The sequence below is a fragment of the Chrysemys picta genome, chromosome 23 (assembly GCF_011386835.1).
Source record: "Chrysemys picta bellii isolate R12L10 chromosome 23, ASM1138683v2, whole genome shotgun sequence".
NCBI lineage: Eukaryota > Metazoa > Chordata > Testudines > Emydidae > Chrysemys > Chrysemys picta.
In genome coordinates, this window is record NC_088813.1 from 9,044,019 (window position 1) to 9,323,123 (window position 279,105).

At 48.5% G+C, this 279,105-nt stretch overlaps 5 protein-coding genes and 4 non-coding genes across 31 annotated transcripts; 1 reads left to right on the top strand and 8 right to left on the bottom strand.

Annotated features, from left to right (window-relative positions):
• Positions 1–40,452: 40,452 nt before the first annotated feature.
• Positions 40,453–53,180, bottom strand: RCC1 (regulator of chromosome condensation 1). Of its 3 annotated transcripts, none has more exons than XM_008168896.4 (10): positions 53,043–53,180; positions 50,337–50,421; positions 48,692–48,879; positions 47,387–47,566; positions 47,205–47,307; positions 46,362–46,484; positions 45,421–45,576; positions 44,245–44,364; positions 43,216–43,368; positions 40,453–42,247 (listed from the first exon to the last, which is right to left on the bottom strand). In XM_008168896.4, the coding sequence occupies exons 2-10, from the start codon at positions 50,407–50,409 to the stop codon at positions 42,072–42,074; spliced, it is 1,272 nt and encodes a 423-aa protein (XP_008167118.2). In that variant the 5' UTR covers positions 50,410–50,421; positions 53,043–53,180; the 3' UTR covers positions 40,453–42,071. The 3 variants fall into 3 exon arrangements, with proteins under 3 accessions (XP_008167118.2, XP_065433141.1, XP_065433140.1); XM_065577069.1 differs by lacking the exon at positions 53,043–53,180 and adding an exon at positions 52,431–52,454; XM_065577068.1 differs by lacking the exon at positions 53,043–53,180 and adding an exon at positions 52,347–52,373.
• A 12,153-nt stretch (positions 53,181–65,333) lies between these two features.
• Positions 65,334–65,540, bottom strand: LOC112061506 (small nucleolar RNA SNORA73 family). Its single transcript, XR_002890284.2, has one exon. It is a non-coding gene; the product is annotated as a small nucleolar RNA SNORA73 family (small nucleolar RNA).
• Positions 65,541–66,412: 872 nt separating this feature from the next.
• Positions 66,413–66,619, bottom strand: LOC112059624 (small nucleolar RNA SNORA73 family). The gene has a single exon (XR_002888926.2). It is a non-coding gene; the product is annotated as a small nucleolar RNA SNORA73 family (small nucleolar RNA).
• Positions 66,620–67,586: 967 nt separating this feature from the next.
• On the bottom strand, positions 67,587–67,793 carry LOC112059623 (small nucleolar RNA SNORA73 family). Its single transcript, XR_002888925.1, has one exon. It is a non-coding gene; the product is annotated as a small nucleolar RNA SNORA73 family (small nucleolar RNA).
• A 2,477-nt stretch (positions 67,794–70,270) lies between these two features.
• LOC112059625 (small nucleolar RNA SNORA73 family) lies at positions 70,271–70,475 on the bottom strand. Its single transcript, XR_002888927.1, has one exon. It is a non-coding gene; the product is annotated as a small nucleolar RNA SNORA73 family (small nucleolar RNA).
• Positions 70,476–73,560: 3,085 nt separating this feature from the next.
• Positions 73,561–173,778, bottom strand: PHACTR4 (phosphatase and actin regulator 4). Of its 15 annotated transcripts, none has more exons than XR_010594642.1 (15): positions 173,640–173,778; positions 133,987–134,033; positions 131,571–131,641; positions 93,150–93,326; positions 92,504–92,584; positions 88,816–88,980; positions 88,329–88,697; positions 83,619–84,201; positions 82,406–82,632; positions 80,863–81,019; positions 79,334–79,389; positions 78,063–78,124; positions 76,913–77,050; positions 76,000–76,212; positions 73,561–75,326 (listed from the first exon to the last, which is right to left on the bottom strand). XR_010594642.1 is itself a non-coding variant. In XM_065577057.1 (15 exons), exons 1-15 carry the CDS (start codon positions 173,754–173,756, stop codon positions 75,311–75,313), a joined length of 2,343 nt encoding a protein of 780 aa, XP_065433129.1. In that variant the 5' UTR covers positions 173,757–173,776; the 3' UTR covers positions 73,561–75,310. The 15 variants fall into 15 exon arrangements, 12 of the variants coding, with proteins under 12 accessions (XP_065433129.1, XP_065433131.1, XP_065433134.1 ...); XM_065577057.1 differs by having other exon boundaries at positions 76,000–76,076; positions 173,640–173,776; XM_065577059.1 differs by lacking the exon at positions 131,571–131,641 and adding an exon at positions 105,217–105,674 and having other exon boundaries at positions 76,000–76,076; positions 173,640–173,690.
• A 28,249-nt stretch (positions 173,779–202,027) lies between these two features.
• On the bottom strand, positions 202,028–226,883 carry SESN2 (sestrin 2). Of its 4 annotated transcripts, none has more exons than XM_005286138.5 (10): positions 226,437–226,883; positions 214,071–214,136; positions 210,828–211,025; positions 209,716–209,898; positions 209,023–209,235; positions 207,687–207,837; positions 207,073–207,191; positions 206,523–206,713; positions 205,938–206,082; positions 202,028–205,164 (listed from the first exon to the last, which is right to left on the bottom strand). In XM_005286138.5, the coding sequence occupies exons 1-10, from the start codon at positions 226,524–226,526 to the stop codon at positions 205,078–205,080; spliced, it is 1,443 nt and encodes a 480-aa protein (XP_005286195.1). In that variant the 5' UTR covers positions 226,527–226,883; the 3' UTR covers positions 202,028–205,077. The 4 variants fall into 4 exon arrangements, with proteins under 4 accessions (XP_005286195.1, XP_065433202.1, XP_042713220.1 ...); XM_065577130.1 differs by lacking the exon at positions 226,437–226,883 and adding an exon at positions 214,334–214,483; XM_042857286.2 differs by lacking the exon at positions 209,023–209,235 and having other exon boundaries at positions 226,437–226,830.
• Positions 226,884–245,514: 18,631 nt separating this feature from the next.
• On the bottom strand, positions 245,515–265,688 carry FAM76A (family with sequence similarity 76 member A). 4 transcript variants are annotated; one of them, XM_065577133.1, is made up of 10 exons: positions 265,429–265,688; positions 264,667–264,731; positions 263,056–263,110; positions 262,350–262,502; positions 261,105–261,262; positions 259,833–259,919; positions 259,002–259,133; positions 251,410–251,545; positions 250,185–250,286; positions 245,515–247,505 (listed from the first exon to the last, which is right to left on the bottom strand). In XM_065577133.1, the coding sequence occupies exons 1-10, from the start codon at positions 265,507–265,509 to the stop codon at positions 247,419–247,421; spliced, it is 1,056 nt and encodes a 351-aa protein (XP_065433205.1). In that variant the 5' UTR covers positions 265,510–265,688; the 3' UTR covers positions 245,515–247,418. The 4 variants fall into 4 exon arrangements, with proteins under 4 accessions (XP_065433205.1, XP_065433204.1, XP_065433207.1 ...); XM_065577132.1 differs by having other exon boundaries at positions 251,347–251,545; positions 265,429–265,640; XM_065577135.1 differs by lacking the exon at positions 259,002–259,133 and having other exon boundaries at positions 265,429–265,645.
• A 3,186-nt stretch (positions 265,689–268,874) lies between these two features.
• On the top strand, positions 268,875–273,103 carry LOC101938352 (heat shock 70 kDa protein 1A-like). Its single transcript, XM_008168892.4, has one exon. The coding sequence runs from the start codon at positions 271,010–271,012 to the stop codon at positions 272,960–272,962; it is 1,953 nt and encodes a 650-aa protein (XP_008167114.2). The 5' UTR covers positions 268,875–271,009; the 3' UTR covers positions 272,963–273,103.
• Positions 273,104–279,105: the final 6,002 nt, after the last annotated feature.

A 279,105-nucleotide genomic window follows, 5' to 3' on the forward strand; every position in this document is an offset into this window, starting at 1 on the left:
CCACTGAGCTATCCCTCCTCTTCCACATGCTGCTCCCCCTTTGGATCTAGAGTTTGGCACACCAGGCGACGAGCGCTCTGGCCCCAATCCAGCAAAGCACTTAGGCACCTGCTGAGTTTGAAGCATGTGAGTCGCCCCATTGACAACTCTTGCAGCACCAGTTCATCCCGTCTGGCCTACTGAGCTTCAGTGATGTGCTGGATCGGGTCACGTGTCCCGTGGCTGTACAGCAAACCCCGCGGATGGTCTCAGTCCAGTTCGCAGCGATCCGACAGCTACATTACAAAAGCCCACCTCCAAAACAGCAGAGACAGTCCTTCCAGGTCAGGGTTACTCAGCAACCGCTCATACTATGCACATCTGCCAACGTGATATATGCCATCATGTGCCAGCAAGGCCCCTCTGCCATGTACATTGGCCAAACCGGACAGTCTCTACGCAAAAGAATAAATGGACACAAATCTGACATCAGGAATGGTAACATACCAAAGCCAGTGGGAGAACACTTCAACCTCTCTAACCACGCAGTGACAGACTTGAAGGTGGCAATTTTGCAACAACAGAACTTCAACAACAGACTCCAAAGAGAGACGGCTGAACTTGAATTAATATGCAAATTAGATACAATTAACTTAGGTTTGAACAGAGACTGGAAATGGCTGGGTCATTACACTAATTGAATCTATTTCCCCATGTTAAGTATCCTCACACCTTCTATGAGTCATCTCGATTATCACTTCAAAAGTTTTTTTTCCTCCTGCTGATGATAGCTCATCTCAATTGGTTGGCCTCTTAGAGTTGGTATGGCTACTTCCACCCTTTCATGTTCTCTGCATGTATAAATATCTTCTTGCTCTATGTTCCAGTCTATGCATCCGATGGAGTGGGCTGTAGCCCACGAAAGCTTATGCTCAAATAAATTGGTTAGTCTCTAAGGTGCCACAAGTACTCCTTCACTATGCTGTAGACCCTTGGAAGCTGATTTACCAAGAGTGGGGACTATCTGGCCGGGAATACTTGTCTCCTACTCTGTAGCTCGGCGCATCAACAGAGCTCTTGAGACAGTCACCCGAGACAGGATATCCTCAGCACGGGTAAAATGGGACATGAAGCTATGGCAATTTCTCCCAGCTAGGGATCTGGCCAACTTCGTTTAACATCTCAGCCAAGAGACGACAGATCTGGCAGTGACGTGCAAGCCAGCTGCATTCCTCCTTCGCTGTCAGACTTAGGGCACGAATGTGGCTCTGCCATCCCTGTCTATCATGCTGTTTGCTGGAATGCCCACCTTGCTGGGTTTCTCTAGCTTACGACGGGGGTTGGCCTATTGCTCTACTCCCAAGCTGGAGGGCCAGTGGCCTGCATGTGTCTACCCAGAGCCACAGGGGTTAAACTCCCACTGGCATATGCACACACAAGCCTTCCCAGTGCGTCAAAGTGCAGTCCCCAAGGAAGAGGTGGCTGCAAACAATGGGAGAGCACCTGGGTCCATAAACAAAAGAACTGCCATGATTAACGCTGACCTCACCACCGCAATGGAGCTCAGTGAAGCTACATTACATCAGAAGGAAAAATCACCATTGAGCTGAACTCTTTCAGTCACAATTTGTCCTCACATCAGAGAAACGGAGACTATAATAGGCCAACTTAGCGCTCGGTGCAATTATTTAGAGTCAAGTCTGGCTCGTCTCTCGCTCTGATTGAAAAATGAACTTTTGTTCTCTCTGAAAACAGCCATTAACTCTGCCTAGAGCAGCAGCCCCATGTGCAAAGGTCGTAAGGGTGAGGACTCAGAGGCAATGTGGTGGGGACAAAGCAACCGGCAAGAAAAAGGGCAAAAATATAAATATAGGAGCCACGATCCGCCCCCACATCAATTAGGAGGGGTTGGGTGGTGGAATATTTACTGCATGGAGCCATAGGGCCTGATCAATAGAGGTGGCCAGAAACATTTTGGCTAAATCATTTTCTAACAGAAATGCCATTTCAACAAAACTCTGTTTATTGATTTATTTGCCAAACTCTCGATTTCAACATTCCTGGTGGCAAAAAAATGTCAAAAGCAGGAAAAGATTTTTCATGTTGGAAAATTTCGTTTCAGAGACATTTCAAAATGGCATTTTCCGATGAAGCGTCATTTTCCATTCCCCCCCCCCCCGCCACGTTTATTCTATTTTTACACTATTTTAGGACATGTCATAAGAACATAAGACGGGGTCAGACCAATGGTCCGTCTAGCCCAGTATCCTGTGGCCGGTGCCAGATGCTTCCGAGGGAATGGACAGAACAGGGCAATTATCGAGTGCGGTTAATAATGCAGAATATGCCATAATTTGCTGTGATATCAGATACATCATGCACTACTACTACTGACATGTCATGAAATAAACATAATATAAAAATTGGGGGAGGGGGGAGGCACACAAAGCCACTGGAAACAGCCTCAACCCAGAAATGAAAATAATCTAATTGCGTGCGTAATCATAGTAGTTTCATGTCATCCTAGAGGGAGTATAATATACAGGGTAATTACCATCCTTAATGATTTGCTGCTTATGTCATTGCCTGCTGCAGCTAATAAACCTCATTTATTTCCCCCTCCCCCATTTCTCAACGGATGGCATTTGCTGGGAATATTTAATCACTCCATCGTGTGATGTGTTTGCCAGAAAACTCCTGCCAGCCAAAGTTTATTAACTCCACTGCCTTGGAGTGGGTTGGAAATGGTTGCGTGGGTGGATGAGCTCTAGGGGCTCCCATGACGAACTAAGAAGCAGTTGAATCGGGGAGGTGGGTTCCCGCTATTAGAGGGGGGCCATGTGAAAAATAAAAATTTGGGCTGGGACGTCCCGCCCACGCCAAGGCTCGGGACGGTTGGAACCTGGCCCCCCATCCACCGTGGCAATGCGAAGTTAGAAATGAACCATGCCAGGGTCACTCAAAATGAGCCGGAGATTCTTCAGCTGGGGTGAGACCGACTGGATGATGGCATTTCCAGTAAAGAAATTGAATTTCCTGAGAGGTTGAGGGATGCATTTGGGGGTGGGGGGGAAGAGTATGGTGGGGTTGCTTGTGGGGCAGTGAGTGCAATTTCCACCCATTAATTCTCCAGTCATTCCTTCCGTGGTGTAAAATTTACCCCTGTGCAGAGTCCAGCTATCACTCAACTCCCACAATGTCTAGCTCTCCCTCAGGCCCAGGCCTTTGCATCAGGGTGAGTTTCCCCCGCTTTGCGGTTCATCTTCTTCTTTCCCCTCCCTCCCAAATACCATCAGCTGCTGCCCAGCCCTTGAATTGATGGCACAGACCCACAGCAAACAGAACATTTCCCTGTCCTCAATTAAAAGCCATTTGACTTCACCCCCCCCCACACACACACACACACACACGCCCCTCCCCCACGCATCCTTCTCCTGCACCCAGCGACTTCCCACAGAAGTGTCTCTCCAGCTCCCGAAACAATGAAAGCTGATTCACCAGCCACATTCATTTTAAACAACATTGTTTGTCCCATTGTTCTTCCCAGTCTTGTTCCCCCTCCTTCCTTAAAGAGCTTCCCCCCCCCCCTTTTCCTTTCAACGTCAACCCAGTCTTTATTCTGCTCGCTTCCTATATCTTTTTTATGTAGGTGTTTGATGCTTGTGACAGGAAGACGTTTAAAGCGTTCTCCACCCCCTGCAGTTTAAGATGTTAAGGCCCAAAGGGATGATTTGATCTTCTAGTCGGTCCTCCTGTATAACGCAGGCCAGAGAATTTCACCCAGTTACCTCTGTAGTGAACCCAGTAACTTGCGTCCCTTCCCGAAAGCCATCCGTACTTGAGCTGAAGACCTCAAGAAACAGAGAATCCACCGCTTCCCTTGGGTAGCTTGATTCCAGTTCTGCCCATGCAGCCTGACTTGGGCTGGCATTGTCTTCTGTTCTGTCCGTCCTAGCTTCCTGCAACAGCTCTAATTAACTCACTTTCATCCCGACCCACAGCACCATCATCGCTAGCTTATTTCCCCCATGCCTCGCCTCCCAGCGCTGAAATAGCGGCGAGGCAGGGGTTTGCATTGAGTTCACTCTCCTAGTGGAGCAAAGGCACAAGTCGTTTTTACATCAGCGTAGCTTGGGGAGGTCAACCCTCTCCCAACCAGCTGGGGTTCACCTCTGGGCTTCACAGCTTATGCGGGCATCTGGCTGGCTTCAAGCATAAACTCTCTGGCTCAGGGACTGTCTCCGCCTCTCACACAAGGCTGAGCACATGATCAGAGCTTGGTGATCATTCTCATCTCCTGGGCTGAAACTGGGGTATAACCTGTCAGTCTAGGAACGGGGAGGATCACAGGTGGTTAACTGAGACTGGACCTGCAGCTGGACCTCTTTGGGAATTCGCTGGGAGAACAAACTGCAGGGCACAGGATTATGGGGGATGAGAACCAGGGCCGCACACACAGACTGTTGCTTTCACTGCCCCACGTTGTGCAGTGCAGCTGCTCTCTCTGGGAGCTCTGCAGTGCCAGGCCAATGCTTCTGTGACCCCTTTGGAGCGGAGCAGCTAGCCAGGCGTTGGGGTTTTGTAGGCTACTGCACCTGGGAGGAGAAATTGATCATCAAGTCTGGTACCTCTGATGCAGTCAAAGAATGTACATTTGAAACCATTTGGACCACGTGGTTCCGTTTTTTCCGCGTGCCTGTGTTCTGCATGCTGCCGCTGCTACAGCCACTTCTTTACAATTATCTTGACTACAAGGTGTCAGTTACACCCAGCAAAACTGAATTCAACCCCAACCCCACAGTGAAACGGAGGGGCTTGGAGCTCTTAAGCCTCAGGTTTGAAATACCGCAGCACTGACTCAGCCCTCCAGCCTTCTGAGGTCGGTAGCATCATGTAACAGAGCAGGGATCGGAAACCTTTGGCATGTGGCCCATCAGGGAAAGCCGCCGGTGGACTGGGACGGTTTGTTTACCTGCAGCGTCCGCAGGTTTGGCCGATCGCAGCTCCCACTGGCTGTGGTTTGCCGTTCCAGGCATGGGTGCTGCGGGAAGCGGCGACCAGCACATCCCTCGTCCCGCGCCGCTTCCCGCAGCCCCCGTTGGCCTGGCACAGCGAACCGCGGCCAGGGAGAGCTGTGATCAGCCGAACCTGCAGACACTGCAGGTAAACAAACCGTCCCGGCCCACTAGCGGCTTTCCCTGACAGGCCACGTGCCAAAGGTTGCCGATCCCTGTATCAGAGTATCCCAGTCCTTCTTAAAACAGGAAGCACTTATTAAATACAACAGCCATAACTACAGGCTTACACGCAGCTCAAATCCCTGCATTGTCTCCCTGGTTCACCAGGGAGTAAACCCTGCCTGGTATTCTACACTGCACATGAGGACACCTAGTGGCTAAACAATATATCTAGGCTCAGCGCAATTATATTTTTATTTTTAAATCAATTTTACCGATAATATCAATATTTATTTAAGCATTTTTTTCTATTTTTACCCATTTCAACTTTCATGATTTGGGGGAAGTTTGGGGGCATCAGACAATACTAATTTAATGACAGTAGATGTTGAGATTCCAAACGTTAAAGCTTTGTAACCGTTCAAACCCCAAATTGTCCAAATACACAAAGTCAACGTGCTGAAATCAAACAAACACTCTGCTACGTTCCCAAGCAGCCTTTTTCTCACTTTGCCTCTCTGTGAATTTCGATCCTCGTAGCTGGAAATATTGTTGGCACTGGTTTGGGAGTGGACGATGAAATGTGTACAAATATCAACATTTATCGATACAAATCGATTTCTTCCGAGCCTATATCTCTTACAGCTTAACGTTATTACATGTAGATGTCGGTTACCGGGAGTGGGGCGGGGGGGGGGGCGAGATCTTTAACACCCTGAACTTGTTCCTACACAGTGGGGATGTGAAAGAGCCGACGTGACACACCAGCGTCATTTTAGCAGCTGTGCTCCAGCTGGCTGCCCCGCCGCGTCCCAGAGGGGGGTGGCATGTGCTCTGACGGCAGCGAAGGATTGACAAGAGATTCTGTTGCTCCTGCCCACGCTGCAGCCAGACTGGAGGTGCGGGCAACACTTGGGCCTGGCCTGATGCAGCTGCCGGTCCCTTGGCTTTAATGCAATATGAACCCATTGTACTGAGATGGCCCAGGGTCAGCCCGGGCCGGGGATCAGCTGCTGCTGAATTTTTCAGGATAGACAAGTTGTGGCTTATTTTGAAAAGTTTCAGAGTCGCAGCCGTGTTCGTCTGTATCCGCAAAAAGAACAGGAGGACTTGTGGCACCTTAGAGACTAACACATTTATTTGAGCATAAGCTTTCGTGGGCTACAGCCCACTTCTTCGGATGCATAGAATGGAACATATAGTGAGGATATATATACATGTAATGGAAACCGGACAGTCTCTACGCAAAAAAAATAAATGGACACAAATCTGACATCAGGAATCATAACATTCAAAAACCAGTAGGAGAACACTTCAACCTCTCTGGTCACTCAGTAACAGACTTAAAGGTAGCAATTTTGCAACAGAAAAGCTTCAAAAACAGACTCCAATGAGAAATTGCTGAACTTGAATTAATATGCAAACTAGATACCATCAATTTAGGCTTAAATAGAGACTGGGAATGGCTGAGCCATTACACACATTGAATCTATTTCCCCATGTTAAGTATCCTCACACCTTCTTGTCAAACTGTCGGAAATGCGCCATCTTGATCATCACTACAAAAGTTTTTTTCCTCCTGCTGATAATAGCTCATCTTAATTAATTATCCTCTTAGAGTTGGTAGGGCAACTCCCACCTTTTCATGTTCTGTATGTATATATATCTCCTTACTATATGTTCCATTCTATGCATCTGATGAAGTGGGCTGTAGCCCATGAAAGCTTATGCTCAAATAAATGTGTTAGTCTCTAAGGTGCTACAAGTACTCCTGTTCTTTTTATTTTGAAAAGAATCCCCAAGGGGGACCATCCACTCCTGTTCCTCCCCGCCAGCGCCCATCCACTGCCTTGCCTTCTCCTCCTGTCATTCATTCCTTCACTCCCATAAATGCCTCCAAGCAGCCAGGCACTGGGGCAGACTTTGAGCCCCCAAGGAAGATTGGTGTCCAGAAGGTGAGGGACAAGTTCCCAGAGCCGGAGGGAACAGTACAGAGCCCTGTCAGCAAACAAAGGTCTCCGTGGCACCTCTGCTGTGACCTTCTGGGGGGGGCAAGTTCTGTTCCAGGAGCCCCACTCTCTTCCCCTGCCCCACACCCCTGCTCTTTAAGCCACGCCCCTGCCAATCAGGCTAATGCTTTTAACCAAGGTGTCCTAAACGAGACAGTTACTCCATTGACCCATCCCAGAACATCATTGTCGACCAGGTAGCAAGTGTGAAAAATCAGACAGAGGTTAGGGGGGTAATAGGAGCTCATATAAAAAAAAAAGCCCCAAATATCGGGACTGTCCCTATAAAATCGGGACATCGGGTCACCCTATTGTTGACACCCCTGCACAGGGTCCCCTAGCATATTCTACAAAAACAACAAGGAGTCTGGTGGCACCTTAAAGACCAACAGATAAAGACTGTTAGTCTTTAAGGTGCCACCAGACTCCTTGTTGTTTTTGTAGATACAGACCTGCTGTGACCTTCTGGGGGGGGGCAAGTTCTGTTCCAGGAGCCCCACTCTCTTCCCCTGCCCCACACCCCCGCGGCCTCTACGCTATCTGGTGTAGGATGCAGTGTAATGAGCCCCCAGAGTAGGCCCATTTGAGCCCAGCAGCCCTGGAGCTGGGGGCAGCTGCTCCCTCCCACAGCCTTGTCTTGTAATTTCTTCAAGCTAGTCCAGTGTGCGTGCAGGCCAGCTTGACAGGACAGCCCTGGAGCACAGCGTCTCCTGTTTATTCTGTGACAGCATGGGCAGAAGAATCCGCTTCCCTTGCCCATGTGTCTCACCCTCAAGGGGGTGTCATTCCCCAGGGCCTACTTAGTCCTTTCTTCTAAGACCTGGACTGAGACCACCCCCCACCTCATCTCACCTCATGCCAGCCACCAAAGAAATTTAAGTCCGGACAAAAGATGTCTGCTTTAGGTTCCATTGCATGCACGGTCAAGATCTAAACTAGCCTTTTAGCCCCAATCATTCCCACTGTCATGATCACCATGGGGTACAGCCCAGGTGCTGGTGGCCCCTGGCTTTTTAAAGCCCCGTCACCTAGCTTCCAGCAGCCTGTCATAGTATTACATACCATGCAAGTCTGGTGATGGGACACCATTCACGTTCTGAAGGACCCGGTCCCTCAGCGTAAAGGATCAACGTCACCCACCTACGAATAAAGAGAGACCAAAAATTAACAGCTCGGTCTCTGCCCTGCTGGCTAACCTTAGGCACATCACTTCCCCTCTAAGTCTGCTTCCCCTCCCAGCCTTTGTCTCCTCAACGGAGCCTGTCTGACCAGGACTTTGCAGAACCAGCTGTGGCGCTATTCTGCAGAGCTACTACTACTGAGTTCCAGGTTTGCCTTTGAAAAAAGTTTAGAGCACTACAAAGCAAGGCTGGCTTTTTTGGGAAGGGAGTAAAAATAACCAAGTGGCTCTTGGGAACAAGACTGCGGGCCAAGTCCCTGAGAAATGGACAATTTCCCTACAAGATATACAAAGTTGGGTGGTGGGGAGGGGGCATGTCCACTAGGAGTGGGGGTGTCAAATTGATGGCTACAGTCCAGGTGGAAACAATATTCTCTGCAACTTTTGGGACTAGCTTCGCTGTCCAGCCAGCGTGACTAAAACGTCTATTCCAGGGACCAGATCCCAGCGTCGGCAGGGAAACCAGGACTTACTTCTGAGAAACAAACAAGTCAGTCACTTTAAACAGTCAGCAGAGCCTTGCCCTTTCTGGAAAAGTCCCATGGGATTGACTAGAATACGGTACTCTCTCTCTAGTGGTTTGGAACCACCCTGTAGACGGCAGTAGAGAATTCTCTCCCTGCTCTGGAACTAGATGTTGCTAATTAAAAATCTTAGAGCAAGAGTTAGGTGCTTTTTTGAAAGTGGCTCGGGATTTTGGGTGCCCAACTTGACTCCTTAGAAGGATTTTTTCAGAAGAGGTTGAGCGCTCACCCTCTGAAAATCAGGCCCTTTAAGATGTCCCATGTTCTAAAATCACTAGATACTACTAAAAAATAATAATCTGGGTCTCATTCCGCAGAGGTTTTGAATAGTAATGTCTATAGAATTCTTCCGGGGTCCTGCCCATTACACATTCTACAGCACTTCTCCATAAAGGGACAGGACCAAGGGGAAAACCCAGGGGGCTGCATCCACTCAAGTGACAGTGGGGAGGTGCCACCTACACCAGAGTTGTGGATTCAACTCGAGGGAGGGCAGGCAGCGTTGATGCAGAAGCCAGCAGGGCTGAGGTTTCAGGCGACCTTGCTGAGCCTTTTGCGTTCCATGATTTGAGCTTTCATCACATTTGTAGGGCAGAGAAATATCACCTAAGGGGGAAAGTGCCAAGATCCTCTCCACAGCGTATCAGGACACTACAGGAGGGTTTTGAAGTCCCTCTGCAAAGAGATCAATTCTCTGCTTGCAGCCGGGCAGCTGCCACCACTGCCTACCTCGCCCACAGCCGCAGAGCGAGAACGTATTTGCCCCTCAGGAGGTGCCAGTTTTACGTCAGAGCACTTGCAGAAGCAGAAAGAGCCTGGAGCTGTTGAGGCTGCGGGATCGTTTTATTAGGCATGACCTGGCCGCTCTCAGAGTGTAAAAGCAGTTGTCGGGAAGAGAAGGGTCAGACCTGTGCAAAGCTACTGAAATGGAACAGCAAGAACAGGGAGGTAGGAAGTGGTGCAGTTGACTAGACTGGGAGTCACGGTGCTCCTTGGGGACTGGTGGGAGAACTCAATATGGCCACACATTTTGGCATAGGCTATTAGGATGCCAGAGGTCCTAGGCAGGAGTACAGCTACCCTCCATGCGTCTTGTTGCAAAGCAACGCCAGAGAGTAACATGCTAGGGGAGGAAACACAGTGGAAACAGACCACTAGGTCCAGCATTGCCCTACACTGACTACGTAAGAGGAAAGCCAAACAATAACACGGCTGACAAACCCTGTGGTCCCATATCGTAAAGGAGAAAAGGGCTTCCTGACCTTAGCAGCTCAGCCAGTTCGTGCCCTGAAGCATGAGGATTGGGAATCACTCATTTTTATCCTTGCTCGGTGTCACTGCAGTTACTATTGTAAATACATAAATTGGCTACTGCTACCAGCTGATGGAGTTACTCCTTTGCCTCACGCGCTGTTTCTGGGGCTTGAAGGCACCAGGTTCTAGTCCAGCTGAGAAGTCATGTCGGGGGCATCAGGTTTCCATGGGCTCTGGACTTTATGAGCTTCTCCTGACTCGGCAGTGCATGATGCACTGCCTAAGTGTGTCAGGCCTACTTTTCCTGTACCTGGCCCACAGAAGATAAATACCTATTGCTGCTGCGAGGTTAAGAAGCCTTCCTTTAGTTCAGCCCCAAAAGCACAGGCCTCTCCCACTTGAAGGTTCAGCTTCAAATCCCACTGACAACTTATGGTGAGCGGTGGGGGCACTTTTTACACCAACCCCGTTTTGGGATCTTTCCCAACAATAGTATTTTGTTCCATAATCCTGCATAAGTGAGTTCCACGTGTTAACTGTGCTGCGTTTTCAAGCACTCATTTTCTTTGTTCTGTCCTAAATCTGCTCTGAGTGCCCTCTTCATTTTGCATCATTGAGGCAGGGTCAACAGCGGCACCCACATGACTTTCACACCACCCTTGTCATAATCCCTCTCAACCCACTGCCGGGTGACGTAGTCCTGTCCATTTTAGTCTCCTTACTAGGAGAAGCCACCGTGATCATTAGAATTGGAGATGGGGTTCAGGGATGGCTCAGATGGAACATGCAGGGGAAGCTCGAGGAACAGTATGTGCCCCCTCTAGTAGCTGATCCACGTGAAGGATAGCAGCCTACTGCTGCAACCAGCTAATGGAGTTACTCCTTTACCTTAAAAGGGAGAATGTCTGTACTGTGGAGCTGGAGATCCAAGGTTCAGACCCTGCTAACAAGCCAGGCATGGGGGTCATTATACTTGCCCGGCCACCCCTGCCCTATGGATTAGCAGAGGCCGTCAGTCCCTAGATGATCGACAACCCTGAGGGGCTACTACTCAGACAGACGTTACGGGCTTGAAGCAGGAACCACTGGATGAGGGTCTCTGGTTGCATTCTACAGGTGGCCAAACTAGAGGATTGGAACACCCCCCGTCCAACCTTAAAAATTTAAGGATCTGGCTCCTTCCGCCGCCATTAAAATCTGCCCCTAAATAGGTTAAATTATTTTCTTTCCAAAAAAAAAAAAAAAAAAAATCAGCCTTTTCCTTCCCCTTTCTCCCCTCGCCACGTTACAGAGTCCGCTCCCCCTCATCATTCAGACCAAACAGAAATGAAAGACATCACACAGGCACGACAGCTTTCTAACGCGTCAGAATGAATTTGCTCCCTGTAATGCCTTGTTTCCTGTACACCGGGGTGAATAAGTGTCTCCGGTTCAGCTCCATTTCCATTACAAAATGCTATGCGACGGCTCCCAGAGGGCACGGGGGCAAAAAACTGTTTGGTGAGGCATCACTTTGGCCAACTCCTTCCAACACAAAATATTTGCACCTTGGGTGGGGAGAACTTTCCTTCTCTTCCCTTCCTGGGGTCAGGGCACTTTTTTGATGAAGGGGAGGGGGACAGCACCTTGCACTTCATGAGGGCATGTGCCATATTTGTCCCTTTGATATTGACCAGTGTTTGGAAGCCTTGGCCCAGCCCGGCTCTCCCACTAAATTGCAACATCTACAAAGGGGCCGAGCAAATTACCCATGATTCATATGCATCCGAAGAAGTGGGCTGTAATCCACGAAAGCTTATGCTCTAATAAATTTGTTAGTCTCTAAGGTGCCACAAGTACTCCTGTTCTTTTTGCGGATACAGACTAACACAGCTGCTACTCTGAAACCATGATTCATGATATCCCTGTACTGCAATTCTGGCCTTGGCCACAGAGACACGATACAGCCTTTCTTCCTCCCTCCCCCTCGCCCCCCAGCTCGGGCTCAAGGGAGCGGAGGAGACGGTGCAGGGGCTACAGACGATCCTTTTGTCTGCGCAGCCCACAAACAGCCAAGAGGGGACCTGGCCCCTCTCTGCATGCCTCCAATCCCTGGCCTGCTGGCACTTTCCTAAGGCAACGTCTACACCTTGGAAGAGCCTGACGCAGCCGGTGCTATCGGACACTCACTGCTGATCCCCACAGTGTAAAAGAAAAGAAAAAAAAGAGGGGGTGAAGACTGGCCTCTTTTGGAAAGCATTTTGAGATCTATGGCTGAAATGTGCTCTGTAAGAGTTGGGTATTTACACTAGTTGTCCACACTAGGCTTCTACCACCTGCTCTAAGGGTACATCCACACTGGAGCCGGAGGTGTAGACAGACTCGTGCTGTCCCTCAAATCAAGGTACCATGCTAGAAATAGCATAGCGTTGGCAGAGTGATGGACAAGCTTTCCCATGTAGTTACCTAGGGTCCCGGGCAGGATCGTACCTGGGACAACTCACACCTCCGGCCACCCGGCGGCCATGGCTAGACTTCTATTTTTGGCGCACAAGCTTGATCAAAGCTAGCCTGGGCATGTCTAAAGGAGCTGGAAATTACAATCAGCTCAAGCATAGGCATATCCTACGTCGAGGGGGGAAAACTTTTTGGACTGAGGGCCACATCTGGGTATGGAAATTGTATGGCAGGCCATGAATGCTCATGAAATTTGGGGTTGAGGTGCGAGGGGGGGTGAGGGCTCCAGCTGGGGGTGTGGGCTCTGGGGTGGGGATGCAAGAGGGTGCTCCGAGCTGGCACCGAGGGGTTCGGAGGGCGGGAGGGGAATCAGGGCTGGGGCAGGGGGTGGGGTACGGGAGGGGGTCAGGGAGGCAGGCTCTGGGGGGCCCTGACCTCAAGCAGCTCCCAGAAGCAGTGGCATGTCCCCTCTCCAGCTCCTACATGGAGGTGCAGCCAGTCGGCTCTGCGCCCTGCCCCGTCCGCAGGCACCACCCGTGCAGTTCCCATTGGTCACGATTCCCGGCCAATGGGAGCTGCAGGGGCAGTGGGTGGAGCCACCGGCAGGAGCTCGAGGGCTGGATTAAAAACGTCTGGAGGGCCGGATGCGGCCTCTGGGCCATAGTTGCCCACCCCTGCCCTACATGAATACCAGGGCATGCAAGGGTGGGCACTGATAGGTCACTTCAGGTTAGCTCAATTTGGCTGAGTTGGGGCTGTTCTTGAGTGTGCCCCAGTCTAACCCCCTCAGTACCTGGATCCCAGCATTCATATTCGAATAGCTTTGGCTGCAGAGCAGATTGGACACCCTGGTCATCAGTTTGAGATTCATGCTGCAGCCAAGATCAGGAGCGTGTCAGATCGCCAACAAAATACAAGCATCTCCCGGGCGAGGTAGGAGACAGCGATGCCGTGGCCGTACGGGGATTCTTTAGTGAAGCTCATGGACGCAGGCAGAGCCGGTCTCTCTCTTTGTCTAACACAGCCCCCATTGCTTAGCATCCCCACACATGGTCATCCTGTTACCCAGGGTGATCTGAACCCAAAGCTCTGTTTTCCAGGCAGTATCAGGAAATAAGTCAGTGGGGGACATAGCACCTCCGTCTGTTAAACGCTTGCTACACACGAGTGCTCCTGCTCAAAAAAAAAAAAATCCTCGTTTTTATTGAGAGCAAAGCACACATCAAAACTAGCAATAGCCTAGAAGCACCCCAAAAATAGTTACCCAAAGTCTGAGGTGGTATTGAGGGACAGCAGCAGGGTTCCGGTGGCCAGCCTTGCTCTCAGCCACTGGGGAATGTGGTGCCGCTCTCCTTGCTTGTAGAAAATCCAAACTTCAAAGCACGCTCTGACAAAACTCTTATATGCACCTCAAAACAAAGCCTTCATAGTAACTTCTAATAGGCTGGGGTTTCCCCTAGCAATAGCAAGAAACTCAGTTTCTACTTATCAGCAAATCAACTTCCAACCACTTACAAACAAAGGTACCCAGACTCAAGTCACTTTTCTACTTCCCTCCCGTGGATCTCTCCTTGTTAGTAACACACTGCAGCTGTTTTTGCCGGTCTAAATGAAGCCATTTTCCTGATGCTTGGGGCATCCTTGCTTCCAAGCTTATGGGGGCTAAGTGCACAAGATGGCCGAGAATTGTATCCAATCCAGTTCTCCCATAACAAACCCAATTCCTGACCTGGACTACCTGGAAGGGAGTGGTAATGGAGTTAGAGGCTTCTTTCATCTTGTTGTACTTAAAGTACTGCACAGGATCTTTTCAGGGGGAATAAGGCAAAACGCCACATTTATTAGTAATACATGTATTCATTAACACTGTATTATATGCATATAATATATTACACTTACACTCACACACAAACACACTCCGTCTTGTTGTTACCAATTAGTTGCTCCCCTTAACTTCACTGGCCAGGTGAGTTAGATGGGGGAGGGGGTGGAGCCGGGCTTCTGCCGATCCGGATCGATGCTCCCATGTTGACAAGACGAGACCCGGGGTCCTCTGCAAGACACCTCACTTTTATAGCAGCTTTCCTCTTATGCAAATCTATACCAGATTTAAACTCTGTGTCTGTGTCCATTGGTCCTTTGTGCTGCTTTCTTTTGAGTGTTGTCCCAATGCTGCAAAGAGGGTGTTTCCAAAAGAAGGTGCTTGCTTCTAACCCCCGAGGACGTCAGTATGTTTGCTTGTCTTTAATGAGCCCACTTGACACGCTTTATTGTCCTTGGGTCTGGCTCCCAGCCCCTCTCCAACAGTTGAGGCTGTCTGGAGGTGCTGCCTTTCATGCCTTGCTCATCCACACCTCATTCATTCAACAGGGCAATTGATTAAGAGTGGGGGGGGAGAGCTCTTGTTCTACTGCTAGCAAAAAGAAATTTTTCTTCTATCTTATTCTATCCTTAGGGGCTATAATATTATACCAAGGGCAATGCAAAGTTTCTAAAGGAGGCTTTGATACAAAGTCCCATGAAAACAGAGGTCACACGTGGGTAGACCCACCACAAGGTTATATGAAGAGGCACAATGTAAAGTTATATGAAAATTATCAGAGATTTATCTACAATCTCTGGGGTGCCAGCTTCTAAGCCAGCCCAGGTCAGTAGGGACAGCCCAGCCGTCCCATGTGCTGGCCAGGATTGGGCCCACATGAAGCGAGTTTGAGGGGGGAGTCTCAGCCCAGCTCCCCAGTGGCTAACAAAGGCTATTATGGAGTGAAACTGAGGCGCGGAATCCATTAGCAGGGAATGTGGAGATGAAGCCACTTATAAGTGTGCTGAGGGACAGAGTAAAGACATCATGATTGCAGCCTCTGCTGTGCCCCCAGCTGATTCCACAAGCCAAGCAGAGCTCCTCGGCCCGCTGATTACGCCGCCAAGGGACCCGGCGCAGCCGCGTTCCAATTACTAGCGGTAAATGGCAGAGCTCAGCCAGCACCGAGACTTAAAGCATGAAGAGGAGAGATGGCGGGAGACGCTCTCCCATTGACCCAACATTGGGGCAGCTGTGCTGATACAACGCGGGCGGCAGGACGGATGCTAAGCCCAAAACGTCCCTCTCTGCACAGTGGGGATAATAGCAATCCGGTTCCTCGCCGGGAGGTTGGGAATACAAGAGGAGAATTTACGACGGTGAAGTGCTGAGATGGTGCCATCTAAATACCCCAAGTAGATAGGAGCTGCAACAAACGGAAGGGGTCCAACTGACCGTGTATCCCTCAGCACCAGGACACTGGTTGGGTGCAACTAAGGCCGTCAATGAGCGGAAGAAATATCAACCCTTTCGCTCTTTGACGAGCTAGAGAAAAGGAGGAGACACCAGAGTAGAGAGAAAGAGCTGAACAATTAAAAAAGTCTTTCTGATGCTCATTTAAAAATGCCAGGAAGAGCTGGAACCCTCCCCACCCACCCTTAGGTTTTAAATAGACTCCGAACTGCTCAGGAAAGAGGCTTGATTTTCCAAGGCAACTGCTCAAGGACCACATCTTTGCAACACGCAGCAGAGGTCAGAAAAGCAAGTCCAATATTAGGGAGCGTGTTGGCTGCTGGATCCCGATACTTGCCGTTATATTCATGAAGAGAACGAGAGAAAGGGTTTTTAAATTATATAATACAACCGTCCCCTTCAAAGCATGGGTCAGCCACTACCGGATGAGGCGCCTCTTATGGGCCTCGTATTCCAATAGAATTGTCCCTCTTGCAGCTCTGGGAGTCATTGGGGACTGGGGTCCTTGAGAGCTGGAGGGAAGACTTCAGGGTTTGGGACCGGGAACCAAACCCAAATTAGAAACAGATCCCCAAGTGGATTGAGCTCTCTCACCCCTTGATGATTCAGTATCTCTAACCAGCCCAGTTTGTAGCAGGATGTGTCACTGCATGTCATCCCCAGTATTGCATGTAGGCCATGAAGTTAAGAGCCAAATATCCAATCATCTGTGTTATAACGGAACGTCTCTCTGTCTCACACACACGTGTCCTGGGTCACGGACGACATCAGCAGCCTAACGAACAGGCACGAGCCTGGTCATCAGTGACATAGGGCACAATACGTCCCTGAAACGAGATGTCAGGCCTATCTAAAGCATCTGAGGATGAGAGCAGGAAGGTCCCCTCACCCGCTCCAGATTGGTCTAAATATCACCATCAGCAGAGAAATTCGTCCCCCATCCTAACTTTGTTCTCTTGATGATCCAGGGAAGAGTTAGTAGCAAGAAGCCCTGCTGAGGAGTTAATGAAGTGAAAAGACCGGATGGTCCTTTATCTATCACTGCCTGAAGTGTCTTACTGTGGGACTTCATGCAGGACAACAGCAGAGAAAAGGTCCTTTGATGCCGGTTTCCTTGTTCTAGCCGCTTAGCCATCCTGCCTCTCATAAGCCACCCCCATTTAGGGCTATGCATTAGCGATTTCTTTTGTGCCATCCTGTTTATTGACAAAGAACGTTCAAATCCCATTTCCCTAAACGCAGCAAGGGACAAGGTCTTTGCTCACACGTCCAAGCCCCGTTTCAGCCAGCACTTGGCCCAAAAGCTCCCTCTAGGCTTCCCTCAGGGCCATGCTCCCGCCGCCCCCACCCCAAAGTGCTTGTTCTGGCTGCATCCTTGGCTTTCAGCCGATTCTCTCTGCTGTGGTCCCGCTATTTTCATAGAGGCAGATACACCCCCTCCAAGCAATCCCCAAAATCCCTGCCGTTACATGCCCGTGCTTTCAGGGGAAGCTACTATTGTTCCGGCTACCTGGTTCCATGCAGGAGCTTAATTGTTTCTTGCATTTATTAATGGAGGAGCAGCTGTCACAGTTGTTTCAGTGAGGTTCAGTCGAAACCATAACAACCTGATTACAATTTCTCAGCGTCTTGACAGATCCCCAGACAGGCACTCAACATGCATGCTTGGCCATCGTTACTCATCCAGAGAGCCAGGCACTTTAATCTCATTAGCCTCATGGGTCACGACTGAGGCACTAGTGCAAAGCCACCTGCAGCCTGTGGGGGCAGATATGTTCACAGCACGTGGCATTATGCCACTTATGACCACCTCACTTCACATGGGCATTACAGGGCACAGCATGCACTGCCCGCACATAAACGATATGGGTTAGATCCTGACAGCGCCACTGACTTCAGCGCCTACTTGCACTATGCGTTCTGCAATATGTATCCTCCCAGGAGCCCTGCAGACAGACACACACAGTCCAAATAGCAGATCGATCACTCTAGACTAAATTTGTTAGTCTCTAAGGTGCCACAAGTACTCCTGTTCTTTTTGCGGATACAGACTAACACGGCTGCTACTCTGAAACCACTCTAGACTAGAGATTAGACCTGCAGGGTCAAAACCTGCCCTGACATTAATGGAGACCAGGGTACGGACAACGGAGGGGAGACAGTTCCCCAAGTGAGTGATCCACTGGTTGCTCCTTGTGTGAGTTCATGCATTTGATTTTTCAGAGTCCCCATGGACTTCCCTTACAACGAACCTGATGGCCCCCTCACTGCACAAAGACTGCAGCAGTCTCACATAAAACTATGTTGCTGCTGCACAGAGGAAGACCATGAAGTAACAGTCCCCTCCCTACCCCCCCCCCCACCCTGCCCTATGGTCCTGATCCAAAGCCCACTGAAGTCAAAGACTTGCAACCGACCACAACATGCTGAATATCGGACCCTATGGCTGAAAAGCCTGAGCGGAGAGCCATGCAATCAACGGGAACCTCTGCAATTGGAGTTGGTGGAAATGCATCATCTCCCCCATTCCTTTCAAGTTACTGGTGCCTGCTCCCACTTCCGTTCTCCTCCAATCACTTCCACAAGCTCCTACCAGCCGGATAACTAGGAGACAGGCCAAGCCAGCTCTCAGAGAAGCTGCAGCCTCCCTTCTGGCAGGCAGGGTCATCTTATGCAAAGGCAGGTACCAGCTCAGGCAACATGTTTCGTTTCGCAGCTGTCAGACAGCGTCAGCGACCAGCCAGGAATCGCTGCACGTTCGGAAAGGGCAGCGCTTTGAAAAGGCCACGACAGATCTAAAGAGCATCGGTGTGTTTCCCTGTTGGCGGACTCTGGGACGATTACAGAATGAACGCAGAGAAAGAGGGGATTCACCGCAGCAGTTAATAGAGCCCGATGATAATTGCTTTCCCCCAGAAACGGCACCCAGGCCCAGAGGCGCAAAGGTATTTAGGTGCCTGTCGCGAAGTGAGACTCACCGCCGCGGCGCCTCCTGCTGGTCTTCTTGGGAATTAGCTCGTCCAGCACTCGGAGCGCCCTCTGCTGGCCGATGTCTCGCTTGCTGCAGGCCCCCTGTATCCCTCCCAGACCCCGGTGCCCCTTACCTTGGGGTTCTGCCCCAGCAGTACCCCATCACGCTCTGGGTCTCCCCTCCCAGGGGAACCCCCAACCCTCTCACCCACCTTGCCTCAGTGGCTACTGCCAGTCACCATCTAGCCCCCGCTCACTGGGGCAGACGGCAGTCTGGCCACTCATCATTGGCAAGGGGTTCGGCCCAGCTGCCTCGGCAACCCCAGTATCTGTTTGGGCCTTTAACCAGGCCCACAGCCTGGGGAGTTACCAGGCTGGAGCTCCCCAGCTCCTCTTGCCTTTCCCCAGTCCTGCTCCGGTCCCTGTACCCTGAGCTCCCAGGCAGTCCAGTCCTTCTCCCTCCAAGGCTGGAGAGAGAGTCTCAGCCCCTGACTCACAGCCCTTTTATAGGGCCAGCTGTGGCCTGATTGGGGCATGGCCCCAGCTGTGGCTGCTTCCCCAATCAGCCTTTTCTTCTCAGCTTTCAGCCCCAGCCCTCTTCAAGGGGTGGCTTTTCCCGCTTCCCCAGGAGCAGGGTTACTGCCCCGCTACAGTGCCTAACTCCCACCGCTCATTGAAACCAATGAGAGTTTAGTTCCTAAACCCCTTTGAGGGCAGGCCCAACGCCCGGAGCTCTGGGAGATGTCACAAGCTTCACATACTCCAGGCACCATAACCCACACGCAGTCCCGGCCCTTTAAGATTTCCTCCTCTCGTGCAGAAAGGACCTTTGTGGACAGGAACGTGACGATATTCAATGGAGTTCACTCAGCAGAGGTGTGCGCTGTTTTTAAGGGGCCAGGAGCGTATCAAGTTAAAATTCTGTCCCAAACGAGCATTCGTTCAAGGGGAAATTTTTGGTTACATGTTTACTAGTGACATTACAGTTGTGACTCAGGACCTTCTATTTCAGCTGAGATCTCCTTGTGCTGGGCAGATATGGACACACAGTAAGACAGTCCCTGCCCCCAAAGAGTCTAAACACACAAGACAGACAAGGAGTGGGAGGGGAAACTGAGGCAGAGCACTGCAGTGACTTGCCCAGTCACACAGCAGTCAGTGGCAGAGCTGGGAAGAGAAGCTAGATCTCCCGACTTCTATTACAGTGCCCTACCCATTAGGCCACGCTGCCTGTATTTAGCAATAATAGTATCTTGGTCTATCTTGATGGGAAGCAAAGCACCTTTCCAAGGAGTGACGTGGCTTGGTGAGAGAAAGGGACTGGGAATTTTCCACCGACTCCCTATTCCCCATCTGTACAATGGGGATACGACTCCCTCCATCATAAATACATTGGGGCAGGAACAGTTTCTGGCCATTTGTATGTACAGCACCGAGCACAGCGGGGCCCTGATCTCAGTTGGGGCCTCTCAGTGCAACTGTAAGAACAAGTGGAAAGTCTTCCTAGGACATGCTTCAGGGGTGTCCATTTAAAATGGAAACGCCACCTGGTGCAGGTTAATTCCCCACGCGTCGATCCCCGTCGTTCGGATGCTTTGAAGCGTGTTTATTGTCCATCAGCCTTGAACAAGCAATGCCAGAAGAACTCCATAGGCAAAGCAGTATTACAACCAGTGGCCTGTTAGACGGACACAGCAGAACAGGCAAGAAATGATAAGCGGCGGAGCAATAACTGACCCACTGTGGAAGTACAGGAGCAAGGAGCGCTAAGGGAAGCGCGCCTGCTGGTTACCAGTTTTGAGAGGAGACGAGGACAGTGAGATCACGTTTAATGAGACTCCTGCGATCTGCAGTTCAGCTCGAAGCTGTGCATGGCGCTCTGCCCTGCGCAAGGCCCCTGGGCAGCAGTTTCGATAGTGGGGCTGTTTCACAGAAGAGCCAAGTTCAGCCCCGACGTAACACATTCGGGCCGCTGAGTGAGTCTACACCAGGGATGGATTCAGCCCCCGGTTTTCGCTGTTCTAGTGCCTATGGATATGCCAGGCAAGGGGCCTCCTCAGCGGCCACCTCCGGGACAACAAGGCCTGGCCAGTCACAGCTGGGACAGGGCTAGGCGCTCCGTCATCCCTTCACGTTCAGCGTGAGTGCCTTTTAGGAGCCTCGTGCGTTGCCCCTGCCGACCCACCATGGTCCTGCACGAAGGACCTGATCCAATGCTGGCCGCTGACGTCAGGGGGAGTCAAGCCTGGGACTTGGATCTGGCCGTAGGTCAGCAACTCATAAGAACGGCCATCCTGGTCCATCTAAGCCAGTATCCCGTCTCTGACACTGGCCGGTGCCAGATGCTTCAGAAGGAGCGAAGAGAACAGAGCAATTTATCGAGTGAGCCATCCCGTGTCATCCAGTCCCAGCTTCCGGCAGCTCACCTGGCAGCCTGCAGATCCCCTCCGCTGCTTTCCAGCAGCAAGGCTGGAGTGGGAGGGAATTCGTTTCCACCACATCAGGTCCTCCGAACTTCCCCGCGCTGATGAAGAGCGGTGTGGCTCTGACGTCCCTTCTGGAGGGAAGGGTAGAGCTGAGGTGGAAGCAACTTGCAGATGCCCAGCAGCAGCCTGACTTCTCTCCCAGCAGAGCCAAGGCCAGGCCGGTCACTGGTTTGGTTAGCCCGACGGACCAAAAAACCACGCATCACCACCCCTTTATCACCAGACCAGGCAGCAGAGGAGTCAGACTCCTAAGGCAAAACCCTGGCTCCACTGAGGCCAGAGGTAAGACTCCATCGGTTTCAATGGCCCAGGATTTCTCCTAAAGATATTAAAGGCCAGATGGGACCACTATCAACCATCTATGCTGACCTTTCCGGACAGCAAGGTCAGGAAAGTCAACACAGCTAAAGCTTTCTCCATTTCCATTCACCTCTTGAAGCAATTAGGCTCCTCAGCAAAATAACAGAAAAATATAAGAACCCTAGCTCTTTTGTAGGGCGCTTTGAGATCTACTGATGAGAAGCGCTTTGCAAAAGAAGGTCAGTATCACCGTCCCCATTTTACAGATGGAGAAACCGAGGCAGAGAGGGGCCGTGACTTGCCCAAGGTCACCCAGCAAGTCAGTGGCAGAGCTAGGAATAAAACTTAGGTCTCTGGAGTCCCAATCCAGTGCGCTATCCACTATCCCCACCAAAAAGATACCAAGCCAATCCTTTTATAGCAAATTAAAATGATCTCCTTATCTAAAATCACAGGCAAGAACGACAGGCTATTTTAGATGAACGAACAGCTTCAGATTCCCTCCCATCCCTTCCTGCCTCCGTTCTGGCTTAATTAGTGATGGATAGGCACATGCACACAAAAGTGGTGGATAGGCACACACATCAAAATGAATGAGGCAGGATCTAATTGGGGAGATAAAGATGCCTAGAACTTAGCGTTTCCTTTGTGCTTAAACAAAATGATTAATCTTAGGGCGGGGGGGGGGGGAGGTGGGAGGGAGGTGGCTTTTTTTAGTCAACAGATTTTAGCAAATCCTCATCACAGACAACCAAGCTTTGGTTAATTTCTTCCACTCAATGCCAGCAACAACAAAAAATCAGGGAGATGGAGAAGAGGTTTTGCTTTCTCTTCTCCCCCCTGAATCTATCTGCTCTGTAGATAAGAGGAAGAATTCAGCCTATTAATTTCTCTCTTCTTGGGCGAATTCGTCCTTGCCACTGGGCAGAGTGAGTTGAAAAGGTCACCAAGTTCTCTCCTATAACCAGTACCCGTCCCTGAGATCTCCCGGATACAGTTTAGGGTGGCAGCACGCCGGTCCCTGGTATCAAAAAGGTCGAGAAGCTGCCCTGTAATATTCTTTCATTCACTCACACACATTCCAGGTTAGGCCAGGCTGTGGGAATTCTTAGTGCAATTAAAATATCAGCGGCTGTTATTTTTCTTTAATTACCGTGTTAATGCAGGGGGCTGCCCACAGGGAAATCTAATGTCAGGATGCTATATTTTTTTTTTTACTCTGCACAGAAGATCTGGCATATGCAGCCTGAGATTTACAAAGAAAGGTTGGCTTCCAGCTGCGACTGCGCTGACAGCCTCCGCGGGAGGTCGCCAAAGCTACCTTGCGATGTCATTCTGCTCTGGCGGTTCCCTGCAGGAGGGCAGCGCTTGCCTGAACACCTGGCCTCAAGTTAAGCTCTGGATTTTTCCTCCAAATTGCTCTGAGGGGTGATGGAAGGGAAGGGAGCTGCAGGGGGAGACCGAGCCATTCAAGCCCTGCAGAACAGGGCTTGGAAGAGACCTTGATCAGGCATTAGATGTTAGATGGGGTGGGATCTGAGTTACTACAGAGAATTCTTTCCTTGGTGTCTGGCTGGTGAGTCTTGCCCACATGCTCAGGGTTTAGCTGATCACCATATTTGGGGTCAGGAAGGAATTTTCCTCCAGGGCAGATTGGCAGAAGCCCTGGGCGGGTTTCGCCTTCCTCTGCAGAGTGGGGCACGGGTCACTTGCTGGAGGATTCTCTGCACCTTGAAGTCTTTAAACCATGATTTGAGGACTTCAATGGCTCAGACATAGGTTTGATACAGAGGAGTGAGTGGGTGGGTGAGATTCTGTGGCCTGCGTTGTGCAGGAGGTCAGACTGGATAATCATAATGGTCCCTTCTGACCTTGAAGGCTATGATTCATTAAATCTTGAGTAGTCGATCCTCATGTAATGCACTGGCAGAGCGTGTCACATCCCTGCTCTAGCAGCTGGTTTCCACCTAGAGGATAACAGCCTACTACTATTACTACCATCAGTCAATGAATTGACTCAAATGGGAGAGATCTGTGCTGCTGAAGGTCCCTGGTTCAAGCCCAGAAGATGACTGATGCAGGGCTGGGGTCACGTCACTTGCAACCACCACATGAGATCTACTGGATAGAGCACTGGATTGGGTCTCTGGTGACCTGGGCTCTAGTCGCTGACCTACGGGGTGACCTTGGACGAGTCACTTCCCTTGTCCATAAAATGGGGATGACAACATGCTTGACGGAGGGGCTATCGAGGGGCCAGCAGATCCAGGCCCACTTGTCCTCCAGCCAGCTGTGTGCTCGTCCCATGGCACAGGGATGGGTCTCGGCTGCCGGGTCCTCTCCCATCTCAGCAGCCGAGCCCCTACAACCACCCCTCAACACAGCAAGAATGCTCTCCCTGGCAGGCCTTGGGGTGGAGGCACACGCCGGCTTGCCATATGTTGTTCTTTATTTGGCAACACGAGGCCCTGTGTGCGCACGACGAGTGGGCTGGCAGGAACGGAGCGAGGGGCTGGGGGCGGCAGAAGGAGAAGCCACGCGGAAGCTTCACGCACAGTCTAGCTACAGCCCCAGTTAACAATGGGGAGTGAAAGCAAGGGGGCAGCCTGCTATTGTTTCTATGTTAACATCGCTGGGTTTGTGTCACCAGTGCGAGCCGGGCTGGGCCTGCAGCAGTCCTCACTGCAGCCAGCCAGCCTCTGGGATCTTCTCTGATCCCACAAGCTATGCACCGGATCTGGACCCCAGGCCTTCAAATGGGGCAGCACAAGCGTCAGGATGGATTGATACGATGCATGAGTCGGAGAACCCAGTTTGGCTCTCCGAGCATCTGGCAGCTCAGCAGGGCTGGGAGGGGGAAAGTTTTTCTTCCTCTTCCCTTTTCAGCGGAGTAGATTTGCTCTGGATTAATAAAGACGGAAGCCCAGGAGGCCTCGTTTTCTTCCCCACAGAGTCACTTTTCAGAGCAGAGTGGCACTTGAATGAAAGTTTATGCAGCCCTTTGATACCGTTCGTCTCTTTCAGCTCGAGAAGCCTCTGTCGTGGCTTTCAGCGGAGGATATAATTATTATTTTTTATAATTAATGGAGATATCCTATCTCCTAGAACTGGAAGGGACCTTGAAAGGTCAAGTCCAGTCCCCTGCCTTCACTAGCAGGACCAAGTACTGATTTTTGCCTCAGACCCCTAAGTGGCCCCCTCAAGGATTGAACTCACAACCCTGGGTTTAGCAGGCCAATGCTCAAACCACTGAGCTATCCCTCCCCCCTTTTGTCTGTGCCCAACCCAAATACTGTATATTCCTTTTTAAATTCCCCCGTCCTTAATGGGACACAGGCCTGCTCAAAGCCTGCAAGAGGGTTCTGTGTCTCAAGGCTGCTCTGATCTGGTCCCTCATAGCACAAGGGGAATTCCACAAGGTTTGATGCCTTCGAATGATGAGCCATTTCCAGCCAGAGGGAGGGGAAGACGACACTGATGTGGACAACCTAAATTTTCCAGTTGCCAAGCGATATCCCTCCATTGCAGCATCAGGCTCAAAATAATACCCCACCGCATGTAGTATGAGACCCTGTCCCGGAGAGTTTATAGCCTAGATCAAGGCAAAGGGCGGGAGAGGGGAAAAGAGGTATATAGAGGGACAGAATCCAGATCTCCTGACTCCCAGTGTGGTGCACTATCCACTAGGCAACACTGTTTCCCTTGGCTTTTTCCCCCTCCTTTCATTCCTTTTATACAGTGCCTCAGGACAGCTCACGGTTGGAGCTCTATGCCGACGCTTTTCTTGCAGGCCAAACGGTGCCCGGAACAGAACCCTGCTCGAGTTTAATTGTCAGCCGGCTCCGCACTTTCCATCAACCTCTGAGCAGAGAGCAGCCAATCACTGCTCACGACCGCATAACGGTCAGACCAGGGTCCGCGCCAGCACGGAGCTGTGATTGACAGAGCACAGGAAGCACCGAAGTTCTGATCTCTCCATTTCCATGACGATGAATGCAACACAGGTTGGAAGCAAAGGCAGGGGCGCGCCAGCTGGTTGGTATAATTGCAGTCGTAACATAATGTTCTCCTCATACATGTCATCTCACAGCACTCGCCTGATCAGCCAACATCCCCTTTAAAACCACTGACACCAGCTCCTGTGTTTTAGGAGCACAGAGCACAAAACGATTACTCTCTCCCTTTTGCATTGACCCACAAAAGAGGGGGCCAAAGGAATTGGTTTACAGCAAATCAGAAGACAATGTTGCTTCCTGCAACATGTGGTTAGGCTGTGGAACTCACTGCTGCAGGAGGTCCAGAAGTCAAATTCTGTAGCTGAGGTTTTAAAAAGACAATTTCATGATCACTAATGACCAAATCTTCAGTTCTTTATTCAGGTAGAACTCCCATGGACTTCAGTGGGAGTCAGGGCTGGTTAAAGACATGATTTGTGTTGAATACTGTGTGCCGATGTGGTCACCCCGTCTCAAAAAAGATCTATTGGCATTGAAAAGGTTCAGAAAAGAGCAACAAAAATTATTAGGGGTATGGAACAGCTTCCGTATGAGGAGAGATTAATAAGACTGGGACTTTTCAGCTTGGAAAAGAGACAGCTAAGGGGAGATATGATTGAGGTCTATAAAATCATGACTGATGTAGAGAAAGTAGATATGGAAGTGTTGTTTACTACTTCTCATAACACAAGAACTAGGGGTCACCCAATGAAATTAATAGGCAGCAGGTTTAAAACAAATAAAAGGAAGTATTTCTTCACACAACACACAGTCAACCTGTGGAACTCCTTGCCAGAGGATGTTGTGAGGCCAAGACCATAACAGGGTTCAAAAAAGAACTAGATAAATTCATGGAGGGTAGGTCCATCAATAGCTATTAGCCAGGATGGGCAGGGATGGTGTCCCTAGTCTCTGTTTGCCAGAAGCTGGGAATGGGCAACAGGGGATGGATCACTTGATGATTCCCTGTTCTGATCATCCCTTCTGGAGCACCTGGCACTGGCAACTGTCAGAAGACAGGATACTGGGCTAGTTCCTGCCACTACTCCCTGAAGCAGTGGCTTGTGGGAGATTTCACCTTTCAAGAGCCTTGCTGCTAAGAGGGTATGATTGCAGGATAACCACGATGCTGAAGACAACTTCGGTCACTGATGTTGTTACCCCCAAGGTAACTTTCACTCCAGGCAGTGTAAGGAATAAATCAACAGGAACTCAGCAATTCTGTCTGATCAAGGCGTAATGCAAGTCAACATGCTCTTGCCTAACACTGCAGTTTATTAGATTTAAGCACACACGGACATAAGCAATAGGTTTAGAACATCCCAGATATTGAGTATTCAATAAGTTGGCGCTGGCCAAACGCCTCCCTGCCGGGGAGTAAAGATGCCAGGAAAACGTCTCTCCCACAATACCTCCCCAAAGTACACTCTTATCTAAACTTTTTATAACTAACTTCTATAAAACACGTGGTCATAATGACCCCTACTAAATCACTTTTCCTAACTTCCAATACATTGTTACTCTCAGAGGTGTCTAGATTCAAGGTTGTCCAGCCACACATCTTCCATTCTCAGTGGTTTACTTTTTCTCCCCCTCTTCCCATATGGATTAGCAAAACTGCCAGTAATTATGACCTTGCTTCTGAAAGCCTGTCTCCAAATTAACCCTTAACTATGTGGGGCTCTATTTCATTCATTCCTAGTGGCTGAGTGCACATACTATGGTTGCAAATAGCTTGAGCACATTCTGGGGTATACACACCCCACAAATCCAGGGCAACAACGTCATGGTTCCAGGGCATGGTGTGCATTAGAACCCCTCTTGAGTGCACCCCTTTGGGGATAGACCTCGCTACCGTCACCCCTTTCTGAGAGCCGTGCAGTTCTACCACCCTGGGACTGGGTCCCCCCCCAAACACTCCTCCCATTTCTCAACCAGCCCCGACCAGGTTTGGCTTCACTCCGGGGATCTGTGAGCTGATCAGAGCAGCTCCGAAACAAAGCGCTCGTTCTTCATTCATCCAAAGGTCCAAGGCAAGCGGAGAAAGGAGGTAAAACCGTTTACGATCTAATACGCAAAATCCCCAAACTTCCCTTGCTGGCTTCAGTACATTTCATCCAGCCCATGGGTGGTGGGTATCCAAGGCCAGGGAAGGCTGAGCGTCCCCAAACAGCCTTGTGTGGTCCTGCCCACACTGGGGCTGGGGCTAATGGGGGCCAGGATGGGGGCGCTCGGGCGGCCCGTGGGGGAAGGGCAGCAGCTGTGTGCCGGGGCACTCTGGGCCCCGGCGGGAGAGGCAGGGCCTCGGGAAGAAGGGGCAGACCAGGCCAGGGACTAGCTTCCCTGAGCCTGGGGTTCACCTGCTGCCCATGATCCGGCCCAGTGACCTCCATCTCTTAGTTGGCCCAAGCAGAGTGCCCTGCTGCAACGTCTGTCTCAGCTTTCACGGCCGACCCCCTCCCCTTTCCTAGGCCCGAGATTCTGCAACGCTTTCGTACCCTTGGCAAGAGTCAACTCTTCGAACCTGGATGGAGTCGGGTAAGTAGCTGCTTCGCAACTGACCGCCCAGGAGCCATTGTTACCTTAACCCCTTTGGAGCCTGTTATCCCAGGTGTTGTACCTTTGCATAGCTTTATTTCCTCGGGGTAGTCTGTTTTGTGTCAAGGTCCAAATCTCTTGGGCAAGATGTGGTCCAAATGCCAGAGAAAATTTTAAAAGTAATAAGTAAATAAAAAGATTTGGGGTCCGTTCTAAAGCACCTGGCTGTCTGGATTTGGCCCGCAGACTGCCTATTGACTACCCCTGCCTCTGGGTGTCCCCCTTACAGCTTCCTTGATTTGACTCCATGCATTCAGGCAGAACAATATTTATAAAAAACCAACACACAACTCCTTTACTGTCCACAGCTGGCAAAAGAGCAGGCAGTGAGCTCTACGGGCCACGCCGCACGGTTTGACCAGGTTAGTGGCTTCTTGCAGCCCTGACTCTAGGCCAGCCTGACCAGATAGCAAGTGTGAAAAATCAGGACGGGGATGGGGGGTAATAGGCGCCTATATAAGACAAAGCCCCAAATATCGGGACTGTCCCTATAAAATTGGGACATCTGGTTACCCTAAGCCGAATACAGAAAACAGCAGGCAGGCAAGCCGACGAGCGCTCTGTGGGACGGGAGTAGAGGATATTTGCGCCATTGGGGTTATTGTACCAGTGCTCGGCCTCTGCACTGGCCATGTACCTATGGAGAGTGGTACTGTGGAAGGACCATACAGTGGTTCATAGGCGCCCGGGTCTCATAGCTGCGCGAACGTGGCTAAGCTTGCACCATGCAGACCTGCTGACTCGGGTCTGCGGCTTGAACTGCATCCACACTGCAAAATGACAGGGCTTGGGCCCGAGCCGAAGTGGGACTTGGACTCAGACACCCTTCCTTCTCCCAGTGAGTCCTAGGACCCAGGTCCTGAGTGCTTCCAGACCTGAGCCAGACGGGTGTGTGTGTGCGGACGATAGTGGGGAGAGGTTGGGCTCAAACATGAGTCTGAGCCCAGGTTTACAATGCCGTGTAGACACAAAGCCAGCCTTCCTGAAAGACCTTTGCTATTTCCTGCTTCAGTGAACTAGTCCTGCTAGTAAACTTGCTCAGCAGAATACTAGTGTGAGTTGGCCATGGAAAGCCAAAGCAAGTTCCTTAAATCATGGGAGCAAGTATTTATGGAAACTTAGTTAATTATTAGTAAGATTGAGTGGCTCCTAGAAGCCCCTGTCATGGATTGAGACCCCATGTGCTATGCACTCTACAAAATCCAGGACATCACAATATTACAGCCTGCAATATTCCCCTGAGCACAAGTTCGGTATAAGCCAGGGGTTCTCAAACTGGGGGTCGGGACCCCTCAGGGGGTTGCAAGATTATTACATGGGGGGGTCGTGAGCTGTCAGCCTCCACCCCAAACCCCGCTTTGCCTCCAGCATTTATAACGTTGTTAAATATATTTTAAAAGTGTTTTTAATTTATAAGGGGGGTTCATACTCAGAGACTTGCTGTGTGAAAGGGGTCACCAGTAAAAACGTTTGAGAGCCACTGGTTTAAGCTTCAGAGAAAGCGTCACACAAAGGAGAGCAACAGAAGCGTCAAGCTCTTTTTCAAACTGCTTTGCTGTGCCGTTTGAACCAGCGCGTGTTTGATCCGACTTCCAGCGAGACTATCAGACACTACAGCACGAGTCTGCGGAGCATCTTTCATGCCAACGCTCTCCCCCAAATGCTCTAGAGATATAGGTGTTAAAGAGCCGAACACACAGAGAAAGAGGGAGAGACAGACCAGCGAGGAGAGGGCTGGAGTCAGGGACTGTTGGAAAGGAGATGGAGAGCCGATGAGGCAGAGAGACACAGAGGAAGATCATTCCAGGCAGCAGGAACTGCAGAGGAGAAGGCTCTCACACTGAAGCACTGTGGTGAAATCGCAAGGAGGGAGAGCGGTGTGGTCAGAGACTCACCCAGCTTAGCTTTGGGGCCTGTCCACTGCCCCATTGTTCACCCTGTTGGGCTCCCCAATAACTTCATGTGCCACAGGACACCCCTTTGGGGGTCGGGTTTATTAACAGAAGAACTGTCCCCAGCTCTCCTCCTCTGGTCTCTGCAGGTCCTAATTGGTCACCGTGTCGCTGAGCACCACCCACACGACTGATATGTAGCTGGTTCACACCCCGGGGGTGGCGTTCTTAGCCCCAGCCCAGCTGTGGCTTCCCGCCTCCAGGCATCTTCCCGTTCAGAGCAGCTCACCCAGCCCTTCTGCTCCTGGGAATCTCCCCCTGAGCCCAGGGTGCCATTTATATCTCCCAGCAGGCCTGGCTCTGAGTCACATGCTGCCCTCGCCCCCCAGGGCTCATTGCCCTCACCTGGGGAAGCAGGCTACACCTAAGCCCCCAACCCTCTTAAAGGGCCAGCTCCCCCGTCACCGAGAGGAACCCATAGAGCGTCTCACTGAGACGCTTGCTCAGGAAGCCCAATGTAAAGGGAGCCGCAATGAGGGTCAGCGTGGCAAATCCTGTTTAATCCACCCAAGCCAGGGTAAGTGCTTCCTGTGGCCTAGGGAAAGCAGAACTGAACTTCAACCCAGCGCGTCTGGCTGCCGCCCGCCCTCTCTCAGTGGAGCGGAGTTCCCCAGGCTCCTGGGCGACAGCTCTGCAATCTAAACAGGAAACCCACCTGCCTCAATGGAGCCCAGCTACCAGCCCCTGTGTCTGGAATGCGGGGGGGGGGGGGGGGGGGCAGTGTCCCGAACTCAGACAGAGCCCAGGGAGACAGACATCAAGGGCCAGAGCCATCCCCGGTGTAAACCCCACTGAAGTGGGCGGGGGGGGGTTGGCCCGGAAAGTGAATTACAATATTTTTACACCTGGCACAATGTTACAAAACGAGAGGCAGACGCTGCCGTTAACACGTCGCGCCAGCCGCGCTCGCCAGTTCCCAGGTGCTGAGTGGGAACGCTGCCTAACATAGCCGAGATTTCACACCCCCACGGCAGGCGGGGGCTGCCAGCCCAGAACAGCGTAGGGGGGGATAGAACTATTGCTCATGTGGTCTAGCAGGGGGAGGCGGGGGGTGAGGCACTGAGTCCCAGTGCATCCCCTCGAGAATCGGGGCTGGAATCCATTCCAACCCACCCCCGGCTTTGTGCATTAGCAGCCCCAGGCGGACGCTGGCAGAGCCGCTCAGTCTGTCTTTCCCGGGCCAAGGGAGCCCTTGCCCCATCTGACGCTAACGCAGCCTCTTCCCACCCAACACTAGCGCCCGCTCTCCTATCCGTAGTCGTCTTCCTCCGCCTGCCCCCTTTCCAGCCCCACACACCCCGGGCGGCTGGAAGCCCTTCTCTGCCGGCAGGGACGGCATGCGGCATCGACCCCCACCCAGCCCAGCCATGGTCAGGACTCCTACAGCCGGCTCCCTCGCAGTCCCGGAATCCAGGCGAGAAGCGTTCGCTCTTGCCAAGGCTACGAAAGCATTGCAGGGTCTCGGGCCTAGGAAAGGGGAGAGCGTCCGTGAAAGCTGAGACAGACAGACAGACGCTCTCAGGGCATCCAGGCGCTCACGTGCTGAGACTCCTCTGGGGCTCTGGGACCGGGGCTGAGACACCCACGGGCCACGGGGTGGGTGGGACACTGGATGGAACATGGGAGTCACTTTATGACATTGGCGATACCAATATTATAAAATTGCAGGGAATCAGACCAGATATGCCACGTGAGGTAGCTGTGAAAACATTCCTGTTTGCCAGGTCTGATAATCTTGTGTATATGTGTGTGATGAGTGTGATGAGTTATAGATATGTAGGTTTATCCGTAGTTCTGGGAGACACCCCCAGACAGACTGGCCTCGGCCCTGCCTAGCCTGTTCAACGGCCTTTCAACGGTCATCAGCGGTACGAGAACCCATGGAAAGGAACCAGGGAATATGAGTCAGCAAGACATGCAGGGGCAGGCCTGTGCGCAGAACTCTAAGGCTTTTCCAGGCCATGTGCTGGGAAGCTTGTGTTTGGGACACAGGTAAGGTGACCAGATCTCCCGATTTTATAGGGACGGTCCCGATTTTGGGGACTTTTTCTTATATAGGCTCCTATTACCCCCCACCTCCTGTCCCGATTTTTCACACTTGCTGTCTGGTCACCCTAGACACAGGAAGTACCAGCCATGTGGCCAGAAGAATATAAAAGGTAGCTGGATCATGTCCGTTTTGTCTTCATTCCTGCTTCTTGCCCATGGGTGGTGGGTATGATAGGCCAGGGAAAGCTAAGCCTTCCCCGGTGCAGCTGCTGTTGACCCACCGCCGGACACCTGGGTCGTGGTGGCCCTGCCCCTTCCCCTTCCTCGAGGCCCCCACCCTCTGCTGCTGCGGGCCGCTGCTCACCGTGTCCCTTCTCCTTGGGGGCGGGGAGTGAGGAGGGAACGCGGCAAGGCAGGGGTGGGCGGGAAGGTCTGGTGGCAGAGTGAGGAGTGAATGTGGCAAGGCAGGGGTGGGCGGGAAGGTCTGATGGGAGAGTGAGGAGGGAACGGGGCAAGGCAGGGGTGGGCGGGAAGGTCTGGCGGGGGAGTGAGGAGGGAATGTGGCAAGGCAGGGGTGGGCGGGAAGGTCTGGCGGGAGAGTGAGGAGGGAACGCGGCAAGGCAGGGGTGGGCGGGAAGGTCTGGCGGGAGAGTGAGGAGGGAACGCGGCAAGGCAGGGGTGGGCGGGAAGGTCTGGCGGGGGAGTGAGGAGGAAATGTGGCAAGGCAGGGGTGGGCGGGAAGGTCTGGCGGGGGAGTGAGGAGGAAATGTGGCAAGGCAGGGGTGGGCGGGAAGGTCTGGCGGGGGAGTGAGGAGGAAATGTGGCAAGGCAGGGGTGGGCGGGAAGGTCTGGCGGGGGAGTGAGATGGCTCGCTGGGCCATGCGCTGGGACTGGCCGGAAGCTGGCCAAGCTGGGGAGGAGGCTGGCTGGGGCTGGCCCGGTGGCTTGGGGGGCAGCCTGGCGTGGGCAGGCTGTGGGACTCCTCCTGTTATGGGGGGGTTCAGGGCTCTGCCATGCACGGGGGCGGGGCCTTGGGCGGAAGGAGTGCAGCCAATGGGCTACCTTCCCCAAAGTGGGGGTTCATCTGCCGCCCATGTTCTTCCCTCTGGAGTAACTTTTCTAAAAACAGAGCTGTGAGCAAAGGAGTGAACAACCCATCCAAGCTGTGGACACGTTCCTGAGGGACTTTCAAACTCACCAACACTGCCGCAAACCTGATCTATGGACTGAAATCTGATGTGTGTGTCTGATTGCTTTACCATTTAACAACGCTCGTCTGGTGCTTGCTTTCTTTTCCCTTTATAATAAACCTTTCGTTTCAGACACTAAAGGACTGGCTGGCTGCGTATTTTGGATTTTGGGTAAGATCCAAATGAATATTGACCTGGTACCGTGGCTGACCCTTTGGGGTTGGAAGATCATTTTTTACAGGAGTCGGTGCCGATTGGGAGCCAGAGACCTGGAATGTAATAAAGAGGGTTGTGTGATGTCTTTTCTTCTTCTTTTTTTGCTTCTTGATAACCAGGAAGTGGGGGGATCAGGAGCAGAGTTTGTGAATAGTTGGTGAGTCTAACTTCAGTGTTAACCATCTAGGGTGACCAGATCGCAAGAGTGAAATATCAGGACACATTGGGTGAGTTGGGGGACGGACAGACAGACACAGGTGCACAGCCCCGACCGGAGACAGAGGCACAGTGTGCTACCAGCGTGCCCCTTCCTGTTGGGGGTGGGCCCATGCTGCGCCACACAGCTCCCCTGCCCAGCGTCCCCGGGATCCACTATGCCCAGAGCCCTCCTACAACCCTTCCACCACAAATGCACAGTGCTGTGCACACACACCTCACCCAGCGCCCCCCTGCCACAGCCCCACCACAGCTGCCCAGCACCCCACACAGAACCCCCCACTCGCTAGTTTCCCAATACACACAGATTTCCCCTCGCTCCCTCCTTCCCAGTGCTCTTCCCCACAGCCCCACCACCACAACTACACAATGCCCCACACAGACCCGCACTGCCCAGTGCCCTGACACACACAGATCTCCCCCACTGCCCAGCACCCCAAACACACACAAACCTCCCCCACTGCCCAGCGCCCTCCACACCCTCACAGCCCAGCGCCCCACACTACACCTTCCAGACACTCACCATCACACCCTGCCCCCTTCCCTGGCCGCACTCACCAGCCCTGCTGGGAGGTCTCTGGCTCCTAGGGTGAGAGCGGCGAGGGGGGTCTCCAGACTCTCCACGTGCTGCGCCCAATGTGGGGGGAGGAGGGGTGGTACACTTCAAGGACAGGAGCGCCTGGGGCAAACCCATGCCCCAACATTAGGCTAAACTCTCGCGGGAACAAGCGAAGCCAGACTCAGCATCCTAAGAATCCACAGCCAGCTCCTGCCACCCCTGGACACATCGCTCTGCACGGCCTCCACTGGGATCACAGGAGCGCTAGGGGAGTCCCTGCTCCTAAAGCCAAGGCCGTGCAGAATTGCCAACCCAGCCCAGCGTCGCCCATAGGAGTAATTCCTCGCAGCTCTGGCCCTTGCCTCCGCGAACCCAGCTGCGTGTGCACCCCCAGGACCAGGCTGCGTCCGGAGACGTGCAGATTGGCCAGCTGAGGCGTCGGACCCAGACCGGCGTCTGCCTGAGCTTCTCTCCAAATCTCCACGGGATCCCCACTCCCGGCAGGTGGGGTGAGCGTGCGGCTGACAACAGCCAAACGCAACAGCTGTGAGCAGGTCCTGTAATGCCCGGGATGCTGCGCTCTGTTCATTTCAGTGACATATCACCAGGACTGCTGGACATCAGAGCGCAGGGGAAATAGACGGGGGGGGGGGGGCGCAGACAGTGCAAGCAGCAGGTAGCCCCCACCATGACCCATCTCCCAAACCCACCTCCCAAACCCACAGGCAAGCCTCAGAGAATCCTGCCCTTGTTCTCGACAGAGACACCTGGAGTGCAGGGCTAAGAGGCAGGGGGAGGGTTTGCTGACCATGACCCTAGCAGCTAGGAGAAGGCCAAGCGACAGGTCAGGCCGCCTTTCAAACAGGTCCTCAGCAGGGGGAGCCCCAGAGCGATTCCCGCCCTGCTGGAAAAGAGGCCACAGCTGCTGGGGAGACCCTGGCTGGCCCAGCGGGAATTTGCACCCGTGGCAGGATCGGGGAGCCATGAAATCGGGGTTCTATGCCTGGTTCTGCACCTCTCTATAGTGAGTCGCCCTGGCTGGAAATATTCCCCCCCTTTGTAAAGCCCTGTGAGCGCCTGGGGGCCCAGGGGGTGAGCCCCTTGGCCAACCCTGAGGAGCTCCTGTGGGCCAGGACTTTGATTTCAGCTGCTGGAGCTGGGACTCCCCACTCCTGTCTTGTTGCTGCCACCGTGTGGCCACATCCCAGAACTGCAGGGGGAAAAGGTCCCCCCCAGGGGAACTCCAGCGTTTTTGACCCCACAGCTGTGCTTTTTGGTAAGGTTAGACAGCGGGGATGGAGGGTTTGAGGCAGCAGGCGCTGAGGTGACAGACTGAGCTGCTGCTGAGCGGGAAGAGGGTTGATTCAGCCCTGTAAAAGCCCAGACAGATTGAACAGCTTCTGCTGGTGTGAAAATTCTGATTCTGGCTGGTCTACGAAGGAGAGAAAACTCTGGGGCCAGACCCTCAGCTGGTGCAAACCAGTGCAGGTCCGTTGACTTCAAAGGAGCCACGCTGATTTACACCGGCTGCAAATCTAGCCCCATAACTTCCAAGATTAAGTACCTGCCCCTTTTCATCAGTATCTCCAAGGTTAGAGTCCTTGCTCCATCCACTGCTAAGCAAAGCGAGACTGGAGTTTAGCAGGCCTGGGACAGGCAGCACGAGAACCCAGCCTGCTGCTAACAGGTTTGCTGGCAATTCGGTAGCTTGGATGGCTCCCTGGGAGTCAGTTCTAGACCAATTCCCCCAGGGCAGAAGCCTTTCAGATAAGCTGCAAGCCCATGTTCTCTGCGTTTCAACGGGGGCCAAAGGCAGGCCATGACCCCCATGGCCGGGGCTCTCCCCTGCTGCATTCCACAGCAGCTGCCTGTGGCAAGGAGATGGCTCCATTCGGCCCAATCGCTTGAAGATTGTGCAACATGAGAAGTGGGGCTCTGCTGCTCCTTTAGTGCTTTGAGATCCCCAATGACAGACGTGGAGCTGGGCTCCCCAGCCACCTGCGTTTTGCCGGGCGAACCAGCCTCACACCGTTCAGACCCATGTAAACGGCTTCCCCAGCACCTGGCCCCAGCCGCCCCCGTGCCAGCACCGCGCAAGCTGAAGCAAATCACATCAGCCGCACAGCTTGGCTTTCGGCCACGGGGAGATTCGCCCCGCAGCTCCCTCAGCCTGGGGCCCTGCCCTCCTTGGAAAGCGCCCAGCCCAGCCTGGAGAGACAAGCCGAGCCTCGCCAGGCTGCCAGGGGAGGGGCAATACATTAACGTGGCGGGCATCAACTGGCTGAATGATAGGCCTCAAAATGGAACCGGGGAATTGTCTTCCAGCGGGTTTGCTTCCTGTGGGGCCCCTCGGGGCTTGGCCCTACGGCTACTTACCATCTTTATCAACGACCTGGAATTAAAATTAAAATCATCACTGATCCAGTCTGCAGTGGACAGGCCAGTGGGGGGAGCGGGGAATGATGAAGAGGGCAGGTAACTGCCGATCACAGTGGTCCCTTCTGGCCTCACACTCCACAAAGCGAACAGAGGAGCCCCGGAGCAGAGGAGTGAAAGTGCCTCACACATCAAGAGGGAACCGCAGTTCCCATAAGCCCCGAGGGCGGTGGGGCTCGATCCTTCGCCACTAACTCCATCCAGGCAGAGCAAAGTCCTTGGTGAACCTTCTAAGCTCCAGCCACCCCCGGGAGGTTGGCCCTAGCCCCACTTATGCCCAGGTTAAAGCCAAAGCCACAGAACCTGGGCCAGGAATAGGGTCCGGGAGGCTCACCCCCCCCCCCCCAGCCTTTTGGTCGACGCTCTGGGCTTTCCTAAGCTCCCCCTATTTTGGAAGCAGAGCTGAGGGCTGGAGAATGGAAAGGAGCTAACAGGGCCTCGGCCTTAGCAACCAGTCGGATCCACAGCCTAAGACAGACAAGGCCCCGTGTAGGCCGCAATTCCTCAGCTAGGGAACACACCCCCCCCCCTTGCCCCCACGTCCCGTTAATCTGTGCTCCAGGGGAATTAAGCTTCTAGCCCTCGAGGTTTGAAACACAAAGGAGAGCCCGGCCACAGCAGACAGCAAGGCCCGGAGGCAGAGGAAGCCTGTCCCACATGGCAGAGCTGCAGAGGGGAAGGCTCTTGCATCTAGCAGAGAAAGGAGGCTCCTGCTCAGTGATCAGAGAGGGATGTGGCCAAGGGGGTGGGCTGGTGCAAGTTTCAGGAGGGTTTTAAAAACAAGAGGGAGGAAATGGATCCGGAGGGGCCGGGGGGAGTAGCCGAGAAGTTTGGGGTGGGGGTGACTGAAGGAGGCCGACTGGAGCTTATAGAACGGTGATTCGGGGAGCAGAGATCACAGCCGCCCAGCCCAGCAGCCACACGCCTGGTAGGCCTGGGGGCCGCGGTGCAGCTGGCTTGAGACACCAGGCAGTCTAGTCTCCGGTTCACGAGCTGGGGTTGAGCATGGAGAGTTGGCGGGGGGGGAGAGGGGTATTACAAATACGTTTTTCCTTCCACCAGCAACAAGTTCACCCTTTCAGAGAAGCAGCCCCAGAAACGTGTACAGAGACCAGGCACCCCGGGGGCTTTAGGAAACATCATTAATCCATCACTCGAAGGCAGAAAGACACCACGGCCAAGGGGGGAGAAGGGGAGGGTTCACCCCTGTAAGTGGCTAGGTATTTTTTTTGACACCTGTTTAAAAAGAAATGACTCCCCAGCTTCCCACCTGCCCTGCAGCAAGAGGTGCATTTCTTAAGCCCATTGATGGGCGGGGGCTGCGGCACCAGCATTCGAATCAGCCCGTGGGTCAGATTGAAAGCAAGACGCCCGTCAAAGCAGGACTGGGTGCCCTCGCTCACGAGCGCTGGAAAAGCTCATGGGTTGGGGAGGAAGTGGCATCTATTGGGTTAAAGCGCAGGGCAGCGAGCATTATCCGACTAGGTGCTAACACTGTCAGACCCAGACTGCAAACTCCAAGGGAGGGACCATCTTTGTTCTGGGTCTGTACAGCGCCGAGCGCAATGAAGTCCCGATAGAATCATAGGACTGTAACGGACCTCAAGAGGTCATCTAGTCCAGTCCCCTGCACTCGTGGCAGGATTAAGTATTATCTAGACCATCCCTGACAGGTGTTTGTCTAACCTGCTCTTAAAAAAAAATCTCCAATGATGGAGATTCCACAACCTCCCTAGGCAATTTATTCCCGTGTTTAACCACCCTGACAGTTAGGAAGTTTTTTCTTATGTCCAACCTAAACCGCCCTTGCTACAATTTAAGCCCATTGCTTCTTGTCCTATCCTCATGTTAAGAACAATTTTTCTCCCTCCTCCTTGTAACAATCTTTTATGTACTTGAAAACTGTGATCATGTCCCCTCTCAGTCTCCTCTTCTCCAGACTAAACAAACCCAATTTTTTCAATCTTCCCTCATAGGTCATGTTTTCTAGACCTTTAATCATTTTTGTTGCTCTTCTCTGGACTTTCTCCAATTTGTCCACATCCTTCCTGAAATGTGGCGCCCAGAACTGGAGTTGAGACCTAATCAGCTTGGAGTAGAAGAATTACTTCTCATGTCTCCTGCTAATACATCCCGGAATGATGTTTGCTTTTTTTGCAACAGCGTTACACTGTTGACTCATATTTAGCTTGTGATCCACTATGACCCCCAGATCCCTTTCAGCAGTACTCCTTCCTAGGCAGTCATTTCCTAGTTTGTATGTGTGCAACTGATGGTTCCTTCCTAAGTGGAGTACTTTGCATTTGTCCTTATTGAATTTCATCCTATTTACTTCAGACTATTTCTCTAGTTTATCCAGATCATTTTGAATTTTAATCCTATCCTCCAAAGCACTTGCAACTCCTCCCAGCTTGGTATCGGCCGCAAACTTTATAAGTGTACTCTCTACGCCATTATCTAAATCACCGATGAAGATATTGAACAGAACCGGACCCAGAACTGCTCCCTGTGGGACCCCCCTCGTCATGTCCTTCCAGCATGACTGTGAACCACTGATAACTACTCTCTGGGAATGATTTTCCAACCAGTTCTGCATCTACCTTATAGTAGTTCCATCTAGGTTGTATTTCCCTAGTTTGTGTTTGAGGTCATGCAAGACCGTATCAAAAGCCTTACTAAAGTCAAGATATATCACGTCTACCGCTTCCCCCTATCCACAAGGCTTGTTACCTGGTCAAAGAAAGCTATCGGGTTGGTTTGACACGATTTGTTCTTGACAAATCCATGCTGTTATTTATCACCTTATTATTTTCTAGGTATTTGCAAATTGGTTGCTTAATTATTTGCTCCATTATCTTTCCGGGTACAGAAGTTAAGCTGACTGGTCTGTAATTTCCTGGGTTGTCCTCATTTCCCTTTTTATAGATGGGCACCATATTTGCCCTTTTCCAATCTTCTGGAATCTCTCCCGTCTTCCATGACTTTTCAGAGATAATCGCTAATGGTCAGATACCTTCTCAGGCAGCTCCTTGACTATTCTAGGATGCTCTTCATCAGGCCCTGGTGATTTGAAGACCTCTAACTTGTCTAAGTAATTTTTGACTTGTTCTTCCCTATTTTAGATTCTGGTCCTACCTCATTTTCACTGGCATTCATTATGTTAAACGTCCAATCGCCACCAACCTTCTTGGTGAAAACCGAAACAAAGGTTTCACTGAGGCTCCTAGACATTACTGCAATACGCAACCAACCTCAAAACACACAGGGCCCACAACGACCTTTCTGCCATACCAGGAGTCCCGACTCCCAAGCCCCGCCCTCACCTCTAGCGCACAACCCAGGGGCGGGGCGTTAGTTTGGATAGGAACATTTCGTTCAGGCCAGCTAGGAAAGACGAAAGGCGCTGCAGAAGGCTTGGTTTGTGGCTGAAGGAACTGGAACCGGGTCTGGGTCTCAGCTGCATGAGTGCAAATTGCACGGCCAAGTCAGAGGAGCCCTGGTACCCAGACAGCGCCCTGATGGGCCCCCTAAAGACACCCAAAGAAGAGACAATATTGTTAGATGTATTATACTGTGCTACAATTTTCAAATTTGTATGTGAAAAGCAGCTGCCCATAGTCGTAAAACAAAGCCAACTGCTCTGGGTTAGTCCCACAGCATTTCACAGGGCCCAAAGACCTCTCTCCTCTTCAGTGACGAGCCACACGAGGGGTTATCAAAACTCGATTTATTCCAAATGTTAAAAGTTTAGTTTCCTGCCTCTCTTCCCCACTCACCCCGCAAAATATTTTTAAATTTTTTTTCTTTAAAAAAAAAAACAAAAAAACCCAAAACTATTATATGAGCCACTGTACAATTTCCCTGTTCCCTCCCTGATATTGCTATAACTTAACATATAAAACAGGCCTTTGCAGAACTGCGGTTCTTATTCAAGGTGTTTGGAATGCAGCGGCAGGAGAAGACAGAGTGGGAGCGGTGTGGATGGCCTGGCTAATTAGACACACACACAATCATCCAGGGTACTAAATCAGGCTGGTTATTTTGAGTGATCTAATGCATAGTTGGAATTGGATTCTCTTCCTCCTCTTCAAGGCCTATGTAGCAAATTAAAACCTAACCGGGGAGGGTGGGGGAGACACAGAAGAGCACAAACAAAAAGCCATCATCAAAAGTGTTCTCTTGCTGCAAGTCTCCAGGGATGGATACAGAGAGTGAAGACCGGCTGGCTGCAATTCTAAAAGCAGGGGGACATAAGAAGGAGTTAAGCGATGTGAAAATACGCCTCTTCCTAGCTCTTGTCTGCATCCGATAGGGAAATGGAACGATTTGACTAGACAAATGATTTGCTCAAAACTTCACCCACCTGCAGGGTTTAGTCTAAGGCCAACGTATTCAAATGCGAGAGTCTGGGGTTACTCTTCGAAAGTGGCCTGATTGGCAAAAGTCTTGAGCGTTCCCAGCTCCCGAGGGAACTCGGGATCGCTCAGCTTCTTTGCTGCTCTAAACAAGGCCGGCTACTTAGGAACTTAAACAAGTTCGGGGACTGACTTCAGAGACTCCCGGTTGAGGAGTGTGACCTGAGTCACAGCTCAGGTGACCTTAGAAAACCTCCCAGGAGAGACCAGAACGCTTCCTCCCACCTCTGTCTGCCCTACACCCCTTCCCAGGTTAGATCCTCTGTCTCTGGACCTTACGCTGCACTGAGATCACACCGGCTAGCAATTCACACAAGAAGCGGCGGGGAGGAGCTGGGAGAGGGAGGGCCAGCCTCAGATATCTACAATAAAAAGAGACTTGGCCAACAGATACATAAAAGTGACTCCAATCACACGAGGCCTGTGGGAGAGCTCTAAGGAAATGGGACGAGGGGAAGACAGGGGCTGGGGGATTTGGCTTTCGGGTGCTGTGGCCTTAAAAAGTTTGAGACACCCAAGTCCTGTTGCATATCAAGGGGAATGCCAGCGTGGCTGGGCCTGGAATTGTTTAAAACGGTGGGGAACCCACTTTGCTATCACGCTGGAAAATCAGCTTTGGGGGCGACCAAGCGGGGAGGAGGAAGAGGAAGAGGAGGCAGTGAGCCCTGAATACGCCAACAAAGCCGCACGCTTCCAGAGGGGAAAGGTGTCTCTGAAAAGCCACACTCCAGCCATGCAGACTCTGCCCCTGGGATTCCAGTAAGAGGCAGCTGGTGTCAGCTGGGGGGAGGGGGGGGTTCCCCCCATAACTCTGCAGATAAATCAGAAGGTCTCAGGAAACAACCAGTCTCCCAAGCCCCACCCCTGAGCCGCTCGGGGGGCGCCCCCGGCGTTACTGCTGCAACATGCTGCGTCATCAACTCTGCTCCTTGTCTCTGACCAGCAAGACGGTGTGCTGCCCCCCACTGGACACAGACAGGACGACGCGATTCTCCAGCTGCTTGCCAGTCATCTCCACGGGGCTCCAGACGTCCTCCTCTTCCCCTGTGCCCAGCTGGTAGTTGGTACCCATGCCCCAAGCAAACGCTCGCCCTGAAAGCAGACAGGGGCAGACGCTGATGGCCCACCCGACACTGGAGGCCGTGCCGCATGCCTGTAGCACAGACAGACCCGAGCGGGTCCCTGGGGCGAGGAGGGGAAGTGGTTTTCAAACCCAGCACTTGGGCGGGCAGAGCGTTAGCTTCCTACGAGCACTCGTGTGGCCAGGACAGCCCTGCGGAAGCTCCAGGGAACGGCGAGGCCGAAACTCCAGATTAATACTGGCTTTTCTTCACAGGAAAGCTCTATTTATACAGGGTAAATAAGTGAACCAGAGGTGGTTTAATACTGTACGTCGTTAATCAATCGTTGGGGGGATCCAATAGGCGGCTTAGAGCCACTTCTAACACCCAGTGCGCATGTCCAGTTCCCCCACTGACCCTTTATAAACAGCTCCTTCGGAGAAAGAGATTTTTGCAGCGTTTGCCTAGCTCGACCCGCGTGCAAACAGCCAAGGTGCCTGCCCTCTGGAGATTGCCACCCACCACCAGGGGATGTTCTGCAGGGGGACTGGATTAGTAACAGATATGGAGCCTTTCCCCTCTAGGTCTGGTGGTTCTAATCCAGGCCAGACAGCGACAGGGTTGTTATTAACCTCGTTGGCTGACGGCTGGGGAGCAGGGGGTACGTAGCAATTCGACTGTCTCAGCCTCGGCTCCCCGCGTACTGGTGTCTATCCTGCAAAGATCTGCCTTGTCCATCCTCAGCACGATGGGACGGGATTGTGTGGATCTCCCCCCGGCTCTTCTCCTGGGGTCTCTGCAGATCAAGGCTGGGGCACAGCGGGCGGGTGGGAAAGCCCATAGCTTCCCTGGCTAGAGGATTTTAGTCTGGGGGCCGTCACAGCCAGGTAGGGACAGGTATTAGCTGCATTCCTGGCATCCGAACGGCGGCACTAACTGACCAGGCCCCACGGTCGCCCATTACTCACAGAGCCATTCCCCCCGGCCCTCTCCACTTACCTTCCTGGGTAACAGCATAGCCAACAGACGCCCCGCAGGCGATGGAGGAGACGCTTGGCAGCTCCGGGATGGGGGTGGGCATGCTCTTCTCTTCCGCCCCTTCTCCAAGCCCTAACCGGCCGTACTCTGCCCTGCCCAGGCTGTAGGCTTTCCCTGGCACAGGTGGGACATGCAAGAGACGCATTACTCCTTGGGAGCAGAGACCACCCCGGATGCATAGAATTTACATCACTCGGGTACCTACCTCAGTCACCCCAAGTACATTCGGCCCCCTGCCAGTCAGATCTGGCTAATCTCAGGCATTATTCCTTCCCCGTATTGCCCCCTGTGGAACCCGGCAGCCTGCAGACCGCTCCAGGCCAGGAGCGTGCAAACTGCACCAGGGTGGGAGTACACATGATGGAGACCAACACCCACTTAGATGCCAGGGGCCAAAGCCAAGAAGTTTCTCCTGATTCCGGTATTTGCTCAGCCCCGTCCCACCCCCACTGCCAGCTAGGGAGAGACGAGCTGCACCCTTGGCTTTCTGGTTATTAGCAGCATCCAGGAGCCTTTTGTGATTCTGTATTTAATGGAGACAACGTTGGGGCTGCGGCATGGCGTCCTCTCATTTACCAGAGAGGTAGCGTGGTCTAGTGGATAGTGCACTGGACTGGCATTCTGGAGACCCGGACTCTATTCCTTGCTCTGCCCCTGCCTGCTGGGTGCCCTGGGCAAGTCACTCCCCCTCTGGGCCTCAGTTTCCCCACCTGTACAATGGGGATAAGGACACTGACCTCCTTTGTAAAGCACGTGAGATCTGCGGGTGAAAAGCCAGGTGTGATTCCCATGACTCCCAACGGCAGCCACAACCCACATGCCAGCTCAGGGCAGAGAGCTGCCTGTGACCTCAAGAATGCCAAGGATCTGGGGCTCAACCATCACCCCAATCCCAGTGCCCTGGCACTGGGCGACAGCGGCCCAAAACCAAAAGACTGCAGACCCCTGCCCCCCTTCTCCGTTTGGTTCACAAGCAGCTGCCCCACTCACCCTCCGAGTCCAGGCACACCGTGTGGTGCTGCCCGCCCGAAAACCCCACCCAGGACTTGGTGGAATTCTTGAACGACGTCAGGTTCTGGGGAGCGAAGCAGGGCTCGGTGTCCTGCGTCCCTGCAGGGGGGACAACGAAAGCCAAGGAAGTCAGAGACAGGTGAGCAGACCCTCCCCTCCCCTCACCCCAGCCTGCAAGTTACCCCCAAGCCCGCTGCAGGAGAATGAACGCACTACGTCACGAGACTTAATCGACGCTGCTTAGCCTGGACGGGGACCGTGAAGAGACAATCCAAGAACGTCCCACCTGTTCTGTATCTTGCAGCCGTTATTAAATGCACAGATCTGTGCCATGCAAACCTGCTGCTAAAACCAATGGGCTGAGAGCTTCCAGGCAGCGCCGGAGGCAACAACCCAACTGCTGCTTAGGAGTCTTCTCATCTACCCTGACAGTGCCACGAAGCCCGGCTTCCTAGCACATCAGGGAGCAGGATGCAAGCAAGCCCCTTGCCTTAACGGCACCTTTCTTCTGCCACCAGGACCGACCATGCCCAGACGGGACAGAGCGTTTAGCAGGGCACAGGACCTACCGACTCCACGGGAGGACCCGGCCACAGACACCGTCTCGCATTGAATTCAATGGGAGCTGTGGAACGGCCAGAAAATTCAGCACTTTCTCAGCGCACAGGTCCCTGCAAGGCGAAAGACCGCCCGGCCCCTCTGCGCCGTCAGGGGCAGGGACACAGCCCACAGGGGAGCTATTAAAGATCCCGGCAGCCCGGCCACTTTTAGAAAGCGTTAAACAAAGCCAGAGCAGCGGGCGCACCCAACCTGCTGGGGTCCGGCTAGTTAGTTTGGAGTTTTCCTTCATTAGCCAATTACGCTCGACTCAATGCTTGAACCCTCGCCCAGCTGGCGCAAGGGGCCGAGAGGAAGGCTGGTCCGTGGTCAAGATGCTGGATGGGGCTTAGGAGACCTGGATTCTTTCCCCAGCTCTGCTCCACACTTCCCACGCGTGACCTTGGGCAAGTCGCTTCGTCTCCCTGCACTCCCACTTCCCCCTCGGTGAGACGGGGCTAGCACACCCTTTCTCCCCTCCGCCAAGGCGTCTGCGTGGAGACTGTCTCACTGTGCGCACGTACAGCGCCTAGCACGGGAGCACAGACAACTCCTCACCCAGCTGGTGGTAGTTCGAGAGGCCGAAGCCGTAGACGTAGCCCTCCTGGGTGACGGCGAAGGTGAAGTACGCCCCGCAGAAGGCGTCCTGGAAGCGCACCCGGCCCTTGCCGCCTCTCCCCTTGAGAGGGACGCGCTGAGGCACGAGCAGTCGTTCTACACGGGAGACGAGAGATCAGGCTGCAGCGAGGAGAGGCAAGGAGAGGTGCCCTCCCCACAGGCACATCTGGGGGCAGGGGGACAAGCCTGGCTGGCCTTTCAAGTGCTTCGCTCAGTCAAGCACAGCGTCACTCCGAGCTGGCCAGCGCCCCCTCTTGGGGCCTCATTCTCCTGGCGCTCTGTGGGGCGGGAGCAGCACCCAGCCCCCCCTGCCCTACACCAGGGACCCAGAGACTAAGCAACTCAAGCCGCTTGTCTAAAAAGAAACTTGGTAGCCCTTGCAGAGCCAACAAGGGGCTGCCCCATACCCTCTCCTCGCCGTCAGAGGCGTCAGCTTGTATGAGGGAGACTTGCCCACGCGGCCCGCCTTCCGGCGGCGCTGCAAACCCACCCCCCGCCTTTGATCTATCCTGTTTCATTGCCACCGCTGGCAAAGAGTCACTCGCCAGCCCCCGGCAGGACAGGGCTGCTGTCCAACCAGCTCATCTCCCCGGCTCGGGACCGAGCGCACCCACCTGTGACGTGGTGGGGGTGCAGCTCCCATCAGCAGTGTCTGTTTTAAAATCAAGCAGCGCAGCACGTTCACGTGCCAGGTGAAAGGACCCTGGAGACTGCAGCCCAGCCAGCTTCTGCGCCTCCCTGCTCAGCGAGCCCATGTCCCAGTCTGGCTCGGGGAGGCCATCAGTGTCTATAACCCCCCCCAGACCGTAGTGCCTTAGCCAGCACCGGCTCAAGGGGCCCCACCAGCGCGTATCCCCCTCGCGGCGTCAAGCGCGACTCACGTAAACCTTTCCTTCCTCCCCGGTTGGCAAAGAGCTCCGGCACCCTTCCCAGCTGGCCCTGCTCGCCACAGCCACACGTGTACAGGTCCCCGTCCACGGTCAGCAGCACCAAGTGATCGTTCCCTGTGGGGACGGAGAGAGGGCTAGCACCAGCCTCGGGACGCCGATCCCCTTGCGGCGTGCCCACCGCTGGTACCCCTGCCCCGGGTCAGCAGCACGGCTGGGTAACGCTGGGAGACTGCCGGAGAACAAGCCTGGCACGTAAAGTCTCACGCTAAAGCGTTTACTTGGTAAGAGCCCCAGGAGTTTTACGCCCTGCACGATCTCTGGGAGTTTCTATTGGCATCTAATGCTAACTCCCTGTGTTATTTGCTACATTACCAACCATGGGCACTAAGCCACCTCTCCCATCTGATCCCAACCCAAACACTGACATCAGCGGAGTTCTAACCACCCCCAAAACAGTGGCACCGGAAACATTAAGATTACAGTCACTGATGACTCTCCATCGATGCCATGGAAAAGTCCCTTACCTGCCCTGCCTTGGTTTCCCCACCCACGAGAGGGATAATACTCCTACTCCGCAAGGATTCATTAGTTCACATTTGCAAAGTACTTGCAGAGAGACTGCACCGAGAACTATTATTATTAACGGCCAGTTGGGGGGGGTGAGACAGGAGGCAAGCGCTGGGCTGGTGGAGGGGAGGGAACACCCTTCTGCAGCTGGTAGAAAAAGATCAACTCATCCGGTTTATTCTGGGCCTGATTCTGTCCCAGCGGCCGGAGCAGGGTTAGTGGCTTGTCCATCAGCCTGAGTCACCTGTGCACTGAGCCCTCACTCACCTGAGACTATTTTAAGGACAGGCACCTCTAGTGGCAGTGGCAGTGGCACCGGAAGGGCACTCTTCTTCATGGGCTCCAGCAAACCGATGACTCCATTGTTATCCTGGACGGGGAGAGAGACGTTGAGTGGCAAAGCCCGGGAAGACGCAGCAGAGCTCCCTGAGCCAGCGCAGCCCACGTACCCGGAAAGAGCCCCAGAGGAAGACCCTGCCTTCCTCCGTCAGCGCTGCTGTGTGACTATCGCCGGCAGCCACCTGCACCACCTTCTCCTGCAGCTCCACCAGCCCCGGGGTGGTCTCCGAGCCCTCCTCGGAGGTATCGCGTCCCAGGGCGCCTTCGTCGTTGCAGCCGAAGGAGTAGATCTGGAAATGGAAACATCTCGCGGTGGGAAAGGGGCCCAGCACAAGGACGACAAAGCTGGTGCGAGAGAACCCGCCTGGCTCGAATGACCCCGCGCGTAAAGCAGCTGGCAAGGGGGACGGCTGCGTTATTCTCAGAAGCCGCAGATGGACGGTGCCCGTTAAAAGTTACAGGCTTACAAAGCCAAGGAAACAGTCACTGCTGGGGGCGGGGAAGCCGACACGCCGCAGCGTACGGGCGAGGAAGGGGGCGCTTGCCTCTCCTGGAAGGTATTAGGAGACCTTTAATGTCCCTGCAGGGCAGAAAAAGCCCTGTGCTTTCCAAGCTCTCACACAAGAGGATCTGCATGGGGAGCACTGAGACAACTCCCCCTTGATGCTCTCTGAACCCCAGGCTTCGGTTACGGAGCCGCCTCGCTCTCTGGCACAGAGCAGACCAGTTTGCCATCGACCCACGGCAGAAGTCACACGGAGGGGCTAGTCAGCAGAGAAGTCTAATCGCCGCCTTCATGGCACGTGCGCCAAACGAGGGGGAAGAGAGCCCCACCCAGCCCACTTTTCTGCCTTGCAAGAATTCATTAGATTTGGTCAGTCACAAGGAAGGCGGCAATGGAACCAGTCGGAGGGGTCCCATGACGAAGCAGTACCGTGCTATCACAGGGCTGTCCCGTGGCGCTGCTTACCACCGGGCCAGATACAATACGACGTTAACAGCTGGAGCTGTACAGCGACAGGTTCCCCCTGCATGGCTCATGTCGAACCCAGGAATTTTACCAACTCACAGTTCCTTCGCTGCACGCGGCTCAGAGCGAGCGACCCCAGGGCAGCCCCCGCCCGACACTCTAAGCATCCAGGCTCTGCCCAGAAGCTATAGGAGGTCAGAAGGCTGCAGAGCGAGATCACTGTAACGTGCTGGCTCTTTAATCAGAGAGGCTCTGGAGCAAGGAACCTGTTTGGGGGGAGGTCCCGAAGGGTTTTGACCCATGGCCAGCTGCCTCTGCGTAACAAGAGTCATTAAGACGGCGCTTACAGTCCAACATTGGAGTCAATTTGCTCAACGAGTCACCCAAATAAGCGCCCCCTCCCCCCATTCGATTTCATGTCCGGCGATCAGACTCGCATACTCACTTTGCCCGTCTCGCTAAGGCAGACGGTGTGCATCCCTCCTGCTTCTGCCTGGACGATCTTCTCGGGCAGCTGCACCAGGGCCGGCCTCTTCCTTTCCACCACATCCTCTCCCAGGCCCAGCTGCCCGACGTCCCCCTGACCCAGAGTCAGCACCAGTCCAGGCTCCGTCCGGTGTGATGAATGGTAGACTGGAGCACAGGAGACAGAGGGGGGAAAACTTTTGATAAGCGAGAGGCCAGATTCACGCTCATGCAATATCACGGCAGTCAAGACGTCTTTCCCAAAGCTCCCAGAACCAGGGGCTGGCTCGGCAGCAGACAGCTATCGCGCTGGCCTTTCCATTGCAACCTGCGCTGAGCTGATGAGACCGACAGTTCCAATCCGCCCTCCGTGGGGCTCCACCTACAATTCCCAGGCACGGCAGCAGGTCAGAAGCAGAGCTGCGCATGGGGAAGGCGAGTCCAGCCCCTCGCACGAACCCTTGAGGGCAGATGCTCTAGATGTGTTTGGCCTCTTTATTATTTAGTCCAGGGTTTCTCACCCTTTTCGGGTTGGCAACAGCTTTATCCTACATCAACATTTTTCACAACTCTCCCCCCTGCTTACATCTACTATTAAAGCGAGAGTCAAAAAAAAACCCCTAGCAATGTTAAGCCTCTATCATTTCTTGGCGTGTGAAGGAGGTGTTGACAGAGAATACTTGACGTTGAAGAGTTAGGCTGCGTGGGGAGTGAAATTAGCTTTACTTTAGATTGTAATTTAGTCTATCGCATGCCTGAGTACAATAAAAAAATAAAAGCTGTTTACGTGTAGATAGAGGGAAGAGTAAAGAAATCTGTCGCTTTGGGGCAGCATCACCAGCGTTCTCTGTGGTCCTCAGTGTCCGCCACACAAACTGAACTAACCAACTAGAAAGCAACAGAACCTCTAATCGCAGCGTCCCAAGGCACAGCCAGATGACGCTTCTCATCCACAGAAACCTCCCAAGCATGAATTGAAAATGGGACCTTAAAAAAAAAAATTTTAAAAGTCTTCCGACGTAAAGCAGAATTGCAAAGTGCAAACTGCACCCTCGTCATCCGTCCCTGTTAACCTCACGCACAGTACAAAGCAGAAGACAACCCACAGGGTGCGGGGAGTCAAGCTCCGGGAAACGTACTGAACACTTCTGGGAGATGCCATTTCTGATGCTGACCAGCAGCGAACACCCACTGAATGATAGGGAGCAATCAGAACCAGAAAAACTGCAGAACAGGGAGAGGAAAAGTCCCGTTGGCCTTGTTCCCAATGGGATTTGTCCCAGTTGCAGCCATTGGTGTTCAGCAAAATGACACAGCTGCAGCTGTTCAAACTCTAATGTAGACAGACAAAGCCACAATCTACATCCATGGAGCAGCGATCCTGGTTCCAAGCGAGGATAAACTGAACTGGCGCATATTGTAGCTTGAAGCTGTCTACCTAGGGGTTGCACCAGTGTGGACGCACCGATGGCTGAAAACTGGGCAAGGCCTCATTGTAGACAAGGCCAAGAATTGTCAGACTGGATCAGACCTGTGGTCCAACTAGTCCAGTCCTCCGTCTCTCACACCAGCCGGCCTCAATGTTTCAGAGGAAGGTGCAAAACCTTGAAAAAAAGCCACGTTACCTTTAATCTTCTTCCTCTCGGGAGACCCTTCTTCTGGCGTTGGGCTCTTCTTTGCAGCGCGCTTTCCCGGCATATTGCTACAGAGCTAAACAATTGAAAACACTCCACGTTAAGACATTCACCAACCCAGAGTCTGGGAGAAAAGCAGGAAATTTGCAGAGCACAAGCTTTGGAAGTGACACTGTCAAGTTCTCCCCAGTCCTATCACTGACACTGCGGTTTTGCAAGAGGCCTCTAGGAGATGAAAGTGAAGTGGGAGTTGGGTGTCTAACTACCTTAGCCCTCTGTTAAAATCCCACTGTTACACTAAAACCACCTGGAATTTTTAGACTCTAATTTACTTTTCTCCATTCTACCCACTAATCCACCTCGGATGCAATTGTGAATTCCCAATCGTTCATCTTCACGTCAAGGCCTCTGCTGGTAGATGAGATCAATTCAAATGGTCACTCCGAAATCCCAATTCCCTGCTCTCTCAGCTTTCAGCAGAGTGTTAAACACGTTTTCAGAGGATAATCAAAAACTATTAGAAAATCAAAGCCCCCAACTGTTTCATGGCTCTATTCCCCAGAAACACTGCTTTCCGGGCCCTCGCTACAGGAGAGGTCAGAGACACAAATAGTCCTTAGTCCTAAAAATACCCATTAGCCCATTACAACAGTCCATGAGATGTGAAAATCGACATCTGAAAGCGTAAGAGGAAGATTCAGGAGGAAGGTGATGTTAAAGAAACATACAGCCCGCTACTTCAAGAATCTACTTCTGCTTTCTAGAATCATATTTTTTTGTTATAATTTTATGGCCTGATCCTACAACCCTATCTAAAATAAGCGCAATCAGTGGTTCTCAACTGGGGTCCGGGGGCCCCTGGGGGGCCACGAGCAGGTTTCGGGGGGGGCCGCCAAAATAAATCAGAGCGCATGACCGGCATTAGATTCACTGGGGCCCAGGACAGAAAGCCAAAGTCCAAGCCCCACCACCTGGGGCTGAAGCCAAAGCCTGAGCAACTTAGCTTCGTGGGGCCTCCTGTGGCATGGGGCTCTAGGCAATTGCCCTACTTGCTTTACTCCTTAACGCTGGCCCTGGTTTTTAATCTACTGGATATGCAGAAAAACAGTTATGGCACAGGTAGGCCATGGAGTTTTTGTATCACGTTGGGGAGGGGCCTCAGAACAAACAAGGTTGAGAACCCCTGAGTGCGATAACACACACACAAGCAAGGGCTGTAAGAGGGAATCACTGGACTTTAACACCATCACAAAAAGCTTAAAGTGACCCTTCGGGATTTTAGCCCCAACATTTAGGGTGCATTTGAAGAGTTTTCCAAAACTGTATTTTAAAATTTCCAAAAAATATTTGTTGTTTAAAGAGGCCCAGGCAGAGCTGACAACTCAAACACTGCAATATTGTGCTAGCTGTAAGAGACAAAGTGAAACTGACTAGAAATTCAAGTGAGATTGGTTAGTCCGTTTTCATTGTCCCGGCTAAGCAAAAGGCAGAATGTAAACAAGGAATAAAGGGTGAAAAGGAGATTCAGTTTTTCCAGTATTCTTAGTTTTAACAAAGTAAGATGTTATTAGCAACACAGGTGAAAAATAGGTTTCAATAATATAATCATTTTATGGTGCATGCCCCTTTCATGTTTGTAAAGTGTTTTGAGACCTCAAGTATAAGGTTATATATGCAAAGTGAGATACTCCAAGACACCTGCACCGCAATCCAATACAGCACCATTTTAGCTTATTTGGCGTCTTCCATGTAAAATCTGTTCTCAATTTTACTAACCTGGCTATGCGAGTTCCATACACCACAAAAATCATGCCACCCACTGCTGAAATGCAGCTCTATCTGGGGTGGAACGGGGCCATAATGCTTTCTCCACAGTGACCATTATTTGAGAAAAATGGTGCAAAAAGAAAGCGGTTCAGATGACATGTGGAGAAGTGCACGAGTAATCCAAGCTTCAACGATGCAACAAGCAAGTGCAATGCAACGTGCAACCCCTCCCACCTTTGCCCACATGCGGAGTCATTGCTGGAGGACACCCTCAGGACTAGGCGGGCGAGGCAGCGTCTTTTACTGCACCTCACACACCTTGTCTCGCGAATATCCTGGGCAAGGCCACAACGCCCCCGCATCCAGCCCTGACAGAGAATTACACACGCCCCCTCCCAACCTGCAAACCCCTCCCAGGAATCAAGGGCCTGATCGCCGCTCCTCCCCCACATGCTCCACTCTGCAGGGAGTCAGGACAGGCCGGCACCCACTACCCCCCCCCCGTTAACCGGGTTTATCACAGCCCCCCCCCCCCTTGCACGATTCCCCGCGCGCGGCGCTGCACGCTGGCAAGGAGCGCGAGCTGCCCCCCCCATCCCGGGATTTGAAATTCCCGCGCTGGCCCGGGCCCTGCCGCAGCGCCGCGCTGGAGGAAGGGGGGAGGGGGCTGCGCGAGCGGCTCCCGGCGAACGTTCGGAGCGCGGGGGGGCGGCGCGGGCTGACACTCGGCGTTCCACTCGTGGAACCTTCGGACACAGCCGCGCGGCGGCGGCCACGTGGGGCCGGCCCAGGCCTCGGCCCCCCCACCGGGGAGGGGGGCGCCTCAGAGCCCGGGGGCGGGGATCGGTGCATTCCCCCCTCCCCGCCCGGAGCCCCGCTTCCACCCCGGGGCGGGGGAGGGGGAATGGGAAGCAGCACCGGGGCTCTCACCTCCCTGCTGCTCCGCCACCCCGGCTGGCCCGCTCGGTGCTCTCTGCCCCCCCACCCCCCTGCCGCCGGAGCATGCGCGAGGAGAGCCCCGGCGAGCGACAGAAAATGGTGTTAGCGACCCCTGCTGGCCACTGCGCGGAAATGCCCCGGGGAGGGCGCTATAAACCCCGGGCGGCGGAGAAGTCGGGGTGAATCGGGGTCAGGGCGGGGGGGCGTGCGTGGTGCAAGGTGCCCGGCCCCCGGGTGCAGCGTTGGGGGTCAGAAGCAATGTCAGTGGGACTCGGCGTGGGCAGTTTTGCAGGAGCTGGTTCTGTGCGCCCCCAATTCTGCAACTGGCCCGGCAGACAGACCTCGCTGGAGAGCCGCAGGCAGACCCGAAGGCAGGGTCTGCTTTGTGCAGATGCAATTGTAGGAGCGGGAGAGAGAATTCTGCGCACACGCTTAACTTTAGCCTCCAGTCCCGGAACTCCATGGGACTCATCACACACACGACACCAAGCGCGGGCCCAAGTGCTTCCAGGCTGCACTGTGCACGTAACCAAGACCCAGACCTGTACTGCAAAGACCTTACCCCCTTCCAAGGGATAGACTTTAAGAATTACAAGTGTGCTCGCTTGTTTGGCTTGTCAGCTGTGTACCACTTCCTAACTTCTAATCAATGTCATTTCCCCAACCCCCATGCTGCAGTCCCCAGGGCCCGAACCCTGAAAAGGAACGTTTCTTTTTTTTTTTTAATGCTCCCACTGGAAGTTGGAAACATATTATTTTTATCATTCATAGTGCTGTAGAAATATGAACTAGTCTCCACAACTGCCTTCTACAGAGCCCAGATGTCCCAACGCCACTGTTAATGGCAGATCCAGGAAGCAACTCATGTTTTGTCCACTGGACTCTACTGCTTCCTGTGAGGCAACAATGACTTACTATACTACTGCATTGTTTACACTCGTTTTGCAATGCTTGGGACTACGCTTTAGGTTGGCCAAGAACAGCAATCATAATCTGGAGGCTTTAGGATTGACTCAATTGCTTTTTTTTAGGACAAGTTCCTGTTCATGTGTTGCTTTGGGATGACACAAGCAGAACAGCAAGTTTCCTTCCCACTCCACACCTTATGCAGAGCACACACTTCTCCTTGGTAGCTCAGGAAGTCACACATGTAACTTTCCTAGCATAGTGGGTGCCCTATCTAACATTTTCTTGTGACAGTCATTCACATTAAGAAGTCATCTCCTTTACTGTTCTGGTGCAAGACAAACTATAACCCTATCCCCGCGCTGAGATCTTACAGCATAAAAATGGCATCTTTGAGGAAATCACAGTAATTTGGCTTGCAATAGCCCATTTCTCTCCTAATCCTGATTAACAATATTTTCCTGTCAGGAGGGGGAAGAGGAAAGATGTGAAACAATCAGTGTAAGCATTTATTTCACGAGTGTTGGGGGAAACTATTCACCAGTTTTTGTGCCACAGCCTCACACTCCACGCAGCAGGCATTGCAATTGCCCGTCGAGTTCCCTTAAGACTGTAAAATGTAGAGCCGCACTGACAGATTTTGTATGGATGCCTAGTGCTCAGAGTTGAAAACCACAAGGTCTAAACTGGCCATGAATAAATCTAGGCTGGAAATTAAGATGTCCAACCGTCAGAGGAGTGAGGTTCTGCAGCAGCCTTCTAATAGAAGTGGGGCAAACCGCCTAACTACTTTTAAGATAGATCTTGATAAAGTTATTAAAGGGATGATGACAGGACAAGGACTGAACTCAGTGACCCAGGAGATTCCTTCCAGTCCCATGTTCCTGAGTCAAAATTCCTACCCCCTGTTGATTACTGCGGCATTGGCAAGTCATTTCTATGTCTCACTTCCCCCTAGTTCCGAAAACACGGGAACTACACGCCAGTCTCACAGGAGTGTTGTGAGGATTAACTAACTCTGGTAAAATGCCTTGAGGCCTTTGGTAAGCAATAGAACAGCCCAAAGTCATATTAGTCATAATTCAACAGAAACTCAGTATGTTCTAAAACGCAGCACAGAGGCTGTAGCAAGGATTGTCCAAACAGGTATTCAGGCAACATGGCTCCATAACCTATTACACGCACGGCACTGCAGAGCGGAGTCATGCTTCACTTTAGGGCCGTGTTCGCAGGTCTGTTGCAAAATGCCTTGCTTACTTAAAGGGAAGCCATTTTAATGCTCCAGCTGCTCTGCAAATATTGAAGCTACAATCTTCACATCTTCTAGGCAAATAAGAGCAGCATGTCAAATTGTGTTAAGGAAGCACAATCTAGGGCGAGAGCTTGGTTATGACATGATCAGACGCCTGCCTGTTTAAACACAGATTTTGTAATGTGGATGAATTGTCAGCACGGTTGAAAACCACTTTGCCCTACGTGATCTAAAGACAGCTACATGGCAGTGTGGAGGAAATACCGTGAGAAATGTTTCCTAACCTAGGCAGAGAAAACCAGCATAAATTGTAAGCCTTTGGGGGCAGAAATCATCTTTTTGGTCTCTGTTTGTACAGCACCTAGCGCCATGGGGGCCTGATCCATAACTAGGGCATCTAGGAGGTATGGTGCTACAAATAGAAAATCATCTGCATGGAAGGAAGCAGGTTTGAGAGAGCAATTTAAACAAGAACGCAACGAACCGTGTAAAGCCTGCTGCACTGAAGTGGTCTTCAACTGTTTCAGGTTTCTCCTGACAGTTCACGTCCCCATGTAGTCACTATCATGACAAAAACCCTATTTTTTCTTACCCACACCACTAAAATCTCAAGCTATTAAAAGTTACTTTAAAGATCTAGTTTTGCACAAGTTTCATGTCATAACTCCTCCTGTCACATATGAGGATGGAAATTAGTTTCCATTGATCATATCATGCTTCAACAATTTGGTTACTCATACAGCAGGGGGATGGTCAAACCCTCACCAAAAACTATTTCATTCAAGTCATATAATGCCATAGGTATTCATGAGAGATAAGGTGGGTGAGGTAATATATTTTTTGGGACCAACTTCTGTTGGTGAGAGGGACAAGTGTTTGATCAACACAGAACTCTTCTTCAGGAATTCATGGCATTTTACAGAGAAATAAAAATGTAGGTCTCCGTCACAGTATTAGCAGAAATATTTTCATTAAGGTATTACTAATGCTATGTTTTGCAACAAAAAGTTGGTAAACCCTACACTTTGGGTCTGATAATGACCTCTTAAAAGCTCACCCTGGGCAACCTGGTGGCTAGGAGCCCTATTAAGGAAGTTGACAAATAAGGTTGCTTCATAAGTCCAATAACCACATCTGCTGGCATTTTCATCAGCCAGTTTGGTATCAATGAAGCCTCACATTGATCTATTTAGTCCTGAAGAGTTGATACCACTGGAGATGAAAGAGTTAATCCCCAGACATCCAAGGACACAGGGAGAACTCAAGTGCATACAGCTATTTGCATGAAACACGAGAAGTCATCAGGTGTTCCTGAGTCTCACTCTGAGTGAATGGAACATTTAACCAGTCACATCACTGAAGGATATATCAAGATCCAAGCACCCCGGTTTAAAAGCAATTCCTTTATTAGTTATACCACTGAACCCCTCAGCGTCCATAAGATTCTTTATGAAGAAATATTACAGACTTTCCTTAATACAGTACACATGGGACCTTAGCTCCCAACCTCCCACCCTCTCCTAGTACCTAAAACGCAGTATGACCTGGATTGGGGAGCCCACTGGAACATTTCTATTTCTTTCCAGGTAACATCTCTGACATTTTTCCTGTTTTACTAAAGCTTTGTCTGGACTAGGAGTATGGGTATGCTGTTCGAACACATTAGCTAGTGATCTAGAAGTCTAGTGTAGACATGGGTGAGCGGCCGGCGAGCGCGCGCGCACACACAATAAATCATTTGAAAGCTTTTTATATCTATTTTAAGATGAGGTACGACATGGAGCTGCCAAGCGGTGCCATTACTACAGAAATAACACACTAAAATGATCACTTTGAAATATTTGCATGTTTCTGTTAGTTGAATGACTCTATGCATTATTTCAAGACATAACATTGGATTTGTGACCTTAAAGCATCTCAACAACAATTTAAAGGGTGAAATAAACTCTAATAATACATTTGTACAGGTCTCATTGACATTTAATAGTGCTGGTGACATTTCTGGTCAACATCACTATCTTGTTCACCATTATGATCTCTGTGGAGAGTGCATGGGTTACTGTTAAATACTATGCACTCGGCGATTGAGCGGCACCTTCTCTGAATGTCTTCTGAAGGCTGATACTCACTGCTGACTGAATTATGTGCCTCTTTATCTATCAGCCGAAGGACAAATTCCTGCACCAACTGGGGCACAAAAGTATCTGGTCTCTGTAAATTACAATCACCTGTCTTGGGATAATATTCCAAGGCTTTCATTTTGGCTATTTCAGACCGAAGGATTGAAGCAGCGTTATACAAAACCACTTGTTCGTTTGAAAGCCGATCATCAGGTTCACTCGCCGGAAGCCCATCCAAAAACCACTTGGATGATTTAAGGGCCTGCTTCGGGTTACTAGAAGCTTGGATAGCGTCAGCTAATGTTATCGCGCTGCATAGAACAATGGTAGACTTGCCTTGTCCGTGCTGTGTGGAATGAAATTGCAGACCCATAGTGTTTTACTAATCTTGCCTGTAATTTGCTACTGGAATAGCTTGCAGTTTCTATCTCTGAGGGAAGTAGGGCTTTGTATCTTTGAAGCAGTTTGGATAGGAGAAGAGCTTTCTTGTTGTCCATAAGATCATTGTCTATCTCTCCAATCAGCCGATAAAATGCAATGTCATAAGGTGACTGTATTGTTGATTGTTTTGCTTTAAGATTGGTTTTACTCAAGTAGGAAGAAATGCATGTTGCGTGATAAACGGCCTCCTTAGCAATCAAGTCTTCCACCGATGCTCTGCGCAACATGTCAGCATCTCCCCTTTGAAGGGCCGCCTCCCTCAGATTGGCTGCTCTTTCAAATGTTTCTATTCTATGAAGTTTCTTGTCTTTCTTACGTGTTTTTCGCAGACAAACAATGCAACAGGACCCATTGCTGGAGGATGTGCTTAAACCGGTGGCTATAGACTCGGGTGAGCATGATGCTCTCTGATCAGAGTCAGAGTCGGTTTTCCTCCCTGGGTTCGACATAACTCTGACATGTGCCAAATTCGACTTGCTTGTGTATTTCTGAAAGCAACCCCTGTGATAGAGTATTGGCGGCACAGCGACTAAACTGGAAAACTCACCCAGTAGCCGCCAATACAATTCATCTCTCCTGGCTTCTGCTGCCAGCATCACAGAGTTCTGGCCAGCACTGGTGGCTTGGGACAGTTTTGCATTCTTTTGATTTCCTTGACAAACAACACATTTTTCAAAGTTTGTGGACAGTCTTTTTTTCTTTGATCTAAGCTTGAAGGGGCTTGTATCCTCCATGTCTTCACATACCACAGCTGCCCTGTACAGGTAAAATTCCCAAAGTATATTGTTAGCATTGCTCTCACCACTACCACTATTTTTCATTTTTTACTAGTATATAGACTTGTGCTAACTTGGATCTACGTTAATACAAAAATTGCCATTTTTGCTTAGTGAGCACTTTGCCTGAAGCCCCGCTGAAGCTGTGGATTGGCATCTCTAACACTAATATTGACCTGTGCATAAGTGTCACTGAATTAAAAAACTCATTTCTAGAATATTTCAAAGACTAGTACTGCATGCATGTGCAATTACAGATTAAAACCTTCTGCCGTGCAGACTAGATGCTACAGTGTATGTACACAGGCATACAAATGAAGAAGCATTCAATTATGAATTCACATACATTTATATAAGATTGGCCAATGGTCCATCTATCCCAGTATCCTGTCTCTGGCAGCAGCCAGTGCCAGATGCTTCAGAGGGAATGAACAGAACAGGGTAATTTCGAGTGATCCATCATCCCCTGTCATCCAGTCCCAGCTTCCGGCAGTTTGGGGTTTAGGGACATCTGAAGCCCGAGGTTGTGTCCCTGACCATCTTGGATAATAGCTATTAATGGGTCTATCCCCCATTAACTTATCTAATTCTTTTCTGAACCCTGTTATTCTTTTGGCCTTTACAACATCCCATGGCAATGAGTTCCACAGGTTAACTGTATGTGTGTAAAGAAGTAATTTCATTGGGTGAGTCCTAGCTCTTGTGTTATGTGAAGGGGTAAGTAACACTTTCCTATTCGCTTTCTCCACACCATTCATGCTTTTATAGACCTCTATCATATCCCCCCCTTAAACATCTCTTTTAAAACCTGAACAGTCTGTCTTTTTAATCTCTCCTCCTAAAGGAACTGTTCCATACCCCTTATCATTTTTGTTGCCCTCCTCTGTTTTCCAATTCTAGTATCTTTTCAGTGATGATGTGACCAGAACTACATGCAATATTCAAGATGTGGGAGTACCAATGGATTGATACAGTGGCATTATGGTATTTTCTGTTTTATCATCTATCCCTTTCCTAATGATTCCCAACATTCTGTTTGCTTTTTTGACCATCACTGCACAACAAATGTTTTCAAGGAACTATCCAAGATCTCTTTCTTGAGTAGTAACAGCTAACTTAGACCCTATCATTTTATATGTATAGTTGGGATTATTTTTTTTCCTATGTACATTACTTTGCATTTATCAACACTGTATTGCATCTGCCATTTTGTCACTCCATTTTGAGAGATTCTTTTGAAATTCTTCGCAGTCTGCTTTGGACTTCACTATGTTGAGTAATTTTGTGTCATCTACAACTTTTGCCACCTCCCTGTTCCAAATCATTTACCAGGATACTGAACATCACAGGTCCCAGTACAGATCCCCACTATTTATGTCTCACTCCTGAACACTGATCATTTATTCCTCCCCTTTGTTTTCTTTTAATCAGTTACTGACCCATGAGAGGTCCTTCTCACTTATCCTATAGAATTGTAGAAGTGTGGGACTGGAAGGGGCCTCAAAAGGTCATCTAGTCCAGTCCCCTGCACTCAAGGCAGGATTACATATAGCTAGACCATTCCTGACAGGTGTTTGTCTAACCTGTTCTTAAAAACCTCCAATAATGGAGACTCCACAACCTCCTTAGGCATTTTGTTCCAGTGCTTAACCACCCTGACAGGACTTTCCCAACCTATACCCCCCTTACTGCAATTTAAGCCCATTGCTTCTTGTCCTAGCCTCAGAAGTTAAGAACAATTTTTTACCTTCCTCCTTGTAACCTTTAACATACTTGAACTGTTATGTCCCACCTCAGTCTTCTCTCAAGACTAAGGGTATGTCTACACTACCTGCCGGATCAGCGGGTAGCAATCAATCAATCGGGGATCGATTTATCGTGTAGTGTAGACGCGACAAATCGATCCCCAATCACTCTCCCGTCAACTGCTGAACTCCAGCTCGGCGAGAGGCGGAAGCAAAGTCGACGGGGGAGCCGCGGCAAACAACCCCGCCCTGTGAGGACATGAGGTAAGTCGAACTAAGATATGTCGACTTCAGCTAAGCTATTCTCGTAGCTGAAGTTGCGTAGTTTAGGTCAATCCCCCCACTGTAGACCAGGCCTAAACCCCATTTTTTCTATCTTTCCTCACAGGTTGTTTTCTAGGCCATTAATCAGTGTTGCTGCTCTGGACTTTCTCCAATTTGTCCACATCTTTCTTGAACTGTGGTGCAGTTTGACACAATACTCTAGTTGAGGCCTTATCAGTACAGAGTAGAGCAGAAAAATTACTTCTCGTGTCTTGCTTACACCACTCCTGCTGATTTATCCCAGAACAATGTTTGCTTTTTTTGTAACACTGTTATATTGTTGACTCTCATTTAGCTTGTCATCTACTATATAACGCCCAGATACCTTCCCAAGCTATACAACACCCAGGTACCTTCCCACGGTCCTCCTTCCTAGGCCATCATTTCACATGTGTGCAATTGATTGTTCCTTCCTAAGTGGAGTACTTTGCATTTTTCCTTATTGCATTTCATCCTATTTACTTCAGACCATTTCGATCCAAAGCACTTACAACCCTTCCCAGCTCAGTATCATCCGCAAACTTTATAAGTGTACTCTCTGCACCATTATCTAATCATTTATGAAGATATTGAACAGAACTGGATCCAGGAGCAATCCCTGTGGGACTCCACTCAATATAGCCTTCCAGCTGGACTGAGAACTACTCTCTGGGAACAGTTTTCCATCCACCCTATGCACCCACCTTATAGTAGCTCCATCTACGCTATGCCTCCTTACTTTGCTTAAAAGTCTTTGGTGAGGGACCTTGTCAAAGGCTTTCTGAAAGTCCAAACACACTATATCCATTGGATCACCTTTCTCCTTCAAAGAATTGTAATAGAGTGGTGAGGCATGATTTCCCTTTACAAAAGTCCTGTTGAGACTTCCCCCCATGTGTGTGTGTGTGTGTGTGTGTGTGTGTGTGTGTGTGTGTGTGTGTGTGTGTGTGTGTGTGTGTGTGTGTGTGTGTGTGTGTGTGTGTGTGTGTATGTATGTATGTTTGACAAATTTGTTCTTAATCACACTTTCATCCAATCTGCCTGGTACTGAAGTTAGGCTTGCTGGCCTGTAATCACCAGCACCGCCTCTAGTGCATTTTTAAAAAATAGGCTTTACATTAACTATCCTCCAGTCATGCAGTACAAAGGCTGAATTTAATGATCCTCCCCTACTGACTCTGCAATCTAAGACAATTCCTCAGATCTGTTATCTAAAAAGGAATGGCTGGGGTGCAGGGATCTCCCCCCAAATCTTCTGCAGTGAAAACCAACTAAATGTATTTAGCTTCTCTGCAATGGTCTTGTCTTCCTTGAGTACTCTTAGCACTTCAGGCTTCCTGCTTCTGTACTTAAAAGAATCTATCTACTACTGATGCACAATCTTCACTGGGGGACTGATCTGGTCAGCCAATTTCATTTGAAAAATATAGAAAAATCAGAGGTATTCACCATTTCACTAGATATTAATCAGCGTCATCATTCCTGATGAAAATATTCGCCTATGCAAACCCAATAAAAGTCTTAATATGTTATTGGGTGGGTTAGACTGATAAATATCAGACTAAGATTTTGCAATGAACAGTAAAAACCGTAGTCAGGCCTGTTGGAAGTGTTTCTGGAACTGTGCAAAATTTAAGTGTTGTAGCTGTGTTAGTCCCAGGATACTGAAACAAAGTGGAGGAGGTAATTTTTCTTGGACCAACTTGTTAGTGAAAGATAAGTTTTTGAGCTACACAGACCTCTTTTCAAGACAAAGAGCTCATCTACCTTGTCTCAAAAATGACACTCGTTTAGGTACCATTGTTTCACCTCACCTACAGGCTAACAGCACTGCTTGACAGCTCCACATCTAAATATAAGCTTTCAAGTGATACAGGATGTGGGGGAGTACATTAAACTGCACAAATATGGCCCACGCTGTAGAATTGACACACACCTAAAAGGAATGTACTAAGCTGAAGCCTAGGCTGTAATTAGTGCAGTTTAACATATTTGCCGTGCCACAACAGTTGGTTTTCTGCACTAAAAAGCCAGGGCAAGTATTAAGGGGTAGCAAGTAGGGCAATTGCCTAGGGCCCCTACAAAGCTATGTTTCTCAGGCTTTGATTTCAGCCCCACCCCAGTGAGTAACTCTGGCCCTGCTTGGTGGCCCCTCTGAAACCTACTCACGAACGCCCAGGAGGTACAGACCCCTGGTTAAGAACCACTGCGTTATCCAACATGTTGTAACATGACACCAGAATAATCCTGGTCTAAGCAAACCTGAGTTAAGTCTACTGACAAAAATAAGACATGCGACTAACCACAAGTAGCAGCAATTGTGGAAAATGTAGTGAGAACAGGTTACAGAACAGGGTGAGATGAAATTTTACACATATTTGAGTCCTCTGTATATCAATTTCAACCACTAATGCCACCAGTGGGATCTACACCTGGGGGTATCTGTGGCAGGGTGGACTGATTTAAATCAAGGCAATTTAAAGCATGATTTAAATCACTCAGTGGAAAGCCTGTTTAAATCAATCTTTCCATTTGTATTTCAGTTATTTTCTAAAGAAAGTTGATATAACCATTAAAACACGTTGATTTAAAACTAAATAGAAAAGCCTTTACGCCAGATATGGCACATCATTTTCCCTAACTAGAACAGTACACTATAAGTAAACACATATTTAAGCAATTATATAGCTTAATATTTTCAGATTTTTAGAAATTTATAGTAAATTTTTAGTATAGCAAATGGTGGGTGATATTAATAAATTGCGTATTTACTAATTAAGTATTCAAGATTTGTATCAAACTGCTTTAAATGGTAACTGAAATTATTTTAACAAACACACAAAACAACATATAAATTTTATTTTTTATTAAAAAACAAGCCCTTAATACAGTACACGACCTATTGTGCCTTTATAGATTGTGCCAATCTATAAAACTTGACGTCAGAAACAAGATTTTCCCGTTCTTTTCTTTACATAGGAAAGCAGCCTTTAAAACTTTTGATAAAGACTTATGGATTCAGTATATTTATTAAAATGTTTGAGATTATTTTAAATTTAGGCCTTAACATATTTTGTATTAAACTCAGATTTCATTTAACAGATTGAGAAATTACAATTGAAATAAAATAAATAAATAAATAAATAAAATCATTTTAATCCACCCTGTGGTGAATTATGAATCCCATTTTTGCCAGAGTAAATGCAGCCCTACTCCATTTGTTAGTGCTTTGTGTAGTCTCCAGGTAGCCTATCAAGGAGTATAAGTAAAACCAGAACTCTTCTATCCATGCAAAACATATGACCAGATCTACATTTTTTCCTTTGCATACCCATGTTAAACCTTTTCACTGACTTTTCTTCTATAATTTAACCATTAGATCACATCCTGGTGTTTAGGAGTTAGCATACCAAGTCATTAGAATAACTAAACATCAACAAAAGGGAATAAAATATACTATGATACTATCCAGTCAAAAGAATAGGAGACCCGGGCAGGAATGTGAAGAGGAACTGCAGGGATCCTGTTGGAAAATGGATCCAAAAGAGAACTCAAATATGGAACCTGAAAGAGTGAACCCTGTTATCCAGCTGCTTCTTCATTTTACCTGGAGAAAGAATAAAGCTTGGGGTCAGTGGTTTTGTTTTATTGGATTTTCCTAGGTATTTTAAACAAAATATCAGTGTTAGGGAGAGACGGGACAGGGTCATGGTTAAAGCCTATGACTAATCAAAAGACCAGGATTCTATTCCCAGTTTTGAAGGACTTCCTGTGCCATATTTCCCCCCCACCCCTTCCCATCAGTAGTATCAGGCTAATGTTGATTTTTCACAGGGAACGTAGCAAGTTGAATTCAAGAATAACTGCACATCCTGATACAAATGCACACATGGAAGTACAAATGATTTCCAAAAAGCTAAGACCGTATTGTAGGGATTCCATTCCCTCTCACCTTGCCATAATATGCAGATTAAATCATGGCCCCCAACCCCACAGCTATGGGAGACTATTTCATAGGTGTCAAGATCCTTTCTGCTTCAGGAGTCCTGTCTTCCACTGCTCTGCTGCAGTACCCAAAACTAGCCAGCCTCATAATCTCCCAAAACTTCCAGTAGAGAAGACAGTCCCAAAAATGAGAGATTACTTTTTAGGCCACCTTAATCCATCCTCAATGAATTTAAACACCATGGAAACAAACTGAGCATATATATTCCAGGGTGTAATCAATGCCCCACAGTAGTGATTTATGCAAGCCCCAGATTCTCATGCTTTTCAGCAAGGCAAGTTTTTTGTAGTTTCAATTTCCTCATAGCAGGTTATGATATACAGTTGACGACCACACCATAGTCACACAAGTTCAGGTCCAGTCGGTCCCAAATGCCTTAGAAGCTACAAGTCTTGAAGGCTACCGTCTGTGGGCCAAACAGAGTAATTTCCCCAGATAGCTACAGTGACATGAAACTTCTATGCTGAACTAAGGTATTTTACATCTGATTCCATACAGCTCTTGATAGCAGAAAACTAAAAGAAACTCTACATGTCTATGAACAAGTAATGGACTCTACACTACTCACCTTTTCAACTGATGCAACATGGCATCTGAAGCTAGAAGAAAACAAAAAGTTTGCAGATGAGTTGACGATTCATCCCTATTACATCAGATTTCCTTACAGTTTACTGAAGTGTGTTTTAACACTCATATCCACAAGCCTGGCAATAAAGACGCTATCTAACTGATGCAATGTCTCCTGCATGGTTTATCTCCTCAGTCACAGTCCGAAGACTCAGAGAAGCAGTAGGAATATGCAGGCTGCAGACCAGAGGCCCAAGCTTATTCTCCAACGTCGTGGAATGGGACTGTACGTCATGGAGCTCGAAAGCCTACGCTCCCGTACGCCACACGGGCAGAGCCAAGAGACAGCAACTTCTCCGGATGCCCACGTTGGACTGAAATAACGTACTCTAGCACTGTTTTACACTAGTCCATACACAACTGAACTACCCACCTACTTAGCTTCTCAGATGCTAAACTTGACTGAATTCCAACCCCATCAATGCAGTGGCCCAAAACCCACAATGCAACGCACGGGTATACGCCATGCATCAGTTACACAAATGTGCTAGACAGACCTTTGACCAAATGGACCACACAAAGGCTGTTTTATAAACACTGAAATGGGATGATGTAGGCGAACTAGAATTCATATTTGATCTATATCAAAATGGAAATTTGTATGGACCAAAACCAACATTTATAGTCAGTCACTGAAAAGGCAAAGGGACGACAACACAGCTTCTAGATTTCAATTATACAAAACCATATATGCATTGAGAACACTGTTGTTGACACAAGATTTCAAATATACCAATCCACGCTCCCCCAAAAGCCTGATCCTGCAGACACACAACAGAGTACTCCTTTACTGTGAGAAAGTAGGATCACCGCCTATATGCTTTCTAACAGGGGGTAGTTCATGTTTAGTTACAAGTAAGCTGAACTTTGCTATCCTTGCTGAGCCTTCTACATCTCCAGGATTCCATGTTATTTTGGGTAAACTGGGCTACCATGCAGACCCAGCCCAAGCGTACAAGAAAACAATACTAGGGAGTGGAAGGGTACTTTTATAAACACACACAAAATTGTAAGTGACACAAGTCCTCACCTTGTGGGCAGGCGTGCGCTGCTTGCAAAGCTGCTGAAATAGAACAAGCAAACAACATGTTAGAACAACTGTGAATCCCTGCTCAGTCTGCCTAATGGAGTTTGATGGGGTTGCAGAACATGGCTTCCCAGAGTGAAGAAGCCATCTGGGTAATGCAATGTCTCCTGCATGGTTTATCTCCTCAGTCACAGTCCAAAGACTCAGAGAAGCAGTAGGAATATGCAGGCTGCAGACCAGAGGCCCAAGCTTATTCTCCAACGTCGTGGAATGGGACTATACGTCATGGAGCTCGAAAGCCTACGCTCCCGTACGCCACACGGGCAGAGCCAAGAGACAGCAACTTCTCCGGATGCCCACGTTGGATTGAAATAACGTATTCTAGTCCATACACAATAGAACCACCCACCCACTTAGCCTCCCAGATGCTAAACTTGACTGAATTCTGACCCCATCAATGCAGTCGCCCAAAACCCACAATGCAAGGCATGGGTATACACCATGCATCAGTTACACAAATGTGCTAGACAGACTACGGGTAATGCTGTGAAAACTGAACTTTGAAGAAATGGACCACACAAAGGCTGTTTTATAAACTCTGAAATGGGATGATGTAGGTGAACTAGAATTCATATTTGATCTATGTCAAAATGGAAATTTGTATGGACCAAAACAAACATCTATCGTCAGTCACTGAAAAGGCAAAGCTACAACATAGCTTCTAAATTTCAATTATTATACAAAATCATATATGCATTGAACCATAGAATATTAGGGTTGGAAGGGACCTCAGGAGGTCATCTAATCCAACCCCCTGCTCAAAGCAGGACCAACACCAACTAAATTGAGAACACGGTTGTTGACACAAGATTTCAAATATACCACTCCATGCTCCCCCAAAAGCCTGATCCTGCAGAGACACAACAGAGTACTCCTTTACTGTGAGAAAGTAGGATCACCGCCTATGCTTTCTAACAGGGGGTAGTTCATGTTTAGTTACAAGAAAGTTGAACTTTGCTATCCTTGCTGAGCCTTCTACATCTCCAGGATTCCATGTTATTTTGGGTAAACTGGGCTACCATGCAGACCCAGCCCAAGCGTACAAGAAAACAATACTAGGGAGTGGAAGGGTACTTTTATAAACACACAAATTTGTAAGTGACACAAGTCCTCACCTTGTGGGCAGGCGTGCACTGCTTGCAAAGCTGCTGAAATAGAACAAGCAAACAACATGTTAGAACAACTGAGTGAATCCTTGCTCAGTCTGTCTAAAGGAATTTGATGGGGTTACAGAATATGACTTCCCAGAGTGAAGAAGCCATCTGGGTAATGTAATGTCTCCTGCATGGTTTATCTCCTCAGTCACAGTCCAAAGACTCAGAGAAGCAGTAGGAATATGCAGGCTGCAGACCAGAGGCCCAAGCTTATTCTCCAACGTCGTGGAATGGGACTGTACGTCATGGAGCTCGAAAGCCTACGCTCCCGTACGCCACACGGGCAGAGCCAAGAGACAGCAACTTCTCCGGATGCCCACGTTGGATTGAAATAACGTACTCTAATCCATACACAATAGAACCACCACCCACTTAGCCTCCCAGATGCTAAACTTGACTGAATTCTGACCCCATCAATGCAGTCGCCCAAAACCCACAATGCAAAGCATGGGTATACACCATGCATCAGTTACACAAATGTGCTAGACAGACCTTTGACCAAATGGACCACACAAAGGCTGTTTTATAAACACTGAAATGGGATGATGTAGGTGAACTAGAATTCATATTTGATCTATATCAAAATGGAAATTTGTATGGACCAAAACAAACATCTATCGTCAGTCACTGAAAAGGCAAAGCTACAACATACTTTTGGCTACTAAGTATGTTTCTAAGTTTCTAAGTTTTTACATTTTACGTCTATGTATATTGTGTAGATAGTGGAGTTTTAATCATCAATTGTAAACCTAGGCCTTTTCGTGTGTTTATGGTTGCTTTACATGATAATATTTCACCTGTCCTGTTTATGTAACACTTTAAAAATCAGCAAAAGGATTATATAAATGAAATCACCTGCCAGGAGATTCCACTGCTGTAGTCTGGAGCCCAACTGCTCTGCCTTACTCTTGGGTAGTTCCAAATCCCTGACAAGGTCATTCAGGTCACCTGGTGTTATGAGGTGTGGTTCAGAGGAGGAGGATGGGAGAAAATGTGGGTCCTGTGACATTGATGGTTCAGGACCAGAAGTCTCATCCTCTTCCTCATCTGACTCAAGCGAGAATGATTCTGGTGCATCAGGAACCGGCAGTCCTTCTCCGTGGGGTACTGGGCGTATAGCTGAGGGAATGTTTGGATAAAGCACAGTCCACTTTTTCTTCTTTGACACACCTTTCCCAACTGGAGGCAACATGCAGAAGTAACAATTGCTGGTATGATCTGTTGGCTCTCTCCAAATCATTGGCACTGCAAAAGGCATAGATTTCCTTTTCCTGTTCAACCACTGGCGAAGATTCGTTGCACAAGTGTTGCAGCATATGTGTGGGACCCACCTCTTGTCCTGATCTCCAATTTTGCAGCCAAAATAAAGGTGATAGGCTTTCTTAACCATAGTGGTTATACTGCGCTTTTGTGATGCAAAAGTCACTTCACCACAAACATAGCAGAAGTTATCTGCACTGTTCACACAAGTATGAGGCATCTCTGCGCACTCTGGCTAAACAGAAATGTGTCCCCTTGCAAAATCAAACACTGACAAATAAGAGAGCACAACACTGTATGATTTCTAGAGCTGATATAGGGCAATTTGTTCAGCAGAGTGATGTAAGCTTCGTTATGATTGCATCATCCATGACTCCTAGGAATAACATGATGCAAATCATATCATGTATGACGCAATACCAGCTTCAGATTGCATCATTCATTGTTTTGCCTAAAAAGCAAGTACTGTCCAAACCCAGTCATAGATTTATTCATAGATCCAGTCAAAGATGTATTTTAGTCATTTCTGGTTTAAATTGAGATCCCTTCCCCTTATAACTCACTTATCCTCCGCCATTCCCAAGTCAAGGGTCATATATACTGACCCAATAGCATATCTTGAAAATAAGAGCCAATCAACAATTTTAAGCATCATTTTCATTCTCAGTGATCCAGAATTAGTAAAGTTTGACTACATTTATTTCAGAAGCATTTTGGCTGTAGAGCAGTGTTATTATACAAAATCATATATGCATTGAACCATAAAATATTTGGGTTGGAAGGGACCTCAGGAGGTCATCTAGTCCAACCCCCTGCTCAAAGTAGGACCAACACCAACTAAATTGAAAACACTGTTATTGACACAAGATTTCAAATATACCACTCCATGCTCCCCCAAAAGCCTGATCCTGCAGACAGGCAACAGAGTGCTCCTCTATTGTGAGAAAGTAGGATCACCACCTACGGCTTTCTATCAGGGTGGTTCAGGTTTAGTTAAACATTGCTACCCTTGCCAAGCCTGCTACATCTCCAGGATTCCATGTTATTTTGGGTCAACTGGGTTACCATGCAGACCCAGCCCAAGTGTGCAAGAAAACAATCCTAGGGAGTGGAAGCGTACCTTCATGAACACACACAAAAACATAAAAAGCGACAGAGTCCTGTGGCACCTTTAAGACTAACAGATGTATTGGCGCATAGGTTATCAGGGGTGAAGGCCCACTTCTCTGTTGCTTTTTACAGCTCGAAACTAACATGGCTACCCCTCTGATACAAAAATAAGTAACAGAGGGTCCTGTGGCACCTTGAAGACTAAGTCTTTAAGGTACCACAGGACCCTCTGTTGCTTTTTACAGATTCAGACTAACAGGGCTCCCCCTCTGATACAAAATCGTAAGTGACACAAGTCCTCACCTCGTGGGCCAGGAGCGCTGCCTGCGAAGCCGCTGGAAGAGAACAAGGACAGAGATGTTAGCAGGGAGCCAAGGCAGTTTGACGGGGCGGCGGAACGTGGCGCCCCCCGAGCAGACGCCCCTGGTCCTGCAGTGTCTCCCGCGCGGTTTCTCTCCTGGCCCCAGCCCGGGGACTCCGAGACGCAGCGGGACTCTGCAGGCTGCAGACCAGAGGCCCGGCTCGTTCTCCAACGCGGTGGCAGGGGGCCGCGCGTCACGGAGCCCGGAGCCCTGCGCCCCCGTGCGCCACGCGGGCAGAGCCAGGAGAGAGCAACTTCCCCAGGTGCCCACGTCGGAAGCTGAACCGACCCGCCCGGCCCGCGGCCTCCCCCCGCGAGAGGCCCCAGGGCCGGGCCCAGCTTGAGCCCCAGGCTCCAGTCAGGTGACGGGCCCGGGCTGCGGCCTTGCCGCGCCTGCTCTGCATGCGGGGGTGTCCCGAGGCCCCAGCGGAGGCGCAAATTTCCCCCCCCCATCAGGGAAGCGGGCCCGCGAGCAATCATGATCCCCGCCGGCCGCCGTCCCCGAGAGCGGCACTAAACCCCCCTGACCCCAAGCCCGGCCTCCCCTTCGCCATGGGCGGGAAAGGAATCATGACCCCGCTCGGCCGCCATCCCCTTCTCTCCCTTCCGCCACGCGCCCATCTCTGCTGCTTACGCACGCGCACCGCTCACCCAGCCAGGCCGGCTCCGCTCCTGCCGCCCACCTCGCTCCGAGGGAAAAGAGCGAAGGAGGCGGGGCAACGAGAATTTATAGCGCCCGGGGCACGACGGGAAGAGCTGGTCCAGAGCGCATGCGCTGCAGCGGTGAGCCGGAAACGGCGAGGGGGGGGGCTTGCGTCACTCTGGGCGGGCACAGGCGCAGAGCGCCTCGTGGGTGAGCGACAGCCTGCGGCGCGTGCGCTGCGCCACGGCTCTCTGGTCGGGGGGGCAGGGGCTCCCTGAAGCGCATGCGTACTCCCCAGGGCGGCAGGCGGGAAACCCAGGCAGCGCCCCCTGCAGGGGGGCCCTGTCTCTGCCCAATGCCAGCAATGGGGGAGGGGACAGCAGGCCCACACAGAGAGGGGGAGGGGTCACCCTTTGCCTCAGCCAGGGGCTCCTGCAACAAACGTTTAGGTGTTAGGGTGACCAGACAGCAAGTGTGAAAAATTGGGACGGGGGTAATTGCAGCCTATATGTAAACCTCCCCCCCCCCAATCAGGACTGTCCCTATAAAACCGGGACATCTGGTCACCCTCACGTGGCCTCAATGTAGGGCCACCAACTCTTGCTGGTAGCCGCACAGACTTTCCCCTAAAATAAATTAACTTAGGACAAAGAAACATGCACCTCTACCCAGCCAAATCATTGCAATTAGTGTGCGGGGGAGGGGGAGTTCCTTTTTGTGTGGACTGGGTAATAAAAAGAATGCCGTGAAAAGTGAAATTTGCACGTTTGTTAATATCACCGAGCCTGGCAACTGCCTGGGGCACCGGGCTTGGGGGCTGTTTTTGGTGTTAACCACGAAAGGGGAAATAGAATGAAGTAACATCTTTCAGGTATTCCATCTGCGGATTCATTTTTCACTGACCTCCTAGAACATTCTGGACCTTTGTAGAATCTCATGGAACCTTCCAGACTTTCTGAGGACAGAGAACGACATTTTCCTTGAACCGCCTAGAACATTGTCAGTCGTGCCCTAGCAGCTATATAAGGGGTGGGTTAACCAGGGTTAACATGCTAAGGCATGAAGAAGTGAGCTGAAGAAGTGGGCTGTAGCCCATGAAAGCTTATGCTGAAATAAATGTGTTGGTCTCTAAGGTGCCACAGGTTCTCCAATGCTAAGGCTGTCATTTCCTGTAACACTGTTTAATACTGGTCCACCTGATGTTGATGCACAGTTCAACTTCTTGATGTTAGTACATTTCAGTTATCCTTAAAATTAAAAAGTTTCTATATCCTTAGAGCAATGGTTCTCAACCTGTGGCCCGCGGCCCAATCAGAGCCCATGTGACATCCTCAGAGCCATACAGGTAGTATTGGATGCGCCCCACAATGGTAAATAGGTTGAGAACCACTTTTTTAGAGGAAACTACTTTTATTTGGTTATATATGGCATGAATAAATACAGGTTTACAGATTCTAGCATGCAAATGTATCGTCTTTTATGACAGGAAAAAATCATGCATGCAAATCGTGCATCAAAGTCGTGAAATGGGCTACAAATGCGCTAAAAATAATTTATTCAAAAGTTTAACAAATGGGTGGGGGGGAGGGGCACTGAAGACACTCCTCACCTGGGGCACCATTTGGTCTAGGGCAGAGGTGGCCAACCTGAGCCTGAGAAGGAGCCAGAATTTACCAATGTACATTGCCAAAGAGCCACAGTAATACATCAGCAGCCCCCCCATCAGCTCCCCCACCCTGCTCCCAGTGCCTCCCACCCAGCAGCAGCCAATCAGCGCCTTCCCCTCCCTCCCTGCACCTCCTGATCAGCTGTTTCAATCAGCTGTTTCCTGGGGAGCAGGAGGCTGTGGGGAGGAGCAGGGAGGGCACAGCAGGCTCAGGCGAGGAGTGGAGTGGGGCAGAGCCTGGGGCAGAGCCAGGGGTTGAGCAGTGAGCACCCCCGGCACATTAGAAAGTTGGCGCCTGTAGCTCCAGCCCCGGAGTCGGTGCCTATACAAGGAGCCGCATATTAACTTCTGAAGAGCCGCATGTGGCTCCGGAGCCACAGGTTGGCCACCCCTGTCTAGGGCCAGCCCTGGGTAAAACTGGGTAGCATAGACCAGGCCTAAAGGTTTGGAGACAAAGTCAGCAGTGGATACCAAACAGCAAGACGTCAGCAGGCCTCAGTAAGAGCGCACTGGCAGAAATCAGTCTCTATTTCATCCCACAGAACTTCGAACAGGTCCCTAAATCCTGTGAGTAGATGGACCTCACTAACCTAATGGTTCTCCCCAGGCCCATTCATATACAAATCCACAGAAGCAAATGTACTCCAGCACACAAGCTACCGTAATATCATATTTATATAGTATTTCATCTTTTAAGATTCAAAAGGCCTTAACCTACTATATAGCAACATGGCAGAAATGCTATTGCTCTGAGGGCAGCAGCCAGCTAGCACACAGTCTGCTGTACAATGCAGGTGAGAGGAAATTTTGGTCAGAGGCACTAGGACAACAACATTCCCTGTCCTTACAAACAACATCCTGAAGATCTTCAGTCTAAGGTGGACAGGACCTTAGTCATGGTCTCATCTGACAGACCTGCAAAGAATAAAACCGCTCAGAACTTAACTGCTCCTCCACAAGAGGATAAAGGCTGTGTTGCCTCGGCTGGGATTTGAAGTGGTCCCCATTATTTCTCACCTTCCTGCTAGTGGCACAAAATGAAAGACAAGTTGTTTTGTTTACAAAAAAGTCCTAAAATACTTTTATTTAATAATTAAAATTTGTCAACAGGAAGACAGATATACAATGCAATCATTTACTCTACAGAGATTTTGTACATCAGGGAAGCTATCTGGAAGTACAATGCACCAGTTCAATATTGTTTTCTATAAAGGGAACTTCAATCTTTGCCTCTTGCTTGTGAATCACTGTTTTGGGGGACAGTGAGGGAACCCTGAAGAAACAAGAAATTATCCCCAGTGACTCCTTGCACTAAAAGTATGATGACTGAGATGAAACAAGGATTAACTGGATCTCCTGGGGTGTGAAGGCAACAGATGAGGGTGCCACATTACACCCCGTAGGACTGGCCCAGCAGATACTTGGCACATCATGGAAGAAGGGCAGTACCAAGAACATGACAAGGCCTCCACACTAGCCAGGCATACATAGGATTCATGAGTGCAGACCTCAAGCACACTAATGCCGACTGCTAGTCGGCACAAGCTGAGAGTGACCTCCAGCAAAGAGTGAACAAGCCACGAACAAAACACGCCAGTGATCCAACAATACAGAACCCTCCACCCCCCGTAAAATCCCCAATCCCCCATATTCTTGAGTAACATCTCCCCTGCCTCATTCCAAGTGTCACTTCACCCCCACGGGACAAGTGCTGTGCACATCACTACAGCAGTGGCTTATGTCAGCATTAAAAACATTCAGTAAGAACTGATAAGAGAACATTCTCAGAAGACTGACTGGTTTTAAGGTCACTTTTTAAAACCTCTTCCCCTCCACAGTGTAATTCTCAGAATGTCCAGTAGGTTTCGCTATGAGAATAGGAAAAGGCAAGTTTCACCCTGATTTGGGAGAGTAAAAAAAAAAAAAAATAGAGGAAATCACAATCAAAGAAAACTTATTACATGCCACAACTTCCTGAAATTAAAAACAAAACTTTAAAAGGCAACCGTCATTTCCTGCGTCTGTAGCTCCTGTTAAACAAGACTTAATTGTCTCAAGACTAGGTCTGTTAGCACAGGAGCAGGTTCGTGGGTTTGGTTTTTGTAAAATAAAAAATTAAGTTTACAAGATGCAGCATATGTTGTTAAGATCTATACATTTCCCTTCCAGGGCAACATACCATTGGTCAGTAGTGATTCAGAATATTAAGTACATTAAAAAGAAACAAGCCAAACCAAAAATAGTCACATGTCAGTTTCCTGCCAGGGCAGCATTTTTTTTTTTAAAAGGTTTCCTTTGTACACAGCAAATATACACACATGCTTCCCAGCTCTCTGGAATATCAGAGCTTAGATTATTTTTTCCCCCCTTACCAAAAAGGGAAAAAGAAAAAGTTCCAACCAGTTCGTAAGGACTATTTACAGTGGAGAACAGGGCCCATCCCGCGGGAGCAATAAAGGGAGCTGGGGGAGTGGTGGAAGAGCTCAGTTCCAATGTGGGTGTGGTCCCCAGGAAGGCGATCCGAGATGCCTGGATGCCATGGGGAGTATTGCTGTATCATGCAAGGTATAGTGTTCGGTTCCAGCCTGATGGCACTCGAGATGCGTTTGTTCCAGTGAAATGCTGCTACATTCAGATAGGATCCCCCTGCACCCCAGCTCAGAGCCCTTTTCTGGGTATGTTTTCAAGGCAAAGCTTGGATGAGCCCCAAGGTTCTCTCCCACTATATTGTCCAGGAGATGGAGATAGCATGCGCTTTCAATTCTCTCTCCTCTGGTCTCGCTCACTCCCTCTTTTGGAGGATCATGGCCGATGGAACCTAAAATAGAAGAGTAAAACCAGTGTCACACCTGGAATTTGGAAGGAAGTGTTATGGATGTTAAAATATCAGGCTGTCTTTAATAAATTGGTAGTGTCCCCGCACTGACAGTGTGAAATCACTGGGCTCTCAGTGATAATTTTAGAGGCACTTCACGTCCCTGCACGCCAATCCACCCCAGTGGGGCCTGAGAGAAAGAACTTCTCCTGCACTGCCAAGCCAAAACACTCCCAGCTCTAGGCTGGGGGGGGCAGCTTTTCATTCTCCATTCACTTCTACGCAGAGACTGTGGAGCGAGTCGGAGGGCACCTGGCTACTTGTTTCACATACTAGTTAACAGCCGGTTAGTGGTGTATCAGCTTTTGCTCACTATTGATTTACCGGGATTTGAACCCACAAGGTACAGGTGAAAAGCTCAATAACCCATTACCCAGTTTCCAGGCCCACCATTTACAGGCAGGTGCACCCAAGCAGCTCCCCCACACTGGAGAAAGTGAAGATAAAGGTCTGTGAAAGCTGCCTCTGGTTATTTCTCCCAGACGGGATTAAAGCTCATTACTCAATATTAAAGCTCAGACCTGCTCTTGGACTAAGAGGCTCGGAGCACAGCTTTACGAGCAAGACCAGAAGCAGCTATGGCCTGTGTGGAGGCCTGGGGTCTCGTCTCACTCACCGTGTGAAGTGTTTGCTGTCTTCATGGACTTGCATTTCAGAGCTTTTAAACTCATTCAGTTCCTTTCGGATGGCAGCCTGCACGGAGGGGGAAATAAATCCTTTCAGCTCACCCGCACTGTATATTCCCCCCCCCCCCACCGACGATTTACATAGACCCAGGACGTGCTGCATGTACAAATCTGCTTGTGGCTGGTCCGCACCATCTCAATGACTTTTAATGAATAAAATGAAGGGCACATGTAGTTTTGAAATGGACAGGACTACCCACAGCCTCCATTTCCTCGGCGTTGAAGAGGGAGCTTGCAGACAGCTGTAACCCAAGTGAGGTACCCGAGATCAAACTCAGCAGCTCCCCCATTTCTTCTTCAGCAACCCCACTCAAGACTCAGGTTAACCCGAAAATACTGGCTAACCCCCAGATGCTTGATACCCTGAGGCCTGCCCAGTTCCTAAGGGATGCTGGTGCATGGAACTGGACTGAGACTTTCCTGCAGCGATCCTGATCAGGCCAGCCATAGCCTGCCAAGAACATCCCCCTCTTACTTGGGTCTTCCCAGCATCTGTATCCTGCTTCCTCCTGCTATTGGCTCCTGTCCACTCCTTCAGATCAGAGGCCAGAGCAAAAAGAGGGAGATTGAGCTGGGAATGGGGAGGAAGCGGCATGGAGCCCAAACGGGCCTTGTGTGTAGAGAACAGGAAACTGTTGGCGTGCTGGTAGCGGGTGGGTGCTCAACAGGATGGGGCTAGGGAGCTGGGATGAGTCATTCAGGAGAGGGGAGGGAGACCAGGGTCCCACCACATGGAAGAGTTGAAGCAAAAGGAAGAAGAGCAAGTTTACTTTGCTCACATCCCTGAGCCTAGGGTATCAAACCTGAGGCTCCAAGGGTTGGGAAGAGTGTTCTCCCCATTACCTTGTCAGCAGGTGTGAGTTTTGTCCACGGCTTATCTGCTCTCCGGTCATAGTCCTGAGCATCTGTCACTTCCACATATTCATGAAACCTCAGGATCTTCCTAGCTTGCAGTTCAGCCACTGTAGGCCTTTGACTAAGCTGAAAGCAACAGAAGACAAATCAGCTTCAACCGTACTTGTCACCAGTGTGCATTCTAGCCAAAGACCCCACCATTTGATCTTTATCGTGCATATAAGAGAGATCACTAGCCACAGATCATTGCTTGTGATGTGGAATGCAACAAAGCACCTCAGTATTGTCCTGAATGAAGAGTTAATAATCGCCTCATCAGTGACGTGAGTCTATGGTAGGATTTGTAGTGTAAAAGGTGCACAGGGCCACGATGGCATTTCAAATGAGAGCTACAGGAACAGGTGGAAGGGAGGACCTCGATACAGCAATATACAGCAATTGCAGGAAACTGACTGTGTAGGATACACCCCTAACCTGATTCTAATGTGCGATTCCCCCTTACTGCCCCAGGGAATGGTAACATTCACTCAAGTTCCGTATCAATATGCTCTGTAAAAATTCCCTCCCAGCCACAAGTATGGGACGAGTTTAACCCTGTCCCCGTGGGCTAGACCCATCTGGGATCAACAGCTAATCCCGTTGGTATATGGGAGACACAGCGTTAGAATCTGGGATAGTCTGTCCATTTCACACCCCATTCTGGAAATAGTGTCCACAATTCTCGAACCTGGCTGCCTAAAGTTAGATTCCGAAGTCCATGTCTAAGGACCCAAATAGAAGTGGCCTGTTTTTCCCAAGGTGCTGGGCACAAATCCCACTGAAGACAATGGCTAATCAGTTGCAGCTCCCATCAGTTTCTCCCAGGCATTTATTTAGGAACTTGATTTCAGGCCACCAGTTTAAAACCCATGGCCGCTGCTGTTTTAATATGGAACTCCGACACCCCAGTGAAAGGTGCAATAGGAATACCTCGACTGACCAGACCAATTCCCAGCTTGCTACAGTCAGAGCGCTCAGGATAACCACAGAGCAGTCTTATGACTCCCCCCATCCCTCTATGTTCTCTTGGGTGCTTACTACCGCCACCATCCACAACAGATCAGAGAGACGGGAAACACCACATGGAGCACTGCAGTACCTTTCTAGTGAGGCGGCGTTTAATCTCCCGCTTCTCAGCCTGCCGGTCAGCCTCGTTTTTTTCTGGCAAGGGGGCAAAAAAATGTTTCATTTAAAGCAGTGTCACCACCACTCGTTGAAAACCACGGTCAAGACCTGAACACAGAAAACCAGCTTTTCATATCAGTGGAATATCTGCATCTCCTACCATCTGTCCACAGTAACTGCAGGCATGCTGAGAGCGCTAGGGTCTGAATCGGACATCCTTACTCATCAAACAGTCCATAGACTATGAATGGCAGAATGGGCCTTATCTCAGGATGGTTCAGTAGCTAACCAGAGCCCTCTCCAGGCTAGCAGAGGACTCTGGGTAAAATTTTCTAAAGAACCTGAGCGACTTTGGCTCCTGTGGGCCTAAGTCACATTTTAAAATGGGTGTTTGAAAATTCCCTCCCCCCTCCCCTAAATCTATTATGCTAACGGTTAAAGAGCAATACAGAGAAGGAAATTTCTGTTTAAATTCATCTCTAAGCTGACATTTTATTTTCCAGAGTTGATTTTTTAAGTCTTGTCTCTTTTCACCGTTTACACCGTTAACTCTAATTGCCTTCATCATGGGCAACAAAGCTAGCCAGACCATTGTCACCTGCTGGGTTTTATGCCATAGCATGATGCAGTGATCTGTGGGCTGCACATATTGCAGTCGAATGTTTACACCCAAGCAAAATACTTTTTCTTTAATAAATTCATGGGAAGAAATTGTGCGTGTTATTTCACAATCCTTCAGGGGTAAATTACTTGAGTGTTCACACTCTTGTCCAGGAAGCTTCAGACAGGGCAGTGTTTGCTGGTACCCCACAGAAGGGATACAGAACAGTGTATTAACCCTAGCTCAGTACAGTTTGTAAACGGGCCCAAAACTCTGCTCGAAAACTGCTGAAGGCATACATTCTGCCCCTGCACCCCCGTGATGCTACAACTGAGAAGCAGGGCCTTCTATTGCAGGCTTCTGGATTTTATGGAGTCCCATTTATTAATCATAATTCAAACCATTTCTACTGGGTAACAGTGTAACTGGGAAATCTCATGAAACTGTTTTTATACAATGGTGTAGCCAGGTCACAGAATTCCCTGTCACCACAGTGCCAAGCAGAGGCCCTTCTGTATTTAGCCAATTTGCCCAAGAGATCTCAGTGCATCTGGAGTAAAGTGAAGCATTAAGAGGAAATTAATGAAACAAAGAAAAAACCAGTAATGCTTTTGTTTGGGAGCTTTAGAGCTGCTGTTACTCACGCTGAAGTATGTTCCTTTGCTCCAGCTCTTCTGCTGTTGGTCTCTGACTTAGTCGCCTAAACAAGAGGAGGTAAAAACCATTACACTTGCCCAGCCGTATTCCCGTAGGACACACGGACGCAAACACTCATTTGGAGGCAGCAGGGAACAGAGTCAATACGATACTCACTGTAATCGTCTTGCTCCCCTTTTTCATGACTGACTCTGCCCTCCACCCGCTAACACAACTTTTCACCCAGACAGCAGAATCCACTAGATCGAACTTGGCCTAACTGGGACCTGCTCCCGTGGAGCTGTCTGGGCCAGACAGCAGTGGTGTAAGTAACCCAGGAGGGACAAGTTGGTCAGAAGTTGGGTGTAAATGGTCTCACAGTGTAACTTCTAATGCACCTGTATTTGTCAGGCGCTTCAAACATGTCAACTTTCACGTATGGGAGGGCTGGAGCGGAGCAGGAAGACAGCCCGCGTGAGGATGTCAGATCAAGCAGGGCACAGCTGCCACTCTGCAATGTGTGTCACATGGTTCTTCCTTCTCCACCCCAAGGAGTGGGGGCACAACTGGGTGGCACAAGCTGACCCCACACCTAGCGCACTGGTAACCAGGGGCCTGCCCCCTCGTGCTGTCTGAATGCAGCAGAGCACCCACGCTGGTGACTAGTGCACAACTGCAGTCTGGAGCGGAGGGAGGTGAGAAGCCGCTGAAGTGGGCTAGTTTGGTTGGTCAAGTATCTGGCTGCCTCCTTTCTCTCCCCAGGGGCTGAGGTGAGGAGGAGGAACAGGGAGCAGTGAGTGGAAGCAAAGAAGCCTCTGAAGCATTTGGTATTGGCTGCTGCCAGATAGGTACCGTGATATCGACAGCAACTGCCAGCACAGCAAGGCCTGAAGCAGCCCAGAAACTTCAATGCACGGGAATCCCAACTGGATGTGAGGGAATCCAACTCAGCTGTGGGCAGCACGAGAGGGGTTCCCGGTGTGTCCCTCCAGGGCAAGACATGTTGCAGCCCTGCTTTTAGTTTACCCCCACAGAACTCCCACTCCTCCCCAGGCCAAATTCAGCCCTGGGGTAAGGGAGTCGTACCCTCTAACTTCAGGAAGTGCAGTACCAGCGCCACCCACAGAATGCCGACGTACAGCGAGCTAGACGATCTTGCCACTTGCACCTGTTTTCCAAATTACATCGGTCAAGTTGCTCACATCACGGCTCAATGTGGCCCCTGGAACTTTCTTTTTACCAGCACACTTCAATCCAGGAAATGAGAAGTCTGACAGGCTATGGGGGTAGGAAGAGTTGGCTCTTCCAGCTCAAATGGCTTCCCCTCCCAAACAGTGGAAACTGCCCTGTGTGACATGTAAGTTGCTTGTCTTTACATTATTTCAGAGGGAAATGATACGCAAGCCTAGCACCCCAGCCCCAAGGCAGCAGAGAAAAAGCCTCTTTGTTGCCACATTTCAGGCAAGCAGATTTTTTGGCTCACCCTTAGTTCTGCCGAAGATTTGAGAGGATTTCTCTTTTCCTCTGCATTTTATACCTGATCAGCGCTGTCCCAATCTGCTGCCGAATTTCATTCCACTCCTCCTTGCTCTTCCGAGGGAAAGCGTTCTTTTCCTCCAGCTCCTCCTGGGTGGCCGTGGTGCCCAGTTTCATGGCCAGTGTATCTTTCCTCTTCACCTTGTTAGCTAGAGCGCCTGTGGGAAAGGGAAGAAGGGATCCTTGCATGAGTAAAGACAGCTGTGCCCCCAAGCTGTAAAAAAGCGGTGAGACCCACAGGCCAGCCTGGCATCTCTCACACACAATGGTTAAGTACCACAGCTCCCCTGTTGGCAGGAGCTCAGTGTCACTAAGGTAATGCAGCTACAGCACAGCCTGCAGGATGGTAAAAGGAGTACCGCCATCCTGGCTAGAGAGAGGGAGCTGGAAGAGTGTGTGGTTCCTATTTTGGTGGCATCTCCTGCTGGAATTTTCCCCATCGGGCAGGGATATACACGGGCTGGTTGGCAGTTGGGGTATTTGAGGGAGTGTGGGAAGGGGGAGCATAACACAAGAACGGCCATACTGGGTCAGACCAATGGTCCATCTAGCCCAGTACCCTGTGTTCCGACAATGGCTGGTACCAGGTGCTTCAGAAAGAATGAACAGAACAGGGCAATTATCAAGTGATACATCCTCTGTTGTCCAGTCCCAGATTCTGGCAGTCAGGGGTTTATGGACACCCAGAGCATGGCATTGCATCTCTGACCATCTTGGTGGACCTATCTTCCATGAACGTATCTAACTTATTTTTTTTTTTAAGCCAGTTATTCTTTTGGCCTTCACTATATGCCCTGGCAACAAGTTCCACAGGTTGACTGTGCTTTGTGTGAAGAGGACTGTTTGTTTTATACCTGCTGCCTATTAATTTCATTGGGTGACCCCTGGTTCTCGTGTTAAGTGACGGGCTAAACACCACTTCCCTATTCACTTTCTCCAAACCACTGGTGATTTTATAGACCACTCTCATATCACCCCCACCCCCCTTTAGTTGTCTCTTTTCTAAGGTGGCCAGCTCCAGTCTTTTTTAATCTCTGGTCATATGGAAGGTGTTCCATACCCTTAATCATTTTTGTTGCCTCTCTCTGTACCTCTTCCAATTCCAAATTGTACCTTTTTTGAGAAGGGGCGACCAGAACTGCACACAGTATTCCAGGTGTGGGCGTACCAGAAATGAATATAGCGGCATTATGGTATTTTCTGTCTTGCTATCTATCCCTTTAGTAATGGTTCCTAGCGTTCTGTTCGCTTTTTTGACTGCTGCTGCGCACTGAGCAGAGGTTTTCAGAGAACTAGTCGCGATGACGCCAAGAACTCTTTCTTGAGTGGTAACAGTCCCCATCGTTTTGTATGTACAGTTGGGACTATGTTTGCCAGTGTGCGTTGCTTCGCACTTTGTGGCTATGTAGCCTGTCAGGAAGCCAAGAGGCCAACACTTTACTGTGGGACACTGTACTGACCAGACTTTTGGTTTGGCTCTTGATGTGTCTAAGTGCGGTTGTGTGTGTAGGAGTAAAACTGGCCTCCCAACGGTGAAACCTTACTGTTATGGCTTTCATCTTCCTCTTCATCCTCCTCATCTTTATACAGGATGGGTCCCTCCGAGTCCGAATCACTCATCCCCTCTTCTTCCTCCTCTTCCTCCTGCAGGGGCTGTGGCATTAGCCTAGGAATGATCGTGACAGATGGTGCATCTCCAATGTAAACGTGAGGACCTGAACTCCGTTCGCCCTCCTGGTCTGCTTCCTCCTCCTCTTCAACATCATCTGGACTAACAAAACGCACACAATTATTATTTCTTTTAACAGTGACAAAGATTCACTTTGAGGTCAGGGATTTGTTCCATCCCCAGCCCCAGTGACAATTTCAATGGAAGCCTATCTAGGGAAGGTAGGTGTCTAGCGTTGTAACCCTTTCCTAACCAATGGCTGTTTGCCTGGGGCTGCTGCCCCCCTTTTACCCCACACTCTTTCATGGAAGCCCTGCTGAGCTACGAGCAAGAGTATTCAGACTCCCTTACCCTCCGGTAGCACCTACCCTCCAGGGATGTCAACGTGCTTTTAACGTTCACGAATTGCAGCAACTGAGACACAGATTACGGGTGGGATTTTCAAATGCACTTAAGGGAGTTAGGGGGTGAAGGAGCCCAAGTCAAGAAGCTTCCTTGGGTGCTTCGTGGCTAGTCCAAAACAGTGGCAGGTTGAAGGAGCTCTGCTCGCAGGTCCGTACTATAATCCCTCCCTCATCTCTCCTTCCTGAAGAGTCGGAAAGACGCCTGGCTTGGCAAGCACCAATTCAAGGAGATGGGTTGTCTGAGGCACCTGGGGCTAACCCCTTTCTCCCCCATCCTCAGCCAACCCCATATGGGGTTTCAGGGCTCAAACCTGCTGCCGAACCCAAGCAGAGAGAGTATGTGTGAGCGTGAGGTGGGGTGGGGGACTACCACATCAAATCCCAAGCAGTCTCTCTAGGTCATCAGAAGCAGGTCATGGATGAATGAAGAAACTGAGGATCTCACTTTGTCTTGGCGGTGCAATTAAATACCTAGATTCCTCTGAACTGTTTTTGCTTTTCCTGCCTAGGGTACCAAGGTGATCACCACTTCTCCGAACACTCAATTCCCGGGGCACTTTCCACAATCATGGGTCTTGCCCTAGGACGTGGAGTGCAGCGTTCCCACTCCACAGTGCAGGCTGCTGTGTGCCTGACTGCCCCCCTACCCGTCAGTGCTCCTGCATGCACAGAGTCTGTACTCACACTTTCAGCATCTCAATGGTGACTGGCAGCGACCTGGCCCGGCCCAGGGTGCCGTTGTCCTCGTAGAGGCTGTCGTTTTCAAAGAGCAGCGAGTGAGCCCTGTGCGACCCCTCTGCAGGTGGGGTAACGGGCAGGGGGCTCGTCAACGCCTGCTGGATCCGGATGTGCAGTGGGATCTGGGGCAGCCGCGTTGGCACATGAGGTTCTCCGAACCCCTGCTCTGTCGCCCGCTTGGGCACTTCCAGTGACCTGAGATCTTCCTGTGGAGGGGTCTCCTTGGGCAGTTCCAGGGAGAGCTGGGGTTCCATCGCAGGGCTCGGGGCAGGCAGGGGCGTGCGCGGGGGCTCGGGAGGTACGTGGCTGGGCAACGGCGGAGAAGGCGACGGTGGTGGGTGAGACACGGTGATATGCACTGGTATCGATGCGGGACGAGTAGCTGTCACTACCCTATCGCTTGGTGGTTTCGAGGCAGCAGTTGACTCCAGCGAGGGTGCCATGTTCGATGGAATGCCTCTCTTAGGTGGTAGGGGCGGGGAAGGCTTTGATGAGCCCATACCACTGTTCACTGCTTGAGACAGTTCAGCTGGAAGAGAAGAGAGATCCCACATTTTATTAGGGCTTTGCCATAGCCCCGGACCCCTCACTCATCCACTACCTGAGCCCAGAAAGCACTCAGGAGGCTACAGGGCCCAGTGGTTAGAAGCAGGCAGATTCTGACCCACTGAGACCGTGATCAGATTGCATGACCTCCTGCAGTCTCAGCTGCTCGCTCCCTAAAGCCAGATGCCAGAGGTAACTGGGTGGCAAAGCTTCTCACTTGCTCTTCTAGCTACTAAGGTAAGAAGTCAGGACAGCAGCCAAGAGTGAGCAGGCTGGAAGAGCTCCGGCTCGTCTCGCTGCTTTGCAGGGAAGGTTGGCGTGGTGAGAGGAACGGCAGCATTTCTTGGGCAGGTGCAGGACATGCAGATCAGTATGCTGCGCACTTAGCAAAGGAATGAATGCAACCAGGGCACTGTGTGTCTGCACTTACAGCCATCACCCAACAACGGAATCTGATACAACATCCCCAGCAAAACCCTGGACTTACAGCTTTTCCCTTCATACACCACTTTTAGGGTATTGCTATTTGAAGACAAAAGTCAGTGGGACTGAAACGCTAACATGCTCACACTCAGTTTAGCTGTCAGAGCTAGCCACAGAGAACATTACTGCCAGCCACTCCTCGCCAGCATGGAAGTGCTTTCCCTACACCACGTGGGTCACCATAAACCCTGTTACCAGCTTACCCCTCATCTATGGGTCTACTGTGGTCACTAGTATCTAAGGCAGAGCTGATGTCATGAATCCTCATGCGTCCAGAAGGGTTTATAGGACCCATGAAATCGATAGCTGGGCAAGTCCCTCCCCAATTTGTGGGGCAGGCCTGAACTTAACGCAGGGGTCTATGCTGTTTGATGCTGATCAAGGAGAGAATGACAAGAACAATGTGACTAGGGGAAGAGGGCTGGGGCCCAAATGTAATGTACCCCATCCAGAAAATATAGTCTTCAGTAGTGTCTCCCAAAATTGGCAACCTCACACTTGGTATGTCACTTCCGTCCTACAGGAGAACACCCAGTGTTTAAAAAGGACATTGGACTCTTGCTGCAGTGCAGAGCCCCGCAGTGGGACTGGGATCCCGTGGGTCCCACAGGACCCACTGCCATAATAGCGGGAGCAGGTGGGAGTGGGATTAATAAAGTCATGCACCAGGCTCTTCAGCAATGGATTTTTGGCCTTTAATATTTATGCAGTAGCAGCTTCTTAGGGTCGAAAGGTTAATTTCCCTCCTGCCAAACTGCTTGGAAAACATCAGTTTTCATCTGTGTCTGCTTGTTTTCACCATCACAGTCACATCGGTATCAACGTATTCCCCAGATCTGGAACACGAGCTACTAGTCCAGTGGTGCTGCAGAACCACAAAAGGCAGCAAGGGATGAGGAGATTGTGCTTTTTGGGAAGACTACAGTAATACAGAGGTGGACACGTTTTCCAGATGTTTAGAATTTACAGACTTTTCCCTTACAGATTAAGGCCAGGATTCTGTCTAGTGCTGAATGTCCTCGGTTCCCACTGACTTCTGCTTTCAGTGCTGCTCAAAGGCACACAGGATCAGCCCTAGGAGATCAGGTTTGGGTACTAAGAGCCTCATTCGGAGAGGAGCCAAGTAGCAGCACCTCCCATAAATGGGAGTTAGAACAGCAGAGCACCCACAGGACCAGGCCCTACTGCAAGGGTGCTGTGAATCCAATCTGTCTCCCTTCACGAGAAAGGCAAAGGGGTCTCTCTCACTGGGCTAAAAATTAGTTTCGCTGCACCCAGGACAGTACAAACTCCTCTGACCCAACATAGAAGCCAACGTATTACTCTAGTAAAGGCTAAATTAGCCACTTTGCTGTGAACGACACAGCTGCCCCTGCCTGGCATGGCCTTGACAGAATCCATGCATACACTGCGAACTGCTGTTGGGTAAAAGTTCGTTATGCATTTCCTGAGCCCTACCCTGCCGCGAAGTGTCGTTTAAGAGGCCAGCGGCATAGGAGCCTAACGTACGGAATGAGAAAGGAGAGATGGAAGAGACCGGTTACGTTAGCCACATTCACCTCTTTCCAGTGTGGGGCTGTTCCCTTCCATTTTGTGCTCTGTCACCTAGTTTTTATTCTGTCAATCACTGGGGCTTTCACCAGTTCCTTTGGGAGCCTATTCCCCAATCTCACCATTGGATAACACTTCTTGACATTCCAGCTGTATGTTCCTTTGCCTAATTCAAATCCATTGTTCCTAGTTATACCTTTACTAGGTGTTAAATATTTTCTTCCCCTCCTTGGTGATCACACCATCCAAACACACGTCCCTTCAATCTCACCCTTTAGTGAAACGATGCAGGCTTGATACTGCAGAATGGCTCACTCCAATCCTGCTTTCAATCTTTTTGTATCAGAACCCACAGCATCGTGTTGAGCATTGAAATGTAGGTCTGTACAGAGTACAGTTGTGAAATCGGTTGCTGTTTGGATGTGGATTCTCAACAGGCAAAGCAAGCAAAACAGGTGCGAGCTCTTCAGCTCTACTTACAACTCCTCTCACTCCCTCCACACCCTCTGCCATAGGTGTCTGAGGCCCTACCCTGGGGATAGCAGCAGGATGACACTTTGCTGTCTTTCATTACATTTTTTTCTCAGCGCTATCTGCAGTCAGTGCTGGGGCATTTCAAATACCACCCATGTTGTGTGCAAGCAGCTTAAGCAAGCAAAGACGGTCTTTCCTTGCATGCACAACAGGAACAGTCAGACTAGTTTTGTCATCCGGCAAACAGCAGTTTAATACCATGCAAAGTTCAACTGTAAAACCTGCTAGAGCAGAGAGCATTCCAGAGCAGAAAAAACTGAATTATTTGGTTCGTATTTATTTTTTAGGCTGGAGAAGTCGTGTTATTTGCTCGTGGAAATGAAAGCACTGACCTAAGCCTACTGCAGATAATCCTGCGCTGGCTTTCTCTATACAGCTCTGCCAATGCCTCCCAAACGAGACCTGCATAAGCCCAGCCACCACTATTCTAGAGATGGATTCATTCCACAGCTCTGCCCATCCATCTCAGTCCTGATCTGTGGCACTCCCTGCTGCTCCTGTCTAGTGACAGAGCTGTGCAGTGGTTATGAGATGGGGATTGTCCTTTAACAGCTTCATTCAGTCCACTTAACACATTTCACTTGTGACTTATTCAAGATTTAACCAAGGCATCTGAGACCAACACTTAATATTGGGCTAACTGCATGGCAAGAAACTCCCCCCAACATGTTCTGTTAAAACAGGTTGAAAATAGATGCATTGAATTCTTTATTTAACCAGCACTGGGAAGAATCTGCTCTTAATTTACGTTTTAGTGCTCTAGGGTTTGCCAGACGAGCAGCCCTGCAGCCTGAATTTCTCCGTTTATCCACAGCAGCAAGGGGGGCATGCTTCCCCAACATCCCTGCCTTGCCAATGCACTTTGAGGAAGCACCTCAAGAAGGAAGGGGGCAGTTCAGACTCCACAGTCCACTTCGAGTCCTTTGCCTCGCTGCTGCAACTGGCAGCAATGGCACCGATCCGTGCCAAATACCACAGTGATTTGTCATGGGGGTATTTCCCACTGGGACTTACCAGTTCATGAGGACACCAAACGGCTGTAACCAAAAACTTCCATTGATCATATAAACTGGTGATTTACAGGTGAAAGTCTTCTAAGACCCACTAACAATCCCAAGCCTTCCAGTCCAGTACAGCTGATACGTTTCCACATTGGTCGAAGATTAAAGATACTTTCTTACAACTGTGATTTTTAATCTCAATCACTACCCTTAACAGAAAAACTAGAGACTGCCTCTCTTGATCAGCGGCTGGATACATCTGCGCTAGGCAGATTGTTCAGTTTGTAGGGCCACTTGAAAGTAATGAACATTTGCTCTGTGCCGATGGGACCAGCACCAACAGAGCTCACCCAGTTTCCACGCCTGTCCAGTGGTCAAGCTTTGAAGATCCTTGATTAGCTCACAGGCCTTCGAGACATGTTACTGTATTAACACAGCAACACAAATCTTCCCTTCCAAACAGAGTTTGCAATCTCAAAGAACGAACAAAAGAGCCTCCTAGGTTTGACTGACAGCCACTTGCAAAGAGGCAGACACTTACCTATTAAAGGGTTGCTATTTCTGTTCACCGGCTTCGGAGGCGGGATGGGGGGCTGTTTGGCAGGCACCACGCTGGTTGTACTTGTGGTAGCAGTAGTGTTAGTGCTGGCAAGAGCAGGGGGCACAGTCCTGGGGGCTGGGCAAGGGGCGACTGTGGAATTGACCGTCTTTGCTACGCTGGTGGCGGCAGTAACAGTAGAGGAGGATGCAGTCCTTGTAGTGCGGCTGGCAGGGACAGGATCCCTCGCCTGCACATCACTTGCCTCCTGAGAAGAGGATAAGGGTCTTTTCGGAGGAAGCAAAGGCTGTTTGGGTGCATGCGGCTCATGAAGAGGCTCCATTTCTGAACTGGGATTGCTACTGGACGAGCCTGCAAAATGAAACACAAAACAAGTGCTTAGAGAGATTGGGGAATAAGGGGACCCAGGAGACGAGACTTCAAAACAAGTATTTCTTTGTGAGAAACTGAAGCAAGCCTGGTTTCCTACCTGGTCTTTTCTTTGGTTCCTCAACTGGAACAGACTTTCTAAGACTTGATTTCTTCCCAGCCTCTTCCTCCAGGTGGGCCAGGTTTGACATCCCAGAACCACCAATGGGGACTGTATGCCCATTCTTCAATGCAGTATGGCTGAGTTTGTCCGGTTCCTCTCCATCTGTGAGGGGACGGGGGTGAGGAATGAACAGAAAACCGTCAGAAAAGGCAAAAGATACTGAATACTTAGTCCTGCCATGAGAGCAGGGGGCTGGACTAGATGACCTCTCAAGGTCCCTTCCACTTCCATGATCTAAAGTCTGATGAAACACACCTATCGGTAGGCAGTGAACTGGCAACAGATTGCCAACGATTGTCTATTTAAAAACCTGCAAGTATCCACAACACTCCTTTTACTTCTGGACTATCTGGTCCTAGAATTACTTTCTGCATAAAATGGCACATGGTAACATCAGCACCAAGTTAGTTTGGAGCTCTTGATTTCAACAACAATGTGCTAAAGACAGTATAGGGCCTGATCTCCTGTAACTCTGGTTTATTCCAACAATCTGTTTATTCCGCCCCCCATCAGTCTCCCATACAATTGGTTCACTTACAAAGGAACATATTTACAAGGTTCAAAGATAGGATGGCCTTCAAGGCCAGCACTATCCCATGATCAGAAATCCAGCAGCAGTTGCAATCAAGCTCTTGTAGCCTTCTGCATCAGCTTACTTGAAGGGCTTTCTAATGAACCCCTGCACTCTGCTACGTTACAGAACTCAAAATGCTGGCCAGGTTTCCGCTGTATGTACAATAGATTTGTTCTGAAGACAAGATTCATTCAGTGTTCCCAGGGCACGGATACCTTCCGTACTGGTTTGTACATGGCATTCCTGCAGCATTTGCCCTGGAGAATGATTAGCAGCCCCGAACATTTGAACAATGGAGAAGAGGAGTTTCCTTAAATGAAGTCCCATCTCTCCTACCTTCCTTTTTGATTTAGGTCCAGCACGCGTTTTCATACCCTTCGTCAACCTTAATCCTCACTACTTCTTACCATGTCTTCTAGAGCAGTGTTCCCTAAATTCTGAAAGTTGAGCATTTCTTCAGGAAAACAAAGCCAGCCGCACACCCTTTCAGCCCTGCCATATAGTATTACAGACGCTCTCCCCACCGTAACGCTGTGCACACAAGTGCTTATGTCGGTGTAATTTATGTCACTCCAGGGGGTGATTTATTCACACCCAAGTGACATAAGTTTTGCTGACATAAGCTGTAGTGTAGACCTAACCTTAGCTGTCACCCATTTGATTGATGGGACACGTTTTTTCACTCTCAGCTATTGTTTCAAGCTCTCTGAGAACTCAGGCAGATGTTGCTGTGTTGGTTAAATTTGCTTAAGCTTGGTCTACCCTTAAAAGTTAGGTTGACATAGCTACGGTTCTTCACACCCCTGAACAACCTAACCCCCAGCATAGGCATGGCTAAATCAATGGAAGAATTCTTCAGTCAACCTAGCCACCACTGCTCAGAGGTGGATGACCTATGCTGATGGCAAAACCTCTTCTGTCGTTGTAGGAAGGGTCTGCAGCATGGCACTCCAGCAGCATAGCTGTGCCACTGTTGCGCCAGTAGTGTAGACGTGGCCTTAGTGTTTTTATGGTTTTCTTTGCAAACATGAGACGAATTTTAAAACTGAAACCAGGACTCTGGAGGACAATCCGGATGGCATCTGACTAGTCCTTCGTGCCCTCTGTACGAGTTCCCTCACACAGGGAAACGCTGTCCTAAAATCTGCCTATCATCTCCCTTGGACAGTTCCCTAGATATTACACCCCCCTGCCCCGCCTCAGCTATTCAAACTCTCTCCTTATGCCTTCTCATATTCTCCAGGTTCTGGCATGTACAGGATGCTGCGGCTGGCTCTCTCATTCTCACCCCCAGCCATTTCAATTCCAGTGGCTTTCCATAATCTAGTTCAAAATGGTCGTCTTTGCTTTTAAAGCCCTCCATGAGCTTGAGCCAGCCTGCCTCAAGGAATTTGTCTGCTCTCCTTGCTCATCTGGTACTCACTCCCTATGTCCCCACTGTGGATAAACCACCTTCTCTACACCTCTTCCCCACACAGCCCTCCTGTATCTGCCACAACTCCAGCTATTTTCACGTCCCAGCCAGCTGCTCTCCTTTATTTATGTTACAATTTAGAGTTTAGCCTGCCCTGTTTGCAATTTGTAAGGTGAATACTAGACCCAATGCAGCTGTGTAGAACTGAATTAAGGACAGCAAAGAAGTTTATTAAAATGAGCCACTGAGACCTGAATGTCAGAACCCACAAGCCAGCAGAGCGTATAACAAGTGGGTAAAAACTTTTTCTGCTCTCTCCAGAACACTTATCTTTCAGAAAATACACTGATCTTCTCAGTGCAGGATTTAAAACGCGACCAACTGTAGAAACCTCCCACTGACTCACAACAAAAATATCAGCGAGTCAATCTCCAATTTCTGTGATCTAAAATCTGTCCACCTGACAGGGCTTGCCTGGTCCCACATTTTATTTCTAGCATTTTGTTTAATCTTATTGTAACTGTCTTCTCCACTTCCTAACCCAGGTCATGTGACTGCAGCCAAAACACAAAATTCCACCTCTTACCTACACTCCTGCATGCCACCCCCTTGTTATACCTCGGAACACTCTCCCCGTCTGCCATCTCTCTCTCGGGAAATTTATATCCAGCCTACGTTTTCGCTTCCTCAGTTTCATCCCATGACCTCTCATCACACACCTTTGAACACACAAAATTCCTCCCTTACGTATCAGAGGGGTAGCCGTGTTAGTCTGAATCTGTAAAAAGCAACAGAGGGTCCTGTGGCACCTTTGAGACTAACAGAAGTACTGGGAGCATAAGCTTTCGTGGGTAAGAACCTCACTTCTTCAGATGCAAGTCTGAAGTCCCTTAACTTGGTGTTCACAAGGTTCAAGTACTTGTGGACTACTTCAGTCATATTTCACCCTATTTCACTAGAATCTTTCCTCATGGGTTGTTTTAATCATTTTTTGCTGCTTTTCCTACAGTTTGGCTACAATTTTCTGATAAGGAGGACCTCAGAAATGAATGCACCATTACAGGCCTGTCTCAGAGGCATGTGAAAGACACCTATCACCTCCTTGATGGAATGCCTCTACACAAGCAGCACTGAATTTTTGTTTCCTTTCATTTGGCCTTGCAGCCCTAGAAACAAATCAAATTCAACATTATAGATAGCCTATTTCTCACTGGGGCTAGGATATAAACTGAAACATGATCAGAACAACCTGGAGATTATAATGAGCATGAATGTGAAGGAGAGGAGCATGGAGGGATGGTACCAACGGCTGCGCAGAGATACAGATATGACAGACACGACAGGAAGCGACACAGAATTCCCCTGCCGGCAGCAAACAGGAAGATGCATAAGAACACGGAATGCTTGTCTTAGGAATTTCTTCCTCATTACACGGCTTTCCTAGCTAGGGTGCTGGAGTCAGACAGGGAGCGTGTGCAAAGGACAGACAAGGGACGGGAGGGCACGTTTAGCAAACAGCCTTTAACTTACTGTATTTTATTTTTTAAAGGTGCAACAACAAGGATGGGTTTATGTCAGAGGCAGACCAGCTACACAGAACACAGATAGGCGGATGACAGGTTCATTTGCAAACTCACCCTGCTCAGGGTCTTCCAACAGAACCCCTCTTTTAACCAGCTCCTCTCTTGGCTTTCGCATAGAAATCTTTCGTTCTAAAACTGATATTAAATTGAAAAAAAGCACTCAGAAAACAGGGCAAGAGGAGGGTTTCCAAAGAATGGGTTTTAAATGTATTGGCTCTGTGGATGAAATAAAACTGGCTCAAGTTGCTGCATTTTGCATGGAGGAAGAAGAGGGAGGGAGGGAATTAAAAATAACCTATATTCACACACCAGAATATAATGCTAGCGAAGTGAACAGTCACTCCTCCAACCTAAGCCTCGTTGGAGAAGTTCCTTTCAACTAAGGAATCTTGCATCTTTAAAACTCTTCCAAATATTGTTTTCTACAGTTAAAAGATGTTTAAGCTGCGGTTTTAAGAAGCCAGTGGCTGAGGCCTCTGATCAGTGAATTTGTTGTCCCATCACTGGCAAAGAATTAAGCTTTGATCCCAAACACGCCAGCACTGGGACGCAAGGCTTCAGCCAGCCTCTGCAGCTCACCCATAGCTGCTACTGCTCTGATGGCTAATTGCAAAGGATGAAACAACTTGGCATGTGCTTCCCCAGTGGGGAAAAGTGTGTAAACCAAACATCAAGACCAGCACCAAGCCTGATGCATTACCTTCTGAAGTCTCCTTGAATTTGTCACTGCTTTTCTTTTTCCTCCACTTCCAAGGTTTGAAAATTTTGCCAAAGCCGGAGAACTTGCTTTTCCTCTTGGTGGGGGGTGTGGTGTCTCCAGATTCCAGAACATCAGCCCCCATCCCCATGTCAGATGGTGGATGATCCACTTCCTCAGCTACACAGAAAGAAAAAGCAAAGTCACGGGTCTATTCCAGTGAAAGAGTCGTGAGGTCCCTCCTTTCCCACCCAGCCAGTCCCTGCCAACCACCTGTGGATACCGGGAAAGTGATAAGCAGTGAGTGATGCAAATTCATGCAGAGGAGATAGCAAGACTCCATGCCTTCACATAACCAGTCAGTATTGAACAGGAGTAGGGAAGCAATCGAGTGAAGTTTTCAGTGCTAACAGGCTAAAGACATACTGCGATGTGTTAAAAATCCCTCAAGTGTAACTGCAAAAAGAACAGGAGTCCTTGTGGCACCTTTGAGACTAACAAATTTATTTGAGCATAAGCTTTCGTGGGCTTCAGCCCACTTCTTCAGATGCAAGTCTAACTGTGACTTAGTTAATATTTGTACAGTGCTATAATTTAGCCCTAGGAGCACAAACAAAAAGCTTTATTGCAGTCTCTTGATCTCAGCTGGAAGCAACTGCTCCGGACACAAGTAGTTACATGAATAAAATACCTTCTGTACTATAGCATGGCAGACTTCCATGACTGTATTTAGACAGAACCTACTGAAGTTATCAGCCCATCTCAACGGCTGTATACAATAGAACTGATTTCCACTCCCCACCCCCATAACAAGCTAACAGCACCGGGCCAAGAGTAACAAAAACTCAGGAAAGCAACACAATGAAACCTTGCACTCCACCTAGTGTACTGGAATTCCCAGGAGAACGCAGCAGGAGAGGATATACTTATGGAACATAGTTCTGTATCGAAAAAGCCTCCTTATGAGGCAAGTTGGGAAGAGTGATTTGAACATAAAACATCAAGATATGCCAGTCACCTTTCTTGCTTGCCTGGCGTTTGCAATTTTGCTGAAACTTACTAGGGGAAGGGGGAATTCACAATCCACAAAAGCCACTGGGACTTTTAGCAGCTTTGCTTTGTATTGAAGATCGCTAGTGACCTACTTCATGGTCATAATTTATAGGCTGAGAATCCCTGGCCTCTAGCTATATGTGACTTGGGAGCACCCAAGTCGCTCTGCAGGACACCGGGATGGTACCCAGTATTGGGAATAGAGAGCCTTACTAAGGGCTTGTCTACACTTAAAACACTATAGCATAGACCTACCTACGCTGACAGGAGGGGTTCTCCCATCAGCCTACAGAATCCACCTACCAAGGGGCAGTAGTTCGGTCAAGGGAAGAATTCTTCTGTCAACATGGCGCTGTCTCCATGGGGACTTAGACTGGTTTAACTACACCACTCAGGCTAGGTCTACACTACCCGCCTGAATCGGCGGGTAGAAATCGATCTCTCGGGGATTGAATTATCGCGTCTCGTCGGGACGTGACAATCGATCCCCGAATCGACGCTCTTACTCCACCAGCGGAGGTGGGAGTAAGCGCCGTCGACGGGGAGCCGCGGAGGCCGATTTTGCCGCCGTCCTCACAGCAGGGTAAGTCGGCTCCAACGGGGTAGGTCGAATTCAGCTACGCTATTCGCGTAGTTGAATTTGTGATCTTAAATCGACCCCACCCCGTAGTGAAGACCTGCCCTCAGTGGTGTGGAGTTTTCACCCCCCCGTGCAATGTAATTATGCAGACCTAATTTACTAGTGTAGACCAGGCCTAAAGCTTTTTGTAATACTAGAATGAACCGCATACCCTAATACACTGGGGACTCTATTGTGTATGCACTGGGCTATAAATCACACTTGTGGGCCTTATTTTCTAAGCAACTATAAATAAAAACACTTTTTGGAGTTTGATGCAAATTTTTTGGACTCGTTAAGTCCTTGAGCTATACAATCTCAAACTAGGCTACATGACATGTCTCCAGAAAAGGCAGCACCCCTGACCCACGATGACAACTCACTCATCTGCTATTCACATAGAGGAAGTTCAAACCAAGAATCCCATCACCCAGGGCTATAGGGTTTTGGAAAGAGCCAACTTCTAAGTCCAGCACACCCCAAATAGAGTATCCTACGTTTAATCATAACATTTATGTAACATCGGCCAGAAGACGTAGTACCAAATGTCAGAACTTGACATGTTTTAACAATACGTGGGAGATCAAATTTGCAGAGAAAGAGAGAAGAAAATAGGAAAGGCCGACGTATTGTATTTCACTAGGGTTTCACCGACAGATACTTGGATCTTCATGCCATGACATTGTCCATCAGGTATGTCTGCACTGCAGCCGGGGGGTGTGATTTACAGTTCACGTACACAGACCTGTGCTAGCTTTAATCTAGCTAGCTCGCTAAAAATAGCAGTGATGCCATGGCAGCAAGGACTGCATAAGCTTCCGTGACCCCCTGGGTACATACTTTCCTGTGTAACCTGTGGCACCGCATGCCCACTGCTATTTTTAGTGAGCTAATTAGATTAAAGCTAGCACCGGTTAGTGTACATGGACTGCAAATCACTCCCCGCTCCACTTATCCACCTGCCGTGTAGACACACTCATAGAAAAAGATTAGATATGCAAGAGCAACAGTCCGAATCTTTTGCTCCCCAGGCAGCTACAGGCAAAGTTACTACGTGATGCAATATTGCTCATAAAGGGCAGCGCTGAAGGGCCCCTGGTGGCCACTTCTTGGGTGAAGAAGTGATAGGATGCCAAACCAGGCCTCCCCAATGGGAGAAGGGAACATACAGAACGTGTTTTACTAACGCAGAGGGAACAGGAAGAGTATTTCAGTGAATCCTACCGGGACATGCAGGACTCTATGTAAAGACAGGATGCTCTTTAATGGCTGCTAATCGTGGGATAAATGATCAGAAACCAAACTGACAAAAACAGTCTGATGTGAAACGATAGAACAGGAAGAGTTTTGCACAGGAGTCAATTTCACGAAGATCTGAGGTGGCAGCGATAGAAAAGGGAAAATCAACCAACATAAAGGCATTTTCCAACATTTCATTGCCTGAACTAGTTGGAACGTCTTTTAGAACCTGACATCCTAGGCCCAAACATGGGTCAATTTGATTTTACCTATAAGACATGTTTCTTCCGGTTCTATACAGATTTCTTCCTCCTGACTCACTGGAGTCCAGCTTCGATGCAGTAATGATCTACCTTCTTAGGCCTTGGCTACACTGGCAATTCACAGCGCTGCACTTGCTGCGCTCAGGGGTGTGAAAAAACACCCCCCTGAGCGCAGCGAGTGCAGCGCCGTAAAGCGCCAGTGTAATCAGCGTCTGCAGCGCGGCACGCTCGCTCGCAGCGCTGCAAGCTATTCCCCTCGGAGAGGTGGAGTACTTGCAGCGCTGCGAGAGAGCTCTGGCGTACTTGCAGCGCTGGCGGCGCGACTACACTCGCGCTTCGTGGCAGTGCTGTGAATCCGCGAGTGTAGCCAAGGCCTCAGTTAGAAAAGTTTGATTCACTCAGCCTCCGTGAAGAGCTGAGGCCATCGCCACAGCTAGGAGCCATTTCAGAAAGGTAGGTAAGTTCAAAACTTGATTCAGTTACAAACAAAGCTGATGAATTATTGCAAGTATGTAAACAGACTAGGGTAGTCCCACACCTGTATGAAAAGCCAGCACACAAGATACCCATTTTAGTTTAATTCATGTTCACCTGGGTTAGTCACAGGAAAATCAGACTGGACTTTTAAACTTCACACCAAAGATAGATTGCCGGGATGTTTCGAGGCAGTTTCTTCAGAGACCGAAGCATTAGTCCTGGAGCCGTGAGTGTAGTTTTAAAGAGCTGCATTCACTTTGCTCAGTAGAGCGTTTTGAAAGTTCACAGGGCAAGCAGACATTCTTGCCAGGAACAAACTGTGAATTGAATTTGGAACTGACGTCCCACGAAGGCATTTGAGCCTATGGTGGGTGACCATCACTATACTGACGATGCAATACCTGCATAACGGAAGACCGGTGTCAAACTCATTTCAAATACATCTCCAGTCAGGGCCGGTATAAGAAATGTAAGCTCAAGCGCTTTCTGCCCCCTGAGGTTTCAGAGTGCTGCACTAAGCACTCAGTGCTCTTTTAATAAGCTGTCAGGTCCAGAGATTAATGAACTGAGACCATAGCTCAAAAAGCTGCAATTTCTCCACTTCCAATTAGCAGGAGGACCATATCTGCTCTTCTTCTACAACCATCTCTGGGGGGCTCAGCGAAGCAAGCAGATGGACCAAAATCCTAGATGCCAACAAGATTCCAAACTTGACACTGAGCAACCAAAACCAAGTTAAATCAGCACAAATCCAAACAGGCTTAAGCATGGGGGTAGAAGTTATCCACTATTTAATTCTGTCACGTCATTCGGTTCTGGCTATCCCAAATACCTTCAGTCAAACTCTACACTACTTCTCCCATCAGTGTTAGCTCATTGCATTGTACTGAGCAACCTCTCACTGAGAATTCTTGTCTGTCAGGAGACCAGCTCCCTTCCTCCTTTGTCTGAAACATGACTCATCCTACAGGCTCAAAGCTAGATTGCAAGCATCACCGGGAAATGACCACTTACACTTGGGTTTGTAAAGTGCCATGCTCCCCAATAGCGCTAATTATTAATGACTGTGAAAGGAAGAGCCTGTGCACACAGCCATTTAAAACAGCCGTCTTATGATGCCACTATAAGCTATATTGACTTTGCATTCTTAATTACAGGGTGGATCAGTTACTGCAGACATGCTTTAGAGTGACATGTATTCCAAGTAGCCTCGCTTACCCAGTGACTGTTCTATCAGTGGGTAATCCCCTGGAAGACCAAGGAAAGAATCTGGACTCATGCGAGGGTTCAGTTTCAGCACAGTTCCAGTCGGGACCAGTGAACAAATTTCTGAAAATGGCACAAGGGGAGTAGATTTTGGCACCCACTGAGTCTTCCACCACAGATGTCTGGACAAGGTGGTTTTTCTCACGGCCTCTCCTTATTCTGCTGCATAATGAAGTGTAGGAGGTCTGTAGGCTGTTTTACAATGATGAGTCCAAGAGAACACACCCCTCCTTATCTGAGTCATACAGCTGGGGAACTGCGCTAAAGAGCTGCAATTTAGTGCTTCGGAAAAGAGATTGGGGGAAATAGGAACAGGAAATTAGGGGTGTGAACTTCTAGCAGCTCCTCCAAAGTTCTCCCCAGAGCAACGTTCTCACCCACCTGTGTGGCAAGCTCAAGCCATACAGACGGGGGCAGGTGCGAGACTTGGATGCGGATATCCGCGGACCATTTTTGCAGATCGCGGATTAGATGCGGATACAAATTTTGTATCCATGCAGGGCTCTAAGTATCATCACTAGCCAGTCAAGACCATTTCAAATAAGAACCTCTGACACACATGCATACTCATCCACACCCTTAGGAAGAACCTCGTTTAACCAATTTTAATGAAAAGAATAACTGTATAGATCTAGCGTAAAAGGGTTGCCGCACTTTCTATCAAATGCTTCACGACAGGTTAATACGCTGTCTGGGTAAGACTGCCTCGTGATAGCAAAGCTGTTCTTTCACGCCACAACTCTGAAGAAAGCTACAACTTCAAACCAGCATGTTCTCCCACCCAAGCGTTCGTGCTGCACCTCCATTAAAAAACTAGTGTCCCGTTTCAGTCACACATTTTAGGCAGCTGGCCCTTCAAGTCCACATTCACTGTTGTCGAACGCACAGCTGTGACGGTGCTTAGGAGAATCATGTTTTAGCATAACAGCAATCCCAATGCCCATGTTAAAACGTGGGCCAGTCTTGCCTGATGGGCACAAAGTATATTTTAACCACTTGATAGAATTCTGTTAAGGTCAAAAGCTCTAACCATTTGCTAACATGTTTAACACACACGTTGGTCCCTCCCTGTGCACTTAAACTGCACTTGCAAAAGCATCCTAAGCCTTTCTCTCTGCAACACACAACCATTTCCTGCTGAAATTTAGGACATTCCAATCTGAAGCACGTTTAAAGAAAAGTAAAAACACATGAATGAGATTCTCTAAAGTTAAAAGCAATTTTGTCGAGGGCACTTGTGATGCACAGACGAGATCACATTTTTGTCTGCACTGAAGTCCTACAGTTCTCTTTTACTCTTGGCATTTTAAAATTGATTCAACCTTGTTTTCTCCTCCTGCATTTTGTTTAGATGCAGAAGAGCTGTGCTAAAGATGAACATGCCCTTAAGCTGCCTACAGTATTTTTCATCCAACAGAGACCATGTCACTGACAGGAGCTAGCTTCTTATATATTCAAGGCCTCGATTTCCTGACACACTCCAAGCTGATTGCCTGCAGCACAGTCAACTAGTGGCTTAATGTTTTCCTGTAGATGTGTCATTGATTCCCAAGAAGCTTGGTGATGGAATTTCTGGGAAATTTCATGGCAACGTTTTTGCCTCAAGTTCCCAAGGAGAGTCAGATATCCTGATGGATGAAATCCTGCAGCAGAGCAAGGATCTCTGGGTTTTATTAAAAATAGGCATCATCCCTCAAATGGTGTAATCTGGTCACGCCCATCGCAACACACTTTTGTATTGCACTATGCACCCACCTTAAAAAAAGGAATAGGAGAGTCTTCAGGCAAAAACCTCAACAACAGAATCCTTTATTTTGTTAGCTGACATTCATAGACCCCTCCCATCCCTCTTTAAAATGGCAATAGGTACCCGGATAATCTTTTAGAACACCAGGGCCTCTGATATACAGGATCAAGAAACACCAAAAATCACAAGCCAAGGTGAGGTAGAAAAGAGCTCTAAGGTAGGTAGAGATGTTAGGCTGGCATAGTTTTTAGTGATTTTTTTTTTTAAACCAGTTTAATTTAGTCTCCACACAGTCCAAACCCAACTTAGAGCTCATTGCCAGTGTACAAGGTTGAAGAACATAAGGAAATCTTCTCAAGGAATTTCATCCCAGATGTGTAGGAGTCACACTAGACTATTAAATGTTCAGGAAGTTTGATGAAGCTGAGGGAGGTTACAGGTATTTCCAGATTCCACTGAAGAAAAATGGAAACTTTTCATAGACATTCAGAGTCAGAACAGATTGTATACTGTTTTCTCCTACCATATTTTAGATCAGTGGCTCTCAAACTTTTGTACTGGTGACCCCTTTCGCATAGCAAGCCTCTCAGTGCGACCCCCCCTTATAAATTAAAACCACTTTTTAATATATTTAACACCATTATAAATGCTGGAGGCAAAGCGGGGTTTGGGGTGGAGGCTGACAGCTCGCGACCCCCCATGTAATAACCTTGCGACACCCTGGGGGATCCCGACCCCCAGTTTGAGAACCCCTGTTTTAGATTAAATACAGAGGACATGCTCCTTCCCCCACCCATTCTGCAGAGTAGTGTGTGAAAGAGGAACAAGGCAGGTGTCTCAGACACTGCCTGACTGAGGGAGGCTCTCCCAGTCCTCCTGCTGAAATGTTAATGCTACTCATATTTTCTTATGACACTAGTGTTAGACGGGAACTTAGTGAGCACACACACTCAAGATGATCACACTGAGTGACAGGGTGGATGATGCACCAGCGATGAGAGTCATAAGAAGAACCAGGCTAGATGGAATGTGTTAGAATCTTGCTTTTGTTAAGAAATAACCTCAAACCCAGGATATCAGGGTTTTATTTCGCAACACCGATGGTTTGTTGGGAGCTGGCATTGCATTTAGCCTTTCATGGATTTGTTGCTGGCCTGTACCACTTCATGCTAAAGGATTACCTTTCACATAAAAGTGGTTCAATTTCTTTTTATTTATGGGAGTTACTGCAAGCAATCTACCAATCACCAGATGAGTTTCTGCTCTTAGAGAACTCCCCCAGATAATTCTACAGATTAGTCCTCTGTTTGTGAGCCTCAGAGCTTGTCTACATGCAGAGTTGCAAAATTCAATTTAAGGGGGTATTTTAAACCTATGCAAAAGGCTGTGTGGATACGTAGGCAGCACATGAGTTTTTTGTTTGGGGAGGCCATTCCCAGGAGTGCCAGAAGCTCTCTAGAATTGTGGGGCCACCAGCGACCGGATGGTGGTCCCTCTCCCGCTCTGGCCCACCCCTGCACCACCCCAAGGACATGCCCTCGCTGCACCCCAAGGCCCTGCCCCCTCTCGGGCTCTTCCCCTGAGGCCCCGCCCTCACTCCGCCTCCCCCCACAAGGCCCTGCTGCTCACTCCTCTCTACCCCCGTCACTCGCCCTTACGGCAGGAAAGAAATGATGTGGCCATGGCCAGGGGTGACAGAACAGGGGAGGCCAGGGAGCCTTGGTGCCATCACTTTTAAAAGTGGGAGGGCTATCCCTTCCCATCTTTTTTCCTGCCTTAAGGGTGAGCAACAGGGGGAAGGGGCAGAGAGGAAAGAGCAAAGGGCAGGGCCTTCGGGGAAGAGGCAGAGCAGGAGCGGGGCCCCGCTGCAGAGTCGGGGCAGGACCACAGGGGGAGGGGTGCAGTGCGGGCAGGTCTTGGAGGGGAGGGGAGGGCCCGGGGCTGGGTCCCCCACACACACACTTCTAGGGAGCTTCCAGCACACCTGCTCCCAGGGTACAAAGGCGGCAGGCCAGCATACCTCCAAAGGGAGGCGACCCGCATCCAGCATTTGCCCCCTGCATGGGCAGCCTTCTTTATTTTGGGGAGTCTTAGCCTCCTATATGCGTTGCCCATGTGTGGATACTTATTTCAGGTTAAACCAGATATATTTCAGTTTAGCTTAAGTAGAACATATTTAAACTAAAATTCAAAATAAGTAAGTGTCTACATGAAGATTTGCACTGCTTTACCTAAACTGGTTCAAGTTTATATGTAAACCAGGCCTAATTTTATGGCATTTTGATCTTTTTCATGTCACATTTCTTTATAGAAACCAATGCATCTTGCCCTTAATTTTCCTGGATGTGGCTCCAGCACTACTGTTGGTGCACTTAACCTCATATGCTCTAATTTTTTTATATGGGACTAGAAAGACTTTTTTAAAAAGCCTTAAATTTGAGGGACATATGTATTCATGCTGTAAGCTAAGGCCTTTGTCATCTTAATAAAAGTGTTTGAAAACTGGCTACAGCACTTATGCAGTAAGTGGGCTGTAGTCCACGAAAGCTTATGCTCTAATAAATTTGTTAGTCTCTAAGGTGCCACAAGTACTCCTGTTCTTCCTTACAACCATCAACGATATGCATAGTTCTATTGGAACATTAAATAGCCCCACATATTGACAGAATAGTAAGTACATTTGTTCCAGGAGTGGGAAGCTTTTTGACTCTATCAAGAGGTCTTCTGCACCTTTGAAATCCCCAAGGAAAGTCACGGTGGCGGAGGTAATATCTGGAATATTGGACCAACTTCTGTTAGTGAGAGAGAAAAGCTTTTGAGCTCTTCAGATCATGCAAGGAAAGTCAGTCAGTCGCATCACCCTCTAGGTTAACATCACCCCCAACACACTTGAGCAAGTCAGATTGATGGGATAACCTTCCAAAGATGAACTCCCACGTGACCATAAAGCACTGCCACCAGATTGGTCCGATGTCACACTTTAGGACCAGTTATAAACATTTCCACTATGCAGGAAAAAGAAACGACAAAGGAAAAATACATTCTGATAGCATTTTAGCCCATTCCCTATATTCACACTCCAGAAAGTCAGGCCACCATACACAAAACATCCCAGCCTTTCACAGCCAAAAAACCCCTTAGAAGACGGGTCCCCCATTTATCACCCCTCAATGACTCCAGAGCGAGGCCAGGTATACACCTGGAAGGCTACAGTGGCTTACTACACTGACAAAGCACTTCTAGTATGGACGACATTTACACAGGCAAAACTGCTTCTCTGGTATCGCTTATTCCACTCCCACCCCCTCACTCCCCAAGAAAAACTGCTGGTACAACTTCATCTCTTCTAGGGGCTTTTGCTGGTACACTGATGTCAGTCACGGTCAGGATTACACTTCTTCATGCCCCAGACAAACACAGCTATTCCAGCAAAAGTTCATTGTGTAGAACAGACCTAAGACCACTTAGTTTACAAGTAAAAATATGCCAGCCTTGCAAAGTCACCCTGGAATCTAGGAGTCCTGTCTAGCATAGCGCCATCACTTAGAGAATTTGCAGCTAGGACTTCAGTTAACAGTTCTGTTAACGCTTAACTGTTAAAATCAGCTACCGATGTACAAGCCAGAGTAGTATCTATCTCCCTCTGTCCTAGATGTGCTGTCTCTGAAAGTAGCAAAACTGTCTTTCAGGAAAGTAAGCAAATATGACTCCAAAAAAAATTAGTAGCCATCTGTTAACTATGGGGATGCCATTTTGATGACCACTTTGGTGTTTCTACCTTCCTATTAAATTAAAACTATATAAGAATTGGGAGGGAGGGGAAGAGAGAGAGCGAGCGAGGGGGAGAAGGGGGGGTGTCTATAGATACATATCTATCTATATCTATAAGATGTCTGGACCTTAAAAGCAATTTTCACCTTAAAAGTAACAATAGACTCCGGTCACAACACATACTGCATTTCCCCAACCTCTTCCACCATAACAGGGCAAAGTAAGGACATCTCTGTCCAATACCATCTTAACAGGATTTTTATTTGAAAGAACATCTTGTCTGTGTTAATATAAGAGAGCCCGCGAGAGCTGTCCCATAAAAATTCAGGATCTATTCAATGGGTTGGTACCTTTACTCAAGCTGTGCAATAAGAGGAATCTATAGATGGCACATAATCAGGTGGAGAAGACAGACTTTGAGGGCAGGGAAGGACAGCGTCACCCTTCTTTCTCACTAAAAACTACAAAAGTTTCCGGCGCCCGGGCAGCCCAGCCAAGACTGAATAGATCTGCCTTCCAACACCTCATAAATCCAAGGGGAAGGCACTATTAATCTCCACTGACAGCAGAGAAGATTGAAGTTTTACTGCCCCCCACACCACTTATTTTTAGCAGCTCTTGAACAAGTCCAGTAAGAAGAAAAAAAAAATCACTATCTTAACCTAAAGCGAATTATTCCCCTAAAAAGCACCAGAAACATTCAAAGTTATAAGACTGAGAAACTGATTTAATGGAAAGGGGATGAATAATTTACACTTATGTAAGTGCTTTCCACCTCCAAATATCAAAGTGCTTTTTGTGAAATGTGGCAAGTGCATTCGCCTTCTCTCTCACACAAGGGAAAATAAAGGCACAGAGCTGAAATGACTTGTCCTAAGTCACACAGCACTTTCCCAGAGCCAGGAATCAAACCCAAGACAGACTCCCAATGCCATGCTAAATTCATTAGTCTACAGCAAAGTAATCAAATTCTGCTTTCAAAATGTGAAGTACTGGGCTGGCACTTGTGATTAATTGCCAGATATCCATTAATACATCAGCACTTGTCCACTCCATGTAGTTGGAGCATCAGTACCCCAGAATTCAAGACCACAGACGTCCCTCTGTATAAAGCAGGGAAGAAATGGCAGAGATAGAATCGAGCAGAAAGAAGACTACCAACCCCATTTTTCAAAATATTAAAGGTGCCCCCAACAGCTCCGTGATGCCATACACAAGTTGACCATTCTGCATCATTTCCACACTGCGGCTGTATAAAACGTTTAATTGCAGTCAAATCTGGGGAATTTTACTGGGCTCTGTAAACCAGCGTCCCTGCACCTGACAGGCAGCAGCGAGCAAGATCAGAGATCGTTCCTTAATGAATGCAGCACAGAACCAGACTACGGTGATCAGCAAGGACAACGTGTTGCATAGTAAATAAGTTTAAACACAGCCAAGAGAGAAAGGAGAGAGACAAAGTAATTCCCCTCTAGTTACTCTTCTCAGAGTCAGACATTTCCCCAAGTCTAATGCGATCTATGCAGGTTTCACAATCCTAGCATTCCATTTCTATGTACTTCACAGCTTCACCTGCAATCCCTGCCTCAGCCCCAGCCAGAGATTGTTAGACTTCTCCTGCCCTCCATTACTCACCGAATGCAGCTGGATTCACCGGTCTCGAGAACAGTGTCTGCCCCATGCTTAGATTCTTTTCAAAGTAGCTCTCTGAAGGCGGCGCGGGGGTCGGGGGGACCACACACCACTACCCTGGGAGAGTACGATAGCTTTTTTTAAAAGAGATAAATCCACACTGGAGGGTGGGGGAAAATCCACAGCCTTGCGACCAGGGGACTGCCAGAACTCAGGAAATGGCCTGGGTGTCAGCCAATCCACCGCAGCTCCTGTTCTTCCTGTATCCCAGGCACTTGTGATTCTCATAAATAAGCGTCCATGCCAGCTCCCTTCAAGCAGGAATGCCTGTCATTCCAGAGTGCACACTAGTCGGGCGGGGGAGGAGACTGCCAACCACACTCCAGCCGCTTAGCTGCGTAGTCCAAATAATCAACACCCTTTGCTCCTTACATCAAGTTTAGCAGGAACGCACCAAGAGGCTGAGAAACAGGAAGGAGGGGAGAGGGAGATTTTACCAGAGAACAGTTTGCAAACCGTATTTGCAGCCATTTCACTTCCCAATCAAAACCAACTAGATACTACAGTATACCTGGGCCTAAAAACTATGAACCAAAATAAGCTGTTTGGACCCATCAAGTCCCTTTTGCTACAACAATACAGACCACTGATATTTGTACAAAAGCCTGGTATGTGATCAAATTAAAGGAGCACCAGAAGGTTAAGACCATATTTTAAAAAAAAAAAAAAACCCTATACATTTCTGTTAGAAATGTCCAGAACTAATGGATTGTAAAAAGCTGAGTTTTCTTTTAATTACTTACGCTGTTTGGTTACTTTTTGTAACTTCTGTTTGGGCAGTAAAACAAAATGAGTCTCTATTCTGGTTCTCATGCACTAGAACGATGCTGTGATGTTTATGTTGCAAACACTGCAAGGGGATATTTGCAGTGCAACAAAACAATCTTTCATCTGGAGTTTAAATACATTTATATTATAATAAATATAATTGGGTTGCATTCACTTGCATCTGAAGAAGTGAGGTTCTTACCCACGAAAGCTTATGCTCCCAATACTTCTGTTAGTCTTAAAGGTGCCACAGGACCCTCTGTTGCTTTTTATAATTGGGTTGTTTGTTTTGTAACCAACACCTAAAATGTGGGGCCTGCCTAATGTGACAGGGACCCTTGAAAGGAATCGGCTCTCACTCAGAAGAATCTCCACATCTAGATTTTCTTTGCAGAAAAAACTATGATTAATAGAAATGGAAACAATTTTTGTAAAACCCACAAAAATTCCCACATTGCAGCATCACGATAGCGAGTGGAAAGCAAAAAATGAAAACGACCTGAAATTCTCCGTGGTCAAAGGGAGCGAAATGCTGAAACCAAGCAGTAGAGAATGCTATTTTAAAAATTCTGTTTTAATAATCCAAAATGACACCTGTAACATAGGTGAGGGAGTTTGTTTTAAGCACCTAATCAGACAGTGTCTCTAACAAAGTCTGCTGCAGCATCGTCTTGCAATGTAACATTCTGCTCCAAATCCAGCTCTCTAGTCTAGCTCTAACCACCACTAACGTCCACTATGCACAGCCCACGGCATCACAGCTCTTCTATTTCACGGAACAGAAATCGCCCTCCACAGCGCTCTGCTTGACAAAACGATCACATTTCCTAATGCACAAACTGGTCACGGGCAGCCGATTCGGGTGGCCGAAGGACGTAGCCATTTTCCAAGCGAGGGCTCAGTCCGTCAAATCAGGAGCTAGGTACGTAATGGACATTACAGATCAAATTAGTGCATTAGATAAGAGCAGGTGTTTGCTCTGCTACCTTTGATGGTATATTGAGCCAGTGTGCTGTACAATGACTGGCTGGCCTGTATATAGCTTGGGACATGCTTTAAAATAAAAAGTCACCAAGTAAGTTATATTAATGCATGTGGGAAAAGGTGGTAGCACCTCTGGTGCCTATGCTGACAAGTTACCTGTGAAATCATGTGACCTTTAGATTCACTCCTCCACCTTTAAGCACAGATGTAAAACATGCACAAAGCAAAGTGCTCACCCTCTGCTCTACCTGTAGACGTAACGTGCTTTGCATTAAACTGTCCCTGCTGAACAAATGGTTCTTGTTTCCATGGCCAATTTCAAGGCAGCAACAAAACCAAATGGAGTAATGGATTTGCAGACACATGTCTAAACGTCCCCCCGCCACAGAATTGCTTCAAAATCTTGAAAGCGCTGTTCTTATCTTCACCCCCCACAAAGCATCTTCATACTCTAATTAAATGTATCATGGTTATTCTTGCTGCCAAGTCAGACAGGATCAAAAGTACTGTGTCTTTACAGAACTTTGAATCCATATTATGAGCAATTAAAGTCCTCTGAATTACAGATGCTCCACTTCTCGCAAGAGCTGTTTACTTTGAAACATGCAGAAAGCCTTTTAAATACACAGCTATGTGAAGGAAACAAAGTCCAGAGGTAACAAGGCTGCATATTCTCTCTGAATCAGCAGATGAGAGTTGTCTGGCTTGGAGAAAGGTCTGGGAGGAATATCCCCGCAGCGATGGAAAAAAATGCAACAGAAACCAAACACTGATCTAGTCTCACTTTAGCAAGCTGTGGGGTAGGGTCTGTGGCAGGATTCAAGAACCAATGCTCCCTTCCCATTTGAAGTAAAATAAGAAAAGCCTGCACACTGAAGACAAAGGACAGGCCATATTCAGGGCATAGCTTCAGCCTTGGTCTACAACACAAAGTTAGGCCAATGTAAGCCACCTTGCGTTGACCTAATTGTGCACGTGTCTACACTTAAGTGTGTCTCTCACCTATGTAAGCGCCCCATTACACCACCTCCCCCAAGTGGCACTGAGCCACGGTCCATGTACTAAGGTTCATGCAGTGTGAGTGTTGATTCCACGTTACTTATGTCGACCCTAACAGTCCTCCAGCAGCTGTCCCACAATGCCTGACATTGACCACTCTGGTCACAACTGTGAAATCCACTGCCTGGGGTCATGGAGACTGGAAGCCCCTTTAAAGAGCCATGAATTTTTGAAATGCTTTCCTCCCACCCCCCCGATTGCCCCGCTTGGCGAGCACATCTAGATGCTCTCTCCATTGTTGCGGTGCAACTGCCCAGCTGACCAAACCTGGCTGGTGTCCAGATATGCCACAAGCCAGGACCTGTTTGAGACTCCCCCACACAACGGTTAGTCCTGGAAGTCAAGCACAAGCAAGCCCGATGCAGGGGAAGGAACCTTGGGTAAGTGTGTCCATGTATTTTCCATTACAGTGATGTACTGTACTGCCATTGCCCTATACTGTACTCAGTTTAATGCAACCGAGCAATTCCCTCCTCATTTCCCTTGCCCATGGTGAGCCACACACACCATGGCTGGAGCAGTGAGTGGAACCATACACAAGCACTCCAAAGCAGAAGCGTCAGTAAGCAGATCTTGTGTCAAACTTTAGGGGAGCAAGGGAAGCGAACTCTGAATCTTAGCTTTTCCTTTCTGTTGTGACTATCCTGACAATGGTACCTCTGTGTTTTATCTGTAGCTGCTACCATGGCACTTCTGAGGGGCTCTCCCTCCACACTCGTGGAATCGCCTGGACCAGATAAGAAGGAGAAAGAAGAGGACACAGGATGAAATGTTCAGCGAGATCATGCAAGCCAGTGCTGCATCAGATCACGAACAGAGGGCCTGGAGGGTGATATTGCAGACTGCATGAAGGGCAGAGCAGACAGAAGAAAAGTGCAGGACATAATGGGGTTTCTCCGGCAGCAAACACAGATGCTGCAGACTCTTATGGACTTCAGGTTCAATCACAGGCTCATCTCCCTTTGCGAGCCATGGAGAACTCCATTACAGCACCTCCCTACACCCACACCAACATTCCATGAGGCACAGGACCACATCCCTACCCCGACCACTCCACCCTGGGGGACATTAAGGACAACCACAGCGTCACACACCCTGACCTGTGAAAGCCATGGTTGCTACATGTGTACCTGAAACGGACAAGAATGTTCTTTTCCTATGTTATGTTCCATTCCTTTCCCGCAGTGAATTTTCCAAACTCCAAAATGATTTCCCACTGACTGGTAGCAATCTGGCATTGCAAGCTTCCACCGTGCGATCACCACTCGCTTCTCCGCTGTCAGCGCCACTCTCATTCAAGGGATGGAGCAAGCGCCACACACACCCCAGGAACGTGGGCTTGTGCATCTGAAAGTTCTGCAGCCACCGCTCAGTATCCCAAGCCTGCATTATGATGCAATCCCACTAGTCAATGCTAATCTCTCCGGCCCAGATGCGGCAATTTCACCATTTGCAGCTGCTCAACGAACGCCACAAAACAATCTTTAATTTGTTCTCGCTATGTTCCACGGCAACCTGCCCTCCACACAATCAACCTTCGTGCACCCCTGTGCTTGCCACACTTATGACAATAGCAGAGAGCTGTGCAGGCCCCATGCTTCTGTAAGAGATGGAGGACAGCTAGAAGGGCTGCACGGGTTAGTGGGATTTTTAAAAAAAAGACATACAAATTATGGGCTCTAGATGACATTATGGGATGGAGACTGTTGCATGCTGGGAAGCTGACCCCTTATTCCCAGTCATCCCGAGAGACTCATTTCTGCCCCACCATGTATTGCCAAAACTCCCCAAAAGAGAGTGTGCTGGACAATGGCAGGTTGCACACCGGGATAACGACACTGCACATCGACACAAGCACTCCTGGTGAGTATGTGCAGCATCAACACAAGGAGCCAAGTACGTACGCATCTGAGCGACGTGCTAACTGCGACGGCGTCACGCGGACGTCACTTCCATCAGCAAAAGTTTGCAGTTTAGACATGGCCTAAATTATAATTACTCCTGGTGACTGAGTGGGAGTTGCAGGACTGAATTCAATCCAATAAAGTCTCAAGTGACAGGACAGCAAAAGTAGCTATTGTGCAGCCACATTCAACCTTCAAGCCCTTTTATAAACAAAACTGAGTGTAATGAAACTTCCCTGGAGCCTCCAGCAACAGTGGGGGTGGGGAGGGGGAAGAAGAGAGATCTAGCTACATTTGTGCAATTCCCTAGTGTAGATGGCAGTGAGAACAATATAAAAGGTACCTCTATTGGCACAGCTTTTTCCATATAGTTTCTAAGCCAATCTAGTTAAAATAGTACAAAAATTGTGCGTAGGCTAGCTCTTATAAATCATAATCAAGGAGGATGACAACACTGCTCATAGTAATGCTTCCCAGAGCGGCAGTGTTGACACCTGCTCTCAAACATAGGAGTATATTGATTATCCAGCAAAGAGCTGCAAACTATGGCTAGGTGTGGACTGCAGAGAGGTACTGGGGACATCCTCCACAGAAAGCCGCCTATTTGGCGTTATATAAAGGAAACCACTTGAGAACTTGGTTGTTACGTTTCTCTACTTTGAGACAGGTCACACAGAGTTACCTTTACAGCTTGAATCTCATCATGATCACAAGCACTAGCTACTCTATGTGGACACAGGCGTTCACACTCTAGATTCTGACTGTCATGTGACTCAAAGTTCTGCTCCATGATTCAGCCCTAGCAGAGTTAAAGAAGAGAGGATTGCATTACTCACTCCACACACGCTTGAGCTGTCCATTCAAAACCAACGAACGATACTGGGTGTTTTCCTTCAGAGCTTGTCAGCACCAACATACCTTACAGGGAGATTAGGTAAAAAACAGGGATCTTATCCCAAGGTAAAGGTATTAATTTTTAAAAAGATAAGGCAACAATACTGGATTTATAAACATCCTTTTAGGGGAAAGATCAGTAGGGGGAAAAGAGGGGGAAGTGATAACACACTGAACATATTTTAATGAAGTTTCTCTCTGTTTAATTCTCTCTCTCTCACACACACACGTGCATGCACACACACCCCACCTTCCCCCCCAATCATTGTTCACTTCAACTGAAGGACAAAGTTGTCACTGCATGCTAGACAGTCTGCAGGATTTTGTACATAGCTAGGAGAATCCATAGAAATGAATTAAAAGACTCCCAGAGTGCTGAGTACCTGTAAAAGTTACCATGGTCTCTGGGAGTCTCAGGCTCAACCTGCAGCTTCCTCGAATGTGCTATGAAAGCCATTTGACTTGATTTCCCATTACACTTTGCACAAACATTTGAAAAGGTATTCGCTATGACTGACCGACCAATGTAAAGTGAGTGGTTGGAAAGGTGGGTAGTAAATCGAAAAGGTCACAACAGTTAATGCAGCATGTGCCCTCCTCCTCTTCTCCCAGATCATGAGAAAGCTCAGCCCATTACCCTCTGTGGAAACAGACAGGGTTTATTCACAAGTCAACTGGCATCCCGTTTAGATTTTGGATACTTTGATCATACTTTTCTGTGCTGGAAGCACACTAGGAGGTCAGTGCGGTAAGCCAGTTACTGGTCACCTGCTTTCCTTGTGAACTTCCTATTCAGTTACCAGCTGGGAAACTCCTATTTCCTCGAGCAGTTTGCTGGCCTTGTATCCTGTGATTACTCAAAAATTCCAGCTTCTTCCTGATCTCAAAGTGAAAGGGAGGAGGCGTTGTGATCCAACAAGTTGAGGATAACCACAGTCCTGCTGCTTTCTGCTTAACACATACTGGATACCAGTGCTAGGAAGGCCATGCATCTGAGAATGATGTTGATCAGGTGGCTAGAGCACCAAGGATGCTTGCAAACCCCTGTCACAATCCCAGCTAAAATGCTTACATGACACTTCTGTGCATAGATCCCTGGGTGCCAAGTCCGTGGTTCTATGGCCATAAGCCTGTTTCTACTTATTAAATGCCACTCAAAATAAGAGCAGATGTTATGTGGCGTGATTCTCACGTCTTCTTCCATTCTTCTCCAGCCATCCTAGTTAAAATGTACTAACTAGTTCTGATGGACAATAGAGCACTCCTTCCTCGAATTTTGAGATCCAGCCGCAGCTTGGCTAAGTCATGATAATTTCAAGGATTCACGACTATACAGTCTCTAGGCCACGGACTCTCCTAGGCAGATTCCAACCGCTCCTCAGAGCATTCTGAAATAGGGTTAAAGTAAATAGTGATCAAAAGCTGACGAAACAGCAGCAGATACATTCCAACAAAGCCCCACACAAACGGCGAAGTGACAGCATGTTCTACTGACACTCGGTGCAGGGGGCCCATCTGTCACATTCGAGTTGCATTACTGGAGGGCACAACAAACTGTAATATGGAAACATGTGTTACCTTTACGTTTTCCATTCTTTGAAAATTATACACAACTTCTAACCCTCCCCTGCCCGCTCCCATCCCCGTTTTACTCATTTAAAACCACCATCTCCTCTCTCAAAGAGCAAGAGCGGTCAGAAGCAAGATATGCAGAATGCAGAGTGAAACCAGGAGGTCATCTAGTTCCTCCTAATGCAAACCACTGGGATGAAGGGGAACTAGTATGAGAAACAGTTGTAGCACGTATCTAAAATACATTCTCTTTCCTTTTAAGACCAAAATATATTCATATACCAACACTCGGCTGGCAAAATACAGGAATAATTGCTGCAAAATAGTGTGACCATGCTAACCAGATAGGGTTAGATCACCAGTTTATGGTAGGCACTTTACGGAGCACAAGCCCTGTCCTGAAGAGCTTAGAGTCGAATGCAGAAAAATAGCAAAAACTAAAAAAGGACTCCTTTAGCAAAGCTGCGTGACCTTTCTTGCAACCTTTAGGATAGTAAAGGGACTAGTATGGCCAGGCACTAGATAGGCAGAAGTTATAAAAGCTAATTATTACTAGTAATGTTTATGGCTACAATCCTTTGTAAACTTCTAAACATAGTAAAAAGGTAGCTTTACCCCTAGAAGTTAGTCAGCATAAATACAGCTTGTGGCCTGCTCTTGCATATCGTTCTGAAGTACTTAAGATACCATCCCAACTAACTTTACTCTAGTCTGGAGCATCAAGGTGGCAAACTATCAACTTGAGTTGAATGCCTCCCCCCACTGCCTATGGTAACAGAGAGAAGAGTGGTGGGAAGAGCTTTCTACACAAACTAAAATCTTATTTCCTAGGTTCCCCTTTTGCTGCAATGCCCTAGAAAGGGTCACCCCATGAAACATTACAGCATTTATTCTGCTAACTTTAAGTGCCTTTGTTATATGTATACCTCAGAGAAGGAAGCTCTGCTATCCCTGATTCCTAAAGTTACCGAGAATTTGATATACTGAAATTACACTCTTTTTGTAAGTTAATAAAACATGGAGAAACAGAACCAGACAATGCAAGGGAATCTTACCATCCTTCACTTACTTGGCTCTGACTAGGGAAATGGATAAAAGCGCTTTAGTTTAAACTTCTGGGATACAACCAACTTCCACATGGCACCTGCTCTATTTTAATTGACTAGACTAGGAACCCCTTGTTAAAATGCAAGACAAGTTAGGCATAAACAGTGTCTGCTTCTGATCATTTGGGGCACACACATTTGGAAGAGAAACCAATATTCCCCACCACAGTTTCACTCTTAAAAGGAACTGCAAATAGACTTGGCTAAACTCCATCACTTGTAAGAGAGTCAGAAATTCAGGGAGGAAGATACTTTTTCACCCATGTAACTCAAAACGTCTCTAAACATTGACATTTCGCAACTACAGCATAGTATTTTAGATCCACAAACACGTTTAAAAGCTTCCTTCTGTAAGTGAAGTATGTTTTACTAGCAATCTCCATCAGCATGAAGCTAGTACATAATTACAGGTTTGATCTCCCTGTCTATTGCACAAATATGCCTTCTGAAACAATTCATGAATAAATATTTGACTAATATGGACACGGCTCCAAAAGGAACCATTCCAGTTTATCAACTTCGTGGTTCAAGTTAATACAGGTCCCACTCTATATTTACCTGAGGAACTAGATAACACTTAAGGAGATGATCTAGCCACTCAAATTAATACAGTTTATAAAACGATTAAGGACTAACTTGGATGATGAGTGTCCAGAGCACCACACATACAAGCGTAAGAGTGATTAGTAAGAGAGCACGAGGGACCCTCACTGAGAACACTGCTGCACAGCCACCAGTCACTCCTGCCCAGTAGTGTGCGGGATAAGTGTGCAGCCAAATTCCTCACTAACTTGATTAAAGTGCTGCTTAATCTCACAGCTTCTGATATCCCCACTCTCTATATCCCCTGGGGTTGGGATTTCCAAATAGACCTAAAAGAGTGAAAGTCTTGTGAGTTGGGTGCCTGACCCCCTTCAGTCCCCTTCAAAATCACAGCCTCTGTCCACAATACACGTCTCTTACAATTTCCTACTGCTGGCAGTAACAGTGGAAGCCTTAGGCCAGGTCTACACTACCGGCCCATATCAGTATAACCATGTCGCTGAAAAATCCACCCCCCTGAGCAACGCAGTTATCCCCACCTAACCCCCAGTGTAGACAGTGCTATGTCATTGGGAGAGCTTCTCCCAAAGACCTAACTACCGCCTCTCGGGGAGGCGGATTAACTACGCCAACAGGAGACGCTCTCCCGTTGGCATAGTAACATCTTCACTAACGCGCTACAGCGACGCCGCTGTCACACTGTACGTGAAGACAAACCTTTAGTGTAAACAAGGTGCTGGTGGATGCCACCGTCTAACTCTGTCCCAAGGCAGATCTAGACAACATGGGAGTTATAACCAGACAGGTTATTTATTCCAGGACATTACATTTGGTTTCAGAGTGGGCTGAATTCTGACCAACGGAGACAACTGTCAAGGATAACAAATAATACTATTGCCATCATTTCCTGGCTTCGGCTCAGAACTTCCCCATGGATTTTAAACTGACAGAGGCAGTGTTTAGTGGCCTGCACGCAGCAGTGGAAGTCAACAGCTGCTGAGTTCAACACCATCTGACACCAAATCTTCTATGTCCTTTGACAAGTCACTTAGCCTAAGGTTACCCCCGGGAGAAAATGTACCTATCTCAGAGTGAGGAGGATCAACGTGCGTCAAGCACCTCGGAGATGGAAGAACGCTACAAATGCCAAATATGATACAGGCCTGGCTTCCACATGCAGTATTGCTTATGCATTGTGTTTGACTCATATCGCTTCTGAGACAATGCAATGGCAATTGTTTACACTGTCAAGGCCATTCTACATAATTAAAGGAAACAGTCAAGAGATGAGATAACACTGACTGAGATCAGGAGATTCTTGCGAAAGTAACAGCGGGCTACAAAGGTGCCCATTCTCCAGATGTCACCATACAGGTTTTCCCAGTACCGTCCAGTATCCTCCCCAACCTTCCACATAAGCCTTTCCTTGCCCCCTCACAGTGGAAACTAGCACCAACCACCACAATATTGGGTACCAATGGCATCAGACCAAAATATTAGCCAAAAAGGATTCATGGGAATAGTGCAATCCTTCCAGTCACAATCAAGAGTCACTCCTGAAGAGAGCAGACTTGGCAAAGGTTGCATGAGGCTGAGGACAATTTCAGGACTGCTCACAGATCCTGCTGGCCAACAGAAGAAAAGATTTGAAGCACAGAAACTGCAGTGCTAGCCTTCCGGCTGTGAACATACTTCTAAGGGCTTGTCTATACTTACCGCGCTGGTTCGGCGGCAGGCAATCGAACTTCTGGGTTCGATTTATCGCGTCTTGTCTGGACACGATAAATCGAACTCAGAAGTGCTCCCCGTCGACTCCGGTAATCCTGCTCGCCGCGAGGAGTAAGCGGAGTCGACGGGGGAGCCTGCCTGCCGGGTGTGGACCGCGGTAAGTTCGAAGTAAGGTACGTCAACTTCAGCTACGTTATTCACGTAGCTGAAGTTGCGTACCTTACTTCGATTTGGGGGTTTAGTGTAGACCAAGCCCAAGACACTGGACTGGTCAAAGCAGTGGTGTTTGAATCCCCTTGTCTCTGCCCAATGCACCCTTTGTAGATTTTACACTTTGCTGCTACATGTCTGTGTGATACCGCAACTCACACAGAGATCACTTGCATTTGCATGTAGTGATTAATCTCCTGGGGAGCTTCGCATGACACTTTGATATGAAATACATTTGACTGTACTGCAGATAGGTTCCCCACCTTCAGATAGGTCCACAATGGACTTGCTTGGCGAGGGAGGACAGGAAGAGGTCAATATGTTCCACGCTAATATATATTGTATAAAGCAACATTATGCTCCTCGCTCTGCTGCCGCTGCCCCCCCCCCAAGGAATTTCTGTATTGGAGATCCACGATAAATTGATAGAGGAATATAACTTTGGCACAGTCAAACAGGCTTACTCTTAAGGTCATTTGTTTGCTATGGCTGTGTTATATTTCATCTGCGGCACAGAATGTATTTAATAGGGGTACATACACACAGGAATCGGCCAGGTCTCTAATGCAGTTTACATTTGGTATGCTAGAGTTTAGTCTTATTAGGTTCCCAATTAAACAGGCCGCACCCCTTGTTACATCAGCTGAGGGTGCTCTCTTGGTGAAGCTAGGAGGAGCAGAGGTGCAGCTCCAATGTTCCTCAAGCATAAACTGTTGCCAGGAGTCCATATGTCCCAGGGCATCAGCAGCTGAGCACAGGCTGGGCGGGCAGTTATTGACGCTGGCCCTCGTGTTCTTACAGAGCCTGGGGAAAGGCAGGGCACAGCCGTACTTGAAACAAAAAAATATTTTCACTGAAATGTTTATAAAATCTCTATTGTAAAATCAAAAACGTTGGCACTAAAAGCAAGCAGTCCTTTATAAGGACTTTCCTGCATTTGGGGATATTTTTGGTTGCCACAGAAAATATGTGCTCACTTACTGGGTATTCATGTAAAGTGCCCATGACGCTGGCAGACCAGGTGCCAGCGCAAGCCAGAGCCCCAGGCCAATTCACCTGTGTATGAGTATAGATCAAAGTCACTGTTAAGTGTATAAGAGTGTATTTGGTGTTTAACCGTCGTGAAAACTAGCGGGATGTTATTTACATTGTTCTCATTTATCTGTAGTATAATAATGTAGTATACTGCATTATAATGTAGTAGCAAATATTTGTATTGTGTATACCCCTGTAACTAAATAACCCATCAAACAAGAAAGAAGCCGGGTGGAATGCCAATGAAGAACAGAAAAAAAAGCTAATTTCAAAGCAAAAATGGTCATTGTGTGTGATGATCAGAGGTCAAGACTCAAAATGCATTCCTCACTCTCTGTCATCAAAGGAAAAGCCCACGTGGGTCGTGACACTGTCAGCTTGTTTTCTGTGAGAAGAAGCTAGAAAGAGGGATTCTGGAAAAGATCCTGCATCTCTGAACTGTTTGGACTCTTACAGGGAAGTGTACCAGATGCAAAGCGGAGATCCCCAGAGATTCTGGGAACCCTGGAAAGACTTTTGGGTTTATTACATCACTGCCACCATTTGGAATTAAAATGATGACTCACCTGTACATAGATTTTACCTGCTTTAACTTCTCAATAACTCTCATTTCCTTTTCTTAGCTAATAAACCTTTCATTAGTTTACTATAGAATTGGCTACAGCATCTTTGATGTAAGATCTAGAGTATGAATTGCTCTGAGGCAAGTGACTGGTCTCTTGGGACTGGAAGCAACGTCAACGTGATGTGATTACTGGTATAAGTGACATTTTATCACAAAGTCCAGTTTGGGTGGCAAAATAGTCTGGAGGGTCTAGTGGGGACAGTCTGTGACTCCATGATGAGACTGGTATAGTGTGATCCAGGAGTTCACATTTGTCACTGGCATGGTGAAATCTAATTATAGAACACACCACCAGTTAGGGGTGTCTGCCCTGAAGAAGGCCCTCACAGTCATTAGCCACTCCAGACAGCGTGACAGTGCCATTCTACTCGAACGTCACTAAAAAATAGCCTTGCACGGGGGGTTCCATTTTATTGCATCACAAGAGAACCAGCTCAATTTAGAAGAAGGAAAAAAAAGGTTGTCTCTTCCCCCCCCCCCCCCCCCCAACTTCCAAAGTCAATCTAGGGTCTGGTTCTTTCTCAATCCTGCTTCTTCATTGCCTGTAAGATATTTTGCTGACCAAGTTCTGTCTACAGTTACATCTTTGTAACTAAGACCAGAACCAGAAGTCAGTTGGGGTTGTCCTAATGGAGGGCATAATCTGGCCATGAATCTAGAATTCCATTAAGTAATTATAAGTAATGCATTTAGTGCCAAAGGAAATACGTGAAGAGACACAGGGAGGATGTTGCATAAGAAGGGGGTATTTTTAGTCATTCATTAGGGTAGAATTGCAATTTGAGTTTGTGGACTATTGCAAAGCGGTGTTAAAATTTTGAGCTCTCACTTTAAGGGTGAGGAATTTCATGGTGCTGCTTGCAGGTTAGGCGGCTCTGTAAGGCCTTGGCTACACTGGTGCTTTACAGCGCTGCAACTTTCTCGCTCAGGGGTGTGAAAAAACACCCCCCCTGAGCGCAGCAAGTTACAGCGTTGTAAAGCGCCAGTGTAAACATTGCCCCAGCGCTGGGAGCCGCGCTCCCAGCGCTGTAAGCTAATCCCCTCGGGGAGGTGGAGTACCTGCGGCGCTGGGAGAGCTCTCTCGCCACGACCACACTCGCACTTCAAAGCGCTGCCGCGAGAGTGCTCCCGCAGCAGTGCTTTGGAGTTTTGAGTGTAGCCAAGCCCTAAGAAAGCCTATGATCTGGGTCTTCAGTCAGTCAGTCTGCAAGAGCCAGCCTAGAGCAAGGTGGGATGAGTTATGCCTCTCTGCCTTACAGAGTCTGTTTTCTCTGTGTGTGGGTTTTTGGTTCTGGTATGTTAGGGCTCTGGATTTTAAGAAATAAAGTCGTGTTCCATTGCAATCTTCCAGAAAGAGTATTTATCTAATTTTGGTTTGCATGTTGTGAACATAACATAGCTCCTTGGGTCTTCCCTGTTCCTGACAGCAGCATGTCCATTTCCAGCAGATGGATTTTCTCAATTCAAAAATCAGTGAAGAACTAGGCTATACAACCCATTGGGAGAATAAGCCTCTCTGTGAGGATTAGACAAACTTAACTTCAGGCTCGGGGGGGTAGTAGAGATAAGAAAATACAAATGGAGACCAGCGCACGCACCAGACTGGGTGGAACAATCCCATTACAGAGGGCACAAGCAGATTGCTCAATATTTCAGAGAGATAATGGGATTAACTTCACGGTCAGCATCATTTGATCCTGCTAATTGCAGAATTTCACTCCCAAAGCCCTCATGTCATTGATTCAGCGGGAGATTCCCCCCACCCAACATGAAGCTTGTGTAATTCATTAGTGTCAGCATTTTCCACTTAATTAAATTCAGAGAGATATTTTCCTTTCCTCCCCAAAGCAAAATATTACCCAGTCCCTGCAATGCACTAGTACTTCAGCCCAATACAGTGTCTGTATTTCCTGCATCAAGGGACTGAGTATCTACTTGCTTAATTAGCACTAATGGGAGTCTAAATCCCCCCATACTTTAGCATTCCCTCAGTTAGAAGGGAAGAACAATCACTTCCCATGCTGTGATTTTTCCACTGCCCAGCACCTTAGATAAGCAGCTATTTAGATAAGCGCAGAGAGTAGAACATTCTGTGCATTCCGCACAGGTGCAGGGCAATGGAGGATCAGGTCCATATAATTTTTAAAAAATTCTAAATAGATCATTAAAAGTAGTGGAAAGTAGAGTCCTTTATAGGTAAGATTTTAGTGAGTTTCTTCATTTTGTATTTGGTACCATGGTATGGACAGAAGGAGCAGAGAGAAGACTGACAAAAGTTATGTCTTCAAACTGATTTTACACAGTTTCCAGAGGAATGCAGTTATGGGGTTCACTGAATGTCAATAATTGTGGCTTCACTGGATCTTTATGGATACCCCCAGAAGGGGGAAAAGGCTTGCCACAAGCAAAGTTAGCCGGTAACCTCCCCTAGCTATGCAGTTTCTGAAGGATTTAAAAGGACAAACTTTGCAAATCTGAAGAAGCCCCCTGGAATTCAAATTTAGTCTCAGAACCTGACTATCAAGAAAAGCTTCCTGACATCCCTGAAACAGACTCTCAAGGGGAGCTGAACCCACCCCATTGCTTGGAATTTAAAACCTAAATTGGACAACCCACGAATAAGAACGATCCCACATTTGCAGGTAGTAGCTCATCTAATTGGGCCTTATCCATCTGTAACGTCTATGATTCCACTAACCTTGCTTCGTGTATTAATGCATCTGGAAAGAAAAAACAGTGAATGACAGGAAACACGCTGCCCTAGCACAAAGCAAATGGAACAAAGAGCTCATTTCCATGCTTCTAATGCCCATAAAGTAAGGTTTATCTTCTTGCACTTTAAAATTCTTAGAAACGCACTGTAGAACGAGCCCTTGTTATTGACATGTCTGAAGATCAGACACTGCATTGGCTGAGGTTTCCATTAGACTGCCCTGTCAACATAATACCCCTCCGTGAGAGGTACTTAACTATGCAGATGGGAGGAACTTTCCTGTCGGTGAAGTAGCGTCTTCACTAAAGTGCAACAGCGTGCAGCATTGTACAGCAGACAAGCTCTCAGTTCTGATCCCACTGTCTTGTTCAACAAGTAGTCAAAAAAAAGGATTTACTCTTTTGTGTTTACTCTTCCTTTAAGCCACTCCTAAGGCAGATGGCATGGAGGAAGTCTCTTTCACTTTTATATGAACACCTTGAAATAAAACACACAAGGTAACGTTTATTGCTGCTATTAAAACATTTATCAAAGTAGAGGCTCCTTCAGAGAAAATAATAAACACATCCCAAGCTCCCTCTGTGGAATTCACTGCCCTTTGTGAATCAGATTACTGCAAACTCATCTAATGGGGATCACTCCCTAAGCTTCCAAACCCATTCTCCTTGCCAGTTGATGACTCACTGGAAGGCGAGCCTTGTAAATTAATCCCTTATTGCAGCCACGCCATAGAAGGAGAGGGGAAAAAAAACAACAAACAAAGCAAACAGTTCATGGGGCTGTTTCCTAGTCAGAGGGGGGTAACCACAGTAGAAATATAAAGGACTAAGCCTTGTTTTCTTTCTGTAAGATTCCTTTCAGAATGTGCAGAAATTATTAAATTCCGCATTTCAAAGTGCAGGGGGAGAAGGCTTTTGTTGTGGAGCACAACATGGATTATGCCTCCCTTGCTCTTTCGTCCCTATCCTCAAGCAATTATAACCTGCTTTCAAGCCAGACTCAAGATATAAAACTGGCTTGTAGCCGGTAAAATTCAGCATCCATTGCCACCATTGTTTGGCTACAACTTGACTGCAGGTTTTGTTGGTTTGGATCCTCCAGTTTCAGCTAAACTACTTGTTCATGGAAGATGCAAACAGGCAGATCTACAAGTAAGGCCCCTGATCTTGTAGTCTGGTCCATACAGGCAGATAAATGCATCATTCCAATGAAATCAGTGGATGCGATGCAGGGTCAGGGTATACCTGCATGGATCAAACTCCAGAACTGGGGCCAAAGTTACCAGCTTTTCTATACTAAATCCCTGGTTTTGCAGGAATTGCTATAGTCTTTTGGTAAACAGAGACTGTCCGTGACTTTACTTCTCATGACAAGGAACACAATCAGAAAAACAGATTTCGGAGGCAGATATTAGGCAAACCTTCCCCTCATTCAGCAGCTATTTTACAAAGCAAAGAGATGAGTCTGACTCACTGATAGGCCACTAAGGGTAAAAGTAAAACCTTCCATTACAACTGGAGAGCTCATAAGAAAAAAATCAGGCAAGAAATCAGTGTTTCCCCCTAATTAAATATAACCATGCCATTTCTACAGCCTACAAACTGCAAACTAAGTAATGTCTGCCCTCTAGTGGTCCAATTGCACAGCTACTAGGCTATAAAATGCACTCAAATACACAACAGAAAATTTCTGTACACCTAGCAAGTTAGCCTTGAGCATATTTGTAGAGACAACCACTGAATGGATGTTGCAGGCTTTACTGTAACTGCACAGATATCATTACACACACGTCAGAGCCAAGTCATGTACGAAAACTAGATTACAAGAATGAAAGGAAAGCAAACAGGCAACACAAGATGCTCAAGTAAACTAGATCATAATGTGTCACACTTAATAGCGCAGCGGTGTAAGTATTAAGGGGATGGCCAGGTGACCAGAAACAAGGATTCTTAAATTCTTTCATAGTGTAGATTACATCTTGAGTCCAGTTAGCCACTTCCTCTCCCACTCACAGGAACATGACCACTACATGGCAGTGACAGCAATCGCTTAGGTAGAAAAGAGTATTTGTGAATGAGGTAAGTGTTTAACTCAGCAGTTCCCATACTATGGGTTATGACCCCAAGTGTGACCATGCCATCAATAGATGGGGTCACAAACCTGACTGAAGATACAAACCAACTACAAACACGTCAGGACCTGCTCTACACTATGGCATCCTCTGTACGTGCAACCTGGCACACCATGCACGTAAGGTCATGTCGCAGGGAGGGTGCCGTTTTGTCCGGCACGTATTCCTGTTAGGGCTCGCACAGCACTGCCTCCAGCAGCGAGTGTAGTGATATAATAAGGAGGTTGAGGGGATCAGTAAGTCTGAAAATGGGATCATGCAGGCAAAGTTTGGGAAGCGCTATTTCAGAAAGAACTGATCAGTCTCCTTTTGCTCTTCAGTTCATTTCTCCCTCCTTCTTGTAATTCACCCTTCCCTGGAGTGGATGGGGAAGGTCTTGTGATTAAGGCACTGGCCTAGGACTTAGGACATCTGAATTCTGTTCCTAGCTCTGTCAGACTCCCCTGGGCAAGTCACTTAATCTCTGTGCCTCAGTTTCTCCTCTACAAGATGAGGATAGCAGTAATGATTTACCTCATGGGGTACTGCAAGAATCCATTCAGTAATGCTTCAGATGTGCTGCTATTACTGTGAGGAGTGCCATGGAAAAGCAGGTCTGTCGAATAATGCCTGTTGCTGGTCCCTTCCCCGCTTCCCCCCAACTTGTCCTCTTTCCTGCACATGCAGCCCAGCTGCTGGAGTCCCTTCTCCCCTGAGTCCAGGTTCCTATTTCTCTTCCCCCTGCCCCCTTGCACATGCTGTCTGGTCTCCTGCTCCTCTGGGACACTGTTTACTATTCAGCTAGCACTATGAATGTGCATGAATGCTTTACAGTGCAGCTAGAGACCTAGCAGTCTAAGGTAACAATCCAGACCAAACAGGAGGCGATAACGAAGAGCAGGGTAGGAAGCGGAAGGATGAGGCTGCGCTGATCACAGAGTAGCTCGTAGCGTCTCCTCAGAGAGGCAGCTCGGCTGTCTGAAGTGTCAAAGCCAGCCCCACAGGACTGGCTCACTTTGCATGGGCCAACCACCAGCAAGTGCTCCCAAGGAAGTTTGACAATCCCAGACTTCCAGAACAGTGCTCTTCATCGTGACACAAGGCTCGTCTCCACTGCAGCGCTAACTCAGGCTCTTACTTGGGTGTTGCCCCTATCCTGGCTCCCGTTCACACTTAAAACTCTCTCACCCAAACATGGTGGTGCTTTCAATCCAGACCAGCTGAGGGTATAGATTACAGCCCCCTTTGCAGAGAGGACACGGGCTATACCACTTGAGTGCTGATAGTCCTCCAATGCCTTCCCACAATCTCCCACGTACCTAAAAGGACATACAAGTCCTCCCACAATTCATTGGGAAAGAATCAGAGGGATTCTGCTTACCTGTATCACTAAGAACCATGAGATCTGACCCAAGAAGTTCTAGCAACACACTGGAGAGAGCAGCACCAATGAGGAAGGAGTGACTTGAGTCTTGTTTTCCTGTATCCACTTACAACCGAGCTAGGCTAACCGTGGTGCTGATCACTTAGGGTCCTCGCTGCAGTGAAGACATACCCACACAAGACAGGACAACTTCCAGGGTAAACGTGAAATGCTGCCAAGATAGCGCATTCAGATTCAGGGAGAGGGGAGAAATGAACAAACCCAATCAACTAAAGACAACCTCTAAGGGGACCCCTGTGCAGTCCTCAACTAAGACAACAGACAAATCGCAGCACTCGAGTTGAGATGAGAGGAATGTAAAAGCCGCAGTAATCATTAACCTACCTTATACCTCAGCTCCCTTTCTGTAATTTTCAGTATCTCACAGGAGTGTTGCAAGGATGAAATCTATTCATGACAAAGGCCCTCTATGGAGGAGGGTCAGATAAATACCTAGATAGGCGACCACAAGAGATCCAGGACCCTCTTTTGTAATAGACTTTGAAGCCTAATGTCTGAAGCTTCAGTCTTGAGCCAGGCCAAAAGGTCATTTAATAAAGTTGAATTTAATCACTCAAATTAGTATATAATTGCTTTTTAGAGAGAGATCAATAAGAAACCCTTTATTGTAGTCCAGCAACAAAAGTGTCGCCTCCCATTTCCAAGGTAGCTTAGAGGACCTGCTTTCTGAAGCAAGGCAGACAAAAGTACTCCCTACCCCGAGCGGCGATCAATGATTTTAAAATCTGTCAGTGTCATGAACATTGATTATTCTTCCTTAGGCACAGACAGACCAGCAAGAGTTTTACAGCTCCAAGGAGAGTGCCAGGTGCCTTCTGCAGGTTTCTTGTTACGCTGAAAAGCCTTTAGGGGGCTAAAACCAGTTTCAGAAGTCAGGACCAGGGTTATATTTCAACGTGCTCTCAAGAATCGGTGATAAGGAGATGACGACAGGGGCGATACAACCAGGGCTGTCCCTAGCTGTTTTGGTGCCCTACGCAGCCCCGCCGCAGGCCGCCGCAGGGGAGCTGTGGGGGGCCCTGCCCCAGGCCTCTGTGGGGGGGGGGTAAGGGGGCTGGCCACTTCCTGCAGGAAGTGGAATGACCTGGCCCCAGCCTGCTCTGCTCCCCTGGCTCCCAGGCTTGGGGGGAGGGGGGAACCGCCCCCCAGCACTCGCTGGCAGCCAGGGGAGCAGAGCAGGCTGGGGCCAGGTTGCTCTACTTACTGGTGAGTGCAGGCCCAACCACTTCTGGAGTCCTCAGAGGAGTCGGGACGGGGAGGAGCTGGAGCAGGGGCTGGAGCAGCATGCAGCTCCGCAGGGCAGCAGGAAATTTGGTGCCCGAAATTTCCTGGTGCCCTACGCAGCTGCGTACTTTGCGTCTGGGTAAGGACGGCCCTGGATATAACTAAGAACAGTTAGAAACCAAGCGGAGTTCCTCACTCTAAATCAGCACTAACTCCGCAGCATGCTGGTGCCCATAATGCAGCCTTGTTCAGCCAATGCTCTTCACAAAGCACCAGGGCAGTAACCCTAAGGAGACACAAAGTTCAGTTTACTTAAAAAGAAAACAACTAGGTCTGCATGAGTTTCGCCGCAGCCACTGTTGTGGGCCATTTAAGCACAGAGTTGTTGTGCAAAACAGCCTTTAGGAAATCAGGGAAGAAGACTATTTTTTTTAAAATGGGGTACAAGACAATTCCACTTATCCAAAGCTCCCACTTACCCTGGCTGCATCCAAACGGAGGTTACTCCCCCACATATGACTCGCCTAACCTAGTTAACTTCCCCCATCTAAACCCTCCAGACAGGGAGGCAGTGGAACTGGAAGCCGTCCAAGGAAAAAGGCAGACTTCAAAATAGAATCCAAATCTTCTGACACCCACAATGACCTTTGCTACCGTATACCTTGTTCAAGCAAAACTAAAGGTCAGTGCCAGTATGTCCACAGCTTAGCCTCTAAACCATGAAACAGCAAGTTTAACTTGCACTTTCTCCAACACAGAACCATCTGTACACACTGCTATTTGCAGACTTGGCTATGTGCTCTAACCACTTTATCAGTCGCTGGACAGGGGGTACTGCAACGTTACCAAGTCTCTAAAGACTCGACACAGAACTTTGCAATTCCAGACCTGGAAAGAAAAGAAACCAGAGTCCATACAGGTTTCAGAGTAGCAGCCGTGTTAGTCTGTATCCGCAAAAAGAAGAACAGGAGTACTTGTGGCACCTTAGAGACTAACAAATTTATTAGAGCATAAGTTTTCGTGGACTACAGCCCACTTCTTCATGGGATTCCTTTTATTGCCGGATCAACTGACTGTTGCACGACTGATCTGATACATTTGCAAGTGTGACAAGTAGTGATGCCTTTTACTGTTTCTCATCTAGCTGCCCGGAGCACACAGCCAACACTCAGTAAACAATTTCACTAAGAACTGGAATATCCATTGCAAATTTAAGAATACAAACAAAAAGCCACCAGGTTAATACATCCCATGGTACTTTGTTAACTTGACAAGTGTAGTCAATTTAATTATTTATGGTAACGCTTCCAAGTGTTCTGTACTGTATTTTGTTAAAAGGTCGTGAGGTATTATGAAATCACTTCAATTTCCTGTAAGTTTTACTAATGATGAAATCCTGCCTTTTTGAGTGTGCCTGTAAATTAGCAAACTTCCACTGAAATTAAAATATGCTTAAGCTCAGGCACTTAGCTAGCTCTTGTATCATATACACCGTTTACATTACTCGCAATTTACAAAACGCCATGATGGAATCACGTGGTATGACTTGGGGGGAGGGGGAGGAACCCATCCTTTGCATTGTGGAATAGATTACAACGATATTCTTCTCATTGGCTGCTTGCCATTTGTAGAACTGATGAATGAAATTGTTTTTAATTGTTCACTCTATTAATGTAACTTCATGAGTAAAGTTTTATGAATGAAACAACATTCATTCATGAAACCGGTTACCCCAATAACTGGCTAATTGACAATTAAGATGCTCAAGAGCCATAGCTGTTCAGTCAGTTGCTCTTGTAAGTTTCACTGTCAATCCTTTTCCTGCTTAAATCACGGAGACTTGCACTATTTCAACATTGTCACTTCTGTTCACTGTTTGCCATCCACTACACTTGTCTATATTGTCACTTCTGTTCACTGTTTGCCATATTGTAATTCAAACCCCATTTTAAAACGCTTACTCCATTTTGTAAAAGCTTGCTGCCTTTGCAAACCCTGCTGTAATCTTATTAGTTTAGTTTAGATGTGTGAATGAGGTATGTATGGATGACTGAATTCAACCTCCAGCGCCAGCCAGTCCTGATAAAACAGAGTTCAAACACCAACAGCTGAAGATGCAGACAACAGCCCTAACAAAGTAAGAAAAGTCCATCCTAAAAAGAAAAAAACAAAAGGTACAATAGAAGGAAGATCAAAGCCAGGTCCCAGGCTGAAAGTCAGGTCTGCAATTGACGGGTGATCAGTCACCAAACCCAGAGGCAGTGTGACACAGCAAGATCTATAGACTCTGGATTCAAACTAAAGCCTACAAAAAGGATGGGTGAGATGGAAGACTTTGGAGGGTAACATTCCGCTGCCAACATGGAAGGGCATGGGTGCATGCCCAGAAGAGACCCAGCCCTTCCTTGTGCCCGGCTTTCCTGGCCAGTTAGCCGCCCACAAGCTACGAACCCAAGCCACAAACTCAAGCTACATTCAGGACTGGTAACTATCTAGCAGCTGCAGAACATTTGAGATATATATATGTGTGTGTGTGTGCACGCGCACATAAGTATTAGTTATTGGTCATAAATCAAATTGTGTTATCATAATAAATGTGGCATCTTTGTCTTGCCCCCTAAAACGATCCTGTGTAGTTTTGTCTGCATAACACATTCTTAAGGAGATCGGTGGGGAAAGTGGGTAACAGCTGTGAGCCTTACCATTGAGGTATTCCAACATTCTCATGGTTTGTCAGTTAATTTGCTTTACAGATCAAAACAGGAGACCATTCACAACAGTGGCAGGACATCTCCAGAGCTTTAGTCTCAAACTCAGAAGTGCATCTTCAGCTCTTTCGCACAGAAGCACGCAAAAGCTTTCAGACAGGTTTCCTCTAGATGTCCGTGCACAATTAGTAAAGGTCTATTCTTACATCAACTTATAGGCAAGCTGACTTCTAGTTAGACTTTTAATCATCAGAAGGGGATTCCCCACTTGGATGCTGTCTAATACAGTAGTAACACTAAAGCAAGTTCAAGAAACCTCTGGTTTCCAAATCAGAAGCAGTCCATTCACCCGAGTCCCCCGGCAAACGCAGAGGGTGGAGAAGGATGCACAATGCTTCCCCCTCCCAACCATTTCTTTCCATTTTAAAGTGTAATATGTTCATGTGAAAATAAGCGTGGGTGGTGAAAGGAGCCAGATGGATAGCCCTGGAGATGGAGGTCCTCAATTTTTCTGGAGATCAGGTGACAACAAGCAGCAGAAGGGCAAGTATATCCCTAGCACAATGTCCTGCTCGAAGTGCTTCAACTCTGAACCTGCAGTGACCATCACTAGAGCAGAGGAGAATACAGTCTACATGCCCAATTAAATCCTTAGACCTTCTGCCCAAGAAGGTACCAGTGAGTGCCACTTTTCTCTGTGATTCTTGTGGACTCCTCTCCCTGCCAAATACTGGATTGACATGTCCACCTCATTTCACAGAAGACCTCAGTCACCAGGTAGTAACTTGTAGTCTCTACTGACCTGGGCTGGATTCACACTGGCAAACTACCATTCAAGTGCTATATCCTATAAACCACTCCCTCTTTTTTTTTTTTTTTTTTTTTTTTAACAGCTGCTAACTCAAATGGCTTTATAAACCCATCTGAATTTTCCTTTGTTATGTGAAGGTATATACACAAAGGAACAGCAAGAAAAACATTGGCAGCTCCATTTAAAGTGGGGGCAGAAAACATATTCCTATTTGCTATGTTAACCAGTTTTGTTTTTTTCATAACAGACTTTACCTGTCCAGAGTGTTCTGTTCTATCCTACCAACCACCTGCCTTACCTGGAAACATCAAGCCTGGCAGGTGATGTTTAAAATAAGAAGCAGTGAGAAATCCCAGCGGGAAGATAAAATCCATACACATACACCCCACCTCGCAACCAGGGACTAGAGCATATTGAAGTAAATGTTATTTTTAGCTATCTGCAGCAGAGGCCGCTGGAACACGACTGAAGCATGGAGTCACATCATTCTGGCCACCACAGTCTCTTTGTTACAGCACCCACCCTGTCTTTCAGCTAAATAATCTCTGGATAAAAACAGTGACTAAAAACAGTCCTCCTGGCAATCTAGTACTGAAAAACCTCAAAATACTCCTTTGATCTCGCTTCCCTGCAGATAGGACAGTTATTAGACAGCGGGGACCAGTGGTTGTGTATTTAGAGGAGTATAGCTTCTCCAAACACACCTTAAACAGATGATTTAAAAATACCATCATCCATATATATGGAATAATTATATACCTTACTTACATGCTGCTTTTTACGTGAAGCTCTCAAGGCACTTCAAAGTATTATCCCCATTTGTGCAGGTGAAGACAGTGTGGAAGCAGAGATCCGACAACAGGAATGAAGTAACTTGCCCAACGCCACAAAGGAAACCAGTGGCAGAACTAGGAACTAGATGTGGGTATCCTGACTACTAGCTTCCTCCTCTCACCAGATTATAGTGCCTCCCAGAGAGTTTAAACTCTGAAAAGCAATAGACATTTAGCCCAGCAGCTACAATGGAGTCTCAAACAAATGACCCACTGGCTTTCACGGAGGAGAGGGAGGGCCATTGAATATTGTGGCTGTTCCAAGCACATCTTAAAAGATGGGAGCAGTTGGAAAGAGTGGCATGGCAGGAACTGAAGGGGGGGGAAGATGTCAATCCTGATTAAAGAAATAGGACAGAAGTTTCCTCAGCAATATCTTCAGTGCCACCTCTGAGAAAGCAAGACGACTTCTTGGAAGAAGCTTGTGGGTATAGAAGAGTCTACACTACCCCAGCATGAATTTCTGCTTGACTAACAGCACAACACGACAGGTTCCTAGCATGCCTCACCAATCCCGAACACAAGAGTATAGCCTGGACGGCTAAAATCCTAAATCGAGTTCTAGTAAAATTTCCAAGCACCGTAATTCCATCAGCGTCCTCTGCTCTCAAGACAGGAGAGCTACAAAAAGGTCCTCCCAATAATTGCCAAATAGATTCCTAGACTCAGAAAGAAGCAAAAATTCTGACATCAGAAAACCAAAGGTTTTCACAGGCAGCTGAAAGGATACGATGATGCCGCCCACAAACACTTCCCCGTGAAAAAAAGAGCAAATAAGCTCGGTGCAAGTGTTCAAAAATGATTCGTTCAAGTGCTATTGGAAAGCGAACTAGAGGTTTGTTTCCGCATTATTTCATCCCAGCGCCACAGCAGAGTTTCCAAATAGCCATGGGCTTAAGGGGAGATTTCTACTGCCAAAAGGAGAATCAGATGCTTAAACTATTTGCTTCTTAAGATCACATCATGGAACTATCCAGGTAAAATGCTAAATCTCAATACTAGAAAAGATTCCTACATTAAAAAAAAAAAAAAAAAAAAAAAACCACAGGATCCCAGACCAGCTATTTTAAGAGCATCCAAGAAACAATGTTATTTTTTGGGTGGGAGGGACTGGATGCTGATGGAGTGTGGGTTGGGAATGGAACAGCAGAAATATACTCTAAAAATAGAATATGGCCGCTAGCAAAACTTCACTCCCAATGTGTTGACAGGAAAGACCTGAGAAGGGAAAAAGGAAATTAGCTGACTGAGTATTCCAACAATATTTTCCTCGACAGATCACAGGCCTCGCAAAGAAGCCTTGGCCCACCGTTTCCTGGGTGCCTCACTTGTCAGCACCCCTTCTCCTGCCTCACTCATGGAGTTAAACCTGGAAACTTCCCCCAGCTCTGACACATGGAAAATGAATGCAAGTATGAGTCTGACGTGGATTTAACACCACACTAGTCATGTTGGTGCCTCAGCACCTACCCAAAACCATGTTATTTCCATCCTGGCAGATTTTTCTTCCTCTTTGATGGGTTTCACATCACCAGTTAGTAAGAGTACCGGGAGGCCTGTATATTCCTTTCCCTCTAGACCTCAGTGGAGGAGCTGAGCTCAATACTATACTAAAACGCCACTATAATTGTCTACAAGGAATGCTCGCAGTAGCCTTCACTGATGATCATAAATTAAAATCTGAAGGCAGCAGCAAATCTGTCATTTTTGATTAACCAAAGCAGCCAGCCAAAAGGAGCTTCCATCCCTACCCATGTGCGGCTAGTGAAGCCGGGTGACTGAAAGGAAAGATGATTAATCGTACAGTCCCAGTGGCCACTTGGGTGCATTGCAATGCTATTCAGAGCACACCACCTCTGAACATGTGCCAATAAAGTCAAAACAAAAGCCAGCCATGCAGTATTGTGAAGGTGGTTAATATACAACTGGTTAAGGACAGGAATCCATCAAGGTTTTGAAAAAACAAAGGGAGCCAGTCTCAGCTCAGCTAGTCACATAGCTCCTCCAGTTAAAAGCTCAGCCTTACCTCCTCTCCAGTCAGTGCCGGGAATAGAACCCAGGAATCCTGAATTTAGTAGCACTTGGAGAATGAACCTCCTTAAAAGCAAAGTAATTTAAAAAAAATAATAATAATCAAAGACCCATCTGTTTATTCTACCTCTTATTGTTTCCAGCCATGTTAACAATATAAACCAGTAGGTTTAAAAAGTCACAACAGGCTGAAACAAAATATAGCCACGGCCCTTTTGAGTAGAAGTGCAAAATATAACCGTTCTCGCACTTGTATAGCTGAGTGTTCAAATGGGGGGAGGTGGGTGATTCTGCATGGCTCAGGAGAATGGTAATGAGATTTAGAGCTTTCCACCTCCAGGTCACTAGAGCAGTCAAGGTCAAGAGTGAGCTAGATTGGTTGTAATCTGATGGCTGCTTGCTGGCCTCTGTAAAATGAATTTGAGGTCTAAGTCAATTGCCAGTGGGCAGATGATGGCTTTTGTGACACAGACACAAACTGGTTGCTGGTAGTCTCAGCAGAGAGGCTCAGGATTAACTAGATAACACAATCTGCATTGCAGCCCCTCCCCAGAAGAGTCCCTTCAGTACCAGCTGAGGCATACTGGGGGGGCGACAGAAACTTGCGCTGCTGCTGTCTGTTCTGTGGATAAACGGAAAGATTCCATCCCCATGGCCATCACTCCAGCATCTATTACCAGCACTGAAGTCATTTACTTAAAAAGTTGTCAGTTGCAAGTTAGTTTAACGTGTCCCAAAGCAACTTTTTTTGGAGGAAAAGGGGAATAGTATGAAAAAAGCATTCACGTTACAGGCTATCACAGTGCACAGCAGTAACTTGTTACCAGGAATTTCACCACGAGCAGTTTCTATGCATATTCACTTTGGCACAGAAAGAAGAACTGTTCTAGCTGACCCATTAGGGTCCAGCAGATCAGTTTTCCACAAAGTCCTAACTTGGCCTTCACACAAAGGTGCTGCCATTGTTGCACGAAGACAATGCCACTGTTGAACATCGCTCAATTCCCTAGTTAAGGTTGATATAATTTGTCTCTGTGAGGACGCCCCACGGGCAAGATTTGTGGTCACGCAACTTTATTACTTCGCTTATGTCACAGCTCATTACAAACTGCAAGTGATCCAATAAATGGCTGGCATTTAAATGTAATTTAATTAGAGAGACTTTTTAAAAAGGGGCCCTTGTATATCCAATGCAAAGCTGAGGATAATCTTTGCTATGACTTCATCTTAAGTGATTCATTATTTAAGATGTTAGCCTGCAGCCATGGAATGAATTAACACCATACTTCAATGGGACGTAAGGTGAAATGCACCCAAATTTGTATTGGTGGGTGGGTGGGTGTGAGAGAGAAAGAGAGATCGACTCCTTCTGATGAAGGGAAGATGAAATGTTTGCAAAAAAAAAGCAGTTTCTAGCCAGGTGGCTGCCTTTTTCTATTGCCTATTGACAATATTTGTAGCCATTCAGAAAAAGCCCTTATTCTATGCAGATCTCTACCACTTGAACTGAGGCCAAATCCAGTTTGCATCACAGATTAGGTTTAACTAACACGTTGATCAGTTTGCCTCAGAGCAAGTCATGCAGTGCCTAAGGCAATTACTCTACAATCAGCTTTTTTAAATTAAAGAACCCTACATCTTTCACATGGCAGCACGGTCTAGGGGAATAAATATGGAACTAGGACTACAGCTACTGTTTTCTAAGCCCTGTCTTTCCACAGAACTGCAGAGTGTGGCTTTGGGCAAGCTTCAGTTTCACCATTTGTAAAACTGTAATGGCTACTTGCCTGTAAAGTGCTTTAAGGATTGCAGAATCAATTCTGATCCCTCTCACCTGTGAGATCCAGAGTATCTTTGGGCTGGTCTACACTGGGGGGAGGGGATGAGAAGGTGGGGTCGATGTAAGATACGCAACTTCAGCTATGGGAATAGCGTCGCTGAAGTTGATGTATCTTATTTCGACTTACCTCGGGTCCTCACGGAGCGGGATCGACGGCCACGGCTTCCCCGTCGACTCCGCTACCGCCGCTCCCTCCAGTGGAGTTCAGGAATCGACGGGAGCGCGTTCGGGGATCGATATATCGCGTCTAGATGAGACGCGATATATCGATCCCCGATAGATCGATTACTACCCGCCGATTCAGCGGGCAGTCTGGACATACCCTTTGATAAAGATAGTCCAGGTTTACAACATTTTAACTGATCAGAATCTGGTCTTTGAAGTGCTGCATAGGTGCTATACAGCATTAGTTCTTATCTTTCTGGTTGTCTTTTATCCTACCATTTGGACATTTATGATTCAAGACCCAGAAATTAAGGAAGTACCATTTCGTTATGAAAATGTAGGAGAACCAAGGCTGAAGGAAAAAAGACCAACAAACTGTGGTATGGGGATCCAGGAGAGTACTTACCAGTGTTTTCTTCCATTCCTGTGGTACGCTAGCTTTCTGAAAAATTCCTGCAGAGAGAAAAAAACAAAATGTAAGTGCAAGTTGATAGCAGAAAAATCCTGAGTTTTACCAAAGCCTTAGTCTACTTTAGCTTCCCTTTCAATAGTGGCTAACCAAGTCTTTAACCAGCAGGCAGGTAACTGAGCCCCAGGGTAGGGAATCCTATCTGACAATTTTGGAACAAGATGGAAAGACACTAATATCCACCCCCTTAGCGCAAAAGCGTGACAAGTCCTATCATGGTGAACTAATTCCAGGGAGCTTCAGATTTCAGAATGCTTTGGGTTTGAACGTTCTCTTTTGTCGCTGTTCCATGCAAATGCAAATGCATCATCTCTGCTACCCACCTCAAATATTGCAAGTCAAAAGAGGAGTCAGCCGTACTGGCAGGTTCTAAATCTGCCCCCAGGAGAGCGCAAGTCTGGGAAACCTCCCCCTTTCAGCACTAATGCTGGAGCACTAGCCATCCCATACACAAGAATATATTTGCAAGATAAAAATGAAAGTTATTAACACCACTTTAACCTCCAAGTGCCATGCATGTGGTGTGTGTTCTGCATATGGAAACTACTTATGCCGTGGACAGGAAAATCTAAAACTACAACTTCATTAACAAATAAAGCGTCAAATACTTCTTCCATGGATAAATCATAGCTGCATCCCCAAGGCAGTGTGCCTTAACCTATAAACAGGATGGATAAAAACTGATGATGTAAAAGATTAAAATTGGATCTATTTAAACTGCCTTTTTAAACAAATCTATAAAATTAAATGTGAAATTGACAATTTATGTTAAGGCCTAAAAGTATAATCTATTAAAATAATTTAAATTAAATACAAAAAATAATATTAAGCAGTATGTGTTTGCTGCCAAGTTTTGAAGAAAGTCAACCACTGAACTGGTGGAAGGCACTGGCTAAGCATCTGAAACCAGTTTGTTGGCATGCTAGACCAGATTTTGATAGAAGTAGCCTCTTCTGCAGTGGGAGAGAGAATATTTTCTTCATTTCAGTTTATTCAACTAGTTCAGTTCAATGACTAATTCATTCAAAGTTAAGGAACAAATACGGAATTGAAAAAGCAGGAAAGCTTGTTTTTCTCTTCTAATCGAGGAATAAAAACTAGGTATGAGATGATGAGATCTACAAGTTCTGAAACCTTGAATGATTTAAATGCAAAACAAGGGATTATCTTTGTTAATTTTTTCTTATGTACCCAGCACAATTAAGGGAGTTGTATTTAATTAAAAAAAATATATCCTATTTTTTTGCATTTTTAATTGTATTTGAATTTCCACCCAAATAGTGCTTGACACAAATCACAAGTAAAAAGTTACTGTAATCCAGTAAAGAAGAAATGCATCATTTACCACCTTCTAATACAATAAAAATGGAAAAATTAAGAATCTAAATAAATATAAATTAAGCTATATAATTGTTTAAATAACTATGTAAAGATACAGCGTGTCCTCCTGGTTATCAGAAAGAAGCACCAAATTTAGTACAAGGGCAATTTTTAGTTGCAAATCAACATATTTTAGTGGTTACCAACCAATCAGACTCAACCTTTCTTTAGGAAAAAAACTAAAAAGTACAAGCGCAAAATATAATTAAAACTGATTCTTTAAATCAAGGTTTTCTGCTTGCTGATTTAAGTCATGATTAAAATTAGCAATTTAAATCACTTTGACTTAAATCAATCCACCATACCTATAAAAATGAGAACATTTCAATGCTTACCTAGAGAGAATGGAAATAGGTCATGTTCATAGGAAGCTTTTAGAAACCACAGGGTGGTATATTTAGCTGTGACACTGAGTATGTTTCCCAGACCTGAAGAAGAGCTCTGTGTAAGCTCAAACACTTGTGTCTCTCAGCAAGAGAAGTTGGTCCAATAAAAGATATTACCTCATCTACCTTGTCTCTCAAGTCTGAATTTACGGTAAAATGGCTTAAGAATTAAAAGAAATAGTGGCACTATGCTGGAAAACAGCTTTCTTACCGAGATTCTCTAAGTTCTGAACGGCAGAGGAACTAAACAGTGCACCTTCACTGAAGTATACTTATACAGAATCATAAATGTGCTTGGTGCTTTAGTGCAGTTTTGTTGTAGCCATGTTGGTACAATAAAAAATATTACCTCACCCACCTTGTCTCTCTTGCTGTTTTAAAACAATGCTGAGTCCCTGTGCAGAAGAGCTTACAGTTGCTAAGCGCAACAGAAGCTGATGAAAACAGGGAGGGATTGAGGAAGGATGCTATTAGTGATATATGCCTGGAGGGTTACCTGGTGAGTTTAAGGTCTCCACTTACACAAGTGACTTCTTAAAGGCAGAGCTTTTTAACCTTGCAAGCTGCATCACCACTTCAAAACCAGACTCCAAGGAGAAACTGCAGAATTGGAATTAATTTGCAAACTGGACACCATTAAATTAGGCTTGAATAAAGACTGGGACTGGATGGGTCATTACACAAAGTAAAACCTATTTCCCCATGCTATTTTCCCCCCTACTGTTACTCACACCTTCTTGTCAGCTGTTGGAAATGGGCCATCCTGATTATCACTACAAATGTTTTTTTTCTCCTGCTGATATCCCACCTTAACTGATTACTCTCTTTATAGTTAGTATAGCAACACCCATTTTTCATGTCCTCTGTGTATAGATATCTTCCTCCTGTATTGTCCATTGCACGCATCCGAAGAAGTGGGTTTTAGCCCACGAAAGGTTATGCTCAAATAAATTTGTTGGCTACACTTGCGGATCCGAGGGGAATAGCTTGCAGCGCTGCGAGCGAGCGTGCAGCGCTGATTACACTGGCACTTTACAGCGCTGCACTCGCTGCGCTCGGGGGGGGTGTTTTTTCACACCCCTGAGCGCAGCAAGTGCAGCGCTGTGAATTGCCAGTGTAGCCAAGGCCTAAGGTGCCACAAGTACTCCTCCTCCTCATCACCACTTCCCACGCTCACTTCATCAATTCAATCTATGCCTTAGCACCTAGCAGCCTGAAACAGCACTTTCAGTTCACCTTTGTCTCTGGCAGCCAGGAAGTGCTAACAGAATGTTGGCCAGGCCAGGAAAGCTATGAGTTTCCCCACCTTGACAAATTCCTCAATTTTAGAATGTGTATTCAGTCTGTGCTACTATCCCAAGGTAGGGGAGACTATACTCTTACCCACAGCAGGGTTGGAACTGTGTTTGAACAAGCAGTTGCTAGCGGAGCTTTAAACTTGGCTGAACTATATAGCCAGAACTCTCTTTGGTCAGAGAATCATGCCCTAGGCTACCAATACTTAAAGCATTCCATTCCAGCACTGTTTAGACAGGAAAGAAAAGGAAAAAGAAAAAACTTGTCCACAATGACCAGGAAAACCGTGCCAGAACTTCGTTTGCACAGCCACGTTTAAACTGTTCTCACCATAGTGTGGATAGTGCCTGTCCCAAGCCCACCAGTCAGCACGCACAGACCCCGGGTGCAGCAGGCCATATTAAACTTCTTTGTTTAAAACCTCTAGGCACTTCCAGCCAACGGAGTCCATTCGCATTAAAATTTATAACAAACCCCTAGCTCCATGTCATACAGCTCTCCTGGAACTTCTGAAGACAGCTTCACTATAATACCATCCGCAAGGACTAGAATGAATGCTACACACTTCTACCTATCAGAGGTAATTTTAGCTGCTTTACAAACTCCTTAACCAAAAAAACCGATCCAGCACTTTCACCTCAGAGTGCAAATTTTCAGCTAGCAAGGGCTGGATGGTGGAGGCATTTGTAGGTCAAGTCACCGTACCTGCTGTCTCAGTAAGCCTTATAGAAAAGGGAAGTCAGGAGAGGAATGGAAACAGACACTTCAATGCTACTTTCACCACAGCACAGTCAGATTATAGCAACCCTCCAACCACCCAGGGATTTCAATTTCATTTCCTTTTCAAGGATGTTCGCCACAGGCTGTGCTCACTGAGCGTGGCTTATTCCAAGGTGCATATTTGTGCTTGGAATATTAATCCTTTCAGTCCCCTGCTCCGGCTGGATGCGCCAAGAACATCTGTCTCAAAGCCTGACAGAGCACTGGGATTCTCCCTAGTGTAGCTTTAAAGCCAAATTCTTCTAGTTATTACAGAACAGGTATAATGAAAACAGTCATATTAGGGAAATGGAATGTGATCTAAGAGCAAGAAGCAGTGGAGTCAGGATTCCTAGAGTCTATTCCTGGCTCTGTCACTCAACTGCATGAGCTGGAAGAGGTCCATAGAATATCAGGGTTGGAAGGGACCTCAGGAGGTATCTAGTTCAACTCCCTGCTCAAAGCAGGATCAATCCCCACACAGATTTTTGCCCCAGATCCCTAAATGACCCCCTCAAGGATTGAACTCACAACCCTGGGTTTAGCAGGCCAATGCTCAAACTACTGAGCGATCCCTCCCCCCAATTTAAAGGAACAGTGACCTGTTTCCGCCCGGTTTCGAAGCGGGGATGTTTCGCGTGTTAGGTGAACGGGATAACCACTACACTACGGGGCTTTCACATCTATGCTTCCATTTAGGAACACAAATTGCCACAAGGGATCAGAACAGTGGTTCAGCTAGTTCTGTGTCCTGTTTCCAACAGTGGCCAATACGAGCTACTTCAGACAGTTTGCTTCGGCAATAAGTAAACATGGGATAATCTGCCCCACCCCCGCACCCCCCGTGAAAGTTTCCTCCTACCCTAGGGTGACCAGATGTCCCCATTTTATAGGGACAGTCCCAATTTTGGGGCCTTTTTCTTATACAGGCTCCTATTACCCCCCCACGCCCATCCCAATTTTTCACATTTGCTGTCTGGTCACCCTATCCTACCCCCAAATAGTTGAAGGTTGGTTTATGCTCTGATGCCACAGGATTTTTTCCACTCCATGCAGCTGATGAAGTGGGTTTTAGCTCACGAAAGCTTATGCCCAAATACATTTGTTAGTCTCTAAGGTGCCATAAGGACTCCTTGTTGTTTTTGCTGATACAGACTAACAGGGCCACCACTCTGAAACCTGCCACAGGATCTGTAGCCCTCAGAAGGACTCTGGATATTCTTGTTATCCCCATAAACGTTAAAGGCCTTTTTAGAATCCTGTTACAGGCCTCAATGACATTCTGTGGCAATGGATTCCACAAGGTGAATTGTGTTTAAGCAGTTTCCTTTTATCAGTTCTGAATACACCATCTTCCAATTTTATCGGAAGTCCCTTGTTGTGTTATGAGACGGGGAAACAGATGTGCTGTCTTCCTTACCTATATCATTCGTTATTTTGTATACTTCTAGCAAGGAGTATGGGGAATAAAAAGGAAGAACTGAAAGTATTAGTACACAAGCTAAATAATGATTTAATTGGCATCACAGACACTTTGTGGGATAAGTCTCATGACTGGAATATTGGTATAGAGGGTATAGCTTGAAAGGCCAATATAATACATGTTAAGCCACTAGTTTCCATACAGATTTAACATTCTGATAATTGGCTCCCCATGCAAATAGTATAAGAAATATCACTTTACACCAGCAGCATAGCTACCAGTGGGTGTGGCGCAGAAGAGTAAAGTAATGAAGACAGATTATAAAGTGGAAGGGGTTTACAATCTAAATTGTTGCCACTGTTGGCATTTTGTTAGCCTTAGGCTATGTCTACACTTTGCACCTTTTAGCGACACAGCTGTGCGGTTCCACCGGTGCTAAAAGGCACGCAGTGTAGCCGCTCTTTGTCGGCAGGGGAGAGCTCTCCCGCCGACAAAATAATCCACCCCCAACGAGAGGCGGTAGCTTTATTGGAAGGAGAGTTCTCCCACAGACAAAGCGCTGTTCACACCGGCACTTTTTGTCCGTAAAACTCTTGTCGTTCCGTGGAGCAGGGGGTTCACACCCCTGAACGACAAAAGTTTTACCGACAAAAGTGAGGTGTAGACAAAGCCTTATTTTCACTGTACAGCCAAGACAGGCCTTAGAGAAACTAGTTAACAGCCTTTCACTAGGAGATAAGTTGTGCAGGACTCTCTCTCAACATACTGTAACTCAGCAATGCTGGATGGTATATTAACTGAATAAGCCACATACACACCGCATGCACATTCTCACATACAATTCCATTTCAAACAAACATCAGATTCCCCTCCTTCCTGCCAAAAATATGACCTTTTGGATTTGCGTGTGGTGTTTTTTTGTAAGAAATATCTGCAGTATGCAGTAGTTTCAAAGTCCAGGTATTCCAGTTCACTGAACAAGCTATATTTAACAAAGCCTCAACATAAAAGGCAGTCAACACAGTCAAAGGGAAAGTATAGCACAGAATTAAACCTTAAGCTTCTCATCACCAAACTAAGTAATCTTAACTCTAGACTATTTTATTCCGCTTTCAGTGTTGCAGGATTTATGGGCTGTTTTGTGTCTCTTAGCTAGTTCTGCTGTTGGGGGTTTTGTTAGTTAGTTTTTAAGTACTTTTTGAAGTGTGTTTAAGAATTTGGTGCTGTGAACTGTGACAGACTAACCACCCTGGAAGTGGAAGTCCTGCATTTACCCACAACACAGATGCAGCATGGACAATACTGCAAGTTTCCACACACACTGCTATTTAAATCTCTTCTAGGAGCGACCATCTCCAGGAGCAAGAGGTACTTTAGTATGAGTCTCCAAACTAATTTACCCCTTTGTCTCTCTGCTTATAAGTCTCCAATTGCTGTGGTAATTGTACAATGCAGACACCTGCACAAGAGAAACGGCCTGATACCCCACTTCATGTCTCAGAGACTTCTAAGAGTTGCCAGTGGCGAGGGATCCACTTGGACAGCATCGCAGATCTGCACATATAGCTTTTGAAAGATAGACACCAACCTGGATTGCATTTGAACTAATGATGTAGACATGAAAGGCTTTTATAAATCCTTGACAATCCAGAACCAACACATCCTTTCCAACCAATATGTTTGAAACTGTTTTTTAACCTGTGGTAAAAGGATCATTTAAGTCACGGACAAAAGTGATTTCTGGTGTCCTTCTCTGATAGTCTACAAGAAACTTCAGGACAACCACACAAACAAATTTTCAAGTCACCTGATCTGCTACTGCTTTCCCTAAAAGATTGCTGTAGAAGTACCTGCAGTTAGCAGGTTATTACATGTCCAAGAAGAAAGATGGCATTAAGACCACATTCTTAAAGTACTACTTTAAGTGGTGAGAAGACAAACGGTCAGTAAGCAGAAATTTTTAGGAAGGAAAAATATTTCACAATGGACTAGATTTTAGCTTCCTCAGCAGAGAGCTTAAAACTATATGAACAATGAAAACACATAAGCCACAATACTCAAACAAAGCCCTTTACACCACAAAATGTTTTGCAAAATAATTCCATGAATTAGAGGAACATAAAACAGCTGGAATGAACAAATTGGTAGCCTGACAGCAAGGATCAGCGATTAAGAACCCAAACTGGGCCGCAGCATCAAGCAGCAGAAGAAAACCTGGTTAATTAATATATTAAGGTTTATTTAAGATGCAGTCTACTATTTGATGAGTTCTGTCTATGACCATAAAACTCCTACACAATAAACTAATCTGTTAGGCCTTGTAGAACACGTGAACAACTACTACCCCAATATATTATGCAACAGAGAGTCCTGTGGCACCTTTAAGACTAACAGATGTATTGGAACATAAGCCTTCGTGGGTGAATGCCCACTTCGTCGGATGCATTTCTAGTGTTCTGAAGCAAGGTATTTCATTGGTTTCATGTACATCCTGAAAGCTTATGGTATGCCAAAGGGAAGGGAAAGAGAAAGAAGCTGTATAGATTTTACATAATGATTCCATTCAGAAGCCCAGTTATCCCACTGTCATCCTCTCTCTTTTGCGCTGTGGCACTCAGTGAAATGAACCAGCCACTTCTGATTGCCAGTGACTGCCTGGTTGTACTCTAACACCAGGAAATAAATATTTCAGTGAAGCTTATTTTCCTGAAATCTAAGTTGTCTCTTCCATGCCTCCCCTCTTCCAAAGAGCATGAATTCACACAGCCGTCTCTAGAGATCAAGGGAGTCTGAAACCAGAAATCACATCATTGTTGCTTAGGAGGTGCCTCTGGGAAATGGAGTGTTAAGTTAGCAAGTCTCAGGAGTGCAGTTAGGAACAGCTATTTTTCTTAACATGGGCTCCACCTCTGAAAGGCAAGAACCCAGCTCTGCACCAGACAATGGTTTGTATATATTAATTAATGCAGGAATAGTAATCATGAAGGAGCATGGCAAACAAGCAGTAAATACCTAGAACTCAATTCACGTTCATAAATCGGTACAAGGGAAAAGTTACTAACTGTACCCATTATTCTGTTCTATGAAAATTCAAAACACCAAGTAGTGTCTGGAAAGTAGTTGTTTGTGGGTTGTTTAAGAAATTTATTTACAAAGGTGAGCCACAACATGAAGATTGTAACATGTCAGATTCAAACCTGAACATCGTTATCCAGCCAGCTAACATACTGGTTTTTGTATTTCATTTTTCCATTAATAATAATAATAACAACAACAACCCAATTTTCATGCACAAACAATGCAGATTTCAGTCAAACAGCACAAGATTTGTAAGAATTTTCTTGAAGTTAAAATTCCATATTTAAAATATTCAATTGCCTATATAATAATTTGTCCTTATGCCACACCTTTTGGAGAATTTTAAAGTGGTTTACAAACCCATCACACCACAGTCTGCTGCTACCTCTAAGGTGAGTGGAATAAATAGTCCTGTAAAAGCATAAAACAGCACCACAGGTAGTGAACATGAAATGCCATCTCTAATTCAGACTTCAGGGGGATTTTAAGTAAGCAAAATTTAGTCAGGATACTGGATCTTCAGCGACAAGTGGTCAGATCTTTGATTTTGTGTCTCCTCTGAAAGATAGCAACTACAGCTGTACAGACCCCTGGCATCACTTGTGCACAATTCAAAAGGAAGAACATCACCTAGTAAGATACCATATTACTTCCTGTAGCACCTACCTGTTTCTGTTAGGTCCCACATCAAATCACTGACCTAGCCTGCCCCGTTTAGTGTATAGTCTGGCCTAATCATATCACAGCACCAAGTATCATGGAAGCATTTTATATCCAATACATCTATTGCTGCCTGTTTATAAGACTTCACTACATGGGTTGATGTGTAATTCATGGGTGTGACATCACATTTGTGACTTATGAGACTGAACCAGACAAAGCTGCCAAAGGCTTTGTCTAGGCCTGGTCTACACGGGCAAGTTATTCAGGAGTAAGGTCAGGTGTGAATTCAAAGTGCTAGAGCTATTGCGGAATAGGAGTATCCACAGATAGGGTGCTATTCCAGAATAGCTATGCTGGTCAATTTCCCCATGTAGACAAGCCCCTAGACTGGGAGTTAAAGATGAGATGTTCGATCATGTTTGCTAGCTTGTTCTAATTAAAACCTTCCAAAATGCTAGTCAAGCCGAGGCAAGCTGTACTTCAGTGTGTGCTAAACTGGTCAAGTTAAAGCCTACAGGGGCCTAGGGTTTAGCACACACTAACGTACAATTTGCCTTCACTTGACTAGCATTTTTGAAGATGTTAGAGGGAGCTAACTAACACAAACAATACAACTTTAAATCCTAGTTCAAAGAAAGCCAAAGTTACCAAGACCCACCCCAGGAGGAAACATCGAATAGACGGCATGACAGACCTCGGCACATCTGCCCAATTATACCCTCTTTTTTCTACATAAGCCATGAGGTAATTGTGACACTGCACCTGATTCTTCATAGTGAGATTATTCTGATACAGTTATAGCATAATAACAACACATTTTATGCAAGATGGGTCATGTGAGATGTTGTTGGAAAAGTTATGATTTGCTGACAATGATTTGTGTGCATGTATCATTTTTGTATCTGAAGTTATGAATATTGACTATCTGTACTTCAAATGTAGTTACACCTGGGTATCGCCCTCTAGACAAGATGCTTTCGGTCTAGATAGTGGATGGGGAAGGGCCTATTCAGGGCAATGGGTCATTAGTAAAAACAATAGGCCTGAGGAGAAGCTTATCCCCCACTTGGTGAGCCGTCTGGAGAACACTACAGACAGCCTGTAAGTAATGGCTGTTATGACTCTATAATGACATGTGACCAGACTACATGTCTCTGGACTCCATCTTGGGATGTCAGTATTTTTCCACAATCCGGTCTGGGAACCACGCTTGGAAACAAAGGGTTCCCGCCACATGCTAAAGCTATACAAGCCAGGGAGTGACATCATTGGGGTTCTTCACTCCCCACACAAGACGACTCCTGGAAACACCTGAGGAACGAAGACTGAACTGGGGGAAGTGCTGGACCCAGGCTAACAGGCTTTCTAGCCTGTGTATGAAACACCGGGGGATTCCACGCTGCAAAGCAAGTGTAGCTTGTGCCTTAAGAATGTTCAAGTCTGCCTGTATCATCAGTTAGGGTGAGAATCTGCTATTCCTATCCAGTCTATAACTAACTGTATTATTTTGTTTTCAGCCAGACTAAGTGAAACAGAGAGGGGCTGTCAGAGACAATCAACCTCTTCATCAGCTTTCATCTACTTTCGAATACAGCACCGGGCCCATGGCAAGCTTTACTAGTTCAGAGGAGCTTTTAGCCTGTGAAACAGCAAAGGCCACTTTCACAACTCCCCAGGAGACCAAAGGCTGCATCTCATTGGGAAAATATCAGTTTTTAATGGACACACAGTTTTGAAATGGTAGAAGCAGCCACAATATTGACTTACTCATGTATCTGCCTTGGTATATGAAAAGAGAGGGCTTGTCTGGATTCACCAGGAAGGAAAACCTCCAGCTTACAGCTGCACTCCGCCTACAATTACATGGGGAACATCCACAGGAAGCGTTTTTGATTGAGAGTTGCATATATCCTTTGGGCTACGTACCCTTTACTCAAAGTGTGCATAATAATAGGGCTGCGAATTTACTAACCACTCTAGCCTCAGTTCTGTGGTTTCCAGTTTTGTCAAACTCTCGGTGAAAACAAGAGGGGTTCGGTGTATGTTCTAGTGCTGTTGTAGTTCCACTATAGTTATGACTGGAGAGGAAATTTCATTTGAAACCACTCTTTCCAAACTGAAACAGTTCCCTTATTTTCAAGCAACGTGAGGGTGGATTATTTTGCCTGGTTTTTGTTTTGTTTTTTAATAAAATGTGGCAAGAGTTAGTTCAGCCATTTGAGTCACCAGAGCATTAAGAGTAAGTTGTCTCTCTCCTGCACCTGCTCAATGCAGCTCAGATCGCGCACAACGGAAAGCCTGCAGATCTAGCAAGGAGAGCAGAGAAGCATGCTGCCCCTTTAAGACTCTAGCCATGCTATTGATTTGTGTTGAGCATGAACATAGTTGATTCCACGGAGTTCATGTCCAGATACACGATGGATGATAAAGGAGTGGTACTGCACCATGTGAAATGAACCCACAATTCCCTGCCTCTGGCACCAGCACCTGAGGCAAAATGGGATGCTACCAAGCTAGCCATAACTGTAAAGCATGAGACGCCAACATGGCCACGCTAAGAAAAGAGCTACTGTGTGGACAAACTGAGCCTCATGTTAGCTGTAACCATATCAGAAAAGCACAGAAGACCCTGGTTACACTTGACGGGGTCTATTCCTAGTGTTTTCCTGTCGGTCTTGGCTACCTCTCTTCTTGAGCGACAAAGTATTGAGACCAGAAGAGAATCATAGACTATCAGGGTTGGAATCATCTAGTCCAACCCCCTGCTCAAAGCAGGACCAATCCCCAACTAAATCATCCCAGCCAGGGCTTTCTCAAGCCTGACCTTAAAAACCTCTAAGGAAGGAGATTCCACCACCTCCCTAGGTAACCCATTCCAGTGCTTCACCACCCTCCTAGTGAAAAAGTTTTTCTTAATAGCCAACCTAAGCCTCCCCCACTGCAACTTGAGACCATTACTCCTCGTTCTGTCATCTGGTACCACTGAGAACAGTGGTTGCAGAAGAGAATCCAGAGATGACTGCCATGCTGAGAACACCAAGCTCATGGGCAAGCTTGCCCCACACCAGATCTGAGGCTCACCTTACCCCACGGCACTCCAGAAGAGTTAAGAGCTCCTTAAGTTGATGGCTGGACCAGTTAATGTTGGGTGTGCACTTGAAACTGAACCTGCAAGTCAGCCGGTGGGCTTTAACTTGAGTACGAAGAGGCTTACTCATTGATTCCATTATTGTGTGCATGACTTCACTCTGGGATGTATAAACCCCAGAGCACACAATCTGATAAGACCCCACGATCTAATGGCTACCCACTCAAGTAAGTACAAGGGCACCTTTAACTGAATTTCATGTTGAAAACCACCAAGTGCCCTCACTTTCTGAAGAGAAGACAATTCAAACACAAAAAGACTGATCAATGCAGTTATAGTTGTGAATTTGAAATGTACAAAGTCAAAATGCCTCAAGTGAGCTCAGCTATTCCACATAAATCCATGCCTTAACAGTAGCCACACAGGAACCAACTATTGGGGCCTGTGGGAACATTCACTTTTAATAATTAACTTTGGTGCTTGGAAATTGCCAATAGTTTTGTCACATTAGCATAGAATCCTATGCAAAAACAAACCCTGGGTGCAAGTCAGGGCATGTTAGGCAGGGCCATCCCTAGACATTATGGTGCCCTACGCAACCCCCCCGCGGAGGGCGGGGGGGGGCGGCTGGCCCCAGCCACTGCGGGAGGGGCAGGAGGGAAACCGCCCCCCAGCACAAGCCAGCGGAGCGGGTTGGGGCCGGGTCGCTCCACTTCCTGCCACCCGGTCATTGCCGTGCGGGCCCAACCCTGCACTCACAGGGCGACAGGAAGTGGAGTGACCCGGCCCCAGCCCGCTCCGCCCTGCTCCCGACTCCCAGCCTTGGGACGCGGGGGGAGCCGGCGGAGCGGAGCGGGCTGGGGTCAGGTCACTCCACTTCCTACTCCACTTCCAGAGTGCAGGGTGCGCCCGAGCCCTGCTGCAGTCCCCCAGGATGTAGCTCGGGGAAGGGGTGGAGTGGGGGCGGGGCTGGGGCAGAGCAGGGGTGGGAAGAGTCAGTGCGGGGGCAGAGCAGGGGCTTTGGGGAAGAGGCGGAGAAGGGGCGGGGGCAGGTTTCCTGGCCAGCTAAGCCGGCCGGGGGATCAGGCTGGCCGCTGGAGCAGCTGCGTAGTTTGCATCTGGGTAAGAACGGCCTTGATGTTAGGGTTTAAACCTCACTACTAAAGCAGAGCTCAGTTGTAGTTCTAGCGTTCTCCTCACACTGTATTACAATAACTTACAGACAAGAGTGATTAGAGTCAAGTGCTTTAACAATGTCAAAATAGCGCCACACACCACACACACACTTAGGACTTGCCTACACTTGAAACCCTACAATGGCACAGCTGCGTCGCTGTAGCACTTCAGCGTACACACTACCTACACTGACGGGAGAACACCTCCCATTGGCGTAGGGAATCCACCTCCCCACGAGGCAGTAGCTAGGTCAATGGAACAATTCTTCCATCGACAGCACTGTCTACGCAGGGAGTTAGGTCAGTTTAACTACCTTGCTCATTGGTGTGAAAAATCCACACCCTTGAGCGACGCAGCCAGGTCGAGCTAATTTTCTAGCGTAGACCAGCCCTCAGGTGTACTTGTGCACTGCAACCCGGGTGTTAAATAGTATCATCTGAATAAAGTGGGATGAGTAGAGAAAGGGTATGGATGGAGATCAGTGCCCTCAGACTTCACCAGTTCTGACAGATTTCGGGTCTGACTACACTCCATTCCAGGGGTCTGACTGCTGCCTCACCAGACGCATCCAAGCCAGCTTTGGATGTAGCTAGTGAGCTCAAGTCAGAACAGCAGTGAAGTCGCGTCAGCCTGGACATCAGCCCAGGGGTTCAAGAACACACCCAGGGTCCCGGGTGGACTCGTACAGCCTATGTTGTGGTCTGTGCTGCTAGGGCTTCATTACTACTGTTCCTCAAGCTAGGTTTGCTCTAGTTAGTTCAAGTATGTCTACATGTGCCCCCCACCCCCACCCCAGCTGCAGTTCAGACATACTCTTAGTGAACAAGATTGCTACCAAAATCCGCACCGTGCAGCCAATGGGATGTGCAATAGTGAAAATAACCCCGTAGAAGTAACACATTTCCTCTAATGAGAGTATATTTGTGGTTATCAGTTCTGCGGCCTAAATACCAGCTGAAGCAGTAAGACTTTAAATGCCAGAGTTTAGCCATTCAACCTGAAGTCTGACACCCCTTAAGGCTGTTCTGATCTTCTGCAGATGAGTCTTTCAGACTGCACTGCATTGCTGAGCAGTTAGTTTTAGGAAACCACCCAAATCCCCTGCTATATACAACTGGAGAAAAACAGTTCCGTTCTCATACTCCCGCTACAGGCTTTGCAGAAGCCATTGATTTGCTTCCAGAGCCATATGGGCACCAATGATATTGATGCACAAAAAAAAAAGCGCTATGATCATTTGAAGTGCCACTAGAAACAATGTTGATTACATCTTATTACACCTTCTTCATTCTTTCACGCTGCCAGTCATGACGACACTGGGATGCCTCACAATTTAAAAGTGAGAATACAAATTACAAAATCTGCTTATCTGACTAGCTCAGTAAGCCATGACTGCCCCTTTTCTGCTACACAAAGGGTCGTCCACCTTAGCGATTAGTCAAAAGTCTGATTGAACAAGCAAACCTTACATCATTACCCTGTAGGCAGGTAAACTGGTATGGACCAAGTGAGCGGGTTCAACATGTAAGGGCTGATCTATCAAGAATGCCCTGCCACCAGACCTGCAAAGTGAAACCTCAGAAACCACTTTCACAAGGGCCCAGCAAATTAACCATTGAGATGGGATATGGGGAAAGAGTCACTCTCTACAAACAGATTTTTACTTCCAAGGTCCCAGTTACATTAGTGGGCTGTGTCCCAAGGCCGAATTAAAACATGGTTCAGCCCAGTCTGTTCAAACAAGCCCAAAACAAGTTTTGAAAATGCAACAGGGCTGTGTTACAGCCATATAACGTCCAGAAGATTTAGTATCACTTAAACAGGCAAGACCCATATTGAGACACTACTAGGTTGTAACTGGGCCAGGGAAAACTCCTAACAACAAACATTCAGATTCCCCAGCTGTAAAATGAGGATAATGATACTGACCTCCTTTGTAAAGAGCTTTGAGATCTACAGATGAGAAACACTATAGAAGAGTTAAGTTAGAGTGTAAGCTTTTTGGGGCAGGGACCATCTTTTTGTTATGTCTGTACAGCGCCTAGCACAACGAGGCCCTGGTCCATGACTGGGGCTCCTAGGTGCTACAGTAAAACAAATAATATATTTATATACACACTTAAGAGTGTTCTTAAGGGATACAGTATTGACATTTTGCTGCATGAGTCTGGAAGTCAGGACTTCTGGGCTCTAGTCCCAGATCTTCCCCTGCGTGACCTTGGATGAAGTCACTTTATTTATCTGAGAATATGATTCCCATTTTACTTAACCACCTCATAAGGCAATTGTAGAGTGAGCTATATAGTGCTTAGAGATCCTGAGAAGAAGAGTAATTAATTCAAATCCAAATATGGCAAAGTAATCTTAAAGAAATGAGTGGATTAAAATTATAACTAAGCTTTTAAACGTGCTGTCTGTTCTCCTATACACGATTCTTCAATAGGCCTTTTATTCTCCTTGAATACTGTGTCCTTGGACATCAGACCAACAGCAGGTTCATAATTTAAAAAAAAAAAAAAAGTTCAACTGACCCATACAAGTTCTCTGTAGCAAACTTATCAACAAGGCTGAAATCTGCTCAGCAAACAAGGTCATTTTATATTTGCCGTGGGTGGGGAGCGGGAACGGTCAAATGTACCCCTCCCTCACAAAATAATTTTAAAACCAGGAAGCTCAAGCTACCGTTAAAATCTTAAGTAGGGATTTGAACCACATCAATAAAACTTTAATACTTTAAAATGCATGAGGTATTGAAATGAGGTATTGAAAAAAATGATCATTTTCCTCTCAGATTAAATATTTAAGATTTGTTTTAGGACATACAGTAAGTTTTTCCTAATCTGTGCTTAACGTCACTGCATATACCCATATTTAGGCACCTAAATAAGTGGCCTGATTTTCCGAGTTTCCAAGCACCCAAAACTTCAAGGAGAGCTGCAAGCAGCTATGGAAATTAAGGCATTTATTTAGCTGTCTAAATATTGATACATACCTTACTTCAGAAAACCAAATCTGAAAATTCTGATCAGTGTGTGGGCCCAGAAGAGGAAAGCTGAAGTCATACTATGATGCACAGTTATCTACGGTTGGGTAAGTAAATTCATTCTGAATAAGTGAAGTGAAAGCAGGTAGCAGTCCTGCAGAAATTAAGCCCCGTTTTTCACCACCTCCTTGTTTACTTTTTAGAAGAGGAGGCAACAGATGGTAAGAGAGAGTTCCATTTAAGAAGGGGTGCGAATATTCCCTAGAGCCCTGCATGAGCCAGTTTTTAAAGAGAGTTACTGTTTGCTGAAGTGACACATTTTATACGACTCTTACTCACTTTCTATTTCGGTGCTCTACATTACTAGATGCTTTAGTGACGTCCACAAAAAGCTACACAATTGGCTTTGGGTGACACTTCTAGACTCTCCATCCCCCATGCCCTGAACACCATGTTCTACGAGGGGACAGAGCTGTGACTACCTGATTTTGATGGCAGGCACAACTGGTACGGCATGCAGTGCGACTTGACAACGGCGCAGACTCTCCAAGCAATTTGAATAAACTCTGCTAGTCGAGCAGACAGCTAATCTGTCATCTCCATCTCATTTGCTCCCACAACATTTAGACACTAAGTGCAATTTCTCACTCCCACACACTGAGTCAGATTGCCCTCCCCCAAAGAGTACAGATGTCAAGATGAAACGTCCGGACTTTTACAGCACACATGGGCCCCTGATGGCTTTTTATGGAGAACTCGGAACATGGATTAGCACAGAATATTTAGATGTAGTATCTCTTATAATGAGGGACTGAAGCTGGATTGAGACTGGGCCTTGAAGGAGTTATTTGTTTCATGAATCCCCTGTACAAATTCTCTAATCTCACAGCAACCTTTTAAATTAGGTATTTATTTCCCCATTTTACAAATGGCGAAACTGAGGTACAACAGGTCTTATGTAACTTGCTCAAGGTCACAGGAGTCCAATGATAGACAGCATTAGGGCTTGTCTACACACAGAACTATTCCCAAATACTTGTGTGTGTGGACGCTCTTATTTTGGCATAAGCATGCCTTTTTCTTGTTTAGCTTAACCCACCGAGGCAACTGGTCTCAACACTATACCCCACACACATGATTGAGCTCTCCTGGCTACAGGGCAGTAAAAACTACAGTGCCTATATCCAGGAGTAATTTACAATCAGTAAGCTAACACACATTCAGTGTTGATGTAAAAACACACTTTTGGCAGTGAAGACAAAGCCCCAGTCTGTGCTAGTCTTAAAAAAAAAAAAACAGGCTACAAACATAAATTAACATGCCCCCCTACAAGAGACAGTTTTGCCTCATAGCAAACACCCGTTTGCCTGTTCTATGCCTGTATCACGGATATTCCCTCAGCATAAAACCAACTGTGAACAAGTTCACTACTTAAAACAAAACTGAGGGAAGGGACTAGAAGACAGAACCAAAATACAAGGTGGCCTGGAGGAATCAGAGCAGCAAGAAGCGGGTTCAGTGCCAGTAGACAGGTGAGGGCAAGCCAGGTAATTACAGACCAGGGAAGCCTTACTTCATTATTGGGTAAATGCGTTCAACAAGTCATTTAAAACAGAGCTGTAAGTTACACTTCATTGAGCATGACTTGCCTCTAGTTGTCCCAAAGAAGGTATGGGATTGGTGTAGGGGAGGGGTGTCCAGGTGAGGATTTCTATCTTAAAGGGGCACCCTATGAAAAACTGTAAACACCACAGATATTAACCCTGTATCAGCAGATCCTGCCAGCTTCCTCATTCACTCCTTTCTTGTAGCCAGCGAGTTCAATAGTTCACTCCATGTTTTTCAGATCCTCATTGTCTTACAATGAGGCAGTTTTGATCCAGTGGATAAGGCAGCGGAATAAGAGTCAGGGTCGGGATTCTGGTAAAACGGAGACAGTGCTTACCCACCTTTGTAAGGAGTTTTGAGATCTTTGAATGGAAAGTGAAATAAAAGTACTCTTAAATACATGTGAGAATGCAAAGACTTGAAAGTAATCTGGAAGAAACACTTTCTAAGGACTTGTCTACAATTACAGCAGTGTAGCTCACGACTGTAGCACTTAGTGAAGGCGTTACCTACACTGACTGCAGCACTTCTCCCATCGATGAAGCACGGTCTACACCATGGCCCAGGTCGCTAGAACTATATCGCTCAGGGGTGTGGATTTTCCATTTATACCAACATAAATTGGTAGTATAGACCAAGCCTCAGAAATTCCTACCACACCCTAGGTTTTAAATTTCTTCCTGATAGAATCTGGTGACACCTCTGGATGTCTCACGGCCTAATGAGAGAGGGGAATTCTAATTCCACCAGTCCTACCATCTCCCCTGTGATTCATTCCAGTTTGATGAGATTGCCAGTGTCAAGAATCCATCTATGACCTGGACTGGACTAATTAAGCACAATATATTGAAATATGTGCAATGAAAAGCCACTGAAGTGAAGAGCCAGACTTAATTAGACAGCATGTCCAAATCCCAGTTCTACAGCCAAAGCTGACAGGTGGACTAGATGGACGCCCAATGCACAGAAACCCTGTTCCACTTCCGGCAAAGCATTTCTACATCAGGGGATGGAGGTAGAAAGCATACCTGCCAGATCCTGTCTACACTAGCAAAACTAGTTGTTAAGGGATTAGTTTATAACACAGTAATTCTCCAACCATAACAACACATCTTAGACTTGCATGTAGGCAGAACAATATTATAATTTTACTAATCATCCAATCTTTATCATGGTTATAATACAGCCCTGAATGGTAACTTGGGCCCATCCACTCTGGCAAGACCGTACTGTTGTAACTAGACTGAGGAGAAAGTTGTGCTCCAAACCCCCATCACTGCAAAGCAACTCTTACACAGGGTATGGCTATATTACATTGGTGCAATGTAGTGTACAATGGCTATACTGCATTGGTGCTGCTGCACCACTAGCACTGCTAGTGCAGACACACGAAGACGATGGGAGTGAGCTCTCCTGTAGATGTAATTACTCCAGTCCCTGCAAGCGATGGTAGCTATGTCGGTGGGAGAAGCTCTCCCACCAACATAGCACTGTCCACACCAGCGCTTAAGTCGGTGTAACTTACGTCACTCAGGAGGGTGGCTTATTCACACCACTGAGAGCTTGTCCACACTGCGAAGTTGTCGACAAAATCTGTGTCTTTCACAGGTACTTATACACACACACACACACACACACACACCCCGCGCGAAAGACAAAAGTTTTGCCGACGCAAGTGGCAGAGTGAACGCAGCTTTGCCGGCAGGAGCGGTCTCCTGCCAACAAAGCGAACGCCGCTCGCAGGGCTGGAAGTATTTTGTCAGCAAAAGTACTGACAAAGTAACGACAAAGAGCGTTTACACACGCTGACTTTTAGCGACAAGGCTGTATCGACAGCCTTGTCGCTAAAAGCTGCGTGGTGTAGACAAGCCCTGAGAGATATAACTTATACCGACACAAGCTGCAGTGTGTACATTGCCTCAGCGACCATCCATGAATATGCAGCAGGCTACTCACTTACAGCAGCTCTCCTACAATACTGACAATGCTGCCTGTGCTTAAACAGCACCTTTTGTTAGACGTTCTAAAGAATCATTCTGCCTCAGTTTCCCCATTTGTAAAATAGGGATAGATAGTTTAATTGACTTGCCTAAGGTCATAGAACAGGGATAGTCAATAGGCTGACCACGGGCCAAATCTGGACCGCCAGACGCTTTTGAATGGACTCCCAAATGTTTTTATTTACTTATTATTGTTGTTCTTTTTTATTGTTTTCTCTGGAGTCTGGACCTTGCCTATACCTGGACCAAGAAATCTGGACCTTGACAAAAAAATTAATTGACTACCCCTGACACCCAACAAGTTAACAGCAGAACTAGGAACCGAATCCAGGACTCCTGCCCTCCATTAATATGTCCTATGTGAAAGGCCAATCTGCCTCCTACAGAACTTGACTATCCCTACTGCAGGGAACAATCCTGTATGGGCAGAGAAAGGATTACAACTTGATTTCCCCCCACCACCACCTTCCCATCTGATTCTAGGAAAAGACACCTTTCCCCCTTGTATATGTGGTCCTCTTCTAACCTGCCATAGTCTCAGAACCCCCTCAACAAATAGTGGTCAATTTGAACATTAGTAATACACGAGCACAGGGCAGCTGATCACAAAATTATTCCCCCATCTAAAGGGCTATTCATTTTATTCTGGGTGGTCAACTGGATTCTAGTATAAGCATGAGGCTTTTGGCTGCCTGCTTGGAAATAACTGGCAATTTTCAGTTAAACGGCCTATAGTGTTTGACACTTTAAAAAAAAGACTTTTTATTCTGTGATTGCAATGCTGGGAACATTTCTCTACAGCTCACTGTTTACATCTGCCCCATGGCAGCTCTAAAGTGAAGCACCTGTATTAGTTTAGGAGTGACTGCTGGATTTCAGTTCTTCTCCTTAGTATGCTGACAGAAACTGGGGTGTGTCTGCACTGAGTATTTTACATTCTCCCACCATTGCACTACCACCAGTGGCAGCACTAGTGTAGACCAGCTTGCTGGCATTTCTACACATCAGACCCCCCTTGACTTGCTCTGAGCAAGATTAGATGCTGATAAAGCATCTAAGCTCTGCCTACACTAGCAATACACCAGGCCTACACAAGTGGTAGCTAGATAGTGGTAGAACTTAAAAATGCTAAGCCTGGGGAAAATCCTGGACAGTTATCTCCCAAGGAAACTATACAGTATAAACCACTTTCATGCTCCTCTTCTCCTTCCCATCAGCAGTTACCACAGAGCACCCTCCTCCTCAGTGGAGGGCATCAGATCTGAAATACTTCTTCCCCCGCTGCAAACTATGTGACTTCCCGAGAACTAAGGTGGGTGTGTCAATATCTTTTATTGGACCAACTTCTGTTGGAGAGAGACACAAGTTTTCGGCAATAAATGCTGGAACAGTCTAATCTTGTACCCTAACTTGGAGTCTATTTTCCTCCTAGAGTCTCCTTCTGCAGCATAATCCTAAAGGAAGAAGTGTAGGTGCAAATGTTGGATAGCAGAAGGCTGCAAGACTTGAATACACAAAGGGGACACTTCGCCACCAGATGCACTTTTGATCATTCAAACTGAAAAATTTTCTGTTGGGTTTGCCAAGATAGGGAAACCAATTCAATAGGTAATCAAATTTCATGCTTCATAGTATAATCTGATCACCACAACCACCAGGAAGAATAAATTCTCCTCCTTCACTCCTGCCTGGGGTCCCTACTTCCAGAACTGCAAATCTGACCACAGGCATTATAGCAGGCCTTCCTGAGACGCATCAGAGTACTGGCTATTGCCAGAGGCAGATCCTGGACTTATGCATCAAATTAATTGGTCCATAGAAGTCCTGTGGAGAGCTAGAGCTGAAATTGGGAAAAGTAGGAAATCCAACAGTCCTATGTAAAGGTTACAGTAGCATATTAGCCACAGTTGGGAGTAGCTCACGTCCAACCACAGGTTCTTTATATCTAAGTACTTATGTGCTCCCATCAATTTAGTCTGAGAATAGTAAAGGGGGAAACATGTGAGTGCAAGATTTTGCAGCCCACGTTTTTCAACAGCAGGCTCCTTCAATCCATCCAAACGGATCATGAATTTTAAACAATCCACAAGGAGCCGCTTGCTACCATCACCAATCAAAACAGTTTCCATTATCTTCCTTACTCTATGCTTTTCCATTTGCAAAGTAGTTTATGTCCTTGAAAACCAAGAAAATTTGCCAGCCCGAGCACAAAAGACTTGTACCATGCCGATTCATAATGGAAAAACAATGATATTTTACTTGCCAGTCAGATGATTGCCAGCCCTTTACTATGCTGATTCATAATGAAAAACAATGATATTTTACTCGCCCGTCAAAATAACATCACTCACCTTGGATGAGTGGGCGAGTAAAAGTTTGCAAAGCAATCTTATCACTTTCAGTACGCAACCTGAAATCTAACCACGTTGCTAAGACACCATCTGTGCTGAATTCGCACAATGTTTGAACAACACTCTGCCAGAAAGGTGCAAACATGATTTCCCTGGCCAGTATAAATAGGGTCAAATGGTGATTTACAATATGGCTCATTGCAGTTCAGCCATGTTGATACTAGCCAACAAAAGTGTTTGCCTCTTTCTAGCCTGAAATATTTTTCAAAACTGATCTGGCTAGCACACTTGGAATTGAGCATAGATGGGGCTCACTAAACATCATTCCTTTTTAAATGAAGTTGTCCGAGTCTGCAAATAAAAATGTAGACAGTCTGGTCTAAACTACTATGGTCAGAAAACAAGGACAATGCTCTATTTATTTGTCACTCAGAGTAACACCAGGAAATTGAAGTAATCCAGGGCCTATGTTTTACCTTCAAAAATTCCTTAACAGATTCAGCCTTCCAAAAGGCAAAGGACCCATTGGAAGTGGGAGGGCAGTGGGAAGACACGTAGGGTGAGAGCGTGGGGGAGGGAAACAGTCTGTGAACCATTGTGAGAGACAGCAAACAATGTACCTTTTTAAAACATGTTCAGGAGCCCTCGGGCCAATTGCTAAAAAAAGAAAGAGTGATAAACCAGTTAGACAGTTAGTAGCCAGGGACAGTACCTTTGTTTCCAAGAGAATATGACTGCAGCTCAGAGACAAAGAAAGGATGTAAGGGATGAATGGAAAGAGGACCTCAGGAACTAAGGGTAAGTCTACACTGCAATAAAAGCCCTGCAACACTGAATCTCAGAGCCCGAGCCATTGACTTGGGTTCGTGGGATCAGGCTACAGGGCTAAAAATAGCAATGCAAGCGTTCGGGGTCAGGCTGGAACGGGCTTAGCTGGTTCTTCTCTTTGGGCTTGTCGACACTTACCGAGGTGCAGCAGCACAGCTGCGGTGCTGTAGCGTGTCTGGTGAGGGCATTCTAATCCGATGGGAGAGAGCTCTCCCATCGGCTTAATAACTCCTCCTCCGCGAGAGGCGGTAGCTAGGTCAGCGGGAGAAGCTCTCCTGCCGACATAGTGCTGTCTAAACCGGGAGTTAAGGTCGGTATAACTACGTTGCTCAGGGGTGTGGATTATTCACACCCCTGAGCAATGTAGTTATATTGAAGAAAGTATGTAGTGCAGACCAAGCCTAAACCTCTGAAACTGCAGAGGATTAAAATGTGAACCAGACACCAGCTTTACTGTTGTTTTTAAATACACAAGTGCATGAACTATTGCTCATTAAATATGAGAACCTATCAGAATTGGATACAGCCAGGCAGAATGCTGCATACAGACTTCTTACAGACAAGCCCCCGCCCTTACTACCACAGGCAATCTTGAGCAGAGTCAGTCAAAAGCATTTGCATTATGTATTGCTTTTGGGATATGTGCAGAAGTCGGCCTGCTGTCAGTGAATCCATCCACTCAAATGTTGTAAGTGTAAATTCAGTAATATTTACCAAGTGCCGCTCCATCAAAGCTCTTGGGGAGACATGCAACCATTTAAAAACAACGACTCTAGTGATTAGCCGTGTTTAATCATAAATCATGGGGAAAAGCTCAAAACTGAACCCTCCTTGCATTGCCTCATGCAAACATCCAATCCACAGATTTATATTTAACTAGCCCACATTACCAGGGGCAAACCACAGGCACAGAATATCCACACTTTCAGAGTCTGGATTTTTATTATTCCCCTAAAAACTTGCACTTAAGTTTGTTTGTTTAAAAGCTTTCTAGCCATTCAGGTTCAGAAAGGACTTCAGAATACTGTATACCTAGCCAGGTGCACTGATGTCTGTAGGCAGGCAGACTGAAACAAAGGTCATGCTCTCCTCACCACAACCACTCACTTCACAGAGGTGTTATTGTTGAAGTCAAATTTAATCTAGCATTCAATTGCTAACATCGTTAACCATTTCAGAATAGGTCCCTGTATCAAAAACATCCGACCCCCTTCTCCCCAAAATGACTGGAAGCCCTGGGATACCACAGTAATGGACATGGCGTTATACTATCAGGAATGCGCCATGATTTTGATAGGGCATTGCTCAGAAATAAGGCTGCAGGTTTTGAATACAGAATGTTTCAGTCAACTGATTATCTTGATTACTCTGATACACTCGTTATTGTTATTAAAAATTAGGGTTACAGTGGCCATCTAAGAAATACTTGACTTCAGAATGTAGTTTGAGGTCTCTGGCACTTGATCCAGCAACTGATTTTTTTTTAAGTGTCCCTTGAGATTTACAATGATAAAATATAAATAAGAGGCCAAGTAAATTAGACAAAAGCTGGAAAAAATTGTGATTCATGGAAAATCTTTCAGGATTAGTCAAAAGCCTCCTGATATATTTCTACTATGTTCGCTAATCTTACCCTGGTATAAGGAATATTACTCTATATTCTCTAGAGCAGTGATGAGCAACCTGTGGCCCATCAGGGTAATCCGCTGACGGGCCACGAGACAGTTTGTTTACATTGACTGTCCGCAGGCCTGGCCACCCGCAGCTCCCAGTGGCCACAGTTCACGGTACCCAGCCAATGGGAGCTGCGGGAAGCAGGGGCCTGTGGGCCGCAGGTTGCCCACCACTGCTCTAGAGTTTACTCCACTATAAAATGCCATGCACACCAGGAGCACTAAATTTTCCAAGTAATAAAGTAACTACTGCTCATGCTAATTAGTGGGAAAGCTAGAAATTTCTAGCAGCATTCGGCCAGGTCTACTCTACAAACTTACATCAGTATAACGATATTGTTCAGGAGCAGAGCCGTCCCTTGAGTACGGCGAAGCGGGGTGAACGCCCTGGGCCCCACGCTTTGATAAAATCGTGAGGAGGCAAGCGGGGAGGTGAGGCAGGAGGGCGAGCGGGATGAGGAGGTGAGCGGCAGGCGGGCAGGGGCGAGGAGTAGCCCCCTATCAGACCCTCCCGCTCCCCCCAGTGCCTCCTGCCCGCCGGCAGGCCCCGCCGATCAGCGCCTCCCCCTCCCTCTCAGCACCTACTACCTGCCGCGGATCAGATGTTTCGCGACGTCTGGAGGCACTGGGGGGGGGGGCGGGAGAGGAGGGCTCAGAGTGCTCAGGGGAGGGGGCAGAACTGGGGGGTGAAGAGGCGGGGCTGGGAAGAAACAGGGTGGGGGTGGGCCCTTGGGGGAAGGGGTGGAGTGGGGGCAGGGCCTGGGCAGAGACAGAGGGGGGAGCATCCCCTGACAGATTAGAAACTCGGCACCTATGTTCCGGGCCCTGCACCTCCCTAAGGACGGCCCTGCTTAGGAGTGTGAAAAATCCACACCCCTGAGCGATGTAGTTATACTGACCTCACCCCTGGGGTAGACAGTGCTATATCAATGGGAAAGCTTCTCCGTCAACATAGCGACCATCTCTCATGGAGGAAAGCGCTGCAGCTGCACCACTGCCGTTTTTTAAGCCTAGACCTGCCCTTTGATATTTACATCATGAATGCAGGAAAGTTTTTGAAATATATCCTTTATAAATGTAACTCTGAGCAGCTATAAATAGGCCATAAAATACTCAAAATACACTGCAATGAACTGGCAGGGAACTCCACCCTCTTGTTAAAGGTTTTGCTGCTATAGAAACTCTGATTAAACGTGCAATGCCATGAATCACTGCCTGAAACAGAGGTGCGCCTCAGTGAACAAGGAAGGGCCGGAGAGTGACTGAACAACATTTCACGTGTATCAGATCTTAAATCAAATGTTCCCCCATACAAGCTCTGCCAAGAAACGAGTGTTGCTCTAGTACTGCAGGGTTGTAATAATTATAATAATATAATATAATTAATGGAGATATCCCATCTCCTAGAACTGGAAGGGACCTTGAAAGGTCATCGAGTCCAGCCCCCTGCCTTCACTAGCAGGACCAAGTACTGATTTTGCCCCAGATCCCCAAGTGGCCCCCTCAAGGACTGAACTCACAACCCTGGGTTTAGCAGGCCAATGCTCAAACCACTGAGCTATCCCTCCAACTCTCTTGCAGAAAAGCAATGGACTTCAGCACCTTCATTAGTTTTTAAGATCTAACAGACAACCCAGGAACAGAGGTGCCCAAAGTCACATGCACCCACTACAATAATGCAGGAAGAGTAAACAGCAGGAGTAAATTTCTGTTTGCAAGCACAGCCACCTGGATTGCTCGATCTATAAGGCACTCTCTCAAACCAACTGTTCTGCAGGCTAGCAGCACCCAGCACAGACACCATTATATTGATGGGAAACTAGGAGATCTAGGTTGCTAAAGAAACACCACTACTAGCACCAAGTGTCAGCACATCACAATTTCTCTTTCCTATTTAATTCAGGCCACGTCTACACTAGAAAGTTTCACTGTCCGAATCTTTGCTGACACTTAGCTGCCAACATTACTATGTTGGTACAGCACACATGCACGTGGCTGCTTTTTCCAGTGCCACGCATCCTCACCATAAGAAACTGTGTCAGCAAAAGACACTGTGCTCTGTCGGTAGGCATGCCAGCATCCCCCACACCACTGTATGCAAAATTGCCTTGAGGGACACCAGCACTCTACTACAGGCATATCTTCAGTGACCATTTGCAATCAAATATGCCTGCTAGTTAATAATTTGCACAACTGCAAACATTAGAAACAGAAATTATAAATTAAACTGAATGATTTTCAATACCTAGTACTAATGATGCTTTCCGTTCATACACTGGAAGCCTTTCTGCAGCTATAGTCCAGCCTTGCATGGAGATTAAATTATCAAACAGAAAAAAATAAATTAATACAATCTAAACATTTAAGGGGCCTTTACTGCCACGAATCACTCTATAAGAGCTTTGAGCAAAGATCCTTTCCCACCCTTCTAATTGCCAACACAGAACTGCAGGCTGGCAACTTTCCAACTCCATTTTGCCATGCTATTGGGCAAAAAGATCCCCCGGCCAAGAGCACAATACACTTTGGTCCAGCCGATGCTCAGCATGGACCAATCAAGCAAGGTAAGGGGTGGGGAGGCAGCACTCACCAAAACCTGCCAGAACAGCAGCAGCAAAGCGAGTTTTAAAAAAGGTTTAATTTTTCCAGAGACTAATGCTCTCAAATCAGAATAAACCCTTCGAAGGAGATCATCCACAATTCATTTACCAGTGAGAAATGTTAACATATCCAGTGTCTATACTATTATCTTTGTTCTCTCTACTTATGCTCCTCTTAAATGTTTCAATTTGAGGGGCGGGGAAAGAGATGAAATTTCTCTGCGGGGTTTTTTTCTTTTCACACGGAGATGTTAAGATTGTGCAATAAAAGTCTCACTTTGCAAGAATGTCGCTATAAGTAATGAAAACCTAATGGTAAACATGTTCCCATCACAGTATGTCTCATACAGAAAGCCTCCTCAAGGCAGAGACGGAAACTATTCAATGAAGTTATGTATCAGGACACAGAAAGGATGATTCAAGGGAAGTAGAAAAATCAAGAATGAAACCTGACCAAATATTTAAACTGGAGAATACTAAGAAATATTTTAGAACTAAATACACGGTTATTTCAAGTTTCACAGGGATCTAAGACTTAGAATATTAATCACTGACACTGTAAAAGCCCATGATACATACACATTTTTGTTATTTCTATTCCAGTATTAGCTAAAGGCTCCAACTGAGATTGTACAGCACCTGGATGATGGCGCCCAAATATATACAGGCAGCTACTCTCTTATTAAGACAGACAGGACAAGAGAGGAAACAAAGGCTTGGGGTAAAGTGACTTGCCTCACGTCACAGGGTATGTCAGCATGAGAACTATTAATAGAACGCAGGCCTAATGGATCCTACAGCATTCTTTTACTTTACTTTCCAAATCTGTGAGGTGTTTGCAAAGATTATTTCCTTCCTCATGACAAGTGATAAGTAACAGTCAGCATGGATTTGTCAAAAACAAATTGTGTCAAACCAACTTGATAGCTTTCTTTGACAGGGTAACAAGCCTTGTGGATGGGGGGAAGCGGTAGATGTGGTATATCTTGACTTTAGTAAAGCTTTTGATACAGTCTTGCATGACTGTCTCATAAACAAACTAGGGAAATGTAACCTAGATGGAGCTACTATAAGGTGGGTGCAAAACTGGTTGGAAAACTGTTCCCAGAGAGTAGTTACCAGTGGTTCACAGTCATGCTGGAAGGGCATAATGAGTGTGGTCTCGCAGGGATTGGTTCTGGGTCCGGTTCTGTTCAAGATCTTCATCAATGATTTAGATAATGGCATAGAGAGTGCACTTATACAATTTGCAGATGATACCAAGCTGGGAGCTGTTGCAAGTGCTTTGGAGGATCGGATTACAATTAAAAATGATCTGGACAAACTGGAGAAATAGTCTGAAGTAAATAAGGACGAAATTCAATAAGGACAAATGCAAAGTACTTCATTTAGGAAGGAACAATCAGTTGCACGCATACAAAATGGGAAATGACTGCCTGGGAAGGAGTACTGTGGAAAGGGATCTGCGGGTCATAGCGGACCAGGAGCTAAATATGAGTCAACAGTGTAACACTGTTGCAAAAAAAGCAAACATCATTCTGGGATGTATTAGCAGGAGACACAAGAAGTAATTCTTCTTCTCTACTCCACGCTGATTAGGCCTCAACTCCAGTTCTGGGTGCCACATTTCAGGAAGGACATGGACAAATTGGAGAGAGTCCAGAGAAGAGCAACAAAAATGATTAAAGGTCTAGAAAACGTGACCTATGAGGGAAGATTGAAAAAATTGGGTTTGTTCAGGCTGGAAAAGAGAAGACTGAGAGGGGACATGATAACAGTTTTCAAGTATGTAAAAGGTTGTTCCCAAGGAGGAGGAAGAAAAATTGTTTTTCTTAACCTCTGAGATAGGATAAGAAGCATTGGGCTTAAATTGCAGCAAGGGAGGTTTAGGTTGGACATTAGGAAAAACTTCCTGTCAGGGTGATTAAGCACTGGAATAAATTGCCTAGCGGTGTTGTGGAATCTCGGAGATTTTTAAGAGCAGGTTAGACAAACACCTGTCAGGGATGGTCTAGATAATACTTAGTCATGAGTGCAGGGGACTGGACTAGATGACCTCTCGAGGTCCCTTCCAGTTCTATGATTCTACGATTAACTTTCTATAATCAATGACTGGATTGCACTCATAGGGTCTTTCTCAAGGTATCTTAAAAAGCCGACTAAATATGTCACAGTGATGAAATTCACTGCTTTGTCTGTATTAGGCTAGGTCTACACTACAGCAGGGGGTCGACCTACGATACGCAACTTCAGCTACGTGAATAGCATAGCTGAAGTTGCGTATTTTAGGTCGACTTACCTGGCTGTGAGGACGGCGGCAAGTCGACCACTGCCGTGTTGCCATCGACTCCGCTGCCGCCTCTTGCCACGGTGGATTTCCGGAGTCGACGGCAGAGCGATCAGGGATCGATTTTATCGTGTCTTCACTAGACGCGATAAGTCGATCCCCAATAGATCGATTGCTACCCGCCGATCTGGCGGGTAGTGAAGACGTGCCCTTAGTAATTATTGAAGTCCACCAGATATGTTCTGTATAAGCCGCATACTCTCCACAGGGAAGTGGATACTTCAATATTCCAGAATAGCTGTCAGTCTTCACTGAATGCAGTATAAAAAGAGGCAGTCAGGACTGAGATATCAGATATGTACTACCAATGAATGAGTTAAATTTTCCACTTCCTCCTGATACTAGTTATCCTGCATATTCAGCAAAAATAAGTAAGTACATATCAGACAAAAGTAACAGAATAGCACTTCTAAAGTTAATGATAAATTTACTGCAAATCCTGGACTCAGGCCATAAAGAGCAATCAAATTGAGTTAGCAAGTATGAACTTTCCCCAAAGTAAGTCTGCTAGCATTACGTGTTCTGGCCTTTGCTGCCACTCCAGCACAAAGTGCAGGAAAGTTAATAAAAAAGCCAGTGGCCTGAAGCCACAGCTAATTTCAAAACTCTACTGTAAAACACAGCTGCCAAGGAAAACATTACATACATTGCTCATTGGGTAATTCCACACAGAAAGCCTGATACTACATATCTAAGGCTCAATGAACCCACAAGAGAGTTCAGGAATCATGATTAAGCATGCCAGCTACACTGGTTTCCTCACCATTTCGCTGGCCAATATGCATTGGACCACAATATGCCAGAACCATGTTTGAAACATGTTTCAGCATCTTTTTAAAATATATTTCTAACATGACTGTGACAGTCTGTACCCCTATGTTCACCCTTTTTACAAAACTATAATGATTTTTGTACAAAGTATGCCTTGTGAGGTATCATTTGAAATCTCATAATATGCTGATCATTATTGTCCTGATAAAATATGTGGGTCAACATTGCATGCAAAGTTATAAAACTCTACTGTATGACATTGCTGAGACATGCTCCAAATTTAGAAAAGCAGGCACAAACCAGTTCCTCAGAGACAAAAGGCAAACTGGCATCTCAGCCAAGTGTCAACAAAATCAAATGTACTATCACCTGGTTAAGCAGCTTCTTTGGAGGAAAAAGGGTGAGAGTGAGAAATTTACATGTTGGCAAAGAAACAGCTGGAAGTTTCCAGTCCCACAGACTTTCCGTCACCTGAACCCCAGATGGAGATGATTCTCAAAGAAGAGAATTGCTATAAGAAATATACTGATTTATACCTGCCTCTGGAGATTTCCATTACTTGCATCTGAAGAAGTGAGATTCTTACCCACGAAAGCTTATGCTCCCAATACTTCTGTTAGTCTTAAAGGTGCCACAGGACCCTCTGTTGCTATAAGAAAGGGGAGCAAACTCCCTAGATTATCCATCCCTTCATCTGTACTCATGGCACAGACAACACTTGAAAGACAAAGGAAGCATTACTGAACTGGGGAGGGATTCTGGCTGAAAGAGCTAGATAGTAAGACTGCTAGAACATGCGGTGAGAGACCCCCTTTTGCTTTAAATTCACTTAGTTTGTTAAGTTTGGTATTATTTTGCATTTTACCTCTTATTTCTTTGTAACCAATTCTGACGTTTATGCCTCATTACTTGTAATCACTTAAAAATCTATCTTCCTGTAGTTAATAAACTTGTTTTATCTAATCCACTGTTCGTTTGAACTGAAGTGTTTGGGAAACTTACTTTGGGATAACAAGATTTGTGAATATCATTTTCTATTAATTAAATGATGGACTTTATATGAGCCTGTATTGCCAGGAGGAGCTGGGCAGTACAAGATGCACATTGCTGGGTCTGGGACTGGGAGTTTGCTATTGTTGCCCGGCTGGTGTAATTCATGGGTGGCTGGCGTTAGCTCTCGTACAGTATAACTGGGAGTGACTTACAGGCTGAAGGCTATGAGTGGGAAGACCAGGAGTGGTAGCTCTCACAGCGAAGCCGTATAAAAGGCAACACAGCTGTTCCAGATTGTATCCTGGGTAATGTCACAATGACGTGATCCTGTCAACATGGCTGGCCAAACAATGGGCCTGATTTTACCACCATTGTCACTGATGGGACTAGAACAAGGCCCACATTAGAAAGAGGATTTAAACACTAATTTAGCTCACAGCCCAGTGTACATGAAGCTTAGGAGACCCAGGAGAATGTGGCACCTCATGTATGGACAGTGAAAACTTTTCAAACAGGAAAAAAAGTGTGTTTCTATTTCATTCAAATATTATTTCTTTTGGCTCTGTGCAAGAATCCCTTACAAGGAAGTGAACCCAAAGTGACTAACAGGATCTTTTTCACTTCTGAATCTTTCTGTGGAACACTTAATTAAACACGGTTTACAGGAGATGAAACGTGCTAACATCTATGACAGTGAGAGAACAACCTTGTTTGCATAAGCCGGTTGGTCCATTAAGCATATTCCAGAAATCATCCTGTTATAAGTCCCAGCAAGAAATGACAGTACATCTAAAATGCAAGGCCATTCAGACTTTTGCATCCCTATACTGAAACAGTGAATAGTAATTAAGATTCTATGGCCACATCCATACTTTCGGCATAGCCATGTTAGCAGAACAGCTTTAAAAAACAAGTTCATAGTTCAGGCAAAAAATGGTTTAACAGTCTACCCAGACAGCAAAGAACAGTTCTAGCCTTGAAGAATAATGTTTCTCCAACCAGTCTTTTTTTACTGGTGTAACTCCACTGAGCCATTAGAAAATGTTCTCTGGTATAACTATACCAGCCAACCCCCAGTGTAACACAGCGTATACCAGCAAAACACTAACTGTACCTTTGCCAGCACAGCTTACACTGGTTCGGAGAGTAAAAGAAGCTATACCAGCAAAAGCACTTTGATGTCAGTATAACTGAGTCTACACTTGGGCTTCTGCTGATATCATTCTTTGGGTGTTGTTTTCAACTATCACACTTCTAACATGTTGCTATACTGTACTAGCAAAGCTTCCTAGTGCGGACCTGCCCTGACTTTAATAGAGTTATTCCTGATTTATATCAGCAAAAGGGGGAGGAGAATTAGACACTAGAGGTAAAATTTGCAAATAAGACTAAATGGATTAGGAACCTGGGTCGCATTTCAAAAGTGACTTAGGCACTTAAGAGCTTAAGGCTTGGTCTACACTACCAATTTATGTCAGTATAACGACGTTGCTCAGGGGTGTGGAAAAGGGTGATGTGCTATAACCCCCAGCACAGGCAGTGCTGTCAACGGGAGGGCCTCTCCAGTCACCACAGCTACCGCCTCTCGGGGAGGTGCAGCACCCACGCTGTTGGCAGAAGCTCTCCTCTCAGCATAGGTAGTGTCTGCTGCACCGCCGCCGGAGCGCTCTTAGGGCTTGTCTACACTGGCACTTTACAGTGCTGCAACTTTCTCGCTCGGGGGAGGGGGAGTGTGAAAAAACACCCCCATGAGCTCAGCAAGTTTCAGCGCTGTAACGTGCTAGCATAGACAGTGCACCAGTGTGGTGCAGCGTTACCAGTGTAGACAAGCCCTAAGCAGACATTGGGCTCATTGAAAGCCAATGAAGCTGTTCTGTAAGCAATTCTTAACTGTGTTTCATAATCAGCATATCAAAGGCACAAATACAAAAGAACCAAGTTAGCAAACTATTTACCCAGCCCTTTCTCCCCACATTATGGTAGAAAGCCAGGTGGTTTTCAAAAAAACAGCAATACATTGGGTTCCTGTTTGCAAAAAAGGACTTGTTTTCACTACTGTCATCCCCTTCACATCTTTGCCACTGATGTTTTCTATCATTTCATATAAATATACCATTCAGTTAAGAGATGAAGCATGTTCCTTAAACTGATAACATCAGGGGACAATTAGTTTCTCTAAAGTGGTTTGGAAAGGGCTTGAAGTCATCTGTAAATAGATTCAAATAAGCATTATTGTGTCAACAAAGATTTCACTGGGTACAAAAGGTGCCTATCACCTTGGTATCCTAGCCCCAATCAGGTCAAATTAAAATCAACAGAAAGTCTGTGTGCAGAACAGCATCTTTCGATTTAAAAATATATTGAAAAATAATCAGAAGTGTAGGGCTGGAAAAGACCTCAAGTGTCCATCCCCACTCACAAAGGCAGGATTAAGTATACCATCCTAAATCACTCCTGACAGGTGTTTGTCTAACCTGTTCTTTAGAACAACCAATGACCAGGATTCCATAACCTCTCTAGGTAACTTGTTCCAGTGCTTACCTGTCCTTACAGTTTGAAAGATTTTCCTGATATCTAACGAACCTCCCTTGCTGCAAACTTAGCGGATTACTTCTTTGCTGGTTTCTTTAAAGCTGGGTAAGTATCCAGGACATAGACCCAGTAGAATAGCAGCTCCTGATTTGGATGGAGCTGAAGTAACAATAGGTCATACCAGCCGTATCACTTGGCTTACAAGCTTGCTTCCCCAGCCTGGTACCAAGCATTCCTTTGAATATTTACTCAGTCACTTGTAAATTAATCCTCAGATACCAGGAACACAACATGAACCAAAAAGTCAGACAAGATAGTACAGTGGCTTAATGCACAGGACTGACAGTCAGAAGATCTGGGTTCTCTCCTTCCCAGTTCCCCATCTGCTTGCCATGTGACCATCAGTTAGTCACGTCTCATCTCTGTACCTCAGCTTCTTATGGGAATATTTCCATGCCCCATAGGCATGGAGCAATTTATGCATGTTTTTAGAGCACTTTGAGATCATCCAATTGAAGCATTATGGAAATCCCAAGTGCTTGTACATCTACATATTTTTTTACTATGCTGACGCCTGAGAAGCCTCCTGAGAGGGCAGCATAAAGGATTCAGACAGCAAGTTTGTGAGTAGCTGATTGAAAGGGTACTCTCTGGAAAGAGTTAAGAAACACCTGCATTAGAACCAATCACAAAGGTGCGACTGCTGGTCTGCCTAGTCACTGACTGCCGAATGCGCGATTCCCCCAGTGTGCAGAAAAGAACTGGAACTAGTTCTCATCACACAGCGCTGTCACATCAGCAAGAACTACTAATTAACTGATAAAAATAGACATCGGAAAAAGCTTTTTTCTTTACACAAAGCCAAGCGCTGAGCTCCTGCAGCCATATAGCGTTCCGTTTGCCAAGCGCGCTAAAACCCACCCACAAAAGAACATTCTCAAAGCCACAAAAAACACACGAGGTGCAGAATGTCAGAACCTCTCTCACCACAAAGAGAAAGTAGGGCCCCGATCCCATCAAACGCTGAGCACCTCTAACTAAGCACCCTGTATTCCAGAGACTTCAGTGGGATCAGCAAGCACTCCGCACCACACGGATGAGGCCCTTAATCTCCATGAGCCATATTCAGTTTCCTAATTCACAGGACTTTCCTCTCATTGCGAACCAGTCCCTACCTATCGTTTTGCTTGAAATAAATGGTTGAATACGTTATCCATGTGCCCACAGGGGTGGGCAACAGCTTGCTTAGCACATGGCAGCACTTATGTCAATAACAATGGACTGTAATATCTGAACAACTTTCATCACCACAGGGGTTTTCCTTGAGCATTTTTTTGCTTATTGAATGAGTTTTTATAGCTAGTGAATAATCATCACTGACTAAAATGCCTGAAGCAACTTCAATATTTCCTAATTTTTTTATTATATATATATAAATGCCTAAATGTGTCTAAAGCAATCAAGTTTGATCAAAATACAAGTGGCTTGTTTCAGTACAAATAATGTGGCTCCTGAGATTATCATCAAAATAAACTGAAGATCAAATTAACCAGTGATTGAATGAAGTGGAAGGCTGTGTAATCACAGATTACTGATCCACCAGCAGGGAAACAAGGATGCAATCACATTTTACCCATCTGTGTCAGTCCCTCCACAAGGATCTACATTCCCACTAATGTTACCCTCCCTTCCCCCGCCCTCTCAAGAAAGACTCAAGTCTGCTCCAGGGCTCACAGCAAATAAACCGGGTATGTCTTGATGGGGGAAAATATTCATTCTTTTTAATCATATTAGCTCACCATGATAGCTTGTATTTTAACAGGGCTTTTCTAACAAGTCCGAAGCGGTGTTAGACAGACACATTTCAGCCTGAGAGGGGGCAGCTTAAGCAACTTTGAATATGTTAAGAAAGCCCCATTAAAGCCTTCTCTACACAGGAAAGTTTTTTGGTATAACCCAAGGTGTGCATTTCAATCAGTATAGTGATATTAGTATAACTCTGCCATGTAGACACACTTATTCTGGTATAAGAGTGCCTTTTGTCAGTTTCAACTCTTGCTTTGGAAGGGGGTTGAGATAAACCAAAGAAAAATAAGAACACCTCTCTTATACTCGAATATAGTATATTGAAGGGAGAAGGAGGTATTATATCAGTTTAGCCATAACAGTGTAACCAGTGAAACTTTCCCATGTAGACAAGCCCCAAAATGCAGGCTGTCCCCTGCCACACTGAGCTAACTAAACTCAGTTAACAAGACTGAGAAACACCCACCTCCGTTTCTGTTCATCAAGACAGGGCCCCGGGAAGCTTTGCCCTTCACCACCCACTCCAAACAAACTAGAGTATATAAAGATCTACCAGTGATAATTCTCTGATATTTATATTTTTAAAAGGTGAACTCAACATTTAAAATCCATGAGCTGTCTATTTTAGGAGGTTTCTGTTCCCTTTCTAGAAGAAGATTGAGAATCACTTCCTCCTCTATATTTTGTTGGAGAGTTTGTTTGTTTTTTAAACGGCTGTATCTCCACATTTCTGTAAATATTTGCGCAGCTGCTTTCATATAATTGAAAATAAACATTTAAACTAAAAAGATAAAGTTTGAGAAAGGGAATATTTTTAAGACCTTCAATGTAGAAACTAGGAAGTGAGGTTTTTTACCCACAAAAGCTTATGCCCAAATAAATCGGTTAGTCTTTATGGTGCCCCCAGACTCCTTGTTGTTAATGTAGAGACTGTGATCACGAGTGTCCCTGTCCCTTTCTGGGCACTACTAAAATACTTGATACCAATGTAAGCTCATCAATAGTTCTTCAACTAACATGGCAAGTCTACATATAGGCACTTCAAGACCTTGCCCTCCTCCACTTGGACAAATACAATACAAGGCACTAGTGTTAAATAATTCAGTTACATAGATAAACAATAAAGGGAAAAGGAAATTTAGTTGGAAGTGAGGAAACTGCATTTCAAATGAGATCTGAAACAAGAGAGAGCAGATCAAGCAAAGAGATACCAAAAGGCTGTTTCAACCAGCAGAAGTTGCACATACAATCTTGCAGAGAAGGCTCTTGCATGAATGCAGGAGACTGGACTAGATGACCTCTTGAGGTGTCTTCCAGTTCTGCAATTCTACGATGACACTATAAACAGTGGGGTCATACCACGATAGTTAAAACTGTACAACTTGTGTGTGTAGTCAAGGCCTAAGTGTTTCAAAAGAACAGAAAAGCTTAGCAATAAAAGCCTTCACCAAGATTTTTTTTTAAATGGGGTGCCTAATGTTGGGGGCTCTTAAACGTATATTCACAGGCACTTAGGTGACCTGGTTTTCAAGAACGACTCAGCAGCTCCCAACTGAAGCTGGGTGATGCTGGACGTGCAGCATGATTGAAAAACGGACTACTTATTTAAGTGCTGAAATACTGATTTAGAGTTTAGGCACCCATGTCTGAATTTTTCCATACTGACTTTAAACAAACCGATGAGGTTCTCTCCCTTCCTGGGACTGAGGAACTTGGAAAGCAAGGCACCACTGCCCAAAACTTTGGCACCACCACAAATTCTCTCCCTCCACCCCCTTGTTACATGGTGTTATTTACTATAAAAGAGGTTAGCATGTTAGAAAGGGACGGCTGAAGCTCACTGGTTTAGAGAAGCAGCATATGCCATCCCTCAAAAGCCCCAAACATGCAACTTGCCACAACAGCCAGGGGATAACCCATCTCCACATGCAGTGCAGTGAAAAGCAGTGGGTTAGGGCAACACGAGAGGGGCTTTGGTCCCCGCACCCCTTTTTTCTTTGGATTTTGTCTTGGTATGGAGTTAGATATTATGCATTAAGTAAAGAAAGTCCTGGAGATAAAAGGCAGCTAGGGAAAAAAAGGGCAGGGGGGTGAGTGGGGAAGACAGAAAAGGTGTCTGCATGTGAAACAGGCAACAAGCAAGGAGGGAGAATCACAGCAGAATGCGGGGGAGCAGTTGGGATGCTTGGGACGGGGAAGAGAGGCAAAAGGGGGCAGAGGGGAGCCGGCCCCAGACAAAAGGAGGTAAACGGAGGTCAAGGGGAGCAGCCCCAGGCAAAAAGAGGCTGAGGGACAGGGGCTGGTCATCAAATGGGGAAGGGTGGGTGGGAGAGGAAACAGGCTGAGGGGCCAGGCCATAGGATGGGGAAGGGTTTCAGGGGGCTGAGGGAGTGGGAACCAGCCCCAGTGGTGGGATGGGGAAGGGTCCCAGGGGGGCAGATGAAGGATGGTATGGGGGGATGGGGAAGGGTCCCGGGGGGGCAGATGGGGGAGCAGAGGGAGGGTGGTATGGGGGGATGGGGAAGGGTCTCGGGGGGGGCAGAGGGAGGGGGGATGGGGAAGGGTCTCGGGAGGGGGCTATGGGGAGATGGGGAAGGGTCCCGGGGGCAGAGGGAGGGGAGTATCGGAGGCAGAGGAAGGGAGGATGGGGAAAGGTCTCGGGGGGGCAGAGGGAGGGGGCTATGGGGGGAAGGGTCCCGGGGGGCAGAGGAAGGGAGGATGGGGAAGGGTCTCGGGGGGGCAGACGGAGGGGGCTATGGGGGGATGGGGAAGGGTCTCGGGGGGAGGGCAGAGGGAGGGGCTATGGGGAAGGGTCTCGGGGGGGCAGAGGGAGGGGGCTATGGGGGGATGGGGAAGGGTCTCGGGGGGGGCAGAGGGAGGGGGCTATGGGGGGATGGGGAAGGGTCCCGGGGGAGCAGAGGGAGGGGAGTATCGGAGGCAGAGGAAGGGAGGATGGGGAAGGGTCTCGGGGGGGGCAGAGGGAGGGGGCTATGGGGGGATGGGGAAGGGTCCCGGGGGGGCAGAGGGAGGGGGCTATGGGGGGAAGGGTCCCGGCGGGGGGCAGAGGGAGGGGGCTATGGGGGGATGGGGAAGGGTCCCGGGGGGGGCAGAGGGAGGGGGCTATGGGGGGATGGGGAAGGGTCCCGGGGGGGGCAGAGGGAGGGGGCTATGGGGGGATGGGGAAGGGTCCCGGGGGGGGCAGAGGGAGGGGGCTATGGGGGGAAGGGTCCCGGGGGGCAGAGGAAGGGAGGATGGGGAAGGGTCCCGGGGGGGGCAGAGGGAGGGGGCTATGGGGGGATGGGGAAGGGTCCCGGGGGCAGAGGGAGGGGAGTATCGGAGGCAGAGGAAGGGAGGATGGGGAAGGGTCTCGGGGGGGCAGAGGGAGGGGGCTATGGGGGGAAGGGTCCCGGGGGGGGGCAGAGGGAGGGGGCTATGGGGGGATGGGGAAGGGTCCCGGGGGCAGAGGGAGGGGAGTATCGGAGGCAGAGGAAGGGAGGATGGGGAAGGGTCTCGGGGGGGCAGAGGGAGGGGGCTATGGGGGGAAGGGTCCCGGAGGGGGCTATGGGGGGGATGGGGAAGGGTCCCGGGGGGGGCAGAGGGAGGGGGCTATGGGGGGATGGGGAAGGGTCCCGGGGGGGGCAGAGGGAGGGGGCTATGGGGGGGATGGGGAAGGGTCCCGGGGGGGGCAGAGGGAGGGGGCTATGGGGGGAAGGTTCCCGGGGGGGGCAGAGGGAGGGGGCTATGGGGAAGGGTCTCGGGGGGGCAGAGGGAGGGGGCTATGGGGGGAAGGGACCCGGGGAGCACCCGGCCACCCCCAGCCAGGAGGGGCGCGGGGCGGCATCGCCTCACCTGGCTGGGTCCCGCCCCGGCTCCAATCTGCCCCGCGGCAGCCCCCGGCTCCGAGTGCGGTCGGCGCGTGCCCGGAAGCCCGGCAGGCTGCGGGCCGGGGAGGGGCGCGCGGGGCATGCCGGGACTCGTAGTCCGTGGGGCGGGGGGCCAGCGTGAGGGGGCGGGGATATTATGGGATATTAACTTGGGGGGATTTATTCTGTGAGTCGGCGCGGGTTGGGGAGGGGAGGGTGGGGTAGTTTGGGGATCGGATGGTGGGGCGGTTTGGGGAGTGGAGAGTGGGCGGTTTGGGGGGTGGTGGGGGTTTGGGGAGCGGAGGGTTGGGAGGGTTTGGGGAGCGGAGGGTGGGGCAGTTTGGGGAGTGGAGGGTGGGGTAGTTTGGGGAGCGGTGGAGGTTGGGGAGCGGAGAGTGGGCGGTTTGGGGGGTGGTGGGGGTTTGGGGAGCGGAGGGTTGGGAGGGTTTGGGGAGCGGAGGGTGGGGCAGTTTGGGGAGTGGAGGGTGGGGTAGGTTGGGGAGCGGTGGAGGTTGGGGAGCGGAGGGTGGAGCGGGTTGGGAGGGGTTGGGGAGCGGAGGGTGGGGCGGGTTGGGGAGTTGTGGGGGTTGGGGAGCGGAGGGTGGGGTAGTTTGGGGAGTTGAGAGGGTTGGGGAGCGGAGGGTGGGGTAGTTTGGGGAGTTGTGGGGGTTGGGGAGTGGAGGGTTGGGAGGGTTTGGGGAGCAGATGGTGGGGCAGTTTGGGGAGTGGAGGGTGGGGTAGTTTGGGGAGCGGTGGAGGTTGGGGAGCGGAGGGTGGGATAGGTTGGGGAGTGGTGGGGGTTGGGGAGCGGAGGGTGGGGTAGGTTGGGAGGGTTTGGGGAGCAGAGGGTGGGGTAGGTTGGGGAGTGGAGGGTGGAGCGGGTTGGGGAGTGGTGGGGGTTGGGGAGTGGAGGGTGGGGCGGGTTGGGAGGGTTTGGGGAGTGGAGGGTGGGGCGGTTTGGGGAGCGGAGGGTGGGGTAGGTTGGGGAGCGGTGGAGGTTGGGGAGCGGAGGGTGGGGTAGGTTGGGGAGCGGTGGAGGTTGGGGAGCGGAGGCTGGAGCGGGTTGGGAGGGGTTGGGGAGTGGAGGATGGGGCGGGTTGGGGAGTGGTGGGGGTTGGGGAGCGGAGGGTGGGTTGGGAGGGGTTGGGGAGTGGAGGATGGGGCGGGTTGGGGAGCGGTGGAGGTTGGGGAGCGGAGGGTGGGGTAGGTTGGGGAGTGGTGGAGGTTGGGGAGCGGAGGGTGGGGTAGGTTGGGGAGCGGTGGAGGTTGGGGAGCGGAGGGTGGAGCGGGTTGGGAGGAGTTGGGGAGTGGAGGATGGGGCGGGTTGGGGAGTGGTGGGGGTTGGGGAGCGGAGGGTGGGGTGGGTTGGAATTGGGGTAGTTTGGAAGGCTGGGTGTGCTGGAGGAATTTGGAGGTAGGAGACTAATAGTGTACTTGGCCATAGTGAGGTTGGGATACTTTAGGAATAGTGTGTGGATAATTTGGGGAGGTTAGAGGTAGTATGAGAGCTGAGTTTGTGGAGGCCACTTGGAGGGAGTTGAGGGTAACTTGGGGAGATTATCTGCATGGAATAATTTGGGGGTGATGTGAAGGGGAATAATTTAGGGAGTCCAGGGATGGGGGAGAGCTGCACAGGGAAAGACGAGGAGTAGTACATGGAATGGATGGCTGAGGAAATTGCATGAGGGGTAACATAAGGGGAAACATGGGTATCTCATGCATGCTGTGTGCAGAGGCTGTGTCACATCTGGCTCCTTTTAACTGAAACTGCCCATTGACCATAAGAAATTTTTGAGAATTTCTCTAGAGGGGCATTTAAAATCATTTATATTGCCACCAAACATCTAAATTAGTCTGTATAATTACTCAGGACAAAGAGTTGTCTTCCTTACATTGCTGAATTAGTTTTATGAGAGTAGGTTTTGACAGAGGCTGAATCACTATTAGGCCATACCTCCCAGTTATATTCTCCTATATAATATAATCAGACACAAGGAGCAAGGGAATAGGAGATAGGTTTATTGCTACTCAAAATGAGAACTAACTAAACACAATTGTTATTCTTACTTATTATTTGTATTATCATAGCACCTGGGAGCTCTAGTCATGGGTCAGGATCACACTGTGCTAGGGGCTGTACAAACATGTATACAGAATAGGAGGTGGAATATTTATTGTTCAAAACATGGCATTTTTCTTTCACAGGAAATTTTGACATTCCAACATTACGTTCCATTCCAAATATGAACAAAATGGCAAAATATCAAAACTGTTCATGAAATGAAAAATCCTGAAAAGTTTCACATCTGAAGCACTTCAATGGAAAAGCTGAACACTTTTGATAGAAACAAAAAGATTCAACATTTCAAAATGCCATTTTTCCTTGCAGTTCTCCCGATTGAAAAAAAAAATATATTAAACATTCTGACAAAAAATCACATCGTTTTTGATCAGAGGAATTTTTTTCTGTTCAAATTTTCAACCAATTTGATTACAATAGGAAATACTTGTTATATGCAGGAAAAATCATGAAAAGTAATTCATAACTAACCATTTACTTGTCTAAAAACAAACTACACACAATAGCATACAGGGAGACCCTCAGTCCATACGGAAGTCCTCTGGTGTGGCTAAACACTGATGAACCAATTTCCCTTAAGGCAAGTTTATTTGCTTGACTTGTACCTTGGTAATAAATTTCCTTCTGGTTGTATTGCAAGAGGAGCTACGCAACTCCACTCCTTTCCTAGAGGACTGCCAGCCCTTCCAAGTCCTTCCCACACAAAATCCTTCCACCACCTCTACTGTAAATTGGAGCATGTCTTCACCTGAGGGCAGCCTCCAAATAAACTCTGTCATCATACTAATGCTTAGAGAGACAAGGTGGGTGAGGTAATATCTTTTATTGGACCAACTTCTGTTGGTGAGAGAGACAAGCTTTTGAGCCACACAGAGCTCTACAGTGATAGGGAAACCCCTTTCCAGTGCTGTATTAAGTGTCTACACTACAGTGGCATAGCCTCAGTGCTGCAGCTAAATACCTTTGAGGATCTGGCCTGCGTGCCTCAGTTCCCCATGTGTAAAACTTGCCTACCTTACAGGAGTCTTGTGAGGATAAATACATTCAAGATGGTGAAGTCTTCAGATATTAATGGGTAATGGGAGCCAGACAAGTATTGTGGATATATATCAATGAGAACATCCAGGGCTAAGTTCAATAGGATAAACAAAAGTATAATGGATATAAACCCTGCAGCCAATTCTACTATAGACTTTTGGTGTCACTTCATTTCTCTGTGCCTCTCTAAAATGGGGAAAATACGACGTCCCTTCTTTCTCTTCCTACCCCTACACATGTACAGTATTTGAACTGCAAGCTCTCTGGGGCAGGGACTCTTACAGTGCGTGAGTACAATGCCCAGTACAATGGGCCCCGATCATCACTGGCGTTCCTGTAATACAAATAATATAAAAAATAATAGTTTCTAAAATCTATCAGAGTTCTTATATGGGCTCAACACTGTAGTATTTCAGCCTCATAAACGTTAGTGAATTTACCCTCACAGGTAAATGTGGCAAGGCAGAGCTATTATCCCATTATCCAGATGGGGAACTGAGGCACAGAAAAGTTACATTATTTTCGCCAGGTCACCCAGGAAGAGCCAAGAATTGAACCTAGGTCTTCAGTGCCTTGAGCACAAAACCATCTTGCCGTCTTTAGGTACAAAGACTTAGGTACGAAGGGTGCCTTTGAAACCACAGAGGGTCCTTTCACACTATTGATTGCTCTGCAGATTTTCATTTGATGCCGGAACGGAGGCTGTGCATGTACCGATATTTTAGTCAAGCCTGTGCTCTGTGGACGTTCCCTGTCCCATGCAGTAAACGACCTGAGGCTATATCTACGCTGCGGCATGTAGTGTACCTACGCTGCAGGCCCCATCCCACCCCCCTCGCAAGCACAGGTATAAATAGCAGAGGATGATGAGGCACGGCGTAGGTGAATAAAGACACGCCTGAACCTAGGGTGGCTCTACGTGCCCAAGCAGTGCCCACCCTGGCTACACTGCTAAGTTTAGCCTGCTGCTGGAGCAGTGAAAGGCTCTGTCGGGGAGGCAATGGGAAAAGGCTTGATCCTACTACAGGGAGCTGCTGGAACCTTTCCCCACAACAGTGAAAGAAAGAGTCCAGCAGCGGGAAAGGCTCTGGCAGTTTCCCACTGCCGGAGCCTTTGTCTGCTGCCTCCCCCGCCACGTGTAGCTACACACCGCAGCGTGGACGCAGCATGCTTTTCACTGCAGCATCTAACTACCCCCACACACACACCATGCCCTGCTGCCAGAGTAGACAAGGCCTTATGAAGACCTGCTCTTCCTTGTTCTACCTGCTTTATGGATGCAAATGGTTTGAAGCTGGAAGTCCTCTGCTCTGAGGGGATTCTGTCAGAGATACGTTTTTGCAAGTCAGATGTGGTCTGTTCCTTGCTGATGCATAAACAAATTATTAGTGTAAAATGGATGTGTGCATTGCTTCTGGATGTACATGCTTTACTCTCTGCTATTTACAGCCGGTTCCTGCTACATTCATAAATGCGCTGGTTTTCCAGTGCTCTCCGTTTCCATCCGCTGTGACTCCTCTAGCCAGAGGCTCCATTGCCCTTCCTCCCCCAATTCGCAACCTCCGGGTTGACTGGGCCCCACACCCACCAGGAACTATGGAGCACTTAAAATCCTGGAGACCCATACTTCATGCCACTGGAAATCTCTCTCAGAGCTTCACAGTAGTGGGGGTGTGTGGGGGGGTGAGCTGTAGGGTTATCTCTTGAATGGGAAAATCTTTCATCATCAACGTGGTGCTGTAGCTTATACCCCCTCTCAAGCCTTATCTGTATGCCTAGCAGCTGCAGGAATGCAGACAAAGGTGACCTATGGGGCAGTAACCATCTTGCCTGAAGCTTCAGGACAGCTTTCTCTCCAGGGTAAGTCAATGAGTAACTTGCTGCTGTTAGCAGAATTAGAGGAGCTGGGCAAACAATTTGACCTTGTTCATGCCAGAGTGAGCGCTGCGGACTCCAAGGACATTAGCTTGCAGGAAGAGTGAACAAGCTGGAAGCTAAAGTAGGTGCCTCTGGGCAGGAAAGATGGGAAGCAGGTCACAGAATGCAGTCATGAAACTAGAGAGCATGTCATTCGCTATTGCACAAGCTCCGTGAAAGAAATGGCCAAGCCCTTTTGTTTTGCCTGGAGTCTAGTGCAAGTTACATCCCTACTTTGGCTGCAAGGCCTCCCGCTTGGCTCTGAGGGAGATCTCTTTGCAGGATTTCTAAAAGCCTGGGCCCTGGAGATCTTGCATCTTAACTATGGGTCAGTCTATGTGGTAAGTGGTGTTACCAACCCTTGTGATTTTATTGCAACTCTTGTGCTGTTTGTTGTTTTTCCTAAAGCTCCAGCACCCGGAGTCATGAGATTCAGCTTTCATTTAAAAAAAAGTGCAAGGTTCTATCCCTCAAGGTTGCAAAGAAAAGCGTGAAAACATGACTCAAGTGGACCCTAAAGGTTCAGAAACACAAAGGCAAATCAAGAGCCCCTCTCCCAATGTTATTTTAAAAATCTGATGATTTTTGAACACTTGGGGTCAGCAATATTGGGTGGGGGCCTTTCCACATTCAGCCCAGGAGAAAGAAACAACCAACCAACGCAACCCTGAGCAGCTCAGTCCATCATCTGTGGAATACCTGCTTTGTGGGACGAGGATAGGCTCTTAACCGAAGCCAGGAAAGCCAATGAGATGACGTTCCGCTGTGGCCAGGTTAGGAATGTTCCTGATGTAGGTCCCACAGCTCCAGCCAAAAGGAGCGTACTTGCACCTAATGAAAAGGCATTTGCTGAAATGACAAGGAAAGCAATACTAAACGCTATGCAGCCAGGCAACACCTTCCATCGGAGGAGCTCAAGGTGCTTAGTGATGTCATCCGCATGCTGGTAAGGTACACATGGGCATAGAGAGTGAAATCCTGGCTTGATTGAAGTCAATGCCAGAACTCCCATTGACTTCAGCAGAGCCAGGATTCTACCCAGAATGTGCAACCCAGATTTCCACACCATCTAGCCTGTGAGTCACCATAAATGGAAAAATCCACAGATTCAGGGATGCTAGACCTGCTCTGTTTTAAGTACTTAGATGACCCCCCATTACCAGAGTATTGCACACCACACATGAATTAATGCATTTACCCTCACACACTCCCAGGAGGCAGGGCAGCGCTATCATCCCCATTTACAGAGGGGGAAACTGAGGCACAGGGAGGCTGTGTGACTTGCCCAAGGTCACACGGGGAGTCTATGGCAGAGCAGGGAATTGAACCTGGGTTTCTTGACAGCCAGGCTACCGTCCCAACTATCCAACCTTCTGCCGTGAACCTTCTGGGGAAAAACGTCCATCGAGAAGCAGGAGAAAACACTGATCTAGGCTATCAACTGACTTTCTTTTCATCTAACGGAGCTTCTGCTGTATATTTAGTGCCTTTCAGTCTCTTTTGTTTCCTTTCGTGTTTTAGAGAATCTTTTTAGAGCTACAATGAACCTTTGAATGCAGTATAATAGAGGACGTCCTTTTAGAGTGACCCGTGTTCTTTTGAACAGAATACCAATTAGCTGGATAGAGGCATTCAGCATTCAAAGGAATATTTCAAAGCCCCTTTTTTAGTAACTTTATTATCTATAAGTCACACAAGCTTTCTGGTGATACTTGGGCCAGCATGGGAATATGATTACAATACCAGCTCCCTAACACCAGCACCAAAGGGCAACAGTAAGGAAGGAGATAAAGTTATAAGGCCCATTGGGAGTTAGGTGCCCAGGGATTACTTTGCAGGGATGTAAAGTCAGAGAGGTTTGGGGAAAATCCGCATAGCTAAGCAGTCTGTACATCCCATAGGTTAGTGCAATACACACTCTGGGGGATGTTGTATTGCAGATAATATGCTACGTTTATTTCAAGTAGTTATACAGTAACTCAGGGGCGGCCAACCTGTGGCTCCGGAACCACTTGCGGCACTTCAGAAGTTAATATGCGGCTCCTTGTATAGGCACCGACTCCGGGGCTGGAGCTACAGGCGCCAACTTTCCAATGTGCCGGGAGGGGGGTGGGGGGGTTCTCACTGCTCAACCCCTGGCTCTGCCCCAGGCCCTGCCCCCACTCTACCCCCTTCCTGCCCCCTCCCCTGAGCCTGCAATCCCCCCCCCCCCAGCCTCCTGCAAGCCCCGAAACAGCCGATTGGAAGGTGCGGGGAAGGAGAGGGAGTCACTGATCAGTGAGGCTGCTGCTGGGTGGGAGGCGCTGGGAGCGGGGTGGGGGAGCTGATGGGGGGCTGCTGATGTATTACTGTGGCTCTTTGCAGGGCCAGCTCCAGGCACCAGCCCACCAAGCTTGTGCTTGGGGCGGCACCTGGAGGGGGGGCGGCGCGGTGCGGCGCTCTGGCCGCCGGGGAGAGCAGAGCCCTGGCCGGGCTCTCCGCCCTCCCCCCAGTGCTCCGGCTGCCCTCCCCCCCGGCGCCCTCCCCCCAGCCGCCGGGGATAGTGGAGCCCTGGCCGGGCACTCCGCCCTCCTCCCAGGGCTCCGGCTGCCCTCCCCCCCGGCGCCCTCCCACCAGCCGCCGGGGATAGTGGAGCCCTGGCCGGGGCTCGCCGCCCTCCCCCCAGCGCTCTGGCCGCCAGGGAGAGCGGAGCCCCGGCCGGGGCTCACCGCCCTCCCCCCGGGGCTCCGGCCGCCCTCCCTCTCCCCGTGCCCTCCCCTGCCACGCGGGGGGGGCGGGGAGGGGCGGCCGGAGGCTTTTTTGCCTGGGGCGGCAAAAAAGCCAGAGCCGGCCCTGGCTCTTTGGCAATGTACATTGGTAAAGTCTGACTCCTTCTCAGGCTCAGGTTGGCCACCCCTGCTGTAACTTTTTGAATAGTTGTGTTCGTTTAGTGTTCTCAGGCAACAAGGGTTAGACTGTGCAGGAGTTTGCGAATCGTTTAGAACAGCAAAGGTAATTCATTGTGATCATCTAAAACATTGGTCGCTGACGCCTCCTTGCAGGCAATCACCTCGTCCAGCAGTGGCAGTCATATAAATACATATATGGCTAATAAGAGCCATCTAAATATGAAGGGATGAGGACAATAGCAAATACCCCACAAAGATATGCTTATTCATTCCTTGTGTGATGGTAGCACATAGAAGCCCCAATAAGGATCTCGTTGCGCTAGGTGCTGCACACACACCGTATAAAAGTCTCTTCTCCAAAGATCTTACAATCTAATTAAATTAACCAGATTTTGGGAGGAGGAACTTTTACCAAATTCCCTCCAGTTTTCCATTGTCCTTGATAATTATCCTAGTGTGGGTGGTACTAAAGGACACCAGCACAGTCAGAACACTAGCTAGACAGCTACCAGGTGACTCAGTGTAAACTACTTCATCTCCTCTGTGCCTCGGTTTCCCCATCTATAAAATGGGGATAATAATAATTCTTTAAATCCATTCATATCTGTGGGCACTCAGATAACAGGGTAATGAGATTTACAGAAGTCTCGTGGCTAAATAAAATTCTTTCTTTCTTAGTTTTAATTTTATAGCCCTAAGGGGACAAATTCAGTCCAGATGTAAGTTGGCTCAGATCCTTTGACATCCCTAAAATTGCACCTGCTCACACAACAGCTGAGTATAGTTCAATATCCCTAAGGCCCTGGGTGTGGAGACAGGTCAGGGAAACTGAGCTAGAACTCAGAGGTCTGCAGAGCTGCCGGCATCACTCTGGTGAAGTCAGTGATGATGTTTCCCGAGAGCAACACCACAATCTAAGGATTTAAATACACAGAGAAATTGATCAGAATAGCGAGTGCAGAAGACGCCTTTCCACAGTCGCTGTTCCAGAATAGCTCCCCCTGTGCACACGTTATTAAACTGCACCCATTATTCTGGAATAAAGTAACTTTTCTTCTGGAATAGTGTGTCCGCCTGGAGAGATATTCCACCATAGCTATTGCAAAATCGTGTATTTCACAAGAGCTATTCTGGTCAAATTCCTGTGGAGACAACCCCTAAGACTCTCTGAAGAGGGATTTAGTTTTGAGGCCAACTAAGCCAATTTGGGGCCCCTCTGTTCTCCCTGCACAACTGCTTAATATTAGCCAGTCTTTACTGGTTGTTTCTTTGGTTCAGTTTCAACCACGAATGATCAGATTTATGGATGCCACTAAAACTAAAGGGGGAACAAACACACAGGAGGCCAGGAGCAAACAATGAAGGGGCAGGATGGAGGGATTAGAGCAGACAATAAAGGAGACACAGTCCTAAAAAAATGGAAATAACACTGCTACAAAGTGGAAGGAGGGGAGAGGAGGGGAACAATGTAACCCAACAGCTGAGCCTGTCACATTCAAGCAAGTGCTTGTTTCCGTGGTGCTGTCCTCAGATGACTTCTTTGTGTCACCAAGTTGCTGCAGGGATGGTCTGGCATCAGGGCTAGGAGCTCAAGTTTTCACTAGAGGATGGGTCTGCCTCAAAAAGTAGGGCCCAAAAGTCTGAGAACCACTGAATCAGCTAAATCATGGATGCAGTCTTTGGTAACTCTAAGGACTAGTTAGACTTGAACGGCTCAATAACACCCATATTTTAATGAGTCGTGCGGGGCTCGGGTCTCCCGGTGGGTGCTTAAACTGCCGAACATTATAACATAACAAGGTCAGGGGAACATGGCCTAAAAACCTATGACAGCTCCTGAAGACCAAGTAGTGTGTACACCCACGGAGAGATTTATGGTAGGTCTGCCTCTCCCCAGTTTAAGAAATGCAAGAACAGCTGTATTGACACTATCTGTACCGCAGCCGCAGAGGAAGTGCCACCGTTTTAGCTTCTCAAATCATAATCACTAGGAGGCAACACAGAGGATTTCCAAACACGTCGCCGTTAAAGAAACCCCATTGAGCTGTCAGTGACATAAATGACACCAAGAGAGTTAAAACCAAACATGGAGGAAGGCAGACCCTTTCCCTCCTCATCTGTGCAAATGTAGCAGTTGATAAGCAAAAGTGATTAACCTGGGTGGTGAGCAGTAGAGGTGAGATACCTCCAGCATCCAGCAGGTGGCTGTGCTGAATCAGGAAACCATAAACCTTGCTGGCTTGAGTTGACAGAAGCTAAATGGAAGAAAGGCAGTCAGCCGGTAATGATTTTTAACCACAGCTAACCTGGGGATGGGGTCCAATCAAACTCCCCTTAAAGTGAATGGAAAGTTCCCCAGTGGCTTCAGTCGGAATTGAATCAACCCCAAATAGTGGGATTTTCAAAGTGCCTAAACTGATTAGGTGCCTAACTCCCATTGAAATCAATGGGAGTTAGGCACTTCTGAAAAATCCCCCTTATAAGTCTAGACTTCAGCCCATCACCAGCTCCAGGATCAGAGCCCTCCACTCAGACCCCTGTTTGGGTCTGATATTCATTCTGTGTGTCTGGTTTCTTTCATGAGTCCCACAGCTACCTAAGTGCAGGATTCGTTTGTGATATGGAATAGCACACAAACACTTATGTCTGTTTTCCACTACGTTCTGATTGTCCTGTGTATAGTATTTGGGATTAAAAAACATGGTAGTGAGAAAAAAGAAGGATTGCTGAGAAAAAAGAGCTCCACACTTTGAAGTTATAAGCACTAAGTGCTAATGGTATTAGTTTCACACCACTATGCCAGTTTTTTCCTGGGACGGTAGTTTATTTTGCATGACCCACCTGATCTTGAGTTTCCTTAGCAAAACCATATGGGATTTATCAAGAAGAGTTTGCAGCTGAGTCCCTCAACTCTATTATTTTCAATTTTCTTACAGGGACTGCACTAAAATTGCCGAGTAGGTGGAAAGAGACACACATCAACATCATGTAGCCATCTGAATGCTCCCTTCCCTCCGGGAGGCCCTGACAGGCAGCATCGTTCTCTGGTTCCTGGCCCTAGCCAGCCTTCCTGACCCCACCGCGAGCTCAAACCCTACTCTCCAAGACAGCCATCCTGGGCTCTCCTTTAGCTCTGGCCTTGGTGCCAGACACCAACTTCAAGTGTCATGGGGCAGGGCTGGTTGGGCACCCAGCAGCCGATTAACCCTTTCCTGGCTCATGCGGGGTTTGTACACCCCATCACCAGGGCTTCTAAGCAATGTTTTTCTGATGTTTCCTATGGACTCCTTTGTTGCATATGGACAGAGCACGTGTGGGACTGGCAACGTATACATTTTTGTCCTCGGTTATGCCAACTCCACTAATTATGCATAGCAGAACCATTCATTATACATAGCAGAACCACTCATTATAGCCGTCCTCAAATGTAAGGCCGCTGTGTTATTGCCAATTTCCAACGAACAGAGCACCTTCTGCCTGTCTAAGGCCCCAATCCCGCAAAGACTTAAACACATGCTTAACCATACGCTCTGTGAGTAAACCCACTGACTCCAATACAACACTCGCCGTGAGGGAAGTTAAGCGCCTGCTTTCGTCTGTGCCGGATCTGATCCCAAAGAATTTCTAGGGCCTAGTGGCGTAGGTGGGGATTTTCAAAAGAGCCCAATTTCATAGCCCAGGTGCAGTATCTCCGCATGAAGTGTCTGGCGACGTTGCAGAGGAGTTGTTAATGTCGTAACATCCTTAAGGTGCATTGTGTAGTAAACCGCAATGGCACGTGTGTGTTTATTGTGCTGACACGCACAACAGAAACTATTTAGTGACACAGCTGTGGTGCTGACTCACAGATCCAGCTCCCAAAGGATGAGGATCACGCTAATTACATAAGAAAACAGGCATCTTTCTTGTATGAGGCACAAAGGAGGCTGAAAGTATATTCTGGGGCCCAACAGAACAATACATTCCATTCCTGAAATCATTAAGCAATCACACACAAGATGTGCTCCTATTTTTGGTACACGCCTCCAGCTGTGTTGGGAAATACACTTTGGATTGCTTGCGAATTGTTGGTATATACCCAGCATAAGGGCCCTTCCTAGCCAGTTCCTCTGGCGAGAAGCAGATGAAATCTTCATCTGTCATTCAGAGATTATAAAGCCAGAAGGCATCAGGGTGATCATGTAGTCTGACCTCCTGCGTAACACAGCCCTAGGACTTCTCTGACTTGATTCCTATTTGAACTAGAAAAAAACATCCCATCTTGATTTAAACATTTCCCGAGATGGAGACTGCACCACAACCCTTGGTAAGTTGTTCCAATCACCTTCACCGTTAAAAAATTGCCCCTTATTTTTAGTGTGAATTTGTCTCGCTTCTAGCCATTGGTTGCTTAATGACACTGACGCAAAACAAGCATCAGTGCGGCACCTAGGGATGTTCCACTCACCTTTGTAATGCTGCACAATCAAGAACTGGAAGAATTTACCTCGGCTCAATTCCACTGTCTACTAAAAATTCCTTCTGCAGTTTCATCTTGACGCCATATGCTTCAGCGGAACTAGTCCTAAATTCTTGCATAGTGTTGTTGTGTACTGTTAAAACAACTCCAGAGGCTCCACAACAGAGGTAGACGCATCTCAGTAATGGATGAAACACTTTCTCGGTGATGGTTTGTAATATACACATTTGTAAAGGGCTTTGGGATCTTTCAGCGTTAAAGCAGCTATTTACAAATTTAATCTATTAGTACCATTCTTACTGGCATTACTGACACTCCGAGACACACTAGAATTTAACACCATTAACATTTTCTTTTTAAAGGAAGGAAGGACAAGTGTAACTAATTTTCACCCTTCATTTAAATCATATAACGAACAGCCCCAGAGCAGGGAGGTCATTAGCTCTCATTGTGGTGTGAGAGAGACAATGAAAACTGTTACTAACTTATACACGTTTATACTAATTGCAGATCTTGGGACGAGGCGTTTATTAATGTATAATTATGGACGTTTGAAGAAAGAGAGGAACTAAGCTAAACAAAATGATCTGAGCAGTCAGTTAGAAGACTGCTGTGGTACTTGCTCAGTTCCAAGTTGTTTGATGCTCCAGTGCTATCCAGCACAAAACTGGAAGACAAAGGGAAGCAAGGCATGCTGAAGAACTCCCAGCGGCCATCTGTTGTGTTCCACTATATCATTTAACATCAGCAGAAGACACAGGAGCCAACAGAGTATGATATAGTCAGGCAACATCAAGGTGTGACAAAGTGGGAATGTTCTTAATGTTTTCTCTGAATACTGTGTGGGTGCCTCAGTTTCCCCTATGCATTTCTTAGGTATCTAGGTGGGGGGAACAGGGTGTGTGATTGTTGCAGAGCCCAAGAGGGCCCCTGTGATACGGTCTGCACAGAGAATGGCCGACACTCTGTCTCCTGGCAACTAATGGCCTGGGCCCCTCCTCTACAAAGGTGCCAACTGAAGGTGTTGGGGAACAAAGAGATCAGGTGACCTCTTGGCCCGGGGAAAGGAACAAAGGCAGAGGAGGGGCTGGAGAGTTGCAGTTTGGAGCTGGCGGGGAAAATGGAGGGGAGGCCAGACAGATCTCCTGGCCTCCCCTAGCTCCCCAAGATGGACCTGACTGAGGGGGTCCTGTTGTCTGTACCTGCAAGACCTGTCTTGGACTGTGTTCCTATCGTCTAAATAAACCTTCTGTTTTACTGGCTGGCTGAGGGTCATAGTGAATCGCAGGAAGCCAGGGGTGCAGGGTCTTGCCTCCCCCAACTCCGTGACACAAGGTGCTTAACTTTTATCAATGTATTTATTTTAAATCTGCAGTGAATTGAGGGCGAAAATCTAGGTATTTATAATTTCTCATGCTGAGATTTTGCACAGTTTGAGATCAATAGAAATGTTTCTGTGGTTCGTTTTGTTAAATGCCACTGAAAACATTTTTTTTTAAATGTCATCCACGGCCTGAATGCTATTGCATTAACCTAGTATGCAAGAGCCTGAAAGTCTAGACTATGTTTATGGTCCAAGTTCAGTGAAATGCAGGCAGTACCGGTAAGCAGCCAGCAATACTGGTAAAAAATAAAATGACATCTTCAAAGCTCTTTCTGATTAAAAAAAAAAATCTCAGGTTTCATTAGTAACAGAACTAAGGACATCTGCTTTTATCATCTGATTTTTTTAAAGAGATGCTTGGGGAAATAACCCTTTATTTCCCCCTGACAAATTGTCCCTGAAATGGTTACAAATAATTCACTGCAATTGAAAACAGAGAGAAAAGAGAGATTTCTTTCTCTTTTACAGCAGCCGGTGGTCGGTCAATTCCATTGCTTTGTTGGTGTCCATAGGAGTGCCGATTTGATTAGCAAGAGGACACCACTCAGCATTGCTGGGGGAAGTTCACATGCATGCTTTCCCCCAGGCCTTGCAAGAGGGAGCTTGCCAGCAAGAGCAGCAGTAAAGATGCAACTGACAGGCAGGGGCAGGCACAGGCATTGAGAGAAGGGGGACTGGCCGGGGTCCAAGCATGGCTTTGATCTTGGGACCATCCACTCTCCCCTGCTGGAAAGACCTTTGTAAATGTCAGCAGGGGAACAAAATAAACTGACAATGTATATTTCCATACATGCTACTTAAAGGAGGCTCAATCAGAAACCTGAAGGGTTATACATTTGTCCCCGTCAACTATTTCAAGCTGATAACGGTCCTTTCAGCTGACCGGGTCCCCTTTATTCAGTTCAGGACAAATGATCCAACTGTGAATTACTGCAGTCACAAGACAAGACACAAAAAGGACACGGAGTTTGATCTCCATCCGAGATGCCTCCTGCAGAACCAGAGTTCAGTTATTTGAAATCAGTCTCTGAAACACAGCAAGGTTCTAGCAGCATTATTCACGTTAGCCTGTTGGTGGTGTTTTTCTCCAAGGGAACTAAAGGGTTCAGCTGCTCAGTGAATCCTGTCACTGGATTCATTATTTAATTTCATTAAACTTTTCAGGGGCCAAAACCAGTTCCTCAGCAGCAACATTGCAGCAAGATGTGCCATCAAACCATTATGCTGGCCCATAACGATGTGGTAGCTAGGCAGGAAAACAAAACAAAATAGCAAAGTGCCGCATTGGTATGTTCATGGTATACGTACAGAGAAGTTAAATAAAAACAAAAATACTCTTGCTGAAAGGTTGCAATGTAACACTGCTTTATATCTTAGCATTCTGAACAATAACACACAAGAACCCCAAATCAGAGAGAGACAAAACAGGCTGCTCCCCAAAAATAGAGAGCCACAACTCGTCCCACTTTACTCTAGGCTGGCTAGCTGAAGAATTGACTCTGATCACATGCTTCCCTATAGCGTCCGCTACCCTGTAAGCAGGATGAGTAAAAAATCCCTTAGGCTTTGAAGTGACCATTTGCCATTTTTAAAGTTTTCAATACACCACAAGAATGAAGTTTTCTATCCACAATGCAAGCTCCCTCCACATACCAAGAGCCTCAGACTTCACCTGGAGAGACACCTCCTATGCATGAGAGAGGCCCTTTCAGCCCATGGCCTGTCTGCTTTGTCAAGAAGGGGCATAAATAGTATAAATTATGATGGATTCAAGTTTTGTTTTGTTTTAATTTATAAAGTGTCAGTTACTGGGCAAACTGTGCCTGGGGCCCCTTTCAGTCCCTCCCACGTGCACCCCTTATATGACAGGCCTGTTTCCTCCCTCACTTTGGGTAGAACCACTGTCAGCCTGGATCTCTGGCTCCCATTGTATTGATGACACAGAGTCAGTCTAGTTTGGGCTCCACTAGGAGTTTCCCTTCGAGAGCCTGGGACTGCTTCCATTTGCGGCGACCCAGAGCCAGTATCTCCAAAACAGCCCGTTTGTTCATTTCTCAAAGGGACAATGCATGAGAGCAAAGTGCCAACTAAAGCAATAACCTTTGCAAGTTCTCCTCAGCCCAGCTGAGTCCATCTCTGGCCTGTTTACAAGTCTCTGTGTCTCCCTGTTCCTCTGGGTAGCAGTCAGACCCTCAGCTTTTCTCTGACACACCCTTGGTAGCTTCTCCTCCTCCCTCCCTATCACACTCCTCCTCTCCCTTTTTCAAGGCCTTTAGGTCTCCTTTGATTGAGGCCTGGCCTTGGGTTTAGGAACTCAGGGGAGCCTGTCTGGAGGCTGTCTTATCTTCGTCATGGCTCCTGGCCTGCAGGTTTCCCCATTTACAGCCTCCTTTGATTTAACTCCATCCTGCCTGGCCAAACGCACAGAGGCCTGCCCACATTCTTTAAACAATACCAGGGCTATTTCCCAGTTGGTCACAGTGGGCATCTACTCTGACCATCTTTGAATGCCAGATTTTTTACCGTGGCCAGATTGGACACCTGTTCACTAGCACCGAGACGGAGAACGCCGGCCTCAGTTCACATACTCTGCAGAACCCCAGAGTGGGCACTTTCAATCCACGTATTTTAAACCACGCGAACGGAGAAAAACTATAGATCAGGGATTAGCCACCTTTGGCCCGCGGCCCGCCAGGGTAAGCACCCTGGCGGGCCGGTTTGTTTACCTGCCGCGTCCGCAGGTTCGGCCAATCGCGGCCAGCCGCGGCCAGCACCTCCCTCAGCCCGTGCTACTTCCTGCAGCCCCCATTGGCCTGGAGCGGGGAACCGCAGCCAGTGGGAGCCACGACTGGCCGAACCTGCGGACGCGGCAGGTAAACAAACCCTGGCGGGCCGCGGGTCAAAGGTTGCCGATCCCAGCTATAGATCCTACCATAGGCGACATGGGGGAGGGACAAAAAGGGGGGGCACCAGGTAAAGGGGGGGGGCACGTGACCTAATCCTGATCTTCTAAGTCATCGAGGCCTGCCTGTCTGACACCTAGTTTCCATGCTGACTGAAGGAGATTACCATGCACCGAAACAAACCATGCAAACTACTTAATCGCTATAATCCTGCAGGAGAACAAAGATGTCGAAAGACGGCCTGACTCGAAGAGGATGTTATGTACTCATTTGTTTTGCTCCCCAGGGCCTCTGAAGATCCATCTTGTGTACGAGGCGGGAGCGTCCCCCTGCGCACTTGGACACAATAGCTAACATATTACACACACATGCTGGAGGATTAAAGCTCCCAGGGCGTCAGCTGTTGTGGGTTCTTGGCTTTCCAGCCTGGCAGTGTGTCGTCTCTATTGTCCACTGGGTGGCAGCGGCTCCCAGGTTTCATTGGGTGTTGTGGTCTGTTCGCAAAGGTTTGTTTGTGTAAAGCTCTGGTCTATTTGCCACTGGTGGAAACCAGGAAAGGGCCAAGACTGACTTGAACCAATGCTAGAGACGGCAGAGACCAAAAGCACCACTAAAACGCTGGAGGCCTCTGTGTGGCCTGGGAAACTAGTTCAATGATTGTGTTTCTTACTGTAGTGGCTAGGAACCAGCCGCTAAACAGACACAGGCCAGTAGCAGACCCTGCTCCAAAGCGTTAATAGTCTAAAGCCAGACAGGAGACAGCCATGGAACACACCGCTGATCGATGTGACGGTGGCAAGCGCCGCTTGTTGGGGTGGATTTCGGTAGGAGGGGATGACGTCACAAGCGATAAGAGACCAACAGCTGGGACTGGAAGGAAATTGTAGTCAGCCTGTTTACAACCCTTTGGCCAAGACTTTCAAAAGTGCTAGTGAGTCCGGGGTCCAACCGAAGCGCCTTTAAAAAGAGTCTGATTGTCAGAGGGCAGGTGCTCAGCCGCTTCTGACAACCCCTTTAAGGCGTCCCACGTTGGGCCTCCAAAAGTGGAAGCGCCCCCAACCTCACGTAGTCACTTTTGAAACCCTCGGTACCTCTTTCTGTTAGCGCCTTAGGCAACAGGACGTCCTGGTTAAAGACTCAAAATCCCCACCCCCTTTAACTGAGGTGGGAGAGGTTACAATACATTTCTCCAAGGCAGACCAAAAAGCCCGCCCATGAATCCAGGGGAGATGAGGTCTGACAATATTAATATTTCTAAGGTAATTAACAAGCAAGAGAAAAAAAAACCCTTTAGGTTCCAGAACTGTACCCCCATAACGTACAGGGGATTGTGGGGGGAGGGATGGGGAATTTTTATACGTCATAAAGAAGAAAAACAGACTTGGACAAATCATTTCCCGTCTCTGGGCCATTTGTAAAGCGGGGGGGGATGCACCACGTGCCTGTCTCTGGCTTTCCCTAGGAAGGTGCTGTCAGGGTTGCCAGGGGGGATGAATGGGCTGTAGTCCACGAAAGCTTATGCTCTAATAAATTTGTTAGTCTCTAAGGTGCCACAAGTCCTCCTGTTCTTCTTTTTGCGGATACAGACTAACACGGCTGCTACTCTGAAAGCTATTTACTCTCTTGATGAGGTCCCTGCAGTTTACAGATGCGAGCTGCTAGGTAAGAATGACCTATTAGGGAGATGATCATTATTAATAAAATCAGGCACAAACCCAGTGCTTTGTAGGTGACGGCTCATCAGAGTGATGAAGAAAGAGAGACTATGGACAGTCGAAAGCATCCCTTATCATGCCCATTGTAGAGTAAGCGTCACCTAACCCATTCAAACTCAGATCACCTTAAACAATCTGCCCTCACCGCTCCCATTTATATTTGTAAGTGTAGGTCTGGGTGTTCTGTTATCTGCTCGCTGGCTCAGTGCTATCAAGTACAATCGGAGCAATGAAGTGATTTATCGCTGGGCGTTCTCTCTCCCTGCTGGGGCACAAGCAAAGGTCTCTGTCTAGCCCTCCTGCTCCAAGCAGCTATTAAGGTATGTTTGGCTGAGCCGAGTTAGCAAAACAGGTTGGGAAATACTTGGGGGCTGTGACTCAGCCTAGTACGATCTCTGCTCTTCCGTGGGCTGCGCCCTGGATGCCTCCTAGCCTGAACGTGACAGTTCGCTGGGCACTGGCGTCTGCTGAAGGAGTCCAGTCCCCCACAGGGTGGGTCCGGAGTGGGGAGAGCACTCTGGAGCGCTTTGGACACTTGGACAGAGGACAGTGAGAACCTTGGCGCTTCCTCTACCTGTGGGACATTCTGGCACCACGGGCCCCTCCACCCTGCGAGTGGCAAAGGCCCTGCCCCATTCTGCATCGGCTGGCAGTGCAGGGATGGTGCCGGGGAGAGAGCTTGCTGCACCTCCAAAAGGTGAAGCGTGGGAAGCAACGCTCAGCCCCCAGGTCATACCCTCAGCCGGCCACAGCTTTTGCATCGTGAAGGTTCGCAGTGCACTTGACAGGCTATATCCAGGAATCCTTTCACCCAGCCCGGAAATGCAGCCACCTCTGGGGTGGGATGTCATAGCCACACAGCAGCACCACACGGTCTCCCTTTTTCACAAGGTCCTCCTGGGGAACTCCTCGTTGTGGTGTAATGAACGGGCGGGGGGCGGGGGGGTTAGCCCAGCAGCCTGGAGGCAAGGCAGAGATGATTGCTAGGAGACCACGTTCTGCAGGCAGGGCGATAGGAGAGAAGAACCCATTTATGCTTGTTCAGTCACTGTGGGAATGTATAGACCAAGGCCGAGATCCTCAAAGACACCTAAATACCATTGAGGGGCTGGGCCCACAGGCCGAATTCCAATTCGCGGGTGGGGAGGGGGGCACATGTGTATGTTAAGAAGCTGCAGCTGCTTACCCCAGGACTGAACATGACCCCCTGGCTCTGAGCGGCCTCTCCCTAGCTCCTTGTCCCCTGCGTCTCCCCCACATTCTGCACATGGGGTAAGTAACACCAGAGAGTTAAGGGCAGTGAGGAATCTGTCCCCACGTCTCACCACCTTCCACTTAGAGAAAGCCTTGGGGTGGAGATAATATCCGCAGCGTTGCCAACACCAAGTGTTCAAACGGCGTCAATCAAAAATGACCCCATTGGCTTCAAAAGTCACGCGTGTGGCTTCGAGACGTTGGAGGAGAGCGTTACCAGCCGGCCCGCCGACCCATCGGAGCCCTCGTCCCGCAGTACCTAGTGACAAAGAGGAAAAGAAACGCTTTCGATTTCTGTTCAGCCACCTTTCACCCAGGGCTCTCGGAGCACTCACAAGGACATGGCCTTCAGCCCATCACGGCCTGGTCCTGTCCCGTCAATAAATAATTATTTCCTGCTGAGTCAGGTGATCCCATGCGGCGCCCTGTCATAGACGCATAGACTTTAAGGTCAGAAGGGACCATTATGATCATCTAGTCTGACCTCCTGCACAACGCAGGCCACAGAATCTCACCCACCCACTTCTGTAACAAACCCCTGACCTATGTCTGAGCTATTGAAGTCCTCAACTTGTGGTTTAAAGACGTCAAGGTGCAGAGAATCCTCCAGCAAGTGACTCCTGCCCCACGCTGCAGAGGAAGGCGAAAACCCCCCCAGGGCCTCTGCCAATCTGCCCTGGAGGAAAATTCCTTCCTGACCCCAAATATGGCGATCAGCTAAACCCTGAGCATGTGGGCAAGACTCACCAGCCAGCACCCTGTCCTCAGTCCACCCAGGGCTGCGTCTCTCCCAGCTGCTGAGGTGTCGTCTGAGCAGAGACAGGCAAAGGCCACCAGAAGCAGTAAGTTCTTACGCCGGTGCGTCAGACCAGGGTTTCTCTACCTTTCCCGTGTTGCCACCCGCTGGGATCCACCCCCGGCCAGCTAGGACCCCGGCTTCTATTTAGCAATATGACAAGGACAGGGCAATAGCAACCCCCAAAACCCTGGTAGGGGTCATGACCCCAGGGTGCAGCTCCACCAGCGCTGGGCACCAGGAAGGGGGCACACGTGGGCGGTTCCACCCCTGCAGATGGAAACGACAGCACTGGCCAGTCACTGGAGCGTGACCTTCAGCTCCGCCTGCCCCAAGGCCTGGGCTGGTCTCCTTTGCCTCAGAGTACACGGGGCCCTGCGCGGCCATAGACCCTCCCTTGTTTCTGGTGCAAGACAAACCCACCAGCCCCGGGTCCCCGCACTACAGGCAGCAACGGTAGCACTTTAAGAGCCGAATGGCGGGTGCTAGCGCCAGGCAGGGCCTTGCTCAACGGAGGTATAATCGCCGCGCTCTAGACTTTGGCCTTGGCAAGCGCCGCTGGCCCCTCTCCCGGCTTCAGCACAGCGGCACCTTGGATTCTCCAGTTAGCCGAGCCATGCAATTTCTTATCTGCTGCCGAGCGTCCCAAAGGCCCTGCTGCTGCAGAAAGAGCCCACAAAACTTCCTGCAGCGGAAACAAGCGCAAAAACCCCAGTCTCCGGCTGCGTCTAGCCCCGGGGGCAGGCGGGTGGGGGTCGTGCTGCAGCTCCTCCCATGGCAGGCGGGGTCCCTGCTCTAAGCCAGCTGCAATCAGAGCTAGTACTTCAAGTCTGGCCAGATTCTCCCCAGGTGAGGAAACACTTGAGAACAGGAAGACAGCAGGGCCCCCGCCCAGCCCCAGGCTTCCTTGGTGGCTGGTAACACCGCGTGGCGTGAGCGGTCTCAAAAGTCTAGGATGTCGCCCAGACGCCGTGGGGATGGGCACCAAACAGATACACGTAGTAATAAATACAGGTATTTCATTAATTGTAATAATAATAGTGAGGGGAACAAGGCAGGACAGCTGCATTGCCCTGCACCACGTGGCTGTCTCTGGCTTTCCCCAGGAAGGTGCTGTCAGGGTTGCCTGGCTCACCTAGATTTGGCTTGACCCGGGCCTTTCCCAGCCTGGGTGCAGCCCAGTTGCACCCCTAGCATAGAGCACCCCCTGCATTGGGGCTGAGACAGAGCTGGGCTCTCACAGCTCAGAGGCTCAGTCCAGCCCCACTGGAGGACCCATCTGCACTGAGAGGGGCTGGGTTTTAACCAGCTCAGGTGGCAGTCGGGTGGTAACTAGGTTTCTCTCTGTCTGTGATAGCCTGGCCCCGGTACCCTAGTCTCTGAGCACGTCTGGATCCCGGCAGGGAGGGCAGTGCTGCTAGCCCCGTTTTGCAGATCGGGAACGGGGGCCCAGAGAGCTTAAGGCTCAGATCTGCAAAGGGATTTAGGGTCCTGATTCCTGTGGATTTCAACAGAAGTTAGGAACCTAAATGCCTTGGTGTACCTGGGCCTCAGTGAGTCACTCCAGGTCACACAGGGAGCCTTTGGCAGAGCAGGGACATGAATCCGGGTCTCCAATGGCCCATGCTACCATCCCACCCCCCGAGCCAGCCATGCTCACGTTCCCCAGTGCAGCCCGAGAAGCGTCTGCCCCCAGCCTGCTTTTATAACAAACTTCCCGTTCCCGGTGGGCAGGAAGGCTCAGAGGGGCCCGAATCCAAGCTCCAGCCCCAAACAGCCGGTCTCTGGATCAGAACAGAGCAGCGTGTGCCCATTTTCCAGTTAGAACCCTATTAGGTTTTGGCCAGAAAGGTTCCCCCTGCACGGGCTTGTCTGCTTGGAAGTAAGGAAGCATCCAGTGTAGATAGGGGCAAGTTGTGTGTTTAAATGTTATAGCAGCTGGTCATGGGGGAAGCCTACCAGAACCAGGGGGTAACCCCTGAGCAGATGGCATGATGTTAAACCTGACTTGTCCCTGTCCGCACTGTTAACATGACTCCTCAAGGTCGTGTTCTAACATGACCTCATTGTCTAGCGAGGAGAAGTCGCTGGGGTGCCCAGGGCCTTGCAGACGGTGCCCTTGAAAGCTACATGGCTGGATCAAAGGGTTAGATTAGAGCCCTGGCCCTGGACAACGCATCAGCCCCATGCTGGGAAGCAGCATCTCCCGAGCTGCTCCCAGGTAGCACCGATTCCCTGGAGGGCCGCTGGGAACTACCAGCAACGGTGGCGTTTGCCGTCCTGTGTGGGCAAAGTTTTCAGTGGTGCTCATGAGCGGAGCCCAGAGCCCCCAGCGAAAAGATGCAGGGGCGGGGGGACCCCTGCCATCAAGGATGGGCCTGGCCACTTCTGCCAGAACACGGATCTGCAGCTTCTCCAGCTGGACTGGGACGTCCCAGGCCTGCTGTACAATCATGAGCTCGGAAGGCAACCTACAAATCAGCTTCACAAGATGACCAGAGACTCTGTTTTCACTTTAGGGTAAAGCAGGGATTGGACTTCCCCTGCCAGCTCAATCCGTGGCCCCTCCGCTGCCCCAGCCCTGGAGAGGAATGAGCGAACAGCAGCTGAGGTGCTGGGTTCTGCGGTATGGGAATGGGCCAGGGGGGGACTGTAGCAGGACGACATGGCTTGGCTGACCCTAGCCTTGCTCTCTGACCATTCTTCCGACCCTTCCGAGACCCCAGCAGCGTGGCTCTCCACCCCCAGTAAGGGCTGAACATGCCCCCTCCCCATCCCCTGCTGGTCTAGGGAGCGAAGGCACTTTCAAGATTCGAACCCAGCTCTCCTGCAGTGCAGCGAAGAGCTTGAGCCATCAGGCTATGGGACCTGCCTGGCAGCTCCATGGCTTGACACTCAGCTCGGAGTACCCCCTGGGGAGGAGAATAAGCCCGGAGGGTTGAAAATCACCCTAGGGTGCCCCCGCTCCGTCCCAGCGGCGGACTCATAGATTCCAAGGCCAGGAGGGATCTTCTATCTAGTCTAGATCTCTCTGAGCTTCTGTCTCGTCTGATCTAGAAGATCAGAGAGATCTAGAGTATCTAGTCAGACCTCCTGCAGGACGCTGGGCCTAGGATGCAGGGAGGCGGAGGGAGGCCTGCGTTTCGCCTGCCTTTTACAAGCAGGGCAGGACCTTTCCTTGCCCTCTCCCTCTCCCCTGTACTGGGTAGGGCCAAGCAAATCACTGAGTACAGGATCTCCAGATCAATCTTTAATTGGTGCCGGGTGATGGAGGCAGGCTGGGGGGATTACAGGGCCCATTTCCCTGTCAGCCCGGAGGGGAGAGCCCCCAAAGCCCTTCGAATGGATGCCAACTGCCTCTGTGCTCTTCGGCCCCGGGCTAATCGGTTCCTGTTACTAACACTTCTCCTGGGCTCTCTCTCCCACTTACAATTGTCTTTCCTGCTTTACCCTGGGCTCTGGGGCTGCTCCTTTATCCCCCAGTGCGACAAGCATCCGTCCAAGTCGACCTTGGGGCTGCCCAGCTGCACCGTTCCTAAGCAGAGAATCAGTAAATCCAAGACCCTGCCTCCCTCCTCTGCTGCCGAGCGGGCAGTTGGTTTAGCCGCAGCCCCCGGAGCGATTAAACTTATCTCTGCAGATAAAGCGGCAGTGGCACTTTCGCCTCGGCCTCCGAGGAGCCAGGCCTGCAAAGGCAGCAGCTACTGCAGCATGGGAAGAATTGCGATCTCAGCTGGCCAGATGCCACAGCGACAGGCCCGCTCGGAGAACGTGGATGGAGAGAGATCAGCAGGCTGCCTGGTGTAGTTGGTGCCACATGATTCTCCTGCAAAAGGCGCCTTCCTTTTTCGCCAACCCCTGTAGAGACCCCAGGACCCACCGGGAGCCTGACTTCTGGCACGTCGGCCTGAATCCAGCCCTGGCCAGACCCCACTGAAGTTGGTGCTGACTCCAGCCAGGGGCAGGTTCATGGGCTGAAGCCAAGGAACTGCTGCCGTCTCGGGCTGAGGAGCAAGGCCAGCACGATGCTCCGTGCCGGTTTCTGGCCCCGATGCAGGACTCCCGCTCCGCCCCTGGCTGACATCCAGCTGGGTAGAGCAGGGCTCAGGCTTGCTAAGCCAGCTGGCCGGTGCCCACGCTCTGCCCTCCTGTAGAGCAGCACCCAGGCCCCAGAGCGCTGACGCTCGCCCATGAGCTTGGTGACAGCCCGGGGAGGGAGGTCAATACACTTAGCCCATTTCAGGAGGGCACTGGGGCAGCTGCAGGTATGGAAGAGAAGCCTCCAGTTGAGGAGCCTCCAGTTTAGGATGCCCCTCCTGACACACCTGGGGCCTGATTTTCAGTGGCACTGGGCATCTGCCCCTGACTCCAGCTGCCGCTGCGGGTGCCCTGCCTCTCCGAACACCAGCCCCCAAAGAGCTTCTAGTTCAATGGTTCGCAACCCATTTACTGTGGGTGGGTCGCATGGGCAGCTCTCTATGTGGGACACAACCACACAATATACACACTCCCTGGATGGCCCTGAGGATGTCACATGGGCCACAGCTGTGTGCGGATTGGGCTGCAAGTGACCCCCGGGTCGCAGGTTGAGAACCACTGCTCTAGTTGGACAGACAGACAGATGGAGGCACCCATCATCAGAGGGCACATGGGAGCCAAGTCTCAGATTCCCAAAGGCTTCCCGGCACCTAACTCCCATTGAAACCAGTAGGATTTAAGTACTGCAATACCTCTGTGGATCTGGGCCAAGCGCATCAGCAGTGGCAGAGCTGGGATCCAAAGTCAAACTCCCCCACCTGTGCTCAGGCCACACTGCTGCCCCAAAGGCGGGCTCAGGCATTCAGACTGGTTTGTCAGGGTGCAGGGGGGATTGGGGTTCCCAGCCATCCAGGAAAGGGGGGGTTGAGAGACACCCTCCTGTGCCCCACCCCCACTTTAAGCCAACCTTGGCTCTCACCTGGAGGGAAAAGCTGTTAAACCAAAGCACCAGCTGGGAGCCGAGGCTCAGCGCATGCCAGGCAGCGCCCCGGCCAGGCACTCCGTGCAAAGATGGAGGAGAAGCCACTGCAGATAACTCTGTGCAAACTGTCCTTCGCCGGGAGCGGTTATCATGCCAGGAGGGGGAGAGGCAGGGAGAAAAGGCAGCCAAGGTGGCCTTGAGCTCTCGCCTGGAACAAACAAGCAGTCTCGTCCCCACCCAGCTGGCCGGCCGGCTAGGGGAACTGGCTCAGAGCCTGTCCCCAGGCGTTTCAGCCAGCTCAGCATGGCCCCACCCATGGGTCCGGCTCACCAGAGCCTACGCTGAGGTCACAGCTCCGTGGTTAGCCCCACCACCCTGCAATGCTGCTGCCCTGGTCGGCCCCAACGACCCTCACCCCTGAGCTGAAGGGTCCCTCGCCCTGACAGGGCCAGGGTCTCAGAGGGGACAATGCAGGGGGAGGGGGAGTCCCAGCAAGGTGGAGGAGATGCCGTAGCAAAGTCCCGAATCTCAGAGCTCAGGAGTGGAGTGGGGCAGGAACCAGCTTTCCCATCCCCCACACCGTTCCCATTCTCCATGAGGAGGAAACCGAGACCCTTCGACGGTGTGTGGAGAGAGAACGGCCCCAGAGCAGCCAGGAGCCCCGTGGTTAGGGTAGAGTAGCTGCTCTGGGGTCCTGCTCTCTCCCCTCTACCAGAAACTCCATCCTGGACCTGAGAACCCTTCCCAACACAAGTTTTGTCCAGACAAACCCTGCCCCATGGAAAGTTTTGGTCTCAACTTGTCAGAAATCCCTGACCAAAACCCCAGTCCTGCTCAGTTCTCGTGGCTAGAAGCTGGGGGTGACTCTTGTCCCCAGGAGCCAGGTTTTACCTGGTTGCAATTAAGCCAGGTCATTAGGCTGAAGTATTTATTGACAGAGGCAGTGTGGTCGAGAAGGCAGAGAACCACCCTGGGACTCCGGAGACCTGGATTTGTTCCCGGCTCTGCCAGTGATGGATTGTATGACCATAGGCAAGTCACTTCACCTGCCTCCATTTCCCCACCCACCCTTCGGCTGTTTAGATTGGGATCACGTTGGGGCAGCCGCTGCGTATTTTGTGCACATCCAGCACCGGGCACCCTGGGTCCCGCTCGCAGCTAGGGCCTCTGTTACCGGGAGGCCAATGATATTTAATAAACCTCCCTGATGACAGGCACCGTCCCAAGCTCTGGGGCCCTGGCCGTGCATTTAAAAACCACAGCACCAACATGGATCTCAGACACAAAACCATCTGAGACCCCGGCACTGCCAGACTGTCTCCCCCACCCAGCTGATCCTCAGTCACATAATACGGCAGCTTAGGACCCCTCCCCACAGCCCTCCCCCCTGGCAGCTCAGACCAACTGGCTTTGCAGCATACCTGGAAAGTCAAGAGACTCCAAGCTTGGGTGGGGGGAGTATCTGCACCTCGGAGAGGCTCCAGCAAGCCCCCTCAATGACACAGGGAGAAAGGCAGGTCCCAAGGCAGTTAGGGAGGTGGAATATGCAGCCCTAACTTCCTCTTGCAGTTTCAAATTAGCTTCTTCACGTCCCATCCCGCCTGGCTCCGCTGTGCCCCGTTCATCAGTGGCCACGTTTCGCCTCGGCCTTTGCGGAGGGGAAGAGGGTGCTGCACGGGTCCTGAAGGCCCCCCACCCTCAGAGGGGCTGGAGTCACACAACAGCTTGCAGGGGGTGATGGGGTCAGGCCCAGCATTCAGCCCTGCTCTTATCAGCGGCTGGCAGCTGAGCTCTTGCACACAGCCGGGGGCACGCTGCTCACTGCCGATAAAAACTGTTATCCTAAAGATGCTGGCAAAGTCCCGGTCAGCAAACAGCCCCTCAGTCCAGAGCTGCAGGAATCCAGCGCCGCCCTCAGCGGCAGGCAAGTCTCAGCAGCTTGGTTCTTTCAGCCCATTCCCTAGTGCCAAGCCTTTGCCACCCTCCACAGATACCCGCTCCCTTACGCAGTGGGTTGAAGGGGGTCGGCACAGATCTCGCCCTCACCAGGAGGGACGCTCCGAGAAGGGGATGCTGCTCTAGCCGGAGCCCCTCCCAATCCCAGGCAGTGCTGGGAGCACGGCCTGACCGGTTAGGAGGCAAGTTGGCTTTTGGGGGCTTGTGAATCTTGCAACCACGAGGAGAAATCCCATTTTCTGCCCCATCGCCGTACCTCCTTGATGAACGTTGCATCCTTACCCCATACAAAGACCACATGCTTAACAGAGCTGGTCTCTTTCGCTCTATGGGGCCTTGGGCAGATCCCACTTGACTCAGATGGCTTGAGGCGTGGGAGTGGGGGCTTATTCGCTTTTGATCAGATGTATGGCATCGCCAACCGGTCCCTCCTGCCCCAGATGAGTGCACAGGCACATGCACATTTCAAATTTGGCTCCTGCAAATGGGTTAAGCCTAAGCTGCTGTGACTGACCACTCAGGCCAGCGATGGAGACAAAATTCAAAAGGCAGTAGGAACCGGAGTGAAACAAACGCACTTAAAATTCCCAGGAACGCTCCTGTCTTGTTAGGCGGTGGGCTCTTTAGGGCAGGGGCGGTGCCTCAGTACAATAGGCCCCGATCCTGCTTTCAGCTGCCACAGCGCTACTAATCATGGAACGGCTTTTGCTTTGCTCAGCCGAAGTTCGTGATGGCGGACACGCAGCCGTCTGCAGAGGGCTGGCACGTGGCTGACACACATCCCCTGCACTTGGGACGCGACGGACCCAAGAGCTCAGCTCCTGTTTTAGATACCTTCACAAGCGGCCAGATTTTCCAGCGTGCACTGAACAAGGGTCACGTGGAGCCGAGGCCTAGGGGGGGCTCTCTGCCCTGGGGGGAGTTTCACTCTCCAGGAAGGCAGAGCAGACCCATTGCTCTAGCTAGTTTCAGACGCAGGCGTGTGATTCGAAGCAGAGCGCCCGGGGAAGGAAATTAACAGGCATTTGGGAAATAAAAGTCAACTTTATTTCTCATCAAAACAGAATTGGCAACAAAGTCACAACAATCAGCATTTTCACCCCCACTTGGGAGGAAACCCATCCGAAAACAATAACTTACACAGAATGACGGCTCTGCGACCGGTCCTTCACCACAGCGACAGGCGGGGCTGTCAGCTCCACACACTAGTCACTCCAGGGAAAGCAAGAGTGGGAAGGAGGGAACGGCTGCCGACCGGCAAAGCTCAGACAGTGGGCATTTCACAGTGACCTGCACGAGTGTGAAATGCTGTGGCACATCTGGATAAAGCTACAGACATCTGCTTCACCCCTCCCCCCGCCCCTCCAAAGTCTCACACACTGCAGTCTCCCATCCCTCCCTATTGGCATACGGGGTCTGGCCAACTTCACAAACCCAAATAGATACTGCTGTCCAGAGCTTACCCTGTGCAAGCCTGCCAGCAGGGCAAGCACGTCACCTCGCACACGGGCGTGGGAAAGAGAAGCCGGCTTGAAGGAGCAGGGGCAGCCCATCTCAAACAGTGCTAACCGTCTTGAGTTCACAGCGCATCAGCTGCTAGAATGTGCAGTGCTACAGTGAGGGAAGAGAGGTCCCACGCTTGTGAAAAGGGATTGCCTCTAGCCAGAGAAAAGGAGACACCCACACTGCATTGCAAGAGCAAGGGGTGTGTGTGTGTGTGTGTGTAAAAAAATAAAATAAAAAATACACAAACATAGGGCTGTTTGTACACAAACCTTGCTTTACAATGGAGTGTATATATTATACACATACGTATTACACACGTGCATTGTACCCCAAGGGTGCGTGTACATCGTCCTTGCTTTACAATGCAGCATGTAGAACACACGCGATATCCTGCACCGTGTAATGCTTTCCAAAAAAAAGGAACGTGACCAGAGAAGATCTGCCCCCGGGCAGAAAAAGTGAGTCGTAAGTTTCAATTGCTCTATGCCTGGTTCTAAGTGGACATCACCCCAGAAGCATTTGCCCTCTTTGCAGTCTCTCTTGCAGCAGCCGGCAAGTCCGGCTGATTTCGTTTGTGTTTCTAGCTAATTGAAATATTGACAACAATTAAGAAAGACCCTGAAAATCCCCACCCAGTTTGACTCCTGCAATGAATGGCTGGTTCTGGTGTGGAGTCCACAGTGGAGCTGCTCACAGCCCTCCTGGGTGGACTCAAGAGGCAAATGGTCCCTCTGTCTTTGGCAAGAGGAGGGAAACTCACCCACGTGCAGAGGTTCTAGCATTAGGCTGATGCACCACCTACGACCCGCTTCAGAACAGAGGGAGGTAAGTGGGACATAGGCCTCGTTGAGGGTGAATTTACCCTCAGGGCCTCTCGACCTACCAAGAACAGACATGGGACACTGAGCAAAACAGACCCAAAACGACGGGCACAAAGAAAAAGGCCTCGTTCAGAAAGCATCACACAGTGTATGCTCCCCACCTCCAGCACACACCGCCTGCATCCTAGGACCTCAGAGCAAGGGCTATTTCGGAGACAAGACTTTTCAGCAGCACAGAGGACAGGGTGCCTGACATGGGAGGGACATAGGTAACGCGGGGGCTGAAACCTGGGACACTTGAGAGAGGGGACGGAGGTGGGTGGGGCGAGCGGATGAGGCTGGTTTCAGGACGAAGCCAGGTACAAGTAGCAAGAGGTGAAGAGAGCAGCCTCCAGGTTTGCTTCACAGTTTCGAACCTCCGTGCGTGGCTAGGGCGGCCTGGTGCCAGGAGCGGGAGGGACACACGTTCTGGGGAGGTTTCACCCTTTAGCTCTCTGCACACATGGTACAGACCCCCCCCCCTCCCCCACCGCGCTGAGCAGAAGAAGGGGAGCCAGAGTTGCACACGCCATGAACCATGAGGGCACAGGATATGTGCAAGACAAACGCGCCCAGGTTGCTGCAGCCTGCCACCCCCAGACAAGACCTGCTTCTACTGGGCACTTCCAAGCCCTGAACTGGAGACCCCTGTCAGCAGTGCAGGGGATCACGTCCACAGGGGCTCTCCCCCAGGCCCTGACAGCAGGCGCTTCCGGCCCAAACTCTACTGCCCGGGCAGAGACGCTCACACCCAGCGCACGGCCCGACTGGGGTGCATCTGCAGGGCTGAGCACTGAGCAAGAGGCCGTGGGCTTCAGGTTACCCTACCCGGACAAGCGCCTGCCCGCCCTTTGAGGCAGGGGCTGTGCAGAACAGCCCCACAGACTGGGGCATCCCACCCGTGCCCCCATCTCCCTCCATCCCCAGCCCAAAGACGTTCAGTGCAGCAGAGCTCTGGAGAGCAGGAGCAGGGGACACTCGGCCAAGAAGAAATGTAGTGTGGTGGCCATGGCAGCAGCATGGGGCTGGGGGAATTTGTGCCCTTGGCCCTCCCCACCAGGCCCCGTGGGAAACTGCCAGTGCCCGGCGGGATGGCTCTCAGCCTTACATCAACACACGCAGAGAGGCCACGCCGGGCCATGGGGGCAGGGAGAAGAGAGACGCACGTTCGTGGGAGCCGGGTAAGCCCGCCGGCAGAGCGCCCTTTGGTACGAGGCAAGGCCCTTCCCTTCCCCTCAGCAGCCCCAGGCCCGGCAGCTCCGTTCTCTGCTGTCCATTGCACTAGTCACCAGCCTCAGGACGGGCGTGCGCGGCACAGAGGGGGCAGCAGCCAGCGAGGGAGGGAGGGAGCTCAGTCTGATTTCGTTACACGCTAACACTATAAAGGCACGTCCGCTTCACGGCAGCGCAGGAGTCCTGCTGTGGAGTTCGGCCCCGGCCGGCGGCCCGGCTGACAGGCCCCAGGACGGCTCCTGCCGGGCAGTATCCATGGGAACACTGGGCATGGCGGAGGCGGTTCTTCGTTACATGGGGAAGGGGCTGAGCAGTTCGGTGTCTAACGGCCCCGGGGAGAGTGGGGGGAGGAGCCCCCTGGGCCCATCGCTCCAGGGGGCCCAGAGTATTTCCCGACGGACCCCAAACCCACGGTGAAGTCAGGCTCCCCTGCAGTGCGGCACGTCCCTGGCAGGGCGTGGGGAGCGCAGCCCCGTCAGGTCATGTAGCGGGTGATGGCTCTCAGCGCGTACAGCAGGGCCGCCTGCATCCGGGCCTCCAGCAGGAGCAGGTTCATGTGCACCTGGAACAGAAGGAGAGGGTGCTCAGGGGGAGACGTGCAGCGACATTGGGGCCTGCCAGCTCCCCTTCCTGCCACGAAACGGGAACGCGAGGGGAAGTTGGGATCCATCAGGGCCCGGGGAGAGCCTAGGACAGCAAACGGATGGAGGATCCCCTCTCCCCCCGGTGTAGGGCTGCACAATGGTCCTGGTGCTTGGGGCGGCCACTTTGGAGAGGGGCGGCACGTCCAGCTGTTCGGCGGCAAGTCCCTCACTCCTGCTCGGAGCGAAGAACCTTCCGCCGAATGGCCGCCGCAGATCGCGATCGCGGCTTTTTTTGTTTTGGTTTTTTTTGGTTTGGCTGCTTGGGGCGGCCAAAACCCTGGAGCCGGCCCTGACTGGGTCAGGCTGGGCACTGACTGGACAGAGGGCTCACTGCCAGGATCTGGGGAGATCTTCCAGCAGGGATCCTCCCCCCCATGCCAGTGCCACAACAGTGAGGGTAGGATGAGCACAGTGGCCTGGGCCAGTGGTAGCCCACTGGGGGCTCCAAGCAGGAATCGTTTCAGGGTCCCGTCCCCCCCCCCCCGACTAATAATTAACAGGGGGCCCCCACTGAGCTGCTTGGGGCCCTAGCAATTGCTGAGCGCTGGCCCTCCCTGGGACCACCGTGGCCGTGACAAGCTGCTCCGCTTTGCTCAGTCGCTCCCCTCATTAAGCGAGGAGACCACCTCAGTGCCTAGCCCTGCTCCTGGTGTCAGGGTTGCCCCCACGCCAGGGCAGTGAGGGGACGCACCTTCTCGGAGTGCTTGAAGTGTCTCCAGAAGTGGGTGTACATCCGCCTGGTGGCTTTCTCTGGGTAGCAGGCCACGGTTTTGATGTAGACTTTCAAGCTGCGCTCCAGGAGCTGGTTCACCTCCCCGTAGTCATAGTCGTCGTATCTAGGAGGGGAGGGGAGAATCCACATTACCCTGAGAGGAGACCAGGGCCACAGGGTCTCAGCCCAGCTCCTCCTCCCTTCCTTCCCTCCCCCTCCGGCAGCCCTGGCGCCTGAACTCCCCTCCCCATCACAACGGGTCTGCGTCCCGACCGCAGGGACAGGGCCTAGGAGCGAGATGACCCCAGCAGGCCATCCACACACAACTGTGCCCAGAGTAACTGGACCAAGACCACCAGCTTACTGCAGATGGGCAGGGCTTTGGTCACAGCTGCCCATTGGCTGGATTCGAACCAGGCCCCAAAGCCTGTTCCCAGGGACCCTCCGGTAAAAGCTCAGCTGGAGTATCTAGACAACAGGCCTGGGGCAACCAAGGAAAGAGGGGAGAGGAGAAGTGGGTGTGTCTGAAGGCACCATGGGCTCAGCGGCTCCCCAGTTCCCTACCTGATGCCGAAGACGCAGTGAATGTAATTCCAGATGGCCCTGCGGAGCATGGTGGTGTCCACCCCGCTGTGCATGGCAATGGTGTTGTAGGTCAGGTTGTAGACGACCTGGAACTTCTCATCCAGCAACTGCCCCATGTCAGGGTACAGGCGGTTAATCAGCGAGTAGCCGTGGTCTTCCCAGGTGTAATCCTGCCAGGAGAAGGATGCTGGGACAGAGGCTCCAAGACCCCGACGGGAGCAAAGGGCCTGGCCCAGTACCCCATCCACAGGAGTGGGAGTCTCTCCGTGGGCTTGGGGTCAGGCCTCCAGAGAAAACATGAGCTTGGGGCATAGGACACAGCTCCCCAGAAAGGGACCGGCTGGTGATGGCTAACCCAGGGCCAGGCCCACAGACCGTTGCCAGCCCCAAGTATGGCCCCACAGTTCTCAACGGGATCAGAGGCCCCTCAGACTGTCCTGCTGCTCCTGCCCTGCTCTGGCTCCACGTCTCTCCCCTCCCCGCGGCCGCCGGGCAGCTGTATCAGGGGAGCGCTGCCCGCAGGAGGTACCTGAGCTCGGAAGGTGGGTGGGGCCTGCTCTCCTTTCCTCGTGAAATCCTTGTATCCAAACTCCGGATCCTCCACGAAGCACAGGACGTTGGGAGGCAGAGCGTGCTCAGCAATGTCGACTGGATGGGACACAAAAGCCCACAGGGACGTTAGCGCCTATCGCTGCCCCGCGGCAAAGAGCCACCCAAGAAACCCCAGAGCCACCTCCCACGTTACTCCACAGCTGAGTCACCGGCACAGTCCTCTGCAGAGCAAACCTGCTGCCGTGATCTGCCCTAATGGGAGGTGCAATTAACGCACACCGCACTGTTCACCGATTACCCGTGAGATAATTACATCCGACAGCAGGAATCTGTGACAGCCCTTCCCCGCTCAGGGAGCGGAGCCAGTGTGGAGGGAGCTGCTGGCAGTCCCCCCAGGGACGATTCCTCCCCCCTCTCCCGACAGCATCTGAGCATCATGCACCAGCACCATAGCAGAGAGGCCTTGTCCTTCCCACCCCCCAAGCTAAGCCAGTGACAGGCTATGGCCCATGCAGAAGAGCCACCGAGCCCCTTTGGACCTGGCTGGGACGTGTGCCTCTGCCTCTCGCCCGCCCCATCCTCCCTCCTCACCCGAAGGGGCCACAAGCAAGCTCTCCGTCTTCTCCAGCTCGAAGCGGGTTTCCATCTCCTCCTGTGTGACCCCCTCCTCCTCCAGCTGGCACTCCTGAAGCAGCTTCATCCTCGCCATCAGCACCTCCACCTCCTGCATGGCATCTTTGCCCTGGGCACGGGGAGAGAGCGAGCGGGCAGGGTCAGCACCAACAGCGGTTGGGAGAGGGATGCAGCCAACTTCATTCCAAGCACAAAACACCCCCTTTATCGAGGTGCGGAGAGGAGCCCTTGGAGGGACCACACGCCTGTTATCCAGAGCAATCAGCTGCTGGCAATGGGACGTTCTCTGGGGCTTCGTTCATCCCTACGGTGTGATGCCAAGCTGGCACTGTGCCCAACACTATTCAGGTACGACCCGGGGCCCTGTGCCTCTATCTATTGTGGGCTAGATTCTGTGCTGCACCCCTAAGGAGACACTGCAGAGAAGGCACAGCCCAAGGGAAGGGGCAAGTCACCTTTACACCTCCCAGATTGGACTCCAGGGCCTGGTGCAGCCACCAGTGTCACTTAGAGCAGCCCTGAGGCTGCTCTAATGTATGGTTTGCCTCCCCAGGCTGCCTATGGGTTGCGGAACCACCCTGAATAGCTGCAATGCAAAAGGTTCGAGCAACTTCTCCATCTTCTCACTAAGCCCCACTCCCAATCCACCCCTACACTGGGGTCTGTGAGGAAGGCCCGGTGGATGGCAGCCCTTGGATGCTCCTTGGGGCTGTAAGAGGCCATAAAGAAGCCACATCCGCAGAGCAGGCGTTGCAGCTGGGTCAGAGGCAGTTTGGGCGTTAGCCTGCTGCAATCTCAGCAGGAAGGGGGGTGCACCTGCTCTCCTGGGGTTTGGTTGGGGAAGGGTTTGCAGGGCTGCAGATTTAACCCCCTCCCTGGTAGTCGTTCGCACCAGGCTCCGGAACTAACTGCCGTGACCAGCACATGGAAAGCCTGGTAGCTGACTGGCCGAGCTCCAAACCCATCCACCCCATGACGGGACCACCAGGCAGCACCAGGAAACCCTTCCAGATTTTTCATGTCATAACTGCCTGGACCAGTCCCACTGTTTCAGGGGTCTGGAGGCAATGAACAGCGTGTTACCGAATGGAAGAACCCAGAGCAATTCCCAGGATGTCAAGCTCCAGGCCGGCGTGCTGAGATCGGGGAGGGGTGGGAGGAGAGAAGACCGACCCCTTCCCTAACCCCTAGCGTTCTGCAACCTCCATCCCAGCTCTTCCACGGCTGGGTGGGCGGCTCTACTGGACACCAGCTACGCATGGACAGGAGGGAAGCTCGAGGGCCCCCGACTTACGCTGGAGCCGCTCACTCCGTCCTCGGAGGCTGGGCTGCTGTCGCAGCTGCGTGGCGAAGGTGGCTGGAAGGCATGCCCCCCCTCCTGGTCGGTCTCCAGGTTGATGCCGCAGCCGAACACGAAGGAGGCGAGCGAGTGGTAGTGCGTGAGGAGCACCAGGGCCTGGATGAGCTCTGCCAGGGACCAGCTGTTCTCGCCTGTCTTCAGGAGGGCCTGAAATGCGCGCACACACATTCCCTGGTCAGCTCTTCCCCAGAGGGGACACATGCGGCGAGTATATCCCCCTCCCCCAACAGACCCAGTGCGGGGCAGGTAGAGGGGAGCAGGGCAGAGACCACGGCCAATCCTCAGCCCCCTTGTGCCCCATGCCTGTGTCAGCACCTCTGGTCGCAGAATCACAAAGGGGAGGAGGAAGGAGGGCAACAGGAAGGGCCTTCAGAAGGGTGGTGCCCCCCCTCATTCCTCCCCACAAGCCAGGAAACGCAGCTGCTCGCTCAGCTGAAGGAGAGCCCAGAGCCATAGGCTCCCCTCCCGCACTGCTCTGCATTCTTCAGTTCAGGGCGGCGCATCCCAGGTACGAGCAAGACACCAAGCTCCCCTTTCCCCCCTTCACTGCTGGGCCACAGAAGAGGGACAAGCAGCCCCTCAGGTTGCTTATTGCTGGGCATACACCACAGCTCCCCTTGCACTCACCTCTATGTGCTCCTTGGTGATGAGCCAGGGCCGGTGAGCCAGGATCTTGTTGATTTCGTTGAGGTTCCTCAGTTTCTGGGGGGCACAGTGCAGGCCTTGTAGCCAGCCCGGGTTCCCGCCCACCTTCAGGAACTCCGCCACGTGGAAGCCAACCAGGTAGGAACACTGGTGCCTGGCCGCTGCCTGGGGGTGAGGGCAGAGGAGACAGCGACTATGGTAAGGACCTTTGAGATGGGAGAGAGCACATCACCTAGCCGGTTCTCCCCCGACCCAGGTCAGCCCAGGGCATTTCCCTTCTGCACAGTCTCCAGGGCCGCGTGCCCCCAAGCCTGGGATGTGGGATGGATTGGGGGACACGGACACACCTCAGTTGTTCTCCAGCTTCTCAGCTGTCTTTCTAATGAGAGGAAAAGTTGGTCTCTAGCTGCTCTGCTTTAGAAAACCTTCCAAACGTGATCCAAGCGTAACTGATCCGGGGGAATCTGCCGAGAGCCTGAAAGGACAGCGCTGAGGTACGAACTGCCCCGTTCTTTTCACTGGGTGCCAACTCGGATGCCCACACTACTTTGCACGCCAACACCGTTAATGATGGGAGTGCTCAAAGCAGGGCAGATCAGATGAGGAAGATCCCCACCAGCGTTGTCCTGAGCAAGGGCTGTTCCTCAAGGGCTAGCCAGGGGCTGGGGTGGGTAGGTGTATCCGTGACCATGGAGAGGCCTTTAGCAAGAGGATGGGGCTGCAGGGAGAATGAAATTTGTTTTCCTGAGGGCGGGCTCAGCTTTCACGAATTTGGGAACGACGCACAAGTGCTTTGGCCAGTGGAGTCTTTACATGGACTTAAGCCAGGGCAGTTCTGATGCTTCCCCCGTCTCTTTCCCCACCCCAAGAGACCCCAGCCGGGGCCCGATCGATCTCACTCTTAGCAAGTTGTTCCTGATATGCAGCCCCAGATTTACCGCTGCTCAGTTCTACCCCGCTACTCCAATTCCACGCCCTAAAGCGCTATGAACTGTTCTCCTACAAGCATTCAGATACTCATCCGTTCCCAACCCTCCCCCACGGCACCCTGGCCCACAGGACCCGAGCGCCTGCCTCCCACCAGAGGCGCTTACCATGATGGCGATGTAGTGGCGCTTGTGGTAAGGCAAGGGCCCATCCAGGCGCAGCAGCAGGTACTGTGTCTTCCAGAAGCTGGCCAGGTACTCCGGGTGCAGCCCCATCACCATGGTGATGTTATCCACCCTCCCGGCAGAGACGAAGGCCTCAATGAAGAGCTGCCGCTGGGCCCGCTCCGTGCCCTCCTGCAGGATCTGCGGGGAGAGAGAGAGAGACGCTGAGAATCATAGAATCATAGAATCATAGAATATCAGAGTTGGAAGGGACCTCAAGAGGTCATCTAGTCCAACCCCCTGCTCAAAGCAGGACCAATTCCCAGCTAAATCATCCCAGCCAGGGCTTTGTCAAGCCGGGCCTTAAAAACCTCCAAGGAAGGAGACTCCACCACCTCCCTAGGTAACGCATTCCAGTGTAATGCAGCTGCCCCAGGAGGCTCCCATCCCCATTTATCGTGGGTCACAATGGGGGTCAGGCAGGCAACTGCCCCGACCCAAGTGCTAACAGCACAAGCTTCCCAGCTAACCATCCAGGCCCGTCCCCCGAGGTCACCGCTCGCATCAGGGTCATTTCAACACACCGATTGCCCCCTAACCCTCCAGCCGCCCCACTGCCGGCAGGGGCAGGAGTTCGGGAGGTCTGGGCTACAGGGAACAATGGCTTTGTTTTGGGGCTCTTCAGTAACAAGCATGGAGAACAATGCTCTGCACACAGTAATACCACTTAGCTCTTAGAGAGCGCTAGGGATTACATAGGCAGCTCCTTTTATCTACAGGCCTAGAGGCACGTTACAGTTCTCAGGCCACAAAGCCCCCCAGGAGGTCAGGACCAGTCACCCCCATATCAGACAAGAGGGTAAGCTAAGTGCCTAGAGTCCTGCCGAGTCAGCCGTGGCAATGCTGGGAAAAGACCCTATAAAGCCGGGAGGAACTAATACCCTTCTATTGCAAGCTCCCTGGGGCACGGACTCTCTTGGTATGTTTGTACCGCACCTAGTGTAACGAGGGCCTGGTCCAGGGCTGTGGTTTCTAGGTTCAATACAAACATGGACTAATTATAGCCAAAGGCAGCCGAGGCCGAGGGCAGAGCCAGGCCCCGGGAACTGCTGAGCTCAGGCACCCATGCTTTGCGCCCTGGAGCAAGCCTGTTGCCCAGCTCGCCTCTCTGCAGTCCCTGGCGCAGCGAACGCCCTGCAGAGCCAGTCTCATCTTCCTAGGGCTGTCAGCACTGGCTGCGCTCGATCGTTAACAGCGCAATTGCCCCACCTCTCCGGGCTCCCCAGGGCTTTGGGGAGGAACCAATAGAAACCCAGCTTGAGAAGGGCTCGATCTGTTTCCTGCAGCAGGCCTGGCGCCCCGCCAGCTGATGCAACAGATCTGTTTGTTCGAGCTACCCTCCGCATGCCGTCTCCTCCCCCGCCACACCCCCCAGCACACGGCCCGCCGGGTTACAATGGGTTACAACAACAAGAGAGCCCTGATAAGGAGTGGCGGGTGCCCAGCTCCACACCCTGACGTCAGTGGTAGAAGAAACTGTCCGTGCAACCAGCCCGGGAAGGAACACAGCGATACGGCTGCTGGCCAGCCAGGGCTCGACAGGTCTGCTGGGAGGTGCCAGTGTTGAATCAGGAGGAGGTGGCTACCTGCCCAGAGGGCATCAGAACCGGAGCAATTCTCAGTCTCATAGCAGGGGGATTAGGAGTTGTTTAATCACCGTCCTTGGGCCCCCGCCCCGGGCTAGAAAGGCGGATGATGCAATCGGATGGGCTGCAATTAGCTCATTGTTTGTGAGCAGTGCGGTGAAGGTCGCTGGACAAATCAAGCGATGACGACAGCAGAGTGATACGGAAAGCCCCTGTCTTGCTGCACGGAGCCAAGGGAAGCAAGCGCCCAGCTCTTCCGAAGGGCCCGCGAGCGCACCCAGGGGCCAGGCAGCCCCTTTGCCTACAGCAGTAGTTCTCAACCGGGGGCCCCTAGGGGGTCTCGAACAGGTTTCATGGGGGCCTCCAAGCAGGGCCAGCATTATACTCACTGGGGCCTAGGGCAGAAAGCCAAAGCCCCGCCACATGGGGCTGAAGCCCGGGGCCCTGAGCCTCCCCATCTGAAGCCTGAGCAATGTAGGTTTGTGGGGGGCCCTGTGGAATGGGGCCCTGGGCAACTGCTCTGCTTGCTAACCCCTAACACCAGCCCTGGCTTTTAAATGCAGAAAACCAGATGTTGGGGCACAGCTGGGCTGTGGAGTTTTTAGAACATATTGGGGGGGGCCTCAGAAAGAAAGAGGTTGAGAAGCCCTGGCCAAGAGGATATCGACAAGCCCCCCACCCCCCAACTGGGCACAGAGTCACCTGACTGGAGCGACGCCTTGCTGCGCCTGCCATCTGGGGATCAAGGGACACAGCCCTGTTTCTACACAAGGCTCAGAGGAGCAGTGAATGCAGGGGGAGGCCACGAGAGAAATCCGGGTCACAACTCAGACCCCTGCCCAGCCACTAGACTGTGGCGTTTCCCCTGGACGTTTCTGACCAAGATCCCCCCTCCTGTGGCCTCCTCACATGGGGGGCGGGGAAGAGAAGAAATCTTTCTTCCCTGGCACAGGAGCCTAGGCAGGTCTCCAGCTTTTTGGAGAAGCCCCGTGCAGCCTGCTGAGAGCCAGAGGCCATGGAGGCCAGCACTCTTCCGCTCCGAGCACACAGCCAGACCTCTATCCCCAGGCAGGTGGCAAGCAAGAGCCTCTTCCTCCCGGCCTGCCCGGGGTTTGCTGTCACAATGGGGCCCTCTTGTGCCACGCACAAGGGCTGTGCCTTGCTGCTTCCTCACCACCTGTACCCGACTCTCGCCATCCCACATGCTGGAGCAGCTCGCTCATGAGCGCGACAGGCCATGGTGGGACGGGTGGGCAGAAAGCGAATGAAGGGGAATCTCATACCACCTCCCCGCAACGGCTCCCATTCCAATCTATGGGGCAGCCGGGTATTCCCACTGGCACTGATCCACAAGGACACACTCCTTCCCATCCCTCTTCCATGCTGCTCAGCTGGTTGGGGTGCGAGGTGGATCAAACAGAGATCCTCCCCCACACACTAAGTAGTCAGACAGTTCGCTACCACCATAGCTCTCCCACCCTGGCAAACAGGGGCTGGAAATCAGACCCCCAGCCTCCCCTGCGGCCCCAGCCCCAGAGAGTCGGGAACACATCTGCCCCCAGGAGCCTCAGAAAGAAATCAATTTGCCCCCGTATCCTACCTCCTCCACGGGGATGAAGGAACTTGGGCCTCTTCCCAGCTGCCGGGGGATTTTTATTCCTCTGTCCTAGGAAAGAAAAAAAAAAAAAGGAATCGACTTTAAGACATTGCTCAGTGTGGTGCTGAAAGAAATCGGGGCCGTCCCAGTCCTGCCAGGGTGAGAGCTGCTTGCCTTCTCTCCAGAGGAGGGACAAATCAGAGCTGGTGTCACGCCTCCCTCCAGGTGAAGGCAGTGGGACAGGAAGGGGTGACTCATGCAGTTACCTCATCAGACAAGTCCCCAGAGTAGCCAGGTATCCGGAGCTGCTCTGTCTGTGCACCCTCCTCCAAACAAGCCTGCAGCAATTCCTCAAGTGGGTTTGCATCAGGCACACCTCCATATGAGCCACCCACCCACATGATGCCTCTGGCCAGGAGGCGGAAGATAACCTTTTAAATGTGACAGAATTGCTTCAAGGGATATCCCTTAGCAGGGCTGGGGCGTCTAACAGGCACTTGTGCTGCCTGATGAAATAGCATGGCTCTGTTACATAGAAAGCTTTGCTTCACACAGCTAGTCTGACATCAGGACAGCTTCTATTGCATTTCACTTTCCAGTGAACTGGAGGGTTGTTTTTTTTTAAGCCGGGTTTAAACCCCCACTCCCCCGATTTTCGGATACACAAAAGGGAATGTAAAGGTGGAAGGGCCAGTTCAGCTGGGGGCTGGAGATTTAGTGCCAAGTTATGGGACCCATGAGTACGCAAATGAAAAGAGCAGAATGGCATTACAAGATGCCCATTGCTCACTTGAGATGTCCAGTGGTTTTAATTATTTATGTGGTGTTGGGTCTTACGGTACCTGGAGCACCCTGCGGAGGGTGGGGGGAGGGAAATCAAGGCACTGAGACATGATAGCATAGACAGCTTTAACATGGGTTCAAACGCACCCACAGAACTGCTCATGTCTGGGCTGGCAGCGGGTGGCACTGCGACCTGGCACGCGGGGTCACAACACCACTCAGGTTTGGCACCTGCCATTGATGGCGGGATCTGTGCCTGGCGAGTTTCGCCATCAATCTTTGCCAACAAGCGGGGAGAACACACGTATGTTGCTTGTGAATTATGTGGGCCGGGGCTTAGGGAAGCATGTCTCACTCAGCGAGAGTGAGGGTGGTTTAAGTTGTTTGGAGGAGGGTTTGGGTGTGAGCACCGAATGCACATGAATATAGATTCCCCATCCAAATGGGCTAGAAGCCCTTGATGTAACAAGGAACATACCAGAAAATGAATCCCCCCCAAACATAACCGAAGAACAGTTAGAGTGAGACAGCCAACAACCGCAAGCCAGGCAATGCAGAAGCCCAAATTCCCCACCCTAATGCCCTGAAGGTCACCCTGGGGCCATACTCTGAGGCCACAGGGCTCTCACAGACAATGCCCAGGCAGCTAGCTTTGAATGGTGCTTATGCCCAAATAAATCTGTTAGTCTTTAAGGTGCCACCAGACTCCTTGTTGTTTTGGGGGATGCTTTAGGTATTCAAGAACCACGGGTGTGAATGCTTTTGCAGGGGGAGGAGCAAGGAGGAAGAGGGTGGGATGCATAGCTGCAGAGGGCACTGGTATATTCCAAACAAATGCTTCTCCTCAGTCCCTAAAGCTGCTTTTCAGGAGGGGATCCCTCCAGGTAAATGCTCCGGGGACCGCTGCCTTTGCCCTCCAGGGGTGTGTGTGGGAGGGGTAGGTGTTTGAGAGCAGGATCAGGATGGGCCATTCAGCACCTAGTGGCTACTGGAGTGACACTCACTCCACAAGGTCCCAAACTGTACACAGACATCACCTCTCAAATGCAGCCACTTCTGGGGTGGAGTACAGTATGCCACACAGAGCATAGGGAAGAAAGGGAGAACAAACAAGCCTTGAGCAAAAACTCTTGGGCAAAGCCCTTCAACTTTTGCAAAGATCTTTAAGCCCCGATTTCAAGCGGACAGAAACTCAGGTTCAGGTCTCTTCCCTCACACAGTCAACTGCACTGTACCCAATTGTTTCTTTTGGAGGGCAAAGACCCCGAGATCTGAAACTGCGGCTCAAGGCTCTCTACCAAGGGGAACGCATCCCGGGCACATAGGGGGACTGTCCCCACCTTGTTGCACAGAGCCGTTCCAAAAGCTTGGTGCACTCGCTCCAGAATTAAGCCACAAACTTCTCTATTTGGTGTAAAGCTCCACCGGGTTGCAGCCACTTGTGCCCCTGGGTTGAACTCACGGTGACAGCAGGCCAGCTGCGGTTGGGAGGGGATTTAAAATGTCAAAGGCAGTTTTCTGAAGCTGGAGGAGAGCGAGGGCACTGGGAAAGGGCGAGGGAGAAGCAAAGACCTAGAGATGTCGAGGAGAAGGGCTCATTTAAAGCTGCCTCACTCGTAACACGCTGACTAACTCTCTGCGCTATGGTACTTCTGTTCCCATGCTTCTCTCTTTTGTATTTCACTCAGTTCAGCCGGTGAAACTAGACTTGCTCATTTCGCTTTCACACAAGAGCATCTTATTCGTGTACCAATTTTCAAAACCTAGGGGGAAATGCATTGCTTGGATCACAATAGCGCCTGGAGGTACCAGCCGAAATCAGAGCTCCAGACCAGGTGAGGGGTAGCCCCTACCCCAAAGTGCTCACAGTCTAAGAGGATGGAGGAAAGGGGGTATGGGGAGTATTTTACAGGTGGGGAACTGATCAGTGAAGACTGTCCACAAACTCTGGATTCCCAGAGCCTTAACCAACAGAGAAATATTTTTCCTTGAAACCCAAACTTTGACTGCGAGTTCCCTGAGGAGGGAACCACCTTGTACCAGGAGTCGGCATAGCACTTAGCAAGGAACTGATCCGCTCCATGGTAAAGTCACCCCAAATTCCTACCGCTCCATGTTGCCTTTGGAACCACAGCTTCAAATCTCTATCTTCAGCCTCTAAAAGGTAAAACTGCTTTAAGGCCAGGGCATAAAAACAAACACATCAGAAATCACAGAAATGTTGGGCTGGAGGAGTCCATCCCGCGCACCCCCCCGCGCTGATGCAGGGCCAAGGATCGATCAGGTGCTTGTCCAACCTGTCCTGAAGGACGGGGATTCCACAACCTCCCTAGGTAACCTGCTCCTGCACTGAACAATCCGTACAGCAGAGCATGATCGGCAGACAACACGCTCAGTGGAGAACAGGCACAAAGGATCATAGAATTAGAAGGGACCCTAAGGGCCACGAATCTAACCCCCAATCAGGTCCTATCAACACACGGAACATGGCCCCCCCACCCTCCAAACAGTTCAAATGCACGTGGGCCACGCACATGACATTTCCTACTTGTTAAGACCATTTGAGAGCGACACACCAGGCCTAGCTAGAAGGGGGATGCGACAGAATCAAAGGGTTCATGAGCTTCCACCTCCAGACATAGGCGGACTGCTAGCGGACACTGCACAGGATGGACCCAAGCCAAGCCCTGGCCGAGAGACACATGCCAGGTGCTTTTGCAGGCTAACCTTTGCCCTCCCTCACAAGTAACAGCTCAGAGGGACTCAGGGCAGTTTCCCAGTGAAGTCCAATGACAAGAGCAGGCATAGAGCATCTAGAGGAGGAAGCAGACAGGCCGGGTCAAGAGGGAACTAGCCCACATTGTGACACCTAATTGAACCAGGTTGCTGGTTTTCACCAGACATTCAAGTCAGCCAATCACACCAGGCTGTCACCCCAGCCTACCCGGGTTACTAAAGTTCATGGTGATGTTACCTGCTGCGGGCAGCAATCTTGCCTAGCAGACTCTAGGATTAAAACCCAAGACTGGAGAACCTGCATTAGCCAAGGGTATGGGCTGGAGGGGTAAAGGGCCATGTCACACAGGCACTTGGGATAGCTAGAGCCAGCTTTAAAAGAGACCCGCGGAAGTGATGGGGAAGGTGGAAGAGAGGGGAACTGGACTGGTTTGCTTTTTTCCTTTATAGTGGACACACTGCAAGAGAAAAATAAATCCTGCTAATTTTTCCCCACATTGGAAATTCACCTCTCGTCTACCCTTGAGGTTCTATGGGACCAGAGAACTCATGGAGTTCCCCAGCTTTCAGTCCCTTGTGCCGTGGGAGCAGAAGATAAGATTTTATTCAGAAATGATTAAAATGTGAGGAGAGGGCATAGATAAGTGGGAACCCCCACCACTGGGTAACTCCAATGCCCAGGGAACATTTGGGAAAAAGGCGGTCTGGTAAAGATTCAACATCCCTGCCTGTTCTCTAAAGGGGACAGTTCACAAAACTCCTCTCTTAACACACACACACCTCTGCGGCAACACTGGCCAACTCTGATATTTCTACGGCAAACTGCACACAGAAAAAACCATTAGTCACACACCACCCCAGTCAGGCACCTTTAGACAAAGCAAGCAGAACGAAGCAAGGGTGTAAACACGCCCTGGGCAATAAACCCCACTACTGCAAATGCCAATCAGCAAGAGTCTCTCCTGCCCTCCACCGAAGAGCAAAGGGTTGCTCCCAAGCACTGCTTGGCCAGCTTTGGGTTTATTTCTAGAGGAAGCACAGGTTCTCATGAAGGGCTTGAGTCTGTTTGGGAGGCAGACTGCGTGTCCCAAGAGGGCTCTGCCACAGTCCTGCTGGGTGCCCTCGGGCAAGTCACTTCACTGTTGTGCCTCAGTTTCCCCATCTTTAAAATGGGGATGAGGACACTGACCTTTGTAAAGCACTTCAAGATTGACTGATGAAAAGCACTACTGAAGAGCTATGTGAGATTATTATCCAGCCCTTCATGTTTATCATTCAACCATGTATTCCTGTCAATTTACATTTCTTTCCATGTAGTCACCCAATTTCTGCTGAAGTTCATTACACTCCGTTCCTCCAGCTCACCTGTAAGCTCACTCACCATTCTTCAGACCTTTCAGAACTCCTTTACTTTTCTTACACCATTTCCTCCAAGGGAGGGGCTGATACTGGGGATTTTTGCACTGGTGTAGCTGTAACAGCATAAGCCACCCCAGTATAAGTCACACCAGTCTAGCCCAACCGGGGCAGTTACACCGGTGCAAAAGTCCCAGTGCAAACAAGTCCTTAAGTTATCCCTTCTTTCCCTTTGCCTGAATTCAGCAAAGTACATAATCCCATGCAGAACTTTGAACAGGTTAATAGACCTGTTGATTTCCGTGGACTGCTTCGGGATTTAAAGTTAAATGCATGCTCAAGTGCTTCACTGAAACTAAGGCCTTAGTTCTGATCTGCCCCACATCCTCAAACAGATTATGCTTATAAACTGTAGCTGGCTGAAGTACTCTACCCATATCTCCTCTCCAATCATCTGGTCTCAGGAGGAACCTATAATATCAATTTCTCAGCCATCTACAACCCCTCAATGCCTCTTCTGATCTTTTGTTGATCAATAGCTATGTACCACCGTGACAGGTGCATTAGATATTTCTCATAGACAGATGTCCTCGACAGACTAGCTCTTTTAAAGAACAAAAAAAACCCTGTCCACTTTGGTCATGGAAACCAAGCCTGGTAGCAACACGCAGGTGCAAGGTGGTTGTAGTTAGCATAGTTCTGATCCAACGTGGCCAGTATGACTGAATAGTTCTGGGAGATTAGAACATAAGAACGGCCATACTGGGTCAGACCAACGGTCCATCTAGACCAGTATCCTGTCTTCTGACAGGTGCCCCAGAGAGAATGATCAGAACAGGGAATCATCGAGTGATCCATCCCCTGTCGCCCATTCCCAGCTTCTGGCAAAAAGTGGCTAGGGACACCATCCCTGCCCATCCTGGCTAATAGGCTTATGACCCTGGGACTTTTTTTTTATTATTAATTATTATTATTATTATTATTCTAACTGATGCAATGAGCCCACAGGGAAACAGATGCCACCTAGTGATCTCTGCCAATCCTGGCTCTTCAAGAATCCAAGGAGGCCAAGTTTACACCAGTCCATTCCAGGGTATGGGTTGCCACATGCCCAAGGAGGAGTCTGGCAGGAGCTCATGTTTGCAGCAAAGCAAGAGTGCCAATCAAATTACAGCACTTCCTTGACAAACAGGAAGTTACATGGTCGGGCTGGCATGTCTCACTCTCCTCGCAGGAAGGAATGTTGGCAGTTTTCTGAAGGCCCGGAGCACCACTAGCTGCACATCAGCAGCTGGAGACAGACAAGTTAAGAAGGGCAATGGGGGAAGAGGGCTGATCAGTGTCTCTATGGTCCAAAGGACAACTGGGCTAGTCAGAGGCAACCAAAGAGAGTTAGTCAGACCTCCAAATCCCACTGAATTCCAGGGGAGTTGGGCACCTGATCCCCGAGGTTCCCATGGAAAATCCCAGCAAAAACAGAAACACACAGCAAGCCCCTGCCCTTCCCAGCACGATCCTCAAAACAAACTCACTCAGGCAAAAAGAGAAGGGGAAAGAGCAAAGGACACCCTGAGGAAGTATTAATCCCCACTGTAGTCACCCAAGAGCCCAGCAGAGACGCTCTGTGCACCCCCTTTCCCCTGCCCAGAAGCAATCCGCTCTGGATGTATTCCTCAGCTGTAGGTCAAAAGCCTTTATATACAGTAGATCTGCTCCAGTGACCCCACCTCCAAGAAGCATCCCACTAAATACACTTTGGCATCACCCATTGATGACCAACCTGTCCTAGGCAGCTAATGTTTCCTTTGCCACTTAAGACCCCATCTTCCAAAATCACCTTTACTCTATTCCCAATTCCCTCCTGCGGCCCAGCCAGCCAGACTACCCAATTCGCCATCTCCTCCGCCACACCCCCCTTTGCAGACCCCCAATTCAGTCCCGATACTCCCTTCAGCAGCAGTTCCCCTCTGGGCTGCCTGTCCCTTCTTCCTTCCCTATTTACAAGGCTGCCTCTGCACCTGGCTGCTGTGTGTTACAAACAAACGAGCAGGTTTCCTGTGATGCAATTCCCCCTGCATGTTTCACCCCAGGAGGTGTTGACACCCAGTCAGAGGTGCCAGATGGCTCTTCAAAAGGAGAACATTCTGATAGCATGAAACAAAATACCTTGAAGAACCAATGGGTAATCAGCTGTACTTATTTTAGCTACTCTCCACCAGTGATGTCAGCACAATTCTCTTCTACCCTCCCCCCTTTATTAGTCACCTGTGATGTTGCATTGTAGTCATTGTTCAGACATGCTGAGCATGGAGATTTGTTCGTTTCACTGCAGATCTTGTGTTTATTAATTTGGTGCATTATGGTTCCCTTTGGCCAGTTAATGCTCACACCACCCTCTAATGCATTACCCCCGTTCAACAAAAAGGGAAGCTGAGGCACGGTGCCACCTTCCTGATTCGCCTGAGGCCACAACAGCTTATGCCAGGTCTCCTGATTTCCAGAGGCCTGTGCTTTAACGACTTGGGGGCACAGATGAGTTCCATCCTCCACTGAAAGATCTGGCATCGGCTGCTCCGGCAGACAGGACACCCAGCAAACAAGCGCTAATGGTCTGACTGGGGGTGGGAACTCTGGTGCCACCTGGTGAACTGTGGGGTGTCTGCCCTGCCAAAGCTTAGCGAGGTCCTGGCAAGGAGCGTGCCTGAGAAGGACACCAAAAGATTAAGCAAACAGAATTACTGCCTGTACCAGAAAACCAGTTTATTATCTATGGTCTGTTTACACAAAAAAGGGATCCCAACACATTTCAAAGCCAACTACCATCTATACAGGCAAATGAACAGCATCCCGACGGAAACTGGAGAGGAGGGAGCAGCGATAGGAAAGTCAGAGCTAATCTACACTAGAAATGCTACATCCACGCAGCTGCTGTAGCACATGTGGTGAAGACACTCTGCTGACAGGAAGGAGCTCCCCTGTTGGCATAATAAATCCACCTCCACAAGCTATGTTAGTGGGTGAGCTCTCCCATCCAAATCGGTGCTTAGGTGGATGTAACTTATGTCTCTCAGGGGGGTGGGGGGGAGCTTATTCACACCCCAGAGCAATGCAAGTTATACCGAAGTCAGGGGTAGACCTGGCCTCAGACATAGTGATGAATTGGATGGAACATTAGACAATCTCTTGACACTTTTTTGTGAAGGGGTGAGGAAGTGTCCTTGCTGTATCCCAGCTCTGGTTATTGCACTCCGCCTCCCTAAAAATTCCCCACTTGCCATTTCAACTGGTTACAGTATTCTTCAGTTGTAGGCCTGAGCCACTACCTAACATCAGTGTGCAACCCAGAGCTGGCTGCATCTCCATGGTGGGTGAAGTGAAACCCTACAGATCCTGTACCCACTACGCCAGCATGTTTGGGCAGCCTAGTTCCTGTCCATGAATCTCAATGCACTTCTCAAAATGAAAGGTTCTCTAAAAGTGCAGATCATTGTATTGGGACTAAAGAATTTCATGATGGCTTCACCGTCTTTGAGGAAGCACAGAACTCAACCCCTCCTACGCTTAACAGTTGAGACGAAAGGGCATCTCTTTTGGGTGAGCAGTGCATGGCCTAAGACAGACAGCTAAGCAGTTCTGATCCCAGCCTGCAGAGATCAGTGTTACACTAACAGTTTCACTGCGTCTCATTCATTGCTACGTATTCATTATTTAAACCTTCCTAGACAGCTTTTCCTATCTTGCGTCCTCACATCATGTGGGATTTTTTTTTATATAGGTTCTTCATTGCCGCCCAGTGGTTTCCAGCTGCATTCCCTTTCTAGGATCAACACTCTACTTATTACTTAAAAGCGACAGCGTATTAATTTGGGGACAAAACACCACAGCTTCTGAGTGGGAGTCCCAATTCCTCTATGTCTGGAGTAGAACTGATTGGGGTGGGGCGGGGGAAATGCAAAAATATCCAGAGGAAAGTGTCATTTTTTATAAAATAATATTTTCTCCCCCATTTAAATTGTCAACATTCTGAAATTGGAAAGATTTCAGCCCGTCATGTCATGTATTTGGTTGAAAGACCGAGAAAACGTGGCAAGGTTTTTGCTGAAGCTTTGGAATTTCCAGAGTTTTGAACGGCTCTAGTGTTGGCGCACTGGCCTTCAGGCAAGGAAGATGCTAGCCTCTAGAGGAGAAGGGATGTGATGGGCCACCCATGGGACTGACAGATTCAGAGTTGCATTAGTATTGTTAAGACGAAGCATCCTCTAGTAATTAAACCACATGCCTGAACATACAGACTCCTGGGTTCCATTCCTGCCTCTGTCACCAGCTTGCTCTGCTGTCTTGGGGGAAATCAGGATAGCCCCAGTTCCTCGGATTCCCTCCAACATCCTCATCCGCAGAAAAGGGTAATACCTTGCAGGGATGTGTGTGAGACGAATCAGTGGTTCTCAAGCCTCTATATTGGTGACCACTTTCACACAGCAAGCATAGGAGTGCGACACCCCCCCCCCATAAATTAAAAAACACGTTTTTTATATTGAACACCATTATAAATGCTGGAGGTGAAGTGGGGCTTGGGGGTGGAGGCTGACAGCTCACGACCCCCCCACGTAATACCCTCTGTGACCCCCTGAGGGGTCATGACGACCAGTTTGAGAACCCCTCTGTAGTGTAGTTGTAGCCTTGTGGGTTCCAAGATATTAGCGAGACCAGCTGGGTGAGAGAATCTCTTTTATAGGACCAACTTCTGTTGGTGAGAGCTTTCAAGCCATACAGCTCTTCTTCAGGTCTGGGAAAGGTATTCCAAGTGTCACAGCTAAATGCGAGATGGAACAGATTGTTTAGTGTAACTAGTTAACACACATTCCAAGGAACCATTCATGGTAAACTCTGGATTTATGGCTTATTACAACAATCTGTAACCCACTAACCCCCCTCTTTTTTCCTATGACTGCAGAGGTGTTAATGGACCGCTCTAAATTGAATGGTCCCTTACAATATGTGCAAACTACTTCTGCTAAACAATCTGTGCCATCTTGCATTTAGCTGTGATACTGACCAGACCTGAAGAAGAGCTCTGTATAAGCTTGAAAGCTTGTCTCTCTCACCAACAGAAGTTGGTCCAGTAAAAGATTATCTCACCCACCTTGTCTCTCTCATAAAGCTCATGCTCCAATACGTCTGTTAGTCTATAAGGTGCCACAGGACTCTTTGCCGCTTGTCTCTCTGGTGTTTCTAAAGCCCTTTGCAACCCCTGACCCCACCCCCTTTTCCATTAATGTCCCCTCTCTCTTCACTTTTCTTCCCACTTAGCTCATCCCCCTCCTACCTAACCTAGCTTAAAAGACAAAACCCATGGAATTAACATACAATTTGCTGCCATGACATTGTTCGCTCTGCTTGTGTGTCTACCTCTTCCCCCCACCCTGGGTCTGTCTAGTATATTTACACTGGAAATGCTTCCGGAGAAGGACTGTCTGCAACTCTGTACAGCGCCTAGCACAATGGCTGATCCTTAGGCACTGCGCAATTAACAGGATTAATAATAAAATCTTAGAAGCACCAACTACAGAGCACTTCAGGCTCTGACACGGTGATTGCCCCTCTATGCCACTCTCAAATCCCAAACCCATTTGTGGACTAGCACCAAATTCCGAACTCCTCCATAAATGAAAATCTATTTTGAATACTCCCTAGTGGAGGTCAGGGAAGAGAAAGCTTGTATTCTTGCCCACCCCCATCCAGGTCTACATGAGACACAAACGTTTTCTGCACAATGAAGTTCTGTTCACAAGAGGATTCAGTTCTGTCATCTTCAAAAACAAGCACAGTGCCTGAAAATAACCAAGGTCTCTATGTAACTACTGGACCTTACTAGTGTGCCAAGAATCACTGGACGGGCACTTGGGAAACTTGGATATTGTGCCATCTATTCCCTACTCTGGCACCAACCTGCTGGGCAGCTTTGGTTAAACCTCTACCCCTTTCTATGCCTCAGTTTCCCCTCCCAGCTTCTGTAATCTTTTTAGGCTATTATTCCTGCACGCAGAGCTTGTCTCAAACTACTGAGCCCCCAAGGTGCCCAGATGGGGCCAAACAGTTAAGAGTGCATGGAAACCAAGTCGAGAAACTGCACAGGGCCCATCAACCCGTTCTATTCTGTTTGCCCTTCTTATCTGCACCTGCCTCTTCCCCATGTAACAAAAGATTATTTTAATGTACTTCTCTCCTCAGACAACAGAGAGCTGGTCCCCCCCCTTTTCACCCACCCGAAGTTTCTCAGGGCCCTCAAACCCAACCCCACCCCCTCCTCAAGAAAGCTTTTAGTTACTGTATGGTCCTCAGCACCCCGCAAGGCACAAGCCACATTTTAACTTCTTGGGAGCACTTCCAAACAGGCGGTCCCCACCGCCTTAGCAAAAGGGAGCGAAGTGCATGTGGAGGGCTCTGCCTGCATGCACTTGGGCCCACTGAATGTGGACACTGAAGATGGCAGCTGTGCCTTCAGATCATAAAATTCCCTGCCCAAGAGCCAAGCGGGTAAATATTATGAAAGGGCCATTTGGAACCCAAGGAGGTTGAGAATCCCGATTTAGAATTTAACCATTTAGAGTCAAAGGAGGTTTCTGTAACCCAGGGGAGATTACTCATCTCCTTCACATCTTTGAAGGAGGGAAAACGATGGGGGAGGGAGGGAGATCCTTTTCTTAAACTGGAGTTAAGGCTGGAGGCTAAAGAAAACCTTAATGAGCCCTGCCAGGCTTTTCAGAGTGACCCAGGTGTATTAAAGCCAGGACATTCAAAAGAATACAAATAAAATAATAAAACATGGAACTGGGGTCGGGAAAACTTCTTTGGGAAGGGAAGGTATAGTTAGTTAGTTGCTTTTTAATTCTGCTTCTACTCTCAGAAGTCAGGAAGAGTGATTCTTAAAAGTGGTCTCAATCCCCCTGATCTGTTGCCACCTTGGCTAACCACCCATTCCCCGACCCTCCTAACATGAGACTTCTTGGTTAGCCCCTTTGGGGCATGTCTGTACTTGCGCCCTCTTCGCCAAACAGCAAGTCAAATGGAAACTTTGATTTGCCTCCAAAGAACGAGAGATGTCGAGAGAGAGACACAGACCTCAGCTCGCTACACAGGCAAGACACTGCAAAGCTGTTTGCCCGTCGGATCTAGGATTCATCACGGCAGGTAGCGCGCTCATATTCGTCACTGGTATGGCAACCTCACGCCCCTCTTGCATCCCCAGTCCACTAGCTGATGCAACTGGGCTAAAACCATGTCAGAATCGTTACCGAATCCCTTACGCAACCAGGCTGGATCTGGAGCGCCCCCCTCCCCAAATCACGAAGACTGGAAAAGTAAACAGCTCCTAAGTTACAGCTCAGGGCAGCAGAAGAGAGGACGACACTGGAAAGTGATCGCGAAGGCCCTCCCCCGCTCCCGGAAAAAAAAAAGAAGCAAGAAAAGACGGGCTATTCCCCCTTCCATTACCTCTTTAGTCCTCAGATCACCACATTGCTCGCAGGGTAAATAGCCCTTGATGCCCGTGCCGCCGCAGCAATCGGAGCCTGCAACAATCATGGTGCTGTTCGGGCTGGCGGCACTCGGCGGGGTGGGGGGAGACGCGCTGCGCTCGGGGCTCGCTCCGCGGCTCTGGTTATCTGTCCGGAGGGTGAAGGTGCATAGCGGATCCGGCAGCCCGCGGAGGCGTCAGCAGCAGCAGCGGCGGGTCGGTGTCCCGGGGTTCTACGGTCGAACGTCCGAACGCTGCAGGGTTCTGGAACGTCCGGGCGCATCAGCGTTCTAGAGCACCCCGGGGCTCAGCAACCCACCCGACCAGCCCAGCAGAACCCGCGGGAGCGCACGTAGTACTGACCCGCGGCTCGGGCGCGCCCCCCCCAGCTGCTCTCTCATAAAGCTATAGGCGGGCGGAACGGCGGCCCACGGGCCCAATCGCTTTACAGGAGGAGGAGCCATGACTCAGCCCCCTAAACTTCTCCTCCAATAGGAAAGGACAGAGCCGCGTGGGATTTTGGGAATGCTAGTTTCAACCGCTGTTTACTGCTTTGGGGCAGAGCAGACCTCCGTGGCTGAGAATTGGGTGCAAGTGTTGCGGGTAGTGAGGGCTGAACGCTGCCATTTGAATGCAACAAAGACACGCGTGGGGTTGTACCGCCCTCATCACGGGATTTCTTAGTTTTCTTTGGAGAAATATACTGAGATAAATCTTGATCCTCCTGGAGGGGGAGGGGGGGAATTGGAGTGGATGAGAGGTTAGAGAGGAACAAGGAAGGGGAAAAAGCCCTTACCACTGAAAGTATTTATAAAAGGTCCCTCTCGCAAGGTGCAGCCATCTTCCTGAGATCAAAATCTAGCCACCTACCTATGTACAGAGCTTAAAGTGGTTTGAAAAAAAGTGTGTGTGGGAGGGGTGTCATAAGCAGTGTTGGTAAAACTGCTTGATGTGACCTGAATTGATTTTTAAAGATTTTTTTTGGCCTGATCTGTGACCCCTTGTAACCATCCCCGCGTTTTGAGCATCCACCACATCCCCCCTCTAAGATTGATGGAGCTATCTAAAGATAACACATACGAACGGCCATACTGGGTCAGACCAGAGGTTCATCTAGCCCAGTATCCTGTCTTCCAACAGGGGCCAATGCCAGGTGCCCAGGGGTGGCGCATGAACTGCTGGCTGGGGGAAGCTAGCCCTCAGCCCTGCCTCTTCCACCCAAGGTCCCGCCCTTTCTACACCCCCTGGAACCCAGAGCCCCTCTGCCGCAGCCACCGGCCCCTGCCCCAGGTTGGCTAGTGCCCGCAGCCCCCCCCCCCCAGCCCTGGAGGGCCAGGAGGGTGAGCGCTGCAGCCCCCTAGCCTCGGGAAGGCCAGTGGCACCACCAAAATGGCGCCCTGGGGGTGAAGTGTGAGCGGGGCCATGCCTGGCTGTTTGGGGAGGCACAGTCTCCCCTACCCGCTGCCCATGCAGGTGCCCCAGAGGGAATGAACAGAACAGGGAATCATCAAGTGATCCAGCTCCTGTCGCCCATTCCCAGTTTCTGGCAAAACACAATCTGAATCCACATGTTAAAGGCTAATACACGAAATCTGAGCCTTAGCCAAATAAACCTGCCAACCACAGAGACGAAAATCAAAACAAACTCTAAATAAATAAAGGAAACAACTTTAAACAAACATTAAGAGCCCAACTCCTCTCTCCAATGCACGGGTGTAATTCAGCCACATTTAGGGTCAGCAATTTTGTGGAAGTCACAAACAAGCCAGGTTCCTAGTCTGAAGGCCTGACTGGCCTTTAGGTGGGGACACAAAATAGCTTGATCAACAAATTTTTTTCAATGGTACATTTTTCTTGGATGGTGCAAAACCACCAATCAGGAGAAAAACAACACAGGGCTAAAGAGAGCTGATGACGGGGGTTCAAAGATTAGCTCTCTTTAAAGAACATTTGTTCCCTGCAGATTCAGAGGGCTGACCCTGGATCACAAACTCCCACAAGGAGATTAACATTCACACATACCGGGCCTGATTCTCCTCTCACATCAGTTTACACCAGCGTAGACTAAGGCCTCATCTACGCTTAACACTTCTAGGGCATAGCTTTGTCAGTCAGGGGTGTGAAAAAACCCACACCTCCTAGCGACACACTTGTGCTGACAAAATGCCCAGTGTAGGAGCAGCTACACTGACAGAATAGTGCTGCTTCGTCAGCACAATGGATGCTGTTCACGGAGGTAATGGCACAGTGTGGAAGGGACAACAAATAAGGATTATGGGGTAGTAGCAGAGAGGAGGAGAGGAACCAGGATTGGAATAAAAAGGGGAGCTGCAAGTCAGAGTCCTGGGTTCCCCTCGCCACATAGCCCTTCCCTATAGCTTCCCCTGCTATCCTATGTCCCATTCATATTGAGTTGTATGTTTTTTTGATGTATCCACTAGAGACTGGGTGGGGATCACCCCATTCCTGGTCCTTTATATCTGTCTTAGACATGGCTTATCATCCCTACATTAGGGCACAGATTTGGGTAAGCAACACACAAGGCCAAACAACTGGCAGCGTTATTAATGGAGCTACGCCGGAGATGAACTTGGTCCATCATTTCATCGAACAATCCATCGGAAAGCGCAGTCCCAAATTCTGCTCTCCGCTACCCTGGCGCAGCCCCTATTGATTTCCACCCCCGTTGATTTGAATAACAATCACCAAATTTCTACAAAAGAAAGAGCCCCAGACAACAGTGCCGAGAACAATCTGCCTCGGCGTCAAGAGCCACACATGGGAAAGTCCAGACAACAGAAGTAGCTGCGCAAACAGGTCTGTATTTGCCTGGCAACAGCCTCCTCCTGCTCCAATCCAGAACGCCTGCCAGTTAGGTGAAAATGTCTTTGCACCTTGGCTGAGTGGTACTTCCAAGCACAGCCAATGGATAGGCAGCTCAAGAAGGGGACGGCAGAGCGTGGTTGGCTGAGACTGCAGGCCGCTCAGCCAGTCCCTGCAAGGAGCACAACAAAGGGAAAAGAGGAAGCCTGCAGTTGCAGCGTATACAGTCAAACTGATTTTTTCCCTCTGGCTGATAAAGCCCCACACGCAACTAGTGTTATTTTTAGCAGCGTTTTGCAATTGCAGCTTTACTGCAAAACTCTGGCTTGACAGTGTTCTGTGCCTTTTAACCAGCTCTTTGTGCAAAGAGACCCCAGTTTGCCCTCCATTGCCTTCAGACCTGTGCACGCTGCAGCTGAAATCATTGTAGCAAGGTTTAGCATCCTTGACCACTTGAGTCAGGGAGGCCGGATTCTTCTCTCTCTTGTAAATCCATCCGGTCCAACTCCTCCCATGTTACTCTAGGGTTTAAAACTCTGGAGAGGCCAAACAGTGGGGCCTTTTTAACTTGCTCTTTTTAATTGCATGTGACTTGAGATGAAGACAAGTCCAAGACCCAGACCCAGATCCTCCTGAACTCTGGGGAAGGCTGGGCCTGGCCCTATAATGGTTCCAAACCAGAACCAGGCCTTCAGATCTGTCATCTTGGACTTATCTCTCAGTCCTTGGCAAAATTTGATTCGAGCCTGGAATTCAAAGGCAAACTCCACAGTGCAGCCCCCATTTCTCCAGGCAGCAATGCACCCAGCAGAGGCAAAGTATCGATCCGTGAGCAAATTACACATGCAGAAACTGTTTCTCCCCTGCTTCACATCCTGCCTCGTAATTTACACCTGGACAGAGAGGGTGTAAAGTTCACCACTCATTCACACCAATGGTGCTGTTGCACACTCACTTTTCACAGGCTGAATGGCAATATGAGGTGGCAAGGCAGGAAATCAGCTTCCCTCATACCAGGGTAGGTCAGGAGTCAGCAGGGTGATGTTGGCGCAAGGGAGATCAGAACCATCTCAACACACTATGCTCTACAGATCCTGTACCCCGGTAGCTCTCCTGTACTGTTTCCTAACCAGCCCCTGCTAAGCCTGGACAGCATCGGAGGGTGAGAGGAGAGGGCACCACCGGCTCTAAAACAGTTCTTTCTCCTTGGAGCCTGACCACCGGCTCACAGCGATTCACCCCCTCCACCACGCTACAAGGCTGTATGTATGTGCAGCAAACGCAAAGGGATGGAGCCGCTTCTCCCAGGTTCATTAACCCCAGCGCGGGGTCAGAGAGGAGGAGCCTGGCATGGCTTGTGTGACCAGCTCGGCTGTTTGTCAGGAGCCCAGGAGTGACAGATGCCTTGAGCAGCAGCTGGGCTTTGGGGGACGCTGAGGCAATTAGCACCGGGACTGAGCGCTAGGGACTCTTGTATACCCGGTGACTTGGACAAAGCCCCGAGCAGCAGCAGGTCGGGATGCAGCCTGCTCCCCGAGCTGCTTCTCCTTTTAGCCTGGTTAATGAGAGTATGCATCTCCATTATTATCCCAGCACTCCCTCCTGGGCCCCAGAAGCTGTTACCAAGGGGGGAAAAGGGCTGGTCTCCCCTTTGATTGGCTGGCTCTCAAAGCCCTCTCTCTCCCCCAAGCAGCCCACTAACACGCTTGTCTGCGACCGTGTCCCTGTGTCACATCATCTCCCCTAGCAAACAGAGCACACCCCCTAACCTTCTCCTCCCAATACACCCACCCTCAGTAACTTCCCAGCCCAGCTACCAACAAGCCCAAGAGAGAGGATGTTGGAAAAAGGCAAATATAGTGCCCATATTTTAAAAAGGGAAGAAAGAGAACCCGGGGATCTACAGGACCGGTCAGCCTCACTTCAGTCCCTGGCAAAATCATGGAGCAGGTCCTCAAGGAATCCATTTTGAAGCACTTGGAGGAGAGGAAGGTGATCAGGAACAGTCAACATGGATTCACCAAGGGCAAGTCATGCCTGACCAACCTGATTGCCTTCTATGATGAGATAACTGGCTCTGTGGATATGGGGAAAGCAGTAGATGTGATATATCTTGACTTTAGCAAAGCTTGTGATACGGTCTCCCACAGTATTCTTGGCAGCAAGTTAAAGAAGTATACATTGGATGAATGGACTATAAGGTGGATAGAAAGCTGGCTAGATGGTCGGGCTCAACTGGTAGTGATCAACGGCTCGATGTCTAGTTGGCAGCTGGTATCAAGCGGAGTGCCTCAGGGATCGGTTTGTTCAACATATTTATTAATGATCTGGGTGATGGGATGGATTGCACCCTCAGCAAGTTCGCAGATGACACTAAACTCGGGGGAGAGGTAGATATGCTGGAGGGTAGAGATAGGGTCCAGAGTGACCTAGACAAATTGGAGGATTGGGCCAAAAGAAATCTGATGAGGTTCAACAAGGACAAGTGCAGAGTCCTGCACTTAGGAAGGAAGAATCCCATGCACTGCTACAGGCTGGGGACTGACTGGCTAAGTGGCAGTTCTGCAGAAAAGGACCTGGGGATTACAGTGGACGAGAAGCTTGATATGAGTCAACAGTGTGCCCTTGTTGCCAAGAAGGTCAACAGCACATTGGGCTGTATTAGTAGTAGCATTGCCAGCAGATCGAGGGAAGTGATTATTCCCCTCTATTCGGCACTGGTGAGGCCACACCTGGAGTACTGTGTCCAGTTTTGGTCCCCCCACTACAGAAGGGATGTGGACAAATTGGAGAGAGTCCAGCGGAGGGCAATGAAAATGATTAGGGGGCTGGGGCACATGACTTACGGGGAGAGGCTGAGGGAATTGGGGTTATTTAGTCTGCAGAAGAGAAGAGTGAGGGGGGATTTGATAACAGCCTTCAACTACCTGAAGGGGGGTTCCAAAAAGGATGGAGCTTGGCTGTTCTCAGTGGTGGCAGATGACAGAACAAGAAGCAAGGGTCTCAAGTTGCAGTGGGGGAGATCTAACTTGGATATTTGGAAACACTATTTCACTAGGAGGGTGGTGAAGTGCTGGAATGGGTTACCTAGGGAGATGGTGGAATCTCCATCCTTACAGGTTTTTAAGGCCCGGCTTGACAAAGGCCTGGCTGGGATGATTTAGTTGGTGTTGGTCCTGCTTTGAGCAGGGGATTAGACTAGATGACCTCCTGAGGTCTCTTCTAACCCTACTCTTCCATGATCCTACGTGTGGTCTAGTGACTAGAGGACAGGACTCTTGGGTTCCATTCCTGACTCTACTACTGACTTGCTGTATGGCCTTGCACAAGTCACTTGCCTTTCTGTGACTCAGCTTCCCCATCTATGAAATGGGGGTGGTAACCCTTTGCCGCACAGAGCAGGGTGGGCTGTGAAGCCTCATTCATGAATGCTTGCAAAGCACAGAGCCTCTGGTGGAAGGTGCTATAGGAGGGCAGCATGTTGTTATGATGTGCTATTTCCTCAGACAGGGTCCCAAAGCACACAAATCACATGCTAGTAAAGCTATGCTAGCCAACAGCAACATGAGGGGATGTTCTGGCACGTGGGAAACCCCCCTCCTCCTATGGAAAGAGAGCCAGGATCATTAACATCCTCACAGAGCAGACAAGACATTGCATTTTGACAATTCACTGCAAATACCCATCCACCTACACCTGCCATACAAGCATGATCAGGCTGATTTGACCCACTTGAGATTTGAACCTCTGGCTCCAAGGAGTCTGGGTATTTCAAGCCTGAGGCTTAGGCTGCTAAGCCACCCCACCCCTAGCAGTACACTAAGTGCAGAGGTGGAAGGAGATAGGCCAATTGCTGCTGGCTTTAACCTGTGCCTGGAAACGCACAGACCTGCATGCCACCTGAAGATCAAGAGGAGATATGTTGCCATGCCTACCTGCAAATGCAAGGGCTGCTGTTATCCAAGGCCACAAACCATGGATTTGCTCTAATTTAACCAGTCGGCCTTGAGCCTAACTCTGCTCTCACTTACGCCGGTGTAAACCAGGAGTAACTCCACTGAAATCAATGGAGTTAGCCCAGTGTAAACAGAATGGAATTATCCGAATCAGGATCTTGGTCTCCCTTTACTCTGTGCTCCCTCTGTGGGCCTGAAGCCTGCCTGCTCTCCTCCCCGTGTTTCTCACACACCTCCAACGTTTCATACGCTGATCACCTGGGTTCGAGAGCCTTCTCCTCTGCAACTGCAGCTGCCTAGAACACTGCATCCTGTTTGAAAAGGTTTCTTTCCTTCCCATCGCTCAGGCCTCTCTGTGGCCCCTATAATATTGATCTCTGGCTCCTTGTCTATTCCTACCCCCTTCTTTATCCATCTCTTATTGGCTTTAGGACCCAGTACACAGGCAAGTCCCAGAAGCTGCTTTCAATCTGCATGTGCACTCTTAGCTGCAGCCCTCCAGCTGAACATAACCCTCCCACTGTTACCTTCTACTGTCCCTGCTTGTTTATTGCAGCCAGCTGTTAGACTGTAAGCAGTTTGGGGGCAGGGACCATTTTTGTTATGTGTGCGTACAGCACCTAGCGCACTGGGGCTGGGGCCTCCAGGTACTACCACCATACAAATTATAATTCAGCATCATCACCTCCTGCATGGGCTCCTCCTGACCACTGGGGAGGTGCAGTGCTGTCCAGCTCCTTCTCTTGGGAAGGGGCATGCAGATGGAGAAATGACAAGCTGGTCCTGATCAGTCCGACTCCCTGCCCCCACGCCAGTAGCAAATTCAGCAGGAGAAGCAGGGCAGATCCCGCAGGTTCATTCCATCCCAAGCCACCACCTGATACAGGGCTGCAGCCTGCAGGCTTGGCTGAGGAATCGCACAGCGCGTGCAGGAGAGCAGGCCTTGGTTTGTAGGCGGCCAGGCAAGATTGCCTGCAAAAGCTTTCCAGAAGATGATGACACAGGTTCTTGTTTCATTCCCCCACTAGGGCTTCTGTTGAGACAGGCACAAAAATCCAGCCAGGAGGCAGAAGAGGCCGCCTGAGATCCCTACAAGAGGCCTCTCAACCTCCCTGCTTTGGTTGATTGACTCTCAGGCTGCTGTGGCCAACAGCCATTTTACCTCCTATCAGTGGGTCAAGGTGTGGTGGTGCCTCACACTCAGAACCGGACTCAGCGATGCGCTGCGCTGTGTCCTGCTCTCCTTGGCAGACAGCCTGGGACCAGCCTCTGCACCTGCCTTTCAGAGCACCCCTGTGCGGTTCCGTCCCACCCTGAGACCATGTCTCACTACATAGCTCAACATTGACCATCGCTTGGTGTCTGACAGAGAGAGAGAGAGAGAGGTTTGTATGGATACACTCAAGGATCCAACAGACTCTTGCCAGCTCTGTCATTGGCTCTCCTGTGCTCCCAGTTGCTGAGGGAGTCCAGGCACGGAGTGTAGACATGTGGGAAGTGTAATACAATAGGAGTAATAATTAACGACCGTTTGCTAAGCCACCCTTTCAGGGGAAGAGAATTTTTGATGTGTGATACGTTTTGCACTGCTTTATGGAGCCCGGGGGTCATTAGCTAACAGGCCAGCAGGGCGGCTATTCCCTGAGCTTCAGGTATGGGCCATCTAGATTCACTCGAACCACGGGTTCAAACGATGCCACCGGGGTTGACTCAGCCTTTCATCTGGTAAAGGCTGATAAGTGGAGTCATGCGGAGTTCACGGCGTGAGTGGGATTTTCCAGGTGCTGCCTTTAAACCCAAGTCCCACCTAGGGTGACCAGATGTCCCAATTTTATAGGGACAGTCCCGATATTTAGGGCTTTTTCTTATATAGGCGCCATTTACCCCCCACCCCTGCCCCCATTTTTAACACTTGCTGTCTGGTCACCCTAGTCCCACCCCCCACCCATCTGGACAATATAGATCCTGTGAGGTTTCTGATCAGAGCAGGGAGGTTTCCTCAGGGAGTTTTGGCCAGAATTTTACCCTGCCATTTTTCTGTGCTCTGGCTGTGGCTTTTCACCCCAGAGCTGGCTGCATTTCCATGGTGGGTGAAGGGATTCTTGGCTGCAGAGGGACAGAGTGGGCCCAGCTCTCTCGTCAAGGTGGCGAGGGGAGGACATAAGTGTTCTCACTGCGGGTGCAGTGCCCAGGCAGGCAAATGTCACATGGGGAGGATGGTCTGTGCTGCAGCTCCGATGTGCCTGGGGACACAACGGACTAGTGGTTGATTTCAGATGCATAAGTGGGCTGCAGTCCACGAAAGCTTATGCTCTAATAAATTTGTTAGTCTCTAAGGTGCCACAAGTACTCCTGTTCTTTTTGCGGATACAGACGAACACGGCTGCTACTCTGAAACCTAAAAAAATTAATCGCACCGTTAAACAACAATTGAATATCGTTTATTTTAAATATTTTTGGATGTTTACTACATTTGCAAATATATTAATTTCAGTTACAACACAGAATACGAAGTATACTGTGCTCACTTTATATTTTTGATTACAAATAGTTGCACTGTAAAACAAAAAAAATTGTTTTTCAATTCACTTCATACAAGTACTGTAGTGCGATCTCTTTATCATTAAAGTTAAACTTACAAATGTAGAATTATGTACAAAAAAACTGCATTCAAAAATAAAACAATGTAAAACTTTAGAGCCTACAAGTCCACTCAGTCCTACTTCTTGGTCAGCCAATCAGACAAACAAGGTTGGTTACAATTTGCAGGAGATAATGCTGCCTGCTTCTTGTTTAGAATGTCACTTGAAAGTGAGAACAGGCGTTCGCATGGCACTGTTGTAGCCAGCGTTGCAAGATATTTACGTGCCAGATGCGCTAAAGATTCAGATGTCCCTTCATGCTTCAACCACCATTCCAGAGGACATGCGTCCATGCTGATGATGGGTTTTGCCTGATAATGATCCAAAGCAGAGCGGACCGACGCATGTTCATTTTCATTATCTGAGTCAGATGCCACCAGCAGAAGGTTGATTTTCTTTTTTGGTGGTTTGGATTCTGTAGTTTCTGCATCAGAGTGTTGCTCTTTTAAAACTTCTGAAAGCAGGCTCCACACCTCGTCCTTCTCAGATTTTGGAAGGCACTTCAGATTCTTAAACCTTGGATCGAGTGCTGTAGCTAATTTTAGAAATCTCACATCAGTACCTTCTTTGCATTTTGTCAAATCTGCTGTGAAAGTGTTCTGAAAATGGACATGTGTTGGGTCATCATCCGAGACTGCTATAACATGAAATATATGCAGAATGTGGGTAAAAAAGAGCAGGAGACATACAATTCTCCCCCCAAGGAGTATAGTCACAAATGTAATTGATGCATTTTTTTTTTAAATGAGCATCATCAGCATGGAAGCATGTCCTCTGAAATGCTGGCTGAAGCATGAAGGGGCATACGAATGTTTAGCATATCTGGCATGTAAATACCTTGCCACGCTGGCTACAAAAGCGCCATGCAAATACCTGTTCTCACTTTCAGGTGACATTGTAAATAAGCAGCAGGCAGCAGTATCTCCCGTCAATGTAAACAAACTTGTTTGTCTTAGTGATTGGCAGAATAAGATGTAGGACTGAGTGGACTTGTAGACTCTAAAGTTTTACACCAGGGGTAGGCAACCTATGGCACGTGTGCCAAAGGCGGCACGCGAGCTGATTTTCGGTGGCACTCACACTGCCCGGGTCCTGGGCACCGGTCTGGGGGGCTCTGCGTTTTTATTTAATTTTAAATGAAGCTTCTTAAACATTTTAAAATCCTTATTTACTTTACATACAACAACAGTTTAGTTCTATATTATAGACTTATAGAAAGAGACCTTCTAAAAACATTAAAATGTACTACTGGCAAGCAAAACCTTAAATTAGAGTGAATAAATGAAGACTCGGCATACCATTTCTGAAAGGTTGCCGACTCCTGTTTTACACTATTTTGTTTTTGAGTGCAGTTACGTAACCAAAAAAAAAAAAAATCTACATTTGTAAGTTGCACTTTTACGATGGAGATTGCACTTCAGTACTTTTATGAGGTGAACTGAAAAATACTATTTCTTTTGTTTATCATTTTTACAGTGCATATATTTGTAAACAAAAATAATAAAGAGCACTGTGCACTTTGTATTCTGTGTTATAATTGAAATCAATATTGAAAATGTAGAAAAACATCCAAAAATATTTAATACATTTCAACTGGTATTCTATTGTTATAAGTGAGATTAATCGCGATTAATTTTTTTGAGTTAATCGCGTGAGTTAACTGCGATTAATGGACAGCCCTGGAAATAATACGCATTGACATGTGGCAGCAAACAGCCCATTCCCATGCACCCTGAAATCCAGAAAATGCATCCCCATTCCAGCGTGAAACTGATTTGTTTGCCTGATACATAAGCCTTTACAAAACTCAACCCCACGGAAGTGAAACTGTCATTCATTGTTAGAATAGTGCAAGCATCTGCTAAGATCTGGCCTCCTCTGTGCTATACCAAGTCTCTCCCCTGAAGAGCTTACAATCTAATTAGACAAGACAGGAAAAGGATGGGAAGGGAAACTGAGGCACAGAAAGGGGACGTGACTTGCCCATAAAGACAGAATAGGTCAGTGGTCAGCCCAGGAAAATAAGACAAGTGTCTTTGTGCCTGATTCACTAGTTCAATGGACCCATCACTTAATAACATATCCCATTTACAAAGCCTCTTTTATCCTGATGAATACTGAAACACATTCTAGAGTTCCAGAATTCACTTCACCCAGCAGTGAAGTGCAACCACCTCGGGGGCAGAACGCACCAGCTGTTTAACAGCGTACAAAAACATTATGCAACCGTTTAGGACAGGAAGCAAAGGTCAACACTGGTGATTTAATTCAGCAGAGACGCTTGCAGACAACACAAGATATCTGAGACAAAAATATCTAGCCCCGGCCTTGTTTGAGGCAGCTGCTCAGAGCCTACAATAGTCCTGAAAAGACAGGCTGCATGCATGCAATTGCCTACAGAGAAGAGCTTATTTAAAAGAAATAAACGATACAGAAAATTTGAAGCATTAGTTATTGGTCATTGGGGGTAACATACAGAGTATGGGGGTATGTTGGTGTTTTGGGGATGGGCAGCACACATAGTATATACACACTGCAATGTCCCCAATGAGGGGTGAGTAACCGGTGGGCGGGATCAGGAGACAGTCGATAAACGGTGAGGGTCTATCACCCATACGGGAGGTAGAGACAGTCATGGGTATAAGTAAGCGGGCTGGGTAATGGGGATGGGGTGACCCTCACGTGGCGGGATTCAGCTAGGTTTGGTGGGTTTAGGGCTCAGGGGATAGGGTCCAGCAGGGGGTGTGTGTGGGTGCACGAGGTCTCCCCGGCTCACTCTTGGTATTGGCGGTGGCCGGTGATGTGCTCGATGTAAATGTCCCGGGACCAACGATTAATCGCGATTAATTTTTTTGAGTTAATCGCGTGAGTTAACTGCGATTAATGGACAGCCCTGGAAATAATACGCATTGACATGTGGCAGCAAACAGCCCATTCCCATGCACCCTGAAATCCAGAAAATGCATCCCCATTCCAGCGTGAAACTGATTTGTTTGCCTGATACATAAGCCTTTACAAAACTCAACCCCACGGAAGTGAAACTGTCATTCATTGTTAGAATAGTGCAAGCATCTGCTAAGATCTGGCCTCCTCTGTGCTATACCAAGTCTCTCCCCTGAAGAGCTTACAATCTAATTAGACAAGACAGGAAAAGGATGGGAAGGGAAACTGAGGCACAGAAAGGGGACGTGACTTGCCCATAAAGACAGAATAGGTCAGTGGTCAGCCCAGGAAAATAAGACAAGTGTCTTTGTGCCTGATTCACTAGTTCAATGGACCCATCACTTAATAACATATCCCATTTACAAAGCCTCTTTTATCCTGATGAATACTGAAACACATTCTAGAGTTCCAGAATTCACTTCACCCAGCAGTGAAGTGCAACCACCTCGGGGGCAGAACGCACCAGCTGTTTAACAGCGTACAAAAACATTATGCAACCGTTTAGGACAGGAAGCAAAGGTCAACACTGGTGATTTAATTCAGCAGAGACGCTTGCAGACAACACAAGATATCTGAGACAAAAATATCTAGCCCCGGCCTTGTTTGAGGCAGCTGCTCAGAGCCTACAATAGTCCTGAAAAGACAGGCTGCATGCATGCAATTGCCTACAGAGAAGAGCTTATTACACAAGAGCCAAAACACAAACCGCCCCTCCTCCCGATTAGCAGAGAGGCAGGACAGATTGAGCAAGGCCGGTCTGTAGCACATGTGAGCAATAAACTCAGCAATAAGGAGTGGCACCAGACACCCCCACCGCTCCTTAGCCTCTGGTGATCCATCCACAGCCAATTAGAGGCATAAAATCAGTCACCTGCAATCTCAGCACTTTTCCCGGGCTGTTTGTGTTGCTTCCTCCCATTTACCAGCTGCTTTGGGCTGTCAGCAGCTTTGCCTGACTCACTCCGTTTGCTCTTTGCTTTACAGCAATGCTGACAAGCTTGGCAAAGGCCCGAGCCAACCTCCCTTGCCAGCCAGTAACAGAGACCCACAGCCTCTAATATGTGGGCTGCACGTTCTGGTGCTCAGGATGGAGACCCACAGGGCAGCAATACTGGGCCCCTTCGATCACTAAAGCATTGACTCATTCACCCCCACCCAATCCCCTCTCTCTGGCATCATTACCCCATGCTACAGAGGGAGACACTAAGGCAAACGGCTGCAAGTCGCTGCTCGAGCTGGGATTAAGATGCAAGACCTCATGAGTCCCCGTCCTGCTACTGCCCTGAGCCCTTTATATGCATGCTGTGTGCCGCCTCCCTGCCTTTCACCTGGCTGCCCGTCTGCTTTGCCCTCTGCTGTACAGCACCAGACGGGCACTCACAGAAAGGGACGAACAATGACAACAAGGGCAATCCCAAGACGCTGGCTTCCTCTGGATGAGGGGTGGCAGGGTGGTTTATTCTCCATGTCGACACAGTCGCTGGCCTCCTTGCTGAGGCTGGCAGGGGGTGGGCTTGGCAGTGGGACATGGACATGTCCACTAGGAATGGGAATCTTTGCGCATGGGCCGCTTAGCCCTGGTCCCCTTTGTGGGTGGTGTGTATAACCCTGACTCAGCTGCCGGTTTGGCATTCTTTTCCATGGCGTAGAAGATGGTCTCCAATCCAGTACTGCAGCTCCACTGGACCCTGCCTGCCTGGCCCCTTACTTGGGCAGTCTGCAGCATCTGGGAGCCTCTCTCGGTGACCTCGCTAAACAGGCAACTCCTAGAGAGCCTGAAGGAGCAGCACCAACACCTGGTGGAGACCCGATGGTGCTTCCGGCTCCCCCTTCACTGGCCCATTCTGGAGAGGGCAAGCACTTTGAATGCAGTTCAGCAGCGCCTCCCCCGGGCATCCACTGCTTCTTGTCTGGTCCCCTCTCCTCTGCTGCACAGCCCCACCCATCTTCCAATATCCAAATCCTTTGGTGCCACCACTTCCTGCTTTCCTAAGGGGGGGGGGGTGCTAGTTCTCCAGTGGCCTTTCCTCCACCCCCGCAAGGAGTTTCCAAATCTGCAGCTCTCGGTCCCACTTCCTTATAACAGACCAAGCCTGTCCAGCCGCCCTTTGCTCAGCACATCAGCCAGCTGGTGAGGAGGCCACGGCCAAGGAGACACAGTCCTTCCTCAGCTCTGCAAGAGGTGTGTCGTGCGCTCTGCAAAGCACACAGACAGACAGACCCGAGTCAAGCTGTGCCTGGGCAGGCTGCGAAAGCATCTCTGGCTGATGCAATCTTATCGCTCCCCCGTCCATCTGGTAAGCTGATCGGAGCCAAAGCTGCAGCTGCACAGGTAAAAGGAGTCCCTGGAGTTACAGTGCAGGTGCCTTCTGGGACTTGTAGTTCTCTTTGTCCAGCACATTCATAGAGTGGGGAAGAAGACGTTCCAGCATCCTCAACATCAACAGATGCCGTGGTGGGGAGACACTCGCTCTCAGGGTGATGTCTCCCCTCTTCCTCAGCAATCAGTCCTGCCTCAAAGCAAAAAGGGCTAATGCAATCCTTGGCTGTGTAAACAGGGGACTAGTGAGTCAGTCCAGCATTGGGATTTTACCCTGTCTATGGCACTGGTGAGACTCGTCCTGGAATACCGCACAGAGTTCTGGTGACCACAGTTTAAAACGGATTGACACGGGTGCAGTGAAGAGCCAGAAAAATGATCTGAGGGTTGGAGAACATGTGGAGTGTTGATGGAGCCCTTAAAAGAGGCACATGAAACGAGGCAGATTTACAGAAGCACAAAATGTACCCGAGGCTGCACAACACGCTTAGGCACGAGTTAATACCAATTACCCTGTTTTTCAGACATGCCAGGCACTTGCATTTCAAACTGGAGTCCAATGGAGCTGCAGATGCTCGGCACATTTGAAAATCAGACCCTCGGGCTTAGCAATATTAGGGATTTCACACGGGTGTAACTACACTAATGTAGCTGCGCCAGCAGGAACCCCTAGTGCAGACAGTCTACAGATGTAAGAGGGGGTTTACACTGGTGAAAAATCCCTAAGATAAGGCTTGTGTTGGAGCTTTAAGCAGCAGCTAGAGAAAGGCTGACCATGTGCTCTTGAGGTGTAACTGCTGGTCCTTATGTTGGCAAGCACAATGGAAGGTATTCCTGATGCTGCAGACCGTGCACCTTTTGCATGGACCTTCTGAAGTAAGAGATTTCCTTTGAGAAAAGGCGTCTTGGCTAAGAAATAGCTGGGGGTCAGCAAGGAAGGTTCCCTCATGTCACTGGAAGGGTAAGGCACCCACATAGCGGTAGGTCTCATTATTGACTGATGGCATACTACTAGAAAGTGACTTACAGATCAAAAGGCAGGAATGGACATCAAGACATCTGGTGAGTAGATGGGATTGGGAACCAGGACTCTAAAGTTTCATTCCAACATCTCATTCTGCGAGCCTTGGGCAAATCTCTTCACCTCTCTGTCCTTCCTTCCCTTTCCCAACCTGCAAAATGAAGATAATGCTTACCTACCTCCTGGATGAGTTATAAAGCGTAATTAACTGAAGCTTGTAAAATATTCTGAGATCCTAGGTTAAAAAGGCAAAGTAGCCCAAACCCATTGACCTTCAGGGCAAGTTGCAAAATCCATCTGTTTGCTTGGGCTTTTAGGCAGTGCTCCAGGAATGGGAGGGGTTTTGTTTTCTGCTTGAAATTACCAGCTGATGGAGCTAATTTACTTTTACTGTGAGCAAAGGCTGTTATGCTGCTAGGTGGTTATTCACGTGTGCAGGCGGCGGTTCCACCTAATTGCCAGGTTGCCCGGAGCTATGGCCAGGACATTTTGTATTTAAATGTAAATAAATAATAATCTAGCATAGTTCACCAGATGATCTCAAAGTGCTATATAAAAGAGGAAAATATCATTATCCCTGTCTTACAGATGGGAAAACTGAGGCACTGGTGGGTAGGCAGTGTGACTTGTCATGCAGAAGGGTAATAGTGGAGCCAGGAGTAGAACCAATGTCTCCAGAGTCCTAGTCCAGTGCTCTATCCACTAAGCTATACTACCTCCCGTGCATCTGATGAAGTGGATATTCACCCACGAAAGCTTGTGCTCCAATACGTCTGTTAGTCTGTAAGGTGCCACAGGACTCTTTGTCACTTTTTACAGATCCAGGCTAACACGGCTACCCCTCTGATACTTGACTACCTCCCTTATACATCTATATACAATTGCAGTGGGACTTTTGATTGAAGGACTTTGCATCATATACAAAGCAATGCAATACACCCATTAATGGTGATAGCAGCGCCCTCTCTCTTGCTCGGTTATTACAGAATCCGCTCTTCTCTCTTTCCTTATTTGTTTCTGGAGAGGGTAACTCTGGTTGTGAGTTTTTTAATTTTGGTTTTAGGGGAGGAAGGGACAATTGTTTGCAAATGCTTGTAATTTTCTACCAAAAAAAAATAATTAAAGAATCTTTTCATAAAGCTTTGAAATAAAACCAACTCGTGCTATAAGGTGTAATTATGAACGCTAAATCTGTTTGACTAGTGATTACATAGTTTTGGAGACGGAAGTATGGGCTAGTAGCCAGGAGCTATTAAATTCTTATTCAATCTGTGGGTGGAAATTTCAGACGCGCTAAAGGCTTTGGCGGATAAGTCCCAAGAAATTCCCACTCTGTGGGATAGTCGACACCAAAGTCACTACAGGGAGCAGCGGCCCAGATGCCGCTGCAGCGTTGCTAGTGCTGATGCTCTATGCCAACAGAAGAGAGTTCTCCTGTCAGCATACTAAATCCACCTCTGCAATAGTGCTGTACACACCGGCGCGTAGATCGGTGTGACTTACGTCGCTCAGTGGGGTGGCTTTTTTACACCCCTGAGCAACATAAGTTAAACCAACGTAAGTGCTAGTGTTTACAAGCCGTATGTCTTTATAGGCTGAAAGGCAGGATGGCCATTTTGAAAGGGAGTACTGCTTGTCTAGGGATCAGAGCAATGGATCGGAACTCAGGAGTCCTGCATTCTATTTCCAACTCTGCCACTGACTTTCCATGTAGCTTTGAGCAAATGAATTCACCTACCGATTTTCCTAGCTGCTGTAAAGTGGGGATAACTTGGGTGCAGACAGGGATAAAATAATGTTTACACAGAACTCAGAAAGCACCATATAAATGGTAAGTGTTATTGCTGTATTGTGGTTTTCTTTTGCTTGTGTCATCCTTAATAGGGAACCACCCAACAATTAGTCCCTGAGCATAAACTACCTTCTCTCTCCAGATTTAAAGGGAGCTTCAGCCAGTTTAGAGCACTGGAGCTCCAGCAAAACAAGATACAACAATCTTGATATTTTTTCAGTTGAAAAACACACAAGTTTAAAGAAGAAACCCAACCCCTTCAGGACTTCTATAAACATATAAGAGGGGAAAACAGAGCATGTGTCCAGTTTCTCCCCCTCCCCCACCAGCAAGTCACACTAATGTTTGAAAAGGGCTTTGAGACCTGACAGCTGCCATACAGAAAACACACACGTTTTCCTTTCACTAAGGTTGGTGGACCACGGCCAAGGGCTTTAGGATGTAATCATTGTTGCCCATTCTGGGGTTCAGAAGCTGTGATGGCAACTGCTTCTGAACAATAACATTAGACCAGGCTGTGGTGCTTTGGACCAAGCCACCTCCAATTTATTTTTAAATATATTTAAATTCATATGGTCAATATCTCTTTTTATCAGACTCTTTTGCACTTACCTCCTAAAAGCCAGGGCTGGTCAAAAGTTTTCATTAAAACTGTTTTGACAGAAAATTGGATTTTAGCTTCAATGAAACATTACACTTAACATTCCTGCTTTCTGCAGAGAGAGAGAGAAAAAAAAAAGGATTTTTCTTTGAAAAAACAAAATCCAAACCCTAAAATATTTGATTTGGAAATGTTGTCGGGATGGCTTAAGGCAAACAGTAGTTTGATTGCTTCATGTCCCCATTCTCCACAGGCTAGGCTCTGTGGCCAGACTACACCTCCCATGTGCACTGCCTTCCCTCTCTAAGAGTAGGCTATCACCCATCATGGATGTCCAGTCTATAGAGGAGAATACACGCATGGGACGCCCACACAACAACTCCCATGATGCACTATGACAGCATTTCCAAATTGAAAATGTTCAGTTGTCAGATTAAATTTTGTGGAATTGGAATTTCCCCTGACTAAAAACCTATTTTTTCGACCAGCCCTACTAACAGATGATCTAGGGGAGAGGCACAAATGGCCGTTAAGCATCTGCCATTGTACCTTGAAAAATCTACCCTTTAGTCTTTTTTTCCTATCGAGTGCTGTTCTCTGTTTAGTTTTGGTTCATGAAGCAATTCTGGTTGGAGAAGCAAAATGAACGAGGATCTTCTTGTCTGGCACATCCGGGGTAAATTTGAAGCGTGTGGATGTAACTGGTTAAGTGACAATGATTCTTGCAACAGTCTTGACTATGAGAACTTAGTAGATAGAAGCAAAAATACAAGAAAGCCGAAATAAAGAAAATGCTGCTCAATTCTCCACACACACCACACCCACGACTAGCACCACCAGACCATTGTGCTTCAAGTGCACAGCCAGGATTCAGCAGACAAATCAGTGCCCGGTCAGATGCCTTTTAGGGATTCAGCCCAAAAAAGGCCAACAGAAAATATCACACAGATCAAGAGGATTTTGTTTAAAACACTTTTAACGTTTGTCGGAGTTTTGTACAAATCAAAGCATCCCTTTAAAATCTCCATTATTACAAACATACAAAGAAACGACGTTATTACTACAAAACATCAGCTACTCAGTTGCATGATCAATGTGTCACAATTAAAAAAACCCAACATTGTATATACAAGGCCCTTCTCCTTCTATTATTATTTCTGTGTCCTGAGGGAAGCTAAGAAGCAAAGCCCTCATTTAAAAAAAAAAATCCTATTGATACATTTCAGACTTTTTCTAAAAATATGTGAAGTATAAAATTAGATGGTTTTTTTTTTTTCCGGCTGTCACACTCTGGCAGAGTGCAATGATTTCTTAGCATCCTGAAGTCTTTTTAAAAACCAAACCCAAAACCACGCGACAGTATCTGATGCTTCAATGTGCTCTTCCACGCTCAAAGCTAACAACGTCTGAAAAGTGCCATTGAATAAATTCATCTTAATAAAAAAAAATTGCAAATCTCTACTTAAAAAGATTCATAAAAACCCAGCTGGAGCAGCTAGTCCTGTCTCAAAGGGTCAGTGTCTCATCTCTTTCCATTTGGTGCCTGTCTACATTAAGGTCGTTTCCTTCCCCTACTCCCCTGAGGTAGGGTCTCCAACCCCTGAGCGCTCTCTCCACCTTGTGTGAATAGGGCTGGCCACCGGGATTCCATGGTGTAACCTGGCCTGGAACCTGCGGACTTGAGAGCCCATCTGCACATTTCCCCCTAATGGCAGAGTGCTTTTTATCCCCCTCTAAGAGATGCCCTGAGGGCAGGGCTCAGACAGCTGCAGAGCTCAGCTCTCCTCTAATGAGGGTGGGTCGGGAGTACACATTCCAGCTGACCTTTCTGGAGCCGTTTATGGTCTCTTTGCTTCTGAAGTCAGACTGTTTCAGAAAAGCAGAGAACCTTCTCAGCTCTTTATCCTGCCGGCTTTTGTTGGGAATGGAGGTTGGGGGCTTCTCTGCCCAGCACCCAAGAAGCACTTCCTCCTTTGTGTCATTACTGACCTGACTGAACTCACTTCTTGTAATCAGCCTCATCCTGCATGTGACGTCAGTGAAGTGGGGTGGAGAGGAGACGATGTAAAAGGATCAACTGGATCCGGGACTGGGGAGGGGAGAGCATGTCTAAGATAGCCTCAAGCTCTCCTTCTGCCTTTACTGCAGTGCCAGAGAAGTTCGATTAGCCCAAGCCACTAACCAGAGCCCCACAGGGCCACCATACGGTTAGGCGCAATTATTCGGTAAGACTCTCAAACCAAAAGTGATCAAAACAGGCAGTTAGGTTTGCCAAGCCAATATTTCAAAAAAATCTCTAGCCCGGATTTTGGAACAGTTTTTGAAAGATCGCTTAACTGCTCCAGGCAGATCAGCGTGCTGCCCCCTGCTCTCTCTCTCTGGGGAAGGTGATTTCAGAGCTTCCCTTGAAAGGAGGAACAAAACACTTGAAAATAAAGCTCTCACCGTGCCCCCAAAGCTCTTGGCAAGCCTGAAAAACAGCCAACAACGGATTGTGCCTCAGCGCAGCAGATTTTAAACTGCAGAGACGGGTCTCCAACATAACAGGATCCCTGTTTTCTAAAGTATGACGTGGCAGTGGTAATACCTGTTTTCCAAACAGGTGTCTTCTGGAGACCATTAGTTCCAGGGCCTGGGGGACAGCAAGATGTGCGGGTACACCGCTCCCCGTGGATCACTGTGCTATATAACAGTATTCAACAGATATTGAAACCAGACACACTCAAACATGCTGTCGAAAGGCAACAGACACCAGGCGTTCCATCGAGTCCATAGCGATAGGAAAGTAACAAGACTGAGGTTTGGATTCCAGCCGAACAGACAGGCCTCCTGGGTTAATGCTGGGGAAGCTCCCAGTTTGTTTTAAGGGGAGGTTATTGCTCCTGACTTCTCAGGCTTTTTGCCCTTGGATAGGGCAGCTGCTTGCTTCAGGAGTTCTCTGTTCTTGGCCTGGAAACACAGTGAAAATGGGTATTTTAATGGCATGGATCATTGTTACCCAAGAACTACCTGGACAGGCACAGCTGGCTTCCTGGATGCAGACCAAAAGGGATGTAGAAGTTGCTGTACTGGATCAAACCAGCAAGTCCAGTATTCCGTTTCCACCAGCTGGCAACCCCTGACGCTGCAGAGGCAGGCAAATGCCAATGTACCTGACCAAACTAAACGGGAGGAGGGGGGAATTCCTTCCCAAGTGCTGCAGGCAATCAGCTTCCATCACAAAGCACAACAGATTACGGTGATTTTTCATTAGACAAGATAGGGAGGGACCTTTCAATTCCCCGGGAAGTTGCCTGAGAAGCTTCCCTTTCCTTCCCCCATCCCCTTTCATTTTTTATTTGTGAGAAGTGCTGAATTAACAGCGCTGGAGACCAAAGTCCACAGAACAAGGTGCAGGATGGGTAGTGGCAGTGCAAGTTCCCCCCACACTGAACCCCCAATCCTCTTCAACTCTGACCAACTCTAGAGGTGAGTGGCTCGATTGGTATTCCTGGCTGGTTTCGTTCTCGGCCTTTTTAGCAAGGCTGCCAATGTTACCAGGAAGCATTACTGCATTGGTGATTTCTGTGACACGAATCCAGGTCTCAGTGAATAAGAGACGAGACAGATGATTTCTCATCAATCACCAAACAGCCAGTGGGTAACAACTTTCAGTCACGACTAACTTAGACTGGATTCAAACCAGGCAACTAGAAGGGAAAGGCTCCATTGTATTACTACGCCCCCACCGCTCTCCAAACTCTCTGGCCTTCTGCTTATCTTGTTGATACAGCACAAGCTAATGATAGGTTTCTGCATGCAGAGCCAGATATGGCTGTTCTGGTTCAGTTTGCAAACTGCATTGAGTGGGCATGCAGGGGGCTAGAATGACCCTTGCCTACAGTTGAGAACTTGTGAGAGCCAAGTCTCCAGCTGCCCTGGGCAGACGCATCACAAACAAGAGAATGGATGCTACAGGTATGCAGGGCTAGAGTGGAAAGGAATTTCCTCTGCCTCCTTCAGCTTTTAAGAACAGCGGGACCCACACAAACCTGAGCTCCCCCACAAAAAACAGGACATTAAAAAAAATAAAAAAAAATCTTAAAAGAGTGAATCTTATCAACGCTTCCAGGTGCCTGCTATACACTGCCACCATTTGAACGTTTATTTTGGAATCATTGGAGAAAAATTGTTTCCAAAACCTCTGCCACTGTTAGCTGAAGTTTTACACTCAGACACTGGAAAGACAAAAGTTCTGGGCTGTCTCATTTAGAGCTAAGTATAACACACACCTCTCCACCCAGGAATGACAGGTGTACGCGGACAAGCCAGTTCAGTTATTGGATTCTTTTGACAGCTTTGGAGACTGAAGTCCTCTCTTCAGCCACAGAACACGTACAGTGCAAGCTGTGGCAGTGCCAGTTTCCCCACACGGTGCCCAACAGATGTGCTTCTGCCCTGATCTGGAGGGACCGTCTCAAGAGATAAAAGGAAGCTCAGGGTCCTTGGCTTCTCTGCTGAGACTTCCAACAAAGGCAACCAGTTTGTGGTAACATGTAACGTGAACATTTGTCTACAAGGAACTGGAATGAGAATATCAACTCACTCTACACAGGCCACCTAACAGCCTGCAAAGGGGAACAATTTGGGTCACCTCGGAAGATTCAAGCAGACAACGTAAGAGGTCGCGGGCTTTAACTCCCATTACCAGCCCCACAAGTCATCCAGTCTCCTAATTTTTCAGTTCTAAAAGAAGGTGTCTCAACCCATCCATAACAAGACAGCTCAAAGCCTGGGATAGTCTTAGACAAATTAAGAAGTTGCATAGTGGACAGGAACTCACAAGCACGGATAGATTTCTGACAGCAACTGTAATCTACAAAAACCTGTCCTACCCTAATAATTAACTTGGGTGTGTGGTGATGGGGAAAGAACATTTTCTGCTGTGTCTTATCCGCACCTTTGTTTTTTTCCCTTCATTGCTAGAGCTTTAGCTGATTGTAAACTCCAGACACAGTAATTAAGGAGATGAACTTTGCACCCCATATACGATTGCTTTCTTTTAACCAATTCCCTGTTGATCTACTGCAGACCAGAATCTACCCCGCTGATATACACTGTTTTCATGGCCTGACCAAAAAAAAAAATGGACATTTCCTATAAGCTCACGGACTTCTTTACAATGATATCTATTTAGTGCAACAAAAAGCACTACTCTTTGTTTGTTAGGCTTTGTTCTCCTTGGCTACTGAGCTAATAAATCAAATCAGGAGCTCGGTGGTGCAATGGGTGGACAAATAGGCCTTACAGTTTTGACACCTAGATTCAAGCTTGACTTTGGTAATAAGTAAAATGTGTTTCATGGTTCCCATCCAGTTTGCAGAGGATACAACTATACAATACAAAAAAACTGAGCCCAGGACGAGAATAGCAAGGGGGACTTTAAGGATTTAGGTGCACTGCAGAGCACTGGTGGGGGGTGGGGGGGGGGGAAGGGCAAGTCCTATTCTAACAGGCAGTATTTCAGGTCAGGATTGAAAGGCATTAGCAGAGTTGTGTGGAAGGCTGAGGAGTGTCTGATCTAGGTAGTGTTCTCAGTCACTCCAGCAAAGATCACAACTCAGCAAATTAGTATAGAAATGCCATCACCTGTAACTGCTCCATGACTTCCTTGTGTGTCTTCTCCATTTGGTTCATTTTTGCCCTCATCTGGGATTCCTGGTACTGCAGGTCGGCCTTTAGCTCTGTGATCTAAGGAGAAACAAGCAAGCAGCTTTTGGATGAGTGAGGAGAAAAGGGACGTGTCCAGATTCCTTCACCCTGAACAGATGCCCTGCCCTGGAAAATGTCTCTGTAGAAGCCACCTTGGAGAAAGGAACATGTTCAGAGAGGCACCATGTGGGTTAACACTGAGCTCCTGTAGGCCAAGGAGGGTTCAGAACATTTACTGCCTAACTACAGGCCAGAGGATTTGCACCAAGAGCTGAGGCTGACACCAAAGGTGGGACCCAGGCAGGGTCCCAGCATGGGTGCATCTTTAGTAGCACCAGTGCAATCTGTGACTCTGGGCAATTAATCTGCGGCCTGATTTTCAGAGGGGCTGACCCCTCTGATAGCTCTTATTCATTTTTGCCCTGCTGAGCACCAACAGGCCACTAACCATTCTGTGCCTCAGTTTCTCTCTCTGTCAAATGGAGATAATGATACTTACCCACCTGAGCACGGGGTTTGTGGGAGTGGATTAATTAACATTTGTCGCGTGCTAAGTAAGGTATGACTGTTATTAGGAATACTTTGAGTCAGAAAGATGATTCTCACACCATGCTGTGAAAGCAGCCAGAGCTGAGGTGCATCAGGAGAGCTGCCTAGGACTCAGGACTGCCAAAGCAGAGGCTACCACAAGTGGGGAGTAAGGCTTGTCTGAGCATTGCCTGCTCTCCCTATGCAAACAGAGCAGCTATGGGCTTTCTTGGACTCAACCCCACATGCAACCTACCTGCCTACTGCCATTTCTTGGACTGCAGCAGTGGTCAGGCCCTGGCAGCACATAAGGCTGGGCACACTGGGAGCACAAGGCAAAGGAAAAAGGGGTAATGTTCATTGCGTGGCAGTGGATGGGCAGAATTTGATACTCTCTGCAATCCTGGCCCACCCACCTCCAAACAGCCAGAAAGCCACCTTCCTTCCTGCCACAGTGCCTGGCTCTTTAACCCTGGAAATTAACCAGCTTGCAGACAACACCCACTTAAGAGTTAGCTGGTTTTCACAAGGCTAACAAGACAGACACTGTACACATGTGCAAGGTAAAGACCTTTAAGTAAGTTGTCCATAATTCCCTCTGCAGTTTTTGTGTGGAAGCGGTCCAGGGCTGTACCTTCTTCTCTTTCTCCAAGATCATCTGATCTTTCTGGTGCAGCATCTTTTTCAGAGTGGCCACTTCTTCCTTCAGCTGGGCGATAATAACGAAATGGTCCGTGCCAGGGGAGTCCAGGGCAAGGTCTGGAGAAAAGCTGCAAGAGAGAGAAGGGAAAGAATCTCATCACACACCCTTCTACTCACCAGTACATGGAAGCCCTTTCACAGATGACATCGCAGATAGTGACATCTGAATAACCTCATCCATTCGAAAGATGCATAAGGTACCTACGACCTTGTAACCAGACACCATGGGAATTCAGAGATAGTCGCATGGCATGATGGCTGATGTCCTGATATGCAATACAATTTGTATCTTGACAAGTTTAATATTAAGTGTTCAGTAAGAAAGGACGGGGGACTGTTAGGGATGTTTTCAACCACTAGCCACTGTCTGAGACTACCTTTACTTGCATGGAAATGATCCATTTTCAAACCAAGAGGTGTGGAAAAGCAATCAATGAGTTAATGAAACTTTATGCAATCACCTAGGAACCCTTCTTTAGGTCACAGGGAATCCACGGCAGTGGGAGAAAACCTTTCACTAAATGCAAATCAGGGCCCTGGTAAACAATGGAACAAGAAAAAGAAACAAATTAACCCCCTAACGTAAACAAACAATAGAAAGGGCACAGAGAGGTTACAGCCAAAGTTATCTCAGGGGGAAACAGGAAGAGATGCACTGGGCTTTTTGTATTTTGATTCCAGCCATGGCACAATGATTTGGGGAAAAGCTTCATTACCACATCAAAGGACTATTCAGGAAGAGAAGGAGTGAAGGGAAGATATACACATCCTTCTGGGATACCACTCACACACCCTCAGACATTATGAATCTAGCTGGCTGGCTGACAGCTTGTTTATCTCTGATAAAGCAGGAAGTCTCTCTATGAACTACCAATGTTCTGTGCAGCTAAGTTTATTATTGTGTGTATTGCAATAATGCCTGAGAGCCCCAGTCGTGGACCAGACCCCCCATTGTGCTAGGCGCTGTACAAACACAGAACAAAGAGATGGTCCCTGCCACAAGTATCTACCTAGCCACCACCTTCTGTACTGTTTAGTCTGTCTTTACAATATGTCTAATAGTTACCCTTTGGTGCTAAGGAATAGCGTTTCCCAATATTACATGCTATTGCTACTGTATATATTATTTGAAAATTAATAATAAATAATGCAAGTGTCTCACCTGGACTATATATTTGGACTGTGCATTCGGCCCAAGTATTGATAGAGTCTAAGGCAAATGCAGTGTGGCCTGGTATACTGAAGGCCAAGGATCACTAGACTATAAATGTAACCGTTACTGACTCAGTCTGTGGCCTGAGACAAGTTACGTCACCTGTGCCTCGGTTTCCCCATCTGTAAAATGGGAATAAGAATATCTGCTGCCTGCCTCTCAAGGGAGTTTCTGCAGTACTATGAAAAGACAGAATCTAATTGGACATAGTTTGAATGATGGGACAGGGTCTCTGGGATGTGATGGAGAAAGGCTTTTCCTCCCTTATGTGGTGTGGTGGAGAAGGATCCCTATCGGGAATCCAAGGGGAGAAATTCAATGAATGGAGTTGTGCAGGTCATAAAAGTAACAGGACAGCCTTGCTGGGATGGGAAAGAAGTCCTGGCCAGGGAGGAAAGGGAAGCTGAATACTGCAGGTCTGTGGGGGTTTATCTGCATTAGAGAGTCTTATTGTCATAGAACATGTTAACTAACATGATGTTGAATGCTTGGTATAGACAAGGAGATGTATTTAACTGCATGTCAGCTGGCTGGGGTTAACCCTATGGTGGAACCCCTAATGTTATACATAGCCAGTCTTTGTCTATACTGAGCCTTTAACATTGTGTTAGTTAATACGTGTTCCAGCACAACGTAATTTCTGAGCGTAGACATGGCTCTTGCACATGCAGTAGAGGAGACTACCTGTTCTTAAAACTGCTCGCCTATCGACCGTCGTAGGCAGCCATCCCCAACGAGAGCCTGCACCCCATAACATTGTGACGGGCTACTTCTCTGCAATGCGACATGCAGGGACCAGATTGGAGTGAGGGAAGCAAAGCAGCCTTCAGCACCTTTATACACACGCACAATGCAGGAATGTCACTCTGAGCATCTCCACTCTCTGAACAAGAGCTTCAGGCTTCCAACCACCACATAGACGTGCTGGGGGAGAGAGAGAGCAAAAACTAAGATACTCTCTGTGGAGGGAGAGCCAAGTTTCTTCCCTGAATTGTCTGTTTACAAGTAAGTCCTTGCCTATCCTATTCCATTCCTTGGCCACGAGGGGCTCATGGAATCATAGAAAAGCAGGACTGGAAGGGACCTTGAGAGGTCATCAAGTGCAGCCCCCTGTTCTGAGGCAGGAGCAAGGAAACAAACCATCCCGAAAGATCCAACCTGGTCTCTAAAACTTCCAGTGACAGGGATTCCACAACCTCCTTTAGAAGCCTAGTCCAGTGCTTAACTATCCTTATAATTACAAAGTTTTCCCTAATATCTCACTTTAATCTCCCTTGCTGGGGATTAAGCCCATTACTTTTTGTCCTACCTTCAGTGGACCTGGAGAACAATTTTTATAACAGCCCTTAACATATTTGAAGACTGTTATCAGGTCCCCCTTTAGTCTTCTTTTCTCAAGACTAAACATGCCCAATATTTTTAACCTTTTCTCACAGATCAGGTTTTCCAAACCTCTTATCATTTTTGTTTCTCTCCTCTGGACTCTCTCCAGTTTGTCCCCATCTTTCCTAAAGTGTGGCACCTAGAAATGGACAGAGTCCTCCAGCTGAGGTCTCACCAGCGCTGAGTAGAGTGGGACAATTACCTCCCATGTCTTACATACAACACTCCTGTTAATATACCCCAGAATGATATTAGCATTTTTCACAGCCGCATCACATTGTTGACTCATTCATTTTGTGATCCGCTATAATTGCTGAATCCTTTTCAGCAGTACTACCACGGACCCAGTTATTCCCCATTTTGTAATTGTGCATCTCATTTTTTCTTCCTCAGAGTAGTACTTTGCGCTGGTCTTTATGGAATTTCATCTTGTTGATTTCAGACCAATTCTCCAACTTGTCAAAGTCATTTTGAATTCTAATCCAGTCCTCCAAAGTGCTTACAACCTCTCCCAGTTTAGTGCCATCTGTAAATTTTATAAGTATAATCTCCACTATCTTTTCCAAGTCATTAATGAAAATATTGACTAGTACCAGATCTAGGACAGACCCTTGCAGGACCCCACTAAATACATCCTCCCAGTTTGATAGTGAACCACTTATAACTACTCTTTGAATACAGCCTTTCAACCAACTGTGTAACCACCTTATAGTAACTACATCTAGACCACATTTGCCTAGTTTGTGTGTGATAATGTCAAAAGCCTCACTAAAAATCAAGATATATCACATCTACTGCTTCCCTCCATCCACTAGGCCAGTAACTCTGTCAAAGAAGGAAATGTGGTTGATATGGCATGATTTTCTCTTGACAAATCCACGCTGGCTGCTCCTTATCGACCTATTATCCTCTAGGAGCTTGCAAATTGATTGTTTAATAATTCATTGCGGTATCTTTTCAGATATTAAAGTTAGGTTGACCAGTCTATAATTCCCTGGTCTTTGTTCCCCTTTTTAAAGATAGGTTCTATGTTTGCCCTTCTCCAGTCCTCTGGGACCTCATCTGTCCTCCAGGAGTTCTTAAAGATAATCACTAACGGTTCCAAGTTTGCTTCATGAATCCTGCTGTATCCCAAGATAATAAACATTGCCAAGAGATTCAGACTTCCCATGGCCACCCACTCAGGAAATTCTGTACTCCCTGGTTTGCTCCTGGGCAAGAATACTTATTAAGGCAGAAGAGGAGACTGGAAGAAAGACCCATCTGCTCCTCTCAGCAGAGAACAAAAGGGAGAGATCTTGAGACTGTTTTAAGGAGAGGTTCTCATCCTATTGCATCATTAACAAATATTGGCAAGTCACAAGTAAAGACCGAGGCCCCAAACTGAAAAAGAGCCTCAACTCACCCTTGAGTTTGGTGCCTAGAAACAGACAGTGGGGGGTAATTATGCAGGTGCAAACTGTGAGTATATTTCAGAGTGGCCAGGCATCTGCCTATCTGATCTGTGTGCACAATCAGGTACTCAGAGGTCCAACTGCTGTAACATGCCTCTGCAATTACTTCAAGGTGAAAAAAAACCAGAGGGTACTTTTTTAAAATCATGTCAATAAGAGAAGGGTTTCTTTTCCCTGTCTTGAGTGAATCTCAAACCTAACTTCAAGTTAGGAGTGGAAGCTACAAAGTTAGCTACAAAATTAGAAATAAAACTGAAAAACAAACAAATACTTTTTTGTAAAAAAAGTGCCTCTTAAGAAGTCCAACCAAAATATACCCCTGACAAATACAAACTGTGGTACAATGATCCCTGCATACTTTAGGGAAGGCCCAATTCTGGGGTGGACACACCTTTCCTATAACCAATGCCTTTCTCAGGGATGATGTTTCAGTTGTTTGGAGACATTGCTACTAAAGTCAGGCTGGTTTAAAGGGTCAGCATTCAAATTACACTAAAAATAACCTAGAAATTTCCTCCCAACTATGAAAAATCTGCCTAAACAAGTATTTTCTAAACGGAAATAGTAGCTTGGTCTAAGGTTGAACTAACTACATCAAGGCAGAAGCAGTTCACCCCAAACCACCCTCTCCGTGCCTTCAAACTGAGTACTTTACGTATAAGCACAGAAATTTTGTGCATAGGGGAATATTTTTATTTAATAGCATTTGCTGCTCAGTATTCCCTCAGGACAATATGGGTGAACATATGTCTCTCTTAGGGCTCACCTACAAGGATCAGACAGATGTTTTTATGATCTTCCTGTGCTAAAGAGATGGCCCAGGGGTAGAGTGAGTCAGCATACTAGCTTTTCACGTCTTGGAATTGGACTCTGTCGGTGGTCACAAGTGAAAGGAGTGTTGGTGTTTTAATCTAATCCACTGTGAACATTTGGCTATATCGTAAGACCACATTGAGACAGATATGGCAATTTCATGCAATATCCTTGAAAAACCTTATTGAATTAAGTTTAAGCAACTTGGGAGTCCATTGTATTAAATGCAGTGATTATGTATTATCATGGGCTGAGATTGCATGTAACTCTCTTGGGGAAAGAGATGATGTGAACCCTGGGAATGTTATGAACTTCAAAGGACTGTACTGAACAATGGACTTGACAAGGACTTTTGGGACAGTGTCAAGTGGTTTGCCAGGGGAATCTCTAGCGGGAGATGAATGCAAATTCCCCACCACTGCAATGCAAAAGCCCAGCCTTTTAAAGCTAGGCTCCAGCAGAGAACTACTGTCTGCTGATCACCTTTTCCCAGAGTCTCAAGATCAAAGGCCCAAGGAAAGGATAGACTAAACTATTCACTTGTGTGCTAGTTCTGAGCTAAGGCTGTTATCAACTTGTAACCACGGGGAAAACTCCTACCAGAAACTCTGCTGGAGTTGGGGAGTGATCTATGGTAAGCTTATTAGCATGCATGTAGGTTATTTTATTGTTCTTAATGTGTTTTCTCTGTAATGTTTTCACCTTCGAGCAAAATGCAGAGGCTGACCTGGTTAGGCAGTCTGGCTTGCTGGGGATATCACAGTGAAGGCAGAGAACTGTGCAGCCTGGCAAAACCCACTCAGGAAGGAGAAAGACATGGGTCTCTGCCCAAGAGGGGTGACAGCTGTGGAGTTGGGAGCCTACAGTGGGTGCTCTTAAGGAACCATGGAGGGGGAATACAGGTGTAATTGACCGGAACCATGACACATTTGGGAAGCTATGGGCTGGGTGCAGCGGGCCGGGATTGAGGTGCTCTGGCACACCTGTTTGAGGTGGCTCAGGATTGGACTAGCAACAGGTGCTCAAGTCAAGGTGGGGAACACACCATCAGAGTCTTTGGGAGTGGAAGAGCAGTGAACTGAGTGAGGGCCTCTGTCAGAGTTGTGGGTCTCGGTAAGGTTGGATTTGCTGCAAGGCAGTGTTGAGTTGCACTGACAGAGCTGGGTGGTGACGATACCTAACTTCAGCCTGTGCCACGCTCAGCCTTGCCGCTCCCCACACAGTAGAATTCACCCCCCAAGTTAACCATCAAAACTCCAGAATGAGACTTTTTAAAATAAATAACTCAAATGTCCCTCGACAATCCCCAATACATGTGTGATAGAACATGATCATCATCAACTCAGAGATACTAAACACAAACCTACAAAGCCCACAGAGAGAGTTCAACAGCTAAACGCAACAGAGGAGTTCCCACCTGCATCCACCAGGATGGAAAGCCCCCAAAAGTGAAGAATAGAGATAAGCTGGACCACGAAGGGGTTGCTACCAATTCACTGAGCCCAAGAACACACAAAGTTTGCCTAGGCTGCATTGGCAATTTGCCTAGAGCCCAAGGCCAGCACCTACTCTGCATAAAGACGCAGCTGCCCTCAGCTTTAACACAGAGGAGTCACCCATGTAGAAGCAGTCTCTGTGAGCCATACCTCTGAGTTAAAGATAGGGGCAGCTGCATCATAGAACTTAACTATTGTTTGGAACATCAACAAGGAATTACAGCCCCAGGATTAAACTACACTAGCCACTAAGTGTTACTGTTGCCCTACAGCAACAGAGTCATATTTAAAATGGCTGCAACTTATGTCTTGGACAACACAGAGCCCGCTGTTGGAGCTTAGGAGCAGTAGTTATAATTATGTATAACTTATTAATGGGATTTCCCTAAGACTAGAGTAAGTTTGTGGTGAGGATCACAGCCTAGCAAGGCTTTAAAGTGAGAACAAGATACGGTACAAGAGTAAACTGAAATGAAGTCATTTGAATTATTTATCATTTGCTACATTTTTTTTTAAATGGATTAGGACATGGAGCCTTTTTGCTTCCAGGTAACTTGTGAGCAAGCTTTGTTACCGGCTAATGGCTGCTAGATAGTTTATGTGAAATGAATTAAAGAGGCTCACTCCAGTTCCTAGCGAGCAGGTATTTTAAAAGTTCTACCACCACAGGTGGCACTGTCCTACAACACGGTTGGCAGACACAGCAAAGTTGAGGTGTACTGGTAGAGGGCAGCTTGCAGCGCTACTGCCTGTGCTGTACCTGCTCTGGCCAGGGGGAGGTGGCGTTCAATCTCCAGTCAATCAGCATTACGCTCAGTTTAAAGAACTGTGCAACCGCTACACCCTAAAAGAATTCTTTAACTCAGTTTCATACTTTGGCATTTCTTACATCAATAGCCACAGACAATGGGCTAACAGGTGTCCTTAGGACAGAGGTGATTTGGAGTTAAATGATGAACAATTGAGATGGATGGTGAGCGCTTTACCAGTGACTTCAACAGACTTAATAAGACTCTCCGGCACTAATGAGCCTACGCTGTGCTCTATGTTCCCAATTCAATGCAGTTTGGAAGAAGAGCCATCGATAGGGACAGTTTCCATATGTGAGACAATTCCCAGGGCAGGAGGGCAACCGGGGGTGGGAGAAAACGATAGGTGATCTCACTTCAGGACGTCAGTGCCTTGAGAAACAGGATAATGATGGGCACCGGGACTCTGTTGGGAAGCAGCCCACTGCACCAACACGGACGGGGCACTCTGGGTAGGGGGGCAAAGCATCTCGGGAGAGGAAGGAACGCTGAGAATCAGAGAGGAAAGGGAGGAATGAAAATATGCATGTACAAGAGTGTAAAAAAAAAATATCCATCTCACTCTCTCCTTATACAGCTAGTGAGGTCCGTTCTGCTGTTTCTGCTGCATGCAAGCTCTGATGTCAATGGGAGCTGCATGCATATAGCAGTGGCAGAATCAGATCCACCGTGTTCAGAGAAAGCTGTTTATCACTTTCCCTCCCCCAGGACAGGGGGGAGATAAAATTTCTATCTATAGTCTCTCATCTAATGATTGTCTCCCTGCATTCTATTCTTTATTCTGACTGCAGCCTAGCTTTTATTCTAATAGATAAGGTTCTAGCCCGGCAGAGCCCAAACTGCAGACCACAGCCCCATCATGCAGCCTGTGGCCACCCTTCCCCTGTCACTGCAGGGTGAGGATAAAGCTGATCCAGGCTGCAGGTTGTAATTGCTGGTGAACTCAACCAACAAGCAGTTTCTAGTAGGTACAAACATAGGGCATCTTTTGATTTTCAAGCGTACATTTAGGTGCCAGGTAGGCTTGGCCTGTGGGGTCCCAGAAAGCTGCTAATGCAGCCCTTGCAGTCCCAATGTTTGAGAGCCCCATTCTATCATATAAGCATCTTGCTAGTTGCACTGAATTCTCTCTTACACAAACTTAAACGAGAGCACCCACTGGCATCTTCCCCAACCAACTGGCTCACCTGTCCCCATTGGCTGATATGGCTTCAAACTTGGGTTTCTTCTTTGGAATTTCGTTCTGAATAGAGGAGGTGGATAAGGTTTTCTGGCTACGAAGGAAAAACAATGAAGATACATGTCAGAACCTAAAAGGCCTGTGAATCAGAGACTGTCTGGAAACAAGAAAGGGGCACAGATAACTATCACCTCCCACTAAAACACACCCACAACAAGCTTAGAGAGAAGAGAGCTCCAAGCATAGCGATGGCCAGATACAAGATCATTCCTTAAAGAGAAACTAGAGTTTATTTTATACAATGTGCCAATCAAACCTCTAGGCTCATGATCATTCAATGTTCAAAACCGTGTATTTTAAAATAAATCTAAGTTGACCCAATATCACCAAGAACTGTAATACACTCCGCAATGCACAGAAAAGGATACCTTCCCCATCAGCTCATTCCAAGCTCACCCCACTGAGAATACCTCAGCAGCAGCCCCCAGATGTTCAAACTAGGGAACATCACCAAGAGTCTCCTAGGTGATCTCAGCTGCAGTGTTTAATCTGAATCAGTCAATTTTGAATGCTGGGGAAACATGTCTAGTGGTCGAGTCAGGAGTCCTAGCTCTGCCAACTGACTTGCCGTGTCATCTGGGACAAGTCATTTCCCTTTCTGTACCCCAGTTTCAGTCACCCGGAAGAGCAAGGCTACTGAATGAGTTAATGCACTTCTCAAATAATTAAAGCTAAACTGCATTTGTCAAATTAATGACAGAAAACAGCATAATATCAGTAAACATTCTGTAAAACAGATCTCACTATAGAGTTGTCACACGATTAGGAGTTTAGGTCAGAACTACTGGGTTTGCATATTCATTAAGTCAGAATTATCCAGGCTTTACGAAAAAAGATGTACAACGATGTTAAAAGTCACCACAGCTACGCAGTAGTAAGGTCCAAGACACTTCTCCCACTTTTGTTGGAAGTGGGGCTGATGAGTTTGAAGCAGTCAGCCTTCCAGCGGGAGGAAAGTGCTAGAACGGAGCATCTATGCGGTATTTACATGCAAGTTAAAATAAATTAAATTAAAATAAATTAATGGAGATATCCTATCTCCTAGAACTGCAAGGGACCTCTGAAAGGTCATCGAGTCCAGCCCCCTGCCTTCACTAGCAGGACCAAGTACTGATTTTGCCTCAGATCCCTAAGTGGCCCCCTCAAGGATTGAACTTATAACCCTGGGTTTAGCAGGCCAATGCTCAAACCACTGAGCTATCCCTCCCACCCCAGTTACCTGTTGTAGTGGCTGCCACCGCTGAGCCTGCTGAACTGCTCCTTCTCTTGCAGGCTCGTCCGTGAAGAGCTGCTTAGATGTTTGCGTTGCTCTTTGGTCTTCTGTAGGACCCGTTTGTAGGACAACGTACACAGCCAGCACAGTAGCTTCCCGTCCACCTGAAAGGCAAGGTAGGAGTCAGAGGATTTTATCTTGCTTCCTCCCCACATCCCAAGCACGGAGTAGACAATAGCCTGATGGCAACTTCAGATCGACCACCCTCAGGATTTACAGACACAAGATATGCCGTCTCAAACAACACACAGGCAGTGACTCGAGGGGTCCCTGATGTGCTGAGAAAGGGTGTTGACTGCATTCAGCACTGCCAGTGCAACCAGCACAGGCACAGTGATAAAAACGTGGCACAGCTACCATCTGTTCTGAGCTGACACTTCCTGGCTTGTTTATATCGCATGTTCCCCATGACATTGTAGAGTAAGAAATCACATCCTGTGCAATTTGGGTTTTTATAAACACAAAGCTCAACACCTGGACCTCCAAGGCACATGCTTTGGGAACCTGAACACTAATACTCTATGCCAGTGGTTTTCAACTTTTTTTCATTTGTGGACCCCTAAAAAATTTTGAATGGAGGTGTGGATCCCTTTGGAAATCTTAGATATAGTCTGTGGACCCCCAGGGGTCTGCAGACCACAGGTTGAGAACCACTGTCCTATGGTAACAACAACCTTTTCTGGATCCCTTAAGGATTAGACACAGTCTGCCGACACAACAGGTCCACAGACCACAAGTTGAAAACTATTGCTCTAAAGGGGCTTTATCCAGATGGTGGGAACTATTTATATAGCATCCAAAACTGCAGGCCTGGGGCTCATATTAAATCCACAAAGACTTATGATGCATATGCTTAACTTTGGGACAATTCACAGTATGTAAAGTTCCCTTTATCTCTACCACCCGTTTTGGAGTGGGGTCCCTTTTCACTTGTGTGAGCATCTACACTCAATCCAGTTCAGAATAAGACCTGATCAAGGAACCACAGTGCTGAAAATATAAAGTAATCCAATGAACTTAGTGTTTTAACATCTCTCATTGCAAATGTAAATTCTTGAGCTGGCCAGAAAATACTTTATAGCTGACATGTTACTGTTGCTGAGATCCTGTGACTCTGTGCAGAAGATGAACAGGCTATTACTGTGGTTAGCTTTTTCACCTTTTCCGTCCCCATTTTACATAGAAACTCACCTTCTTTCTATCATCCTTCCTGTCGAATGCACACTGTTGCTTGCACTGTTCACAGGAGAGGGGTGGCCCATACTTCTTCTCTGAGTTCGTACAGCGCTGGCACTTGTTGCCAATAAATGCTGCTATTATGTTGCAGTACTGGCATGGTTTTGGCTTTAAAAAGAAGGACCGATATTGTACAGGTTAGCAATGCTTTGTAAATACATGGCACATGTGCATTTTTCTATCACTCAAACACTCTCATCTTCATAGTGTCCCAAGAATTGTACATGCATCTAGATAAGCTAGTGATCAGGCATCCAAACTAATTGCAGTATATGTGATTGGCCAGGATACCTGAACTTATACCGACTTCTGCATAAGGTGTCATGGGATCTTTAATGACAAGTGGTCAGGACCTAAGCTTCAAACCTCATCCTAAAGAGAAGAAACGTTTCTTCCAGTTTCCTGGTCAAATTTCAATTTAGGTGATCACATTCTGACTTCTCGAAATCCCCCATTTAGTTTCAAATGGATATGGGATAGGTCACTTGCTGTCCTGCCATTCACCATAAAAAAGTGTCTTATGTTTCACCCAAAAGGACACTGCATTTCAGTAGTGGGTGAGGTAACCCCTATGCAGATAGGCTGTAACACATTTTCGGATGAAAGACAATGGAAACAGCCTTATAATTACGAGGTGGACGGGAGAGTCCCCGGCACTTACCGTTCCATAGAGCTTCACATTCTGAGCACATTTCTTGCATATTGTGTTGGTTTTACTATTAAAACAAAAGATTAAGAAAAAGCAAGAATGAAGTATAACTGTACCAGCAATATCTGGGTACGGATTAAGCCCTTTGCGCTTGAGAGCTAAGTTTCCCCTAACCATACAGCTCTCCTGACAGGATATTTGTATTCATGTTCACTAGTGGCTTTTATATAAAATGTATTTGCTATCCCTGCCTGGTGATGATAATCTACCAGAGTGAGGTATTCTTGAAAGACAGCATTTTCATAAGGCAGCCCCTTTAATTTAATTAAGGCTTCAACCTTTAATTTCAGCACGTATTTGCTCACTTGGGATTGTGGTCACCAACAAAACGAGTTAGTTGGTCACCAACTAACCTGCTGTGGACATTTACCCAGCATTAAACCACATGACCTAGCACTAGTGATAATCTCTGTACCGGAGAGGGCAAGCACTAGAATAGCAGGATTGATGCAGATCAGGACCCCTATATGCAGGATAGAAAACGGAACCACCTTGCACAGTGCCTGTATGAAATATGCTCAACAGGATCGTTGGTCCCTCTTCTTCATATATTCACAAAAATGAAATTAAAACCAAGCAGAAAACCATGTTTACTGCTGCAAATGCAGAAGGACAAGACAGGTATTTATGCTACAGCACAGAGAATAAGAATAATTTTTGCATGCCAAAACACAGAAGGGGAACAGCTTCCAGGAGCACCCAGGCACGTCACTGAAAGGTACAGCCAAGCACCACCCAGGAAGAAATACCACACACCATGCTGCAAAATCAAGAGCACAGAATGTGTCTGCCTGACAGCGATTGGGACTATGATTAGAGCCTCATCAAAGGGCACAATACTGGCCCCTACAAGCACTCGGATGACGTAGGACAGAATGTTGGATCATTGAAGGCAGAACACCAGGGGCATAATGAGGATTCCAAGGAATGGGCTGCTGTAACCAATTGGCCTATGGGTTATGGACACAAAGAATCATCAGTGGAAGGCGAGGAGGACAGGAATTTAGTTTCAGAAACATTTTACAACAGAAAATGGGAGCGGAGAGAAAGGATGGCTCAGGGCTTTAGGTAACAGGATATGAAGCCTTTCACCTTTAGGTTGCCAGTTCATAAACAGCATAGGCCACTAGTTACCCAAAGCTATTACCAACTGATGGTTGCTCATTGGCTTATGTGAAATTAGTTTGGTGGCTCTCAGTCTTGTTCCCACATTACATGCCCTGTCCCAATTGGCACTAACATACCAAGTTCCCTTTCTCAGCAGAACTCTCAAGGTCACCAAACTGTCTCCTTAGTTTTTCCGGGCTGATACCTAAAGATCAGGGTGAAGTTACTTTAGTGGGCCAGTGTGTGTGAAGCTTGTACCGGTACTGCTTCTGCTGTACCTGTTCTATGGAAAATTTCAGTTTCCCGAGCTGTCAATAAATGCTAAATTCACACATAGAAAAGGGGACCTTGTTGAGAGAATCCAGATGCTGAAGTGGGACTATTTTCGATATGTATTAAAGAAGCAGATGCCAACTATTTTTTATTGTCCAGTGTTTAAGCTTTGCAGAGATTTACCTTTCCTGTTGGAATTCGGTCCTACAGTAAGTGCATTTGACAATGGGATGCGCAATTCGACACTCCTGCAGCAAAAAGTAGAGTTAGTGCTTCTACCACACACGCTCCCCAAAGACTCAACAATCCCCCCCCACACACACACACACAACAACAGAACAGCTTGGACAAGGCAGAGGTATTCTTCACAGCAATGGTCATGGACCAGTCATCCTGCAATCACTCCTCCCAGGGCCCCCCCAGGCCTCCCCACTCCTCCCAGGGCCCCCCATCCCCCCAGGTGCCCCCCACTCCTCCCCAGGATCCCCCCAGGGCCCCCCCACTCCTCCCAGGGCCCCCCATCCCCCCAGGTGCCCCCCACTCCTCCCCAGGATCCCCTCAGGGCCCCCCCACTCCTCCCAGGGCCCCCCATCCCCCCAGGTGCCCCCCACTCCTCCCCAGGATCCCCCCAGGGCCCCCCCACTCCTCCCAGGGCCCCCCATCCCCCCAGATGCCCCCACTCCTCCCAGGGGCCCCCCAGGCCCCCCCACTCCTCCCAGGGCCCCCCATCCCCCCAGGTGCCCCCCACTCCTCCCAGGGCCCCCCCCAGGCCTCCCCACTCCTCCCAGGGCCCCCCATCCCCTCAGGTGCCCCCACTCCTCCCCGGGGTCCCCCCAGGCCCCTCCACTCCTCCCCGGCCCCCCCAGGTGCCCCCACTGCTCCCCGGGCCCCCCATCCCCTCCGCTCCTCCCAGACCCCCGAGTCCCCCAGGCCCCGCCCCCGGACCTTGCAGAGCTGCTGCCCCTGGCTCAGCGCCTCGAAGGAGAAGCGCTGGTGGCACTTGGTACAAGCGTAAAGCGCCGCCATCCCGCCGCCCTCACTGACAGGCGCAGCCTAACCCGGGACGGGCGGTCGGGCAGCCGCGAGGCGGGGCTGCCACACCCGTCGCCGCCATTGGCTCTCGGTAACGCCGCTCATCGGGCGCGGCGCGCGGTCCGACGCCGTCTCGCGGCGCCCATTGGTTCTCCGGAGTGCCACTCCAGTGTGAGAGGGCGGGGCACGTCGAGGGCCTTCGGGTTGGGTAGAGCGGGAGTGTTTACGTCCCCGGCGAGTTCTCCCATCCGGGGTGGGGCGACGCGGTGACGTCACCCCTTGCGCGTCCCGGGGGCTCCCTCCAGCATCCGGCCGCTCACGCGAGGGGAGGAGGCCTCGCAGAGGCGGAAGTGTCCCAGAAGCCCCCGCGCGCGCGATGGCGACCAGGAGCCGTAGTTGGGAAGATCAGTTAGAATGAAGGAAGGAAGGCTGCTCAGCTGGGTCTGCAGGCTTCCGGGGGGGGGCGAAGGATCGGGGAGGGAACAGATGGAGGGGGTAGATGTGGGGGAGGGTAGATGGGGAAGGGGCCAGATGTGGGGGGAGAGGGGGAAGGGGCCAGATGTGGGGAGAGGGTGGATGGGGAGGAAGAGGGGAGCAGATGGGAGTGGGAGGGCAGGTAGGGGGAAATAGATGGAGGGGGTAGATGTGGGGGGAGGGTAGATGGGGAAGGGGCCAGATGTGGGGGGAGGAAGAGGGGGAGGGTAGATGGGAGTGGGAGGGCAGGTAGGGGGAAACAGATGGAGGGGGTAGATGTGGGGGAGGGTAGATGGGGAAGGGGCCAGATGTGGGGAGAGGGTGGATGGGGAGGAAGAGGGGAGCAGATGGGAGTGGGAGGGCAGGTGGGGGGGAAACAGATGGAGGGGGTAGATGTGGGGGAGGGTAGATGGGGAAGGGGCCAGATGTGGGGGGGAGAGGGAAGGGGCCAGATGTGGGGAGAGGGTGGATGGGGAGGAAGAGGGGAGCAGATGGGAGTGGGAGGGCAGGTGTGGGGAAACAGATGGAGGGGGTAGATGTGGGGGAGGGTAGATGGGTGGAGATGGGCATATGGGGGAGGAGGAGAAGAGGGGGAGGGCAGATGGGGGAGGAAGAAAGGAGCAGATGGGGAAGGAGGAGGTGGGGGTAGATGGGGGAGGTGGATTTGGGGAGTAAATGGGGGGAGGAGACACACAAGGTGGGTTTTGAAGTGCTACCGTAATGCAGGCAGTACCACTGGAGCCGGGGGAGCAGACGTGATGGGGAGAGCTGTGTGAGAGGCAGTGTGAACGGAGACCTGGGGGCAGAGGAGAGGAAGTTGATGGGTGTAGATACATCAAAGGCGGGAGGAAAGTGGGTCTGAGAAAAAGAGAAGGGAGAAAGAGAGGCAGGATTCTGGGAGCGAAAACTCCTGAGTCTTTGGCTTTCTTTGTGATGGAAATTCCAGCCGTTGATGGCTGGCTGCCAAAGTAGCTGCACATCTGCCAGCCTGAAACATAGACAAAGCAAACTGCATTTGCCACTGGTGTGAAGTCTGGGTAAGAAGGCCCAGCGTTGCAAATTGCAGCTTTCTTCGTCTGCACTAAAAGTTTGCACAGGGTGTAGCTTCATCAGTTGCTGGGGAATCAGGACATATTTCTAATATAGTGAGGCCTTAGAAATTCTAACTGCTGGAGCAATACAAGGACAAATCATTACAATGCATAAATGCTTTTAATTTAATAATAAAATTTAACCAGCAAGAAGCTGCAATCTTGATGTATATAGATCAGGTATTGTGAATTTAAATTTGGATCCAAATATATTTTTTTCAAAAGAAAGCTTTTATAAAACTGAAAGAACAATAGACAAGTTTCTCATTTTAAGACTTCAAAGAAAGCATTTTTTAAACTAATAGACATTCCCTTTAGTGTTTGAAAACTAAAATTTTGCACCACTTAATAATCTGAAAGTGAAACTGGTTTAATTGATTATCATTGCCCTTCCTGACAGAAATGTAAATACCAAAGTGCCATGTTGGTTAGGTTTTAAAAATTCTTTCTGAGGATCTAAAGTATTATGAGTAACATCTGTAAAGAAAATGACTTATGATCATGTTGACAAAGAACGCACAATACTTTTGTCTGATTCTTGGGTGCCATATTTCAAGTTTGCACATAATTGCATAATTTCCTACTGCTCTCCACTCCAGTGAGGGATACCTGAAACTTTTGGAGAGTTGAGGTTTCACTACACTTTATAAAATACTAGTAAATGTTCTTTAGCATATTTTATGGAAGAAGTGAAAATGAAATTTGAGGGCCTCACTGCAATACTCTGGTCTTGAATCTTTCCTATGAAGGGGTGGGGAGAAACTGTTGTGATGTAAGGTTTCAGAGTAGCAGCCGTGTTAGTCTGTATCCGCAAAAAGAAGAACAGGAGGACTTGTGGCACCTTAGAGACTAACAAATTTATTAGAGCATAAGCTTTCGTGGACTATAGCCCACTTCTTCGGATGCATATATGCATCCGAAGAAGTGGGCTATAGTCCACGAAAGCTTATGCTCTAATAAATTTGTTAGTCTCTAAGGTGCCACAAGTCCTCCTGTTCTTCTTGTTGTGATGTAGGCTGTGTCTACACTGCCACTTTCAGCGCTAAAACTTGTTCAGGTAAAGCTACCACCGCTCGTTTGGGGTGGGGTTTTTTTATTGCTGTGAGAGCTCTCCCCAGCGATAAAGCGTGTCTACGCTGCCCACATCACAGTGCGGCTGTGGCTGTGCATGTGGGTAGTATTGACATACTCTCTGTGGGAAATGGGTGTGCAGATTAGGGAGGCCCTGCTGTATTTAACTATCTCAATGGCTAGTTTAACTACCAGATAAGTATGCAGTGTGGAGGAGTAATAATGAAGGATGTGAAACTTGTTGCTTTGCAGAGAATGATAACATATGGAGATATACCTATTTCATAGAACTGCAAGGGACCTTGAAAGGTCATCAAGTCCAGCCCCCTGCCTTCACTAGCAGGACCAAGTACTGATTTTTGCCCCAGATCCCCAAGTGGCCCCCTCAAGGATTGAGCTCACAATCCTGGGTTTAGCAGGCTAATGCTCAAACCACTGAGCTATATCTTCCCCCCAAACAGTGACTCCATGTAGGGAGCAGGGGTTCATGTAGATGTAGGGGACCATGACTGTCCAGCTTGCGGGAACATGGCACTACCTGCAAAAATGTAAAGACTAAAACTGGCTTGATGCAAGGAATAAAGGACTTGACTAGAAAAGCTGATGGCAGTACAGAATGAGGTCTGCCAAACCTCATGACCTGGCTAAGGAAAGGGGTGTCCTTTTCTTTGCCGAGCTCTTTGAGCATCAGCCTGTGTCACATCTGCTATAATCACTAAGGAAAAATGTTTGATCAGCTGAATGGCAGTGTTCACAAAGGTGCTATGCTGCTGCAGGAAATTCAGTAAGAAGCATTCAAAGGTGCCTGTGCTTCACGGGTCTCCCAGTACAACTCCACAAGGAGAATATTCAGGCTTGTTTATTATCTTGCAAAACCTGGTAGGCTTGTTTCAGATCTCCCCGGGGCGGCCAGCTTTGCAGCAACGGATGGCTTGGACGCTGGATGAAAGAACTGTTTGGTCCTTATGGGAGCCAAAATTGCTGAGTGGATGGCTCAAATGACGTATGAAAAATGTTGTTATGGTGGAGATCCCCCCGGCTCATCTGGAACTGGATTGGAACCAATATCAACCTAAAAGTGAAAGGCTCTGTAATTCATTTACCTCAACCGCCCACAAGCCAGCCAGCCTTCCTAAACTGGGGCCAGATTGGAACTGGTGTTGTAATAACCCTGTATCCCATTCCATAGAGTCTGTTTTTGGACGTTTATGACCAACAGCTTGGAGAGTAAATAGTTTGGAGGATCGGGGAGTACAAGTTGCCAAAGAAAACTTGAGTCAGCTTCCATTCCCTTTCACATTGTAGGGTTTTTCAATAGCCCGTCAGTTGCTTCTGTACGTTTTATGAACAGCTATTTCCAGTTTCTGACTCTCCTTGTGTCCAGTGCTCTGTGAATAATTAACTTGCTTTTTGCAAGTCATAAAAAATGTGTCCCAGAGATCCTCATCCAGTGCTGAAATGCAGCCATCTCTGGGCTGAAGCATGGTAGCTGTTAACAACCACACAGCAAAGCTGCACAAAGATCACTCATCCAGCAAAAGTGCACCTGTCTCTGGGGTGGGGCATGGCATGGTGTGCAACAGTTTAGTGCAAGGAGAAAACCCAATCCAGTTGAAATCTAGGGAGTCAGAATGGAGTTAGCTGGTTTGGGCTAGACACGTTAGCAAACTCCATCATCCTAATACTCTGACCTCCAGATTGGAATGTATCTGGTTCAAAAGATGCCATGGCATTTCCCTGAAGAGTATGAGCATTAAAACCCTAGATCAAGGGAAGCAACAGGTTAACCCTAAAATGCCCAAACTCCAATGGTATTGAGCCAAAGGTGTGGCATGACAACCATAATTGTAGATGGACACTTGCAATGGATTTGTTGTTAATGCTAATGGTGATTTTGTAACTAATGTGTTGCTATTACCAAGAACTGTAAGAATGTACAATGTTCCTAATCTGTTGGAAAATCCCTTGAACATGTTAAAAGGAATACATGAAAACACACTTTATGTTAAAAGGCCTTGTTATACTGATGTTTCACAGTTGATGCCTAGAAACAGTATTGGAACTTTTCACAGGAGAAAAGACATTCCAGACCTAATGTGCTGTATGAGAAGGGAAACTAAGGCACACTACCATATTGCTTTCACGGCTAAATGCCAAGATTCCTGTACTATAAACATAAAAAGACTTTCAAAATCGACCAATGAGATGCCCAACTTGAGGAACTTTAAAGGGGCCTGGTTTTCAGAAAGTGCTGAGCCACCTGGTTATGATGTGATTCTTTGATCTACGTCAGGGGTCGGCACGCGTGCCATAGGTTGCCTACCCCCGATCTACACATTCCAATCTGGGGGCTAGTCTGGATTTATTTCTGGATGTTTTCTAGAAAGCTGATCTTGCTGTTAAGGCATTGAGTTAGGATTTAGGGACTTGAGCAACCCACTTTCCCACCTCATCATGATCATATGGCAACCCCCATGATGGGATGGTTGAGATAATCAAGAGAACACTCCACGGTGAGTAAAGTGGACATAGTTTCTGCTGTTATTGGCTGAAGGCCTTCAACTGTATTGTGACATGTCTGTTGTGAGGTCATCAAGGTGTATGCAGGGGCTGCAGACTGCATTGATCAAGAGAGGCGGCAGGAGGAACAGCTGCCACTTCCAGCCCAGCTGAGTGAGGGGGACCCAGGGAATGGGGTACCACCAGCCCTGCTGAGAACTTGATGCACCGATGACGTTACTCACCCTGTTGAGGGAAACCTGCATCAAAGAAGGGCTTACCACCAGCTCTGCTGAGGGGAATTTTATGAGAGGTTACCAGCCTATGAAGAGAATCCCTCTTGGGCAGAGTGTAACATCATGGAGAAGAATTCACCCAAGCCTGCATTGAAACACCCAGCAATTGGTATCGACTTGGGCACCACTAAATCCTGCGTGGGCCTCTTCCGAGACGGCAAGGTGGAAATAATTGGCAACAACCAGGGCATCCGCACCACGCCCAGCTGCGTGGCCTTCACTGAGACGGGGAGGTTGATAGGGGATGAGGCAAAGAACCAGGCAGCCCTCAACTCTCCTAACATCATATTCAGTGCCAAGCGCTTGATTGGCCGAACGTCTGAAGACCCTGTTGTGCAGGCAGATGCGGCGTTCTGGCCCTTCCAGATAGTGAAAGCTGAAGGAAAGCCCCAGGTGCAGGTGTCCTACAAGGGAAAGGAGAAGGTTTTCTACCCAGAGGAGATTTCTGCCATGGTGCTGGGCAACTTGAAGGAGATGGCTGAGGACTACCTGGGCCATCCCATCACCCATGCCATTGTTACTGTGCCAGCCCACTTCAATGACTCCCAACGCCAGGCCACCAAAGATGCTGGGGCGATCGCTGGCCTCGAGGTGCTGAGGATCCTCAGTGAGACTACAGCTGCCGCCCTGGCCTACAGCCTAGACAACCCTAGCAATGGAGAACACAATGTGCTTATCTTTGACCTGGGCGGAGGAACCTTCAATGTCTCCGTCCTCACCATGGATGGGGGCATCCTCGAGGTGAAGGCCACCTCTGGGGACACCCATCTGGGAGGGGATGATTTTGACAACTGCCTGGTGAGCTTCTTCATAGACGAATTCCTAAAGAAACATCAGGAGGACATCAGCAAGGACAGGAGGGCCGTGTGGAGGCTCAGGAGGGCTTGCGAGGCAGCCAAACGCACCCTGTCCTCCAACATCAAAGCCAGTATCGACTTGTACTGCCTGTACAAAGGGATCGATTTCCACGCAGACATCACCCGGGCCCAGTTCGAGGAGCTGTGTGCTGACCTCTTCCGAGGGACCCTCAAGCCCGTGGAGAGGGCGCTGCAGGATGCAAAGCTGAGCCAAGCTCAGATCCATGATGTTGTCCTGGTGGGTGCCTCCACCCGCATCCCCAAGATCCAGGAACTGCTGCAGGATTTCTTTGGCGGCCGGCAGCTGAACAAAAGCCTCAACCCGGATGAAGCTGTCGCCTATGGGGCAGCTGTTCAAGCCGCCATCCTGATCGGAGAGAGGTCAGAGGTCACGAGGGGCCTGCTCGCCCTGGATGTGGTGTCCATGTCTCTGGGGATTGAGACGGATGCAGGGAAGATGCACACCCTGATCAGACGCAACACTGCCATCCCTGCGGTGGTAACTCGGACCTTCACCACCTTCGATGACCATCAGCCTGACCTGCTCATCCGTGCCTATGAGGGGGAGAGAGCTACTGCCAAGGAGAACCACCTGCTTGGCCGTTTCCGTTTGAAGGACATTTCCCCTGCCCCCCGTGGCATGGTCTTGGTGGAGGCGACCTTCTATATTAACGCAGATGGCATCCTGACTGTGTTTGCCGTGGACAAAGTCGCTGGCAATGCCAACCCCATCACTGTGGATGCCAACAAGGGGCGACTGAGCAGAGAGGAGATACAGAAGTTAGCGGCGGAGGCTGAGAAATACCGAGCTGAGGACAGGGCACAGAAATGGAAATTGGCCACCAAGAACTACCTTCAGTCCTGCGCTTTCAGCATGAAGCGGACCTCGGAAGATATCCTTAACTACTTCACCTTGCAGGCCAAGAAGAAGGTGATGGAGAAATGTCAGCTGGCCTTCTCCTGGCTGAGTCCAACTGGATGGCTGAAGAGGAGGAGGTCACGCCCTATGAAAATGGTCTCGGGGAACTCCCTCCCAGGACTTAAACGCCTCAGTAACAGCACCACGGGCATCAACAGAACAAAACCAAACAAGTTCGTGGTCACCACTTGCAGCTGGACTTTCCAGTTTACCCAAACTACCACTGTGATCTACCCATAGGAAGTCCTAGCAGAGACCAAGGAAGCTAGGCTGGCTGGTTGCTGTTGATTTACCTGGATTTACCATCTGATAGAGCCAATTCATAAATGGGACCCCTCCATGAATAACAGCCATCGGCCTCAATAAATTCTGCTTCTCCTACATGTCTGTACAGGTGCATTTACTAATTACTGGGCAAATAGCACGCTCCATGGAGTGTATGCCACAGATGTATTTGGGCTGCGAGGTTTAAAGGAACCTAAGAGAGTTAGGTGCCAAATCCCATTGAACTTCACTGGGAGTTGGGCACTTAATTTCCTTAAACTCCTCCAAAATACTAGCCTTGGCGTCACAGTCTGTCAGTTGTATAGGGACTTTTGAACAGGTTTGTGTGTTTAATGTAGAACCTATAGAAAATGTCTCCTTTCCAAAGGATAACCTAGAAATTTCCAAATTTTAGGGAGAGATTCTAGTCTGTTATGCTAGGGTAAATCTGAAGTGACTCCATTGAACCTAGCAGAGTAAGGAGCAGATTCTGATCTCAATTACACTGGGGTAAAACTGGAGTAACTCCAGTTAAGTCAAAATGGTTAGGTACAGATTTTGATCCGCTACCCAGATGTAAATCTGTATTGACTCCGGAGATGCGTATCTTTTCAGATATATCCCCTCTTATTTGTCTCCTCTGTAATCTAAACAGCCTATATCTTTTATAAACTGATTGAGTGTCCAGACCTCCAAAACAATTCCTTAGCTACTTACCTTTGGATCTCTTCTTTATAAATATATCAGAGGGATAAATATCAGGGAGGGAGAGGAATTATTTAAGCTCAGTACCAATGTGGACACAAGCACAAATGGATATAAACTGGCCATTAGGAAGTTTAGACTTGAAATTAGACGAAGGTTTCTAACCATCAGAGGAGTGAAGTTTTGGAACAGCTTTCCAAGGGGAGCAGTGGAGGCAAAAGTCATATCTGGCTTCAAGACTAAGCTTGATAAGTTTATGGAGGGGATGGTATGATGGGACAGCCTAATTTTGGCAATTAATTCATCTTTGATTATTAGCAGGTAAATATGCCCAATGGTCTGTGATGGGATGTTAGATGAGGTGGGATCTGAGTTACTACAGAGAATTCTTTCCTGGGTGCTGGCTGGTGAGTCTTGCCCACATGCTTGGGGTTCAGCTGATCGCCATATTTGGGGTCGGGAAGGAATTTTCCTCCAGAGCAGATTGGCAGAGGCCCTGGAAGTTTTTCGCCTTCCTCTGCAGCATGGGGCACGGGTCACTTGCTGGAGGATTCTCTGCACCTTGAGGTCTTTAAACCACGATCTGAGGACTTCAGTAACTCAGGCATAGGTTAGGGATTTGTTACAGGAGTGGGTGGGTGAGATTCTGTGGCCTGCGTTGTGCAGGAGGTCAGACTAGATGATCATAATGGTCCCTTCTGACCTTAAAGTCTATAAGTCTTCAGTTTCTTCTATAATATGCCAAAATTACTAGATGTGGGGAAAATGTTTGCTATGAAAAAGAAAAAAATCACCAAAAATTGTCAACTCACCCGTGTGCTCTGTGTCAAATATAAAACTCATACGTTCAAAGACGGGTCGAGATTCATGATCCTCTAAAAGCCCAAATTGTTTTTTAGTGACTGCAGTCCAGGGACTAAAAGCCCTGGAAATCTGGGTTCCCAGCATACTTTGCAAATACAGCCTGCACTCTGCATTGTTCCTGCAGAGCCATCATTGCTCTCTGTAGAACATGAATTCAAGCTGGCATCCTGCTGTGAATGAGGAAAGAGCTCATTTCAGAATCATCCCAGCAAATGGTAAAATAACGGAAAGCGGTCTAACAGCGCGTGAAACATGGCAAGGAAATGCTATGCTGCCCTCTGCTGGGCGGATCCATCTCTCAAGTGGTGAAGGCCTGTTCTTTAAAGGAGGAAGATGGGCTGAGGAATGACCCTGGTGTCGTCTGCTCTAAATGACAGCCCTCTACTGCTTGAACTACATGAAAATTCTTAAAGCTGGTAAAAATAGAAGGTCACATAGGCCTTGTCAGTGCACAAATTGTACTATACCAATGCAGTTCAAATGATATAATCCCTGCTCACCTCCAGTGTGGATGCAGTTATACCAGCATAAAGGTGTTTTATACTAGTTGAGTTTATTCCTCTTCGGCAAGAGGAATACTTTTCTGGTAGAAAGAAGAACAGGAGGACTTGTGGCACCTTAGAGACTAACAAATTTATTAGAGCATAAGCTTTCGTGGACTACAGCCCACTTCTTCGGATGCATATAGAATGGAACATATATTGAGGAGATATATATACACACAAACAGAGAGCATAAACAGGTGGGAGTTGAAAAAAAACTGGTAGAAATACACTTATGCCTACTTCTACATTAGAGGTTGTACTGATAGAACGATCAGTTAAAAACATATCTCTAACTAGGGAAATACAAAAACTGTTTAGACCAGGCCTTAGTCTTTCTCTGGGGCCATTTGGTCTGGTGTCCAGGAGGACACAGGACAGGTTATGGACTAACCAGCAGATGAGAGCTAGTTCAGGGTTCTTGATGGAGACAAGGGGCTGGGATACCTCCATCCAGAGATTAACGCCAGAAGAAAGGCAGGTCTTTCTCCATGAAGAAGAGGAAAGGAGTCAGCTGTCACAGTTCCTGAGATAACTGAACCTGTGACTGGAACAGAGCAGATAACTGATTTTTTTTAGTTTGGGGTTTGAACCCAAAAATCCAGGTGTGAAAAAAAAAGTTTGGTTTGCTTTGAACCTTTTTCATTTAGGGTGTTTTTCACCCTTTTTAAAAATTTCTTTTTTTAAAAAAAATCTGAATTTCAAAACGAAGCGCTGTTTTGAAATTAAAAGTTGCATTTAGTTTTAAAATGGCAGAAATAAACCATTTAGATGTTTTCAGCTCTTTTCCGGCCAAAACTATTTGCTGAATTCAACCTGAATTTGTGATGAGTTTCAGTGTCCTAAAAATGTATATATTGGTGTATTTACTATTCATTGAAAATGTAATCTACTTCTGACCCCTTTGTGGCCTCCTTGAGGGCTGTGATGCTGGCAGACCAGGTCATGTCAGAGGGTATTGAGGCCAATTCATATTTGTATGAGTATAGATCAAAGTGATTGTTAAATGGGTAAGTGTATAGGGACTTTAAACTTCATGAAAACGAGTGGAATGTTACTTGCATTGTTTCCACTTATTTGTATCCTGTTGCAATGCAATAACATTTATGATGTGTATACCCCTGTAACTAAATAACCCATCAAATGCAAATGAAGCTTTGTGGAATGCAAATGAAGGAAAGGCTAATTTCAAAGCAAATGGCCGTTCCTCACTCACCTTTATCAAAGGAAAAGCCACATGAGTAGTGTCTCTGTCAGCTTGTTTTCTGTGAGAAAAAGCTTGAAAGATGGATTCTGGGAAAGATCCCTCAGCTCTGGACCGTATGGACTCTTACAGGGAAGCATACCAGATAAAAGGCGGAGATCCCCTGAGAGAGTCTGGGTACCCCGACCAGACTTTTGGGAAACTGGCAGTTTATTACATCACTGCCATCATTTGGAATTACAAATGGTGATTCACCTGTACATATATTTTACCTGCTTTAACATCTCAATAACGCTCATTTCTTTTTCTTAGCTAATAAATCTTTAGTTAGTTTACTACAGAATTGACTATTAGCGTTGTCTTTGGTGTATGATCTGAGTACAGTACCAATTGTTCTAGGGTAAGTGACCGGTCTCTTGGGACTCAGAGCAACTTGATGTGGTGTGAATTTTGGTTTAAGTGACCATTATCACCAAGTTTGGTTTGTCTGGGTGACCAGAGAGGCTGGACAATCAAGGGGACAGTCTGTGACTCCATGCTAAGACTGGGATAGTGATCCGGGAACTCACATTTGTTACTGGTTTGGTGAAATCTGATTATAGAAGACACCGCCAGGTAGGGGTGTCTGCCCCGTTTTTTGACAGTCTGCCCTAAGGTTGGCACTCACAGTTGTGAGCCACTAGAGACAGCGTGACAAGGGTGTCCCATTTAGTCCTCAGGCCTCTAGCCATCACCTTTTTCCAGGTGTGATCCCACAATCCACTCCCTCCAGATGGAGCACGGAGTTGCGGAAACCTGCAATTCACTGTAATCACCTCAACAGGCCTGACTTTAATTCAGCCCCTGCAGTCCCGTTCTCTCAGGGGCAGTGACAAGGTCAGCCAGGGACCAGCCAGCTCTCCTAGAACAAAGTACTGTTGATTCAGAAGCATTTCAGAGAAAGGTTTCAGAGTAGCAGCCGTGTTAGTCTGTATCCGCAAAAAGAACAGGAGTACTTGTGGCACCTTAGAGACTAACAAAATTTATTAGAGCATAAGCTTTCGTGGACTACAGCCCACTTCAGGTGCCACAAGTACTCCTGTTCTTATTTCAGAGAAAGTAGATGATGATTTCAGAGAAAACATACCAGGAAACCAAGCATTTATTTGCAGGTCTAGCTTACCAGGCAGTGGCACATCTTCCCCATTGGGATTAAAATACTTCAGACCCTTTCTGCAGCGTCTGTCTCTCTTGATCACAGTTTCATGTTGGTCCTTAGCTCAAATCTAAGAGTCCCCCCACTGTCTGCGTCAGGGTGGTGGTTTTATACCGTTTTCAGTTCTTTGTTTGCCAGGCCATTTGAGTGTATCTATGCAACTTTGCGAGGACCAAACTTTTCCAGACTTGTAACTTGCCTTAGGGATTGGCATTATTCTTCCACGGCCCCCCAGGGAAACCTTGTAACTCCCCCATTGAATTAGGAATCTAATCGCTAGCCAATAAAGATACATGTAACATCAAGTTGATGCAATAGATTTTGGTGATTCCATGTGTCCATAGTATCTGTCACATCAGGCCATGGGCGCGCACGAGCACCATGTGTCCTTCCCAGACCAGCTGAATCTGGACCTGGCTGTAGGGTGACCAGATGTCCCAATTTTATAGGGACAGTCCCTATTTTGGGGGCTTTTTCTTATATAGGCACCTGTTAACCCCCACCACCTGTCCTGATTTTTCACACTTGCCCTCTGGTCACTCTACCTGGCTGTCTGTCTGGTTTGGAGTTGTCTTGGGATGGTTGTGTGGAGCCCACCATGTGCCTCCCTGTCTCCGGCTCTTACAGCCCACAGGTGCAATGAAGCCAGGTGGAAAAGAGCTGGGATCCAGGGTCAGGAGAGAATCATAGATGACCGTGTAGGACTGGAAGGGACATCAAAAGGTCATCAGATCCAGTCTCCTGCACTCAAGGAAGCACTATGTAATAACTAGACCATCCCTGACAGGTGTTTGTCTAACCTGTTCTTAAAAACCTCCAATGATGGAGACTCCACAACCTCTCTAGGCAATTTACTCCAGTGCTTAGCCACCCTGAGAGAGCTTACTTCAGCACAGCTCTACGTCCAGTCTCCAGTCATCGGACAAAAAGGGGGGTTAGTGGATTAACGATCGTTGTAATAAACCATAAATCCAGTGACTTTGAATCCGTGATTTTTAATGGCTAGCGAAGTTATGAATGGGAGCTTCAATTCATAATGTTGTCCTATGACTGTAGAGGTGTTAACTGGCCACTTCCCCTTGACTGGTCCCTTGAAATAGGAGTTAGCTACTTCTGCTAAACAATCTATTCCGCCTTGTATTTAGCTGACACACCCTGAGTACCTTTCCCAGAGTTCTGAGTAAGCTGGAAAGCTGGTCTCTCTCACCAATAGCCAGCCAAGTCCAATAAAAGATGTTCCGTCCCTGCCCCCCGCCTTGTCTTTCTTCTCCAGCTCCGCGGTGGACAAAAGGCACCTGTGTCAATAATGTCATCTGATGCCTGTGGAAAAGAAAAGCCATTAGTGAAAGTGACCCTGCAGCCAATGTTCCCTCTCATTTTTCCCATCTATGTGCGGAATGAAGGTTATGTGCACCAACATGGAGGCGATGTGTAGTGGGGGTGGGGCCGAGGGGGTTGGGGTGCGGGAGGAGGCTTAGGGCTGGGACGGAGGGCTGGGATGCAGGGGGGGGGGTAAGGACTCTGGCTGGGGGTGCAGGCTCTGGTATGGGGCTGGGGATGAGGGGTTTGGGGTGCAGGTGCCCGGGGCTGCAGCAGGGAGAGAGGACCC

Excerpts from the sequence above, each read along its gene's own strand:
- RCC1 (XM_065577068.1), bottom strand. Across the intron at positions 47,567-48,691 it reads GCCTTAGCGAGACGGGCAAA|ATCTACTCCTTCGGCTGCAA; the intron begins GTGAGTATGCGA and ends TTCCATTTCCAG. Across the intron at positions 47,308-47,386 it reads TCCTCTGGGGCTCTTTCCGG|GATAACAATGGAGTCATCGG; the intron begins GTACGTGGGCTG and ends CTCCCCGTCCAG.
- PHACTR4 (XM_065577057.1), bottom strand. The coding sequence starts at position 173,756 with ATGCCCCGCGCGCCCCTCCCCGGCCCGCAGCCTGCCGGGCTTCCGGGC. Across the intron at positions 88,981-92,503 it reads GTTGGAAGACCCTGAGCAGG|ATGGAGAGGAACCGGACAAA; the intron begins GTGAGTTTGCAA and ends GTCCCCTCACAG. Across the intron at positions 81,020-82,405 it reads GGAAGATGAAAGCCATAACA|GCGCTCTAGCTAACAAGGTG; the intron begins GTAAGGTTTCAC and ends CCTTTCCCACAG.
- SESN2 (XM_065577130.1), bottom strand. The coding sequence starts at position 214,468 with ATGTGGGTGGGTGGCTCATATGGAGGTGTGCCTGATGCAAACCCACTT. Across the intron at positions 209,236-209,715 it reads TCACCAAGGAGCACATAGAG|GCCCTCCTGAAGACAGGCGA; the intron begins GTGAGTGCAAGG and ends CGCGCATTTCAG. Across the intron at positions 207,838-209,022 it reads ACGGAGTGAGCGGCTCCAGC|GGCAAAGATGCCATGCAGGA; the intron begins GTAAGTCGGGGG and ends CCCCGTGCCCAG.
- FAM76A (XM_065577132.1), bottom strand. The coding sequence starts at position 265,509 with ATGGCGGCGCTTTACGCTTGTACCAAGTGCCACCAGCGCTTCTCCTTC. Across the intron at positions 251,546-259,001 it reads CAAGGCACTGACGTCCTGAA|CTTTTCTCCAGACCTTGCCC; the intron begins GTGAGATCACCT and ends TCTCTCTTGCAG. Across the intron at positions 250,287-251,346 it reads TATGGACAACTTACTTAAAG|ATCACAGAGCTAAAGGCCGA; the intron begins GTCTTTACCTTG and ends GTTTCTCCTTAG.
- LOC101938352 (XM_008168892.4), top strand. The coding sequence starts at position 271,010 with ATGGAGAAGAATTCACCCAAGCCTGCATTGAAACACCCAGCAATTGGT.